The following is a 288,358-nucleotide window of genomic DNA, read 5'->3' as shown; positions in this document are numbered from 1 at the left end:
ACTCCAACAACCCCTGTAAATCCATCTCCACAATCAAAGATGACAGTATGGTGTGTGCCCAAAGATGGCATTTCCGAAGCCCAACTGCAGGCAAATCTTGACTATGCTTGTGGCCAAGGCATCGACTGCAGTCCGCTCCAACCGGGTGGCGCTTGTTATGAACCCAACACCGTGGCTTCCCATGCTGCTTTTGCCATGAATCTCTTCTACCAAAAGTCTGCACGCAATCCTTTGAACTGTGATTTTTCACAGACCGCAACACTTACATCCAATAATCCCAGTAAGAACACCTCTCTCTCTCTCTCTCTCTCTCGAGTTCAGATCTGCACTCCACAACGTCTCACAGCACATCCCCGCCATGTATTGGGAACATCTCCTGATGATGACATCATCATTTTTGATACATCATGGAAGATGTTCTCAGTACACGGCAAGAATGTGCTGTGGGACGTTGTAGGGGGCAGATGTGAACTCGAACATTCATCTTCTTGCAGCATATTCATGTCTTTATTGTTGATACATATTTTACTTGTTTTCTTAGGTTATAATTCTTGCATCTACCTTGGTGGGAGTAGCTGAATAGTAGAGGAGCTTTTTCTTGGATTGTTAAAAGCTAAAAGAAGAGGAATACCTCTAATGTGGTCGTGTATATCATATATATACCCTCCTTTAAAATTGATGGAAGATCGCTCTCTCTAGCTATATGTATTAAGGACAATGTTTTATTTATATTTGTAGCAGTGTTTATGTATGTTATATGTGAGAAGTGAGAGGGCTCTTCATATTGTCCAAATTTCAATCAATCTCACTCGTAGTCGTAGGTTGAATGTGACGTAAGTATGCAGTGAATTCGGAGTTGCAAATGACCACACATACAAGTATGCATGGGTGATATTCTTAAGAGCAAGGTTCAAAATTTTGTTACAAAATGGACATATGATATCGTATCGTATAGATAGAGAGTGTATCAGGGTTTTGACTAGTTCAGGAAGTGAAGAATCTTAAACTAATCTTTTTGAATCGGTTTTGAAAAAAAATAAAAAAAAAAGTAAAAAACACTATCAATATTGCCCAATATGCCCCTATCGGTGTATCAAACATATCGATATTTAGAACCTTGAACCTCTTATAAAATTTTGAAAACAAAAAATTAAAAAAAAGAAAAATTTTCTTAAATTACCCTTTATAATTTAACAAATTGACTAACTTTATTCATACAGTTTATATATTATCTTAAAAAATATTCTTACTATTTCTAACAATTAACATTGTCATTACATGTTAATAGAAAGAAACACAATATCAAATTTCTCTTCTATTATTTCTCGGATTTTCAAAATAAACCATGGCCACGAATACAGTTCGCTTTTCAAATTGTCGCCGAGCGCGAAATAGTAGCCTGAAAGACAATCGAACGGTGATGAAAAGCACATCAGACGCATTTACACCCTTTAAAAAAGTGATACAACTAGGCTTTCTTTTTACACATGATTTTGACTAGTTGCTTCAATCCCTTCTTGTGGAGCTTTGGTCTCATGGTGATGGAGACAGTGAAAGGACAGACAGGAATTGGAAGGAGAAAGGGTTCTTGCCACCGTTGTACATTCTGCTCTTCAGTCTCAAGGTTGAAGACAATGAACAGTTCACATAAAGGGTATTTAAGAATTTAAAAAACGTCAGTCACATAATGTCACATGTAAACAGAGTTTGATAGAAAGTTAACAATAAGAGAGGTTTTAGACAATTCTCAGAAACAAGGGTATTTTAAGATAATATGTAAATAATAAGGGTGAATTAGTCAATTAACTAAACCATACGGGTAGTTCAAGAAATTTGCCCAAAAAATTAGTGTGTTTCAAAACCATTGATACATGTGTGTCTTGGTGTATCAATACTTTGAACCATGGTCAAGAGAATGATTTTACTCTATTGGTGGTTGGGTTCAATTCCACTCCACCCTAAGTGGGATTGCTCTTCAAAAACCAAAAAACTAAATCAAACAAATGAAACCAAATTGAAAAATCTAGTTAATAGAACTAATTGGTTGGATTTTGGTTTGATATTAAAAAAAAAAAAATCAAAGGTATTGGTTTGGTTTTGATAAACCAATGTGAAACAATGGTTAACCAAATTGACTGGTGTGTGCGTGTGTATATATATTAACTAATGATTAAGTTCAAGAAAATACAGGAACCGAAGGGACTGGTTTAGTTTAAAAAATATGCCCACTACTGGACTAGCCAAACTGTGAACGTCCCTTCCTTAGGGCAATTATATGGAGCCATGGACAATTGCATCATTTAATGAACTGAGTTTGGATTTCCTCCTCACAAAATTGGTCCTCACAAAGCTACACCCATCTCCCACATTTTTATTCATGGGAGATGTTCCCAAATCCCAATGCATGGTTGGATGTGGTGTGAGGTTGGCTTGAGAAGTGTTCTGTAAGGTGGGGTGTTTATGAGTCAATTAGGTTTGGTTGCAGGTTGTTTTGCCAACCAAACCAACTTGATTGGATTGAGAAATTGGCCATCCAAAACCAATTGACCATTAGTAAAAACCGGTCAGCTCAGGCCGTATCAGTTCGGGTCTATTTGTCAATTTGGTCAATCAGTTTGAAAGACAGTCCAAAACTAATTTGTTAAACTAGGAAACATGGTTTGATTGGATAAAAAATTAATTAATAATTGCATTGATATTATTAAAAATATATAATATTTTAAACTAGATCCATGTTTTTTTAGGAATCCACTTTCCCATATTAAAAAAAATTAGGGCAAATTTCTTAAAGTACCCCTATCTAATATAAATAATTAACATTAAATATTTATTTTCAAAATAATTAATATGAGTTAATATAAATATAAATGATTATTTCTGAATTATTAATTACCATTATGAAAGTCGTTATTAATTATCATTCCGAATTAATAATGAGCAATATTATCAGTAATTAAGTATTAGTATTAATTATTATAAGAAATTATTATCAGCAAGTTATTATTATTAATAATTAATAGCTGGAATTAATTAATTAGAAGTCATTAGTTATTATTAGTACCCCTCTCTTTCAAAAAGTTGACTTGTCATCATCGTCATCATCAATGACAACAACTTGATAAATACATAATTTGATAAAAATAGGTAAATATAATTAATTTATTTTTATCTTTTGAAAAACTAAACAAGAGAAAAATAAAATGGTTAGCATTGCAAATGAAAAATTATTTGGATTTTTGCAAAAAAAAATATTGGGCATAAAAAACCAATTATTCAAAAATAAGGTCATTAACCAAAGAGTAATTAAAATTATTCAGTAAATAATAATTTTAAGAAATTAAAATTAATAATTAATTATCTGCTCGAATTAAAATGTGTAATTTCAGAAAATAATTTTAAGTAATTAAATTTTGCTATTAAAATTTTTTTAATAATAATCAGTATTATTGATAAATTAATAATTATGAAATCAGTAATAACAATAAGTGTATTATTATTATTATTATTATTAACTAATAATATATTCTTATTATGTGTATTGATTTTAAATCAGTAATATTAAAGTACTACTACTACTATTATTATTATTATTATTATTATTATTATTATTATTAAGTAATTAATTTGTTATAATTACAATTTTTAGTTAATTCATGAAATGATAAATTCTTTTTTAATTATTTTAGTTTAACAATATTGAATAATTGAAATTTTTATAATTTAACTTTCACTAAATGAAGTATTTATTGGAGAATAATAATAGTATTAATTATAATCACTTCTAAATATAAATTGATTATATCCCAATTAATAATTAACATTTTTAAAATACTTATTAATTATCCTTAATTAATTAACATTCTGAAGTAATAATTATCATTATTATTAGGAATTAATTATTAGTAAGTAATTATAACCAGTAATTAATTTTTATCAGGAATGGTTAGTATTAGTAATAATTAATTATAATTATTGATAATAATAATATAATTTTATTAATTAATATAATATTATTAATTATAATTACTTATAATAATATAATGAATTATTTCATATAAATGTATGAATTATAATTTTTTATAATAATTATAATATAAATAATTAACATAAAATATTTATTTTCAAATAATTAATATGAGTTAATATAAATATAAAATGATTATTTCCGAATTATTAATTACCATTATGAAAATCGTTATTAATTATCATTTCAATTTAATAATGAGCAATATTATCAGTAATTAAATATTAGCAATAATTATTATAAGAAATTATTATCAGTGAATAATTATTATTAGTAACTAATACCTGGAATTACTTAATTAGAAGTAGTTAACAATAATTAATTAGTAAGTAACAATAATTATTATTAGTAATTAATAGTTGGAATTAATTAATTAGAAGTAGTTAATAGTAATTATTATTGGTAAATAATAGCTAGAATTAATTAATTAGTTTAGTAGTTAACAATAATTAATAAGCATGTCAAATTAATAACTACCTATTTAATGAAACCGGTTTGATTTGAAATGCATTAAACCCGATTTGACTAATGAAATACTGAAACGACCCTAATCAGTATATTAAAAGGCCAAGTGTGGAGTTATTTTGACCCAACCCTTTTTCTTAGGAAAGGATTGAGAGTAGAAGCTTCCCACTTCTTATGACTCTGCATGGTGGTGGGCTCCACTCTACATGTTAATGGGCTCTGTTCTTGAACTACCACTAATCAGAATTTGACATGTGTCTATTGTGTTTAAAACATTGGAAGGACAGGTGTCTGAATGGAGGAGGGCCGCGTGTTTGACTGGGGGAGACTTTGGCCTGAAAACCTTCCTTTAAAATTTTCTCTCTTTTTTTCTTCTTTCTCTTTGATTCCGAGGAGGAGTTTGGGAGTAACAAACTCATGCAGTGAGGGACACTAGGACTGTGGGACATGTAACCGAAATCAATTGATCTACTATTCATAATTCATGTAGCGCTAAACGCCAACTAATCACTAGGGTAAGTTCTCTGCTTGCTTTTGGTTGTAGCGAAGACTTGGGTTCAAATCCTGCTATCACCGGGTAATGGCTTATGGGTATAGGACAGGCTCTCCTTATTCCTTAATCCAGATTCTAGATTCACTCCCCCACACTAGGGCTGTTCATAAGAACGATCAAACCCACCAATCCAACCCAATTTGATTCAAATTAGTTGGTTTTCAATTATTTTTTATCAATCCCAGTTCATGCATTATGCTAATGGTCGGGTTGGTTTTCAGTTTGGTTATGTGTAAATCAAACAAAACTGACCCAATTCGATTATTAAATTTAATTTTTTAGGCAAATTTCTTAAAGTACTATAGTTTAGGAAATTAACTAACTCTATCCTTATTGTTTACATGTTGTCTTAAAGTACCCTTAAGTTTTCTGACAATTGTCTAAAACCTCCCTTGCAGCTAACTTTCCTGAAGTGCCATTTCTCGGCATCTTCTCAAAAGAGCTTTTTGATCCCAAATTCCCAATTTTCTCAAAAAAGCTCAACGTAGGCATGTATTTCTGAGGGAAAAGCGATGCATTACAACGATGCAAAATCCATAGCGATGCTCTCATGATAGTTGTGTGGGTCTGTGGGATAGAGATTTAGGCCCCCCGTTCACTTTTTGGTAAGTTACTTACCCAAGTAAATGCAATTACCTGGGAATATTATTCCTGGGAAACACTTGCCTGGGTAAGTGCATTTACCCATGTTCTTTTATTTCTCATGTAGATAAGGCAATGGCTATTTTAGCCATAAAGTCCATTATTAAAAGGGGCATTTTTGTCCCATTCAAGTGTTGGCAACTTCCCCCTAGGTGGGAAAGTTATTTACCCACCTCGGAGATGGGACTCAAGAAAATAAACTTTCCCTGGTCCCCACATAAATCTAAAAAAAGAACATGGGATTCTTGGTCAATCGGAACCAAAATCCCATTGACCAACTTTCCCCCCTCTCAAAATCCGAAAAAAGAATGCCCCCTTATTGGCAATAAAACCCATTGCTCCAGGTATAGATTTATTAGATGAGAATCATCTCTAGATTTTATTTCGCCTTGGCCGTAGTTATGGAGAGGGAAGGAGGATCCGACGGGTTGCCGTCACCATTCCGTTCTCGGGATCCATAGGGACGCCTCCTTTGAAATCCACAACGCCTACCAAAATCTCATGGTGAAGAAATGGTGGAGAGCCAATGGGCCACCACAATACTTGTTCGTCTAACCATCAAATGATCAAGCACTTCTTGCACACTCCTTTCAGATTCAGCATCAAGGGCACTAGTGACCTCATTGAGGAGGATTGAAGGATTCCATATATAATATAATAAGAGTGAACTAAGATATGGCTATTGACTGATTGACCTGATTCAGTTTTAGTTAGTAAGTTGGTTACCAATTTATCATTACTAGTTCATGTTAGTGTCAAATAACTATAGATGGATATGATGCACAGGTAGGGGATACATGCATATTTTGTTTTAGAAAGAAGACAGATAATGAATCTAATATTTATGTTTGAGTTTGAGAAGGGGGAGCTTTGACTGATGATGAACAAGTAGCAAAGAGGCGGATCAGTTTTGGTAGAGACGATGTCTAGTGCTGATGAGGGGTAATTTGGCCCAACCTATCGACACCCGGACACATGGAAGTGACCTGCTGATTGGATGATGGCTCGGCATTCCTTGCCACCTCAGCAAGACAGGTCAACTTGGGTACCTCGGGCACTTTGACTCAGATCGAGGTCCGAGCAGCTCGCAATGGCCCAACCTGTCGAGGTGACACATAACCAACTTCTAGAAGCAAGCCAACTATCTCAGAGCTCTTCGAGATCATATTGCACGTCTGTAAGCCTTATCCTTATCCCACTTGAATTGGACGGACTCGATGAGCCTTATCAGCTAACACGAAATCTACCTCCTGGTGCAGACTAGATTCCTAGTAGTACAAGCTGGGGATTTCGGAGGTGTTTCGTAAGACCTATGGCAGCCCACCTATATAAGGGCACTAACCTCAACCTCACAAGGTACGCATGATTATTTGCTCACTAGCCTCTAGCATACTTGCTTTTAGCTTGTATGCAGAGTACTAACTTAAGCATCGGAGCACCCACACCGGGTAAGCCATCCCGGGTCCTCTGAGTGTTCCTTTCTTGCAGTTCGACCGGCCAGCAGAGCAGACTGACGTCCGAGCTACCCTCCAGCTAAGAGCATCCAGATTGTGCACTATCAGGTGTGTCTGATGAACAAGTAGCAAATATGTGATGTATCACGCTACCGTACATTAGTATTGACTCTATAAATTTCTTGCTTTGCTTCTCTAATCTTCCTTTTTTTGTTTGCTCAATTTTTTATTTCTTTTTTTTTTAGTATTTGCATTTGGGAAAAAATGGAAACATGGGATTTTTAATTTGTTGGGTTTTATTTTGAAAATTTGAGAAATAGTGGAGGGCAAATTTGATATTTCATTTTTTTCGTTAGTATTTGACGGTGTGTCAATTGTCACAAAACTTAAGGGTACTTTAAGACAATAGGCAAACAGTAAGCGTAGAGTTAGTCTATTTCTTAAAAAATTCATACAGTTATATGAAATAATAAATTATATTATTTTTATTAGTAATTATAATTAATTAAGAATAATAGTGATTTCTGATAAAAATTAATTACTATTTTTAATTACTTACTGATAATTAATTCCTTATTTATATTAATGATAATTAATAAGTATTTTAATAATGTTAATTATTAATTGGGATATAATCATTTTATATTTATATTAATTCATATTAATTATTTTATAAATATATAATTAGTGTTAATTATTTACATTATTATTATTATTATTATTATTATTATTATAAGTAATTATAATCAATGCTACTATTATAATTAATACTATTATTATAAAATCAATTTTTATTTCATTAATTAATCAAAAAAATTAATTATAACAAATTATTTACTTAATATATAAAAATTAAGTACATACATAATAAGAATATATTATTACTTAATTTAGTTTAAAGTTTACAATCATTGTCAGTACTCATTAATAGTTAGAATTACAATCGTTATTAATAAAGAAAATACTTTATTAATTACAAACTTGATTTAACTTTTAGGAAGCAACCTAATTTAACTTTTAAAAAGAAATAACTCAAAATATATTTATTAGATAAATAGTAAATACCAAATAAAGTGGGTTATTGTTTACCAATAAGATCTCATTTAATATCTTAAATCAAATTAAAAAACATAAATTAATAGTGAGTTTCAAATAAAATAGGTCAGAATAGATTGACAATTACAAAGATGCATGACCTATATTACTTTTTTTTTAATTTAATTTTTTTATAACTGAATAATAAACTTCAAACTAAATTATAAACACATTTAGTTACCACGTACTTAGTACGGGATCATTCACTAGTATATATGTTAAAGGAAGGTCTTTAGTCTATAGCTCCCCACCATTCAAACATGTGGCATTCTTATTTTTCTGGAATCCAGACACGTGGCATTTTTTTTAGAAGTTGTTGTTAAAGCCCACAACTCACTATCACCATTCACACGTGACATTTTTTTTTTTAAATCATGCTAAAGCCCACAACCTAGGCTATAGCTCCCCACCATTTAGACAAGTGGGTTTCTCATTTTTTTGAAAAGCTAGACATGTGTCATTTTTTGAGAAGTTGTTGCTAAAACCCACAACCCACTACCCCCCATCCAGATAGGTGGCATCCTATTAATTCAAGAAATAAGATTCAAAAAGTGGGTAGTTTCCACTCCTAAACATTCTCAATAGACAGTTATTTATGAGCTTAACATATGTTTATCCATAGTATATTAAATACAATTGGTGGGACCCATTAAAAGATTATCATAAACCCATGTTTGTTTTTAAATGATTTTTTTTCAAAAAGAAAATATTTTATTAATTATAAACTTGATTTAACTATTAGGAATCTACCTAATTTAACTTTTAAAAATAAATAACTCAAAATAAATTTATTAAATAAATAATAAATACCAAATAAAGTGGATTATTGTTTACCAATAAGATCTCATTTAATATCTTAAGTCAAATTAAAAAAACATATATTTTTAATAAAGATGCAACACCCGTATTAGTTTTTTTTTTAATTTAATTTTTGATAACTAATAGTATACACATTTAGTTACCCCGTACTTAGTACGGGGTCATTATCTAATTTAAACATTACAAGGAATAATTAGGAGAATGGCAACGAGAGAAAGGGAGAGAGATCGAGAGCTTCTGATTCCCGTGACAGCAGGAAACGGTGCAGAAGATGGTGGTGGCTCCAACTTATCGTCTTCTTCGCCCTCCACTGCCACCTCTTCCTCCCACCACCACCACCTCCATACCAGAGAGGTTTTTCCATTTCTCCTGTCTTATTCTTAGTTTTCTTTTCAGCTTCGAGGAGATGTCTAATTACGTAATCCCATGTTTGCTTGCCTTTTTCATAATGTTTTCGTCGATCGATCTGTGTTATTGTTTTGAGAGATCCTGGCTCCAACAATGCCAGTGTTTTATATTCATCCAATTTTGATTGTGCCATAAGAGGGAAACAAACTAATAGTGGTGTTGTGTTTGAGCATTACTAGATTTGGTTTGCCTTTTCCTTGCGATGCTAATTGCATTATGAAGTCTTTTTTTCCGGGTTCTACTAAGTAGGTTGATCTGCTTTCAAATGTTGGAAACCTGTATTTCTTCTTGGTTGATTGAATAATTGAAACAACTGATATCAAGATTGTAATTCCGTCATGGCAATTGCTTAAAATAATACAACGTTTTCATTTTATTATTTTTTTCCTTCTTGTTTCCTTGAAAACGACAATGACATGTTCATATTGAGAGTTGAGTGGCAAAATAAATATGTGCCCTGAAAAGAGTAAATTTAAAAAGTTGCACTGAACCCCACTAAAATAACAAAGTGCATGAAACCCTCTAGCCTAATTGGTGAAAATGGATTTCCAACACATGCTTCAATGTAGTGAAATGGTGTGAGCATGGTGGAATCCTTGGACGTTCAAAGAACTCACATCTCCCTTGCTAAAGCATGACTGACCCCATCTCCAAAAGGAACTAATCTCATTGAAAATATATCAATATCAATTGCTGAAATTTATCCATCTCTCTCCTTTGTCTGTGTGCATGTGTGATTTTGTTGTTACTAGATGTTCATGGAACCTAAATTATCAGAAAAGTTCTTGAACTCATAATTGTCTCAACAAATCTGACTGAATAGCTATTTTCTTTTACCTCTTTAGGCATTTTCTAAAGTCATTCGTAGCTGGGCTTCCAAAAAGTTTATGTCTGGATGGTAAGTTTTCTGTACCCTGATCATTTATGTTTTTTCCCTAATTCAGAGTTAACCATCTTTTGTCTATAAGTTTCACCTCAAAAGAAACTATCATTTGTTTTCTTCTTTGAACCAGAATGTTAAGTTCAATGTTCAAACATTTACCATATGTGTTTTTTTTTCCTGTGGCTAGGTATGCATTGTTGTATATAGTTGGCATTCCTAATGCATATGCATGCATTTTTATAGCCTTAAGAATTCTATGATTAAGCATGTAATAAAATAGTATAAACCTTTGCAACCTTCTATAACACATTTGCCATTGCTTTGCAGTGTCATACTTCTTCCTCTAGCCATCACATTCTACATCACTTGGTGGTTCATTCATTTTGTGGACGGATTTTTCTCCCCAATCTATGCCCATCTGGGGATTGATGTATTTGGTAACTATGTTCCATCCTTCTACTTTTAGTACATCATTTTTTTAACAAAACTGTTTCTGAATCTGACTTTCAGATGTACAGAATCTATTGATTCTTGCAAAAGAATCTATTTTACATACAATCTGGTAAAAACTGTTATAGATTAAAAAAGTAACAGAAAAACCCGGGATACAAAAATGAAATGTCAAAATGCACAAACATTTTAAAAAACCATACAACATTATCTGGGATTCTTGACCATATATAATAATAAGAAAGCTGGAGAAAACAAAGATAAACCCAAACCTAGCAAAACCAATCCAACTATTAGTGGTCTATGATGTTTTTTTTTTTTGTGATAATTTTTGGTCTATCATGTGTTACACAAGGTATCACTACTAATTAACTAGATGTTCAAAAACGCTTATGATTGCACCTAAGGTTGCAGGCTAAATGCTCAGATACAAGTAACAGTGACATCCAGGATACTATCTTCTAAAAGAAGAGGTTGTCACTTGGAACCTTCTGCACTTCAATAAAACACAGAGGGCTACTGCCTGAGATTCTTTATGAAAGGGTTTTACTTATATGTTGCTGAATGTTTTACTTCTAAATTTTGTTTCTTAGCCTCCATAATCAAAATTACAATAGCATTTTATTTGAAGGAGGTTTGAGTAGAATGCTAATGGGATAATTTCTTTCATGGCAATGGTAAGTAAGATTGCCATCTGAGTGTTAGTTATTGGATGTGTAAATAATAAAAAGGTTGTGTTTCCACAATAATAGGGTTATGACTTCATTTCATGAATCAGTATTGCATATTACTTGTTTCTTTATGGTAGAAATAATAACCTATTCCAATTCGTGCATAACTAATTTTAATTTATCATGCATGTATGAATCAAAAAGAAATTGTCTCATTAAATAGGAAAATGTAGAAAGGTATTGAAGCTAAGTGTTTTTATATGACTTGAATTAGCAGGCAAAGAAAAAAAATATTAATTTTAGGTAAAGGTTTATTTGGATCAGATCCATCCGCAATTAAATCCCATCCAATTGTTGAAAATTTAAATCTGAATCTGGTCATTGAATCTAGGCAACAAAGCGCCCTTGGAGGCTTGCCTTGCCTAATTGCCAAGCAGTTTTGTACACCTAAGCGGTTGGGTGACAGTGCTCCCTGTCGCCCAGCCTCGCCTTAGCGGTTAATCCAATTCCACTTTCATGTTTTTAGGAAAACTAAAAGAGTTGAAAGAAAAAAAAAGTTAAATTACTTTTTAACTTATATATTTATATATGAAATATGAATTTATTAACTCTAACTTTCTTGTAATTGTTATACATAATGTTTAATTAGGCATGGATCTTAACTGGGTCGAACGGGATTAAGTCCATATCCAATCTAATTATTAAACTGATGAAGGTTCTAAAATCAGAATCAGATCCAATTACATAGAAAGATTTTCTGAATCCGAAATATAATTGGATGTTAGGTTGGGTTTAGACTTGTTAACGGGCCGGGTCGGGCTTTGTTTCTGTATCAACAGAATACATCAGGCCCGAGCCCTAGCCTGGCCCGACCATAGGGCCTAGGTCTTGAGCCCGAGTCTGGCTAGAAATTTGAAAATAGATTTTTTTTTCTTTTTCTGTTCAATAAAAAAAGTGTTTTATTTATATCAAAAGCCTCAAAACTCAAAAGCAATAAAAGATCTCACTAATACTTGAAAAAAAGAGAAGAGGAGCAAAGAAAAAATATTGTATATATATTTTTTATTAAATAAAATATGTTTTTGATTATATAATATATATTATCAAGTTGGGCTCAGGTCAAAAAAGCCCGAGCCTGGCCCTAAAAGAGGTTGGGCCCGGTGTTTTAGGCCCAAGATCGCGGGCCTAAAATCATGTCCAAGCCCGACTTAGAACGGGTCATGAACAGGTCTAGTTGGGTTTCAGACTACCCAGCCCATGAACAGGTCTAGTTGGGTTTCATACTTTCAAACCCCATTGACAGCTCTACTTTAGCTTTGGGTAAACCCAACAGAACAAAACCAAACTGACCCAATTATATAGAGTCTGGGTCTATATTGTGTGTCCTATAAGTGAACCAGTTTTGCGTTTTGATATTATGTATCAATTATAATTGGATTGGGATTGGTTTTGGTTGTTGCAAACGTATTATTGCCTAAATGTGTCAATTTAACAAATGAGTAGTTTATTGTCAAATTACTGGTTAAAACTATAGCTGTGAATTATGATGATAGTTCCAATCAATAATTGGGTTAGTTCTGGATCTTTTATCATAAACCCTATAGGGTCTAGTTGGGGACTTGTTCTGCACAGTTACATTGGTTCATGACTGAGCCTACCCTGACCCAACCCACCTATTGACAGCACTATATATACAAAGGTAACTTTTGAGAACCACTTTTGGCTTTTATATTTAGATTACCTTTGTGAGACAGGTCTAGATTTGGAGATTTTGATGAGTTTCTTAAGATTAGAAGGGAGTCTATCTTATGGAGAAGGGGGTTTCTATTTGACTCCTTTCTGATTTGTTTCTCTTATTGTAATCTCCCCTTGGTCATTAGTGCATTTACCACTTCTCTTCACTTGTGAATATAGACAGTTCATCAAACCACACAATTCTCACGTTTCTGTGTTTAGTTATGTTCTATTATTGCTCTCAATTTCTTATTTCTATCAAATCCATAATCACCTTTACACAGACACTAAAATATATTGATAAAAGAAGTTCGAGTAGAATCTGATTAATTCATCTATTACTTGGTATGATAGAGGCCTATATGAACTAATATTAGCTTGCAGGTCTTGGTTTTGTCACCTCCATCACTTTCATCTTCTTAGTGGGTGTGTTCATGTCCTCATGGCTGGGAGCTTCTGTTCTTGGTTTGGGGGAATGGTTCATTAAAAAAATGCCACTTATAAGCTACATATATTCTGCCTCAAAACAAATAAGCGCAGCTATATCACCAGGTAATACATTTATTTGAACTTTGTAATCTAAGGTGCAATTTGCTTTTAGTGAATAAGTTGTTAAGGAGGTTGTGAGTTCTTTAATGGCTGAAACTGAAACTAACTTGATTACTATACACTCAAACAGTCTGTAAGCTTCTGTAACTTTGAAGTCTTAAGCATATAGCTTTTTGACAGATCAGAACTCTCACGCATTCAAGGAAGTGGCTATCATAAGGCATCCACGTATTGGGGAATATGCATTTGCATTCATCACATCGACAGTGATTCTACAGAGGAGTTCAGGCGAAGAGGAACTTTGCTGCGTTTTTGTACCCTCCAATCATCTCTATATTGGAGATATTTTCCTCATCAGTTCAAAGGATATAATGAGGCCAAATTTATCTGTTCGAGAAGGAATAGGTGAGTGTTCTGACAGATCAAAGCACATTGATCAAATCCATTTTCAGCATAAACATCATTTTGATTTTTGATATTTTTTTTCATAAAATGCAGAAATTGTTATTTCTGGAGGCATGTCAATACCTCAAATATTGACTACAGTGGATGCACAAACCATTCGGGCAGCTGCAAGAATTGGCAGAAGCCCAAAATTTGCAGTTCCACAAGTCTAATGGCTGTAAAGAAGTTGTTTAGTTTATTTATTTCTATTCATTGAGAAAGCACAGGGGTATTGATCAATGAAATAGGTGTTACTTTTACTCCATTAATGAAGCAATTTCCAACAGTACTGTATTAACAAGAGTTGCAGTTTTACTGTTAAGAGGAAAACTCAACACTAAGGCCTTGGATCGGGTGTTATTGGAGTAACTAGCAAGTTCACTTAGACAAACCTCACCCCCGGATTCTCCTTTTCAACTACTAGAGTGTAAATTGTGACTATGCTGAAGTTGTTTGGTTGCATGACTTATTTGGATGGCTACGTTTTGAAATTAACCTCCCATGTAGCTTTCGTCTATTCTTGCCATCATTTTCTGTATCTTTAGGCTCAGTTTGTTTGCATTGCAATTTTCATTTGCAATATATAGTATAAATGCATGGGAGTGCAAATGGGCAGAGTGTAATTTCCGGTTTACTTTTGCTTCAGATTTGACTTTGTTTTGTAACTTATTTGTTTGTGAGAGGTAAAGTCAGAAGAGAAATGTAGTCCCCACCTTATAGGAAGATAAAATGATAAATGTAGGAGAGTTATTTGTTTGGGATGAGCTAGGAATGAGAGGGAATTGAGGTAGTAGGGAAGATGGATGCAAATTTTGAGATGCAAAAGTTGCGCTGCCAATGAATATAATTGAGACAAGAAAGTACAAGCTTTGAATCAAATAGGAGTGCAATTCATAATTACAAACAAACAAATGCAAAACCGACCAGGTGCAAAATTTATATTCGGTTCAGATTTGTACTACAGCAAAAGAAACCAGGGAAGGATAAGTATTTGTAGCTATTAAGTTTTACTCTTTTATATGGTATATTTCATTATTATTTTGCCTCTAGACTACGAGAAATAGGGGTGTAAGATGACTGATGTCCCACTGTCCCACAACCATTTGAAATCATATCCCTATATGATTGTTTCAAGTGGAGCCCGGATTTACTGGAAACCAACAAAAAAAACCCTGAGCACATAACATTCAGCCATATATTGGGCATATCTCTTGTAGATAAATGCAAGGTTCAAAATATCGATACGCCCAATATGCTGGTAGGGGTGTATCGGGCGTTTCAATACTTGTTTTTTTTTTTTTTTTACTTTTTTTTTAAAACTGGTTCAGGGGAGCCGGTCTAAGACTTCTCCATCCCCTGAACCGGCAGACCCCCGATACACTCACTGTAGGGGCGTATCGGAAGGGTCTCGAAACGATATGTATCGATCAATACGGACTGATACGTAACAATACTTTGAACCTTGCATAAATGTTACATTTATTGAGAGATGTTCCTGATGTTCAACTGTATGTGCAGAGTTCCGGTGTGTGCAGAGTTTTTTATTGCAGATAATCCCATCACTTCAAGGTGATTGAGTTCTTATAAGTTATTATCTATGAAACTACTTTTGTTAAGATGTGGTTTTAGCACTGCACTAAAACCACGAAATCAATGTCTTCGATATATTGTTTTGAACTGACTTTGACTTGGATAAAACGACAGACCATGTCACAGCAACAGTGTATCTACCTTAAAGCCATTGCTGAATATTGGTCCCAGCTATATCTACATGGAGTCTCAGAGGAATAAACTGAATAACTTTGGTATCTTTTTTTCTTGTAAAAGTGGTCGCTCTTAGATTCGAACATCATATCAGCATGAGATTTTATCATTACAAGTGGTTTTGGTGCAAGTTATAAGAAGCAAATTTCACTCATTACATGTAGAGACAGGATCTGCTCCTCATAAACGGGCACTTCCAGGTACATTTATCCTGCATTAGAAACATCTCCTGTGAATATTCACAATAAGTATGGGAAATATTTTCAATGCATGATAAGATGTGTGTGTGAGATGCCAGTGAGCACCAGGTGTGAAGAGAAAATCCGGTCTCTTACATGTAGTATCAATTTACATCTTTATCAAGTCTTTATCCTAAATTCCCAATAATATATATATATATATATATATATATATATGACAAAACTCTATCGACTTCTCATCTTTGCTCCTATAAAAAGTCAAATTTCAACAGTCCATAACTTTTATGTTGCAGTTCCTCTTATAACTTAACTGCAGAAAATATTGGCATTCTTACATGATTTGTCAGTTTTCTGATTAGTGGAAGTATATGAATGATGACATGTGTGATGTGGCCAATCCAAACCGAGACCGTATATTAGACAAGACGGGATCTGCTCCTCACTTAGGGCGCGTCACACTGATAACATCTTCGGTACTTATAAGTTTTTATTGAAGATGTTCCCAATGCACGGTGGATGTACCTGTGAGGCGCGTGACGAGCATATCCTGTTCCCTATTAGACAAGGGGCCCTGTACTTTGGCCGATCAAAACTCAAGCAAGTCTAACCGATCCACAGAAAAATAAAAGATCTTCCGTTGCCGGGAATCGAACCCGGGTCTCCTGGGTGAAAGCCAAACATCCTAACCGCTGGACGACAACGGAGTCACGAGGAGTCTTCTTCATAATTTTATTTATGATGTTAAGATCCACGAACCATTTAATAAAATGTCCTAAACCCGACCCGGAGGCCGAACCGTTTTTGTCTCCAGGTCACGGGTCACCAGTTCAAACAGTTCAGACCGTTTTACATCATCATATATATGTATTAAGTATATATATGTATGTATAAATATATATTTTATCAATAAATAATGTATAAATATGTTTTAGATATGTTATATATATTTTTATATTTTAATTCACTTTTTATTTAAAAAAATATATTAAAAATTACAATTTAAGGCCAAAAAAGGATTATTTTTTTTTTGCGAAAATAGCAGGGCAAGGTGACTATGACACCTTGGAATGCATAGATCTCGAAAACTTACCCAAAATAAAAAAAAAAAAAAAAAATCACCCCAATCGGACATGAGAGTGCAAAGTTATGGCCTCCGAAAGTCTACATACATTGAGTGTGCAACCCACGACCTGGTGACTGGGTCGAACGGGTCAACAGTTGAACCAGCCAAGTCAAACAGTTCTTGACCAAGTCAATGGATTTTGACCGTTTGATGGGTCTTGACTGAATCAGACCCAAAATCTTGGCCGAGTGACGGTTTGACCAACGGCAGGTTAAAAACACTGATCTAAAGCACTGACAACAACCACAAAAGAAAATGTTTTCATCGTGTAATTATAATAATTTAGGGGTTCTTGCTGATAAGGGCAACTTTTAGCCCCTAATATCAATAAAAACCATTTTTTTAATATAATCTCTAGAATAGGCTACCTTTTTTGAAAAAAATATCAAATGAGGGCAAAAATTTTATTCACCTCATTCCTCCTTCGAACGGTGAACAACGGTGGCAAACCCTCTCTCTCTCTCTCTCTCTCTCTCTCTCTCTCTCTCTCTCTTCTTCTTCTTCTTCACATCTGAGTTGTTCCAAACTCAGAGCATAGCAGAACGATGAGATCCCTCTCCACTCTGCTCTACTATGAACGGTGAGATCCCTCTCCCTCTCCACTCTATTCTACAATACATTTGTTGCACCTAAGGGCGCCAGGTTTGATGGCTTACCATCTACGACGAGCTGTGTCAAATAGAACAAATAGGTTGTGGTGAGAGGAGAGGGAAACTATGTTCTGCTCTAAGTTTGGAAGAACTCAGATATAGAGAAGGAGAAGGATGTAAACAATATTTTTGCCCTCATTTGATATTTTTTTTTTCAAAAAGTAGCCTATTCTAGAGATTATATTACAAAATTTTTTTATTGATATTAAGGGCCAAAAGTTGCCCTTATCGGCAAGAACCCCAACATTAGGATTTCATGCATACCTAGCTTGGGATGCATCATGCATGGCTTACCTAGATCGGGAATCAAGAATTAGGACCCAATCTGACACCTTAAAAAATGTGCAAACACATCCTTTCTGAGTCTGGATCTTCTCCTCACACTACACACCTCACACCGATCTCACAGCATGTCCTGGCCGCACATCGGGAACATCTCCCGTTCTTGAATTTATTATTCATGGGGAGATGTTCCCAATACAAGGTGGGATGTGATTGTGAGGTTGATGCAAGGCACACTATGCGAGGAGCATATCCCAATTCATCCTTTCCATAGTACAACTAATCTACTACCAGCAAAAGTCCACACCTCTAAAACATGGGCCATGTGCCAGCCACAGGGTATCATAATTCAGATTCCAAATCCATGTACGGTCACATGGTTTGGCCTTCTTCCTTAATCGTCAAACTAGCGAGGGGCCCCTACTATGCACGAGCAAAAAATGATGGTAAGTGGCTTGCCAAAGGTTAATTATTATATATAGGAACAAATTTTGCGAAAGGTAAATTTTTAATTAAAAGTTTATTGAAAAAAAGATCTATTTAAAATAAATAAAAAATTGTGGATAATAATATATTTAATTTAACAAAACAAAACAATAAATAAATAATTAGGGCCATCATGCAATAGAGTGAAAGAGGAAGAGATGACTTTTGTCATTGTATTTTGTTTTATATAGTGGAATAATTGAAAATAGTTAAATAATAATTAATTCAATTTAGTAAAATAAATGAGATAAATAGACAATCAAGTGAGAGAGTAAATATATATAAATATATACACGACTCTAGGTCTTACTTTGCTAGCAATAATAATGTGTTAGATTATTAAATTATTAACTAATTAAATAATTTAGTAACATAACTGAATAAATAAATAAAACTTTATGTATTATCAACACAAGATTGGTAAAGGCTATCTCAAATTATTTAATTAATTAATTTAGCATTGTTAATGGGTCAGGCTGAATCGAGCTACCAAGACCATGAATAGGTCTAGTTGGTATACCCTATACATCTCACATCGCAATAATAAATGAGTTTTTATTTATTTATTTACTAAATTTATTTATTTATTTTAATAAATTAAGTAAATAATTGTTTATCAATTTTTATTTGTTGAATTTACCAAATTATTAAATTAAATAATAATTTATTTACTAACAGATTCTCGGGTTGTCAACAGGTTTATTTGTTTACTTATTTTACTAGATTAATTAATTATGGGTTGCCAACAAACTACATTGGGTCTTTGGGCTTTCTGGCTTGCTCTTGGTCAAGCTTGGACAAGAATTTAGGCTTCAAGCTCAAGCCCGACTTTTTTTAAGCCTGAGCTATCAATTGGTCAATAGTCTTGGATAAGAATTTAGGCCTCCGAGCTCGGGCTTAGGCTCAGGCCCAAAACACCAAGCTCGACTTTTTTTTTTTTTTAAGTTTGAGCTATCAACGGGTCGTCAAGCGACGCACTGTTGGTCGGGCTTGCATAAGAATTTAGGCCTTCGATCTCATATTTGGGCCCAAAACACCAAGCCCGACTTTATTCGATCTCATATTTAGGCCTTCGATTTCACTAGTTCAACTGGCCAGGTCGAATGGGTTAGGTCATGCCACATGAACAAGTTCAGCCAAAAAGGTCAAACCAAAGACTGAACAAGTTTTATAAACATGCACTTTTTATAATAAATAATGTATAATTATGTTCTACATGTAATGTGGGAATTATTTTATACTAAAATTTTTTATTTGTAAAAAATATTAAAAATTGTAATTTGAGGACAAAAAGGTTTTTTTTTTTTGAGACGTAGATATCTTGAAAAGTTATCCAAAAAAATCACTTTAATTAAACATTGGAGTGCAAAGTTATGGCCACCTAAAGTTTGTATACACATTTAGTGTGCAACCCAAAGTTTGTATACACATTTAGATCAAACATTTTTTTACCAAGTCAATAATTTTTACCTCCCTCTAGGTTTTACTCAAACCATACCCAGAATCTTGACTGAGTGATGGTTCGAGCAGTGCAACCGGTCGAGTTCAACCAAACCCAACCCATTGGAAACCCTAAATATTTTTTAATTTAGCCTTAAGTTTTTTATTTGTAAAAAAATATAAAAAATTACTATTTCATTTTATTATTGCATATATAAACAAGTGTATACATCAAATTTCATATAAAATAAAATTTTAAGATCTTTTTTAATTTTTTTGTCTATTTTATAGTTTATGTTAAATTTTTCTTTATTTTTTTCAAAGTTTTAAAAAAAATATGGCTTAGCCCAGTTCGTGGCCCGGCCTGGCCTAAAACTTGGCCCATGGACCAGCCCAGCCCACGACATGGCATGAGCCTGTGTGGGTGCGCGGAGTTCGGCGACCACCCTCTCATCCTTGGGGGGAGTGTCATTCCCACTTTGGGCTTTGGCCGTTCGAGGTCGGCCGAGTCTACTGGTCCCTTTTGGGTCAGCTTTGCGCTGCTGAGGTGTTAAGGTGTGTGCAGTGACGTGCGCATACTGTGTACAGACACCTCAACCATTAGAGTTCGGCTGGGCAGTGTGTGCTGTACTATGTGCACTTGCAAGTCAGATAAAAGTATAGCTTTATTAACAAAGTCATTGGTAGTACATCATCAGATTTCTTGTGTTCCAGCTTCTCGACACTGGTTTCCCGCCGATGTCTTCTAGCTTGTAGGTGCTCGGTCCGAGGACTTTGGTCACTCTGTACGGTCCCTCCCAGTTTGGTCCAAGCTTCCCTTCTCCTGCCATGGGTACTATGACACGAGGTCACCTGTCTTAAACTCCCTTCTCCGGACTTTAGAGTTGTAGTACTTGGCCATCCGGTGCTGCTGCGTTTCCATTCTGAGGTATGCTTGGTCGCGAGTTTCTTCCACTAGGTCGAGCTCTGCACGAAGATCTTCACTATTCTGCTCGTCATCGTAAAGCTCGGTCTGAAGAGTAGGGGAGCCAATCTCTACAGGGATCATCGCTTCGACCCAATATGCTAGGTTGAACGGTGTCTCTTCGATAGCTATCTGTGGTGTAGTCCTATACGCCTAAAGATGCTCGGCAGTTCTTCGAACCACCTTCCCTTGGCCTTGTCGAGTCTGGTCTTCAGGCCATGGAGTTGGGTTCGGTTGGTTACTTTGGTCTGTCCGTTGCTCGGCGCAGAAGGCTTTGAACTTCCAATCGGTGAATTGGGAGCCATTGTCGATGATAAGGACCCGATGAATACCGAAACAGCAAATGATGCTCTGCCAGAAGAAATTTTGGGTGTTCTGCATGGTAATGCGTGCCAAGAGCTCAACCTCCACCCACTTGGTGAAATAGTCTACCGCGATGAGGAGGAACGTCTTTTGCTCGGCCACAGTAGGGAAGGGCCTGAGGATGTCCATCCCCCATTGGACGAAGGGCCATAGACTAGCGATGGGCATCAGGGGAGTTGCTAGCTGATGGTGGAGATTCGAGTATCTTTGACAGCAGTCGCACTTCTTGACGAGTTGAGTTGCATCCTGCTTAATGGTGGGCCAGAAGTACCCTTGTCGAAGTGCCTTGTGAGCCAAGGTTCGAGCATCGGGATTGTCTCTGCAGATACCCTCGTATACCTCCTTGAGGACGTAGTCGGCCTCGACTAGGGGGAGACACCTTAGGTAGGGGAAAGTGTGTGACCGGCGGTAGAGTTTTCCTTGGATGAGGCAGTACCAAGCCGACTTGTGTACGAGCCTCTTCGCTTCGGTTCGGTCGACTAGCAAAGTGTCGTCCTGTGAGTACTGAGTTATGGGGTCCATCCACGACGACCCTTGTTGAATAGGGAGGACAAGCAGGGTTGTTTCCGAAATGCTAGGTTGTGCAAGGGTGTCCATCTGGACTAGCGAGCTTTGAGAGTGTGTCGACTCGTATGTTCTTGGCTCGGAGGATTTGTTGTATAGTGAAGTGTCCGAACCATTGGATGAGCTCATGCACCCTTTGCAGGTAGCTCGCCATGGTGGGTACTCTTACTTCAAATTGATCAAGGATTTTTTTGACTACCAGCTGGGAGTCGCTAAAAGCCTCGACTCGCCTAGCACCAAGATCCAAGGCGAGCTGAAGTCCAGTGATCAAAGCTTCATACTCAGCTTCGTTATTGGATGCTTTCAACTCGAACCTGAGGGCATGCTCTAGTATAGTGTTGTCTAGACCGATGAGGATGAGCCCGGCTCCATTGCCTTGCTAGTTGGACGAGTCATCCACGTGAAGGGTCCAGACTGGTGGGACTTCAACTGGGTCTTGCATTAAGAAAGTGCATTCTGCTAGGAAGTTGGCCAATACCTGGATTTTGATGGCTGGTCGAGTCACGTAGTCAATGTCAAACTCACTTAGCTCCACACTTCATTTGACTAGGCAGCTAAATGCCTCCGACATCTACAAGACTTGCTTGAGAGGTTGGTCGATGAGCACTCGAACACTGTGGGCTTGGAAGTATGGTCCGAGCTTTCTTGCCGAGGTGACTAGGGCCAGGGCGACCTTCCCCAGGTTTGAGTATCAAGTCTCTACGCATATAAGTACTTTGCTAGTGTAGTAGATCGATCTTTATGTCTGACCTTCCTCCTTTACCAAGGCGGAGCTGACCACCTCGTCTCCATCCGAGAGGTAAAGCAAGAGTAAATCCCTTGGACTTGGCTTTGTGAGTAGGGGCGGCAAACTCAGGTATCTTTTAAGTTCCTGGAAGGATCGTTCACATTCCTCGATCCATTGGAAATCCTTCATTTTCTTCAATGCCTTGAAGAAGGGCAAGCACCAGTCCACGAACTTCGACATGAACCTATTGAGAGCGGCAATCAGTCCGATGAGGCGCTGCACTTCTCAGTACGTCTGAGGTGACTACATGTCGAGGATGGCCTTGGTTTTTTCTGGATTGGCCTCAATCCCCCTCTACATAACCATGAACCCCAGGAATTTTCCAAAGTCGACACCGAAGGCGCATTTCATCGGGTTCAACTTCATTCGATACTTCTTGAGAGTGCCGAAGATTTCCCTGAGGTCGGCCAGGTGTTGGTCGGCCTTGAACACTTGGTTCACCAGCCGGTGATAGGTAGCGTCGGCGTTCTTCAAACCGAAGGACATTACCTTGTAGCATTACAGTCCTCGATTGATTACGAAGGCGGTTTTCTCCTGGTCGTCCAAATGCATCTGAATTTAGTTATAGCACGAGAATGCATCCATGAAGCTCAAGAGTTCATGTCCTGTCTTTACGTCGATGAGCTGGTCGATCCTTGACAGGGGATGCTATCTTTGGGACAAGCCTTGTTCGGGTCAGTGAAGTCGATGCAGATCCTCCACCTTTCATTGGCCTTCTTGACCATTACCACGTTCCCCAGCTAGTCTGGGTAGGTCACTTCTTGGATGAAGCCGGCGTCGAGTAGTTTTTGGACTTCCTCATTAATCACATGCCACCGTTCTGAGGTGAAGCTCCTCTTCTTCTACCTAATGGATCGGTAGTGTGGGTTGGTGTTTAGGCAGTGGGTGATGACCTTGAGGTCAATCCCTGGCATGTTTGCCGCCGACCAGGTGAACACGTCAGTGTTGCCCCTCAATAGCTGCACTATGTCATCCTGAAGACGGTCTTCCAAGAGGGGGTCCAACCTGGACCATCTTCTCGGGGTTTTCGTCAGAGAGCAGCACTTGGATGAGGTCTTCGATGCGCTGGCCACGTTGTGTCTAGAGCTCGTCCCTCAAGTCCAGGTTCTCCATGCTGAGTGTCTCAGTGGCATGGGGCCTTCCTCGGCAAGCTATCAAGTAATATTGTCATGTGGTCCTTTGGTTTCTGCGAGCTGTGCCTATTCCATATGGGGTTGGAAACTTGATGGCCAGGTGATACGTGGAAACTGAGGCCCATAGGGCATTCAAGGTCGTCTAGCCGACGATGGCATTGTAAGGAGAGAGGACTCGGATGACGATGAAGTTGGCCATCGCTGTGGTGGTGATGTCGCCGTCAATCAGCAAAGGCAGGGTGATCTTCCCCTGGGGCATGAGAGAGTCCCCGAAGAAGCCCACTAGGGGAGTGTTGAATGGAGTGAAAAGGTCCCTACTGATGCCGAGCTGCTCAAAGGCTTCTCGAATAGGATGTTGGTCGAACTTCCTATGTTTACCAAGATGCGCCCAACTTCAAAGTTAGACACTTCGTTGGTTATCACGAGGTCGTCTTCGAAGAAGGTGATCGGATCATCCTGCCATCGTCTTTTTTGCTCCCTGTCTTTGACCTGGTGTAGCCGTGCATATGCCTTGCGGGCGAGCTGCTCTCCCCCCTAGAGACCATTCAGCTCAATATTACTGTGATGACTCCTACTAGGGGAGCTCAGGTTGGAGGTTCATCAGGCCGACGTGCTTCCTCCTTTAGATTATGCTCTTTAATGTCCACGAACCCACCGAGGTACCCGCGCTTGACAAGGTCTTCGAGGTGGTGGTGCAGATCACGACAGCTTTCCTTCTTATGGTCGAGGTGCGTTTAGAGGAGTGAAGTTCCTATACGTTGGAGGCGGGGTCATCGGTCTTCAATCAGATCGCTAGTCCTGTCTCTTGTTCTATCGGTCTGGCTTGTTGTCGTCATGATCTCTCCTCTTTCGGTCTTGCTGCTCTTCATCACTCCTCTACAGTGCCTGGGCTTCCTCGGCATTCATGTATTTTTGTGCATGCTTCATGAGCGTCTTCAGGTTAGGAGGAGGGTTCTTCTACAAGGAGAAGTTGAATGTCGAGGATCGTAGGCTGCTCATGATGGTTGTCACTACTACAGAATAATCTAGAGCTCGGACTTGAAGGGCCTCAGCGTTGAATCTCGCCAAGTATTCTCTTAGGGTTTCTCCCTTCCTTTGTCGCACCTGCGTGAGACTAGCTAATGTTTTCCAATGTCTTTGGTTGGTCGTGAACTGCACCAAGAACTAGGTCTCCAGCTGTTCCCAATAAGATATAGACTGCGGAGGAAGGGAAGCATACCATGTCCTGGCGACTCCATGGAGGGTGGCGATGAAAGCCTTGCACATCAACCCCTCGAACGAGCCTTGCAGCATCATCACGCCTTTGAAGCCTTAGATGTGGTCGTTGGGGTCTGAGGCTCCATCATACTTCTCGAACGATGGGTGGGAGTTCATCCCCAATTTCTTGGACGAAGACTGGTTCCTTCGTGAGCTGATTATGATGTTCTATGGGCCAGGCCGTTAGAGGATCCGTGCTTCTGTATGCTTGGCTACATTACAGTCCGTCCAGGCATTCTTTTAGCTCCTTGATTTCGGTGACTCAGTTTTCTAGGGCCACACTTACAAGCCTTTCTCTCTTCAGTATTGCGGGCTGGTCTCGGACTAAACTGGATTCAGCAATCAAGATTGGCTGTTGTGGCAGACGTTGGCCGAGCCGTTCTTTCGCTAGAGCCCGGGTTGATTGGTGTGACTTGCTGTGATCGTTGCGTGCACGGGACCAGGCTAGAGAGTCTGGTCTTCTTGACAGCCGCTATCTTTCTTGATAGGACTGAACCCTATGCCTATCTGGATGACGCTTTTTGGGGTCCTCGAAGTGAGGATCAGTCATGGTAAGCACCTGCGCGGCATGGGGAACGGTCTAGGGGGCTTGTGCTGGTTGCCCCAGCATTTCCATCATTGCAAGAATCAGGTTTACCTTTTGTTGCATTGCCTAGAAATGTGCAGCAGTGTAGGGTCGACCGTGGATTGTTGTTGGGGCTCCGGAGGTGGAGAACTGCGGTGAGAATGAGAGCCCCGAGATGGGGATCGGACTCCAGAGCGGTCAAATGTGTTTCTTGGCATGGTTCTTAATTGCGCATAAAGAAATTTGGGAATGGCTTTTTATGTGTTTCTCACAGACGGCGCCAATATGATGTTGTTCGATCCGAGGTGTCTCGAACCAAGATCGCAATCAAATAATCCTGCTAGCTGGTGAAGCTGAGGTGAGTCATGCACCAAGATTCTGAAATCAAGAAAAAGATCAGAGGCCCAAGGAGCTGTTGACTGGGTAGGCACTCCGACGCTCAAGTCAGTGATATGAAAGGTAGGTGGTCGGGCCGAGCAGATGAGAATAGTGTTGGTTCGAGAAAAAGAGGCAAAGTAAGTCGGAGGAATCAAAAGTCCCATACCTTGATCGGAGGTTACCTATTTATAGCTGAAGATTCGTGTTCAATTCAGACGAGGCTTCCGGGGTTGTCGGGATGAAGTTACTCATCGAGGTCTTCGGGATAAGTCCTCTTCCCTAGCGGAGTTGTCTTCCTTATTTGTATGGGGCTCCTCTTCCTGGTTGCGCTTATCCGTCCTGCGTAGTGCCAACGTGGCTAGGAAGATAAGACGGCCACGTGGCACCCAGGGCTAGCTCAACCATAGCCCAAACAATATGTATCTTAGAAATTTTAATAGATTTGATATATTTTAAGTTGAGATTATACATTTTATAAATTATTAATGGATATTTTAATTTACATAGATAATTTAATATTTAGTTGACCTCTTTGTTAATGTAAAAAAGTAAAAATAGTAAAACAAAAAATAATTGATATAATAATTAAAATATAATAGGAAAATATGTTTTGCATTTTGGATTCTTGATTGATATTTTATCAATAAAATTGTATGATATCTATGCATCATACTATATTAATTGTATTATATTTTTTTCATATACACCATTAAAATATACATTTTCTAATTTATACATTATTTATGGTTATTTGACCTTAAATTTAATATTATTAATATATTATGAAATTTTTATGTATTTCCCTAGTATATTCATATTTTTCGTCCGCATTCATACATTTCAAAAACATATCCATATTCAAATTGTTCAATACAATACACGATATTGATACTTTAATCCTTTTTATCAATCAAATTCACTCACATCATAAAAAAATAAAACAAGGCAAAAAAAAAAATCGCTATTCTTGATGGCAGTGGCTGCTATCAAGACGGTAAGACGTAGAACCCACCTCTTTGAGAGAGGGATGGAGTGTTTCAGAAAGAAAGAGAATGAGATGAGAGGAGGAAATAGGGGGGGGATAGAGAAAATGAACCTCGATTTAGATGATCTTGAGCAATGAGCCATCAACCTTGCTTCGTAAGTTTTTCCTCAGGATGGGGAACCAGCAAGGGAAAAATGAAATTGAAAATCGATACTCGGTAATGGGTAGAGACATTCTTAGTTTCTTACCGGACACAGGGACATGTGTCACAACCATAAGAGAAACATGTCAAGCGTAGGGACATTCTTAGTTTCTTACCGTAGGCATTTTGCTTTAATATAATTACATAGATTAGCAGAGACCCGTGCATCTAAAAGATTTAATAATTTTATTTATTATTAATAATCAAAATTTGTTATTAATTAATTAAAAGTATTCAAATTTATTGTTAATATCTAAAATTTTAAGAATTGTATTTTTTTCATTTAATGTTGATTTATAGAAAATAATTATTGTCAATTTAATATGAATAAATATTCTTTAATAAATTTAGTTTTATTAATAATTTGTAGTAATTTTAATAATTATTATTTTTAAATAAAATTTTGATTAACTTTAAATAAATAAAAATAACTACAAAAGGTAATATTTTTATTAATTTCACTAATAATTAACAATTATATAGGAATGACAATAGGGTGGGTTCAAGGCGAAGGCACCCCATCCCAGTCCCTACTCCATAGTCAAGACACTCTACCCTATCCCCACTCATCCCCAATGTCAGGTGGGTTCAGGGCAAGGCAACTACTCGTCAACGTCCTCCCACCCTTGGGATAATTTGGGGGTCGGTTTGGCACGACTCATGGCCCAAGCCCGCACGAGCCAGTGCCATGCCTTGGGTCGGGCTAAGCTATGAGAGGTCCATTTTTAAAAAAGTTGAGAAAAATGTTTAAATTTTTATTTCATATGATTTTTGATTTATACAATTGTTTATATATACAATTAGACATATTCTACTATTCATAGGCCGGGTAGCCCGACGGCCCAACCTAGACTAACCCGTTATTTTTCAGGCTTGGACAAAATTTCAAAACCGTGGGCTCAAGCTCGAGCTTTCTGAAATAAGCCTAGCCTGATACTATTACATATAAAAAAGTACTTATGTTATATATAACAAATATAATATATATATATATATATATATATATATATATATATATATATTCTTAAATTATTAATAAATATCAATTTACTATTAGGAAATATAAATTAGTTTATTAATTTATTAAATTATTACTAAATTAATATAATATTACTTTATAAAAGTATACTAAAAAGAAGACATTTTTTGTACAAATCAGGCTTCAGGCTAAGGCTCGAGCTTCAGGCTTTATATAAGGGCTGCACTCGGGCTCAAGATCTAGGCCCGATGGTCAGGCCAAGATTATTTATGTTATTAATGTATCGTACTTCACTAATACATTAGTGAAATTATGGAAATAAAAATGCAACAACAAATTAAAAATAGAAAAATAAAATTTAATTACACATCAATCACATAAATAATCCAAACATTTTCAAATAGATGGCAACATCAAAAAACATAAAGTATCTAACAAAATTGCAACAACAAATTGGAAACACATCAATAACATAAATCACATAAATAAAGCAAACATTTTTTATGGAGGATGATTTGACCCGACCTACTGAGACGATGACACGTGGATCTGACTCAACATGAGCAACAGCTCAGCATCATGGCCTGACCACAGCTAAGTAACGAGCCTGTAGAGCAGCTCGCCACGTCATAGCTCGCTACAACGCGAGCTCTAGGTCCCCCGAGCTACCGAAAAGAAGGGAATACTCCAAGACTATTTTAGCTCACGAGTTAGGGAAACCAGCTCGCTCCAGCAAGAACTGCCCCAAAGACCAACCTTGATGAGGATCACCTCAAAATACTCCTAAGAGCTTGCTACAAAGTAGCTCGCTGCGCGACAGGGTAGCTCGCGACTAATCAACGCGACGCTCTCAGGAAGCTTCTATCTGGCAAGACTGCACTCGTCAGACTGCACCACATATCTCGACCGACGGCGCAGTCCCTGCCCATTTGACAGTCTGCACCAACGTCTCTCGACAGATGGCATCGTGCCTGTCCCTTCAAAACGTGTCACTCATCCAAGCGGGTAGTACATTGTAACGATCACCTGCACAGCCCTGGCAGGTAACGACTGCGGTAGGAGCCCAGTGGCAGTTACCCCTGATTTGACAAGAACGCCCCTATAAAATCCCTTTTATTGAAGGGGAGAATGCTCTCTCTCGAATTAGATTTGAACTTGAACTCTTGCTTGCTCACGAGCTAATCTCGAGACACAGTGATCTAGCGCGACCTACACTCTTAGCCTTTTATACTTTTTTCTTCTTTCCCAGTGTTCTAACTTAAGCTTTGGAGCATTCCCACCGAGTAAATCCCCCGGGAATCCTTCACCTTCGTCTTCTCAGGTGTCGTCCGTTACCAGCAAGGAGCCAATCAGCAGCCAACTAAAAGTGCCCGGATCGTGCCGCATCATTTGGCGTTGTCTGTGGGAAACGCTTCTAAAAGCCTTCCCCTAAGCTTCTACAGTTCCTTCTTCCAAAAAACTCAGCATTCATGGCTTCTTCCACTAATGTCGGACGTGGCACCAGCCAGAACACTTCTAGGGAGCAGTCCCAGCTTCCTACTGTTTGCATCGAACAGTTTACCGTCCCCCTCTCCGCAGACGGGGTTCCCAGTCTGAACGTGCCTCTTGCAGTGGCACCCGCGGTCGCTCCACTCCCTCCCACAGTTGGAGCAACCTTTGTTGAACCCTCAGTTGTGGCCCCGGCGGCCAACCCGAACCAGTTGGAGGACTTAATGCAATGCATGCGAGTCATGCAGGCTCAAATGCAACAATTTCAACAATTCCAACTCTACCAACAACGTGTTGCACCAGGTCTCCCAGTACTAGTACTAGCAGTAGTTCCCCTCTCTGCCTCAGGCCCAGTTGTCGCTTCCCCCTCGGCATCCGGCCACAAAACAGACCAAGCCTTCCCGCCGGAGTGGGCGACCTCGCCAGGGAGAAGCCTCCCAGGCTCAGGATCCTGTCAAGAGGCAAGCCTCCTCCCATAGCAAGAAGGAGAGGCCAACTACCCTCGCCTCGCAGCCTGTAGGTAAGTCGGGGGCCTCCCAGCCAACCAAACCCGTATCACCCCGGCCTTTGCAATTCGAGCTCCCGCTCGCGGAGAATCCATTCGAGGTCCTGGCCGCAGACTATAAGCAGGGCCCTTCGATCCAGAGTCACCACCGACAGTCTGAGCCTATCGAGCTCGATGATACTGAAGCGTCAAGCACCAACACCGAGCCAGCAAAGCAGCAGCGAAGACGTCGACGAGCTCGCCGAACTACTACTCGAGTCTCTCACGAGCTCAAAGGAAAAGAGGAGGTATTCTCAGGTGAAGTGGAAGCTACCCCTCTCCTCTCAGTCTCTTCACTGTTATCTCTAGAACTCCTTGCTGTCCCCATGCCAAGGGACTTCAAGCTCCTTCCTCTGGATAAGTACGATGGGTCTTTCGATCCAAATGACCACATAGACGGTTTCCAGTCCCAGATGCACCTGGCAAGAGCCAGCGAGTCCTGCATGTGCGTGGCCTTCTCCACCACTTTCAAACGAGTAGCCCGCACCTGGTATCGAAACCTCGCACCCAGCTCAATAAGAAGTTGGGCGCATTTCGTGCAAGTTTTCACCTCTCACTTCGTCACCAGCAAAAGGTGCCCGCGAACTTAGGGGAGCCTCCTCGGCATAGTGCAAAAGGAAGGGGAGTACATCCGGAGCTACATCAAGCGGTTCAATGACGCTTGTTTGCAGATACCCAACTTGGATCCCGCAGTTCGCATCACGGCAACCAAGCGAGGCATCACCCACAAAGAGTTCAAGTGGCACGTAGTTGTCAACCAACCTAAGACCGTGATTGAGTTCCTCAAGATCGCGGATCGGTTTATAGGGACAAAGGAGGAAATCAACCAGAAGGGCGAGCAAGCCACAGAAAAAAGAAAGAGGGAGCCAGAACCCTCATCTCAAGGCGACAGCATGAAGAAGAAGAACACAGCTCAGGGGGCAAGGCCAGTCCAGCCCTTCCGAGCTCCAGCAGTAGAAAGGGACTATACACCCCTCAACGCGAAGCGGGCCAAAATCCTCAGGGCGATCAAAGACACCCCGTACGTGAAGTGGCCACCTCGGCTGAAGGCCGACCCTAGTGTCAGGAATAAAAATTTGTATTGTAGCTTTCATAAAGATCACGGTCATAGTACCGAAAATTGTAAAAATCTCCGCGATGAGATAGAAGAACTCATCCGTCATGGATATTTGAGAAATTTTGTACAAAATAATAATAATAATAATAATAATAATAAAGCAGGTTGACAAGGGGAGCAAAGTAGAGACACTCCCGAGTCCAGCAGGCAGGCGGAACAGCCGCAGAAGCAGCCCCCCGAAGAGAGACCAGTTCGGGGGACCATCAATGTCATAGTCGGAGGTTCGATTGTGGCGGGCTGCACCTCAGCAGCAACTCGCACATCAGCTCGCGAGACCGGCAGGGAAGAGCAGAACCCACCGAAGCGACCAAAGATAGAAGACCCTATCTTCTTCACAGAGGACGACGCACGCGGGATCCACTACCCCCATGATGACGTGCTCATCATAAAGATGAAGATCAACGACTTCGAGGTTAGACGTGTCCTTGTTGATTCGGGCAGCTCAACAGACATCCTCTTCAAAGCGGCCTTCGACCAACTCCAGCTTCAAGAGTTTGACCTAAAGCCCGCGAACACTCCTTGGTAGGCTTCAGCGGGGAGGAAGTTCGTCCCTTGGGAAGGGTAACAGTACCTATGGAAGTTGGCACCTGGCCTAGCATAGTGAGGCTCAACCATGATTTCCTAGTAGTCGCAACCCCCTCCCCATATAACGCCATGGTAGGTCGGCCGATTACCCATGCCTTACGGGCTGTGGTGTCCACCTACTACTTGGCCATGAAGTTCCCCACGGACTTCAGCATTCAGGTAGCGCGTGGTGACCAACTTGAGTCTCGCAAATGCTACGTCGCCGCTCTAAAGGGAAAAACCAAGGTGGCCAATGACCTCGAGTTGGAGCGACCTACAGAGCAAAGCGAGGAGCGAGCTGCACCACAGAAGAGACCGTCTCCATCCCAACCCGGACTCTTCAGATCGGTGCTTCCATCAAGGAGCCCCTATGATCTAAACTGGTACGTTTTTTATCCAAAAATTTAGATGTTTTTGCATGGTCTGCGGCAGAAATGCCCAGTATAGACCCTAGCATCATAACTCATAAACTTAGTATTGATCCTGTAGTTAGGCCCGTTAGACAGAAGAAACGCAACCTAGCCCCAGAACGATGGAGGGCAGTCGACGAGGAGGTCGGGAAGCTCCTTGCAGTCGATTTTATTAGAAAAGTCTATTACCCGAGCTAGGTGGCCAACCCCGTTCTGGTGAAAAAGGCTAACGGTAAATGGCGCATGTGCGTCGACTACACCGACCTGAACTAAACTTGCCCAAAGGACTACTTACCACTCCCCAGAATCGACCGTCTTGTGGATGCGACCTCGGGGCACGAGTTGCTGAGCTTTCTAGACGCCTACTCGGGCTATAATCAAATCAGAATGGATCCGGCAAACGAAGAAAAGACTGCCTTCATAACCAAGTTTGGCCTGTACTGCTACAAGGTCATGCCCTTTGGGCTAAAAAATGCCGGGGTGACCTTTACTGTTTGAGCCATTGATTGGCCAAAAGATAGAATGTTATGTGGACGACATGGTCGTTAAAACCCAACTCTCATGTGATTTAATACAAGACTTGAATTTAGTTTTTGAAATCCTACGTAGATTCAATATGAAGCTAAACCTGAATAAGTGTGTCTTTGGTGTCACCTCGGGTAAATTCCTGGGATACATCGTAAACCGGCGCAGCATTGAAGCCAAACCGGATAAAATAAAGGCCATCTTCGATATGAGGTCACCCCAAAAAATGAAGCAGGTTCAAAGGCTGAATGGCCGGATAGCCGCCCTGAGCCGCTTCATGTCCAAGTCAGCAGATCGCTGCCTACCATTCTTTAAAGCAATTAAAAGCAAAGGGTTTGAATGGACCCAAGATTGTCAGCTCGCGTTTGATGAGCTCAAAAAGTACCTCGCTGGAATACTAGTCTTAACCCGGCCCGAAGAGGGCGACGTTTTAGAGTTGTACCTCTCGGCAAGTGACAAAGTGGTCAGCTCGATACTAATAAAAGAAGTAGATCGGGTCCAATGACCTATCTACTATGTTAGTAAAGTGTTGCAGGGAGCAGAAACGAGATATCCGGAGATAGAAAAACTGGCGTATGCACTGGTCATTGCAGCCCGAAAGCTCTGTTCGTACTTTCAAGCTCATATTGTTATCGTCCTCACCAACAAACCTCTGAGGAAAGTCCTACTCAAGCCCGAGGTCTCTAGTCGACTGACGAAGTCGGCCGTTGAGCTCAGCGAGTACGACCTCCAATATAAGCCGCGAACTGCTATCAAGGCCCAAGCCTTAGCAGATTTCGTTGCGGAGTGCACTTTCAGCTCTGAAGTCCCCAGGCCACTTGAGCACGAGGCCCCCAGCTCAGGTGAGCCCGGAGCTCCCAGGCCGGTTGAGTCTGAGCATCGTAAGGTAGCAGCCAGTGCGGCATCTCTCCTAGTTAGGCCAAGAGCGAACTGGGATGAGGAGCCCTGGATCGTTCACGTAGATGGCTCCTCGAACCACCAGGGCAGCGGAGCCGGAATAGTTCTGCACGGACCAAGTGGCACGAAACTGGAGTACGCACTATGCTTTGAGTTCGTGGCATCCAACAATGAAGCAGAGTACGAAGCGTTGATAATTGGGCTAGCTCTAGCCAAGGAGATGAAAGCCAAGCACATCATCATCTACAGTGATTCCCAGCTCGTAGTCAATCAAGTCACAGGAGAATACGAAGCTCACGAATCGACTATTATTGCCTACCTAGTCAAAGTAAGAGAGGCTCTGCCCAACTTCCAGTCACACTTCATCAAGCAAGTTCTGAGGTCTGAGAACGCTGAGGCCGACGCCCTGTCCCGGTTAGCAAACACCAGTGATAACACCATGAGAACTGTGTACATAGAGAACCTGCCTCGGCCTAGCATTCTCAGGGGGGCAGAGGAGGTCGCTCCTATCGTTCAAGTAGAGCAGAGCTGGATTGACCCGCTTGCGAGCTTCTTGCTACACGGGACCCTCCCTGCAGATCGCAATGCCGCAAGAAGGGTAGAGCGTCAGGCAGCCAAATATGTCATGATAGACGAACGGCTGTACCGAAGATCCTACACGCTCCCCTACCTACACTGCTTGCGACCTTCCGAAGCCGAGCTCGTACTACGCGACACTCATGAGGGCCTGTGCGACGGACACTTGGGGGGCAGGGCCCTCCCCGAAAAAGCACTACGACAGGGATACTACTGGCCAACAATGAAAGCATACGCCATTGAGCTCGTCAAAAAGTGTGACAAGTGCCAGAGACATGCCAACATCCACTATCAGCCCGCTGTCGATCTCAAGTATCTAACTAGGCCATGGCCTTTCGCGCAATGGGGCATCGATATACTTGGATCGTTTCCACCAGCAACAGGCCAAAGGAAATTTCTAGTTGTAACAGTGGATTATTTCACCAAGTGGGTAGAAGTCGAACCTCTTGTAACAATCACAGCCCGAAACGTTCAGAACTTCTTTTGGAAGAACATAGTGTGCCGCTTCGGGTTACCTCGGGTATTAATTTCTGATAACGGAAAGCAGTTCGAGGACATCAAATTCCAGAACTGGTGCCAAGACTTAGGGATCCGACAGAACTTCACTTCGGTCGCGCACCCTCAAGCAAACGGCCAAGCAGAAGTCACGAACAGAGCTATACTCCGCGGACTGAAGGCACGGTTAGACCGAGCTAAAGGACTATGGGCGGATGAGCTACCTAGTGTTCTATGGGCTTACTGAACCACAGAGAAGACCGCCATAGGAGGGACTCCCTTCAACCTCACCTACGGCACCAAGGCAGTCATTCCAGCTGAGATCGAGGTTTCGTTGCTACGACTGCAAACATACGACGATAAGGCAAATGAAGACGAGCTTCGTACCAACCTCGACGAAGTAAGGGACCTCGCATATATCAGGACCGCAACCTACCAGCAAAGAGTAGCTTGGTACTATAACGCCAGGGTCAAGAAGCGGAACCTCCGCGTCGGCGACCTTGTCCTTCGTAAATTTATGGTACCTGAGCCCGGCGCCAACAAGTTCGAACCAAATTGGGAAGGACCCTACCGAGTGAAACGGGTGCTCGGGGAAGGAACATATGAGTTCGAAACCCTTGAAGGGAAACAAGTACCTCAGGCATGGAATATTGTCAACTTAAGGCAATATTACCTGTAACTACTGAGTAGACCATGAGTCACTCCCAGAGCCTAAGGGCCAGAATGCCGAGCTAACACGACATCAACGCAATAAGACACAGTCGCCTCTACGGCATGGGCAAACTACTGAGTAGACCAGGAGTCACTCCCAGAGCCTAAGGGCCAAAATGCCGAGCTAACACGACATCGGCACAATAAGACCTAGTCGCCTCCATGGCATGGGCAAACTTCAAGGGCAGACTATAAATCTGAAAGAATGGTATGATCCATCTAATGGGTGGGCGAATTTCAAAAAATTTTCCTACCTTCTCCCAACTGGGAATCATATTCCATAAATTTAGAATACTATATTCAAGGATCCTACTTGAACCATAATCGAACCAGATCTGAACCAAAAAGCAAAAAGGAGGAATATACCTGATCCGGAGAAGCAGTATCTCCCAAAGTTGGTGTTCACGCCCAAAGAAGAAACCAAGATTCGCTCCTGCTGAAGATGACACAACTGTGGATGGAACGGAACCAGCAGGGTGCGTCCTACACACTGGATCCTTCACAAGAATCCTCTGGAAACTCTGAACACTGAATCTTTCTCAGTCTTTTTCGCAAGACTAATGTCAAGAACTGATTTCTTGACTCCCTATTGCTGCAAAGATCAAATCTTGCAAGAGGGAATGGCGGCGGCTGGAGGAGAACTCCTGGGACGAAGATGGCTAAACTGCTTCTCTTCTCTCTGGAGTATGTATGAGATCTAATCTCTGTTTGCAGGATAATTTCTTGCACCACTTACCCTTGGTTCGAAATCTGATATATTTCTCTTGGGTTTCTCCTCCTTTCTTCTTGATTAAGAAACCTCCTAATTAGGAGTTATCCCAATCCAAATCAGTATTTGGATAGGGGATTATCTTAATCCTATCTGCAGATTAAGTTAGCTTACTCCTGATCTTATCAGAAGGTTACCGGATTCAAATCTAATTTGAATTTGGTCTCCTGGAGTGGATAAGGTTAAAGGCACAATCCTTTTACTAACATTAATCTCAGATTCGCCCCATAGATGGGTGATCATATCAGCCTAGCTCGAAATGGGCTTTTGGCCCATTAAGTGTTCAGTGTTTAACTAGTTTCAAATCTGCTGCCCAGTTGGGCTTCTTTGTATGGCGTGGGACCCAAGCATTGATCTACACACCAGCCACATGGGTTCGGCCCAGCCTTTATTACAAGGCCCAGCCGAATTCACTGAAAAACTCAAAGAACCCCTGAGCCCATCACATGGACCCTATGGGCCCAACACTTACATTAAGTGGTCCCTGGGCCAAGCCATCTTATAAAAACCCAGGGACTGTGGGCAGGTGCAAGATTAGCCCATCAGGTATTATCCTAAATGGTCTTACACTTAACCTCTCAGCCCTTAATGATCAAGCACTGCCCGACAAGAGAGGACCTCTCCCTCGGCTACAAGGAACAGTGCCGCACTCTCTACTCACATGGATCCCGGGAATTAAAACCATTTGCAAACATTTCGAAACCGTACATATATATAAATATATTAATTTTGCAAAACAAAATTCCAACGATTGAAATCAACTGCCGGCAGTTTGGTTTCCATCAGAGAGAGTGCATTCCCGATCATTACCTTTGTCCGACAAAGGGGCTGATCCTGTCACTATGATCACCCACTCAGATGAATTCTCAGACTGTCCCAACATACCCAGGTTTTGATCCCCATCTAAGGATCTCACTGATTGGCATATCAAAGACAGTCCGATTTGACACCTAGTGAAGTGTCATAATCGAGTCTAGGGGTCAGGTGTAACTTTCCAGTTTTGCCCATCTATCTCCAAGGTCCAGGGCAATACTGGAAATCTGGTCCGGTTCAAGGATTTGAGTAATCTCATACTGCATGTGCCTTGGGTCTTACCCTGGTGGCTGAGACAGGCCATCCCAACACTTGGTGGCACACCAGTATCAGCCTTGGCAATGGCTGTGAAAATGAATCAAACATGCACTTTATTTATTTCCACTAAATAACAAAAGTACATCAAATCGGATTGAAGCTAAGGGCATAGAAAACTGTCTAACAAAATCACCCTCTCAGCCTAAGGGCTAAAAGAAAAAAAAAATAACGAGCTAACTAAGACCTCGACATCAAGAAAGAATTAGCCACTTCAGTGGCAAAGGCAGAGTATGAAATATCAGAGGCGTAAGCAGCTCGGGTTTAAACCTTACGAAGCATAGCACATCTCAGTACATTGGTTGAACTAAGGAATCACCAACAAGCGCATAGTTCAGGCTTACATGGTAATCACTTCGCGGTATACTATAGAGATGCCTTAAACGTTAAGGGACAGCTTGGGATAACGACTACCGAAAAGTCCTACTTTAGGTATGTAGCTCTCGTAGCCGGGGTAATGAGATCGCTTTAGCAAAAAATACATGGAGCACGCCATACTTTGAAGAAAAAGAAATTTCATTGCTATCGCAAAAAGAAAAATAAATAACCGAGCTAAACAGCTCGAGGAAGTTTAACGGGAGGTAAAAAGGGCACAACCGCCCAACAAGATCTTTTCAAGACCGGGTTTATGGCACTCGGGAGCCACCAGAAATCAGAGCAGAATACCAACGCCGCCAGCCTCAAGGGTCCACCTCGTCCTCATCCTCCGGGGAGTCAGGCTCTTCCTCCTCCACCTGATCCGCCGTCTCGGGAGACAGGCCCTTCATGGTGATGTCGTCAAGATTGAGCCCAGAAAATTTCTTTCGGACCAACCAGCGGTAGAGCTTGAATCCGGAGCAGTACGAGCTCGAGCCATACTCCACTTGGAGGTCGTGATACTCCTGGGAGTCCTTGAAGTCCCAGACCGCCCTCTCCCGCTCGACCTCCACCATCTTGTCAAAGTTCCGAGTTCGGTCCAAAAGAGTGGACTCCAACTCCCGAACCTGTTGACGAAGGAGCTCCCTCTCCGCGGCCACCCTCGATGACTCCTCCCTATAGCGCGCTCTCTCCTCGGAAAGCCTGGCGATCTGTGCCTCCTAGTCCCGGCCGAGCTGCTCCTGGGACTCGCTCCCCTTACGAGTATGATGGAGCTCGCCCCAGGTTCGGTCGAGCTCGCCTTGGAGCTTCTGAACAATGACCCTCTGGTTGTGAGCATCGCCGGAGTGGATGTTTGTCTGGAGGGCCAATGCGTGGATGGCGGAGTTCACCTACCAACAGGAGACTGAGGTCAGAAGGCAGCAAAAGGAAGCAAAAACAAGGAGAGGGGAAGGACCACTTACCACCATACAATGAGCGGAGGCGAGCGCAGTGAGATCCCCGGGCTCCATCTCCCCCCATTTAGTGATCTCCTCGTGGCAAATCGCCCTTCGGCTCTTCCGCCTGGCCACTACATAGTCATTAATACCCTCCCAGTTCCCACTGAGAGCCGCAGGTAGGGAAACGGCTGAGAAGGACCAGGAGGAATCACCCCTTGCTGCGGGAGCTCACCCTCCTCGAGGCCAACTCCGCCCACACCTCCTTCAGATGGAGGCAGCGGAACTTCAGGCGGCGGGGAAGTGAAGTCTGGCTCCGCAGACCCGAACTCAGTACCCCCAAAGGTGGAAGTCCGGTCAGGACGCGATCTCTTCACTTTGCGCTTCTGGTTGCTTGAGAGGAGGCGGCGCGTGTCAACACCAGACATGATGGCTGCCAAAAAGATCCACAAGATATTAGTTCGGTAAGAAACAAAATGTATGTATACACAATATTGTTACAAGGCACTACGCGACCTAAAAAGGCAACCTACCTGGGCTCAAACCGGCCTGCGCGAGCTTCTCCTCAGTTAAGTAGTCCAAACAGAGGAAGCCTACCGATGCCCAGGACAACATCGTTTTCCAAGTTTCAGGGTCCAGCTCGGCCCCGGGGTCCTGGATGGCGCCCCTCCAAGAAGTTGGGAAGGGCCACCCCACGGGGTTATGGACCACAAAATAATCTCGCTTCCATACGGGAATCTTATTTGGTAGCTCATACAAGAGCTTGTAGCCGCAGCGGGGAGAGAGGTAGTAAAAACGCCTTTCCGAAGGAACTCCAGGAGCGGCATTTTTAATACAAAGAATAGAAGCAAAAATGTCAAGGTTCAAGGGGAGGCAGTACTCATAACACAAAGAAATGGTCCCAACCATGTTCCGGATAGCGTTGGGATGAAGCAGATCGATGGTAACATTAAAGTGGTTTAGCACCTCCACTATAAGGGGGTGCAGGGGAAGACGCAGGCTAGCCTCGAGCTGTTCCTGGTAAATAACTATCTCATCGGGACCATGCTCCCAAGGAAAGTTACCAGTGGGGAGACTGTAGACGAGGTCCCCGGGAAGGTGAAAATAGCGGATTAGAGACCTAAGTCTCTCCACCGTCATAGAAGAAGGACCGAAGGTGTCAGGCTCCCTCCCCCGAGAAGTGGAGGCCACATCACCGGAGGTCTCCCGAGCCTCCGGAACCTACTCCCAAGCTCTCCCGGAGCTCGAGGGAGTGTCGTCGTCCTGGTTACCGTCCCGGTAATAAGTATAGTACGGATACCCAAACATGATTGACAGTGATTGAGACTCACCGGAAAAGACGAAACGAAGTGAACGGAAGAGCTCGGGTAGGCTAGAAAGATGCGCGACCTCAGGATCCGAAGACAGCAAGATGGCATGAAAGGAAATGAGGCCTAGGGGGCCCTTCTATTTATAGTCACTACGCCCCCGAATCAACGGCCCAGATTAAGGCAGATCCGACGGTTCGTAGTCAAGCTGACCGCACGCCTTCTGAATTCCTCACGCTAAGGCAGCACTCTTAGCCCGAGGAGTGGGGGACAATTGATGGAGGATGATTTGACCCGACCTACTAAGACGATGACACGTGGATCTGACTCAGCACGAGCAACAACTCATCATCATGGCCTGACCACAGCTAAGTAACGAGTCTGTAGAGCAGCTCGCCATGTCATAGCTCACTATAGGGGGAGCTCACTACAACGCGAGCTCCAAGTCCCTCGAGCTATCGAGAAGAAGGGAATACTCCAAGGCTATTTCAGCTCGCGAGCTAGGGAAACTAGCTCACTCCAGCAAGAACTGCCCCAAAGACCGACCTTGATGAGGGTCACCTCGAAATACTCCTAAGAGCTTGCTACAAAGTAGCTCGTTGCGCAATAGGGTAGCTCGCGACGCTCTCAGGAAGCTTCTATCTGACAAGACCGCACTCGTCAAACTGCACCACATCTCTCGACTGACAGTGCAATCCCTGCCCATTTGACAATCTGCACCCACGTCTCTCGACAGATGGCGGCGTGCTTGTCCCTTCAAAACGTGTCACTCATCCAAGCGGGTAGTACATTGTAACGATCACCTACAAAACCCTGGCAGGTAACGACTGCGGCAGGAGCCCAGTAGCAGCTACGCCTGATTTGATAATAATGCCCCTATAAAAGCCCTTTTATCAAGGGGAGAATGCTCTCTCTCGAATTAGATCTGAACTTGAACTCTTACTTGCTCACGAGCTAATCTCGAGACACAGTGATCTAGCGCGACCTACACTCTTAGCCTTTTATACTCTTTTCTTCTTCCCCAGTGTTCTAACTTAAGCTTCAGAGCATTCCCACCGGGTAAATCCCCCGGGAATCCTTCACCTTCGTCTTCTCAGGTGGCGTCCGTTACCAACAAGGAGCCAGTCAACAGCTAGCTAGGAGTGCCTGGATCGTGCCGTATCAATTTTCAAATAGATGGCAACAACAAAAATACAAATAATCTACACCGTTTTCAAATAAATAAACCAAGCATTTTAAATACAAAATGTTAATAAATAAATGTTGTAATTAATAATGTTAATTACTTAATACTGTTAATAATTAAAAATATTATTAATTAATAATATTGTTCTTCAATAAATGTTGTAATTATTAATTATTGTATTTATTTAAAATACATTAATTTCTGGAAATTATCATATTTTCATAAATATATTGGTAATTTATCGGATAAAACTAATTAAATGTAATTTTCTTGTAATTACAGTTTAAAAATAATTTAACTACAGCTTAAAAATAAACTGTGAATTATATTATTGTTAATTAATAATTAGTGTTAATTAATTACTGTTAAATGTAATTAAGTGTAGTTTTCCGGTAACTAAATGTAATTTTATGCTATTTATTTCTTAAATTATAATTACTATTAATTATAGTTTAAAAATAATTAGTGTTAATTACTTTTAATTAAAAAATAATTACTGTTAATTAATAAATACATTATTTCTAAAAAGTAATATTTATTAATACTGCTTTTCAGCAAACACTGTAATTATTAAAATACTTAATTGTTAATAATATTGTAATTATTAAATTACTGTATTGTTAATAATATTGTAATTATTAAATTACTGTATTTATTGAAAAAAATTATAATTAATGTTAAATACAGTTAAAAATAATTACTGTTAATTAATACTGTATAATGCACTGTTAATTTAAAACACTGTATAATAAATATATTATACTGTATGATGCACTATTAATTAATACTATTTTTTAATAAATATTGTTAATTATTTAAAAATACTGTAATTACTAAAAATATTGTTAATTAATAAATACATTATTGTTAATAAATATAGTTAAATGTAATTTATTACAGTTTAAAAAATAATTACTGTTAATTAATAAATACAATATTTTTTTAATGTACTTATAGTAATTTATTAAAATACTGTAATTATCAAAATACTGTTAATTATTAAAATAATTTAGTTATATTTTTCAAATACTGTTAATGAATAACATACCGTTTTTAATAAATATAATATTTTAATAAATTTTGTTAATTAATAAAAATACTGTAATTATAAAATATACAGTATTTGTTAAAAATATTGTAATTACTGAAAACACTGCATTTATTAAAAATACGGTTAACTACTTAATACTTGTAATTAGTAAAAACTATATTTAATAAATACTGTTGATTATTGTTAATTACTGTTAATGAATTAACAGTAATCAATTATGTTGTATTAACAATAATTAATTCATTAAAAGTAATTAACAGTAATTAATTATTGTTAATGTTATTCAACATTAACTTTGTTGACGTTAATTATTGTTAATGTAAATCAACATTAAATTTGTTGACGTTAATTGTTGTTAATGTTAATCAACATTAATTATTGTAATTAACCGTGTAATGCATGGTTGGTGCGAACCGTCCGTAACACGATTCAGGTTCGGACGTACCCGATATTCTATCGAAAACGGGTCGCGAAAAAATGCGTTTTCGTTGTCTTCTTCACCCAATTGTTGGAACGGGTTCTGCGACAACCCGGTTAATTTTTTTCTATTTTTTATTTCTTTTTTTTGCTGTTTTCTCTACTTTTTAACGAGTTGATTTTATTTTTGATACTCAGCATCAGAACAACACTTAATTAATAATGCACCCAATAATGCAAAAAATATAAAAAAACCTAATCAAATCTGTTTTTCGCAAAAAAAACAACAAAAAAACACCTAATTCGTACCTGGTCTGAGCAAGCAAAATAATGCTGACATACTTTTCCAAGCTAAATCACGTATGCTCGAGTGAATTCGAATCTGAGACCTAAATAAAGTCAGATTGAAAAAAAGACATGGCAGGGCATATATATATATATATACACACCCAAACCGAGCACCGAGAAGAGAGACATCGCATTCAGATTCGACATCAGACAGACACCACCTGTTAAGAGGAAACAAGAATCGCAACATCGCATTCCGGAGATTCTACGTACCAGCAAATTACTAATAGAATTTTCCAGGCAATCAAGGATCTAGAAACAGCAAAATGATAACAAGCTATCAAATACTTCTGTCTGCCTATTATCTCGGGCAATGCATTAACTATTCAAATTGAGGGCCCTTGAAATGGGAATTTCTACATCCTAACCACAAACAGGAAAGCACCCAACGAAAAAGGAACCCCATCATAAAATCAGCTCCCACCTGAGCCTTTTACAGCCTTCTCTGACATGTACAAAATAGGAAGGCCTCTGCAAGCTTTTTCTACTCGAAATAAAATTTCTGGTCTACTAAATACAAAATTTCTGCAGGGACAGTGAGACGTCCTAAATGCAGACTAAAATGTATGACCATAGTTGGAACCCAATTGCAAGGTATCTGTCAACTATTCAGTGTAGACAGCATGCCCCCAGTCTTATTTGCTATCACCACCTCCCAACCAGGGCCTTTAAGGGGATAAGCATCACCAACAGATGAGTCGTCTCCAATCAGGTCACTCCGGTCCAATACCCTCTGAAGATTTTCATCACTGATGTCTGTTTGAATCATCTTATCTTCAGCATCTTCTTCATCCCGCAAAAGAGCCAATAGATCTTCCTGAAATATATGCAATTGTGTCACCATTACCAAAAAGGTCACCTGTGATGCAATTGTGTTACCATTACCGAAATATATGCAATAGACCACAGCCTCATTTCAGAATAGATCTGGCAAATTACATATTGCTTTGGTAACTTGTCACCTGTGATGGAGATATCATAGCAAATTTTGATGATTTATCAACCAATTATTACCATTTACTGCTCTTGTAAATGAAATCAAATAGATGTAGTGTTTGTGATAGGTTTTAGAACTTCAGATACGAGTGTGAACTATGATGCAAACGTCAACCACTTCCAGAACTGCTTCGATTGATCATAATAGTTGACTGGAAACCAAATTCTATAATCACCAACAGAAACTAACCTGATTCTAACCATGAATTAAAAGATAACAAATTACCATTAATTCAATTTCTCAATTAGGTCCCTTTTTCAACCCATTGAATAGAAGATGTCAACCTCTCCATGTTGGTGTCATCCACTTTAAATATTAAGTTAATAATTTATGGTAAACCAAATCTATTGTTTGTAATGAACACTTTCTATGTTTAGTAAATTCATTTCTCCTTTTTCAGAAAGGTTTAGATTATTCTAGAATCGAGGAAGCTTATGTTCTTCCCTTTGCACCGGTTACAGAATGGGTATCAAAGTATAGTTCACTTATAAACAAACATCTTATTAGATAAGTCTTAAGAGTTGGATACTTCATTTTACAAGGACCCTGACATACGATGTTTCTTATTAACCCATTAGATTGGTGTCAGAGGGGAGCCATGTTAATATATGGTAGGGAATGAGTGACACATAGAACACAGTAGGGCATATAATCCCTTGAGAATCTTTAGACCCAGATTATAATGGATAGGAATCACAACAGAAATACAAACCTCAAAGACCTCCAAAGGATTAGACTTGGTTCTTTCTTGTTGGAACTGCCCTTTCCCAATAACCACATGTTCAAGCTTCAGCTTACCAAAAGCTCTCTTCAGTATACGACCCTGGAACAAGAAATACCCTCAGCATCTTCCACAAAGATCTGAAAATAAGTATAGAAACCATTAAAAAAAGTCCAAGGATGACGTACTTCTACTGATTGGGCTGTCGCAAGTCTGTAGACATGAACAGGACGGGTTTGCCCAATCCTGTGGCATCTATCCATGGCCTGCAAATCCATTTGAGGGTTCTGGATAGCACATTCAATATCCTAAGTTAGTTCAATACACAGAAATCCCAATAGCTAGAAGATTATGCAAGAAAATGGCTTTACCCAATCACTATCATAGAGTATGCAGGTATCAGCAGCCGTGAGATTGATTCCCAGTCCACCAGCCCTGGTGCTGAGAAGAAATATTCTAACATTGCTGTTTACATCATTGAACTCCTGAATCTGTTTATGCAAATACAAAAAAAAATACCATTAAATATATGCCTTTTTTTCTTCAATATTATTTTTGTACATCAACATTAATCAGAACCATGAAGATCATGTTTTAAATGTTAAACAACAAACTGTAGGGAACTCCATGCAGAAAATTTACATGCACATAACAGGAAGAAATGGAACCAATGGTTCACCTTGTTCACAAGTTGATCAAATAATCTTAACCATTCATGTTGTTAACTTTTCCCAAAAGTTCAGTTACAGTGCCTAACCAAAGTGCAAAACTCCCAATATAGGAAAACTTCATAGAAACAGAGAAACACATGAAAGTGATCAGTGTGGCCCCCAACAGATACTATCTTTACAGCAGGATAAATTAGAAATAAGCTCAGTCCAAGGAACCAAGGAGTACCTCCAATAGATGACAGATTAATGGACCAACTGATGATTTGATCATGTGTAATATTTTTTTTATCAACATTTGATCATGCATAACAATGAGAGCACAAATTACCAGAAATATTTTTTTCTGGTAATGCTCTGATGCATGCTTAGTACTACAAGAATGTCAATTAAGAAAGAAACAAAGATCTAAAAGCAAGCAGTAAGGCCCTGGATATTATAGAATGAAGGGGCAGAATTAATTTAGTTGAGAGTAAATGGTGGTATAAGAATCTGCTGAAAACAAGCAATGTTATCAGACTCAGATGCAGTGTTTAGGAAACCAGCCCAGTTGAACCATGACCTGGGACCCTGACCAGTTCGGTCACACCCCAATAACCCAATAAGAGTTTTAGGAGGGCTTTCTAGTCTTTACAACCATAAATTTTGAGTTGCAATGATTTCTTGATCCACATTGATCAAAAAAAAAAAGATTTCTCGAGCCACCACTGACAGTACTAATGAGGAACTGCCACAACCTAACCACAGTTGACCCACTAATCACCCAGGACCCACAGTTCCTTTTGCAGGTCAACAAATGATACGAATGCTCCCGATACATCCATCTAATTCACAAATTCTTTTAAAATGATAAGAGGTACCTGTCTTTTTCTTTCATCCAGTTTCACACTGCCATCAATCCTACAAACTTCAAGCCCTTTCTCACTAAAGTAGTAGTCAATTAAATCCAAAACCTTTGTCCACTGAGAGAAGATCAGAACCTGAAATAGAACCCAAGTTGTACAGGTGAGCTAAAAGATCAAATAACATATTGAAAGGACAAAACCAAAAATATAATAAAATAAACACACTTTGTGTTTGCGAGCGAGCAGTTGCTCCAATAGTCTATCCAGCAAGCGAAATTTTCCACACTGCTCCACTAACTGTTCAATAGGTGGATACAAGTCTATAGGGGAAACAAATGAGAAAGTTGAATTATGTTGGCACTTTAGAGAACTGAATGGAGATGATACAAAGTTGCAAGATACATACACGATCCATCAAAAGCTGATTCCAAGAGATCAGGGTGATTGCAATTCTTTCGAAGTTGAACCATCAAATTGTTCAGTTTTCCTTTCATACCACGCCCTGCATTTTCATAATGTGTCCATCAGCAATAAAAGAACATCACCAGATCCCATAAAGGGGTCCAAATCACGCCATGAGCGTTTTTAATGGAAAAAACGCTAGATGCTGTATGGTAGCTATGTGTATCAATTCATATGTGTATCGGCCTGATATAATGGGATACGCCCTTGTTCGCAGCATATCCTGTATCCATACCCTCCGATACCGATACAATACAGCTGATACGGGGCATATCGTATCGATATTTTAATCCTTGCTTGTATATCCCCTGTTTCCCAACTTAAACTTTAGTCCAAGATCACATGCTTTAAAAGTTGGTTCTAGAATCTAGAACGCTTTATCTAGCCTGGAAATGACATTTTCACTTCAGCTTGCAGACCCCAATGCATGCCCAGAATCCTAATCAGCAAAGCAGTTGCCTAGCCAACCTTTGACAACTCTGGTTTTGATCCTGCAGCACTTGGAAAGGCTGCAAGTATGACCAACAGCTACCTTATATTTCCTCTCTACATAGTTATTTTCATTAAAGTCCTTCATTTTCTGGATGATGCTAATTTTTGCATGCAAAGAAAGACTCTTACTGTCATCTGCTTTCTCTTGTAAATAATTCTCCAATGTTCTATTGACCAAATGATCCTGGATGTTCTTCTGGTGTTCAGTCATGTTGACATATAAAATGATTTCCTTTTTTCGAGGAAGCATCTGCTCAACATCTGACTTCAATCTTCGAAGAAGAAATGGACGCAATATAGCATGGAGTTTTGACACAACCTGGATGTAATTGAATTTTTTCAGAACATTACACATGCAATAGACACTACAATACAAGATAGAATTTTAACACCAGTTGCAAAAAGTCATACTTGAAGTCTTCTCTTCTCATCTAGTTCTTCTTGTTCAGCTTCATTGCTGCACTTCCCTGACAGATCAAACCTAATAAATACAAAACCACATAAAAGTTAAGACAGTTTTCACACCATAGGACCAGAAGGAAAGAACTAGGAAAAACTTATGACGTTTAAATTAGTTTCAATGAATATCCTTCAGAAATTCATACAGAGCCCCAATTGTATAATAGATGGCATGCAACCAAATGAACACAGCACCAATGCCAAATGATCTTGAATTACCTAAACTACAGTGATCAAAATTAATCTTTATCAAGTCTGTGGTTGGAGGAATCTAGGTTCTTTGTCAGGTTTGATTTTCCTCTTTTTTTGATACGATAGTAGTGGTATAGTTTGGTTTTCCTCATTACATCATTAATAACATTTTTATCAGATTAATCCTTAATAACGTTCCTATTGAAGAATGTATATATAGATAAAAGCATCCATTAATGTTATACAAATATGACCTGAACATTCTTTAGTGAGATATTTGTCAAAGCATAATTGAATGATATGTGGATGCAGTTCTACTATTCTAGTTTATAATTGTTAAAAAAAGTAAAGATATTCAATTTGCATAGGAGGTAACAGTTAAAATTCATTCAAAGGTCATCAGTTATTGTCAACATAAAAGAATGAATATGAATCATAATATAGAAGAATACAATAAGAATGATATTTACCATGACTCAAACTCTTCATGTGATGAGAAAATATCAGGCAAAATGAAGTTCAATAGTGACCATAGCTCAGCCAAGTTATTTTGCAGAGGTGTTCCAGTTAGTAGAAGCTTATTCTCAACATTCAAGAACTTCAACTCTTTGATTAATTTGCAATTTGTATTTTTCAGACGATGCCCCTTCAAGAAAGGCAATTGTGGTAAGATGGAGAAACATCAAATGATTGCCACAGTTTAATGATTTAATATAGTACAAATGAAAAAAAATGAAAGAACAATAAAACCAAACATTGTGACTTGACTCCATACCTCATCAACCACAAGGTATTTCCAACTGTAATGGCTCAAATATCTTCTTGCATCATTCAAAGCAACCTCATAAGAAGTAACAATGATTGGGAATTTTGGCCCAATTGCCTTGGGCATGTACTTCTTCCTTATCTCCTGCCTTTCTTCCTTGTTGCCATGGTAAATTACCGCACTCATTGAGGGAGCAAACCTTTAAAAGAACAAAATAGATTTCCCAAAACAAAGAAATTTTGAAGTTGTATAATTAATAGGAAAATCAAGAAGTTAAGTTTACCTTGAAATTTCATTTACCCAATTAGAGAGAGTAGAAAGAGGAGCTATTACTAAGTAAGGCCCATCTAAGCCCTTCCCCTTCAAATGAGCAAGAAAACCAATGGTCTGAATCGTTTTGCCAAGCCCCATTTGATCTGCCAGGATCCCATTGAGTCCATTCTGCCATAAAGAAATCAACCATTTCACCCCTTTGATTTGGTAAGGCTTTAGTTCTCCACCAGTCAACAATGGTACAAGTTCAGCCTGCTCTTTCTCAGCTCTCTCCTCCTCAGTGAGGTTGGCATCCTCAGGAGCCATGCCTTCTTGAGATCGTGTTAGCATGGCAGCAACTGCTTTCTTGGCTTTCCTCTAAGGAGCATCACCAGAAGGAGGCATATTATTATAAGCATGTAGCAGTAACAAATGCAAATAAATTAAGAAAACCAGAGCATGAAGAATATATATGCACTGAATAGAAAGAACACAACATCACAAAAGAAACAAGTGAATAAAACTAGATAGTAACCCATTCCCTAATAAGGCTTCAGCTGCAACTGTCTTAGAGGACCAATCAAGATATAAAACAATGCCAAGGGGGGCAAATGACTGCAAACATAAGTATATGGTAGACCAAAGAACAAGAAATCTGTTTTTCCAATGTCATAACATGGATGGAAGTACTCAAACCCCATCATTCTAATGCCTAATATTATTGCTGATTCTTATTTATGAGATAGGGAAAGCAATCACTAACATCTTTATCCAGAATAAAGTTATGAATTAGTTGAGACATAAATGACTATTTGTTGACCAATTTTGAAGAAAACCATATGTGCAGTTTTGGTGATCCCAGGCGCAATTCAGATTGTTGATCAGGGAACAAGAGATGCATATTCCTGCCTGATCAATCGCCTTTTACTCTAATTATTTGACAATATTGAGAAAATAAGATTCTTCTTAGTGTATTTTCAGAATATTTTACCAAAAGATACCATATATATTCAAGTTTTAATTAACAATTAGTCAAGTTTTCTCTGTGATGGCTTTGATAATTAGTTTCTTTTATGCTTCCATTAAGCTATTATTTAGCATTTATTATTTAGCTGACTTATTTTAAGACCCTGGTTACAATAACAAGCTGTATCTGTAAGGCAGAATCCCTTATTTTTGGTTCTTTTAAAATAACCTTTTATTCTACATATTATCCAAAGCTATTGAGCATATTGTTCTATCATCTAGGTATCAAAAAGGCATCACCTGGGGCATTCTTTCCCAATGAAGGCTGAAACGCCTAGTCATTGCCTAGTAGTTTTGACTGCATTGCTCTACTCAGTTCAATGACAGCTGACTATGTCAATGTGGGAAAAAATGTCGACATCCCACTCACAACCGCCCCCTGCCCCCCCCCCCAAATATATGTATATATATATATAAAGGACAAGTAAATAAATCACCAGACAGCCTACCTTTTTCCTTCTCTATTCTCTTCAGCTTCTCATTCCTTCTCTCAGATTTCATTGATTTGAGTTACAAAACCATGATTTGCATGTCCTCACACTCACAAGAAACTTTGATGCATGTATACAATTAAAAGCATTTCTACATGTGAACAGCCACATACGTAAAAGAGGATAATGGGGAAAATGAAACAGAATATAGATCATGTTGCAACAAATATGAACGATAAATATTGCACAAATACCATAATGACAGCTTACATTGTTGTATTGACTCACTGCCTTCCTCTTTGCACCACGACCCCTTTTCTTCCCTTTGGAATTTTCTTGATTCTGATCCTCCTCTACATTCTAGGATAAGGAAATAGCATAACAATTTAAGTGGCATAAAAGAAAATGACTTAGACATAATATCTGATTCGGATAAGTGCTCAAGGAATTACAAATGTGATGTCTTCCATCTTTTCCAATAGGAACTCTGAGTATAATTGAGTCTGAGTCAGGAGCTCGTCCAATTTGGTGAACTGTGTATCATTCATTACCGGAGCCTCCCCCTCCCTTTTTTCTCTCTCATATTCCTCCTCCTTGAACCGAGCTTCCTGTAACATCTCTTCCTCCTTGGCCATTGCTCTTGATATAAGGGAAGAGTCTCCATTTTTTGCCTCAAAAGACAAAATGTCATCATCCTCTGATCCGACTCTGGCTTCCTCCTTACAAATCCCCTGTTCATTAGATAATAAAATAAATTTTAAAATAATGAGAAATAATGTAAAGTAGACACAATAAAACCAACTTGTTTTCAAGTTTAAGGGAAAGAAAGGCATGAAACCATTTAGCTACAATATTAAGAAAATGAAATATTTTGAGCTGAAACGCAAGCAAACAACCAGCATACCCTTAACAAAAACCAACAAAAAATGCGCATATGAACACAACTAGCGTAAATTCGGGTACGCACATAGAAACACAGAAACATTTATGTTGATACAACTTCTATTGAATCGAGAAAAGTGGACTTTAGAATGTTACCAACTAACTGAGACTCGATCTATTTGAAACAACTGACACTACCAAAGCAGCAGGAAAGGAAAAAAATACATGGAAACGAAATAAACAAAATTTTGAAAGAAATGCCTTGAGAAGGGAAAGCATGATAAAACCTCGTCTTCTAGCACGGAAGTCGGAGAGTCGGCAGCTCCCTCGTTCTTGGTCTCATTCTCGGCCATCATTTCGTACCGTGATTCCTGAAAGTTGACGAAACCAGAACAGTGGATAAGATCTCAGTAAACCAATACTAGACAGCAGCAGAAGAAATAGAACTGAATGTATGAACAAACTAGGGTTTTTCGCTTTGAAGTTTTTTGCTCTTACAAGAACATACAATAAATGGAAGCAAAGCTCGAATTTTCTCAACGACTAGAACGAGAGTGAGAGAAACTATGGTTCCAAAATCCAAACAAATTCTTCAACGACGGGAAGATGAAGATGCAGAGAAGGAAGCAAGTGAGACCGAGAGGGCCAAGAGAGAATAGAAAGAGGTAGAGGAGAGAGAGAATGACAAGGGACAGAAGTCTTGTAAGTGGCAGATTTGGCGGGAAAACGGAGTATTCTAAATGCCCTTTGATGTGGACAAAATTACAAATTTACAACTCAAATTCCCGGTTGAGTGGTTGTCTGGTTCCGGTAATGTACGGAAGGAATATGGTCGTAGTATTGTCGGGTCAACGAACGGACGAGACGAATAATCCATATCCATCCCATCTGTTGCTCCAAGCGGGTCGTAATCGGGTCGATACCATGCACGGCCGAGTCCAACTCCGTTTACCATCACCTTGGACCGGATCCATTCTCAAGTTTGAATCGGAGTCGTATTTGAACCGAACCCGACTTCTTGTGTTTATAATGAATAAAAAAGTTAAAAACTACTTATAAAATTAAGGCTGTATTGGTTTGCAATGTAAAACTCCATCGATGGAGTTCAACACCGATGGTTTAAAATCTCTGAACCGTTGTGCCTTGAAAAGTGTGATTGTCATGTAATACTACATCGATTTCATAGTTGATGTAAAATTCTAGTAGATCATCCAAACACCAACAAATTTAAATTGGAAGTGGAGTTTTACACAGATCTTGATTTATTACAAACAAACATCGATAAAAATAAATCGATGGTAGAGTTTTACATTGATATTGATTTACACTGCAGTCTAAAGCTGTTTCAATTGTGTTTACAGTTGAAATAGCACAATGGGAGATATTTGCATATTTCTTTCATAAATGTTGAAGGGAGGTTTTTTCCAAGCAAAAGCATGAGGGAGGTTCAACTAATTTTAGGTATAAAAAATAGCTGCAAACCTTACATAATTGTACATAATGTTTATATATACATAATTATATTACATATATATATATAATAACATTTTAATCATATTTGAACTATAGGATATCATATTGGATTAAGTCCACATCTCGTTCAGTTGTTAATTGGACCTAATTCCAAACATCCATGTTCGAGATAATTGAATTCAATGTTTAATCAAGTATAAAGATTTCAAAGTCTAATTATCACACTTCGAGTTTATCATAATTTTGGGCCTATGGCATATAGTACCAAAATTTTAATTATTTATAATATTTTAAATTTATTGGTGTATAATACATGGAATATAAGTCAAAACTAGGCCAACTTGGCTAGACTTTGGATCTATAACACAAAAATTAAGGCATGACCTCTAGACTTAGAAAGTTTATAAAAGGAAAAAGTGTTAGAAAATGCAGATCCCAATAGATGTGTGAAAATGTATAGAAAAAGTAAGATTGTTATAACAAACCAAGTTATTTAAAAAGATGGTAAAAGAAAAAAAAAAAAAAAAAGATATGCTTAATGATTGGATAATAGTAGTACAATGCCTATAACAAAAGTGGCATATAATGTGCAAGTCTGATATTGAGGATGTGCATGATGGTCTCCTTGAAAGACAAAAATGGAGTAGGGCTTAGGTAAAGGTTGCATGTTAAAAGTTATGGGTGTGCCTTGGTCTTTGAGGAGATCTGGGGAATCTCTGATGATCATGATCATGATCCCTAGAGGTCGTGCTTTGTTTCCTTTTATATAGAGGATTTCAATGCTATAAGGAAAATGACCAAAAAGGAAACCTTTACTATTAGGAAAGGGGATATTTGTTCTCATGCCAGTTATTAAGGGAGCACCATTGAGGTTTCGCTACACATCCAACAAGATTATTCAATGACAAAGTTTCCTTTCTCTTAAGGATTCTCCCGTGGCACGTGTAGGCTACATCCCCTCATGGGTTCCCCAAAGGCCACATGTCAATGACAAGGTTTATGTCTGACTGGCATGTTCAAACGTCTATTTTACTCATTTTTGAGGCACCTCATCACAGCTTGTTCTGACTAGAATGGACGTCAATCACCTATAAGCGAGTGTTATTGGTATCGAGGGCTATCCACCATTCGTTACAGCATGGTTCATCATTTGACATTCATCACAAGGTGTTGGTAGTATATTGGGTTCATCTCAGACTTACAATGTCATTTTATGTCCATCGCAAGTCTCAGGTGATGCTCATTGTTCATCATAGGTCTTAGATGGCCCTTTGTGCTCATTGCATGTCATATGAGCAAGGTTCAAAGTATCGACATCAGAGCATTCCTGATACGCCCCTATAGGGGGTGTTTCGGGTTGGCAAGTGGTTCAGGGGGGTAGACAGGCCTTAAACCGGCCCCTTTAAACCAAATTCGGAAAAAAAAAGAGTACTGATATAGACCGAGATGCCCTACCAACGTATCACCCTGTATTGATACTTTGAACCTTGCCTATGAGGCATTTCATGCCCATCACAAGTCTTGGGTGGCTCTCTGTGCTCATCGCAAGTGTATGGGTAGGGGTGCAAATGGATTGGATCATGATCCGATCCGATCCTATTTGGTCGGATTCGGACTACCCTTGATTGGATCTTCGGATCGGGTGATTAAATACGATTATAAAATGGGTCGTATTCATATCACCCATATCCAATATGAGAAGATCCGATCCAATATACATTATATGCTTATAAATATAATATATAATACATATATATTATTTATTTATTTATAAATACATTTTTTATATTATATTTTTATAACTTTGTTGTATTGTTTATTTTTTTATAAATAATATAACATGTATATGTATGATGAAAATAATTAAAAAAATACTTGCATTTTTTTTGTTTTTTACTTTATTTAAATTATTATATTTTTTATATTGTAATAATTAATTAATTTTAAAGAAAACAAGTTAGATTGGATCATATCCGAATATCTAACTTATCTATATGATTCAAATTCAAATCGAGTCCTATCAGATCCAATTGAGTCTGACATGAACAATGTCGTGTTGGATCCATATATACCCTGATTCAAATTTGACCCAATCTATTTGCATCCCTATGTGTAAGCCTTCTATCATTTTGACAAAGTGTATTCATGCCATTACAAATGTGTCTGTGTCGGGATTTCTCCATGTGGTTCTCCTTTTACATTATCTTCATAGTCCCAACGATGGTAAACTATATGTACTTATACAATGTTGTACTAACTATCAACAATCAAATGAGCCACATTATAAAACTTTAGGAGAAAATAATTAAACAAATATTACAACTTGAAATAGGTGTATTAGATAACTAATTTTGTTTTTGTGCCAGGGATATCAACTATTGAGAGTTACATAAGAAAGTGGTATAGAATATGTATATAACATAATTAGGGATATATATGAAAAGGCAACAACCAGTGTTAGAATATTAGCAATAGAAACTTTAGATTTTACAATTGTGATGGATCTTCACTAAGGTTTAGTACATAATTAGGGATATATATGAAAAGGCAACAACCAGTGTTAGAATATTAGCAATATTGGCTGATTCGTGGCACCCTCTCATTTGAGAAAATGGTATCCGCATGTATGGTATGTGATCACACCTGCAATGGTATTCGAACATATGCTATATGATTAGTTTAATGATATGTGAACACGTGTCCCCCTCCTTCCCATCTCTCTACTTTGTTTCTCCCTTTTAGAGCAATCCGACCAAAACCCTAATTTTGTTCTCTTCTCCATTCCTATATCTTTGGTTTTTTTTTTGTTTATATATATTATATAGATTTGTACTCATTATTATTTTTTTTATGTTTAGATTTTATTGCAGAGATGATCAAGGCTCTTATTACAACGCTTTCAAAGCAAACGTGCTAGAAAAGAGGGTAAACTTTATAGAGGTGATCATGGCTCCAACTCTATTCGCTGCCTGCAAGCATGTTGGATTTCTTGATGGGTTCAGGCTTGGCCGTCTTCTAGAACAATTGGCTCAGATCTAGATCAACAGGGTAGGGTGCTATGAGCATCCCTAGCATTGAAGGCTTTGACCATCTTCTCGAATAGTTGGCTCAGATCCAAATCAACAAGGTAGGGCTCTATGAGCATCCTGTGGTTCACTTATTTTGCATTCTCATAATAGATTTGAACACTCTCTCTCTCTCTCTCCATCGAGCAGCTTCTGTATTTTGCTTGCCCATGGAGCACTGCCCTACATCGTTTAGATTATTGTCTTCAACCTTCATCATTGAACAACATTACCATGAATTTGTATCCAAAATTCTACACATTGTTAGAAATTTTGGCATCAAAATCCTTAGTTGATCAGGTAAACACTAATTTTGTTCAATTTTTTTATTTATTTACAATTACACGTTTAACTTGATTTGATTTACTTTACATGTATTAAGGCAACGTGTTGCCTAATATGGACACATTTTGGATGGTTTTCTCCACGACTTAAGTCTGTTATTGGCTCTATGTTGGATGGAAGCCCACATGTTGCCTAATACAGACATGTTTTTGATGGTTTTCTCCATGACCTCACTCTATTATTCGTCCTTGTCTATTGCAAATTGATAGCCTATCATTAGTTGGGACTATCGTGCCCATCGGATTAATAATAATTAATTTAATTTATTTTTCTTTTGTTATTTTCGTAGGTTTTTGTTCTCTTTCTTTCATTTATTATTTGTCTTAGTATTTTATATTTTCATTTATTTTTTATTTTGCTGGTAGCTGGCAGCTGAAGTATAGAGTTGATGGCTGACTGGTTGTAGTGATTTCATGATATCTTCTACAGCTTGTAACTCGTACACTGATGGATGGTAATAGTGAATGGATTCTCTCATATATATTGAAAGTCGTATGGTATATTTTCTTGCTTTTCATACCCTACTCATTGTTCTTCTCCCCACCTGTTCAACTTCAATAGACATTAGGTAATATCACATTCTTATTTCTGAGTCTTTATTTCTATCTACTAAGTTTTAATTGGTATGATTTGTAATTTCCTCTGTTTTAGTTGTTTTAGTTTATTCTCTTTATCCTCTATTCTGTTGAGTTTTAATTGTTTCTTCTTTATTGTAGAGGTAGTAAAATTGTTCTTGAGACAAAGTCATGGATTTTTCAGAGTAAGATTGTATTCTGTATTTTGTGGCACTATTTAGTTTGTATACACCCCCTAATTAGAAATGATCATTTATATGGAATTAAGTAAAGAATATGTTTCTATTCTCTATAAACAGGGAAATGATATAGTGTTAGATAGTATATGCCCTTAGCTCCAATCAGATTGATGTATCTTTTGACATTTATTGTAAATGAATAAAGTACATATTTGATTAATGTTATATTTATGTGTTTCTGTGTAATACCCTTAAACTGGACACTTATGAAACTCGTGTTAGTTTAGAATCTTTACATTCGTTGGATATATCTGGGGAGATTTATCATACCAAGGCTAATACTGATGTGCTACCAAGTGGGTTGGGGTGGCTTGTCTTAGCTGCCAAGGTGAGACCTGAAGCACATGCAGTGTGGGTTTGCTTGAAACTCTGAAACCGGACCATTTTCCAGTTATGCCCTGGACATTGGAGACAGATGGGCAAAACTGGTAAGTTACACCTGACCCCTAGACTCGATTATGGTACTACACTAGGTGTTGGATTGAGCTACCTTTGATATGCTAATCAGTGAGATCCTTAGAGGGGGTCAAAACCTAGGTATGTTGGGGTAGTTTGAAAATTCATCTGAGTGGATGATCACAGTGACAAAATTAACCCCATTGTCGGACAAAGTGAATGATCGAGGAATGCACTCTCTCTAATGGAAACCTAAACCGCCGGCAGTTGATTTCAAATTGTTGAGATTTGTTTTTGCAAAATATATTTATATAGAGATATACATATATATTATGGTTTCACAAAATGTTTGCAAAAAAGGTTTTAATTCCCGGGATCCATGTGAATAAAAAGTGTGGCACTGTACCTTGCAGCCAAGGGAGAGGTCCTCTCTTGTCGGGTAGTGTTTGATCATTATGGGCTGAGAGGTTAAATGTAAGACCATTTAGGGATAATAAACATGATGGGCTAATCTCACATAAGTCCATCGTCCTTGGGCCTTCATAAGGTGGCTGGACCCAAGGACCATTTAGTGTAAATGTTGGGCCCGCTAAGAGTCCATGTTGATGGACTTAGGGGTTCATTGTCTTCAGTAGTGAATTCAGCTAAGCCTTGTAACAGAGGCTGGGCTGAACCCATATAGCTTTTGTGGAGATCAATGCTAGGGTCCCATGCCATACAAAGAAAACCAAAGTAGCCAGCATTTAATGGGAAAGTGAGCTATGTGACCAAATAGGCCTAAAGCCCATTTCGAACTGGGCTTAAGTGATTTAATTAAATGGGTGAATTCTGATTTATAATCTGATTAGGATTAGCTAAAAGATAAGATAAGTCATATCCATTTAAGAGTCCAGATCCAAATATCGTATTTGGATCAAGAAACTCTTTCCTAATTTGATTAGGAAGCTGATCCAAAGAAGGCTATAAATAGGGGGGGGGGGGGAATTCACTAGTTTCATACACTCAGTAATCTACAGAATTCTCCTATAGTTCTTACCACCCCTACCCAGTTAGATTTCCTCTTTTGGATCTGATAAAGAATAGTTCTTGATATTGTTTCTTGCTAGAAGAAACAATTTAAAGTCATGCTCACCAGCCCCTTGCCTGATTCTTGCTGAAGAACCACCCTACTAATCCTGCCTCACCATAAGTTGTGTCATCTTCAGTGGAAGTGGGTTTTGGTCAATCTCTTTGGGTGTGAACACTTACGTTGGGAGTTACTATTATTCTGTACTAGGTATATCCCTACTTTCTCCTTTTGGTTTCAGATCTGGTCTGGTTTTGTTTTAAGAACAAACCTTGAAAAAGCAGTTTTTCTAAATTCTAGGAATACGACTCCCAGATGGAAGAGAGAAAATTTTTGAAAATTTGCCCAACCACCATGCATGGTTCGGCCATCCATATGATGGATCTCCCATCCCTTCAGAACCGAGCTGAATTGACCCACTCGTTGATTATCTACTCCATGGGACCCTACCAACAGAATGCAATGCAGCCCGTAGGGTAGAGCGTTAGTCAGCTCAATACGTCCGATGGACGACTGTACAAGAGGTCCTTTACGCTCCCCTACGTACGTTGCTTATGACCTTCAAAAGCCGAATTAGTACTTCACGACATCCATGAAGAACTACGTGGAGGATACTTGGGGGGTAGAGCGCAGGTCCAAAAGGCACTAAGACAAGGCTACTACTGGCTCACCATGAAGGCAGATGCACTCGAGCTTGTTAAGAAATGCGACCAATGTCAAAGGCATGCCAACATCCTCCATCAACTTGCTACCAATCTGAAGTACCTGACCAGCCCGTGGCCCTTCGCGCAGTGGGGGATTGACATCCTCGGACCATTTCTACCGGCAACCGGGCAAAGGAAATTCTTGGTCGTAGCAGTGGACTACTTCACAAAGTGGGTGGAGGCTGAGCCATTGGTGAATATTACAGCTCAGAACGTGCTGAACTTATTCTAGAAGAACATTGTGTGTCGTTTTGGACTACCCAAGGTGTTGATCTCGGATAATGGGAAGCAGTTCAAAGACATCAAGTTCTAGAACTGGTGTGCTGAGATGGGGATTCAGGAAAACTTCACTTCAGTGGCACACCCACAGGCGAATGGACAGGCCGAAGTGACGAACAGGGCTATCCTCCACGGACTGAAAGCTCGCTTAGTGCGAGCTAAAGGGTTGTCGGTGGATGAGTTGCCCAATGTCCTTTTGGCCTATAGGATGACCATCAAGATTGCAACCGGTGAAACGCCCTTTAACCTGACGTATGGAATGGAGGCTGTGATTCCGACATAGATCAAAGTACCAACACTGCGGCTCGAAACATATGTTGAAGAGGCGAACGACAACGAGCTCTAGACCAAATTGGACCTGATCGAAGAAGTACGCAACCTGGCCTATATCTGAATTGTGGCCTACCAGCAGCGGGTAGCTCAATACTATAATGCATGGGTTAAAAGATGACGGTTTCGAGTTGAAGACCTGGTGCTCCGCAAGGTAATGGTACCTGAGCCAGCGTATGTAAGCTCAGACCGAAATGGGAGGATTCATACCAAGTGAAACGAGTGTTCGGAGGGGGCACATATGAGCTCGAGACTATGGAAGAGAAACAAGTATCTCGAGCTTGGAATGTTGACAATCTGAGGAGGTATTATCTATGAGCTCGCGACTCTAATATGACAAAAAAATTTACTAAGTCCACAAGACCACCGAGCTGGTCAAAAGGGCATCGAGCTGGAGAGAGGACTGTAAGTCACTCCCAGAGCCTAAGGGCTATGGTGTCGAGCTGACAAAAGACCTCGACACAATTTAAGTCCTAGTCGCCTCTTCGGCATGGGCAGATAAGTCCTAGTTGCATCCTTGGCATAGGCGTGCTAAGACCTAGTCCCTTCTTCAGCATGGGCAACCTAACACCTAGTCGCTTCGGCATAGGCAACCAAGAACCCAATCACTTTGGCGTGGACAAATAAAAAAATAACTCGTACGCAGGCAAGTTGAGCATATACACTACAATGTTTGTTCACTTTGGCGTACATTAAGATCGGGTTATTCCTACTCGAGCCTAGCTTGTCAACTCGACACTTCAAAAGTAATCCATACTTAGAAAAATTTTGCACAACAAAGATTTTCGAAACTACTACATTGTATTAATGAAAATGAGTTCGAAGTACATGCAAAAAAAAAAAGAGTTACATCTACTCAACTGAGTTTGGAGGCTCAAGACATGATAAACATCAGTTGGCATGGGGCTCTTCATCCCCAATAGTAACTCCAGCAGGATGGTTGGTCTCCATACAGTCCTTGGCAATAGCATCTTCGTCTCCCTCCTCCACTATCTCTTCATCGAGGAGGTCGCCATCACTCTCCTTGGAGTCCGAGTCCTTGGTAGCCTCCCCGGCCATCTCCTTAGTGACTCTGGATGTGGTGATAGCACTGAGGTCGAGCTTGGGGAACTCATGCCGTGCCAGCCACTTGCTAAGCTTGAAGTCCTTGCGATAGGTCGTTGTGCCGGTTTCGACTAGTGATTTGTGTTGCTCATCTGAAGATTTATACTCCTCGACGGCCTGGACCTTGGCATCCTAGATCGCGTCATCGAAGATCTCCGTGCACTCCTTCATGAGTGCTTCGAGGTTCTCCTTCTCCCTCTCGAGAGCCTCCCTCTCCTCCTTGAGCTTCTTATTCTCTTCCCTCAGCAGCACGATCAACTCCTTTTGAGCCCACACATCCTTCCCCAGCTTATGAATTTCACCACGAGCTAAGTCCAGTTCACACTAAATGCTCCTAGAGGATTCTTTAGCCTGTAGGGCCTGCTTTAGATGCACCTCTGATTAGCGAGCTAGAGCGTGAATTGCAAAGTTCACCTACCAAGGAAGAAACAAAATCTAAGTACCAAGAAAGAGTGATAGCGAGAACCATCCAAGGATCAGATATGTACCACCATACTGTAAGTAGCCGCTCTGGCCCCGAGCTGAGCCACCGGTAGATCGGCCCATTGCACGACCTCCTTGGCGAATACCGCATCCTTACTCTTGAGGAGACCGAGCTTCAGGTTCAAAAATGCTCCGAACCACCCGGAAGGAGTCATCCCCCGAAGGGATGACTGCCTGAGTGGATTGAGGCTCAGACACTGGAGCCTCCTCGGGTAGGTGAGGTGGAGAAGCCCTACCTTGGTCTTCCTCAACCAAGCCAATAACAGGAGGATGTTCGGTGGCAGCAGTGTCGATGTTGGACGTGGTGGTGGCCTCTTGGGGACGGGCCTTCTTGAAGGCCTTCCTCTTTTCCCCCCTCTTCATGCTTCTGAAGAGGTCGGTAGTAGGGATATCAACCATGGCTCCCACAAAAGGTAACAAACAAATTAATTGCAAGATTAAGACAAGCTGCGAAGAAGAAAACAACTGTGCACCAATGTGATGACCTACCCAGAGGACTTAGTCCGACTTTTACGAGCTTCTCTTCGGACAAGAAATCCTTCAACTGCAAGTTAAGATCGACCCAAGATTGGATCATTGCCGAAGTTTCACTATTTAGTTGGACTCCAGGGTCAATAATGGTCGTTCTCCAGTTCATTGGGAATGGCCTCCCCCGACTACAGAGACTACGAAGTATCGCCTTTTCCAGGCCGACACTTTATTCGGGAAGCCATGCAAGACTTTGTACCCAGGTTGAGGAGAGATGTAATAGATGTGTTTCTCGTCCTTAAGGACGCAGGCTGAGTTCTTTTTGATGGCACAGAGCGAGCTAAACACATCGAGAGTTAGGGGTCTATTGTACTCGTGGAACAGGGAGATGCTGCCGACGATAGATCAGATGGAGTTTGGGTGAAGGTGGTCTATGGTGACATTGAAGAATTTAAGGACGTTGATGATAAAAGGGTGAAGTGGAAAACAGAGTCTAGCTACGAGTTGCTCCTTGTAAACAACGATCTCATCTAGGTTGTGATCCCAGGGGTACTGGCCTAAGGGGATGTTGTACATGTGGTTCTCAGGGAACCTATAGTGGGAGGCTAAAGACTGTAGCCGTTTAGCAATCATAGTGGAAGGCCAAAATGATTTGGCTTCTGGCTAGGGTGCGGGCTAGATGCCCCTTGTTCGGACACCCCGTGGTTTTGCCTCAACACGTCTGCCATATCCAATGTAAAGTCCGGACCCTCAACCAAAGCATTTTCCCCGACATGACCGAACTCCTCAACATGGACTGAGGTGGGCACCTCGGCCCCGGTGGATTCTTCACTCTGGTTGAAAAGACTATCTACGCTAATGCTAGACATATCGAGTTAGAGGAAAAAGACAACAGGAAACGAAAACAAAGAAAGACGAACTTACCAAGAAGATCGAAGGAAGCGAAATGACCTTGGACACAAAGGCAACTAACATCGACCTGGAAGATTGAAGCGCAACCTCAACAAACTCGAGCACGCAATATGTGGCGAGAAAAATGGGCCCCCTCTGGCCCTTATTTATAGCCACAACAATCAAGACTCAACTATCAAGATCTACATGACCCGACGGTTCCCATGAGAACCGGCTGCACGCCACCCTAGATAGAAATCGGTTGAGTGCGCGTCTTGACGTCCACAGAGTTTATAAATGGCATAGCGTCCGCGCGTACCTGGTACGTGATCTAGGGTATTTCCTAGTCGAGCCAAACGGGTCATGAAGATCCGATTGAAGAGCCGCCCTCCGAACTTCTTAGGAGTCGTGCCAAATCCACCTAGGCTTGCCATGAACTCCCCGCACCGGGTCAGCATCCCTGGCACGAGGAGTGGGGGGCAATTGATGAGGGGTGATTTGGCCCGACCTAATATGTAAAAGACACGTGGACGCGGCCTACCAGCTAGATGACAAATCAGCATGTGGTGCCTCGTCAGCAGATCGGGGGACCTCGAGTGCTCGATCATTTCGGAGCCGGAGCACCTCAGTACCCACGTACACTGAGGTGCCACATAACCGAACCTAGAAGCTTGCTAGTTGTCTTTGCACTTCTCGGGATCACACCGCATAACTGTAGGCCTTATCCTCACCCCACCCGAATCGAAGGGAAATGGTAAGCCTTATTAAATGGTACATTACCCTCCTTTCAAAGCGGAATTGATCCCTATGTCACGGGCCGAGGATTCCGAGAGTGTTTTGCGAGACCCATGGCAGCCTACCTATATAAGGGCATCAACCCCCAAGACTCAGGTACACATGATTACTTGCTCAGTAGCCTACTTGTATTCAAGCTTTCAGCTCACAAGTAGAGTACGGTACTGACTTAAGCATTGGAGTGACCTTGCCGGGTTAGCCACCTCCGGTTCTCTGATCCTTTGTCTTGTAGCTTGGTCCAGCTCGCTGCGTGACTAGTGTTCAGGTAATCTTCCAGCTAGGAGCTTTCAGATCGCGCATTATCAATTCCTATTGTCGTTCTGCAATTAATTATTCTTTGCTTTTTCTTGCACTATCGTATAACAAATATTGTACCCAATGCATATACTTTGTGGTTGTTTTTTGTGATATGTGAGATTTGGTTTGTTGTATCCTAGATATTGGATCAGTTCCTGAAATGGTTCTCGAAACACTTTTATTCCAGCTAGAATATGTTTGTTTCAAAAATGCTTTGACATGGAGAAAAAATTTTTACTCACTGACATAGTATCTCTTCAAGAGGATACCAAGTGTGTGTTAAACATAACAATTTTATATGGTTATGAGCCTCTTATAAAGCCTAAGCATGGAAAACCAGGTTTGTTCTCTACCTGCTCAGACAAGAAGAGATCTAGCAAGCATGTGGACCTAACTGATCGCACATATGGCCCGATTATCTTAAATTCACACAGCTGCCATTAGCCCCTGTGAAGCAAGGTCCCCCTCCCGCTAGTTTTGTATTTTTATAGAAACAATACCTTTTTAAATACATTGTCTATAAGTATGAACATAAAGTTAAATTGAAATTTTAATTTTAATTCATATGGTTCAACCCAAGTGTGGGCCCGACTCAATTTGGGCCAAGATCGGGGCATATAATATCAAACCCGGGGTGTGAATTGGCCCAGACTTAGGTAAGCCTTAATACTATTTGATACCCTATAAAAACCCAAGCCATGATCATTCCTATTTAATCGGTGAAACTAATGAAGGATTAAATGCAAATTTAACTTGTGGACAAATGCCCTATAAATGATTGCAAATTTAACTTGTGGACAAATGAGCCTCTCAAAATCCTCAAATTCTTTCAACAAGAATGTTTACGGGCAACACCATAAATTTCTAACCCGCCAAGCTAGGGTCCACATCATGCAAAAAGTGGAGCGCTACCTCGGAAGTCCTATCTTATTCGATACTCATAGAGTTGGGGGATGGAAGTTCATCATTGAAAAAAAAATCAATCAAAATTGTATGGATGGAAATCTAGTTGTCTTTCACATGTTGGACGTGAAATCTTAATTAAGTCAACTATCTTAGTTGTTCCTACATATTACATGGCCATCCAAAATATGTATTGAGCCAAGAAATAGGCATATTTATTCGAAGTCATGGAATTCTTGTTTGATACCAAAGAAACTCGGTGGTTTGGGTTCTAAATATATGACAGTAGAAAACAATGATCAAGTTATGCAATTATGTTGGCGTTTTCTCAATTCTGGTGACACAATGTGGGGCTTGATTCTAAGAGGAAAGTATCTCCATTCTGGTGTAAATTTTTGGAATGAAAATATCAAAAAAGGGGTTTTCCTATTTGGCAGGGCATATTAGCTAGCGGGGCAGATCTCTTGAAGGGGACAGGCTATATTGTTGGAAATGGAAGACAAATTTTTGTATATGAATTAAAAATAATTCATGTGCTCTAAATGCTGATTTAAGAGTCAAATTTGGTGGATCACAACTCTAAAAGTTGGAGTTTTGCCTTTATTTTAGTGTGGCACCTCACTCTCAAAGGAGTGTTTGCACCATCCTCAACTTATAGGTTATTGTCAATTGTTGATACTTCTTCATCTACACAACACATTGCCTTCAATGGTATGTCTTGGATCACCTTTTGGAAGCTTCGGTTACCACCCCAAATTCTCACATTTCTTTGGCGTTGTCTAACATGAGCTCTACCTTTAAAGCATGAAATAGCTAGGTTTTGTCCCCACATAGATGTTGTGTGTACTGTCTGTGGAAGTGGTGACCAAACCTTAAGGCATCGCTTCTTTCAATGCCCACCCATGAGGGTAGTTTGGTTTGTTTTACTTGGACCTTTGTTAGTGGACCATCAAGATGGCTGAAGTTTCACGAAGTGGCTTAAGGAATAATAAAAAACACACACTAGACATTGATTCAATTTTTGGTAGATGTGTGTTTGTTGTTTGGCATTCTTAGAAAGCTTAGTGTAAGGCAACCATGGAGGGCAATCAGTTCCACCCCTATTTTTGTTATTACAGATGCCCTAGCCCACTATTCTTCTTCCTACAACTATAAAATGGGTGAATATCCATAGCTATGGCATGGGAATTATTATGGTCACTATTCCCTAGCAAAACTCAAGCCGTGCCATTGGTTTCCCCAATACGAAAGAGCGTTGAATCGCCTTGATTTTGCTATGATAAAAAAAAAAATGTCATTTAAATCAGATGCCTAGCAAGTCCCAAAGAACACCATTTGTCCAGGAATTTTTATGGCCAAAATACTAACTACTTAATGCTCTGTAATGGAAGTGTTGTTTTTGTCATTTGGTTATTCTTGTTTCTTAATTTCTTTCCTTTTTGTATTTCTCAATTAGTAGTAGTAGTTTTTATTTGGTTTCAGTGCTTAGAATATTATACTTCACGCCATGGCAAAAGAATTAAAAGTTATTATTTGTAGCCTGTGTTTGAGTCACTATTGGCTTTGCCTTTTAGAAAGATTTGTTGAGTCTATCTTTGACCTAATTAATATTTAGTTACTTTCTAATTTGTTTTGATGGATAGGTACTACCTAATTTGTTAGTGATGAATTAGTTGATTCTAAGGTTCTTCTGACCTGGTTGTTGAGCCCCATTAGCCTACAAAATAAGCTATTCTGATGAACTAATAAACCTTTATGATTTGGTATGCTGAGATGCTTTCTAAAATATCTCAAATTTGATGCCTTTTAGTTATAGTAGCTGTCAGATGCCTCAACTAAGTTTTTCATAAATGCCTTCTAGTTATAGTTTCACTTAAAGTTTCTGCATAGTTTTTTCAAGGATGCAAGGCAAGAGAATTACCAAATGAAATATAAGATTATGATGATTTTGTTGTTTAGCATCTATGTGAGATGTAGCAAACGGAGTGAGTAGAGCCGGTTGCAACTGGCAATAATCAAACACCCTTATTTATTGCAATTGATGAACCCTAGGCTATGGTTTGAGACTCAATCACAATACCAAGAATATATAGGCTGTACTTCTAGTGTGAAAGCAAGGTTGGCCTCTAAAGGATGGTCTCTAAAAAAATTCACCATACCCACCCCACCCTAACTGAAGTTACAAGAACTATCAGAATGAATCATGATTAAGTCATGTAGGGGTTATGGCTATAATTGGATAGCTTTAAGTACATAAGAAGGTCCTCTAAAGTATGATTTATGATTTCGTAATCATTAGAAAGTTTTAGAAGTGTTTGATGAGACTAAAAAGAACCCTATTTTTATCCCCTAATTTTCATATTTTTACATTATTTTAACACTTAAATGGACTCATTACTCTTGTATTTCGATTCAGGGCAATAAAAAAGGCAATTGGAAGAAAACAGGGCAAATCGGGTGATTTTGCACAGTTTCGGCGACAGTCATTAATCTGGGCATAATTCTCAATTCCGGACTCCGAATTGGACAATTCAATACAATTCAAGATGCTTTAGAAAGATGAAAGGAAGGCCCACAACTTTTATGTTTAGGTTTTGGCAGATTCAGTCTACATTGAGTACGAAACTGGGCCCAAAGTTGGAGCAAGTTCGCAGCTAGGCCCATTTCACAACTGAAGCCCAACTCGCAAAAGAACCTGGAAGCAGCCCAAGTTATCAGAGGAGCTCAACTCGGATGCAAGAGCCTAGAGTCCTAATTCGAATGTAACCTCCAAGGAGGGAGAGAGTCTTATTAGATCTGAATTTTGAATGTAATCCCATAAATATAAGAAGGTTGGGGATTAGATAAGAGATATGATAGGATTAGTTCAAAGAAGATCATGACTCTCTGAAGATAAATTGATCTCCTAGAAGGAGTTGGAAAACAGCCCTATCCTTTAGCTATATAAAGAAGGGGGCGGACCAGTTCTAGCATCACTCACTCCAAGATCCAAGAGATCACCAAGCAACTCAAGCTACCAAGAGAGCAGTTCGGCCATAGAGAAGAAATGCATGGAGGGTTCGAAGATCATGAGCAGCTAAACTTCTCTTTTCTGGTTCAAGGGGGGAGGTTCGATTGAGTCATTATGAGGTTCTGTATTTAATTTAAGTTCTTATTTTCTAATTCAAGTATTCATTGATTCTTGTGCATATTTTCATTGGATGTTAATGTTAAATAGTCTGACAGATTAATTAATATTGATTTTCCTACTGCTATCAATGGTTCGGTGATCCGTAATTGTCACGAATAGTGGTACAAGTAGCAATTAGGTTAATATCTTTCTGGGTCAATTGTTCGTGATAGTCTTTGACCAATGTATTGACATGGTCTAACCTAAAAGGAATCGATGGAACAAGATTCAATAATTGCAGCTATCTCAATTATTGTTGTTTTGGTTTAACTGTTTTCACAAATCTTAATGCTATCACTGGTTAATATGGAACGCTATCGTACCCAGTTGAGTAGTGATAAGTGTTGATTGAATGCTGGGTTTGATCAACTGAATTAGGAAAATACAAGATTTATTATGGCTATCCTAATAAATCTAAGGTTAAATGCTTGAATTGCAAGATTTCCAGGGATACCTATGATCAATGGCCAATTGGCTAAACCGAACCCCTGAACCAGAATTCGGTAAGACTGATTTCTCTCGTTTGTTTAAGTTTGCTATTTCTTTTTTTTTAATTTCAGTATTTAATTTTCCCATTTAGTAATATTATCCATTCGGCTAAGAGATTGGTTGGAGCTGTACTCACAAGCCGTCCAGTTGATTCTTGCGAAGGGTCAAGTTCTTTTGAAGAACATTGTTGATTCTGCTCCATCCTTCACTGTGCCATCTTCAGTGGGAGCAGATTTTGGATCCTTCCTTGGGCGTGAACACCTCCATTGGGAGATAGTATTTCTCCGTATCAGGTATAATCCTCTCCCACTCCTTTTGGTTCAGATCTGGTTCAGTTTATGGTTCAAGATTGATCCTTGAAAATATGATTTTCTAAATAGGGAATACGATTCCTAGTTGAAGGGAGAGATAAATTTTTGAAATTCGCCCCTTATTCCGCAATCTTTGGGCATCCATAGGATGGATCTCTCATCCCTTCAGAGGTCGCGCTTATCACTATATTCGAGAGGTTGGAGGTCTCTAGAGAGGTTTCTCCTCTGCCCTGGGGGCTTTTATAGGAGCGCTCTTGCGAGATCGGGCATAACCGCCACTAGGCTCTTGCCGCAGCCGTTACCTGCCAGGTCTGCGCAGGTGATTGTTACAGTGTACTATCCACTTGGTCGAGTGATACGTCCCAAAGGGGCAGGCACGCCTCCATCTGTCGATAGACGTGGGCATAGACTATCAAAAGAACAAGGACTGCGCCGCCAGTCGAGAGACGCAGCGCAGTCTGTTCGGTACGGTCTTGTCAGATGGAAGCTTCCTGAGAGCGTCGCATCACTCAGTCGCAAGTTACCTTGTAGCGAGCTATCCTTGGCGCGAGCTACTTTGCAGCAATCTCTTTGGGGTACTTCGAGGTGACCCTCATCAAGGTTGGTCTTTCGGGCAGTCTTCTGCCCAGGTGCTAGAGCGAGTTGGTTTCCCTAGCTTGCGAGCTGAAATATTCTTGGAGTATTCCTTTATTGGTAGCTCGGGGATCCTGGAGCTCGCGTAGTAGTGAGCCTCTCTTTTACCTTGCCACCGCGTAGCGGGCAGCTTTATGAGCCTATCACTTAGTCGTACTGGAATACGATGTTGAGTTGTCGCTTACGCTGAGTCAGTGTCCATGTGTTGCCGTTTCATAGGTCGGGTCAAATCATCCTTCATCAATTGCCCCCCACTCCTCGGGCTAAGAGTGCCGCCTTAGCGCGGGGAGTTTATGAAGCGCGATGGATTGATTTGACTGAAATTCAAACTTGATTGACCGTAATAAATGCATTTGCGGGAATCAAGAGATCTTCTGACTCCTCTGACTTCTCAGATTCTGAAAACGTGCTGAGGTGGCCTTTAATTCCGAATGTCGTGCGGCTGCGACTACCTTGATCGTGGAAGATGTGCCGCCAATCGCCTTCGGTTTTCAGAAGGCGTGCAGTCAGGGCGCTCGTGGGCCGCTGGATCTGTTTCGATCCGGGCCGTCGGTTTGAGAGGGCGAGGGCTATAAATGGGGAGCCCCCCTCGGTCCTACCTCCGTCCACACCATCTTGCTTGGATTCTGAGGTTGCGTACTTCGCCTGGTCTACTCGAGTTTCCGCCCCATTCCGTCTACTCTGGTGAGTCCCGATCGCCGTCAGCCATGTCTGGGTACCCACGGCGTACCTACCATAGGGGCGATGGCCATGATGATGATGATGCTCCCTCGAGCTCGGGGGGAGCCTGGGAGCACATCCTGGAGGCTCGGGAGGCCTCTGGCGACATGGCATCCACTTCTAGGGGAGGGAGCCTGATACCTTTGGCCCTTCCTTGATGACAGCGGAGAGGCTCATGTCTCTGATCCGCTACTTTCGCCTTCCCGGGGACCTAGTTTACAGCCTCCCCACTGGAAACTTCCCTTGGGAGCATGGTCCCAATGAGATAGTGATCTTTCAGGAACAACTCGAGGCTGACTTGCATCTCCCCTTGCACCCCTTGATAGTGGAGGTGTTAAACCACTTTAACGTCACCATTGACCAGCTTCATCCCAACGCCATTCGAAACATGGTTGGGACTATATCTCTGTGTTACGAGTACTGCCTTCCTTTGGACCTTGATATTTTTGTCTCCATCCTTTGTATAAAGAACACTGCTCCTGGGGTTCCTCCGGAGAGGCGCTTTTATTACCTCTCTCCCCGTCGCGGCTATAAGCTCTTGTACGAGCTGCCGAATAAGATTCCCACCTGGAAGAGGGATTACTTTGTGGTCCGTAACCCAGAGGGGTGGCTCTTCCCCACTGCTTGGAGGGGCGCCATCCAGGACCTCGGGGCCGAGCTGGACCTTGAAATTCAGAAAACGATGCTGTCCTGGGCGTCAGTAGGCTTCCTTTGCTCAGACTACTTAGCCGATGAGAAGCTCGCGCAGGCAGGCTTGAGCCCAGGTAGGTTAACTTTTTAGGTCACGTAGTGCCTTGTGACAATATCGTGTACACATGTATTTTGTTTCTTGTCGGACTAATATCTTGTGGTCTTTTGGCAGCCATCATGTCCAGTGCCGATTTGCGCCGCCTTCTCTCAGGCAGCTAGAGGCGCCATGCGAAGAGGATGCGCCCCGATCGGACCCCTCCTTCGGGAAGCACTAAGTTTGGGTCTGCCGAGTCGGTCCTGCCCTCTCCGCCGCCCGAGGTTCCGATGCCCCCTCCTCCGCCCGAGGTTCCGATACCCCCTCCTGAGGGGACTAGCGGGGTCAACCCTGGGGGAAGTGAGCCCTCTCTGTTGGGGGAGGCCCCCTTTAACCCCCTTCAACCCCGTCCTTACCCCTGGTTCCCAGTGGGAAACTGGGAAGGGGTAAACGATTATCTAGTAGCTCGCCGGAGGAGTCAGAAGACGATCAGTAATGACGAGATAGCTCAGTGGGGAAACATGGAGCCCGGGGATCTCTCTGCATTTGCTTCTGCCCACTGCATGGTGGTGAGTGACCTTTTTCCCTCTTTCTCTCTTGTTTTGCCCTTTTCCGCTGTCTTCTGATCTTTCTTTTTAGTCGATAGGTAAATTCTGCCATCCACGCCATGGCTCTCCAGATGCATATCCATCGCGTCGACGCCATCGACCAGCGTGCTGCCAACCAGAAGCTCCAGGTTGAGCTCGACTGGATCCGGGGCGAGCTCCATCACACCTGCAAGGGGAGCGAGTCTCAAGAGCTGCTCGTCCATGACCAGGAGGCTCAAATCGCTCGCTTACTGAAGAGAGCGCACGCTATAGGGAGGAATCGTCGAGGATGGCGGGGGAGAGGGAGCTCCTCAGGCAACAGGTGCGGGACCTGGAGTCCACTCTTCTGAACCGGACCCGAAACTTTGACCAGATGGTGGAGGCTGAGCGAGAGAGAGCAGTCTGGGATTTTAAGGACTCTTAGGAATTTCATGACCTCCAGGCGGAGTATGGCTCGGGTTCGTACCGCTCTGGGTTCAAGCTTTGTCGGTGATTGGTTCGGAAGATGTTCTCCAGGCTTAACCTCAACGGCATTACTATGAAGGGCCTGTCCCTCGAGACAACAGACCAAGCGGATGAAGAGGAGCCTGACTCTCCGGAGGACAAGGAGGCGGATCCTTGAGGTGGCATTTCTCTGGGCTTCTGTGGCTTTCGGGTGCCGTAAACCCGGTCTTTCACCAGTTTTTTTGGTTGGGCGGTTGTGCCCCATGATGATCAAACCTTTCCCGAGCTGTTTAGCTCGGTTGCTGCATTTGTTATTTTCCTTTACCGCATTTGTTTGTTTGTTTTTTCTGACAATGAAAGTCTCTCTCCTCTTTTGAGTATGATGAACTCCTTTTATTTTGCTAAAGTGATCTCATCATTTGGGTTATTGAGGTTACCTACCCAAAGTAGGGATCTTCGGTAGGCGTTCTCCCTATTGGTCACGTTTAGGGCCTCCGTGGCATACCACGAAGTGATTACTACCTACGCCCGAGCTAAGCATTGGTTGGTTATCCCTTAGGTCGACCGACGTATCAAGACGAGCTATGCTTCGTGGGGTTTAAACCCGAGCTGCTTACGCCTTTAATATTTCATACTTTGCCTTCGCTATTGAGGTAGTTGTCTTTCTTCGCGCCAGGGTTTTTGTTAGCTCGGTGTTTTAGCCCTTAGGCTTAGGGAGGGACTCGTAGTCCGCTCTTGGATTCTCCCAAGCCGAAGTGGCGATTGGGGTCTTCTTGCGTCGAGGTCATGTTAGCTCGGTATTCTGGCCCTTAGGCTTTGGGAGTAGCACATGGCCTACTTCGCTTCTTACAGATAATATTGCCTTAAATTGACAATATTCCATGCTCGAGGTAGTTTTTTCCCTTCGAGGGTCTCGAGCTCGTATATTCCTTCCCTGAGCACTCGTTTCACTCGGTAAGGACCTTCCGAATTGGACCCGAGTTTGTCAGTGCCGGGTTCAGCTACCATAACTTTACGAAGGGCCAGGTCGCCAACGCGGAGGTTCCGCTTCTTGACCCTGGCATTGTAGTACCGAGCTACTCTCTACTGGTAGGCTGCGGTCCTAATGTACGCGAGATCCCTTACTTCGTTGAGTAGGTCGAGGTTGGTGCGTAGCTCATCCTCGATTGTTTGATCACTGTATGCTTCTAGGCGCAACGTAGGTACTTCGATCTCTGCGGGGATCACTGCTTCGGTGCCGTAGGTGAAATTGAAGGGTGTTTCTCTCGTGGCGGTTTTCTCTGTGGTCCGGTAGGCCTATAGAACACTGGGTAGTTCATCTGCCCACAATCCTTTAGCTCGATCCAGTCGTGCCTTTAGTCCGTGGAGGATGGCTCTGTTCATGACTTCTGCCTGGCCATTTGCTTGAGGGTGCGCGACTGAAGTAAAGTTCTGTTGGATCTCCATGTCTCGGCACTAGTCTTGAAATTTGATGTCCTCGAACTGTTTTCCGTTGTCGGAGATCAATACTCGAGGTAATCCGAAGCGGCATATGATGTTCTTCCAAAAGAAGTTTTGGACATTTCGGGCTGTTATTGTTACGAGGGGTTCGACTTCTACCCACTTGGTAAAATAGTCCACTGCTATCACTAAGAACTTCCTTCCACCCGTTTCTGGTGGGAATGGTCCAAGTAGATCAATGCCCCACTGTGCAAAGGGCCTCAGACTGGTGAGGTATTTAAGGTCGGCAGCGGGTTGGTGGTGAACATGCCATCGAACTAAAGGCACGGCTGGCAATCTTGGGTACTATTGAGTGCCATCGAACTAATGATGGCATTTTCTAATGCCATCATTAGAAAATGTGATAAGTGCCAGAGACACGCGAGGTGGCAATCTTGGGTCCATTCGAACCCTTTGCTCTTTATTGCCTTAAAGAACGGTAAACAGCAGTCTGCCGACTTAGACATGAAACAGCTTAGGGCGGCTATGCGGCCATTCAACCTCTGAACCTCCTTCAGCTTCCGGGGCGGTTTCATGTCTAAGATGGCCTTAACCTTATCCGGGTTGGCTTCAATGCCTCGCCGGTTAACGATGTATCCTAGGAACTTACCCGAGGTTACACCGAATACACACTTGTTTGGATTCAATTTCATATTGAACTTACGCAAAATTCCAAAAACAGAATGCAAGTCTTGTATTAATTCATGTGAGAATTGGGTTTTGACGACCATATCATCTACATAGCATTCTACTTTTCTACCGATTAACGGCGCAATCAATTTATTTACAAGCCTTTGAAAGGTTGCCCCTACGTTTTGCAACCCGAAGGGCATAACCTTGAAACAGTACAGACCGAATTCAGTGATGAAGGCAGTCTTTTCTTCGTCTGCCGGGTCCATCTTGATCTGGTTATAGCCCGAGTAGGCATCCAATAAACTTAGCAACTCATACCCTGAGGTCGCGTCCACCAAACGGTCGATTCCGAGGAGCGGGAAGCAGTCTTTTGGGCAAGCCCGGTTCAGGTCGGTGTAGTCGACGCACATGCGCCACTTGCCGTTGGCCTTCTTTACCAGGATGGGGTTGGCTACCCAACTTGGGTAGTGAACTTCTCTTATGAAGTCCATTGCGAGGAGCTTCTCGACTTCCTCATCGACCGCTTTCCATTGTTCCGGGGCTAGGTTGCGTTTCTTCTGTCTAACGGGCCTAACTACAAGATCAGTGTTCAGCTTGTGAGTTATGAGTTCGGGGTCTATACCGGGCATTTCTGCCGCGGACCATGCAAAAATATCTAAATTTTGAAGTAAAAAACTTACCAGTTCGGATCGTAGGGGCTTCTGGACGGAGACACCGATCTGGAGCGTCCGAGCTGGGTCTGCTGTTGAGGTCGGGACTGCGACTGTTTCTTCCGTGGGCGTGGCTCGTTCTTCGCCTTGCTCCATGGGTTGTTCCAGTTCAAGGTAATCAGTCACCTTGGTTTTCCCCTTTAGGGCGGCAACGTAGCATTTGCGGGACTCGAGCTGGTCGCCCCGCGCCACTCCCACACCGAAGTCCATTGGGAACTTCATAGCCAAGTGGTACGTGGAGACCACCGCCCGTAAGACATGGGTGATCGACCGACCTACTATGGCATTGTAGGGAGAGGGGGTCACCATCACTAGAAAGTTGTGTTCGAATCTGACTACACAAGGCCATGTGCCGATCTCTACAGGTTCTGTTATTTTCCCAAGGGGCCGGACTTCCTCTCCGCTGAAGCCTACCAAAGGAGTGTCTGCGGGCTTCAGGTCACTTTTCTACAACTGGAGCTGGTCAAATGCGGCTTTGAAGAGTATGTCGGCCGAGTTGCCCGAGTTGACGAGTATGCACCTAACCTCGAAGTCGTTGATTCTCAGCTTTATTACGAGCGCATCGTCATGGGGATAATGGACCCCTCGTGCATCGTCTTCTGTGAAGAAAATTGGCTCTTCCATTCTTGGCTGCTTTGGGGGGTTCTACTCCTCCCGGGTGACCTTGCGAACCGACGTCCGAGTTGCCGCTGAGGTGCACCCTGCAACGATCGAACCTCCCACTATCATGTGGATGGTTCCGTGAACTGGCCTCTCCTTTGGAGGCTGTCTCTGTGGTTGTTCGGCCGGCCTGCTACTGGACTCGGGAGCGTCTTTACCATGCTTCCCTTGCCGACCTGTTCTGTTACTATTATTATTGTTATTATTATTTTGTACAAAGTTTCTCAAATATCCGCGACGGATGAGCTCTTCTATCTTGTCGCGGAGGTTTTTACAACTCTCGGTGCTGTGCTTGTGGTCTTTATGAAAACTGCAATACAGACTCTTGTTTCTTTCATTGGGATTCCCCCTCAAACGGAGAGGCCACTTCACGTACGAGGCGTCCTTGATTGCCATCAGGATTTCGGCCCGCTTTGCGTTCAGTGGGGTGTAGTCAGCTCGGTTTGGTGCGGGAGCTCGGAACAACTGACCCGGCTTTGCTCCCCGAACTACCTCCTTTTTTCTTCGGATGTCCTCTTGACTGGAAGGTTCCCCTTCTCTCTTTCTTTTTTCGGGTGCGTCCTCACCCTTCTGGTTGATCTCCTCTTCAGTGGCTATGAACTTATCCACGAGCTTTAGAAACTCGGTTATGGTCACGGGTTGGTTGACGACCATGTGCCACTAGAACTCTTTGTGCTTTACGCCCTTCTTGGCCGCTGCTAGGCGTACGGCGGGGTCCAGGCGCGGTATCTGCATACAAGCATCGTTGAACCGCTTGATATAACTTCGGATGGACTCTCCCTCTCTTTGGGCTACGTTGAAGATGCTTTCTTCAGTCCGTGGGCATCGCTTGCTGGTGACAAAGTGGGACGTGAAGGCTTGTGCGAACTGTGCCCAACTTCTTATCGACCCGGGTGCCAGGTTCCGGTACCACGTGCGGGCTGCTCCCCTGAAAGTAGTGGAGAAGGCCACACACATGCATGACTCACTGGCTCGTGCTAGATGCATCTGTGACTGAAAGGCATCTACATGATCATTCGGGTCAAACAACCCATCATACTTGTCAAGAGGGGGAAGCTTGAAATCCTTGGGCATCGGGACTGCCAAGAGTTCGGAAGACAGGGGGACGAAACTGAGAGGAGGGGGCATCTCTGCTTCTTGGTGGGCTCGACGTTCGTGCTGCTCACCTCCGCACTGTCTAGAATGGTTTGAGCCGGGAGTAGCCCGGTCTGCTGGTGATGGCTACGGACAGAAGAGACTTGCCTGGAGTTTGTTGCCAGGATCTCGAACCGGTTTTCAAGGATCGGGGTTCCAAACTTCGACTATCGAGGCGACGTTAACCTGTCGGGCCGGGGCCCTCCTAATCTATCCACCATGGTGTCTCTCTCATTCCTATCCCTTAGTAATTAAGGATGCTTTGTCATCCACTTTGGCTTGTTTTGTTCTTGCACTAAAGCGATGGAACATTGGTAACAACTACATAGAGAAAGGTAGTATTTGCTGTTTTGCTTAGTTGTTCTATCCATAAGTAATTTGCTTTCATGTTTTGTTTGTGTTCATTCAAATTGAATTTGGTTTTTATTTGACAGGTATCAATTTTATTGTTTCAAATTTTCCTTCATCCATTGATGAGAAGCAACATGCTTCAATTGGGATTGATATAGTATTTCTTGGAATGATTGAATATGCTAGAGAGATGGGTTTGATTCTTCCTTTAAGCCCTACAATTGCATATGCTTTATTTTACAAGAGAAATTTGGTATTCAGAAGGTATTTTTTTTTTATTTCTTTGATATTCATTTTGTCATCTTTCTCTTAAAGCAATTTCATGATCTCAAACATCTTCTGTATTATAGTCGCTTAGTTGTCATACATTATTGATATTTGGTTATTATGTTGGAAACTTTTAATTCATTTAATATAGCTTTTTGGAAATTCATAAAGTTCTGTATGCCCATATTTTCATCTATCCAATAGGCCACAATTTTCATTTGTATTTCTACTCATAAGTTTAGATTCATGGTCATTGTAGCAAAGTTGGTCTTTCTACCTGCTTTTTATTCACAGGGTGCTAAGGAGCAATATTTTCAGGTTGAAGTCTGGAAGTAATTAATCTTTTGTTTGTTACCATTTGAGCAAAGAGGCCATGTTCATCTTCTACTCAGCTCAACTGACCCTAAATATAGTATTTTGATAATTTCTTACTACTTTGGAGGATATATTCTTTGGTCTTCCTCTTGCTTTTCTAGAGCCTTATACTTGCACCTAGTCACTCCTCATTGATGCAGTGTGGATGACCAACTTCCCCTCATCTTGTCATCAATTGGGGCTACTCCAAAGTCTTTTTCTATATGCTCACTTCTGATTCTTTCCTTTGTAGTCTTGCAACTCAATCATTTCAACTAAAGCCATGTTTTTAACCATTTTCTTTCTTGATTGCCCAATACCATGTTCCATGTGATAACGTTGCTCTTATGAATATCTTATAAAACTTTTTTTTTATTGTCTTAGAAGCTGTTTGATAATAGCCGAAGTTGTTGAATTGAACAACTTATTGCTTTGTCTTTTAGTGGATAAAATAATTAAATGATAAAATATTCAAGTGTATAGTAATCTATCCAACTTCAGCTTCAACCATTCATGAATTCACAACTTCCTTAAAAACTTATTCTCTAAAAAACATAACAATAAGCTTTTTAGTGTCTTACCTTCAATGGTATTAACTAGATACATAGTACACAAATGCATCTCTCCCTCTCCAGTTCAACCACCGTTCACTAATTTTGTGTGACACCATCTTTTTTTTTTTTATTTCTCCACCATTATAGATGATTATATAAGGTATTGGAAGTGGTTAGTTTGGGGTATCAATTTCTTTTTATAGGTAACTATTAACTATATTAATTGGTGATTGAAGAATATATGGAATATGTACAATGGATAATGTGCCAAGAACCTCAAAGTCAAGAAAACTGTTATTTTATTGCCACCCCTTCCCCAATTAACACATTAAATAAGGCAATTTAATTTATTTGTTATAGAGGTGTTTTGTTATGCCTCATTTGTTGCAATTTTAGCCTTCATATTTGGTGACCGTGATTACCATAGAGGAAGACCAGAATCTTATTATTTGTTGGTGAATTATGGCCACAGTGACTCAACCATACTTGCAATTTCAGGAATAAATCTTAAATGGTTATTTGAAATTCATTAATTTGAAAAATTGTCCTTTGCCACAAAGCATCGTTCAAGGTCTCTCTCTTGAACAGTTGAACCTCCATTCTAACCTCCTTTTAATTTGTCATACTTTAATCATTATGACAACCTCCCATGTGCAATACACGTCCACACTTACCAATGCATAAAAAATACAAATAAATTTAGTATATATATAAAATATTCAATTTAGATAAAATTAAAAATAGTATATATATGTATGTATGTATATATGTATAACTATATAGTTATTTACACCTTGTTTTTTGACAAACCTTGCCTGATTGTAGGGGTGTCAACGGTAATGGAAAATTCAAATCCGAATTTGATATCGAAAGCAATTGAATCGAATTTGAATACTTCGGATAGTGTGAACGGTCGAATTCGAATATACATCCTGTACCGATTAAATGATTGAATTGAATTCAAATGCACGTTGATTCGATTCAATAATTATCCGACTCGATTATTATAATACAACACAATATAATATAATATAATATAATATAATATAATATAATATAATATAATATAATATAATATAATATAATATAATATAATATAATATAATATAATATAATATAATATAATATAAGTGCCATGATTTTTTATAAAAGAAAGATAACTATCTTCACAACTCTCCCAAACCGCCAAAGTGTCTATAACTTTTTGATGTTAGATAAATTATATTATATAAAAAGGAGAATTAATTACTCCTAACATGATAGGACCATCTGGTACTCCATCTCATCCCTGACCTTTAGCCAATTTCAAAGTTCCCCATTTCCCTCCCTTCTATCTTCTTCCCCTAGCATCTAGTTTTACTGGTTTTTTTAGAAGAGGGTTTCAAAAATATGAATAGCATATATTAAAGGCAAACAAGGTCATGTATTGCAAAAGCAAAAGAGTGTTACAGTTGCAACTATTATTCATTGATTTTACAGCATACTAAAATATTGTAAAAGTCTCTCTCTTCTCTTTCTCTCTCTCCCCCTCCCTCATCTCTTGGTTTCTCTACGTTACCGAAGACTTATTATTTATTCTAGATTTTATTAGTTTTTGTTTTCTTTTTATTTTTCCTCTTGTTCTTTGTCTGTCTTCATCATTAATAGAAACAAGTTTGTCTCCATAGATCGTTAAAAATGAAACAAGATATTTTCTTCTTTCTCTTCTCTCTCTTTCTTCCCCTCTCTCATCTCTCTCTTGCTTTCTCTACGTTACCGAAGACTTAATATTTGTTCTAGATTTTATTAGTTATTTGTTTTCTTTTTTATTTTCCCCTTGTTCTTCGTTTGTCTTCATCATTCATAGAATCAGGTTTGTCTCCATACATTGTTAAAAATGAAACAAGATTTTTTTCTCCTTTCTCTGTAGTTCATTCATAGAATCAGGTTTGTTTGATTTTAAGAATTAGGTTTAATCCATCGAATTCGAATTAATCGAATATTCGTTTATCTAAGTCGAATTCGAGTTCAATTTTTTACTTTTGAGTATTTATCGAATATTTAACCGAATTCAAATCATTAATTTTGCAATCGAATTTGAATTCAAATATAACATGATTCGATTCAAATTCGCTTCATTTACAGGCCTGATTATTTCTTACACAAGTATGAGCCAATTGCCTAGCCATGCCTCCGGCAGACTTAACTCGAAAAAATATTCGTTTGGAATCACTTCCATTTGACGAATGGAGATCCGATCCAATATCGAACAAAATCAAAATGAGCGAGATAATAAGGTATATCCGATTATTCGCTATATATATCACTAAAAGTATATGGTCTTAATAATTCTTCCATAACTATGAAATGAAACTTCCGCATTTCTTCGCCATATACACCAAACGGGACCCATGACAAAGTTTGTGTGTGTGGAGTCAAGTACCGAAGAAAAGAAAAAGAATAAAACGGGACCCATGAGGGCCATGACAAAACATGTCCGACTTTTGTCTTGCTGTAGGGGTTGCATGAGGTTCGTTGCTTTCATGCCCTCGTGCATCCACCACACTGTGAGTCGTGACTCGTGACACACCGCACACGGAGAAGAGAATAGCGACACCGTTTAGTTAAGACCGTAGGGTTCCACAATTGCCTTTCTGACACCGTCGATATGGTACATCTATCGTCGTCATATTTGCAGGTAACCGGGTCCAAGGCGATGTCCCAGATCTACGGTATACAGGGAACATCTGACACCTGAGCCTTACAGTTTCAATACAGCCTTTATGCCGATTGACACGTGGCATCAAACTGTAGCACATGGAACTCGCCCGAATGGAGGATAAACGAGGAAAGTGGGAGAGCAAGTGCAGTCTGAGCGGCGAAGCTCGAACTCTGTTGATCTGTTCTGTGACGATATCGATTTCAGGTTGAAACGAAAAGGTTAATTTTTTTAAGCTCGTATCCATTTTTTCTTTATTCAAGTGCTTAGTTTCGATTACCTTTTATTTTTCCTTCTTATCAAAATCCATTTCTCATTGCTATCATGGGCAATCCTGCATCTTATTAGGTTATATTAAGTTGTTTTTTTTTTTCCTTTTCAAGCTTCTGTCACTTGTGATTACATTGTGTCGAGATTTTCAAGAGATTGTCATTCTTATCCAGGTTATCTGGATCAAGAATCTGTTCAAGAAGCACCCGTTAGTGCTAGTATGGACTTCCTATACTACTTTATATGGTTTCATTTTATTTGCATTACTAATCACTACTACATCTCAAATTTGTACTATATTACGTTGTTTTCTTTCATCTGCCTTTTTGGTTGATCTACGGTACCGTGCAATTCAGAAATGGCATAGAATTAATAGCAGCTTAACCACCCCAAAGAAAAGCTATAATGGATTATGGAGTAAACATAATTTTTTTTTTTCAGGAAAACGAAAAGAAGGTAAAGGGAATCATTTTTTAGTTTTGGAAATTGGATGTCTACAACAGTTCCAGCATTTATTTTATTGTTGTTGTTGTTATTTGTGATGTTGTGGGAGTTTACTTGCAATATCCTAAGCTAGCAGTGTTTAATATAATTGTTTCTGTTTAGTTGTTTCGGTGGTTCCCAACATTTGAGTTAGAGCATTAATTTCATTAATTTGTGGTGTTGTAGGAGCATTAATTTCATTATTGTTGTTGTTGCTATTATTTGTGGTGTTGTGGGAGGGAGTCTGGGGGTGGGAATTTACTTGCAATATCCTAAGATAGCAGTGTTTAATATAATTGTTTCTGTTTAGTTGTTTTGGTGGTTCCCAACGTTTGGGTTAGAGCATTAATTTCATTAGCGTTTGGTTAATCTGTTTTTAAATGCCTGTGCAGCAATCTCTTTTAAGTCCAATTATTATCAGTCAATAGTAGGATAATTTGGTAATGGTGTTAAATTGTATGTCACATAATTGCAGATGGCTTCACCAGCTCTTATTTGTGACACTCAACCCTGGAAGGACCTGAAGGTATAATAATTTGCATCATTCTCTTTTCAAATAAAGTATATTTTGTAGTTATGATAAATTATTTGATATAAATTTTTATATTGTAATGCAGGCCCATGTTGAGGACATCAAGAAGACACATTTACGTGATTTGATGAATGATTCTGAACGATGCAAGTCAATGATGCTGTATGATCCTCATCCAAGCTCATTGAGACTATTCTTTTCTTTGAAATACTTATTTTAAACAATTTACAAAAACAACTGAATATCTGAAAATTTTTACTGCATGTACATTTTCTTTCTTTTTTTTTCCTGTTTTTGAATTTTAATGCACATCACCTTGTTTATTTATGCCTTATCTTTTATTTTAATTTCTATATGCAGCGAGATTGATGGGTTGCTATTGGACTACTCAAGGCAGTGTGCCACTCAAGACACCATGGAGAAGCTCTTTAGACTTGCAGAGGCAGCACATCTCAAGCAAAAGATTAACAGCATGTACAGTGGAGAGCATGTAAGCAAGGATTATGTGCTAAAGCATAATTGTTAGTTGTAAAATTCTGATTCCAGGAAATCTAAATCGTTATTCTATTTCTGAATTGAAAAAAAGGAGCTGATTTGGCATATCATATTTTTGATCAACAGGCAATCCCAACAAAAAACAAAGATACCCCTTATTTCCAACAATAAATATTAAAATACAGGGAACTTTTGTCCTTTGAACATCTGCTGTTTGATTAATAGGTTGGGGTGTGCCCCCTTTATCAAACTGGGATGTGTCTGAATCACCTCTCTTGAAATATTGCTGCAGTTCTTAGGCCAGGATACCGAAGTTAAATCCATTCAGCAAAGCCTTATTCCAATTATTTGGGGTTTGCTATGAGAATTCTGTATTTCCATTCACTTGTTCAAGTGCAGTATGTTCTGATAAGTTGGGAATTTTAGGTCTTTTTTTTTTCACTATTTCATTTATGTCCTTTTCAGTCTCTCATGTTTAGAACTTTCAAGTTGTATAAAATTGCTTGCTTCTCCCTAGTATAGTTTGGAATCACATGGTCAAACAACCAGTCAACTTTCATATTCTTATCACCTTTTTGGGCTAACCCTAGGTTCCCATACATGCACTAACTAATTCTACCCTTTCTCCTCTTGCCCCACATCCATTACAACATCCTCATCTCTCCTGTGCTCATCTTTTATGGACATTTCTGGTGACAAGATAATCATTTCAATTTAATGTCTGAAATTTGGTTGGTTTGTTTCTTCAGATAAACAGCACTGAGAATAGGTCTGTCCTTCATGTAGCCTTACGTGCTTCAAGGGATAAAGTGATTTGCAGTGATGGGAAGAATGTGGTCCCTGATGTTTGGAAAGTATTGGACAGGATTAGTGAGTTCTCTGAAAGGGTTCGAAGTGGCTCCTGGGTAAATACTTCTATAATGTTTATTCTGGATCCAAGTTTGATATATCATTCCTAATTATTAAGTCATGGACTGATAGAAAACTGGTTGCAGGTTGGAGTAACAGGAAAAGCATTGAAGGATGTTATTGCTGTTGGAATTGGTGGAAGTTTCTTGGGTCCTCTATTTGTGCACACTGCTCTTCAAACAGGTAAGTTAATACAGTTTTAGCTATATGTTTACCACCCACAATATAATCTGGCCTTTTTTAGGCACCAATAATGTGACACTTTAATCTTACAGATCCAGAAGCCATACAATGTGCAAAAGGACGTCAATTGCGATTGTAAGAATGATTGATTGCTTACATATGACTTAGTTTTTCTTGATGCTATTTGTAAAGGGTGTGGCTGCTTTGGTCTTTTACTTGGTATCTGCATTAAAACTTAGTGCATTGCATAGCTCTAAAATAAAAAAAAAATGTATATGCATATGTATGTATTTTGAGTTTCCTACTACTTCTGGTAGCAAAGATTCAATAATTTAGGCGATGTTTGGTTTGAAGGAAAATGCAGGGAAAGGAAGGGAAGGTAGGGAAACCTTTACAAACCTTGTATTGGTTTCCCTGTCTTTCCCTTCCTTTCCCTACCTTTTCCTTTAAACCAAACATAGCCTTAAGGAAAAATGTGCTAGAAAAATTTGCTTTAATAGCTCACATCATCGGGGATAATGATTTTGTATTTTCTGCTTCATAGTGTAAAGTCTGATCTATTGGGGCTCCACCGCTAGCCTTTTTTGTATAGCTGTTGGGCAGGGCTCTCTGTTGTCTTTTATACATTGATATAATTCAAATTTCATCTTTCAGAAAAAAAAAGAGGGAAGCAAACAACATTTCAGTATGATGAGTTAAGGCTAGACATAATAGGTAAACAAAGGCAACCGATAAGAAAAAGGTGGGAAAAGATGTTGTCTGGTGCTGTCTTGTGAGTTAACCAACCTTACACATTGTACAAATACAAGGTTGATTGAATTTTTTTGATAAGTAAAGAAAATCATTATATTAATGAGAAAAAACTTATACAAGTATTCTTGGAGAGGTGCGGGCTGTGTAATCTCTGAGGCAACAACAAACTACAACTGTGCCCAATATAATTGATCCCTGGCTGCCCCTTGGTAGACAATTAGCCAAACCATTGGCTGATCGCCTAACCCATTGTACTGTTACAACCAGATCCCTTGGTAACCACTTGAACCTCTTGGATTCGTTCTTATAACACCACACTACAGACTCCGGATTCTATAGCCATCCCACTACCACCTTGGAATCTCCTTCAATTGATAACTGCGCCACGCCTGACTGATTTGCAGATTGTACATCTTGAATAGTAGCTAAAAACTCCACCCTAGTGGAATCCCTAACTCCTAGTGGACCCGAGTAGAGAAGTACCACATTTCCAGCCTCGTTCCTTATAACCCCTCCCAATCTAGAAGGACCTAGATTATCTTGACTACTTCCATCAGAATTCAGCTTCAAAACACCTATAGGAGGAGGTACCCAGGTTACACTTACTTTAGCCTTAGGGAAGAGCTGCTTGCCATTGTAGATCAATTCCTCGAGACATCATTGAAGGAGAAAAAATGGAACAGCTCCGAGGATTTCAACCACTGGACAACCCTATTCAATATTCAAGATTCTATCCTTTAGTTCTTGTAGATTTCTTTCCTTCTCTTGAAACACTCTAGCGTTCCTTTCTTCCCAAACAGTCCAAATCAGCATTGCTCTTGCACATCTCCACATCAACCTCCTTATTTGGTACCAGGCAAAAGTAGAAGGATAAAAATACAAGCTTACTTCTGTTGGACTGTTCCACCTGCACCCAAAGAGCCAATCCCAATAAAGAACAAGAAATTAGTAAATGGTAGCAGTCCACCATGGAACCTGCAAGGCTGCAAAGGATACACCAATTAGGAGAGATGCAAAGGAACAATCTTCTCTTTTGTAAGTTATCTGAGGTGTTTATATTCCCATGGTACACTTCCCAACAAAAGGCCATAACCTTAGGGGGAATAGGCTTGCACCAAACTTCCTTAATAGGGAAAGACTGTTGAGAGGAAGACTGAGAGAGACTTGAAAAAGAAGCATAAGAGAAAGACCCTTTAGGGTTTGGTGACCAAAACTGTTTATCTGGTTCAGAGGGATCAGAGCAAACTTTAGCAAGAAGACTCAACAGCTTGGTGAGACACTCAATCTCCACATTCCTTAAACCTTTACGAAAACTGAAATCCTAGTTTGGTGCCAAGGGGTTTTCCAAAGAGGAGAAGAAATTTGAAACAACCTTTTTTTTGGTACTAAGAGAGAGAACAAGGATGAAAATGTCCTTCAATGGTAAATCACCAACCCAAACATCATCCCAAAATAGGGTCGAGCAAGGTTCAAAGTATCGATACGTATCGGCCCGTATTGGCCGATATGTATCATGCTGATGGCTTCCCGATACACCCCTCCAGGTGTTGTATTGGGTCAGACATTGGTTCAAAGGGTAGATGGGCCTTAAATGGACCCCTCTAAACCGGTTTCAAAAAAAAAATAAAACCTAAAAAAAGTACCGATACAGGCCGATGCGCCCTACCGGCATATCGACCTGTGTCGATACTTTGAACCTTGGGATTGAGTTCCCATCACACACATCATACTTGACAAAGTCGAGAAACCGAGGGAGAATGCTGTGAGCGACCATGATTGCCCATCGAGATACATCAACATCCCACCCAATCTCTGAGCGACCATGATTGCTTCCTATCACCTCATGCCACAACCTCTCTCTCTTTAATGGCGACCTCCACAGTCACTTCTCCAACAGAGCTATATTCTTTTGAACTAAGTTCCCCGGACCCAAAGAAAGTCTTTTCTTTGGAAAACAACTTCCCACTCAATTAAGTGATCTTTTCTACTTTCTCCCGGTTCCCAAAGAAAGTCTTTCATCATCTTCTCCAACTTCTTAGCTTCCCTAGGCAAGGTTTAAAATTTCAATATGATACGCCTGATACGGGGCGTATCGTATCGTATCTTTGAAAAACCGATACGGCCAAAAACTAAAAAAAAAATTAAAGGAGGAAAGCAACCTTCTTTTCCCCGAAATAAGCCTTCTTTCACCCCCAAATGACTCTAAAACTCCAAATTTCATTCCTAGAGTGCTAGATTTGCAAAAGTTTGCAAGAAACAAGTGTGAATCGTTAAATTTTTTAAAGATTTTTCAAATTTTGAAAAAATGGCAAAAATAGGTATTTTTTTTCAATCTTTTATAATATCTTGTGATTTCTTTTTTTTTTTCTTGAATGTTTAAATTTATGTTGATTTACATTTCTTACATTCAAAATCACAATTATTTTTTTGTGTTATCAATAGATTTATGGAAATTTCATGAAGATATTTGGGGAAAATATAAATTAACTAAAAAATTGAAAATGTAATTTTTTTCTCTGCCTATAAAGACTAAATATGTTTTAGATCTATGGATTTATCTATCATATCCATAGAGCAATTGGAATTTCTTCTTTAATATATATTTTTTATTTTTTATATTTTTAGATTTTAAAAAATAAATAATAATTAATTATATTTTATCATTTGATCACAACAATTGAATATATTATAATTCTATGGATGATCTATCATATCCATAGACCAATTGAAATTTCTTCTTTAATAAGTATTTTTTTATTTTATATTTTTAGAATTAAAAAATAAATAATTAATAAATTATATTTTATCATTTGATCACAATGATTAAATATATCATAATTCTATGGATGATCTATCATATCCACAAAGCAATTGAAATTTATTCTTTAATAACTATTTTTTGAATATATAATATAATGTTTATTTGTTTTTTATAACTTTTTGGAAATGAATAATAAATAATAATTATTTAAATAATAAATAATTATTAATTATATTTTCACATAGAAGTTGTGCCAATGCATGTTTTATGGTTGGATAGGAGAGTTGAATTTTTCTCATCCCATAAAACATTAAAACTTAAGAATTATAATTTATATTTTTATATTATTAAATAACACCTCACATAACTAATTATCATTTTCTTCTTTAATATATTTGATGATCTACAAATTCTTGGAAGACCTCACATAACTCATTTTTCAACACTTCCCAATAGTCTTGATAAAATGCCATTGTTAAACCATTTGGGCCCGGTGCCTTAGATCTATCCATCAAGGATATTGCCTCTTTGATCTCGTCTTCCTAAAATCTCCTTTCCAACCAACTTATTTTTTTCCTCTCCCAGCCTTGGCCAATCTAATCCTTCCTAAGGTATCTTTCATTCAAAGGCCTTTCTATATATGGATTTGAAATGATCCACAAAGGTTCTAGCTATTTTATCTTGACTTGTAATCACCTCCCCTTCCATTTCCAATTTGGCGACAAAGTTTTTCCTCCTTCTATTTTCCAAATCATGAAAGAAATGGGTATTCCCATCTCTTTCCTTAATCCACTTATGCCTGAATTTCTGTCTTCAGAAATTCTCCTCTCTAAGTAAAACATCTCCCAGATCCTTTTTCAGTTGCCTTCTACTCTCTATCCTGTTGATTGGATTTCTCCAATTCATTTTGGTATGTTGTCAGAAAATGTTATTTGTCAGGCGTGTCTTCTGAAACTTCTAGGAATTAGCGTGCTGACTTCATCATACTTGTGGTAAATTAACTGGTCCTAGTTCAGTTAGCATGCATAATTTATGTGATGTAAACCATGAACCTCTGCTGATAGATAGATAGAAAGAGTAAAAATGAATGTTCAAGGGTTTTTCCTTGCAATTGTTTATTGAACTTCTAGATGATTAAATAGTCAGGTCAAATGGATGTATATTGCTTGGATTGTTCATTGGCTTCCAGGAATTTTTGCTGTATACCGTATGTTGGATATTTTTATGATAGGTCATGGTGGTGGTTATTATTGGTAGGTCAGTGTTATGTTCTATAACATGGTAAATTCTTATAGTCTACCTAATCTGTTTTTAACCTTTTAACTGCAGCCTTGCAAATGTTGATCCAATTGATGTTGCCAAAAGTATCACGGGGTTGAACCCTGAAACCACATTAGGTATACCCAAGTTCCATTATTTTGAAATGTATCATGTAAAGTGGTTCCTGGGATTCATATCTAGCTATTTTTCTTGTGATATATGCAGCTGTAGTTGTTTCAAAAACTTTTACAACAGCTGAAACTATGTTGAATGCTCGGACATTGAGGGAGTGGATTTCAGCCGCTCTTGGGTCAGTGGAATAATAAGATAACTGGATCTGTTGTGACTTGGGTTCTGACAATAATTTCTTTTGCCATAAGATACATTTATGAAACTTGTTGTCCCATGTCAGACCTCAAGCAGTTGCAAAGCATATGGTGGCTGTTAGTACAAACCTTACGGTATTTCCATATTCTTTATTTGTTTTTTTTTTTCATGTAGTTCTGTCATCGAGTATATATGTTTTTGTGTTTCTTTATCTTCAAGTAGAGTGTGAGCATTCACTGGAGGAATTTATTTATTCTTCCATATACATAATTTATAATTTCATGTTCTGGCATCTTTTTTTAAACTAGCAGTCCCTCAGTTTTAACCAGAGTACAATATTGCCACTGGTTCTGTTGTCTGTAGTAAAAAAATGCATTCTCTACATTTACTTGTTTGTGCAGCTCCTTGTCTGACTCTTAAGTTTGTAGATTAATTTAGTATGCCCCTCTAATCTTGGAGAGATATTGACATCAAGGTTGGTTGCCTATTCTTAGTGATTGACAGGAGTCTGTCCCCTTGATAAATTTGTTTTCTACCCAAGAACTCTAAGGGTCTTGTAAAAAATTTCATCCATATTTGCAAGGACTTAGAATGGGAAAGATGATGAAGTTGAGAAATATCAAGGTGGAAGGAGATTCAAAGACCGAAGTGCAGTAGTTCAAAAAAGAATATGAAAAGGGTGACCAGACATTTAACGAGGGAAATAAAAACATCAGCAAAGGACAGGTCAGCAAACAGCTTTGCTGATTTCCTTGCAAAGTTAAGGACAAGAAGGATTCCTTCTATTGTGGTGTAATAGGATAAAGAATTGTAAATCTAACTATTGGGTCAGGTAGTAATACCAGCCTGAAAAATCATTCTGTACATATAATTCTTTTTCATTAATTGAATAAAGGCTATACATTACTATAAACTTTCACATTGATAAATGCCAATTGCCCTTGGTCCTTGATATATAACAGGCTCATAGATGATCATTTTTTCCCATACACAACGGATAAGATGGAACGAAGAAAAATAGAAAAAAGAAATTGAAGATGGTTAGGCCTAACATCTACCTTATATGAGGCCTTAAATGGAGTCACTGCAAAGAAGGAAAGTTCTCTAGTACTGCACTTGGGGAAAAAAGGAAAATAAATAAAAAAAAAATTATTCTCAGTCTCATCTTTCTCCTTTATAGAAATATCATGGGCCTTATATAAACTTGTTTCCTTAATTTAAAGAAGAAGCTTGAAAAATTTCCAATTTATACTTATTAATTAAATGAGTTTAAAACTAAGTAAAAGATGAGTATCGATCTAATGAAACACTTGATACTCAACTTTTGAGTACCAAGCGTATTGATACTTTGAACTTTGCCTATAAGTTTGAAATAATTTCTGAAAAAGAAAAGCAACTTCTAAAACCAAGACCTACCAACATGAATCCTAAAATAATGGCCTCTTAACTTGAAATTTTGTAAAACTAAAATATAGGACATGTCGTCACAGACATGTCCTATTTTTTAGTTTGAAAAAGGTATGGGTGATACTCCCTTTGTAGTTTGGTTGTCCAATATGGTGCCATGCGCACATGTTGGACAAATTTCAATAACCTATAGCATGTTTCCCCACCAAAACATATGGAAAACCACCCTGTCAGACGCTTATAATGTCAAACAACAATACGATTGTTGGCTTCCTGGCCAGAGCACCTGAGTTCTGTCTAAATTAGTGGCCTGCAATATTTTCTCGCATAACACCTGCAACATTTATGGTCTAAATTCTTACAACTGCTTGTTACATGGTTCTTGTATATTTATATCATGCTTGCTATACGAATAAAGATGTGTAATTTAACTGTTTTTGTTCCTTGAATGAGGTTGATCACACATGTCCAATTTTCATATACCAACCTTGCTATCACATAGCTTTGTATTTTTTTTTTCTTTTTCTTTCAAGGATAAGATATAAAGCATGGAACATGGGTTTTGATACAATATCTTTAGCCCAAGATTTTCTCTCTCATCTACAAGTTTGCTATGCATTTTCCAATCCCCATGCAGCTTGTGGAGAAGTTTGGAATAGACCCTAATAATGCTTTTGCTTTCTGGGACTGGGTTGGAGGCCGATATAGTGGTAAATATATTTATTTGCTGCTTATGGGATCTTGTATTTAACTTGATGATTGGATCAAATGAAATTCTTGGTCTACTTCATGGGCATCTTCTAATAGTATTTTATTGCAGTTTGCAGTGCTGTTGGTGTGTTGCCCCTGTCTCTACAATATGGTTTCCCAGTTGTTGAGAAGTACGGTAATTTGCATTTATGATTTCTTCTTTTATTTACAAGCAGAACCAAAACAGCACAAAAGTTGAATCTACTTAAAATGGAATATGGAAAAAAAACATTGTAGTTCTTGATCCAAGTATTTTATGGGCTTTGAAACAACATGTCCCAGGCTACCCCCATGGAAAGTTCTGTTCTTTATTTGTCTTTCTTAACTCGTTATTAGTTCTGCAGTCCTCCATAAAGTTGCTAGGCTCTTATCTCTCAACAAAAAAAAAAAAAAGAGTGGTTGTATACCAAATTGGACAACTGGTTGGTTGAGCAAATTTAAACCAAACATTAATCCAGTTGTTCTATTTATACATGTTTGTTATTTGCCTATCATGGCCTTCCCAGTGGTTGTTTGGAACAATGGAAGCTTGTTCAACTCCCACATGAATGGTTTAGACCCTGCTGATTGGCGGGGTTTAGATTGCTTTGCCTGCAATTGTTGAATGATTCTTAAAAATGTAACATGCTGCTATATTACATGTCAACCGTTTAGGATCTTTATAGATCCTTGACCTATTATTACCTCTGATTGCTTTGACATGATTTTGCCAAACACTAACATCAGATCTTTTCGCTCTTTTCAAGGTTTCTAAAGGGGGCTTCAAGCATTGATCAAAATTTCCATTCAGCACCATTTGAGAAAAACATACCTGTAAGGGACCCACTAACCTATTTTGTTCTATTTATTCATTTATTCTTTCTTTTTCAGAATGAAGGCATCTTGTTTTTCCTGTTCGGGAGACCATAATACAATCCATCAATGGCATATTGGTTTGATATCTGTAATACGTCGGCAGCGGGTCAGACTGGGGTAGTGCCTCTTGAGGACTGCTGCCAGTTGGGGGATTCCAAACCACCTTCTGTTGCATTATTTTGGACAGATGGACCTGCATATGTTTAACAAAATGGTTAATAAATCAATTGCTTGTGATTATCCAATTGGATTAATTCAGTGACTAGATTTCCCAGTTGAGATCATCAAATACTCGACTCAAAAACTGATCTATGCCTGTGTTGCTTATTCACTGTTTGGCCTGTTTATAACATCATTTTACTTCTTTGGGATCAGGTGCTTTTAGGTTTGTTGAGCATATGGAATGTTTCTTTTCTTGGATATCCTGCAAGAGTGAGTATATGTGAGATGATCCAGAATAGATTTTGAACTGCAACATATATAACTTTTGTTTCTTGAAATTTCTTTCTAGTAGTCACTTCATGATAATGGAAGTTAATTTTTACACCACATGTTCCAGGCTATCTTACCATATTCTCAGGCCCTAGAGAAATTTGCACCACATATTCAACAGGTATGTGTGATAATTACCTCTTTGCATTATATTTCAAGGTTTTGCAGTCATTTATATTTCCTAAAACTACTACTTTTGTAGGTTAGCATGGAGAGTAATGGGAAGGGAATATCAATTGATGGAGTGCAACTTCCCTATGAGGCAGGTGAGATTGATTTTGGTGAGCCAGGAACAAATGGTCAACACAGCTTTTACCAGCTAATTCACCAGGTAATCAAGGTTTCTGTCAAATTGTATTTAGTTTACACATGAAATTGCTCCCCACCGTTGGCTTTCTTAGTATCTTAATATGGTAAAAAATTAATTTAATTGAAACATAACCTTTGAACTCTTTGGGGTTTCACCTAGTCCCCTTTCCTTCCCTCCTCTTTTCACCATAACCTGTCTATAGTTATGTGATATGGTCACCTATTCTACCAACTTATGACTTTTAGTTCACTTGAATTTTGAATATGATTACTATCCAAAAGTTGGTGGCATTGTTAAACTGTGTGTCTTGAACCTTGCAGTTGATTGTCTTTTGTTTTCATATGAGATTTTCTGAACTAAATTCATCGACACCCTTCTATATCTATGAACTGTACCAGTTAATTGAAAATTTCCTTCTATATTTGGTCCTTTGGACCTTATATGCTTTCATCTCAAACTTGGGTATAAATACCCCAGTTTTATATCAATATTATTACAATGTAGCCCGTTAGAAATGCTCCTTTTTGGTCCCTTGTTTGACTAAGGTATCTGCCAAACCATTTTCTGTTCTTCTAGTCCATCTGAAAATGACAACGATTTCCCTTTCTAAACATCTTACTTCCCTCGTAGCTTGTCTATAAATCTAAACCCCCAAACTGTTCATTTGCATCCAACTTACTACCATTTTAGAGTCACCTTCCACCTCGACTTGACTGAATCCTTGTTGCTTTTTCAAGTCTCAACCTTGTAAGAGGGCTGATAATTCTGCCCTTGGCAAGTCACCAGCACCTATTGTCCCTTGGTGTTATGCCAATACTTCCATTATTATCCCCAAGTACTCCTCCAATTCCAGAAGGTCAAGGGTTACCACTTGAGCTTCCATCAGAGTTTAGCTTGATCCTATCGTGGGCTGGTGGAATCTGACTCTCTTGGATGATGGGTCTCAGTGTGGTTGAACCAACTATTACACCCCATTCCTTGATGATTTCGTCTACTAAGAATTGCCTAAAAGCATAAACTATTTCCATCCAATGAGCTATTTTAATCGTTACACTTTCAATGACTGCCTCTTTTTTTTCACTTGCTCCTGGAACATGCTATTGTTCCTTTCTTACCATATGGTCCATAGAATAGCTACTCTTGTGGCTCTCCACACGAGGTGCATGGCCATGTTTTAAGATGCATATGATATCCCTAAAAGTAGTTTGTGATTATTTGGGGCCCTTTATAGTGACTACTTGTTGCCACAAAGACTGGGGACAGAGATGAATGATTGCCCTTGCTTTGCTGAATGTCAATAATTGGTGTTTCTTTCTGAAACTGGCTATTTACAAACTTGTAACTGGAGCCTTTTTCTATTTTTTAATTAGACATTTCCTTTTTTGTCATATGAACTTGAAATAGCCTGACCCGATATATGTACAAAGTCTATTTCTACCTTGGAAATGCAGTATAAAAATTCAACTTTAGTCTCATGTTAATTGGAACTTTCTTTCCACACTTAATTGAACAAAGCATTGTTTCAATTTGTTGGATCTGCTAAGTTTCCATGCCAGGGTGGCAAGCTTGAATTGACCTTCCAAGTGATTATTATGCTAGCTTTTCCCCTGCTTCTATTCAGGTTCTGCTCAATTTGCTTGCTATAGGTGGTGAATGTTCTGTTGTTATCACATGATAAGGTTTAATTAATACTCCAAGTGGTTAATGAGTAAGGATCTTCTGCAACAAAACATGTTCCAACACCCTACCAACATGATCTAACACCGCACATCTCACCATGAGACAGGGGCCCACCATAAAAGTGGGGCCCACCATGTATGAGATGTGTAGTGTCAGATAATGTTGGTAGAATGTTGGAATATATTTTGTTGGCAGGAGATGTGGACTCATTATTAATTGTATCTCCAAACATTCTTTTTTGGAATCTTCAGGGACGGGTTATTCCTTGTGATTTTATTGGTGTCGTGAAGAGTCAACAACCTGTCTACTTGAAAGGTATTCCAACACCATTCCTGGTAAAATATGTTTGTTGCTCGGCAACTTTTTAAATGAACATTGTTTGCACCTTTGATTTGCAAGGGTTGTTTATCTCACACATTTTTTCTCATATAGGGGAGTTGGTGAGTAACCATGATGAGCTCATGTCTAACTTCTTTGCACAGCCAGATGCTCTTGCTTATGGGAAGGTAGGCTTTCTGCTAAGGTTTGACACCCTCCGACCTTTTCCCTAATAGGGTGCTGATATTTAAGGTCTTTTTTTTTTTCTTTTTTTTGTTCCTTGATGGCTAGAAATAAGCACATGGACTTTTTCTATAGAATCATAGAATTTTGGAAGTGAGGTGCTTAAGTCTTGTAAAAATATTGTTATATATTTACAATTAACAGTACTTTGGTTTTTATAATTTAATTAGGCTCCTGATGTATGGAAGGAAATGCTTCTCATTAGTATAAAGGCAACTCTTGAAAAAAAAAACATTTATTGTCAAATTAAGGGCTTTACAATGTTGCATTCCACAATTTTCCTGGCTATCTAATCTAATTTGTTTGTTTTATAGACTCCAGAGCAATTACTAAATGAGAATGTACCTCAACACCTTATTCCTCACAAGGTGATCTGCTTCTGGTTTATGTTTTAATTTTTAAATTCTGACGTGTACTTTTTCAAGTTCAGTCGTAGCTCATGAGTCGTCTCATTTTCTGCAGACCTTCTCTGGCAATCGACCGTCCCTCAGCCTCTTACTTCCCTCTCTGAATGCTTATAATATTGGACAGGTGATATGCAGTTTCTTACACCCTTTATTCCATAATGATGTACCTTTAGGTTTTAGTTCTAATAATTTCTCTTATTCATGAGCTGAATGCTTGTTGAAGAAACTTCTTTCCAACAATTTGAGCTCCTTTTTTTTTGGCCTCAATGGTTTGATCTTCTATATATTCTGAGGTGAATGCATTCTCTCATTTCTATGGGTGGTTTGCTAGTTTTCGTGCAGCTTGCATCTATGGAACTACAACTACAACTTTGCTTATATTCTGATTGTAAGGGAACTGTATAGTTTCCAAAGGGAAAAATCTCTTTTCAATTTGTGTCATTCTGTGCAAGAGGATAGAGGAGCTATCCATGTAATGTATGTTGGTTTCCATCCATCAATCAGTCATCATCATTATCATATAAGCCATTGGCCACATGAATCCGGTTTCACCATTTTGTTCTGTTTATGTATCTTCTTTGTTTACTAAGTCATTACTCATACTGTAAGGAGCATTAGATTATTTTGGGACATTTCTATCTGTGTGCGTCTTCAAGTTCAGAAAGTACATGAATTTGGCAAAGTATGCATATGGAGGTCAATGTGGCAAAGTAAGTAATGAGTGAAAGTTGGGAAATTGGGTTAGAGGGAATCACATTTAGAAATTGATAGATGTTTATTGCTGGATCTCCACGGAACAAAGAGGGGAATCGCATTTAGAAATTGATAGATGTTTGTTGGTAGATCTCCATGGAACAAAAAACGCAACAACACTAAGAGATGATGCAGGAAAGTTTCAAATTTACTAAAATGCCCTAAAGAATCAAATGAAACATAGGATTGTGCAATTTCACAAGCCTGGAAATCTTCTGCTCCTAGTCCTTAGGGTTACTTGGGTTGAGCAGATATTATTTGATTTTATGGCCCATGGAAATCTGATATTGGTATTGATCCCATTAAAATTTTATCTGAGACTGTCTTGTACCTTTTTGGCGGTTTCTGGATATATCATTTGGAATGATAAGAAAATGTTCCTATACCTTACTAGCCTTCCACCAAAAATGTCCTCAAAGACACCAAAGCGAAGGAATTTGTGGGCCTCCAACAGAATGAGATGATCAAGCAACACAGAGTGTACTTTTGAGAATAGAAAAGACAATTAGATTCAAGTGCCCAAGCCTTGCTGTCTTAATTATCCACAGTCAAGAAAAAAATACCCTCTATTACTACTAAGACCACCTAGTGGAAAGGAGACACAGTTGGAGACAGGATTTGCTTTCAAGCAAGATTTGGATGGATAGACTTGCTCTCTCTCTCTCTCTCTCTCTCTCTCTCTCTCTCTGAAGCTGATAGATTTGTTTGAGGACATAATTCTACTCAGAAGCCAAATTGGAAAAATAAAATATTTGGAGCCTGGCGGTCCACATGCTTATCTAATCTTAGTCGTTTAAAATAATTGTTCCTGACTTTAGAAATCTGATATGGGCATTGAATTTTTGTATGTAGAACTGTTATACTTGGTGCATTTTTGTTATGTGTTAATAATCATCCATATCTGTTTCTATTCACCTATGATACCTAGACTCTTACATTTTACTTGAAGTACCTATGTCAGACACAACAATAATGGGTATAGGGTATGAGATATGTTGGATTTGCCAAGTCCATGTCTCTTTTATTTTTTGCCTAGTTGTGATGGATTGGGTATGTATCCACAAAATTGGAATGCCAAGACTAATTTTTTGAGAAGAGGTAAAGTATTAATTCATTAAGAAAAAGCAAAAGGACCCATGTACAACCAGAGGCTATACAGTGGGAAGTACAACAAACATTAGACCACTATCCCCTTTGTCATTACAAAAATGGTTTTCAAATTGAAAGAGAGAACTAAGGGGAACACAATTCCTTGATAGATGTGCAGATGACCATGATAGCAGTTTCCCAACTATTTTCTGTCACACTTCCTCTTCTTGACAGCCTTTACTTCGAAAGAGCCTTGAGTTTCTTTCCTGCCAAATCGACCAGAAAACTGCTCCTGGGACCATGTGCCATAGACTTTTCCCTCTCTTACTCAGACCTTGTATCCACCAGCCTTTTACAAAAGCTTCCATTGTTGCAGGGCAGCAACTTTTGATGGCAAATATGCTAAAGATTTTCACCCATATGTTGTATGTAAAACTGCAATGTAGTAACAGGTGGTAAGCTGATTCTTCTACTCCATTACATAAAACACAAACAGGTGAGTTAATCGCCATTCCCCTCCTGATCAGGTTATCTTTTGTAAGAATATTGTTGAGATAGGCAGACCAAACAAAGAAAGCCACCTTTGAAGGGATATACTTGCTCCAGATTATATGCCAAGGGAAAATCCTGCTCGTCTTCTTGAGTCAAGGGAACACCAAAATTAATTGTTAACATATATGATTAAAATAAATATTAAAACAAGAAGTTGAAGCTTGAATGTATACAATGCTTTACCAAAAGTGCCCATTTTAAGCCTCATAAAATATTTCTATGCACCCTTATGTTATTGGTTTTAAAGTCTCATGTTAAAATATGGTTTATTTTCTTTCTTCTGTTTTTGATGCTTTTCTATTTTTGGTTGTTGATAGTGTAATTGATCTAAATTAATCCAGACTAGTGTAAGGGCACATACTATGCACGTGTGCAGGTAAAGGGCAAAGATATATTTAACATTATATAATCAAATTTAAATTTTATGACCTGCACTAAAACCAAGGCAAGTATCCTCTTTATATAGTATAAATTACTTGCATGTTTTGAATTAATATAATTTTCCAATGTATGATGTGTCCATGTATTAGTACTAGTTGGTGAATTACCATGTTCAAAGACTTCCAGATCGGATGAATTTGATTCTTAGTCATGTACCCTACCATCTAAAACCTGGACCTGAGTCCATATAACCTATCTATTCATAATGCTTATAACTTCTTTCTTGTGGTTTTCAGTTGTTAGCAATCTATGAACACAGAATTGCTGTGGAAGGTTTTATATGGGGGATCAATTCTTTTGATCAATGGGGGGTTGAGTTAGGCAAGGTACGGTGCTTTTTTCCTGATGCTATTTCTGGCAGTTTCCAGCTACCTGGTTGTTTTTCCATGATGAAATTTACTTTTGCATGTATTGAAATGCAGTCACTTGCTTCGCAAGTGAGAAAGCAACTTAATGCATCTCGTACAAAAGGAGAGCCAGTTGAGGGATTCAATTTCAGTACCACAACGATGCTAAACAAATATCTCGAGGTATGAAAGAACATCTTGCACTCGGCATTATGTTATATACCATGAGGATGGTCTAAAAATGACATGGTGCCTTAAGGCTTAAGATTTACCAGCCATTCCATGGGTATTTGACTGGGTGAATTTGTATATATTGGAATCAACCTATCAGTTTTATTAGGGAAGCTCTGATCAGTGATCACCAAACTTAAGATAAAGGACTTCTTTTTTACCCTTGGGTAAAATTGCCATCTGCAGAAGGTCAGGAATTGCGAGAAACAACAACTCCACGTCCCAATCCTACACCTGCACCACTGATAAGACCCCCAAGAAAATAATGAAAAGAATCCCCTAGAGCAAATTAACACCAACAGAAGACAACCACCTACTCAGCCAAACTGCCAAAGAACACAAGATGAACCTTAAAAATCAAACGACCCCCAAGACTTCACACAAATATAAACTTCCTCCCATTCACCAATCCTTTTCTACAAATTAGGCAATAAATCCCACCAAAGCCACTCTGAACCACCTCTTAACACCAATAAACTCGTACCATTCTCGAATCCATCTCCAGATTACACTCTTTCCTTCCCACGTGATGGATTCTGGTGCAGTAGTTTTAATGCTTTTTATTCTCATGCTCTTCTAACTCTGAAAATACTTTTCTATCTGTATCCAGTTGTCATAAAAAAAAAAATCACACACACACACACTTGTTTCTTCTTTTTTTCTTATCCCTTGCAAGCTGCTATTTTCCCCCCATGTTGATGGTTGCCCTTTTTCCATTCACTTGTTATGAGTTACTAAACCCAGGTAGGATGAAATTTTGTTCTAATATTAGATGATGATAAATAATTAGAACAGCGACAAATTTTCATAAAAATGGTAAATTGCTCATGAGAATATATATTTGTTACATCTTTAGAAGGTCATAGTTCATTTTTGGTATGAGAGATCTGCCGAGTAAGAGCCAAGCATTCATGGTTGATGGTTGCCATTCAACAGATGTGGTAACAGTCACAGCCTCACCGGCATCTCACATGTATTTGTTGTATGCATACAAGAGTATGCGCCTCTATTTTTGCATGTAGAAATTTGTATTTATGCATCTCTAATTCTCTAATACAAATCCTCTTTCAGGCTATTGACGTTTGTTACTATGTTTCTGTAGAGCTAAAATGTATTCCTCCTTTGACAGGCAAAATCACGTGTTCCTGCTAATCCAACCACTGTTCTACCAAAGGTATAAATGTTTGGTGCTCATGTCTAATGGAGTTGCTACTTGCTACTTCAATACCAAGGAGCATCTAATCTTGTGATTTCTGGATATCAAAACCAGCAGCATTTAAGTTTTGGAGTTGTGATCGGTAGTCTGGTACTGCTAAAGAGTTCAGCTCTGAGAATAATATTGATTAGTTGACAATCATTTCGGGACTTGCAGGTATCTGGTGCGTGGTTAAGGTTTTCTAGAAAACCCATTCATCAGATATTCAGGTTTAGGAAAAATTTAAATGATATATAAACATATAGTGATGATCAGAAGAATTCGGTTTTGATATTCGCTTGGTGAATCTTAACTGTGAGGTACTGGAGCAAGGTTTAGCTGTTCAGCGGGCTGTGGAACCATGCTGGAGAGAGATACCGTTCTAGATGGCTAAAGAGGAGACTGGATCTGCTCCTCACACCTGCCTCACACATATCCTACCATGCATTGGGTTACTTATCAATTATTATTCACGGGATATGTTCTCAATGCACGGTGGATGTGCATGCGAGACGCCCATTTGTGTGAATCTGATCCTGTCTCGTTAAAGAACTTGATTTGACGTGTTCCATCAGTCCTAACAAGTTGTGTTTGGTAAAATTCCATAAAGCCAACATGGTGCTCAACCACTGCTCAAATATGAAGCTACTCTGAGTAGCTTCTTCAGAACACCGTGCTCAACCACTGCAGCTCAATTAAAGCACGCATGCCAAATGCAGAAGCCCTCCCAAACGAGCTTATTAGCTTTTTCTGATGAGGCTGTCTGGGGTTTTTTTTACCACTGGCATAGTTTTGTGGTCCGTAGGCCTTCATATCATGCAACTTGATGAGCAAAGTATCACAACTCAGTGACTCACCGTTAGATGTGTCATCAACCTAAGTTGGATTGGGCCGGGCTTGGTTTGTATTTGGACTACCTAAGACCTCAACCTAACCCAATACCAGTTGAGGCTAATTCCAACATTTTCATGAGAGCCCGAACGAGTTCAAATCAGCCCCCCACAACGTTCCACAGTACATCCCTGCCGTTTATTGGGAATGTCTCCCAATGATGACATCATTTTTGGGATTATCATCGGGAGATGTTTCAAATACACGGCAGAAATGTGCTGTGGGACGTTATTGGGGGGGGGTCTCAGCCCCGAACATCCAAAACCAATCCATGCAACATCTCGAATTAGATCTGGTCGAACTCGAGCTGAGCCTACTCAAGTTGCAACCTAGTTGTGGTATCTCGGCATATAATTACAGTTTGTTTGGCTGCTGAGAAGGGATGGGATGGGATGAAAAGGGAAAATTTATTCTCATTTTGGCATTCTGGTGTTTGATTGCCGAGAAGGGAAAATTACTGTTCATCATCTTTCTTTGAACTCAAACTAGTGGTGTGGACGAGGTGAATTCTAATCTCCCCCTCATTAGTAAAAGAAGAATGCTTAGAAAAACTGAGATGCTAAAATTGAGATCCATACCTTGATGAAGTTATTGATCTCCCCGCCCATTCTCTCTCTCTCACTCTCTTTGTGCTATAGGTTCTGATCTCCTTTGGGTTTCTACCTATTACTTCGTTAGTTTTCTTTGTTTTTGAGATGGAGCTCATGCGAGGATGTTCAGTTTGGGGTCGGAAATTGGTTAATGGCATTCATGATTGTTGGTTTTGGCATCAGAATGGTGTTCAACGGGAAGCATTTGAGGATTGGAAACCTGACCATCAATTGAAATGGTGGGTGAGTCACGGTGGCCTTCGGGAGTTCAGTCCAGTGTTGTTCCCGATGGTTAGGCAACTATTTGGTGTTTAGAGGCATGTTCAGTTTGGTGTTGTGGTGGCCGTCACAAGGTGTTGAGTCGTGAGTTTTTCTTTTCTCATCAGGGTCTCACCATTTTAGTGAGACATTGCATCCCAGTTTTTGAGAAGTGATATCCCATCGTTTCTCGCACTATTCTATCAAACAAACACAGGTTTCAAAGAATCTAACCCGAATATTCCATATTTTTCATCCACGTCGCAGCAACCAAACAGACTGTTATGTCAACAACTTTAATCGAGATGTTTTCCCCCAACCATAAAAGAAAAGCTTTGTGTGAGTTTTGATTTATAGTGCCCATTTGGAGGGCCTTTTTGAGGCAGACCCCACATAACCTATAATGTGTATTTGGTAAAAAATCTAGAGAGCCCAAATCTGCTGCCGTTAGTTATTTAAAGGACTGTCTGCTTCAGTCTCTTTGAATGAGACTAGATTTCTTGAAAGCAAAAATCCATGGAGTATTGCAAGCACAAACATTTACATGGTGGGAACATCTCCCCACGAATTTAACATACATGTTCTGGAGAGATATTCTCAATGTGAGGCTGGATTTCATGTAGCACCCTTCAAAGCAGTTGAACTAGTTTAGCTAAATTTTCAATTCAGCCCTACCAAATGGGCCTCTAATATAATCAAACACTTAGGCCATGTTTGGGAGTGCTTAAGTTAAAAACAAGTGTTTATTTGAATAGAATAAGCAATTATTTGTGTTTGGCACCCAACTTTTTAAAGTGTTTATTTTTTAAAATAAGCACATATTTTATATTGGGTGTTTGGTAGTCTTTTTCTCTAATAAGCACTTAAATAAGCATTTGTGACTATTTTGTCTTTCATTTTCTTTCAAATTTTCAAAATATATCCTTTGAAAGCACTTTTATAAAATCACTTTTATAAAAGTACTTTTACAAAAGTACCCTTACGAAAGCACTTTTATATAGGTAATTTTATAAAAATGCTTTTACAAAAATATTTTTATAGTGTTCATAAAAGTATTTTTGTAAAAGTGCTTTCATAAAAGTACTTTCTCAAAAGTTCTTTCGTAAAAGTGTTTTCATAAAAGTGCTTTCGTGAAAGTACTTTCATAAAAACACTTTTGTAAAGTTCAACTAGGGATAATTTTATAAATGGTATTTTAAAATTCAACTAGGGATAATTTTGGAAGAAAAAAATTGAATAAGTGCTTATTGTATAAGCACTTAAAAAATAAGCCCTTATTTTGGGCTTGTTTCCCAAATACCAATAAGTGCTTAATGGCCCAAATAAACGCTTGTTTTAAATAAGCACTCTCAAACATGGCCTTAATCAAACTAATGAGTTGGATGTACTGACCAAAAGACCCTACAGCTGTACATTGAGAACCTCTACTTTTTGTTGTCATTAGTAGGGAGATATTCCTGATATGTGTCATTTACATAGGATATGACCAATATTTTGTTGATCAATAGATTTGAACTTCAAACCAATAGCTTGATAAAGCAGTTGGGTTAATAACAATATTTTCAACTGAATTTAGTTTCATTCGGAAAAGATCCACAAGGAGTTAGGGGTGAACATTCAGTTTATTTGGTTAAAAATCAAATTGAATAAATCAAAATTTAAAAAAAAAATGAACTAAATTACAAAAAAACCGAAATAAAAATTTTAGTTTGGTTTTCATTTATTTCAATTAAAACTGAATTTCATGAAGTTCTGAAATTCAATTAAAACTGAATTTCAGAACTCAACAAAAACCTCTCTTCTATCATATATATACATTTTTACTGAAATAACCCAATACACATAACCTCCCTTCTTTTTGAAATGCGAAGTTGCGAATAGTGATTTCCACGCAAAGATCTATTGCAAGTTGAATCAATAAATCATACTAAGCATTCAATATCTAAAACTGGGTTCTTTGTTTTCTTTTCATTTTTCCCCAGAAACAATCAAATAAAGCAACTGTATTCTAGTTGATTCAGTGGTAATTCATTGATCTTCCATGCCAATGCCCTACCGTTTTTTTTCTGGGCATTGAATGGAATTGTCTCTGATAATTTGGGTAGAATGATTTAATAAAACTCAAAGTGTTGATAAATTAACCATCTCATTTGTACAATTTGATGAGAGATCATGCTATTTACTTCTGTTGATTTCTCTATTTCTTTTCCTGTCTTGTATGTTTGCACTAGGATGGGGTTCTTTCCATCTAGGTTTCTCCGACAACACTGACGCTAAGCTTGAGAGGTGTCATCATACCGATGGGAAGAAATGGTGGTGCTCAAGAGATGTAGTTGCCGACCATAAATACTGAGTGGCACATGAACAGGGGCCACCATCATTCAACAAAGCCTGTGGAGGGCCAGACTAGCCATGTCGTTTCGGAACCCACATCGTTCAAGAAATGGCGATGCACCCAACAGCCTCGCCATCACACAACACCAGTCACCAGATGAAGAGCTTGAATACTGATGTTGTTAATCCTTCCACAATTACTCAGATCAACAGGTGAGAAATAACGCCTCTTAGATTTGGGGTTTGTTTCTCATCTACTTTGCTCTTCATAGTAACTAATCAACTATAATGCAGTGTTAGAGAATATGAAGAGTTGTATACATTTCTTCTCTGTTCGTTTGATTTTTTAGTTTAGGTAGAGGGATTTGTGTTAGTGGACAGGATTCCTTTATAGCCTTGGATATCAAAAACTTCTACTTATACTCAAGGGGTATGGTCACATGTAGAAAAAATAACCTATCCACGATCATCTTTTTCCTTCTTTCATTTTTTTCTTTGTTCATTGGCTCTCCATAGCATGATTCTACTGAAGAAAGAGAAGTTTGGTTCCCAAGTCCAAGACTCCCGAGGCATGCTTGCTCTCTCTCTCTCTCTCTCATAAATTGAAAGTTAAGAATTTTTCTGTTCCAAAACAACAAACCCCATTTGAGGATTCCTCTTGTATGGAGTTTGGACTTGTCTCTTTTGATTTCCTTCTCAACCCTTCACAGAGAAGCTCTTACATGAACTGCAGAAACTTTAATTCATCTCCTGAACTCAATGACAGAGAACAACAACCATAACATCCCCTTTGCCATTTTATTGATGATTGGCCCAAGAACCGATCTGATTGCTCTGGCATGCCTGGCCTGAGGTGGAATCCAATTAGATCAGACATAACTCTCTATTTCAATCCCTTTGGCTTTCTTAGAGTTCTCGTCATCCTCATCTTCACCCACCCATGAAAAACTCTCTCTTGCATGAAAATCACTGTTCGCATTTTACTTCAGAAGGAAGAGAAAGCTTGTGTACTAGGTTATTTCAGTAAAAACGTATATAAATTAATTTACAAAAGGGTAAAATGGGTATTTGGAAAAAATGATGCATCAGTCTAACGTTTTTCGTTTGGGTCAGTGATGGAAGGGAGGTTTTTGTATTTTATCCTAATATGTATTATGAAACTGAATTTTATTAAATATATTATATATAATATATTAATATAAATATATAGTATATTATATATTATACATTATGTACTAAATAAATATGTATTATATATTAATATATTAATATAAATATATATTATATATTACTTGTTATATAATGAAATTTGATTAATTCATTTTTTTCGGTAAACCAAATTTCTAATTTTGAAAACCAAAACCAAAACCAAAATAAAAAAAAAAGAATTCACCAAAAAATTAAAAGCTGAATTGAAAAAACCAAAACCAAAATTTTCAATTCGGTTTTTGGGTTTAACCGAATAATGCTCACCCACCCCTATTGGACTGGGATGTTGAGACTATGTAATAGAGATACAATAAATAGGAGTGCAACTTGGGTCAGACCCTTACCCAAGTTGGTTGAACATTTGTTAAATTTTGAATGGGCCCAAACCCTTACTTAAGCCCATTGTGCACCTTTTTTCCCTCTCTCTTTTTGGCAATGCACTTAAAGTTAAAAGGCTTAGCTTGGAAAGAGTACAAATATAAATATGTATAGTATAAATATATAAAATAATACAAAATACAAATGTTTTATATTCTATGTATTTGTATTTGTACTCCTCTTAGTTTGGAAGGAGTACAAATATAAACATGTAGAGTGCAAAACCTTATATTTTGTATTGTTTTGTATGTATTTATATGGATTATTTACTAAAACACATTTATAGTTTCATGTATTTATTAAAACCTACCCTATAGTTTATGTTTTACTAAAATCTCCTAATTTGTAATCCATTTACTTAATTGATATTTTGTCAAGAATCTTTTATATTGATGTCTGAAAATGGTAACTTAACCATTTGTACCGACCAGAAAATGTTCAAAGGCATGGGGCTATGGTATTTTATTCCGAAAGTACCTTTAGCACTTCACATCAAGTTTTTAAAATGAATTAATGTTTGATTTTCAAATCTACCACACAATATTTAGTTTGGTAGAATGAAAAGAGAATGGTGCATCTCAGGTTATTAGTTTGCAATAGGATGTCTTCCTTCTTCAAATAGAGAATAAAATCGATGAAAAGAGTTGTTGCCCATGTTTTACTAGAGCAAGAAAAGAGTCGGTAGAATGAAGAGTTTAGTAGACACTTTGGTCAAAACTGTCATTTTCCACTTCAATCTAACTAAAGATGGATTAAATTAGTTGAAAACTATAAGAAATGTTTTAGTAAAATCTGTTACTCACAAGGTGTTTTCACCATGGTTTTCAAAATCGGATCGGACCGAAAAAATTGGGAATTGGTCAAGTGACTGGTTTTATTTTTCCCTAAAATCATATTTTTCCCAAAAATCGTTGATTACCGGACAATTAACCATTTGAACTGTTCGAACGGTTTTGACCATTATTTATTTATTTTTTTAATTTTTAATTTTTTTGTCAGAACGAGCCGACAATTTGATTTGAACAATTAGACCGTTCAACCCGAGAGCCAAACCCCTGACCGGTTCTCTGGGTCAATTTTAAAAACCTTGGTTCCCACATCCCCTACCCACCGGACATTATAACCTATAGGTGAGCATGGAAATACCTCTCTTATCATTTTACAGGGAGATGTTCCCAATACAGGGCTGTGGTATTATGTGGGTAGGGATGTGGGAACAAACTGTGGGCAGAAGATCCGGCTCCAGAATTCTTTCCCTCCGCCCAGAAGGCCAGAAGACCAGTCTCACTCCGTAATTGCATTATTTGGTCCCCATCTTTTAATCCCACTTCTTCGCACCTCTGAATTCTGATTACAATCTACATGTCTACATCTCTTTTCTGTGTAGATCCAGGATTAGACGTCTGATGATGGATCACCAAATTCCAATAATTTTTCTCAATTCTTTGTGCTGATTAGGCACGCCACGTAGGATAAAGATCTGGTCTCAAACTCTGATAAAAGTCTCAACGCGAAAATGACACTCAGGCCCGGCGTCCATTAACCAATGTCTACTGTTCTGTAAACTCATCAGTCTGGAGGCCAATCCTCGACGCCTTATTGTTCATATTCTGTTGTCCTTTTTTTCTTTTTTTAAATTACATGCTTGAATTTTGTTTCTGGCTTCGAATTTTCCGAGATAAATGAATATTAGGGTTCAGATTGATCTCTAGAGGAAGTTTTAATGACACGAAACTGTTGATTTTATCGTCTGAGACATTCTAGGGGTTTTGAGATGTCTGTTGCGGAATTAAAGAAGCGGCATATAGCTGCTACAGCGACTGTGAATGCCCTAAGAGAACAGTTGAAGCAGAAGAGGATTCTTCTTCTTGATACTGATGGTAGCTGAACCTTCTTTACTCTATTGATTTCTTGCTTTTCTTCCTTTTAAGTTTTTCCTTCCTTTTTTAATCTTCCTTATATGTGTGCCATCTGCTCTGATTTTGCAGTCGCGGGGTATGCCAGGTCGCAGGGACGAACGCCGGTTAGCTTTGGCCCTACCGATCTGGTCTGCTGCAGGACATTGCAGGGACACACGGGAAAGGTAGGGTTTTATCATTATGCGATTTTGTTAAATCGACAAGATAATTTGTCAAGGTTGTGTTGTGGATTGATTCGGTACCAACCTCATGCTGCAAATTGTTTGTACCTTGTTATCTTATTTCTTACTTGTCATGCTATCCTGCTTGTGCTTGCTTAAATATGTTGGTTAGTTTTCTAGTTTACCTCTTAAGGGCAATGTGTTGGTCGATAATTGAAGATCTTCTATTGATAGATGCTCCCTCCAACAGACCCATCCCTGCCCCTAGTGAATATCACGGAGTATCAAATGGATATAATTGGTTGCAATGTTCAGTGAACTGAATAGAAGAGCATTTGGAAACTTTAGAAAAAAAAATTATATAATCTTACTGGGAACATTATTTCTTAATTAATGGTACAGTTATGTTGAATTATCATTATTTAAGTATGTAAAGAAGGCATCCATTGAACCAATATGGTGTTTCAAATCCAAATGTACGTGCAGTCGTTTACCAATTCTTGGGGGTTGCCAGGTTTGATATCCTTCTGACCTCTCTCTCTCTCTCTCTCTCTCCCCTTTTATCTTCAGGTTTAGTTTTGAATGCACGATTCTGGTTATTTTCCCCTCTCTCTTGAAATGTTTTTTTATAAACCATGCGTAGAAGAATGTTTTTCCTGTCATGTCTCTTTGGAGACATCTAATAAAATTGGAATAAATGTTTCTCCTATTATATTGTCTCTGAGAGACTGAGAGTGTAGAAACAACTGTCGTTTAAGACATTTTATTCCCCCCTCCACCTTATGCTTTTACTTCTGCACTGTACCTGTAATGGTTCCAAGTGCTGGATAACCAATGACATTTTTGGTTGCAATAGTATTCTTTTTGATTAACAACTGGCTGCAAGAATATTCTGCAAGGTAATTGTTGATGCCTTTTTTTGAGGTTGTTTTAGTTTGAAACAGGATATTGCCTTGATGTAAGAAAGTAGTAATGATATTGGTTTCCTTAGATTTTTTCCTGACTGATTTATCCAGGCATGGTGAAAAGGACATGGATTGAAGTAGTAAGAAATAATTTAAGTGCTCATTGTTTAACAAATGATATGGCACTGGACAAAATGGAATGACAGAGCTGGATCCATGTGGCCAACCCCATATAGTTGGGACAAGACTTAGATGATGATGGTTATTATTCACCCATGCATGGGTATAAGGTTATACCATTTAGAATTATGATAGGTGCAGTTGTCTTTTTTTGATATTGTAAATCATTTATCAAGAATTAAGATTGTAGAGTGTGAGCAGAAGTATATGGAGCTGGTTGAGCAACAATATTTGTAGTTGGAGTTTTTGCTTATGCTCAGTGCATCTTGGACTTCTTTCTGTTGGGATGATTTTTGCCTCTTGAATGGACTCATGGTAGTGGAGTGCTTTTATAATATTTGCCAGTTTTTTGGCTTCTTGTTTCTTGGTGGATATTGTTGACCACATTACGGCTGCAACAGCCACAAAGTAACAGGGATCTTGTACAAATGGTGGCACTTATGGGTAAAAATTGCCATCATTTTTCATTATTTGCCTTGTTGTTTCTAAGTGTTACTATTTCTAAAATTTTATCTTATTCTTTGTTTTCCTTTGTTGGATCATCACAATCTACTAAGTGCAGTCATGCATGCTCTCTTTGATATATGTCCTGAGAATTTTAACCCCATTACATGAGAAATCTGCCAGGTTTATTCTTTGGACTGGACTTCTGAAAAGAATCGAATTGTCAGCGCATCTCAAGATGGAAGGTTAATTGTGTGGAATTCTTTAACGAGCCAAAAAACTCATGCTATAAAGCTACCTTGTGCGTGGGTCATGACATGTGCCTTCTCTCCAAATGGTCAATCTGTTGCATGTGGTGGTCTCGATAGTATATGCTCTATCTTCAATCTAAACTCGCCTAATGACAAGGACGGAAACTTAACAGTATCAAGAATGCTCAGTGGGCACAAGGGTTATGTATCCTCATGTCAGTATGTTCCAGATGAAGATACTCACCTAATAACCAGTTCTGGTGATCAAACATGTATTTTATGGGATGTTACTACAGCCCAGAGGCTTTCTGTATTTGGAGGAGAATTTCCATCAGGACACACAGCTGATGTACTGAGGTGAGTGTAAGGATCATGAATTCTGAGCAGTAAGAACAGGGATCTATATATACATGCATATGGTTGGGACAAGGTTTATTCCAGTTGAGCTGAGTTACAAGCACAATCCTTACTATAAAATGTGACTGTCAATGCAGTCTTAGATGTAATTGGAATTTATGCCTTGGGAGGATGTTCCATACTTCCATTGTATAGGTTAAATTTGATTATCCATAGTACCATGTCAAACAATGACAATCAATAGGTTCTACTTGAACTATGATTAAATTGTTGTCTTGATTGTCTGTGCATCCATATGCTAAATAAATAGCTTCTTGATGTTTTACATCATTTTCAGTGTATCAATCAATGGATCCAACTCAAAGATGTTTGTCTCTGGTTCATGCGATGCAACTGCCCGGTTGTGGGACACCCGCATTGCAAGTCGAGCAGTCCGCACATTTCATGGCCATGAGGGAGATGTTAGCACTGTAAAGTTCTTCCCAGATGGATACAGATTTGGAACTGGCTCAGATGATGGAACATGTAGGCTATTTGACATGAGGACTGGGCACCAACTGCAAGTCTACCACCAGCAGCATGATGGTGAGGTTCCTCTTGTGACCTCCATTGCCTTCTCAATATCAGGCAGGCTTCTGTTTGTTGGATACTCAAATGGGGACTGCTACGTATGGGACACCTTAATGGCAAAGGTATGTGAGGCTCAGTTTTGAAGTTGAATCCTTATGCATCTGCCTTATATGTTTATAGTATACTTTTATTTATTTATTTGATATGTCTGAAATCAATATAGATCTCTAACACATGTTGTCATAAATGTATCTTGGAGAAAAAGAAGGATCTTATTTTGCCTTATAGCTACATCAAGTTGTTTACTTGAAATGCATCAAGAAATGTTTGAATTGGCACCTTCTTTGGAATTTTTTCATTATTGTTAATCCTATAAACAAAAAGCTTCCATGCTTTACTTACATTGGCTAATTGTATGGTAGGACATATATTGCATGTCAAGTACTGCCAGATAGTCACTGTGAGAACCTGAGCACTGAGGCATTTTCTTCTCTTTTTACCTCCTTCCTATATGACCTACCAGAATATACCTCTTTAAGAAGGCAAAGTATCCTTGTTGTAGTGTGCTGTCTGTTTTCAGCGTGACTTTGTTTACCTTGCAATTTGAATCTGCATTCACATTCATTATTTTAATCTAATCAGAAACTAATGTGGCACAGTGTGCTAGATTTTCTCTTAAAATTGGTTCCTTCATCTCAGGTAGTTCTAAATTTGGGATCTCTGCAAAACTCACATGAGGGCCGGATCACTTGTTTGGGTTTGTCAGCAGATGGGAGTGCCTTGTGTACAGGAAGCTGGGATAGAAACTTGAAGGTTAGATTTTCTATAAACCTGTTCATGTTATTTCATGCAACACTTTGTGGTATACATAAAACATGGCACCATTTTTCAAGTTTAAGCCATATTTTCTTCATTCTTGTTGACTTGATGCCTGCATATCATTCCAAGTAGTTACTATAAAGTGGAGTATCAAGTGTTATCCCCTTGGCCTTGGAAATATGGATTCTAATTCCAGTATTCCACTAGTTAAAATTCATGGATTCCTTGTTCTATTCTTATCTGACAACTCATGCCATCTTTGCTATGCATGTTATTACCCCAAATTTTTGTGCCAGTTCTGCAGCTATCCTAGAGAAAATTTTGCTATAAGCTGGGTTATTATGCCTCTGTACATATATTAAGCAGATCCAGATATCCTTTACATTCAAAAATAGAATATGTCTGCACATTGTCACATATCGACTCTTCTGTTACTTGTGCATAAAAATTAACTCACACGAGCCTTATTTTGGATCCTGGTATCCAAATCACCATGGCACTTGATATGTTTTGGTGTTTTATTAGGTTTTTATTTGGTTGCATTTTGGGGGGACCCACTCGCTTATTTGTGGAGTGCAGGCCTCCACCAATCAACATGGGAACTGAGTTGGTTGTGACAGTTTGTCTTGATTTTCATGGTGAAACCATCTCCTTTCTCTTTCAATCAAATTTTTATGATTGTGGAGTTGGAACCTAGTACCATAGGGTAGTTGAATTAGATTGGGGAATGAAAATGGGCAATTCCCACTATGTAAGCTAACAAAAGCAGCCCGTTCTCTGGTATTTTGGTTCCATTTTGAAGGAGTACAAATACAAATACGTAGAGCGCAAAACTTTATATTTTTGTACTATTTTGTATGTATTTGTACTGTACATACTTGTAATTGTACTCCTTCCAAACTGAGCCTTTGGTTTCAATCATACACGGTAAAACTGATGCTATAGCATACTAAGTGTATACGATGCCTAGGGTATGCATATTATTATTTATCTGTGTGAAGCAGATAGATTTTGTACCTGTTCAGTGTTGAATGCTAACTAGTGCAATGTGAACATTTCTTTTTGTTGGCAGATCTGGGCTTTTGGAGGACATAGGAAAGTTATATGAGTTTTCCAGGCGGGAAAAAGACTTTTGCAAAAGCAAAGCTAGGGAATCTCTTAGCTCTTGGTAGAAATTGTCCATTCCTTGTTTGTAAAGTCTTCTTATCAAGGCATATTTAAGGTTTTTATCAAGGCAAAGCTAGGAAATCTCTGGCTTTTCATCATTTAGGAATTCCTTTATATAAACCCTCCCTCATTTGCCATTTGCTTAGTACCCCGCCACAGCTAGCTTCATGGCTACCGCAGGTCCTGCAGCGAAGGACGGACACATTGGATCCATATTGTCTAGTTGTTGACGGTAGAAAGAAACTCCTAGTCCATCACCACATTGAACACACTAAGGGGCCGTTCTACAACATGAATTGTTTTTCTTGTTGCCGGTTCAAAAAACAAATCAAAACCATCTTGTTTGAAAACAGATTGTTTCTTGAAACAAAAACATAAAATTCTTGGTTGTGTTTTTTTATTTTCAAAACTGGAACTAAAAACATGTTCATGGTTATTCAAATCATGTTCCATAAAATATATAATTTTTATACTAAAATAATTTGTTTTTGTTTTAAGAACCAATATTTTGTTGGTTCCAAAAATATGTATTGTTTTTTGAAACAAAATCAACTTGTTTTTTACTTTGAAAACAAAATCAGAGTTCAAGAACATGTTTTTGTTTTTGTTTTGCTTTTGTTTTCTTGTTGATGTGATTTTAAAAACAAATGAAAATAAAAACATTCATGCTGTAGAACCCCTAAAAAGAATAGATAGTTCGCTTGAATGCAATGGCATTATATTATAAAATTCTGTGTGTGACTGGCTTGGCCGTTGGCTTGATTAGTCGAGTTCACATTTGCTCATACGGCTGCATGAGGATTTCCTCATGCCAATCAATGAGATATCCCACACCAAACTTAATCGTCAACAACAGAATGGATAGGAACTCTTAGCTTGGAATGAAAATTGAGTTCAGCTTGGATTCGAACTTTAGTGGTGTTTGGAATGGCCTTGTGGTTCCATTGCGTTTGTATTTGAAGATTGTATTGGGTGCCAGTTTAAACTATTATCGACCTGCCTCACTAAATTAAATCCTTTTTGGGAATGATGCGATTCAAAGGGGTGATGCACTTCGAATCAGGACATCTCTAGTAAGGATGTTAGTTTTCAAAAGTCGCTACGATGTACACTGACACGTGTTAATACTTTGATGAGCCTTCATTCTCTTTCAAACTACATCATTTTATTTTGCATTTTATTCTCACAAATAAATAAAACAAATTCAACCCTTAAGCAAAGATAAATTATAAATCTATATCTACATATTAAAATGGAATGTGCCCAGTTGGCACTTTCCTGCAGTTTGGTTTATTCTCAAAGTTACCTAACTTTTTCTGGTTTCTTCTCAAAGTCAACTATTTTTTTTTCTTTGAATTTTTTAATTTTAAACTTGAATAAAATAACTCAAGTGGCCAATCATTTTTAAGACTTTTAACACTCTTCATTAACACATCATTAACTCTCTCTCCCATCAACTCTTTTAATAATCTTTCCTCATTCTCTCTCATCTCCATTATTCCATTAAATTGCATATAATTCATTAACTTTATCTATATATATATATATCAATTTCAATTTAACTATATATATATATACATATATGTATTAGATATATTTGCATTAAATTGTAATTATTAGTAAAGATGAATTATATTGAAATTGAGATGTTCAATGATATATTATTATGCTAAATAATCTACTTCCATTTAAAATTATAATCCATTTATTCCATTTGAAAATAATAAAAATTTATATAGTTAATTAAATTTCATAAGGAATTTAAATTTCACAACTTAATATACTTAAATAAATTCAATTTTTACTAATTTCAAAAATCAATAAGAATATCAATTTTAAATATAGCTTAATTATTTTAAAATCAATTTAAGTTCCATTTAAAAATAAAGAAAATTATAAAAGCCTCATTGGGTTTTCTAACAATCCTATGAAACTCCCTAGTGTTTTGGCCTTAACAAAATCTTCCTTTATTGTTTTGAAAAAAGGTGCAAATACCTTCTTTTTTGTTAGCATTCCAAATAAAAAATATTGATGCAATACATTAATTTTACTTCACTTCAGCCCTTTTACCTTACTTTGTCTAAGAAGAGTAAGGGGAGTTATTCTTTGAAAGTTATTTGGAAAAATAAATAAGTGGAGGGTAAAGTTGAATTTTTAAATTATATATGACAATGCATTAACAATGATAAGGGTATTTTCATAACTTCAATGTATTTGTTACCAAAAATCCAAGGGAAAGGAGGTATTTGAACTTTTTTTATTCAAAACTATAGGGGAGGCCTTTGTTAGGGTCAAAACACAAAGGTGGTTTATATATAGAATTGTTATAAGGGGATTTTTTTTTATAATTTTACCTAAAAATAATACAGAAATAATGATAAACCAATAAAAATTAATAAAAAATTTATTTTCAAAAAATTAATAAAATTTAGCATTAAGATACAAAAATGATACAAATTTATGTAAAAAATAGGAAATTAGCCACTCTCACTAAAGTGCAACTTAGATTGTGATTGGATAAACTAAACTTAACCCAAAAAAATAATACTTGAACTGAACTTAGATGGACACCATTTAATTGGAAATGTCACATAGCTCCTTCAATTTTGCTTATAAATGAAGCCCGTGCATGGCATGAGTCCTAACTAGTTACACTTTAAAGCAAATAAGAAGTAAGAATTTACACTCCACCCATTTACATTGAGCCATGATCTCCTTAAAGCTAAAATCATAGCTTAGGTTGTTCATGGCTTGAGTTTTGCTTATAGCCTAGGTTGTTCTTCCATTATGATTATCTCTAAGTTGATGGTTGACGTTATTGAGGGTAACTCAGCTCCTCCTTGGTCATTGTGGTAATAGTAATTTGGAATTGCTCCTCACATAGCTCCCCTCACATTGGCACATTGCAGCTGTGTATTTGAAACATCTTCCCCATGAATGATAATATACAAGTATTGGAAATATTTTTAATATATTGCTGCAATTGTTGTGAGGTGGTCTACCATACCATGGGCAAGGATCTACCACCAACTAATGCTCCCATTACTATCCCAACTAGTCGAGTTGGGATTAATTACCAACAAAACATGTTCCAACACCCTCCCAACTTGATTTGACACCACACCATGAGATAGGATATATCATACAATGAAATCCACCATGTATGAGATGTGTGGTGTCAGATCATGTTGGAAGGGTGTTGGAACATGCTTAGTTGGTAGGTGATCCGGGTTCCAACTAGCCACTACAGCCGCACATTGGAAACATTTCCTTGCAACATGGTACAATGTTGGGAGTGTATTGTATGAAACTTTAATGCTTCTTTATGAATCAGGATCTGCTTCTCACACTAATCACACATCATATCAATTAGTTGCACATAGACCTGTTCATGGGCCGGGCCGGGCCGGGCTCGGGCCGGGCTTTTACTGTGTATTAACAATTTTTTTTAAGGCCCGAGCCCGGTCCGACCATCGGGCCTACAATTTGGGCCCGAGCCCGGCCCGACCATCGGGCCTATAATTTGGGCCTGAGCCTGGGCCTGGGCCCGAAATTTAGCCTATATTATTATTATTATTAATGTTGAAGCAGCTGAATAAAGAGAGAGATAGATTGAAATTATAAAGAAAAGAATAAAAAATATATATTAAATTATAAATATATATTTTAATAAATATTATATTATTTATATATTTTATATAATATACAAAATACATATTATATATTTTATAAAATATATAATACTGAGTCGGGCTGGGTCGGGCTCGGGCCGGGCTTTTTTGACAAATCCCGAGCCCGGCCCGAAACACAGTCGGGCTTACTGTGTTAAGCCCGAGGTCAGGCCCGCGGGCCTAATTATATGACCAAGCCCTGTCGGGGTGCGGGTCGGGCTGTCGGGCTATCCGGCCCATGAACAGGTCTAGTTGCACACAGGGCGAACATCTTCTGGACTTGTATCTTATTATTCATGGGAGATGTTCCCAATACACGGTGGGATGTGTTGTAAGGTCGGTGCAAGGATCCTTTTGCCTTATAACATTAAATTTGACGTGGCATTATCTAAGACCGGGTCTGCTCCTCACAAATGGCGCCTCACACCAACCTTACAGGCACATCCCATTGTGTGTGAGCTCTGGGAAGCTTGTGGCCAGCTCAAAAAGTAAGAGTCACCACCCATTTTTTTAGAGGAAATGGGCCATCATTTTTAAATTCGAAAAATTGACTTGTCTTTGATAGTGACTTCGTTCTCTATGGGAAAAGGCACAGAACCTAGAGATTTTGGGTCCCAAGGATTGGGAGATGGAAGTTATTAGACACCCCTCTTTCCAAGCTGTTGTAGCATCCCAATACGGGAGTTGTTCAAGCTCGATTTCTAATGAAGAAAAACAGGAATGGTTGTAGGAATTTCTTAAATATGGAGGAACATGGTTTCAACTTCTCCTAAGACCAATTTTGAGGTGATGTTATTGGGTCTTAGGTATTGATTTCCCTAAGACACTTGTCTCTCTGCCTCTATTCTCAGTCAAGAAGAAATTACAAACGTTGGTTTTCTAACATTTTAGAACTTCAAGCAACCCAGAAAACTAAAAAAAAAAAAATAGAGATTGCGAAATCATGTTTAATAGTTAAAAGAAAGACTTACCTTTTGTATGTATCTTGTCAAGGGTTTTCTAGCAACTAGGGATGAATAGAATGAAGTTTAAATGGGTTCTTGAGCTAGGGAGTACTTCTGGTTGCAATAACTTTTGCTTGAAAATGGAGGAGGCGAGTTTAGAATCTGAGGTCCAAAGTACCTCTAAATTTCGAGTGAAGAGAAGGCAGTATATGGGATGGGAGAAAGCTCTCCTCTCTCTTCCCCATCCTCCTTTCTGGCTCTCTCTCTCTCTCTGTCCCTCTCTCTTTCTCTCTCTGGGGGGCCTTCCTTTGAGCTTGAGTTGGTTCAGTATTTATAGAGAAATGGAGAGGAAGAGATATGAAATTCGTCCAATCACAAGGTTTGGCATTCAATCAAGCTTTTTCACAAAAATAGGTAAGGATTCTTCAAAGAAAAAGGTGCTTAGTCAAGATTTCTTCTTTGGTGAAATGTTTTCTTCGAATTGGGGGTGGTTTTCACAGGTTTTGTGTGTCAAATGGGATTTTGGGGCATGCCTATCATGGTAATCTCGTATTTGGGAATATCAGTGGTAGAAAATGTAAATTTGATGAACTTTTAAATGTGGTTTTGTCTTTTTTAGCTTTAAGTGGGGGTACCTTTGGGTTTTTGGGCTTTTTGGGTCTATTAGACTCAATTTCACTAGTCCAAGTGTTTGAACAGGTCAAGAATGGATCTGACATAAGCCATCACACTTTTGAGGTTTCAAATTGGCACAAATGAGGTGGCGATTCAATTTGGAACGTTGAAATGACATCTTCTTAGTTTAATAGTCAAACGAATGAATTTGGACGTGAAATTTGACGTGCTAGATTTTTTTGGGTCTCTGAACATAATGGTGAGGTCTGATTGGTTAAATAGGGTCGGGATAATGGATATCTATGGCTTCCATGTTTGGATCAACGAGATTTGTTAAAATAAAATCTTTGCTTGATGAAGGGTCAAACTTAGGGATGGCAATTTTGTAGGAATTTTTGGGTATCCGCCCCTAATAGGGCCTGTTTATCAAAACCCTATAGGGTTTGAGATGGGTTTGGGTTTTGACAATAAGGTATCCGATACCCGATACCTAGTTTGTTTGATGCGGATACCCGTTCCCAATACCCGATTACAAACTCGACTATATACATATATATATATATATATATTGTATATATATAAGAAATAAAATACATGGCATGGTATAATATACAGTATAAAATAATTTATAATATATAATATATTAAGAGAAATTAATTAAGTAGAAGCCAACTAGGAGGAGCCCAATGGGCTATGGCCTATCAGCCCTATGACATTCTTATAATGGTTAATTAGTAAGTTTGGGACATTTGTTTAGGTTCAAGTCCAATCAAAGCAATACTTTTAGGTGAATTGCACACTTGCAAACTTGCTTGTTTATGAAATTTATTTTTTTCTTAGTTAATTTTAAATTTTCAATGACATAATTATTATTAAATTTAATTGGATTTTAAATTAATACAATTAGGATTTAAGATTGCAAAATACAATTGGAATCTATTTTTCTAAATTTGAATTAAGAACCAATTTGTTTGAGCAAGTTTAAGTCCAATCCAAGCAATATTTCTAGGTGAAATATTTGTCTATGAATTTTAATTTTTATCAATTAATTTTAAAAATTTATTGATGTAATTATTTTTAAGTCCAAATCAAGCATTGTTTTTGGTTGATCAAATTCGACCCTCACATGCATGGGACAGGGTAGGGGGTTATGACCTTATGGGCATGGGGAAATAAAAAATGAACATAGGCTACTCTCATCCCTAAACCACTAAGCCCTCACATCTGATGCTTATAATGTTAAAATTAAAAGAAAGAAAAAGAAAGAAAACGAGTGCTTTAGAATTTGGTAGGGGTGTTCATAGTTTAACTAATTGATGGGTATAGTTTTTGATCGCTTCACTTCATTAGTTTTTTATCGTCTCCATCAAGAATATATGATATATACTTAAAATATATATGTACCAATCGTTTCAATTAACAATCGATCTTTTTAGGTTAGTCAAAACCAAACCAAAAGCATTACAATTGGAGTTGTAAATTGGGCCATTCAAGTATTCTTATTTATATATATATATATATATATATTTGCTAAAATATATTATATTTAATATATATAGACCAAATTACCACCATAGCCTTTAAATAAGAATTAGGACTTTAAGAATTAAGAATACTTGAATGTGAAAGAAAAAAAATCCAAAAAGCTTTAGGAATGCTTAAATCAGAAAAGCATTTGGATTTTCGGTTCTTTGAAATTACAAATTTACAATACTTGAATAGTTGAATGTGCAAATTAAACAAAATCCAAAAAGTTTGAGTGAAATTATTGGACTTTTGGTCTCCTAACTCTCTCGGTACCCAACCCATGAGTAATTAGAAAATAATAAAGAGTCTAAGTAAAGACTGAAAAAATAAAAAAACTATTCCATTCCACCACACCGCGCATCCGTGCCCTGTGTGACTGTTGCTCTTCCAAGTTTCAATTTTCAAGTAAAAGAACGTAAAGAAAACCCAGAAGAAGAAAACGATGTGTTGGTGTGTGACTATTGGTTCTGGAATTTTGCTACTTCTACTTGCATACAAAACTCAGATGAAACTGAACTATTGCTGGACAAAAGTTGGTTTTGCACCATTATCGTCCATCGTTTTTGGCCATCTAACATAGGTAAGTATTTTTCTTTTCTTTTCTCTTTTTTTTTTTTTACCAATATACAAGTATGTTTTGGTCCTTATTAGTTATTAGAAGTTAAAACTCCACTATATTGTATATCTTTTGGTTTTGGCATTTTGTTGCTTGCATATAAAACCTAGAAGAAAATAACCATTGTTGGATTGGACACTGGCTTTGTCTTTTACCTTTGATTGATCGTCTTTTTTAGAATCCAGAAATTATTTGAATTAATAATGCTTATTATTTTCAAGCAAAATGACAATGTTTACATGTTAGTATAATGAACAAGAATTGTTTTCCTTGTTGACTGTAATGGGCTTGTCAAAAACATAACTATTTGTCAATTGAGTTATTCATGAAAGCAAGCATATTTATAATATAAAGTGAAGGTTTGTAGTTGAAAATGATTCACAAGTACAACTAAAGACCTAAGGGGTTTTTAACTTTTTATGGTGGATCTTTTTTGAAATTTCCTTTGCAATTGAGACAAAAAACTTGAATGAAAATATTGTAGAGCACTTGTATAGCTGTTGATTGTCATAGAAAGTCATTGCCTCAATGTCTCTTTTGTTCTTTTATATGGAAGGGTTCTATTAATGTTGGCTCTTGTTGAATGTTGGTCGATAATGAACAGTTGAATTTTTTATATACTTAATATTGAAATTGAAGAAAAGTCTAATTTGATCATATGATAATCAGGTGGAATGGGTTAGGGCAGGTTTAACGGGTTTGGGATCAAGGGTATGTAGGCAGGTTCTGGAACGGGTAGGTTAATTTGCATGAGTACCCTACCCGTTGCCATTCCTAGTCAAACTAGAAAGTTTTGGGATGAAATTTGGTGGGTAGGCATTTTTGAACACCCTGAATCTGATGGAGGTGATGGATTTTTTATCAAAGGTGTAGATGGACAAATTTGGTTTGGGTCTAGGTTTTAGCCAATGGTTTATCAATTAATGAGAAGGCTTGAAATGTAATCACACTTTTTTAACGATCAAATGGAGGAATTTGGTTATGAAATGTGACATGCTAGGGTTTTTTGGGTGTCTAAACACAGTGGTGAGGTCTAATCAGTCAAATGAAGCTGGGATGGTGGATGATAAGTTCTAATCAATGATATTTATTGAAATATGATCTAAGCTTGATGGTGGATCAAACAGGGGGAGTTATAGACTATAGTTTCTTTATCTTATTTTCATTGAAATAGGATCTAAGTTATCTAAGCCCTATCCTAGTCCTAATTACACTACAGTTTCTTTATCTTATTTTCATTGAAATCTTCTCTGTATGGGCATTCTAGGTGCAATACATGAAGTTGTTAGTGGAGTTATAGACTCAAAAGTTTCAACAAGGTTGTCAGCCTTTAAACGTCCACCCATGGACAAGTGGGCTTCTTTGGTTGGTGGCTAGTTTGAAGGTTTTGGTGGAGCCTTTAAGGACCAAAATTCCAAGGCACATACCTACTATCATTCATTTAATAGGTGAGATGAGATTCTAATTCTATTTACATGAGAGTGTTTAAGCATGTAAGAAAAATACAAAGACAAAGCAAAGAGCAAGGGGAGAATGTAACCACGTGTTTGAATTTACAAGCAATCCTACAAGTTTCTAGGTGACCACACTTTGGAACTAATAGAAGCTAGATTCTCTTGATGCTTTATTGACTAAAACAAAGAAAATGATAGTGCAAAACAAGAAACAAATGCAATTTACTCCTACCTAAAGATATGGCTAATCACATTCAGTTATAGAGAAAGAGAAAACTACAATTTTTGAAAGATTAACAAAGGAAAAGAGGGGGGGGGGGGGAAACAAAAAAGAAAAAAAGGGGCTTGTAATTTTTTTCTACGATATTGAAGGCTAGTCACAGTAAAGATCCGGTGCACTGCGATGGGAGGATAAGTTGCGATAACAAGGTGCGGGAAAGGTAGACGGGTGTGACCTAGGTACGATGGGCATGTTCTGAGTTGCGATGGGGAGGTTCTGAGTTGCGATGGGAGTGTTTTGAGTTGCGATTTTGAACTTTTGGGCTGTGGTGGGGTGAAAGGAATTGCGATTTTGAATTTCTAGGTTGCAATGGGTTGAAAGGGATTGCGATTTTGAATTTCTAGGTTGCAATGGGTTGAAAGGGATTGCGATTTTGAATTTCTAGGTTGCAATGGGTTGAAAGGGATTGCGATTTTGAATTTATGGGTTGCGATGGGATGAAAGAAATTGCGATTTTGAATTTCTGGGTTGTGATGGGTTGAAAGGAATTGCGATTTCAAATTTCTGAGTTGCGATTGGGTGAAAGGAATTGCGATTTCAAAGAATATATGTTTTGGGTGAGACCTTGATTGTGATTTTGGTGAAGACGTGGTTCTGGGTGCGGTTTTAGATGCAATTTTGGCAAAGGTACAATTTTAGGTGTAGTTTCGGGTGCGATTTTGGCACAGGAATAGTTTTGGGTGAAAGATTGGTTGCAGTTTTGTTACAAGAATGGTTTTGGGTGTACAAGGAAGAGGTCTCCCGTGCCAACGAACACTAAAACGCGGTTTTGAATCATGTTGGGAAGGTCTATCATGCCCATCCTTCTTAATGTGTATTTTGAATCCCAATCTAGCAAATTTTAAATTCTTAAATCTTCACAGCGCACAAACAGAAAAAGTGCAAAATTGAACCCAGATAACACCCTGTAAAGGTCTAGGTAATTTCCTAGTGGAGCTGTCAGTTGTGAACTCTGGGAAGCTTGTGGCTGTCTCAAAAAGTAGGAGTCGCCACCCATTTTTTTTAGAGGAAATGGACCCTCATTTTCATATTCGAAAAATCAATGTCTTTGATAGTGACTCCGTTTTCCATGGGAAAAGGCACACAATCTAGAGATTTTGGGTCCCAAGGGTTGGGAGAGGGAAGGTATTAGACATCCCTCTCTCGAAGCCGCTTTAGCAGTCAAATATGGGAGTTGTTCAAGCTCAATTCTTAACGAAGAAAAACAGAAATAATTGTAAGAATTTCTTAAATATGGAAGAACATGCTTTTAACTTATCCAAAGACTGATTTTGAGGTGATGCCTCTCTAGTTTCTCTCTCTCTCTCTGAGGGCCTCCCTTTGAGCTCGAGTTGGATCAGTATTTATAGAGAAATAGAGAGGAAGAGATCTGAAATTTGTCTAATCACAAGGCTTGGGCTTCAAGAAATTTTTTTCACAAAAACAGGTAAGGATAAGGCTGCAAATAAGTCGGATTAGATCAGATCCTATCCGAATCCAATATCGGTCCGTTAAGAGGTGGATTCAAATATCCCTCCTGATCCTAACAAATTGGATCGGATAGGAAGTTAACGGATCGAATTTGGATATTGGCTTATCCGATCCGATCCATTTGTGACCTGATTCGATCCGTTAATTATGAAATATTTTATATTATATATTATTTATTATTTACATATTATATATGTATATTCTATATTATTTATATAATTATATATAATATATAATATATTTTATAGTTTAATATATCATTATATTATATAAATAATATAATATATTATTTTATAAATATAGTTCTAATCGAATCGGATATCCGATGATATATTTGAATTTGAATCATACTTTTGAGAATCTGACGGATCCTTATTAGATTCGGATCTATCGAGTTTTCTTAACTAGTTGGAAAGATATGCCCTTACCGAATCCGATTTGATCTGTTTGCAACCCTAGGTAAGGATTCTTCAAAGAAAAATGTACTCAGTCAAGATTTTTTCTTTGGTGAAGTGTTTTCTTCGAATTGGGGGTGGATTTGATGGGTTTCATGTGTCAACTTTGGGCCTGTCTATCATGACAGTCTCGTATTTAAGACTGTTAGTGGCAGAAAATGTAAATTTGATGAACTTTTAAATATGGTTTTGTCTCTTCTTAGCTTTAAGTGTGGGTATTTTTGAGGTTTCAAATGGGTCTTACATCAGCCCAAATGTTTAAACAGGTCAGGAATGGGTCTAACATCAGCCATCACACTTTTGAGATTTCAAATTGGGATAGATGAGGTGGTGATTTAATCTGGCGCGTTGAAATGACATATTCCTAGTTTAATAGTCAAACGAGTGAATTAAGGCGTGAAATTTGGCATGCTAGGGTTTTTTGGGTCTTTGAACATAGTGGTGAAGTCTGATTGGTCAAATAGGATTGGAATGATAGAGATTTATGGTTGCCAAGTTCAGATCAACGAGATTTGCTGAAATAAAACTTTTGCTTGATGAATGGTCAAATGGGGGAATTTTGGGATGAAATTTGGTGGGTAGACATTTTTGAACACCCTGAATTTGATGGAGTTGATGGATCTTTGATCAGAGGTGTAGATTGACAAATTTGGTTTGGGTCTAGGTTTAGCCAATAGTTTATCAATTAACAAGAAAGCTTGAAATGGAATCACACTTTTTTAACAATCAAATGGAGTTTGGTCATAAAATGTGATGTGCTAGGGTTTTTTGGGTCTCTAAACACAATGGCAAGGTCTAATCAGTCAAATGAAGCTAGGAGGGTGGATAATAAGCTCTAATCGATGAGGTTTATTGAAATAGGATCTAAGCTTGATGGTGGGTCAAATTGAGGGAGTTTTGGAATGAAATTTGGCGGATAGTTGTTGAAATAGGATCTAAACTTGATGGTGGGTCAAACGAGGGAGTTTTGGAATGAAATTTGACGGATATGCACGAATTAAGGTGAGGAGTCAAGTAGATGGTTTTGATATAAAAGGAAAATGGTTAATCTAGATTTTTTAAATCAGGATTGTCATAATGGAATTTTAGCTCTTTCAAGATTGATCGTTGTAGACTTACAATGAGATTCACTAATTGATTGTATCCTAATGATATGATGAATGTCAAAAGAATATTTTTTGGCTTTGTAAAATCTCAATTTGATCTAATTGTATTTCTAAGTTTCAAGGTTTAAAAGGAATATACAAGGAATGAAACAAAAACTGGGTTTATAATGTGCATTGAAAACATTTCCCTATTTATGTATTATTATTTATGGGAAATATTCTCAATGCACGGTGGGATGTGCCTGTGAGACGCTCTGCATTATCCTACTCGAGCAGTTTTTTTTAGTGGACCAGTTGCAGCATCAAATATCCCATCCAAAACCTATAAAAATCTCAGGCTCTCAGCTCCAATGCGAGCTACTGAGCTAGTTACCTTTTCCCGCCAACAAAACAAAGAGGAAGGAAATGCTTCTTAACTCCCTCCACATCCCAACGGTCTGCTCCATCATCTCACCCAACCACACAACCCCTAACCTCCGCCGTTTCTGCTCTTCTACTCATCCACACCCTCCGCTCCTCCTTCGATTCCGTACTTCTCACCGCGAGAATATCCGATACCTCAAAACCCTAGGAATCGTCTCAAACAACAACAGACCCCCTTCCCAAGAATTCATAGACCGAATCCTGTCCCTCTTAAATTTCCTCAAATCCAATGGATTTTCGGAGGCGGATTTCCGCCGACTGTCCTCCATCTGCCCCAGACTCTTCTCCTCCGGCATCGACCCCACTGACATAGCACCCGTTTTCGACTTCTTGACTGACGAACTAACAGCGTCTCCCGACGATTCTTGTGGTTTGATTCTTCGGTGCCCCGGGATTCTCTTTTCTGACGTCGAATTTTGTCTGAGACCCACGCTTCTCTTTCTCAGGGGATTGGGATTGGAGAATCTCAATTTACCGACTACCCTCAATGCTCATCTGCTCAACACCCGCGTCGAGAGGCTCATTCCAAAGCTCAGATTTTTGAAGAGCTTAGGGTTTTCAGATGAGGAATCTGCTAAGGTTTGTGTCAGACTGCCTGCAATCTTCGGTTACAGCATTGAAAATAATCTGGGGCCGAAGGTTGAATACTTGGTGAAGGAGATGAAGAGAGACGTTGAAGAATTGAAACTGTTTCCTCAATATTTCGCATTCAGTCTGAAGAACCGAATAGTTCCGAGGCATTTGCATTTGAAGGAGAGAAATGTTCAAGTCCCATTGAAAAGGATGCTGTTGTGGAGTGACCAGAGATTTTATGCGAAGTGGAAGTGAAATTCGGTATGGAATTACTAATGAATCCTTGACTTTGGGCTTTTTCTTTCTCCATGTAACAAAGGCTCTATGTGTGCGTCTCTGTTAATATTGTAACTTGTAAGTAGAACTGTGGATGAGATAGAGTTTATCGGGTTCCACTGCTTTTCGATTTGAAGGAAATGACATGCTGTGTTCTTGGTTCATTTTCAGAACAAATGAAGATTTTCAAAATACATCAATTTAGAGTTTTGATTTCTGGGGCGTATTTACATTGCCTGAGAATTTTATTCAGCTTTAAATTAGAACTGGTAGTGTCTACTTCAGACACCAGTGCTTTCTTTAGCTTTTTCGCTAGAATGGAGGAATAACGAGTCACGTAGTGATGAGCTTTCTCATTGGGCCTAAATTTCTCATGCCCTAAGTTCATCTCTTCTGTAGGGACCAGAACACTTTGCCATGTAGGCTATGCAGCTACTTGCAGGGAAAATGATTGTGATTGGTATGTTGGTGAAAGAGCAAATTAGAGCTAAAAAGATTTGGGGAAAGGATAAAACATTTGGGGAAAAGCATTAAAATTACAGTGCTTTACCATAAAAAGAACAAATAAATAAGTGTCCAATTATAAAAACAAAACCAGTGAAAAAAACAGGCATATAACAGGCTGTTTTGACATAGCATTTTGCTAAATAGAACAGTATGATCAAACGATTGTTTTAACCTTATTGAGTTTCTAAATTGACGCTTGGTGTTATGGTAAAATATCGAGCTGACAATTGTGAGAATGTGAACTCAAACAGCCACTGTAAAAAATGCAAAAAATGCCAAAGATTAGGTTCCAATCCACCCCTCCCAAGACCCCAGATAGCTGGGACAAACGTTCCTTTTTGATGCTTGAGGTTTGAAAAGAAATTGTTTGAAGAGGCCAGAATTTCTTTGTCCATTTCATAAGGAACTTAGCTCAGATCATTCCAGAGGAAAATAAAAAAAAAAAGAAAGGTTAGGGGAAGAGAAAAGCTTCCATGGTTTTAAGTTTTAACATGAAAAGGAACTTTGGTTGGATCATTCAGAAAGGAAAGAAAGAAAAAGCGTACCTGGATTTAACATTTCTTTAGAAGGAATTCTGCTTGGATCATGTTAAAAAAGGAAAAAGAAGGAAATGAAAAACCTCCTCGGATTCAATACTAGTTCCCTTTTTGCCATGTAATTGATATTATTTGTATGCATGCATGGATGTCTACATGCTGAGTCTGCATTCTTTCTGTTTCTAAGGAAGAAGCAGTATTCCAGAAGTGCTTTAAGGAACTTCTGCATTCTTTCTTCCTCTCACATGCTATTTCACATTATTAGGAAGAAGAGGAGAAACATCTTACACCATTATGGAACTAACTTAATTGCCAAGTGACTCGTTGATTATCCAATATTGGCGAGTCCTGTACAGAAGGAAAATTGAGAGGGGAGGGGCGGTAGACATAATGGAGCTCTGCCAATGAGGTCTCAACAGCCATTTTTTAGGAATAGGATACATATATAGTATCACAAATACACAAGGGCTTGTACTTTCAGGTAACTGGCAACTAGTTGGTTGGGGAAGAGACATGGCTATTATACAATGAGAACCCAGACAACATTCAAAAATACAAGCTTTTTTTTTTTCTATTGACACAGACTTTCAAACCCCATATATTCGTTATGCTCCAGCATTTCAAGCATATTTGCTATGCCCACGCCACCTGCAGCGTAAAAGGTAAACTGTTAAGACCTTTCTCATGAGCAAAGAGATCGAGACATCCCTTTGGAACCAAAGTTGAGTGCTACTGACCTAAACTTAGCGCGCTTACAAATATGGTCATAGCTAGGATGAAGATGATTATGGATGCACGGCCAAGTAGTGTTATTAATTTTCTCACCACATGCTGACCAGTAAATGCAGCAATTGTTGCAACTAAAACAAAATAGGAAGCTGCAGCAGAAAGTAAAATTTCCTGTTAGGTCCATATCAAGTCCATCCTTCCAAGACCCTGTATAATTATTGGATAATAGCCCAGTTACATGTAGATTCTTTTCTTTCTTTCTTTCATTTCCTTTTTTTTTATATATATATTGACCTGAGAAACAAAGCACAACTACTCAGGTTGGTTTTCCTTTACTCAATGTCAATTCCTTTTTTTTATTCTATTGAGGTAAAAGGGATTTAATGTCTTTCCATTCTTTTAAAGAGGAAATTCACCATATATCCTACTCACCATATGGGACCGGAAAACGCTTGAGAAGGTAATACTGTACAACTGACATGGAGGATGAGAAAACCATTACAAAAGTTGATGTTGCACTTGCTACCTGCAAGAAGGGCAAAAGTGAAAAAGGAAATCCAAGAAGCAATATTAAAAGCATGAAGAATAGATCTTTAATCACATGAAAATCTTTTACAAATCTGACTTATCTAACCACTCATAATACTTTTGCAGCTTTAAATATGAAATAGAAGCAGCTTCTTTTGAATGATTTTATCTATAAATAAAGTTTTATTGTCAGGAAATAATATTTTATAAAAATATTTTCCCTCATTTGGGTTTAAAAAATATAGGTTTTCCTATTTATTTTCAGGTAAAAACTGTCTACTGTTGCTGCAGGCTTCAGAGCAAGTAGCAAAGGCATTTGCTGACATATGGAGGGCTGGCTTAAGAGGAGATCCAGATAATTCATTTCAAAAAGGACCTTCTGAATTGTCATGGACATACTTACCCTATTAAGATCAACTTCATACTCCCACTTGAATAATTTTCCCTTAGTTTTCTTAATTTTCATTTGTAATAAGGGCCAGAAGTATGATCATTTATATGACATGATAAAGATTATTTGCTTCAAGTTTACTACATGGAAGGAGCATAATTAGGAAAACCATATGGACCCAATTTAAATTTCCACTTCAGCTGCCACTGGTAAAAGATGTGCATGAACAGTTTCCTGGACAGAAATATGCAAGGAAGATAGAAGGATCTAATTTCATCTAAGAATTTCCAAAGAACAACTATGCTAATTAATAACTTTCTTTCTTTCTTTTTTTTTATTTTTTATTGAGCAAGTGTAAGTGGTTAAAACAGTTTGTTGTTAGAAGCTGAAAGCATAATTTGATGCTGAGTCTGGATATGAGGTTCCCCCTCCCCCCAAAAAGTGTACATTAAACCTAGGAAGCCTCATGTTTTAAATCTTATTATAATCAATTATAGTGAGAGATAAATTCTTTAACAGCATTTGATGCTTGGGATACCTGAGGAGGAACTTCCAATTCAAGAAAAAGGGGTCCCAAGATGAAGCCTCCTCCAAGACCAAGTAATCCGCCAACTATACCAGCAACTATCCCACAGAAGCAGTAAAGGAAAAGCAGGGGCACTTTCCAGTTTGTTAATTCTTTACCCTTGGACGCAATTACTCTCTTTCCTCTGTACAAGCAGATGGCTTCATATAGTGACACAGAGGCAGCAATTGGTACCTTCAAAACATGAGACAACTATGTTAATACAAACTGGCTTTTGGAAATCAAGGGATCTTAATCCAAAGAAGTGTCTGATTAGTAAATAGGTAAATTGTCTTCCTTAGGCAACTCAAAAGCATGTGCCTCAAAAAAGAGAAGACAATCATAAAATAGGCGAATGGGTTTATGACCTGAATACTGAAGCATCTATGTGAGACCAGAGAGATTCCAGAGCTAGAAGACCACCCCAAGTAGAAAATTCCTGGAGGTAATTCTCTACTTAGATTGCTTATCAACTTGGGCAGCCAAGTGAAAATATTAGCTATTGTTTATGTTTAAGTACATACTTTTTTTTGTTGTGTTCATTTTGTGAATGGTTATATTCTTATGGAAATCTCACCTGTATCAAGTTTAGAAGCCAGTACTCCAAAGAGCATGTTTTGGCGTAAGTCTGCAGACATTGAGAAAGAAGAAAGTTGATAAGCATTCAAAAACCAAACTATAAATTGGACAGTGCATGGCATCACTGACTAGGCAACTAACCTTAACTATCTGTACAGCAAGGAAGGCCACCCACACAAGCACAAGCAGCGTTAATTCTTTCCAGTAAATGTTATCTATCAATGGAACCTGGATTTTGATAACAAGAATATATGGGTGCAAGTCTGAGAATATTCGGAAGTTGGTTAATGTACAAATAACTTAGCATATGCAGAATTACCTCATCATCTAGCAATGGATTTGGACCACTTGGTAATGGTTTGTATTCCAGCCCAGGACCATCTGAAATTCAAAGAACAAGCTACTGATACTAAGTTAATTATCCTTGGTACTTATTTGCCCTTATAAAAACTAATTCTAAGATCAGATAGTTTGGCCATATAGCCAGCTTGAGATTTGGTCAGGAAATCTGTTTTCTGGGAGAATGGAAACTTGCTAAATAGTAGTTTCCAAATCCCTAAAATGCATGCAATTCATAAGATGCAGAGAATACACATTCTTCATATCCTGCCTGCCTGACCAATACGGTTGAGGGGAGGAGGATGTTGCGTCTTGTTTATTCTTATTTGTTATTTCTGTGCTATAATCTAAATTACTTAGTGTGTCTGTGTTTGAATCATGACCAGGAGTGTCTTGAAGCATAGTGGGGCATTTCCCTTTGCTTTTTTCTCACTTAGTGAAAACAAAGCACCACCCTTGTACCATTTCTAATAGCATCATAATCCTAAGGGAGGTTTATTTCTCAATTTGGCTAGGGAAGTTAAAACATCTGAAAGAATGCACTGCTGCCTCTTTCCTCTACTCTGGATTTCTGAATGCTTCAAAGCCCAGGAACGTCTTTGGATGTCCTGGGCATTTTTCTCTCACCTCTATCAACTTAACAAGGAAAATCCATCTGTTGAATGTTTTGATATTTATGAGGAAGTTTTTCAAGTTTTGCTTGGAGGGATCTTTGGCAACTTACCAGTCGGTTTAGATTCTGACTCCAATAATTTGGCCGCCTCCTGAAGTCAAGTAAATAGAAAACCATTAATTAATCAAGTCCAAGAAGGAGATAGCTGTAGGGAATCAATATATAGGCATATAGCAAGTGAAGAAACTTGCCTTCTTCATTATAGTCTCTTTCTTCCAAGTCTCTATGCCTTTGAATAATGCTTTAGTCGATGTACCTACCACCATAAATTTACACCGTGTCAGTCAGAGCATCAATTTCTGATTAGAAAAAAAATGGTATAGTCATATAATTGCCTTGAATACTAAACAGATTAAAACTAGTTCCTTGGTAAAAAAGAACCTTCTCTTTGTTTTTTATCCCCTTCAACCTTAATATATTGGAAGCTAAGATTCTTTTCAGCAAGTGAAATTAAGGGTTGCAACACAGAGAAAATGGCCTAATTGATAGGTTAGATGATGCAACTCATTGGGGCTTGATTCCCATAATTTTTCCCCTAAAAAACCTCTCAAGAACCCAAGAAACAGCATGACTTCCCACTAGAATCAGATCATGCTTTTAGTAAAAAGTTATTTTACCCAGAAAGAGGATGATAAGCAGAACAGTGACCATCCAATCAGCAAACATGACATTGAAGGCAACCCCAATGCTGATGCCTAACATGAGCATGGGCTGAAAGAGCAGAGCTAGATCATAATCAATGATGGGCAACTCCAGCGTTGGGTGCCGGTGTCTCAGATTGTAATACACTGTTGACCCCGCTGCACCCATGATCATACCTGCCAAAATAAATATCAAAATTAAAAAAAAAAAAAAAACAGTGAAACAGTTAAAATTTTGAAAATTGAGGCAGCAGATATGTCATAATCTCTCCAGAAATCTGCCTCGAAACTTCATTAAAGTTAAACAGTGTAGTAGCTTATAAATATTTGCAGAACGTATCAATTGGTAAATACCTAAAAAAAAAACTTATTAAATAATGAATAAGTGACTAATAAATAAAGTGGTTAATGCGAACATTTAGAAATGGCAGTGGAGGATTTGGGGTCGAAGCCGATGATCAAGGTGAGCATTGGCACGAAAATTCCACCACCACCGACTCCTCCAACGCTGCCCACTGCTGCCCCAAAGAATCCGATTATTGATCCCAGTACCAATCTCCATCCAAACTCCATCTCCTGTTACAGACATCCCCAAGAGCATTAATAAAAAATAATTAGCAAGGAGGAAGATCTTTGTATTTAATGAACTGGTGGTAATCTGTCTTTGTATTAGGGAGAAAATGATGAAGCGAAAAGAACAATGGAGAGAGAGAGAGAGAGCACCGGCCAAACATGGTGATAAATAGATTTCCCGCTCTGCCACAGGAAATTAACGAGCCTGACCATAAAACCTTCTTCTCCCGTCTCTTCCTCAGCCGAAACTTCTCCACAAACATGTCTGGAGAGCCTCTCTGCACCACCCACCCGACTCACCATTATGATACCCAAAACCACCACCCATGCTGTTGCTTCTACAGCTCTCTGTTTCAAAACAACTGGAGCCATCTAGACGCAGTGCGTGGGCGCGCGCGCGTATGATCCTTTTTTTTTTTTCTTCTTCTTCTTCTGACTGACCGACTGACTCCACTCCTTCGTCCTGGAATTCGCGTTACTTGCCTGCGGATTGATGTAAATACTTTAAACTCCACTCCAAAACATACATAAAATTAAAATGGAATGGACTTTTACGTGGATCATGATTATACTCTCCTTCCAAATACGGATAAAATAAAATTAGTATAAAGTTTTATACCATTCTTGATTATACAGAGAAATTTCTGTAAAATTTTATACCATTTTTGATTTACACAAAATTTTCTGTCCCCTCTAATAGCAATCAAACACATAATTGGTCTCATTTAATAGTTCAAACTTAACGTCACTCGGACTCAAAGTTTATTTTTGTTTCCATTTAGGTGCCTAACCCACTTTATTCTTTTTATTTTCTTTCTTATCTTGCGTTGTATCCCACATTCCCACTTCTCTCTCTTCAACCGAACATTCTACAACCACCAACATTCAGCTCTAGTCGTTGATATCACAAAAATCAACCGAGAGTGGTTCTTCTAAATTTAATAGATCTCAAAGAAAATTGATGGAGGGTGATTTGGCCCGATCTCGTAGCACAGGGACACGTGTGCGTGACCTAGCTCGACAAACAGCTTAGCCTAACAGCATAATCATGATTCGATGGGAGGGACCCGCCGAGTTTAGCATTGGCCGCTCAGCGGATTAAACAACTCACCGGGGACTAGCGCCCGACCAACCTTGACTCCCACCAAGTGTGGGAGATCCCGAACCCCTCTCAGGGCCCGAACTCCTCTTGGGTCCTGAGCTCTCCCTTCCTAAGAAGGGAGCACCCCGGCTTTTGGCTAAGTGTCCCGAGGGAGAAACACCTCGAGGCAGCACCGTCGAGATTCCTGTTCGAACTTGCTTAAGGCTCGGTTCCAATGCGGGCACTTCGGTGTACCTCGACACTTCGATGCAAGACAAATCTGCCCTAGGTAGTTCGGTGTACGGTAGCTCGGCAGACTGCAAGGAGATCTGCCTGACATCCGTGCTTGCTTGACATCCGTACCTACCGGATTCGGTGGCAGTGCTCGGATCCCTTGCCAGGCGGCGTTCTGCTTGTCGTCTCTGAAAAGCATGGCATGCTTGTCGAAGTCCGTACCTTGTAGTAGTAGCCTGTAGCAGCAGCCTGCACCTGCCACCTCTGCCCTGGCGATAACGGCTAGGGCAGTGGCGGTTACACCTGATGTGACCGAGCTCCGATATAAAAGGACCCCAACCCTCACGAAGCGAAGGTATTGAAGCTAGCACTTTCAGCACTCTTAACTCTATGTGTCTTCTTTAAGTCTTCCCCAGAGTTCTAACTTAGCCATCGGAGTGTTCCCTCCGAGAGAGCTCCCAGGGAACCCTTCACCTTCTTCTTCCTCTCAGGTGCCGTCCATTACTGCTAGGAACCAGCTCTCAGCCAGCTAGGAGTATCCAGATTGTGCTGCATAATAACAATTGGTTTTAGATATTCCGATCTATCTATCACATGGTAAAGGAAATAAATTATATAACCAAACAAAAGAATGAAACAAGTGAAAGCAATTGAGTGCCATATTTCTCTCTTACTCTTCCAAATTCCGATTTCCAGGTGCTCTCTGATTATTGCAATGGCGTGCAGTGTCTCTACATAATTGAAATGTATGAAAAAACTATGTACCTTTGAAAGAGTTAATGGCTCCTCATCCTGTTGCCGTTTAATAAATCATCTTATTAGCTTTCATCTTACATAATAGTTCTCTATTGTTGTACCAAGAAGGCAAGAACTATTATCGGATTCTAACATATACGCTCTGTTAATGTTTCTCCTCGTGAAGAAATGATTTTTCACTTTTCTTTCTTACTAGAAGTGATATTTTATTCTTTTACTTTCAAGTGAAAAGAGAAACTTGTATCTGAGTTCTGGGTATTGAGGGTCGATGAGAATGAGGAGCCCCAATTTCATACATACAGTAGTAGATTATTGAACTTGGGGAATTGAGAACTCCACCAATTCCATTATCATTTCAACTATCTCGAGCTGAAGATTATTCACTGGTGGAGAAATCTATTGTCATTTCAGATGAGAAGATTTTTCACGGTGAAACTGAACATCAATAGAATAAAGGCATAACTGGTGGTTGTAGCATGTTCGGTGAGAGAGAAGTGAGATAGAGCGGAGGAGAGAAATTAAAATAAAAAGAATGGAATGGAGGTGGGTTGGGCGCCTAAATGATAACGTTAAATCTAAACTCCGTCAATTTTAAATGGTGAATGGGACCAATGATGTTTTCAATTACTATTGGTGGGTACAGACAATGTGAGCTACTATATTTATATCTACGTAATAACTAAAAAATGGAATAAAACTGCTTTTTTATTATAAATTTATAATCATTCAATTAAACCACGACATTCAGAATTTTGAAACAACCGACTAATGAGAGTTACCATCTACCCTTATTTTAACTACTGCAATGACACGTTTTGTGCTCGTGTATGAGAAAAAAAAAGTGTTTTTCTTTTAAATAAAAAATATTATATTAAACTGTAAGAATCAGAATATGGGAAGACCTCATAAAGTGGCACGGATACCAATACAAGAAGGTTGTGTGGTTAGTGGTTACAATTCATTCTATTAACATAAAATTAACAGTATTTTTTACATATTAGCATTTTCTGTTTGCCAAGTGAAAATTAAAATTGTATTTGTTTTTTATGTAAATATTTATTGATGGAGTTTAAATGAATGAAACATTATAATTTTGAAAAGTTTAATTATCGATGTAAATATTTATATCACCGCGAATAGATTTTACATCGATTTTCAATGTAAAACTACACTATCTAAGTGTCAATAAATACAGATCGAAAGTAGAGTTTTACATTGAAAACAAAAATCAGTTTAGGGAATAAAATGAGAGAACAGTAAAATTAAAAAATATATATTAAAATTTTAAAGAATTTAACTATAATTCATTCATCCTTTTTATTGCATATCATATCAAGATTTCAATTAATTATCTTATATTTTATTTAATTTTCATTGGTTAACATTTTACAAGTGTAATTCCCATCAACATTTTAAGGAAGTTAAAAATGTTAATTATGACATGTTTTTATGATTAATTTATATTTTTAATTGAATTTTTTTTGTTTTAAATTTACAATTATATATTATAATCAAGTCTTATCGGATCAGAGCCAATTCATTCATTGACAGCATTAATTATCTGAAAGCTACTGTAGCTGGATTAACCTCATATTAGGTTTCATTTTTTATGAATGAAGCTGGCTTAGATAACTGTACCCATTTCTTTCATTTTGAATTTGGATATACCTCGATCCGATCCGTCATGACCCAATTCGATTAATTAGTTATGAAATATTATATTTTATATATTATTAATGTAATTATATATTATGTATCATAATTAATTATTTATATTATATCATCAAGTTTTTTTATTACAATTTTATTCAAATCAGATATCCAATAATATATTCAAATTTGAATTATACTTTTAAAAATTTGACATATTCTTATCAGATTCGGATCAGTCAGATTTCTTATCAAATTGGATGGATATATCCTCTATCCAATCCCATCCGATTTATTTGCAGTCCTATATGCGTCTGTAAGAGAGTTTCCAATTCCCAACCAATGAGATGATACAACATCAAAGGGAAATTTAACTGATAACAAGAATTAAGAAATAGACTTAGTGCTGTCAGTGGGTTTGATATATCTGACAAATCCGAACTGAACCGGCCCAATTATATTGGTCTAGGTCTGCATTATGTGTTCAAATTATATCAGAAAATATTGGTCAATTATATTAGGGTAGGTCTGCATTAATTTTAGGATTTAGGGATTAGGACTTGGGACACTTTCATCAACCACGGTACGAGCAAAATAAAGCTTAATTATATTAGGGTTGGGATTGATTTATCATTATTAACCATTATATAATCATGGTTCAAAGTATCGATACGATATGCCCCGTATCGGGCATTTCGTATCTATCTTTTACAAATGATATGGTCTGAAACGCCTGTTTCCAGGTGTTTCGGACCCCCATTTTTTTAATAATAAAAAACAGCCTATAATCTTTCCAAAAAACCAAAGTTAAAAAAAAAAAAACTAAAAACAAATAAGTGTTTCGGCCATTTCTATGTACCGATATGATATGGCCGAAACTCGTATCGTATCAATACTTTGAACCTTGTATATAATTATATAATTACATACACATATATACAAAAAGTTACAACGATAATTATATATAAGGTTTGCTTGGGAGCTGGTTTTACACATTTACGATTTGAATCGGATCTTGACCCGACCCGACCCATTGACAGCACCAAATAGAGTGTCGTCTAACTGTCTAAGTTGGACTGTTAGAGTCCAATCTGACCTTGACGTACGAAAAGAATCTCTTTTTTGTCAACGGTTGATTTTTCCAGTTAAGATAACATCAACCACCCTTGACGTGGGATCATCTCATTGGCCGATACGAGGAAACACTTGACTAAACAAGCCAACCGGCAAACTTACCACACAGTACTGAAACAGGAGAGAATTCTAACATACAACGCCAGTATGCATTCTAGTTAGCATTCCTCTTTGAGGGAGCGTTCTTTTTTTGGATTTTGAGATGGGGAATTGGTTAATGGGATTTTGGTTTTTATTGACCAAGAATTACATATTCTTTTTTTAGATTTATATAAGGATTATGAAAAGTTTATACCCATCTCCTAGATTGGTAAATAACTTTCTCACCTTGTGGAAAATCGTCAACACATGAATGGGACAAAAATACCCCTTATAATAATAGATTTATATGACTAAAATAGTCTTTTCTAGAAAATACTTATTTTGCATTTACGCAAATAGGGCCAAGTATAGATGTAGAAGTTGAGGAAAGTGCACTCATCACACACCTCAAAGCCTCTCATTGTAGATGTTAAGTGCCTCGGCCTAACAAATGGGTCTATTGGTGAGCCCACTTAATGGGTTTTTAATATATTCGATTAGGTGTTGGGCCATGCATGAAGTAGAGAGCCACATGGGCCTATTTGTGAAAGTCGTTATTAGTTTGTTTCTTATTTATGGATCAGTTAGTAGTGAGTGTATGGTATGAGTGTAACGGGTTATGGGTAGTTGTCTGAGAGTTGGAGTCTATATATACTTGAATTGTTTCTTTGAGAGAAATAAATTGAAGAATTTGACCTTAAACCATTTGGTTTTTATCGAAGGTCTCCTGTCTTCCTCGAAGTAGACGGAATTTACTTTACATCTTACTTGGGATCGTAACAATAGCAAAATACACACACCCAAGTATTATATTATTTATAAAATCCGGCTTCTACTAATTGGGATTGGCTTTTCTAGAAATGGCCTGTTTGGGACTAGTGAGGGCTTTAGCATTGACAAAACTGCTTCAAAGAAACTATCAAAACTAACTTCGCTTTCTCCACCAAACATAGCCCTATAACTTTTTAAGAGAAGCCACTGTGTGAAAGTCCTCGCACTTACTACCAAGGTTTTTAAAATCAAATTGGACAATGAACTGGTCAGGAGAACCGTTTGAATCGAACGACTGGCCCATTCTGATAAAAAAAGAATGATTAAACTGTTGAACGATTCAAACACTCGAATCAACGATTTTGGACAAAATAATGGTTTTAGGGTAAAACTAGGAACCGATCAACCAGTCACCTGACCGATTCCCGATTTTTCTAATCCAACTATCCAGTCCAATCCGATTTTGAAAATCATACTTACTACCTTGTTAGGGTTAGGGTGGACACGAGCGGCAACGAGTTGAAAATGCGGATACCATGCGCCCATGGCTGCAGGGCCTGCGGTAGCCATGAGGCCGGCCGTGGCCCGTGACGTTAGCAAATAACAATCTAACATTGACAAATAAACTAAAATGTTGTACACAAATTAATATGATATGTTTAGTCTAAATCAATAGCAACTTTATTTGGTTCCTGAGTAGGTGTACGAGTGGGCCATGTCTTTCTAAAATTCTCAAAACCTCCATCCTCATCAACTTGTAACTGCATAGAACTAGCAATATTTCACACCCACAATTTGATTTGCAAATGGAAGAAAAATAGAGAGGATTACATAAAGGAGTTGCTCTTCATACGCAATCTGATTGAGGGTAAGTTCTCCAGCATTTAATTTAATATGAAATCACATTTGCAATATCACTTTTTTTCATGGTTTTCAAAATCGAATCGGATTGGACGATTGAACCGGAAAACCTGGAACCAGTCAGGTGACCCAAAACCAGATTTTTGTCAAAAATCGTTAATTTTGTTCAGAAAGTCATTGACCCAGGTGATTAATCATTTGAACAATTTTAATCATTTTTTAATTTTTTAAATTTTTTGTCAAAATAAACAGACCATTCGGTTCGAATGATCGGACCTTTCAACCCGAAAACCAAACCCCTGACCGGTTTGTTCTTCGGGTCAGTTTAAAAAACCTTGCTTTTTTTAACACCAAAACATGAAAAAATCAAGCTTGTCAAGAGTTCTGATATTCATGGCCAATTTCAACTTTCAACATCGGGACATGTATTGAAAACGGAATAGCCTTTATTTTTCTTTTCATTGTTTTTTAGCAGATAATGAAAATCAGTTAGTCTTTTTCTGATAATAAAGGTACATAACATCAACAAGTTTGCTTAGTCATTTCCTCTTGATGTTATATTGTACCAAATTAACGAGAAACAAAATGAGGATGTTTCAAGATATTGACTTGAAAAAACACTTTTGAAGTTGAACTCTTGAATTTATTATTGTTGCTGTTATTTTTTGGGAGACTTTGCTGCATTACATTTGTATATGTAATTACAAATTTTTATTCATTTTACCAAAACTGATAATTCTCATTTTTTTACTATCATCAGAACCACCATCTTATACATGGCAGTAATTGAATCCTATTATTGCATCTGCATGCCTGAGATTAATTGTAAGCAAAGTGCCCATCCGCCATTGTCAGCTTTGAGGACATGAGTTGTTTTCGTCTCATCCGTTGATGGTGGTTTGATTCTTAAAATGTTCAACAGGTGGCAAAATTATGGACCGGACACACCTCAGGTTTTGTTTGGGGTAAAGTGAAGATTGTCTTAAAAAAGGAATTACCCTGTATATGAAACCCTTCAAATTAAGATTAGACCGATTCCTTACTACATATTCTTTTTTACAGAAATCGATCAATTGCTGCACCAGTTGGTAAGGCTAAGAAGACATAGTGACCTCTAACAGAAGATATGTCTCTCTGTAGAGTGAAATAGAGAAACAGGATTCAAAAGATTTAAGTATTGTTTTGATTGAGTTGAGCTTGGATAAAAATAATGGTAGAATCAATCTTTTATAAAACAATCTGGAATCGGAATTGGAACCGTTCTGACTATCAGTTTCCGGATTGACGATTTAACTATCTAGTTAGAATGAATGGCCTGTTCTGACAAAAGAATTAAAAGAATAAAAAATAATTAAAATAAAAGCGATTAAAAACTGTTGAACGAATTGACAGTTGGACCGCCTGAATCAATGAGTTATTGATTAATTTAACGGTTTTTTATTAGAGACCAAATTTAGGGTAAAATAGAATCAGTTGTCTGAATAATCCCTGGAGCCGTCCAGGTCAAGGGCGGTTTGAAAACATTGGGTAAAACCCATAAGGAAACTTCTCGTGTCCTTAAAAACAAAGGTGATGACTGATGAGTTCACCATTTAATCCGTGTAGAAGTCTTCTCCTGTAATTGATTGGGGTGGCAGCTGTGAATTCATGATCCTCTATGGAGAGCTTACATCATCTTCAGGTGCCTGTGTTTTGTACATTTGTTGATGAAATATTAATTTGCTATGACCCCGCTGAAATCTCTACTAATCATAGTTGACTGACTGACCTGACTAGTTAACAATAATTGTTCACTCAAAGTTCTTATTGCTAACGGATCCTTTAAATTGGGTGGTTAAGATGTGATTAAGCTGCAACAAGATAAGGATGGGGGGAGGAGGGCATGAGAATTTAAGATAGAATTTGTGTTAGATTAAGATTGAGAATTTATCTTTATTCTATAAAATTCAAAATCAATGAAACCTTTTGATCTTCTTTGAATCATATATCATGTGGTTCTAAGGGATGTTTCACCTACTTATAGAAGGGGCGTCATAGTTGTCCTAATCTTGTTGGAAAATGGTTGTTAAGCCTAGTAAATAAGAAAATGACCATTTTAATCATAAATATTTATTATTATAAGGGCTATTTTTGTTCCATCCAAGTGTTGGTAATTTTCTCCCAAATGGAAAAGTTATTTATCTACCTTTGAAATAGGTATCACTTACCTGGGAAAATAAATTTTCTCTGATCCCCGCACAAATTTAAAAAAAGAATATGAATTTTTTGATTAATGGGCAACTTTCCCCCTCTCAAAATCTAAAAAAATAAAAATGCCCCCAAGGGTTTCCCCCCTCGAATTCTCTATTGTTGGTCGCCCACCTTATAAAGTTTTTGACATGACGCTTCAAGAAACCAGTTGAACCGGTTTGGCTAGCTTAATAGACCTGCTGCCCTTCTACAATCTGGCTCATTGACATTCATTATATTTTTCTTCTCACTAATGCTCATTGATGCCTCCCAAGGTATAATTTTGCCCATTTTCAGCTCGAAACAAAATAAATAATTAAACAAATAGATAATTGAGGTGTTCTTCTTATTTGGTCCATAGAAGCCCTGACTATAAATGCATTTTTTTGTTCTCGTTGAGGTCATTTATTAGCCCATTTGGCTCATTTTTCCTACTCAAGAAGCCAGACCAAAGAGGCTCTTCTTTTCAAAAAAGCAGTAGGACATCATTAACTCTAATAACAGAATCACTAGTTAGTAGGGGTGCCCATGAGTCGAGTTCTTCACGAGTTATTCAAGCTCGGTTCGGTTCAATTTCAATCGAGTTTCAAGTTGAGCTCGAGCTTAATAAAGTTCGGCTTGTGAGGCTCGCAAGAAGCTCGAATAGCTACATACATTAATAATAATAATAATAATAATAATAATAATAATAATAATAAATATATATAATAAAATTATTATATATATAATATTTTATTGTTATATATAATAATAACTAATTATTATAATTCTTAATTTTTTAAATATCAAATAAAAAATATTTTTATATATAATTTTTTTTAGTTTTATAAAACATTTTTCTCGAGCTAAGCTTGAGCTTACAAGTTTTTTACTTGAACCGAGTTCGAACCTCATACTACCTAGGCGAACCAGGCTTGAATAGCTAATTATTCGGCTCGGCTCGGTTTGAATCCACCCCTAAAGTAGTTAGGGAATTTTGTAATGAGATAATCGCTGGGTGGTTGAGATGTAAGTAAGTTGTGACAAGGATGATATATGAGAGATTAAGAAAGATTTTGTATTAGATTAGGATTAGAAGCTGGAAAAATCTATGGTGCATTAGAGGTTATTTATTTACTCACTAACTACTTAACGAATTGACACTACATAGTAGAGGATTTGGAGTGAACAAACTCTGCATGAACTGATCATTAAAAATTAAGAGGCCTTCATGAGAAGCCTTGTAAAATGAAGTAATCCTAAAGGAAACGGGTTGGAGTCAGTCAATGGAATTGTGTTTCCCATTGACCGCTTTTCCCACATTTGTTGTTTAGTTCATGCATGAACCAAAGGTGTTTGCTTTTGTAGTTGTTGTACCTCAGTGAGAGACTAAGGCTTAGTTTGGAAGGAGTAAGAACAGTATAAATCCATACAAAATAATACAAAATAGAAGGTTTTGAGCTCTACATATTTGTATTTGTACTCCTTCCAAATGGAGCCTAAGAGTCATACATAAAGGTTTGTCTCTGCCATTTTTTCAATTTAGGATGCTTTTTCACTTGCAATAGCTGCAGCTAATTCTGTCTTTGCCAACTCCTGGACTTTCTTCAGATGCAATTCTGCTTCATTTTCCTGCAGGCTGCAGCAGATATATATATATATATTAGTCAATGCAAATTCAATAGTAGTCTACAAGAAGTTAACTACATAGAAATTATATTCAATCTGTGAAACAAATAACACACCTTGTGTTCTAGTTCCCTCTTAAGGTTCTCTTCTGCTTTCTCTCTTGATGTGATTTAATAGTGGTTGCTACCTTTGCTCTTTCTTTGTTTAACTCCTGAAAATGAATTCACAAGAGCATGTGATGGGTGTTGTTATGGTAATCCAGGGCTCTCAAAGATTGAGGGTGTGATGAAGAAATGAAACAGGGATCTAAACATTTCTAGATGGAATCATCTAATTAAATTTTTGGAACGTTTGATAGATGGAATCTAAATAGAGAACTAGCTGACATTCTTGAAACCTGGACAAAATGGTTACACTACAATTTGAACTGTTGTTATTCTTCAAAATGAACATACCAAATTCCAAGCCCTCTATTGAAGTGTCTACCAGCCTTTGCCATATAACAGTACTAGCGAGGATTCATGCGATGCACGGGATTTATTAAGTGAAAGCTAAATTACTAAAATATCACTTATAGTTTTATGGATTTACTAAAATCTACCCTATATTTAGCATTTTACTAAAACACCACTTATAATTTGCAATGGATTTAATCAATTTTCCATTAAATGACAGTGTTGACCCTAATGTTTATTTAAATAAATTTAATCAAAAGAAAATAAAAAAAATACCATTTTTGCCCTTGGAATAAAAAATCATGGGCCTAATGGCAAAACAAACACTCCTTAATGAAAGGTTGATTAAGTAAATAAGTAGTAAAATATATGAGATGTTTTAGTAAAAGAAAAACTATAAGGTATGCTTAAGTAAATATGTAAAACTATAAGGTGTGTTTTAGTAAATGACCCTAATAGAAACACATAAGAGTATATTGTTTTATATTTTTAATTTTGTAAATAATTAATAATTATTCATATTTTATATAATACTTTTAATAATATTTTTATCATACAAAAATAAAAATACTTAATTTCAGTTAGGTTTATTCATCAAATTGATGAAACCGACCAACTCGATCCAAGTTGGTCGGTTTTCTAGTATTTTAGGTTGACTTTGGATAAAAAATTTCCCAATTCGACAAAATTGGATCAGTTCCCCAACCAACCAAAATCGAATGACCTAACCATGGATATATATTAATATTTTATATTTTAAATATAATTTTTAATATGGAAAAGTGGGAGATTTCACATATTTCTTAGTCTAAAATGTTTTATATCATAAATCTAATTGACCCGTATTTTAATAATTGCACTGTAATTTTTAAAATTAAATTTAATTTCTAAGTTTAAATCGTTTCAACCAACTGACCAAACCAAAAACTTGACCCAAATTGATACAATTTGAGTGGGTCGATTTTCTCAAAAGGTCAGTCGGTTTTAGCTGACCAACTCCCCAACCTGACCAGGTCAATTTGGTTGGCCAAATAGCTTATGACCAAACCGAACCAACTCATAAACACTCATAATTTCAGCTAAATTAATAGTCTCATCTCTCATAAATAACAATAATTTAATCTCCGATAATTATTGAAAGTTTGTAACAAAAATACATAACTATTGAAAATATATTAATAATGAAAAAAATACAATAAGTACTAAAAATATATTAACTTAGTCAATAAATAGTATAATCTAAAATAATAGTTTAATCTTTAATAAATATTAATCAATAAGTTATTACAAAAATACAATAAATATAATAAATTAAATTTAAAAAATTCAATAATAGTAGTTTAATCTCCAATAATTATTGAAAGTTTTCTATTAAATAACAAAACAAAATAAATCTATATATAATCATTGAAAATACATTTATCACAAAAAACAATAAATAATTATTGAAATACAATAAATATTAAATTTAGTATATATAATTATATAATAAATACATATTGAGAGTTTAAAATTATTATTCGTAAATATTAATTTTTTTGAAATTTATTTTCTTAAATTATTACTTGATATAAGTGAAATTAGTTATTTGCAATATCATGTAAAAATATTAAATTATTATTAATTTCAATATTATGTTATAATTGTTTTTCTACTTTTATGAATATTTTTAAATTTATTACATGATTTCTCTATTTTAAATATTTAAAATCTAGTTATTTTAAATATTTAAAATCTAGTTATGTTAAATATTTTGTTATTTAAAATATTTAGTTATTTAAATACTTAAATAATAGGTAAAATATTTAAATTTTAAAATGTTAATTATTTATTGAATTTAATTATCCATAAAATCATAATTTATACTATTATTACATAATTTCATTATTAATTTTGTAATATATTAAATTATTATTAATTTCAATATTATTTTATAATTATTTTTCTACTTTGACAAAATTTTTTAAATTTATTACATAATTCCGGTGTTTTATCTATTTAAAATATAGTTATGATAAATATTTAAATAATCTATAAAATATTTAAAATTTTTTATTATTTTTTATTATTTATTTAAAGCTATTACATATTATTAAATGTTTGAAAAACATTTAAATTGATAATCCAGAAAAACATAATTTAAATTGTTAGTATATAATTTCGTGATATATTTTGTAAAAATATAAAATTATTTTTTTGTGTTTTTAATAGTATTTTAAAGTTATTATATAATTTTGTTAGAATATTTAAATAATTCTTAAAATTTTTAACCCAAACTTTCTTTAGATAGATATAGAAAAAAAGTAAGGGAGATGATAAATAGGAATTAGATATAATTTAGGAGAGCAACTCTCTGCTAAATTAGAAATAATGGAGATAAATAGGAATTAGAGGTAATTTAGAAGATAAATAGGAATTAGAGATAATTTTGGGGAAAGTGGGGGGGATAGTTTAGGAGAAATTTTAGGAGAATAGATTATTTAGATGATAGGAAAGTGCATCTTATTGGTTGTTTCAAAAGTAAATGGAATAAAAATAAAAATAAAACTTTCAAAAAATAGAGAAAATTTCCGCTTTGTTTTAATATATATATATATATATATATATATAGATTTTTGAGCCTGTGACCTACTAATAGAAAAGCAAAAGATGTCAAAAACCTAAAGAAAATGTTAAATAAAATAACCTAACTTTCAGTTCTATTTTTATCCTTGCAGCTCCTCTGTTTTCTCCTTCAAATTCTTAAATATGGATTACTATCAATATAGGTGTCAATTGGACTGGATTTTGTCTAACCCGATCCAGTCCAATGTGAGTCCACTTACAAATGGACTGGACCCAATACAGTCCAAATCCAATCGAATCCATTAAAATGTAAATGGATTGGATTGGATCCAATCCAAACCAAATGAAATATCAAAAATTATATAAAAGCACTTTTTGCATCAAAAAAATACTTTTGTAGAAGTACTTTGATAAAAAGTATTTTCATAAAAGTTTTTATAAAAGCACTTTATTGAAAGTACTTCGTAAAAGTGCTTTTGTAAAAACACTTTTAGAAAAGTACTTCCATAGACTTTCATAAAAGTGTTTTTATAAAAGTACTTCCATAAAAGTGATTTTGTAAAAATTCTTTCGTAAAAGTACTTTTATAAAAATATTTTTGTAGAAGTATTTTTATAAAAGTGTTTTCATTACTTTTGTAAAAGTGCTTTTGTAGAAGTTCTTTTGTAAAAATGTTTTCATAAAAGTATTGCACTTTTATAAAAATACTTTTCATAAAATTATTTTTATAAAAGTGCTTTTGTAAAAGTATTTTCATAAAAGTGCTTTCGTAAAAGTACTTTCATAAAAGTGGTTTTATGCTGACTCCAGTTTTGATTGATTTCAAATTGAACAAGGGTTTGGCCTCGTGATCGGATTATTTGAAATTTGGTTTAGGTCCAATTCAAACCAATTAGAATATAGACCAATTTATTTTGGATTGGCCCAATCCAATAAATATAATGGACTGTCTAAATCCAATTTGATAAGGTTTGGATCGGATTGAATCCAAACCGAAACCGGTCAATTGACACCCCTAACTATCAAACAAATCCCCAAAAGAAAAAATTTCCAAGAAGCAACAAATCGGAAAATTACAAAAAGGAAAATGGCAAGGCTTAAATGTTAAGTTAGGTAACCAACCCAATATTTATATAAGAAAATTATAAATATGTAAAAGCTATGGAATAAATTTGTGGGAGTTGAACATAACATGTAACTACTTTGGAACAAATGTTAAAAGACAAGGGAGAATAGAATGATATAATTTTCTATTACATGTTATGTTCCAAAGTAAGGCTTAGAGACTCAATTCCATCGATCTCTTCGCGTCCTCAGCCAAACAACGATGGAATTGAACTACTATCTATTGCATTCTCTTATTCTTAAGCATATCTATTGCATTCCCTCGATCAAAAAGTGTCTTTATTATTATCTTGTTGAACACAGGACCAGAATGAAGGCGGGAACTTTGAAGTTTTGACATTTTGGCTTTGGGTTTTGTCAATTTGTCGAGCAGAATGTAATGGTTTTAGATAGGTTCAACTACGGTTAAAAAATAAACCATTGTGCCAGGTAGGAATGGCAACGGGGAGGGAACTTTAATCTCTGAAATTTTTTTAAATAATAGTATTTTTTTTTAAATAAATTGATTTAAGATAAATAAAAATTTTAAATTATAAATAATGCTTTAAATATATATATATAATCGGGGTCGGGGTGGGGCGGGGACCTCAATCCCCATTCTCGACCCAGACCCCAATCGAGGATTCCTATTGATCCCCATCCCTGACCCCATTGGATTGGGGAAGTCTGGTCGGCATTGGGGATGGGGAAAATTGCCATCCTTGGTGCCAGGTGCCAAAAAACCGTCGTTCAATTTTTAGTTTTCTTTTGTAGGGGGTGGTTTCTTGGGGAACGTCACCTTAGTTGTTGCTGAGGTGGCGGTGTTGAAGATTGCCGGTTTTAAACTGCTGCCTTAGACCGATAGTGATGTAGGATCAATGGAAAAATAAATATCATTTATCTGGGTAAGTGATACCCATATTTCAAGTGGACAAGTATTTTTATTTTCCCACTTGATTTTTCCGATTCTAATAATGATTTTTTATGGATAAAAGAGTCATTGTATAATTTACTTACCAATAAAAAAACATGAATACACTTATCCAAATAAATAAACACTTACCAAGATAAATAGATAAATAGATTTCTGAAAAATGAATAGGGTCTTAAAAAAGAAAATTTTCATCCACTAACTAAAAATAAGAGAAAGGTAAAAATATAAAGTTGACAACCCATTTAAATTCTTTTGCGCTGTATTTGGTTTGACATAAAATAAGAGAAAGGTAAAAATGAGATATGGATTGGGCTCATATTAAGGCGGTGTTTGGAATCATGGGCTTTTATTCAATAAATATTGTCATATAGGTGCCACTTCAGCGTTTCCCTCATTATGTGGATCCATACATATAGAGATTTGCAAAACAAACATTGATTTATGTGTGCACCTATCATTTAAATAACTTTATTTTGATGCTTCCTCCAATGAGTAAGCATTTATTCACTATTTTATTGATGTGATGTCTAATTGCACTTAAAATTCATTATTATTCTTCTCGATTTTACAAACATTTAGTAAATAAACGCCACGTTTTCAAATACATACCAAAACTACCTCTGATCGTTCTCTGTCTCGTTCTATCTTCCGTCTCCGTTAGGTATTTCTCTATAAAAGAAAAAAAAATTATGATAGACTGTCCATAAGTCGTACATATGTATAGGCCCTTTCAGCCCCACAGAATTTGCCACGTGTTAATACTTAATAATAGACCATTCGACTTTCTTTTGTGGTCTTGCTTTATGGAATGCTGCATTTGAGCATGCATGCTTCATGAGTCGTTCAGAAGTTGCCACGTGACTATCAAGTCCATGAGCATTCACGCCCAGATGTTTCAATTGGTAAGGACTGGATTAGACAGGTATAGTTTTTACTCTGCGATGACAATCGACAGTCTTCAGCTTGCAGAAAAAATCCAGTTACAAGTTTTACTTTACCTCAAAAGAAATTGTCAATTGTGGGAAGTTTTACTCTGCGATGACAATCGCCCAGATGTTTCAATTCGTGATTTCTACAGCTTTCTTCACTTTCTTGAATTGATAAAGCATCAGGGATGTCCTGCTGCAATTGGCCAAAGCAAAAGAAGCTTAGCTTTTATGGGTCCTAACTCCTAAGTGGTTATTGCGTTGTAATAAGTACTGTTCTTCCTCAGCATCCAAACCCACCCTCAATAACACAACTGTGTTACATTACAAGGCCACGTTGAAGATTACTGAATGATTGGGTAGACGTGTATATGAGAGAAAGAGAGAGATATCATCAATTGATCACTAGTGCAGGAAGCAGATCAAAGTGAGTGAGTGTCAGTTGATGAGCAGGAGTGAAATAGATTAAAGCAGTTGTCATGGGAAGAGAATCTCGAGGAAAGAACAATACAAGGGCTTAGCTAGCCTTAGGAGGTATTCAATGGATTCGTTAATGGCGTCTGTCCCTGGAAACTTCCAGGAAATAATCCGAAAGTTGGGTAATTAATAATAAGGGAATTACGACAGGCCAACATATGAAGCTTCCTCTGGGCTTTCATTCGTTCGTCTTGTTGTTTATTTACTCTCTTATCAGTTATCACACATCACAAGCTGTCAAGCTGCATGTTAACATGGAACAAGGCCCCAGTTGGGTTGTGTGCCTAACTGCCTCTTCTAAGCTGATGGATGGATCGATAGGTGTAACATTTGAAATGGAAAAATACATTGCACTTTATTCTAGAATTTTGAAATTATAGTCTATATAATCTATTAATAGCCCCTATAAATCGCATCTTATTCGTTAATTTAACATCAATCCATGGTCAATATTCATCCTACGAGCTAATAATTAGGCTGAATAGTCATTCTTCCTATGTTTGTCATATTTCCTTTTGACAACCTTCCTCAAATTCATCCGAATTTTAGTTCCTTTTAAAAATAGTATAAATATAATATAAATAAAAATGTTTCGTACAAATATATAGTCAAACCCTTTAAAAATGTTTCAAAGGAAGAAAGGCTTTCAGGCTATAGTCTCTATCATTCAGATATGAATCTTTTTCAAATTTAGACACATGGTATTTTTTGAGAAGTTGCGATTAAAGTCCACAACCCATTACCACCTTTCAAGCAAGTGGCTTTCTCATTTTCTAAAAAGCTAGGCATGTGGCAATTTTTAAAAAATTCCTACTAAAGCCCACAACCCACTACCAGGCTACACCTTCCCACCATTTATGCACTTGGTCTTCTCATTTTTCTGGAAAACTAGACATGTGGCATTTTCTAAGAAGTTGTTAAATCTTACAACCCACTACCACCATTTTCAATACATTCCTAAAAAAATGCGAAAAATGCAAAAATGGTTATCTACAACCACTTATGCCTACATTCTATTAATCTTAGTTAATCACTAATCCTATATATATCATAACAAAAGAAAATTATTCATATTCTAATAATTATTGAAGAACTATTTTTTGAAATAAATAAATATTTCTTAAAATTTTAATAATTATTTAAAATATTAATAAATATAAATTTAACATTATTAATTCCATAATATAAATTTAACATTACTGATTCACCGTACTTAATATGGGGTCATTCACTAATCTATATATAAAAACAGAAGGAAATACGAAAAGCTTCTCTCAGCTTCGCAAGCCACCCCCCTATTTCTACCTCCTCCCTGCCCTCTTTCTCCACCTCCTGCCTGGGCTGGGCCTGCATCACGACTCTACACAAGGGCAGAGGCGGTCGATGCAGTCGGTTATTTAGTTTTGTAATGATAGATTTCATACCTACTATTGTCAAATGATTTTTATGTGGTGTTTGATATTATTTTCGTTTTTATTTTTTTGAGAAAATTGCGTTACGTAGGAACCGCATCATATTTTGAGAAAACGGCAAAAATACATTGGCAGTTGCTTTTTGGTTAGCCATTTTTTTTTACAAAAAATGGGAAAATGTTTTGCCATTTTCTCAACAAATGGCCCATCTCAGAAAATGTCACATTTGTAGCTGATATGGCTCTTATGTGGCACTATTTTCTCAGAAAATGACAAGGAAATTAATCAAACAACACCATGCATAAACATTTTCACAAAAAAAATACAATGCCTTTATTTTCAAATGAAAAAAAAAACACAATAAAACCAAACACCTCCTTAATTGTGATAGGTGTAAATATGAATCCTGAGATTAAAATTCACCTTTTTACATTAATCAAATTTGAGTACAACCAGTGTTGACGTGTTAGCTGATTTATTCTAACGTTGATGCAGAATCAAATCCCACAACCAGCACTTTGGGGAAGAAAGGGTAAAGGGGAAATTGTTAATGATGCATGACATGGAATAACAAAAAAAAATTGAGTGCAAAAATTTACATTTTTTTTAGAATACAAACTTTGCTCTCATTTTGAATTTAAACATGTGTTGTGCAAAATTCAACCGAGTATATGCATTGGACCAATGTCAGTACTCTTTTCGAAATGAAGCCAAAGATTTAGAAATATTATAAACAGTGCAAAATTCAACCGAGTATATGCATTGGACCAATGTCAGTACTCTTTTCGAAATGAAGCCAAGGATTTAGAAATATTATAAACAAGGTTTTATATACTGAACATATTTGTATTTAAACTCTTCCCAAATGAATTTGCACCACAAGTATTTGTATTTACACTCTTCTCAAACTGAGTCAAATATATACAGTGCATATACATACAAAATACAAGGTTTTACACTTTACATATTTGTATTTAAACTCTTTCTAAACTGTGAAATTGATTTCTAGTTTTACCGGCCTGACCGGAAACACTCAGCCCTAATCCAAGGATAACGATGGGCTGGGTTAAAGCTTAAAGGCCCAGTTACAGTTGGGTCTAGAAGTTTATCCAATTCTTATTAACATCAATCTTGTAAGCACACGTTTATGCCATGACCCACTTGTCTAGGTTGCCCCGCCTGTTCTCTTTCAGGTTTCATCTGTCAAAATGAAATGAAGAAACCCGAATTAGGCTTATCAAGATGCCAAGAACAAAAATTGCAGATTTGTTGGTTGTATAAGCGTCATTTTCCCTGCTTTTAGGCCTCATTTGTACAATAATTTAGGCATTTTGAAATAAAAAGGTTAATATCTTGACAAATACCAACAAATAAATCAAATACAGAAACAATTTTTTCATGGAAACTTTGAAATAAATAAGCCAAATTTTTAACCATAACAAATCAAAATCAAACCTGTTATATCAATACCTAGAATTGAATGAACTCCAAAAGTATGACAAAATTAGTCCATTTTTCTGTTCATCTCATATGATGTGTTTCATTTGGACTCATTTCTGGTGGACAACCACAATGATGAATCCAATATATTTTCATTTCTTTTTTCAAAAGGGGCTACAGCTCCACAACCGTCCTAGCCCATCTCTTAATCAAAACCATGTAACCCCAGCCGTGACCCATGATGAAAGCGGGATTCAGTGCTTATTTTGGACGGCTTTCAAGTAGCAACTTTTGGCTTTTCGAGATAGGCCTTTATCCTGCTGACAGTTTAAAAATCCGAAGAGTCCAGAATAGTTATCTTACAGCTAAAAATGACTTTCTGCTGAAGCTCTTTTTTAGTGGTTTCTTCAAAGCAATTTAGGCGGTGTTTGTCATCGATGTCGTTGTTCCAGAAAACAGTGACAAATCAGTATCACGTTGGAAGAATCGGTGTTCCAGAAAATTAATATGTTTAGAACCGTTTTTCTATAAAAAACGGTGCTCCAAATCATGCTTTAGAAATCGAGAAGGTATGGTCTCAGAAAATACCGAATTTGATGTTTTCTCAAATTGGAGATCATTACTGTCAATGAAAATATGATGTGACAATGATATGGATTTCCTATAATGGATAACAGTACTGAAAACAGATATGGAGCACTCGTACCAAATAGAAGGTGTTGTTGTTGCCCTAGAAAACATTTTACTTTGTAGCAACATTTCCAAACAAAAAAAAAAGACTATTTTCTCAGAAAATGGTTCCTCCAGTCCACACATAACGGTGTTATATATACAGCATCGATGTCAAACATATACTTAATTAAAGGAGCTCATTAGGGTTTGAAAATTGAATAGCTGCAGTGCGGTACTGTCTACTCTCACTCTTATCGGAAAGCAAATCAAGCAGCGGATGGTGATCTATGGTGTATCTGTTGAGTGATGTCTGAGGCCGAGTTACCCCCGGATTCTGTAGTTCCCCCTTTTATCTGCCAAATAAAAATCAAAGCAGCTCATTTAAAACTTAACCCTCATGGACGAACCCCAAACCCTAAGTCCAAGGTGAAAGTTGCATAATTCGAACAACTTCAATTTTTCAATTACAATGGGTTTGGATTCACGCTTGGGCGAGACGACTCTGGATCTGCTGTGAATACTGACGTGTATAACGGGCTATAATAACCAATGAATTTGAATTTTGCTTGTACTTGATTCGTATTATCCTAGCTCGGCCCAGTCTGGAAATTTCCCGGCTTGGGCATCTTTTGTGTCAAGCCTGGCTTGGAGTTGGGCCTGCATCAGGCCCAGAAATTTATGGACCGGCCTGGGCCCAATACTTTAGGCCCAGCCTAGCCATGATCTCCCAATTGTAACTGTTCTTGGTCTATAAATTGAGCTGACCTGAACATTTTGCTTCGCAGCGCTTTTCTGTTTTCAAGCTTCAACTGGCGGGAATGATTGGCGCCAGAATTTCGAAAGCATCATTCGCGGGGTTTTCTCTATATAAACCAAATCATTCGTCTGTTGTCCATTCTCAAATCTTCCCAAGAAGAAGAAATTCCTTTTGCTGTTTAAGAAGCTCTCGATCACTCAATATGGCGAAGCAGAGCGAGCAAAACGGTGTTCCAGAAGTCACCCAAGACCTTCCCACCCTTTTGAGAGTGAAAAAGCTCTCAGAAAAGGCCATCTTGCCTACAAGAGCATCGCCACTCTCAGCCGGCTACGATCTCTCCAGGTAACATGAACGGCTTTTTTTTTTTCTTTCACGGCATTATAGTTCATTTTTCTCAAATAGATACATCATTTCCTGCAACCTCTATCCGATTCAGTGCGGCCGAGACTAAGGTTCCGGCAAGGGGAAAAGCACTGGTCCCGACTGACCTGAGCATCGGCATACCCGATGGGACGTACGCTCGCATTGGTAAGTGTTACTCTAATTACGGGAATATCAGAAGTATAATTGCTAGTTAATTTCCTTAATAAATGACCGTGCTTTGATGTGCAGCACCGCGATCGGGTCTTGCGTGGAAGCATTCGATTGATGTGGGTGCTGGTGTCATAGATGCTGATTACAGGGGACCAGTAGGGGTGGTTCTCTTCAACCACTCCGACGCTGATTTTGAAGTGAAGCCCGGCGATCGGATAGCCCAATTAATCATCGAGAAGATAATGACACCAGATGTTTTGGAGGTTGAAGACTTGGATTCAACTCAAAGAGGCTCTGGGGGATTTGGGTCTACGGGTGTTTGATCTTCTGCTTTTTGGTGTTTTTTTCCCCAAGGGGGCTGACTAAGGAATTATGACGAACGTGTAGCGTGCAATCGCCTCGTGGTTTTGTATATGGACGTCGACATTTTGAAATAGAATATTTATACTTGAGCACTAGTGCAATTGGATTTCCAGTTTTTAGTTTTATAAAAAAAAGCAACCGCCAACGGTAGCGGACCAGCGGTTTTCTTTTTATCATCTCATTCTCCTGAAGGAGCCCATTTGGCTTCTAAGACTTTCACATTGCATACGAGGGACTAGACTCTAGAGCCTACAAATGAACAGTTTTCATTATCAAATGACATGAACGTTTGATTAATGACTTATTGCAGTTTTTAACTTTTTATGGCCAAAAACCCAATTCCAAAATATCACATATTCCATCTTGTGCCTAAACAAAACAATGAAAAGACAAACTTAGCTTAAAAACATCGATCGTGAGAACCACAAAAGATTGAAGTTCTTTTAAAAGCACCCACACACTGAGGGGTAACAAGTTTTGATTTCCCCAGAGAAAACGTCTTTCAGACTCGCACAAAAATGTCGGTCTCGAATTTTCTCCCTTTCACGCGACTCCGAAACTGCTCGGTCATCTTTGTCATCATCGGCCTCCATCATCTTTGTAACCATCATGGTCACCCTGGGGCTCGAGATCATCATGTGGCCTCGTAGCCTTGGTGGTCGTAAGGTCATAATGTCCTCGCTCATTGTCCTCTGGATGCCCATATCCGTGCCTAGACTCAACATTATCATACACCTCATGGTCATGGTCAGGCTCATGACCATATCCTTTGTCCCCTTCACCATGGAAGCCTCTTTCAATCTTCAGCTTGCTATGGTCATATTCCGACTCCTTGTCATAAGATCTTCCACGGTCATGATCACGTTCACGTTCCCGGTCTCTACCTCTGTCTTGATCCCTTTCATAGTCATGACCATGGTCCCGATCTCGATCTCGACCATGATCACATTCCCTATCATCACGCCCACGATTCCGATCCCTGTCCCTATTCCTATCACGGTTTCTATGGTGTCTTTCTTCCCTTGCATCTCGATCTCTTGTTCTATCATGGGATCGTTCACGTTTTCGATCTCTTCCTCTGTCACGAGATTTCTCCCTCTCCCTGTAACATTGTTTTTCAAATAAATACAACAAAACTAATTCCATCATTCTTTTTCTATCAATAAAAAGTAAGATACGCTGAAAAGCAAAGGACAAATCAGATTTTGGGATAAGGCTAGGTCAAACACAAGGTAGACCACCAAAATTGATTCGCCTTACCGTTCAGCATGACGATCTTCTCGGGCCCTTGGCTCCTCAGACCTAGGTCTAGGTGCTGAACCTATCTGCTGTTGCTCTCTGGGAAAATTATTGAAAAGTTAATGGAATATGCAAGTAGCAAAAATAACAAATAAATATAAACTATGACATACCCGCTCAGTTTAATAAAGAAACAGGAATCAATAACCAACCATGATTTCACACTACATATAGTTTGGTAATACAAGAACCATCCATCTCTTTGAAGCTTTTATTTGCCATACGCCACATCACACTACCTAGTTTTTCATTTTTTTTTCCTTTTTTGATTGTTGACTTTCAGAGAGTTCTATTCTGGTAAAAATACAGTGCCCCGCACCACCCAAACTACATTGCATAGACAACCCCGCTATACTTTTTCTTCAATTACATCGCACTTTAGATGGTTCCCCAATGCATTTGAGCCCCACTGACCTCTTTATTGCTAATGTGTCTGTCGTGTCATCATCCATATGAATGTAGCTCTCAGTGCCCATCTAAGCATTTTATTTCCCTTATGTTATGCCTGCGTGTTAGAATTAGAATACGGACAGCTGGCTTGGCTTATGCCCACGTGACAGTTACAAACCACTTGTACAACTTGGGCCAATTAGTTGCAACTTGTAAGTCGGTTACCCACCAACCCAAATGTATTTATACTTCATTTCCTTATCAATTAATGCAAGAAAATACGTGCGTTCAGCCTCCCTGTCTCTGCGATGAACTTACGACATTTGCGATAAGGCTATGAACCCTGCCTCTGTTTTCTCTGTTTTTACATGGTATCAAAGCCTGTAATCCATTCCGCTGCTACTACCTTTTGCAGCTGAAACAACCTGTAATTCCCTCCTGGTTCATCCCCTTTGTTCTCATCATTATCAAAACCTGCCGTTGCTTCCAGCTGTGACGGCCATGGAATCTGATCCAAGCTCTCCTTACTACCTATACCCATCCGACAACCCAGGAAGCATTCTTATATCCTTTCACTTGACCGGAGATAATTTTTCGACATGGCAGCGAGCCATGAGAAATGCACTGAGAGCCAAGAACAAATACCGGTTCGTGGACGGATCTTTGCCACGGCCAGCAAGAACATCACCGGACGAAGATGCTTGGGTTAAAGGTAATTCGATGGTGGTTTCTTGGCTGTATAATTCTTTGGGGAAAGAACTCCATGAGTGTAGCCTTCATTGACTCAGCTTCTGAGATCTGGAAGGGGTTAGAGGAGAGATTTGCATAGAGCAACATCCCACGGATCCATCAGTTGAAATGGGACTTGGCAATGCTACAACAAGGAGACCTAATCGTAGCCGGTTATTTCACCAGACTAAGGGTTATGGGATGAACTCGGATGCCTCACCGATCTGCCTCAGTGTACTTGCGAAGCTTTGAAACAATTCATTGCGGATCGTGAGAAAGAAAAACTCCACCAATTCTTGATGGGTTTGAATGAATCTTTCAACATCATCCGATCGAACATTCTGGGATCGGATCCACTGCCGAGTTTGAACAAGGCATATTCGCTTGTGATCCAAGAAGAACGGCTCCAGATGTTTATCTCCCTTCGAGGACCGCCCAACCTTGAAGTTGCTGCATTGAACAGTGTATCAAGATCCAACCCTCGAGAATCCGAGAATTGCAATATCAAGATCCAACCCTCGAGAATCCGAGAATTGCAATCGTTCTAAGTACGTTTGTGATCATTGCAAGAAAGCTGGGCACACAAGGGAACGATGCTACAAGCTTGTGGGTTACCCTGCTGGATGGGAGAAAGGCAGATCAAATTGTTTTACAAAGTCTGACAAGACCCCCCAACCGAGTTCATGTGCCAATGCAGACACCAATGATGACGAATCACCTATTGCTGGGCTGAGCATCTGGCAATATAACCAACTAATGGGCCTGTTGAGCAGAGAGAACCATGAATCAGCTGCACATGTAAACCTTTCTGGTAAGCACTCCAATATTTCCATTGGATGGATCCTAGATAGTGGTGCTTCTGACCATATGGCTTCTACTGCATCATTATCTAATCGCACTCAGCTGCAATCTTCCAAACCAATTCATCTTCCGAATGAGACTGTTACAACTGCGTCTCATTACGAAACTGTGAATCTTGGACCGAAACTGGTCATCAATCATGTTTTGCATGTCCCAAAATTCCACTGCAATTTACTCTCTATTAGCAAACTTACAAAGGAGCTGCAATGTGCTGTTCTGTTCTTTCCTTCATTCTATGTTCTCCAGGACCTTGCCTCTCGGACTGTGATTGGGATGGGTAAACTTGTGGACGGGCTGTATTACTTTACCAATATTGGATCTGTAGATAGTTCTGTTGCGCTCACTACAACCTCGAATAAAGACCAAAAGCTTTGAAATAGACAACTTGGACATGCCTCTTCACATCGCCTTTCCCTCATCCGAGAGATTCCGACCCTTCCTCAAATCAACTGCTGCAACGCATGCCACAGGGCCACACAGTCCAGATTACCATTTCCGGTTCAACAGTCTCAGGTTGCTCAACCCTTTGATCTGGTACATTGTGATTTATGGGGAGGATACAAGACTCCATCACACACAAGCGCACATTATTTTCTTACCATCGTTGATGATCATACTAGATGTGCTTGGACTTATCTTTTGAAATTTAAATATGAAGTTGTTCGTCATCTCATATCCTTTTGTGCTATGGTAAAAAGGCAATATGGCCATTCCTTTCAACAAATTCGATCGGATAATGGCAAGGAATTTTCTCTGTTCCTCTCATCAATTACTTCACTGAATAGGGCATAATCCAACAACATTCTTGCATAGCAAGCCCTCAGCAAAGCGGTGTTGTAGAGCACAAACACCGTCACCTGTTAGAAGTCGCCCATGCATTACGATTCCAAGCTTCACTACCTATCACATTCTGGGGTGAATGTCTGCTCACGACCACATATATCATTAATTGGCTATCAACGCCGTTTCTTTCAGGTAAATCACCATCAGAAGTGCTACTACAACAAATCCCAAGTTACAACCACATGCGAGTGTTTGGCTGTCTCTGTTATGCAAAAGTACAGCCCAAACCTCATGACAAATTCTCTAGCAGGGCAAGACGCTATGTGTTTGTTGGGTATCCATTTGGTCAAAAAGGGTATCGTGTGTTTGATATAGACACTGGGCACATTTTTACCTTGCAGGATGTCATATTTTATGAAGATCAATTCCCATTTCAAACTTCATAACCAACATCAGCCACTCCTATCATACCATTGCCTACATCCGACCATGATTCGACTATATCACCTAATCCATTGGTTCATGACATGCATGAGGCACCACCAATCACAAGCACACCCGCTGGCAGCCCAGAAACAACCATTGAAGAAAATAACCAAGTTCTCACTCAACCTGGCCCACGACCGCATAGACCTCGACAAGTATCCACCCGCTTGCGCTCATATGACTACCAACTTCCACCATCTCTTGCTAACACGGTCACCAGCCCGGGTGCCTGCCTGGCTACAATTTCCTCAGAAGTAGAACGGTCTTCCTTTACTGAGGCTGTCAATGATCCTAAATGGCGATAGGTAATGGCAACCGAAATTGAAGCACTTAGGCTCAAAATGGGTCTACAAGATTAAATTGAGAGCTGATGGCAGCATTGAGAGATACAAGGCCCGTTTGGTGGCAAAAGGGTATAATCAAGTCAAGGGACTTGACTACCACAACATCTTCGTGCTTGTAGCAAAGATTGTTACTGTTCATTGCCTGATCGAAGTGGCAATTGCCAAATGTTGGGAACTTCATCAACTGGATGTAAACAATGCATCCCTCCACAGTGAACTCCAAGAAGATGTTTACATGCGCATCCCTCTTGGATTTGCCAAAGATGGGGATCAACGAGTTTGTAAACTCCAAAAATCCTTATATGGCCTCAAACAAGCTTCACGGATGTGGTTCCAAAAATTTATTCACACGCTATTGGGTGCAAGCTTGACCCAATCAGTGGCAGACTATTCATTTTTTACAAGCAAACAAGACAACTCCTTTATTGCAGTCCTTGTGTATGTGGATGACCTCATCATCATAGGAAATGATCCAAGCCGTATCGCTTCCCTCAAATCTTACCTCAATGAGTGTTTCAGCATCAAGGATCTTGGACCCTTAACATATTTTTTGGTCATTGAGGTGGCTCGTTCAAACTCAAGTGTTTTCCTAAGTCAGCATAAACACGTCATTGACATTTTGAACGAAACTGGGATGCACAAATGCAAACCATGTTCAACTCCCATGGAACAGCAACGACACTTCAATAATGATGCCAGTCCAGTCCTCTCAAATCCAACTCAATACAGGCGTTTGGTGGGCCGCCTTCCATACCTTATGGCCACGAGACCTGATCTTAGCTTCGCAGTAAATCAGCTCAGTCAATTCATGCAAGATCCACGAGAAGAGCACCTCCAGGCTGCTTTACGGGTGGTCAGATATCTCAAATCCACCTCCCATCATGGCATCTTTATCCCATCTACTAATGATTTTGTGGTTCGGACCTTCTGTGGTTCCGACTGGGCTAGTTGTCCACTTACCCGACGCTCCACAACGGGTTATATCATAATGCTTGGACAGTTTCCAATCTCTTGGAAGACCAAGAAACAGCACACTATGTCGTGATCCTTTGTAGAGGCCAAGTATCGAGCCATGGCGGTCACAACATCATAACTCATTTGGCTTAAACGAGTTTTTGCAAATCTAACAATTCGCATCACAACACCCATGGAATTACACTGCGATAAACAAGCTGCTCTCCACATCGCTGCCAATCCGGTTTTCCATGAACGCACAAAGCACATAGATATTGACTGCCATTTTGTCCGAGAGCGTATTCAAAGTAACGAGATCAAAACTTTCCGCATCAATAGCAACAATCAACCAACAGATCTCCTAACCCAAGCTCTAGGGGTGTCAACATTTCAAAACCTCGTTCTCAGGTTTGGCGTTACGTCTTCTCACGCTCCAACTTGAGGGGAGGGTGTTAGAATTAGAATAAGGACAGCTGGCTTCGCTTACACCCACGTGGTAGTTAGTTACAAACCACTTGGACCAATTAGTTGCAACTTGTAAGTCGGTTAACCACCAACCCAAATGTATTTATACCTCATTTCCTTATCAATTAATGCAAGAAAATACGTGCATTCAGCCTCCCTGTCTCTGCAATGAACTTACAACATTTGCGATAAGGCTACGAACCATGTCTCTATTTTCTCTGTTTTTACAATGCAACACCATAATCCGGGATTGTTGTGCTTTAGCCATCTAATAACAGTTCTTGAGTCTCTATAATGAAATTAGTGTAGTTAAGAGCTCTGCTTAACTTCAATCCATGTATAGTGTCAATAATTTTTCTGATCAATAAAGATAAATTTTATTAAACTTCAAATAGAAGGAATTACATCAAGGAGGAAAATTCTCCACCAGAAGAAACTTTATATTTTTGCCCAAAATATTTGTTGTCTTGTAGTCCCTTGTTTAGCCAATGTGTTCGCCATCCCATTGGCTGTTCTTACCCATCTAAAGACAAAAGGTAACATTCATCCCCCTTGCTAAGGATTCTATTTCAGACTGTATGCCTGCATTCTGCAAGCCCATGGGATTTGGGTACTATTCCTTGTCCATGAGATAACCGCTTTTTTTTTTTCTTTTGATAAATAGTCCATGAGATAACCGCTTGTGAATCCCCTTCCACTTCCAAGTTAAGAAACTCAAACTGCTTAGCGAATTTTAGACCCTGAAGAAGACTAGACAACTCTGCTGTCACTGCATCACCATTGACTACAGGTCCTGAACATAACGTATAGTGTCAATAATTATGCCTTTACTGAATTATCATGGCCAACAGGACCAGAGTATATGGTCAAAACCACTCCCACATGATTCCTGAAGACTCCTACTACCGAGTACCGACAATCCTGGATTATCCAGACAGCATCCATCAAAATTAAGTTCTGTGTAATTTAATGGTATGGTGGAGACCAGTTAAATAGCATTGTGTTATTCAATGGAGATGAAGATGCAATCTGTTGTCATCCCCCAATTATATCATCCACTTTGACCCAATAGGCCACTTTAACCATTATGTTTTAAACCAAAGCTTATTTTGAATGGTTCTCCCCCTTGAAGATTCTAATCTCTTTCTCCCCTAATTGACCATGGCACAGTGGCCCTAGTGCACCTCACCGATAATTTACACCGTATCTTCTTAGGGTTGAAAAACTGTGCTAAAAGACTTTCTAGGTCGGGTTGAGAAGACCACTTATATCCAAAAAAGTCAAAAAAAAAAAAGAAAAAAAAGAAATGCTCCCAGAAGAAGTATAGGGATGGGAGATTACCAGGTGAAAAGTAGTTTCGCCACTTGCTGTACATAAGAAACAAATGGAAGGAGACAAGCACCAATTAGGCCTCCTCTTTTGTAGGACCTCACAGGCATTGAAATTATGATGAAAACCTCTCAATAAATATAAAATGCCTTGATTTTTTATGGGGCAGGTCCAAACCATATAGCCCTAACCAGGAAAGCCCTAAAGAGTGTGACAGAAGGGAGCAGAGATTAGAAAAAGGAAACACAAGAGCACAAGAGAAGATCCCAAATGAACAAGAGACCAAATTCTACTGTCAGGCATGGAAGCATCCAAGTAAATGCCTTCTGAGAGGGAGATGAGTTCCAAATCTGCAGTTGTTTTACTAGGGATAACTTTGGCTGTTGCGGACCACAACAGCCTATGTTGTTGAGAGTGTTTTTGGACTGGACATGTTAATCCATTCACGCCCATGTCTAACTTTTTGGTCAAAAGAAAATAGGAGCAATTACTATTTTACCCCACTCTCATGGTAACGTGGCATTTCTAAGAACATTCTCAACAGCATAGGCTGTTGGCCCCCAACAGCCAAAGTTTTTTCGTTTTACCAAGTCCTCTTCTTAACCCCCAATCCTAGATTGGCATAGAGTTGTGTGATGATTAGGCATTAAGAAACAGTTAAATTTTTGTTCAAAGACAAGGCATAAATATTAGGGAACTCCCTTTCAAGGTTGATTCCCCTACCACAAATCCTCCCAAAGTCTAGTTCTAGTCCCATCTAAAACACCATGACAGACCCGAATCAGGAAGGAGAGAGGGCTGAACTTGATTTTCTAAGGAAAACTAAAGATACCCTTTGAATCTCCTTGGCATCCCACCACACAACTTATAACAAACACAATATGGACCATCTCCTTCGACCTTATGGTTGACCTACACCATCCACAAGCATCCTAAAAGTAGAATTCTACTTTTAGGGAAAAAGGGTTAGATTGGGTGGGTCAGACCCACCAAGCCATGGGAAATAAGACCAATGTATATAGGAGGCTTTATGGGGAAAAGGTGGTGCACTAAAACTGTCCTTTGTCCTTTCTACATCCATCCAATTCCCACATTGATCCCCCCCTCATTTGTAATTTGATAATATTGATCTCAGAAAGATATGACTTAAAACAAAATGATTTATGTAACATTTCACAAAAATGTCTCTGACATTCCAAGTAATCTAAAGTTACTTCTACCATTGTTTGACCTCTTCCAAGCTGGGGTTGTACACATGCATATATAGAGAGGAAGTTTGTTCTTTACTAACCTCAATTTGTTGTACAATGCCTTGTATACTTTCATTAATAACAGAGACACTGGGGTGGAAGTAAAAAAGAAATGATTTTAGCACGCATATGACACTGAGCAGAACAGAATGGCGAAATAGGATTCATGCAGCCAATTCCACATTGTTGGGACAATGCTTAGATGATGATGACATGGAAGCCCTAATATTTGTTTTATTAATTAACAGATTCCCCAAAAAAACAAAAAGAAATATTAGTTAATAGAGAACCATAATGTACCTCGAGATGCCATACCAATGGGTGCCACAAATACCTAGAATTTCCACAAAATTAGAAACCTGGGTATGAGCTAATAATGCATGTCGACTAATTTAACTAATGTATTTCCATTTTAAGTTTATCCCATAATATACATCAAGAGAGTCAGAACACTAGACATCTTAAGTCTGTTTGGGACAATACAACAGAACTACTGTATTGAAGCTATTACCTGCCAGAATGCTTTTGATTAACTTCTTCACCTCCAACCCTGGTTGATCCAAGTCCCCCACCTAATCTGCGAGGTCTCCAATTTGGAACAGTTCTACCACGTTCAACATCCACAAGCACCCTTCTGTTGTCAACCTTCCTTCCATCAGCTTTTTTGTATGCAGCTGCATGATACATAGCAAATTGACTTGATCATAACAAAAGTAATGCATGAGCAGGTCAGTGGAGAAGATCCTTGAAGATAGAAGCAAAAAATCTCATGTTCGAAGAGATGAGAATCAAGGGGAAGGTAAACCTGAAGGTAAGGGAAGCGAAAAAGGGTACAGTATTGCTGGAAGGATTAGAAGTGATCGAGTGGCTAAGAGAGTTCATAGCTGGAGCCTGTTCAAAAGGTAAGCAGATAAACTGGCAGGATTTTAGTACATTAGAAGGGAGAAGATATGTTGTTGAATGTAAGAGGAATAGAAAAGGTTTCTTCATAGCTTTGGCTGAATTTTTTGGTAAGGGACGAAGGCAACTGGTGTGTCTACCAGCAGGAAAACAGAACCAAGGTTGGGGGGAAGTTGACTGGTTGCTCAAAGAGTTCTTAGTCCAAAGAGTAGCAAATGATAAAAAAGCCTCCATAAGGGAGGAGAAGGCATATCTCAGCAACAGCAGGATAGAACAAGGGCCAGTGGTCATGGCAAAAACAAAAGGCTAATGCAGAATGGTGGGAGGTCTAGAGAGAGAGGAGTGGGATAGTAAGTTTGTGATACAAGCCAAGGAAAAGGTTAATGATTGGAGGAGGGTAGCTGATTTACTGGCAACCAGGTTGAAGCTGAAGAGTGTCTTCATAGTAACCCCCTTTGATAGCTGTAAAGCCATCCTAGATCCATTAGAGAATGATTTGGAAATATCAGCTATCAATGTTCAGGCTGATTTCGGATCATTCACAGTCTTTAAATGGAATCCAACTCCAAGGATTTTTTTGTCGAAGATGGTGTGGTGGTGCGTGTAATAGGCTTGCCATTTCATCTATGGAAACAAGAAATAGCAGAGTCTATAGCTGTATTGTGTGGAGGAATCTTGAAAGGAGCTTTCTGGGGTGATCTTTACTCAGTAGCAATCCTGTTAAGTGGTGTGAAGCCAGAAGACATTCCACGAAAGATAGAGGTACAAACAGAGGGGAGCTTTGTCTCTGTGTGGTTAGCTTCCTCCATTGAAGCAGGGCTGTGGAAGGAGGCTCGTATGGTAGGAGGGGAGAAGGAGGAAGAAGCACTACGTGGACCTGTGAGATTGGTTAATTCAAATGGGAAGGAATGTTTCACTAAAAAGGGCCAACAAGTTCTGGGAAGCCAAAAAGTTTTGGGCAATTAGAAGGTCAAACCTGAAGAAAGCAAGATAAGGATATGACAAATGGCAAATCCTTTGCGCAAGTGGTGTCAGGGGAAACAGACAAAAACTTACCATTGGCGAAAGGGAGAGGGCTGAACAAGCAACCTCAGACAGGGAAGGTTGCTGGCTCTACCAATAAAACAGGGGGGCGTTACTTTTTAAGAGGTCACGTTGGACAAAAAGAATTAGAAAATGGGCCCAATCGAGTGGATCCCTTTTGTGGTGGGGCGGAGAAGGCAACTCAAGTAAAGGTCTTAAAGTTGGGTTCCTATAATCTTGAGCCCAAGGCCCATTACAAGATAGTTGGGCCGAGGGACACTTTAAGTAAGCACGTGACTGGGAGGAGGGATGAGCTGATAGACGAGACTAAGCGTCTATCTTCTTCTACCCCGACTCCCTCCTTCGATCGAACAGATCAGGCGCAAAATCTCAAGACTCTCAGTCTCGAGGTTCTCTACATTGGGTTCCATCCAACTTGGCGAACCGTCTTTCACCAGATAGGCGCAACCCGAGATACATGAAGCCTAGTGATTTGAACAAAACAGGGTCTGAAGATTGGTTGTGTGAACAAAACAGCAGTGACGATTCTGATACAGACAAAATGTTAAGTTTGGGAAAGTCTGTCTCCGAAAAGCAACAATGAGTTACTTGAAATAGAAAGTTTGCATACAGAGCTGTTGTTTTTAGAGGAAGAGACTAAAGAGGTAGGTGGCGGGAAGACTAGAAATGGTGAAGAAAATGGTTCTAAAGTTGTGAAAAAACTCCTCCTCCCTTCGTTAAGGGAGCTGACCCTGAGTCTAATGAATTACAGGATGTTGGTGGAAAGGGACAAGAATCGACCGTGAGGATGGATGTGGGTATTCCAGTGTCAGAAACACAGAGACAGGTTTTCCAAGTGGGTAGGTCGTCAGGAAGTGATTCTTTCACTATGTCTACTTCACAACCTTGTCCAAAAAAGGGAAAGGCCTTAAAACCATCTGCCGCCTGTCAGCACTTCAATTCCAGTGTTTCTAGTCCAACCCCCGTCCTACCAGGTATGGGTGTCAATTCTTTTATAGGTACTGACTTGTTTGCTATGCCTGTAACAGATATCCCAGCTTCCCATCCAGGAGGTTCTGATGCAAGAGAGAGGGTGATAATGGAAGAAGGAGAGAGGGTGTTGAAAGGAAGTAGTAAGGGGGAGGCGGACAGAATTTGGGAGCTGATTGTACAATGATGGAGGAAAAAAAAAAAGGAAGGACTCTTAGACAGATGTTGTAGCCAAAATAAGTGTGAGCAGGGTCAAATTCTTCCTCAGACATTGGCTAGAAAGGATGGAGAAAAGAAAAAGGATGATTGTTATATTAGGAAGGGGGGGGGGGGGGGGAAGGAACAAATAAGAAAAAAAGATCTGAAGTGGAAAGGCTAATTTCAGACATTAAGGGGGATTTAGAATTCAGTGGTAGAGAGGATAGGAGGAAGGGCCTAAAATGAGGAGACTATGGCCTTTTCATGGGTTTTTTGCTATGTTGTCTCGATGAAAATTATTAGCTGGAATGTAAGAGGGTTAGGGAGTGCAAGAAAGAGAAGGGTGATCAAAGACCTACTCCGAAGGGAAAAACCTGATATTGTATTGTTACAAGAATCCAAAATGATGGAATTAGATGGGAGATGGGTGAGGAGTTTTTTGGAGATCTAGAGGTTTAGGTTGGAGCTTGTCTCCTTCTTGGGGAACCTCGGGGGGGATTGTAACACTATGGAGGGAGGATGTGGTGGAAGTAGTGGAAGAATTGATAGGCAGATTCTCAGTTTCCATTAAGTGTAAGAATGTAGAGAATGGGTGTGTATGGGTCTTAACCAATGTTTATGGCCCTAATTCCTATAGAGAGAGGAATGAGATGTGGGAGGAGCTATATGCAATCAAGGGGCTATGAGATGGTCCTTGGTGCCTGGGCGGGGATTTTAATGTCATTAGATTCTCTGATGAAACCAGTAATCCTCAACAGGTAATTTCAACAAGCATGAAGAAATTTAATGGTTTTATTGAAGAATGTGAATTGAAGGAAATACCTCTGTTGCAAGCCAGTTACACTTGGTCCAACCTTCAGGAAACCCCTTTGTGTTCGAAGCTGGATAGATTCTTATTTAACATTGCCTGGGAAAATAGTTTGGAAAACTTGGTTGCTAGAGCGTTACTCAGGGTCACCTCCGATCACTGTCCTATCCAAATAGGTACTGAGTCATTTTCTATAGGACCCAAACCTTTTAGATTCGAAAATATGTGGCTCACCCATCCAGATTTTGTGAAAAAAGTGAAGGAATGGTGGGGTGAGGAGGAGAGGGGGGTAAGATGGAAGGGGATCAAGTTCCATAAGAAATTAAAAAGGCTGAGAGACAAAATAAAAGAGTGGAATAGAGATCAGTTTGGTAGAATTGAGGAGCAAAAACTGTGCCTAATTTCTCTCATAGAGAACTTGGATGTAAAGGAATCTTAAAATGGGCTGACCGAGGAGGACAGAGTGTTAAGGAGACAATTGGAAAAGGATTTGGAAGAGGTGTTATTGAGGGAAGAAATCAGTTGGAGACAAAAATCTAAACACAAGTGGATTAAGGAAGGCAATGGGAACACTAGATCCTTCCATGATTTGGCAAATGGGAGACGAAGAAAGAATCTTGTGACCAAGCTAGAGATAGGAGAGGAGGTAATTACCAACCAGGATGACAAAGCCAGAAAATTTGTGGACCACTTCAAATCGATTTATAGAAGACCTTTGAGTGAGAGAGCAGTCATGGAAAGGGTGGATTGGCCAAGAATTGAGGATGGAGTGGCAAGGTGGCTGGAAAGGGATTTCGAGGAAGAAGAGATTAAGAAGGTTGTTTTTCTAATGGATAGATCCAAGGCTCCAGGTCCAGATGACTTTACGATGGGCTTTTGTCAAGACTGTTGGGAGGTGGTGAAAGAGGATTTAGTTGAAGTCTTTAAGGAATTTGCAGACAATCACACTATAAACCCTGGAATTAATGCCACCTTTTTGGCCCTGATACCTAAGAAGATTGATGCCAACCGCCCAAAAGATTTTAGGCCTATTAGTTTGGTGACAAGCATCTATAAAATTCTGGCTAAAGTGTTCTCATTGAGGATCAAAATAGTCCTCCCTTCTATCATTAGTGAAACACAGGGGGCTTTCATTCAAGGGCGACAAATAACAGATCAGATCTTAATTGCGAATGAGTGTGTGGAGGAAATGAAAAGGTCTAGTAAGAGAGGATTCATTTGTAAATTGGATCTTGAAAAGGCCTATGATTTTGTGGACTGGAAGTTTCTATTAGAGGTTATGCAAAACTGTGGGTTTGGGGACAAGTGGTGTAATTGGATCTTTAGGTGTATTAGTACTTGTCACTACTCTATTCTGGTAAATGGTATCGTGAGGGACTTTTTTCCAGCTTGCAGGGGTGTCAGGCAAGGGGATCCACTCTCACCCTTCCTTTTTACCTTAGTAGCTGATGTGATTAGTAGGATCATTACTAAGGCTGACAGCGAAGATGCCATTAGGGGTTGGAGAATAGGGAGACACCAAGTTCCCGTCACCCACCTTACATTTGCAGATGACCTAATGATCTTTTGTGAAGGAGGTCTTAGCGAAAAAGTAGCAAACCTAAAGGAGGCTAATAAAAGGTTTTGAAAGTATCTCTAACTTGAGAATAAATCTGGAAAAGAGCTGCATAGCGGGTATAAATTTAGAGGTAGGAGAGGTCGAGGCTATTGTGGAGTGTCTTGAGTGTTCCACTTCTGTTTGGCCTATGTCATATTTAGGGCTTCCTTTAGGGGCAAATCCTAGGGAGAGTAGATTTTGGACCCCAGTGATAGAAAAGTTTGAGAAGAGATTAGCCTCATGGAAGAGGAATTATATCTCTTTAAGAGGGAGAATTACCCTAATAAAAGCTACCTTGGCTAACTTACCTACCTATTATTTGTCTGTTTTTAGGATACCAGTTAGGGAAGCTAGGAAACTGGAGAAGTTGATGAGAGATTTCTTATGGGAGCCGGGACAAGAAAAAAATGATCACTTGGTTAATTGGGAAATTGTGTGCAGAAGTAAAGAAGAGGGGGGTTTGAGACTTGGGAGGATAACTAGAAAAAATCAAACCTTGTTAGGGAAATGGTTATGGCGATGGCCTTTGGAAAGAGAGAGATTGTGGCATGAGGTGGTGGGAAGCATTCATGGGAGGTCAGAGAATGGATGGGATGCTGGTGTATCAAGGCAAGCTAACCTAGCAGCACCTTGGAAGGCTATTCACAACACCCTTCCTCAATTCCTCAATTTTATCAGGTATGAAGTTTGTTCTAGCAACTCTGTTCTTTTTTGGGAGGATATTTGGGTAGGAGACACACCGTTAAAGGATTTGTTTCCTTTGCTTTTTTCTATTTCTTTGTACAAAAAAGAGGTGGTCTCAAAATTTGTCTCACCTTTGGGAACACCCTTAGATCCTACTTGGGATTTTGGGTTTCGTAGAGGTCTTAGGGATGATGAAATTGATTATCTTTCTGCTTTGCTTGGTTGTCTTAATCAGGTTTGTTTGGATCCCTCCAAGCCAGATAAGAGGGTTTGGACTCCTAGACCCAATGAAACCTTCACTTGTGCTTCTTTCTTCAAGTCCATCTCTCAACTTTCTACTCACCAACCCTTTCCGTCAAAAGAAATTTGGTGTAGGCCAATTCCCCCAAAAATTATGGCATTTTGTTGGGAAGTATTCCATGGGAAAGTTAACACTTTAGATAACCTACAAAAGAGAAGACCTTTCCTCTGTATTTCTCCTAATTGGTGTATCCTCTGTAGAGCTCACAATGAGGATTGTTACCATTTATTAATATCTTGTCCCTTTTCTGCAGACCTTTGGGCTTGGCTACTTTCGTTGTTTGGGGGTAGTTGGAGTCTACCAGCAGAATTTCACATGCTCTTCAACCATTCTACCTTTTATTGGCCTACAAAAATAGGGAGAATTATGTGGAGATGTGCTCGTGCTGCTTTGATTTGGACTCTTTGGGAAGAAAGAAATCTTAGAATCTTTCAAGAAAAGGAAAGGAGTAGCCAGGATTTGAAAGACTGTGTGTTACATAGGGCAATACATTGGCTGAAGACCTTGGAAATCTTTCATCAATTCTCCTTTAATGACCTCTGGAGAAATTGGTCAGCAGTAGCGAGGTGTTCATCTCTAAAGGACAAATCAATTACAAACTGATCTCCTCCATCCGAAGGCTCACTAAAGTTGAACTTTGATGGAAGTAGCATGGGTAATCCAAGTTTATCCGGAATGGGGGGTGCTTTGAGAAATACGAAGGGAGAGATTTTGTTGCTTTAGTTAGGTCCCTTGGGATTTGGGAACTCCATCAGGGCAGAACTCTTAGTTGTTGTACAAGGGGTGCAATTTGCAAACCAGCTAGGGGTACAACAACTAATAATTGAGGGGGACTCCAAAGTGGTGGTGGGTTGGTTGAAAAATTCTAAAGAGGCTATGTGGCGATACAAGAATGAAATGAAGAAATTTAGTTGGTTGACAAGGAATATGTTGGTCACTGTACAGTGGGTGGGGAGATCAGCAAATACTTTGTCAGATATGTTAGCTAAGCAAGGGGTAAATAGGGAAGAATTATTTTGGGCTCAGTTGTGATTCTTGTTTTTCTTTCCAAGTTTACTTGTAAGATTCAAGGAGGGGCTGCAGCTCGCGCCTCTCGCTGGGATGATGTATGAACTCACTCTAAATTTGCTTCTGAATCAATAAATTTATTATTATTCATCGAAAAAAAAAAGAGCATATGACAGACTTTTCATATCCCGGGTATGCATATACTCAATAAAGGCGTAGCCTCTAGGCTTGTTTGTCACTTTATCAGTAACCATCCGAACCTGAGATTTTCACAAAAAAAGCCAAATCAACAACCTTTTGCAAATAATAATTTAATCTGAACCATAAAATTGCAACAAACAAGAGAATAAAAACCAAGGGGTTTGGCCACTTTGCAAAAGATATGATTTAGAACATAAAACATATTTCAAATACTAAATCTAAATAATCTAAATGGCACGACAGACAGGCGCTATGCCTAATTAGCCGTGCTCACCTTTTAAGGTGTACAGCTTCACCACCATTGCTAGAGTAGCAGAAAAAAACTGATGTGGCCAGTTTACCCAGTTGTGAAACAGATTTACCATCTCCTTACCAAGGAATAAAACTTTAACATAGCAAAATAATTATGAATAACAAAGAAAATACCAGATATCTTCTGAACTGCTGAGAGATTTTTTTTCTTTTTTTTTTTATTTGATAAGAACTGCCGAGAGATTTTTGATGTCCTTTAGTCAAAATAAAATCTTCAGTGGCAAGAAGAATGCAAGAGAGAATAAAAATATCAGAAAAGATACACTCCTAACTTTTTATACACAGTTCAGAAAAAGAAGGAAAATGAGTTTCTCCTTTTATAGCTCGAAAATAAAATCCAAAAGGCAAGATGCATCATTATCCTGCTCGCCTTTAAGGTTTACAGCATCGCCATGCATGATGCAGCTCCGTCATTGTGATTGGATTGGCAGAAAATAAAAGTGTATGCACAAACCAGTTGTGAAACAGATAACACCCCGGATAAGGGGATAGATAAAACAAACCATAATGCCATTAGTGGCAAGTCTACCTGTTATTACCCGACTCAAGCTGATCCAACATCAACGATTTTGAACAATGCCAAGTAAACTCCATTTTGAATTTGAAAATTAAAAAAAAAGTGTGGTACAATCATCACTAGCCACCCTCACCTTTATAATGTTTTTCTTCAAAATCCATGATACAACACCATTCTTGCAATTAAGTTGGCCAAAATGATGCTCTGACTCAATAATACCAACTAGAAAATAGCTTGTATACTTACCAAAATGATGCTCAGACCCAATAATACCAACTAGAAAATAGCTTAAATACTTACCATTCGTCAAATTAGGACAGATATGAAAGAAAAAATAGAGAAAATCAACATTGTTTGATTTTAAATATATATCATTGCCCACCTTAAGAGTAAAAATGAACCTCCTGAGTCAAATAAAGATGAACATATCGAGCTATGGCATACAATTTTTTCCCAGGAATTTTGAAATCTTGAAATTTAAGATGAAAGTTAAGAACTTCTAAGTACACAAAACCAGTTAGTTTTGATACCACTGAATCTCTTACCGAAGTCAAAAGGCAATAACCTGAGTCCCCAACAGGGATGCTCTAAAATACCTACCCGCTTGATCGGCCCATAAGCTTCAAACTCCCTTTTGATTCTGTGCTCAGTGGTCTCATAATTCTGCAATAGAACCATTATACTTGCAAGTCATTCCAAGCAGAGAGAAACTTAAATAGCATTTAAAATTGCCCCTTTAAAGCCTTTCTGTAGCTTCCTAAATGGGAATGCCATTTTCTGCATTTCATTGGCATTTGATAATTGGGATATGCAGGTGCTTCTAGCAGGAGTCATTTTTAGCCCAGAAGCCAAAAGAAGCTCCTTCCTTTCTTAATCAGTTAGAAGCTCCTTCATTTATACATGTAGAAATTGAAAATTTAATATTAATTCTAAATATCCAAAACACCATTTTTATCCTACTAAGTTTTTAAAAAAATTCAAGTTATCAATATACCCCTTAGATTTCTCTTCATATCTGGAGCTATCTTTTGCATAAAGACCACCAGATGTCTTCACTATTAAGAAAGTTCCAGAATATAGTTGCAATCCTTCTAATAAAATTTTTAAATGATCTGTGTAGTTCTCAATTCTTTTGCCATATTTAAAAGCTACTTACATCAGGAAAAAAATATCTTCACCACTTAGATGTTCTTCCTTCTATAGGTACTTCCAGAACATGCTGTTCTAGAAATATTTTCATCTAAGAGGCAAGCCTGAAGATCAACTTAAATATGAACATGAAATATGATAACACATAGAAAGAGACTACTCACAAGCTTTGCAACAAATAGTGTCTTGTATGGATCTCCCGATATATTTGGATCACTATTAGGATCATCTGCATAAAAGGAAAAAATTTTAGTTTCATATGTATCTAATAATTTAATACTAAACATAAATTGAAGGAGGCCATATCACATTTTTTAAGCTCTTCAGCAGCATTTGCAGCCCCGTTTTCAAGCCGTAACTTGTGAATTCTAGCCCTTCTTTCTTCCTGTTTCCATAAAGTTCATATACCATGGATGACATAAACTATTACAGGGAATCAGACAAGAAACCAATAAGGCAAAACATTTCACTTGCCAAAAATTCAATATACTCCACAACCACAAGAAGATGAAGCATAAACATTCCTGAACAAGGGATTAGTGTGAGTTTTGTGCTTTCATCATTAAAGAAGAGGCCGCATCTCATGCCTCTTCTTAGGCTGTTTGTATGCTCACTGTTTCACTATTAATAACAATTTAATTCATTTATCAGAAAAAAAAATTCCTGAACAAGGGAATAAATATAAGCAAAAAAAAGGCATAAAGTTTGGTTCAATCTCATTTGAACAGTATTTAGTACCTGGAAAATTGTTAATTTTGCTAATTTATTAAAGGACTGCCTCTTGAATAACCAAAATCAAAGCAGTTAAACGACTGGACTGATCTTGACCATCCATTAATTGCTTTACGTGAATGGAAACAATTTACGGGAAATATTTAATATGCTAATAATAGGTTCTTATTGTCAACCTAAAGGCATAATACTCAGCAGCTGGCACAACCAAGAGTTAACATATCAACTGCAAATGGTTATCATCCAATCAGAGTACCAATGTTTCAATTCCACCTATTGCACCTTAAAATTGGAAACTGCTAATCATGTCATAGGCTATGAAACTGCAACGCCAACTTCTCTTTTACTCTTCTTTTTTCGTAGAGTGATTAACTGATCATTGCCTAATTTGCTCAAATATTACCTTTAAATCAGTATTCTGTAATACAGACGTCTTCTTGACAAAGGAGGTGCTAGACATTTCCAGACCAAAGGAGGTGTAGATGAATTGAAGCATTTTCTTGACAAAATATGTTCAAGAAGGCCACAGGGAGAGAAGTTCATCAGCATTGCAGTTTTTTTTTTATATATTTGAAAAGTTATTTTTTTACCAATATATAAGAAAAGTTTAAAGCACCCCAAAGAGAGGGATGATGTGTGACCTCCCTTGAAACCAGCCACGCACTAGAAACAAAGCATTACAAGGTTGCCCAATACAGATGTTCCCTCAATACCCCTTGTTTAGCAAGATGATCAACCATAGCATTTGCTGACCTGCTCACCCAATGTGAGCTAACAATTATGTTACTTGTCAACCAGCTTGCCTTCTTTAGGAAACCCTTCTAGCACCAAGTGACTGAGCTCAGGTCTATCAACCAACCCACAACAACCTTAGAATCTCCTTCACTTAGAAGATGCTCAACTCCTAGTTGATTTGCTATCTGAATACCCTGTAGAGCTACCAATAGTTCAGCCCTGATTGAGTCTCCTATTCCCACTGGACCAGAGTACGAGGCTAAGATGTTGCTATCCTTATATCTCAAAATCCCTCCTATGCTTGAGGAGACAGAGTTTCCCTGAAGGATGGGGATACTCAAATTGCAACATCCATGGATACCTAGGAGCCCTATCAATCTTGCAGGATTGATACCCAAAAAGGCTAGGCAAGTTGTGTATAATAAATGTGCCCTCTACTTATTTATGAAGGCATTGAAGATGGTTTACCCATTTAGTGACAACACCAAGAAAAAGGAAACTTCCAAACCCCTAGCCTGGGATCAAATCTTGCCTTTATCATCAAGCTACCAGTGGCTGACCAATTAGCTTTATAGTAAAGCATATCTAATATATATAGATGCTCCTCAATACCCTTTGTATGGGGATGCCATGGTTGGGAATCAATTTATCCCACAATTACCCTCTTGTTAAATACAACAAAGACTGCACAATTACTCTCAATGTTGCTAATAGATTTTGACATTCAATTAGTTTATTAAATACTTATAACCTTCTTGCTTGATGTATAAAACTAGGGAATAACCTAGAGTTTAGGTTTTTTCTTTGTCAAATTCCATCACCTAGGAGACACTTAGGCTGACACCTACACTACAAGGCACTCCACTATAACCTAGAACCACCAATACACCTTGACAACTATGTAACGTATACAATTCATAGCTCTGCAAGCAAGTAATTAATTAATCTTCTCACCTCACATGTTAAAGCCGAAGAAACCATATTAACACTAACCATGAATCATGAAGCAGTCATCAAATGAAACAACATCCATACCAGCCCTATAGGAGTGAAATATTGACCATCCCCAAAGAAGGATTTAAAAATAAAGGATATTAACCATACAAACATAAAGATTAAGTCACCCATAAAGCAAGACTGCCTACTCCCAAATAAGAACCCAAGAATCTAAATTCATAGTACATCTGGAGGACGAAATCCCTGTTCAGACAATACTAACTTACTGTAGCTTCAGCCTTTTGGACAGGAGGAGCATATTCAGGGTCTCCTGGCTCAGCAAAGTTACTCACAAATTGTGCCATTCCTTGACAAAAAGAAAAAAATAAATAAAACTTAGCATTATATTAAACAATCAGTATGAAAACAATAATCAACACTTTGAGGTTTAAACAATATAGACCTGTATATGGAGGGCATTTTCTTTTCTCTGCAGGTGGTTTGTGCTCCAAAGGAGGTCGAGGCTCAAAAAGCTTCAAAAGGTTAAATGTAAGGCCAGTTGGATGGCTCTGTCCAATCTGTATAAAGAAACATGGCAGCGATTAAAACTCCACTGAAGTAAATAAGCTTTCTTATTAAGATGAAGCATAAAACTGCAACAAAGTGTTCATTAAAAAAAAGAGCATAACCATAGTTAATGGTTATGTTTGATTCGTTTAGGCTCTCTTTAACTATTACAGTAGATATGGATTTAGATAGGGAGATAAGGAGAGAAAGCTACAGATCAAGGAAAGACATTGTCATAACCATAGTTAATGGGAAAGAACAAGGAAACGAAGGAAACTAAATAGAGACTAACCAGTAAATGATCTTCAAAAAGAAATAAAAAAAAAAATCCCCTACCCCCTGGTCACTAAGAAATGGAGGTGTGTTCAGCCTTGGACATTAATAATGATTCAGACAGAGATGGTCAACGTCAATCATACATTTTAAGCTGAGAAATTAACAGATGATACCACTCGCAAATCCATCGGCTCCTAAACTAGGGCTCCAAAGCGCGATAACTTCTACTACAGGATATGCACTGGGATGAACAAAAACGAATACCAGTTTCAATTGCAGAACGGTTGCGCGGTTCTGGGCTTTCGTGCGCGCCTGCACCGCGGCGTCTCTGTTGTTGCGCATGAACGCATCATTGTAGTCTCCCATCTTTCGGAGGCCTGATCAGAGCACCAAAGTAGAGTTTTGTTCTATTTTCCCGTTAGCCGAAGTCGCGGGGAGCTATGAGAAGTCCGGCAAAATCTGTATATGTGCCGACTAGACCTGTTCATGGCCCGGTCCGGGCCGGGATCGGGCCGGGCTTTCATTCTGTATTAACAGAATTTTCTAAGGCCCGAGCCCGAGCCCGAGCCCGGCCCGACCATCGGGCCTACAATTTGGGCCCGAGCCCGGCCCGACCATCGGACCTACAATTTGGGCCTGAGCCCGGCCCTCATAAAAAGCCCGAAGCCTGGGCCTGGGCCCGAGCCCGAAATTTAGCCCATACTGTTAGCGGCTGAATAGAGAGAGAGATTATAAAGAAAATAATAAAAAATGTATATATTAAATTATAAATATATATTTTAATAAATATTATATTATTTATATATTTTATATAATATATAAAATACATATTATATATTTTATAAAATATATAATGCTGAGCCGGGCCGGGCTTTTTTGACAAATCTCGAGCCCGGCCCGAAACACAGTTAGGCTTATTGTGTTAGGCCTACGGGCCTAATTACATGACCAAGCCCGACCGAGGTGCGGGCCGGGCCGGGCCATCGGGCTACCCAACCCATGAACAGGTCTAGTGCCGACTGTCAAGGAGTGTTTACAGTTCGGTTAACCGAACCGTCCGAATAATTTTGAAACCGAATCGAATCAACCGATTAACCAGTTAACCAATTCGATTCTTTGGTTTTTTATATTTATAATATATGGGGAAAATTCTTGATCAGTACCAAACTTTAAAATGCAACAATTCAATACCTAAACTTTTAAAATGTGACAATCCAGTATCCGAACTTTTAAAATATGACAAATCAGTACCTATCGTTAACTAGTTCGCTAATCAACCGTTAAGTGACACTTGAAAAGTCAAAAATGCCCTAAGAATGACATCTAATTCTCTTTATCAACCATCCAAACATTGATAATAAAACGAATAGTCCCAAATTCTAGATTCTTCTAAACAGTCACCAACTTTTTTGAATAGAAGAGACTAGGATTTGGGACTGTTCAATTTTTTATCAATGTTTGGATGGTTGACAAAGAGAATTAGATGGCATTCAAAGGGCATTTTTGACTTTTCAAATATCACTTAACGGCTGATTAATGGACTAGTTAACGGCAAGTATTGGATTGTCACATTTTGAAAGCTTGAGTACTGGATTGTCACATTTTGAAAGCTTGAGTACTGGATTGTCACATTTTGAAAGTTTGGGTATTGGATTGTCGCATTTTAAAGTTTGGGGACCAAATTGTCACTCGAGCCAAAATACAGGGTACTGATCAGGAATTTTCCCTAATATATATTACAAATAAATATATAACACAAATATTATAAATACTACATATGTATAAAATATATATTGCATATAGTTTATATATCATATATATAGAAAATATATGGGGAAAATTCCACTTTAGTACCCTAAACTTTGGGGGTAGTGTCAACTTAGTAACCGAACATGTCAATGCAATACCCAAACTTTCAAAAGGTGTCAAGTTGGTCCCTATTGTTAATCAACGGTCGGTTATCTGATCACATGATGATATGTACAACTTAAAAATTTTGAAAATGTCAAAACTACCCTTCAAAAGAAGATAGTGTTCATTGTCTTCTACCTTCAAAAAGTTGAATAGTTTGGGGTTAAGCAAAAGGGTTTCAATTGACGGTGATAAAAGTTTTTCATTCGCATAACAGGAAAGAGAGATTGAAGGCAACAAGGACTTCACAGATGATGTGTTGCACCCCACAATGTCCTACAACATATCCCTACCGTGTATTGGGAATATCTCCCGATGATGACATTATCGATTCTGTACTATCATCGAGAGATGTTCCTAATACACGACAGGGATGTGCTGTTGGATGTTGTGGGGCACCCCGGCCCTTTGTGGGGCACAAATCTGAACTCTTCACAAACGCCTAACATTCACACCCAAAAGTATGTACCAACCTTGGATCTGTGAGGGCCCATAGCTGCTACATGCCATGCTAGAAATCACACTTCCACCCCGCTGGCTATATGCTGCCATGCCGGAAATCCCCCAAATGCTTCTCTATCTTGCTGCTAGTTAGGCCCCATCTCTGCCTCGACGCCTCCCTTGGAAATAATAAATCGGACTCGGGAAGCGAAGACCGAAGAGATCTTCGATACTAGTTTTAGGTTCTAACTATCAAGATTTTTTTTGTACTAACATGAAAGGCATAAGAGGAAAAGGGTCCGTTTGGTTCGCATTCAGAATCAGAATTGGAATTGGAATCGAAATCTTTTTGGAATCAGAATCGGAATTATCCATTCCCATAATCTGTTTGATTCAGATAGGAATGTAAATAGAAATTAAAATCAGCAGGAATGGGATTTCATTCCCAAGGGGGGGACAGAGAATGGCCATTCCCTCAAATAGGAAAATGCCATTCCAGCAGAAATGGGGATGAGATTCTGATTCTGTCCAACCAAACAGTTGGAACCGGAATACCCCATTCCGATTCCGATTCCAAACCCCTATTCCCGCGAACCAAACGGGGCCTAAATAATAAAAAACATCGTCACCTCTCCTCTTTCTCCCTCCGACTCCGAGAAGAAACTTGAGTATCAAAAACGATTCACGACCATTGATGGCGAATCTGCCCAAAGCACTTCCGCTCAACCCTCCTTATGACGGTTCAAGCGCTTCTTCCGTTAATGCAAACGCTGATCGCAGGGAAAATGCTCTTCTTGATCTCTCTCCAAGGTAAGGTTCATTTATTGGGTGTTTATTTTTCTGTCCCTGGTGTTTGCTTTGTTTTGATAAAACAATAAAAGGATCAGCTTTAACTCATGTTTCATCATCATATCTCTTCGCCTACTTCCATTTACAGTTCAAGATGCATGAGATTTTGCACATCTAAGGAGGCCAGTGTGGCAACCAAATCGGTGCCAAGAGGATTACCTTGTAGGCAATTCTTTGCGAAGAGGAGTTTTGCACATTGAAAAACGAATCTAGAGAGAATTGGTGACGCATTTGGATACCAATTATAAGAAAATTAGATGATAGGTTAAGGGCATTTTTGTCTTTTTACATGATTGTAAGCATGGTATTGCAGTGACACGTTTGAAAGGTCGGGTACTAACTTACACTACCCCCAAAATTTAGGGTACTAAAGTGGATCCAAACTTTCAAAAAGTGTCATGTTGGTCCCTATCGTTAACCGACCGTTAATTATCTGATCACGTGATGACATATGCAACCTAAAATTTTTGAAAATATCAAAACTACCCTTCATAAAAAAATATTGTTCATTGTCTTCTACCTTGAAGAAGTTGAACAGTCTGGGGTTGAGCAAAGGGTTTCGATTGATGGCAACAAAAGCTTTCCAATTGGTTCGATTAATCATTGTTTTTTTATAGGTTAACTGAAAATTGAAGTAGTACCGGTTTTAAAAATACCGAAGTGATTGATTTGATTAACTAGATTTTTTTTGTTTGGTTTCTCTGGTTTGATTCAATTTTTCATATTTTTAGGGGGTTGTTCAATAGTTTATTACAAGGTTCAAAATATTGTTCGGTGTACCGGGCTATATCGGTAGTTTTTTTAGGTTTTACTTTTTTTTTTTTTGAAACCAGTTCAGATGGGTTGGTTTTGATACCACATGTGATTTTTTAGCATTAATTTCTTTCATTATTTCCTTGATACCACATGTGATTTTTTAGCATTAATTTCTTTCATTATTTCCTTGATACCACATGTGAATTTTGATTCTATTGTTATGAATGTTCCAATGGAGTGAGTCTATTTTTATATTCCAATGAGTCTGTTATTTATTATACTCCAATGGATGATATGGGTATGTTGTGGTTGCAACATATTATGTTGCATTATTGTTGGATTTTTAAATTGCATGGTGTTATTATTGCTTGTTACAATGATCTGCATAAAACTATTAGTAGTTGTTTTTCTTCCAATGTGTAGGTTGAATGGTGGTTAGAACTAGTTCAATGTGGGCTATCCTTTATGATAATTAATAGGGCTTAATATACAGATGTTCTATGATTTTATTATGCTCAATATCATGGTCGCATGTGTCTATAAAAGTCCAAAAGCAAATTGGTGTTATTAAACACCCAATTTGTACTTTTACTTTAAAAAGCATGTTTTGGAAGCAAAGTTTACCAAGTGGATTCCATAGCTAAAAGCCTATTAGGCTTTGAAAGTTCAAAGGGTGTTCAAGGTTTAAAATTTCAATACAATACACTTGATACGGGGCATATCGTATCGTATCTTTTAAAAATAGATACGAGATACATATGGAAATCGTGTGCATCGCCTTTTTTCATACATATCGGGGGTGTATCAGGGGCATATCGGGGGGGTATCGGAGGTGTATTGGTAGCGTATCAACAAAAAAGATACGACCAAAAACCAAAAAAAAAAATAAGGGGGAAAAGTAAGATTCTTTCACCCCCCAAATGACTCTAAAACTCCAAACCTCATTCATAGAGTGTTAGATTTGCAAAATTTTGCAAGAAACAAGTGTGAATCGTTATTTTTTTGAAGATTTTCCAAATTTTGAAAAAATATGGTAAAAAATAAGTAAATTTTTTTCAGTTTTTTATAATATCTTATGGTTTATTTTTTCTTGAATGTATAAATTTATGTCAATCTACATTTCTTACATCCAAAACCAAATTTTTTTTTGTGTTATCTGTAGATTTATGGAAATTTCATGAGATATTTGAGAAAAATATAAATTAACAAAAAATTTGAAAATATAATTTTTTCTTTGCGTATAAAGACTAAATATGTTTTAGATCTATAGATTTATCTATCATATCTATAGAGCAATGGAAATTTCTTCTTTAATATATATATATTTTTGATTTTTTATATTTTTAGAATAAAACTAAATAATAATTAATTATATTTTATTGTTTGACCACACCAATTGAAATTTCTTCTTTAATATTTTTTATTTTTATATTTACAGAATTAAAAAATAATTATATTTTATCATTTGATCATAATGATTGAATATATTATAATTCTATGGATGATCTATCATATATTCCACAAAGCAATTAAAAATTTTATTTAATAACTATTTTTGAATATAATATATAATTTTTATTTATTTTTATTATTTTTTAAAAATAAATAATAATTAATTATTAAGTATATTTTCACTTAGAAGTTGTGTTAATGCATATTTTATGGTTGGATAAGAGAGTTGGTTTTTTCCCATCCCATTAAACATTAAAACTTAAGAATTATAATTTATAAATTATAGTTAAGTATAGGATTTTTAATGAAATTATAATTAACTATAATATATTTTTTCATAAAACCATTAAAATATATTAATTTAATGTATATACACCTCATTTAGGTCTTATATTTAGTGTTGTTATGTATTTTTATGATTTATTAAAGTACTTATAGTGTTTCAAAGCGTATCTTGATACATCTCTTAAAATTGCCTTTCCGATACACTTGGCATTTCCAATACTTTAAACCTTGAGGGTATCGACTTTCGCTTTATCTAGTTGGGAAAAAAGAAAGGATGTCATTTTCCTAAAAGGACTACTATTCTCTTTTTTTTTTTTCCGCCAAATACTACAGTACTACTATTTTATTGAAATACATTAAGCAGGAGGATTGCCAGATCCTAATATGTGGAGATGAAAATAGCAGCCAATAACATCTTCATGGGTTTCGCTGCCCATAGGGAGATGAAAAATAGCAGCTGAGCTGCCTGCTAGAATTGCTCTTTATGCCTAAAGGATTGTTATAGCGTGTGAAGGAGTCATAAACACCAGATTCCACAGGGGTTCAAGTTCAGCCGTGAAAAGAAATGGAAGTAGTCATTGCTCTGTGTAGTGATATGTTAAGCCTTGTGACAAGGACAGAGATCAACAAGACTGCAACTCTGAAAGCGTAGAGATGCAAGAAGTCTTATGGGAGAACATAAAGATGCGGTGCAGGTCTCCGGTGATCTTTGATGGACAAGAACCGTGGACGAAGGTCAAATTTCTCAAATGCTAAATTGCCATTGGAGGCGCTAGGAGTTGCGTTCTGAATTATTGCCCTAACCACATAATACAGTCCTACTCCGTCCTTGTTTGCTTGTGTTGCCATATAATGCGCATGTAATGTATCTTTCCATTTAAATCTTCCGGAACGAATTGGACAACGGTTTATGGTTCCCCTCTGCTACTAACTGCACTATGAGAAAAATAAAACTTCTTTAGGAAAAACCATATGATATTTGGTTAGAAGCCCCCTATTCAATGCCCAGTTTAATCAAATACTTGGTCTAATACCAACTTACAGGACGGCCTATATACCGAATCCACATTACAGGAAAACTGATGGTAAATGGATCTGAAAAATGGAATCATTCACTATATTACCTAAATTTCCAGTCTATAAAAGAACTGTATCAATCATGAATACACACAACCTACGCCCCCCCCCCCCCCCGGGAAAGGAAGAAAAAAAAAGGGTTCCCTGTATGGATCCAAACTCCCCTCCCAGAAAAACTGGAATTGCTAACCTGGAACAGATCTCTGCTTCTTCCAAAGTCCAAACTTTTAGTTTGAGGTCGACATTAGCTATAATACCACCGGTAACTCTATTTCTCCAGCCTCACTCAACCAAGGAGCAGAAAAAGGTGACAATCAAGTCCAACAATATGAAAGCTGCTGCCATCAGCCGCTGGCAATGATCTCATGGATGGCATCGCTGACTGTTTGATCTTCAGACCTAACGGCCAGCTTCATGGCAACCTGCTTGGGCCCATCAATTCCAAATGACAACCGGACAAGCACCTTGACATTGCCTATAAACACACCAGACAACAGGCATGTGTGTGACCTCGAATTGCTTGGTACAACTTCAGTGCCCTGTAAAACAGACACAGGAAGCATTTCAGAAGCTTCTGGTTAGTTGACTCTTCAGGATAGTGAAGGGCAAAAGAAGGAATAAAATTAATATCTAGATATAGCAAATCACCTTAAACTTCTACTGGACTATTTGTTGAAGAGAAAAAAAATCAATGAAACAGGTGACACGTTTCTAACAGGAAACTTGGTATCTGGACCTAGTGATAATAAAAACACCAACTGGCCTATCAAGTTGGTCAGAAAGCATCTCTATCAGGATTGATCCAAAGAACCACAGGTTCCTTGCATAGTAAGCAATGTGCCATGTGTTATACCAGTAACAAATGGCTGACTTCCAGTTACGTTATCCACTCCACATTCCCTAAAAAGACGAATTAAAAGATAGCATTTCACTTCACACAGGCCCTCAAAAGGACTAAAAGATTGAAATCCTTTTGGTCATATTAGTTAAAAATTGTATATAGAAGTTGATGCAATTGCAAAGAGATGGAAAATACCAACTTCTTTGCCACGGCATCTTCTAATAGGAGTCAAAATATCGGAAAAAGTATGAGATCTAAGTAATCACAGGGCAACTTTAAGGTGCTTGAAGAGACCAAAAGAATCCAATAGAAAAGATTTACCTCACAGGGCTGCATGCCAAGAATGTCAATGACAGCACCAACAGCCTCTGCCAAGCTCTCCCTTACACCAAGGCCATACTCATCAACCCGCTCACAATCTGGTCCCATGCTTTCCCATGTATTTCTAAAATTAGAGACCCCCACTTTCAACATATAATCTGCAGCAACAACATCAAGGTCCTCCAGCTGATATTCATCTTCAACACCATCTTCTTCTGCTTCACCAGTAGATGGATCAACCTGACAGAAGGCAATACAAAACAAAAAATCATCTGAGCATACAAACCAAATAACTGAAGATTGTTTATTGATGTCTTTCACTTTTCATCTTGTAAATCAGGAAAACCTTAATTTAGAAACCCCATTACATAAATTCTCACCCTACCAATCAATTTGCACAAGTGGATTAGAATATGCCTTGGATTTATCAAGTACTTGACCCAAGTCTGTAAGAAAAGGTTTAATTCCAAATAGTTGAAATTAAGAGGCAGTTATCAAAAATAAAATGTTGGAATTAAGGCTGAGTTGAGTTGTAGAATAAATTCTATGACTACAGCCAGTGCATCTATCTTTTGGGCCTTACATTTCATTTGTTGCTTTCATAATTTAAAAGCACCTTACTTGAATCTCTGAGTCACCAAAGAGTGGATAAAGGATTAAGTAATCTAATATTTGCTAGTCTTTCTCACAAGTTAATAAAAAAATGCATGCAACCAAATTGTTACAATGTATAAAAATGTAGTTACACTAGGCCACTTGTAAGCTTTTCACCAGGTCCACCTAAAAGATTAACATCATTGATCAGTTGAACAAGAGAGCAGAATTACCATTTGGGTATTATCAAAACAAAATAACTTCTCTCAGGAGATTGGGTTTTTTTTTTTTTTGTTTTTTTTTCTTCTTTTGTTTTTTTGTTCCATGGTGCTATACAATGGGGGTAGCCCATCCCCCCAAACCCATAACCCCCAACCTTGGTGAAGGCAGGATGCAACCCCAAGTCTCTGCTACAAGTACAACAAGCCAGAGATCTGACCAACTGAATTGGGGCATTGTTAAGAGATACACTAAACAGTGATAAGACTGACATTCACGGTTGTGAAAGTCAACATATGTCAGGAATGTTAACCAATATTTTTCAGTTTTCAGCCCTACCAACAGAAACTTTTAAGGTATTTTAAAATTCCAAAAAAACGATCAAATATACTCCGGATTTCCTACCCACAGCACACCACAGCAACACATTGGGAACATCTCCCCATGAAATGAAATATACATGTATGGTATGAGAGATGCTCCAGATGTGTGGCTGTAGCATCCTGTAGGTAGGAGATGCAGACTTGGTCAAATATTGTATTATTCAATCAAAATTTATCATATCAGCCTGCATGAATGCATTTTCTTTTGAGAAGGTCGGACCAAAATGTCAATAGATGTATTCATCCATAAGCATGATATAGTATTACATATTCAAGTAAGTTTATATACTTGTATAAATACATAATTATATTCATCAAAATTAATATTTATTAAAAAGAAAAGTTAAAATAATAGATTAATAAAGATGACTCTATTAAATATAAATGTATAAAGTAGCATTGTTATTTCTATTGGAACATCATCTTCCATTATTTTTTATGTTCTACAAATAATCTTGTAGTTCTTAAGGTAATTTAGACTTATGAGTTCACACATTTGTCGTCAATATATATGTACTTTGGATTTTAATATGAAACTATAAGTTTGACTCTCAGAGACTATAGGTAGCTCCAATAGCAGTACCTTTGTCTATTTACTTTCCAATCCTTGTTTTTATACAACAAATTTATAATAACACCATAATTTTAAAAGAGTACATCTAAGTTTCTTTTTTCATTTTTAAAATACCATTGTCTATTTCCAAAGATTTCACAATGTTTTCAAGATTTCTATAAATTTTTTCAGATGCATTTTCTATTCCTAGGTGATCAACATTTCCATCAACAGGCATTTTAAAACTTGTTAACATTTACAAAAAGTTGGAAGGATTTGAGATTGTATGGTTTCCAATTCTGAGAGGAAGATTCCTCATAACCCTCCATTAGAAAAATATATTAAATAGTTACAAAGAATATGAGAAAAATAAACATATGATAGTAGGTTATAAACATCCAGGCAATATCTGTTAAAAATACCACCATAAAATAAGAGTCAACAGTTGTAGGATTTGTGCCAATACAAGATTGTAACATCTTATCTCTCGCCTAGGAATATGTATATACAGGTCCAGATGATGGTTAGTAAGTAGGTGAAGATGTGAAGTAGTAGACTATAAGAACATCTTCACCAGCTGGCTCAGGCTAGTAGCTCACTCTGCTTACAATATTGGCCAGATTTGAGAAAAGGTAAACATAGTAGGAACACTAGGAGGCTAACATGTAGAGGACTTTTTTTCTTTTGTGAGGAGAGGACATACCTCTTTAACGATGAACTTAAGCATATTTGAGAATTTCCCAATAGCAGGAACTCCAACTGGCTTTTCAAATGCAACAAAAGTCTGCCCTGGTGAGTCATAAGGTAATGATCTTAAAGGCTTGGATGTAACTTCAGAAAATTCCTCAGCCTCAGAAGCATCCACAATAACAGTGACCTGGTAATGAGAGCAAGATTATTACAAATTCTCAATGATATAGGAAACAAACATGGGTTCAGCATTAAGCATACGTTTTCCAATAGTTGTTCAGGAATAGTGTTTGTGCAGTTGTACTGGAATACAACATGCCCATCATAGATGTGCTTGACAACATTAACAGCATATTCGGTTTCAGCTTCTGTGAGCTCTACAGGTGCCGATGACTGAAAAAATAAAATAAAATAAGGAGGCAAAAACAAATGAATCCTCAATTTTCAACATATTAAACACAAACAACACTGTGCACTTGTGTTAAGATCAATCAAAAGAACCTTGAAAAGCTTTCCAAAGCTTGAAAATTCAGGGATGGAGGATAGCATCTTTTCATAAGCATCAATAGTGGATGTGGGACCACTAGGCGGAGCACCCAACCCAGTTGGCTTTTTCCCAGGGGCTTTCTTCTCAGCAAGAGGCTGTGATTTAACCTCCCTGGGTACAGAATCAATGTCAAAAGGTTCTTCTGAAGGCTCCTGCATCCAAAACATACATATATGATGTCAAAAAATAAACCACTGAAAAACACGAAAGAAAGCCCAGTGGAAGACATACATAGTTCTTCAAGCTCATCTCCAAATTGACCAACGGAACATCCAGAGACCCAAAGAGGAAGTCCTTCACTTCTTTGTTTCCATTAATGGAACCATCACCACCTCCAAGTGTATTTAGATAGAGTGTTGCCCTATCACGAACCTGTGAACAGGTTAGCATGTGAAAATACTACCAAGCAAAGAAAGACAGAAGCCATAAAAAAAACAGGCTTGCTTTAAACCAAGATGATGTTTTCATTCCAATGGCAAGTTGAAGAAGTTGAATTCAATCACAAAAATCCTCAAGGAACAAACCCAACTCTTATGGTTCATTTTGGATCCATATTCCCAGGAAAGCATTGAGTTTGAATTAACTCAATTTTCCAGTAGCTATATATCCAATTTACATAGTCTACTATGAGTACAGACCAAACAAAGTTTTAGATCCTTTATCCCAGATTCAAGCACAATAATGCAAAAAAACAAAAAGATAAACTTTAATGTGCATTAATATATAAATACCTAGCAGATATATCTTTGCAAGAGAAACCACCACCAAACATAAATTCTAAATAAACAATGTCCAAGCCATCTTTTTTTCACAGGCTTTTCATTTCCATGCCTATTGCTTTCAATATTGCCCTCTTGACTGCTAATGAAGTTTTTTTTGTTGGTGATAAAAGAAATGCAATGCATATTGTAGTTCAGAAAGACAAAAAAAAGTGAAACTTGTTTTGCATCAATTAATTCACACATGATTTCATGAGTCAAATGAAATTACTCCCCAGGCATAAAGTACATATCAATCAACTTCATTAGACACGACATTTAAAGATTATACTGAGACTTACTTCATCATCACTGTCAAAGAGGCACCGTCTCAGCAGAACAAATATTCGAGGCTGCAAAAAGTAGTCCGATTGTTTCAACTTGTGTTAATTAACTAATCAACTGCTGAATGGTGGATAGGGGTGATCATTCTTGGCCTGGCCTGGCCCAGCCCACAAATTTCTGGGCTTGGGCCTAATACGTCAAGCCCGGTCTAGGCCTGGCCCGACCCGCAATATATATATAAGTTGAGTATTACTTTTAACATAAAAATAATTGTTTATGAATTGAAATGTGCCAACACATATGTCAACACTTGAGTCAATTCAAGTATGAGATGTGTCCTCCCAAGCAAGGCCTTATATAGGTGAAGGAAAAGCCTTCATTCTCATTCCCCAAGCAATATGGGACTTGGGAAAACATTCAATGGTTGCATTAACTATTTAATGTTGTTCTAAGTCCCACATTTCCCAAGAATAGGAATGAATGCCTTGCCTTCATCTATAAAACGATAGGTAACCCAAGCCAAATCAAGTCTAACAATTAAATGAGGCCCATGCCTTGTTTTTTGTGCCATAGGCCTAAAGCCTAGCCAAGCCCAATTTAACTTTGGGTTATGTGATTTTTTTGTATGTATTACATTTACATATTATTTAATTTAAAAACTTTAAATAAATTAAATTTTATTATTTGATGTCCTGGGCCCAAAGTCATTACTCATTAGGCCCGGAAAGCCCGTAAGCCCATCCCAAGCCCATGTAGGGCTGGGCTTGGGCTTGCAATCTAGGCCCGGGGTGAGGGCCGGGCTGAGCCCAGACCTAGCTTAAAGCCCTTATAATTGGTGTTAAGCCCGGCCCGGGCCCAGCTTGGCCCATGATCACCCCTAATGGTGGATGTTAAAAACTAATGAAGTGTGAAATTACCTTCAAAGAATCAACCATAGCACCGAACTTTGCTAAGGTACTAACAGCACTGGCCCGAACAGTTGCATTCTCAAGAATAACCCGATTATAGATATACCGGATATATTTACTGGGATCTGATGTCTTTGGCCCTTCATTTCCCAGAAAATGTAGGATCTAGAAGAGTAACAAGTAAATACATATTATAATACAGTAGATGCAAAAATGTGAACCAAAATATACATAAAATTGAGGGAAAACTATTCAAATTCAAGCAGTTCAACAATTGTGTAGGCAAATATTGAGGGAGAAATGTCCACCTGAGTAGACAAATATGTGAATTCACAGTCCTCAATAAATTCACAAAGGTGAAATAATCCGCTTTCTTTGGCATCTGGTATATCTCTTATAAGGATAACAATGGAGTCAACAATTGCCTTCTTGTATTCAAATCCCCCTTCTTCTCTAAGAATGTTGCTTAGGAAGTTTATCCTGAAAAAGAAGATTGAAAATAACTAAAGCAAGAAGCATGTCATAGAACCAAGAGTTCAAAACAGTAAGAAAAGAACTTTTCCAGGTAAAATCCAAGATCCCTCACAATGTTCGATACTTAAGTGGAAACTTTAGGCACAATGACCGAATAGCTTCCACAACCACAATCTTGAACTCATCTGCAATATCTGACATGAAGTTAGTTATCTGTTTCATCAGACGATCAACACTCGATTCATTTCCTGTCTTCAAAAGTGTAGTAATAGCAAGTGTTGCAATGCTTCTGTTCTGATCTGAAATTAAGCTCTCCATATCTATATTGCAGTTTGTAACTGCCATAGGATGTGTCATTGCGACCTGCAAAAGTCAAAAAAGAAACAATGAAAGAAATAATCAGAACACTATGTCAGGGGAGATAATGATCTAGTCAAGGTGGGTTTGTTCACAATCTCATATTCCTACAGAAACTGAAAATCATATATTTGAAGTTCCCCAAACAGTTATCCTTCTAGTGTTCTGATGTTTTTAGATTAGAATATGGTATTCTTGAAGTTCACAGAGTAGAAGAGAAGAAGAAAGAATTCTAATGTTATTCAAAGGGAGGAAAAAGCTAGACTCCTGCTCCCAGTCAACCACTATAAATAAGTGCATGTATTAAGTGCAAAATGTCTGATCTGCCCCTATAACAGAAACTCAATGTGGCACAGAAAATGGCTTAACATATAACAGAAACTCATGTGGCACAGAGTTTCTGTTATAGAGGCTTGTTGGGACAGATCTATACAAGACATATGACATACAATGACTTTTCTACCCTTAAATTCATGTGGAACAGAAAATGGCTTAACATATAACAGAAATTCAAACGACACATACCCTTACATTCTCAGCATTTAAGAATGCTAGGGACACAAGCTATTCACCGAATGAGCCTTCAATCACAACAATATGGCTGCAACTTCTAGTCAATTTATTGTAATTGCAAACCACCACAATGACACAACTTTTAAAAGTAACAGTTTAATTAGCAATCTACCAGAAGGCACATCAAAAGATTGGATGCTTTTATAGTTTCTTTCAAAAGATTGGAGCTCCAGCAATGACATAAAATATTTACAATTGCACATGTTTTTGTGTTGAAATCATGCAAACTAAATCTTTTATTTGTAAAAAGTAAGGTGCTTCCCTGTCACCCATGCAGGCCTTCTGGCCTTGACAACTGTGAAGCAGATAGTCTCGCAAAGGAAGGGTACTGTAAAGTGTTTTGGATTGGAGCACTAAAATCCTCAGGTAGACTGAATTTTGTTGGTCTTATTTTCATTGATAATTTTCCTTTTGGTTTTTTTTTTTTGGGTGGGGGGCGAAGGGGTGCTGTTTGCCTCTTCAAGGCATCTATTTTCCCACTGCATTAGAGTTATAGCTCCTTCCCCTTTTTTCATTGAAAATATCTTACAAGTTCTCAGCCTAAAAAATTGATTTCTATTAAGATGATTTCACCACCAAAACAATTTAGCACCTGTTCCATATTTTTTTAAAGTGAAAGATAACTCTCAGGACCCACAAATCCGTGAACCCTTTTAGATAAATCCATTTAGAGGAAGGGAAAAACTAATGGAGGAGAGACAGGAACTAGAGAATATGTATAACCAAAATTAAATTACTTTGAAATGCATCTCACAAATACCATATTGAAGATAGAAGTACTAAGATCTATCAAAAAGGAAAGTGCAAAAGAGTAAACCTTATTTAGAGTGCGAATAGCAGCAAAACGAAGTACTGGTTTTGATGAACTCAAAAAGAGTTGCAGTACAGTGATAGCAGGAGTCAGTTCTCGACTGGTTACACCACTCAGCTCTGTTATTGCTCTAGCAGCTTCAAAAATAACCATTTCCGCTTTATGTCGCAGACAACCCTCAAGATAATCATAAAAGGGACGATCTCCTGTCTGTGTGTTAAGGCCTGACTCACGTATTACCTGCATGAATGCTCAATAATGCTAAGATATGATGGACTAACCGCATTGCAAGTTTTACCACACAATGTTTCAATAAGATGAATGCACCTGGCTTGTATAACGAATGAGGAGGCATTGTGCCAAAGGTGAACGAACCGATCCCCTTGTCAAGCTGGTAACTAGCTTGCTAACAGCTAATCGATCATTCTGCCGTATCTGCAAGTCAATAATAGAAGTAGATCATTATTTTTTTTATAAGTAAGCAAGATTTCATTAATCAAAAGAATAAGCCAGTTACAAGCTTCCCATGAAGATAGAAGTAGATCATTATCATTTTTAATCTATAAAATGGTATGGATTTTAAAACTAGAAGAACACCAGAAGTCAGATTTGTATGAAAATAAACCAAAATTTTAACAACAAATCAAAGTACTAAATTATATCATAATCATCATCTGATTTCATCAATTAAGTTTTTCCTATATATTTATGGCTCTTTCATGCCTGACATGGGGATTGCGGCAACAGGTTACATTATACTCACAAAAAATAACTCTCCTGTTTATGCAGAAAGTTGAAGAATTCAAGCTTCAGGAAGCCTTCAAGCAGAACGGTGGGCTCTACTCGATGGACTGAAGGTGATCTTATTGAATATCAAATCTCCTTTTGTATTTCATGACTCAGTGGATGTTGTAAATAGTTTATAAGATACTGAAGAGGTGGACTGGTCTGTTAAAACTCTTAAGGAGAATGCTTTACACCTGTTGGGGCTTTTTGATATAATATGTATTAACTGTGCTAATAGATTTTTGAATATGGCTGCCCATGAACTAGTTATAATGCCTGTAAATAAAATATGGTAGTGTGTAATCAGGACAGCCAAATTGCTCCTTGTACTGTTTCTTCATTGGTTTTAAGTGGAGCTCTTTTTCTTTTGGCAAAAAAGTTCCTATATTCCTATTTAAAATTACTTTTCACCAGAATGAGTAAGATGGGCACAACTTCAAGCTTCCATATGGTATGTGAAAGCCCCAGACAAAGGGAAGGAAAAGAAACAATAACCCAGTATCAAACTCAATAGCCAGACGCTCTTAGGCAGTATTAAATTCCTGTTCCTTGATAAGGGGTTTGTGGCACTTTTTTTTTTTTTTTGATAAGCATCAGAAATAAATTTCATTAATGAAAAGTGAAAATCACCCATCTTGACAAAGTGGGTGGGCCAAGTACAACATATCCTCTACATCCCAAAAGATACTGCAGATATAACACCAAACAAAAAACCCTGGGTACCCAGACGAATGAGATGGGTGGGCCCGGATTATAAGTTACAATCCGGGCCTGGGAATCCCCAGTCCAAACAATCCTTTCCTACCCCCATCCTAGCCAAAAAATCAGCTATCATATTTGCACTCCTGGGTACCCAGATGAATGAGATGTTCAATCTGGTACCCAAGGAAAGAGCCAATCTCACCAGCATTCTAAATTGCCAAGGAGCTTGATCCTGAGAATTCATCCATCTAATGACAGTTTGGCAATCCCCTTCAACTAATATATTTGAAAAACCCCGCTGAGCCACCAGTTTAATGCCTTGCACTAGAGCTAACAGTTCTGCCCTCAAAGAGATTCCAAAACCAGCTGGTCCTGAGTGGCTGACAATTACATTACCGCCAAAATTCCTGACTACTTCTCCAACTCCAGAAGTCCCAGGATTTCCGAGACAGCACCCATCAAACTTTAATTTGTAGCTTCCTTCTCCAGGTGGGATCCACTCCACCACCCTTTGTTGTAACCTGTTGTTAAAGTCCACAATGAAATTCCAACCTCCTAGCAGATCATTCAGCTTTATCCCACTGAACTCTTTATTGATCTAAGTCCGTGAGCAGCCCTTATAGTTGTAGGATCAATAAACTCCTCCAGTTCCTTGTATTTTTCTCCAAAGATTCTACCATTCCTTTCACACCACAAACCCCATAGCACTGCCCCTTTCACACACTGCCACCAAACTTTCTTTCTTTCTTTCTTTTTTTCAATAGAGCATCTCAAAACCTGTAGCCTAAACAGGTCCACCACATTAGAAGGTGCTATCCACACTTCTCCCATCAAAAAGCAAAAACAATGCCAAATCTTTGAAGTATAAGGGCACTGCAAAAAAAAAAAATGGTTGGTACTCTCCCTATTCTTCCAGAAAAGACCACAAACATGGGGAGAAAGGGACTGATATTTACACATTACACTTCCTTTGGAGTCTATCACAGGTGCTCAAAATTTGCTTAGCAGCCTCCCAACAAAAGACCTTTATTTTAGGGGGAACTGGAGTCGACCACAATTATTTAGCAGGGAAGGACAGATGTTCAAAATTTGTGCCACTAAATCCCCCTAAGTCGTGCTTTTTCATGTGGACAGTCTTCCCAAATAAAACCTTGACAACCAACCACCTATTTATCAAGACGATGAGATATCTACAACAAATGAGTTTTATACCACCAACATGAATAATCATTTTTCCACCCCCTCCTGAACTTCCCTTTTACTATACTACTTGGAGTCACTTACTGAAATTTAAGAATTTTTGGGAGCGCTATGATTCGAGGCCTCTAGGAATCCAAGGCAGTTTGTAAACCATGGCCATATAAGGGTTTCTCCAAGAAAAGGAGAACCCCGTCGAACCTAACACCATTTTCCATATGCTGCTTGTTTTAAAAATATGGAATTCAAGGATTACCCCACATGGCTCTCTAGGAAGAAGGAATTGTTGGCATTATTTGAAAGGAACATTGCCTTTTTGAGAGAATGGTTTTGGTGTTTCGCTTTGGAACAAGACAGCCTCTGGGCAATGGCCTTGTCCACTTCTCAAAACTTCTCTTCCTTTTTTGAGATAGTCTTGGTAATGGTCACCACATTAAGTTTTTTGTCAGACCTTTGGTGGATCCCCAGCCCCTCCCTCTCTCTCCTTGGTAATCTCTAGAGGGGAGCAAGGTCTCACTTATAGTTTTAATTTCTGTAGAACTTTGACTGATTTCGAATCTCTTGGTGCTTCCTCTTTGCTCTCTTCTCTATCTAATAGTTTCCTAGCCTCTTCTGTTCTTCACAAGCACATCTGGTCCCTTACCACTAATAGAACCTTTTATGGGGTTATGTTAGTGTTAAAGGCAAGAATATTGAAAAATTTAGTCATCAAGAAAAGGCGATACCACTTTGATGACATAATCTATTCTCCACAGGGTATGCCCTATCTGTATGTGACATCTATTTCTAAATACAACTAAGGCTATGGAAAAAACAAATCCATGAAAACTTATTCTGTTGCAACTTATGTGATGGAACGATAAGAAAACATACTTCTCTTTACTGATAAGAAAAGAACACATGCTTCTCTTATAAAAGTGGATGAAACAGAAAGCAGGAATCAGGAAGAGAGAGAGAGAGAGAGAGAGAGAGAGAGTTACCTGGTGGAGAAGAGCCAGAGCATGAAACTGTACAAGGGCAGCCCGTGACTGAACAGCTTCCTGTACTTCATTACTCCATCTTTTCACAATCTCTGGGTTTGTCTATTTCAATAGTAAATGACATGAGCAGAGAAAACCAGCAATTGTGTATATCATACCAACAATGAAGGTCATACAGTTGTACCTGAAGTAAGTGAATCCCACTAACAAGAGCAGCACTGGCCACAACAGGATTCTTGTCTACAATTGCTTGCTTCAAATATCTTTCTATTTGTGTGAGAAGAGTCCCATCAGTAATTCTACAGAGAACTCGAATTGCATTGGCCCTATACATGTCAGTCTTGCTGTTCATATCCTTCATCAGAGAGCTCGTGACAATAATAACCTTTGACAAGGAGGATAAATCAGTGCCTAATTCCTCAATGGAGTGAAAGGGAGCAATGGAAAGAAAGGAGTTTTATCCTATAACCTCATCAGCTGAAGGGGAAAGTTCCTTGATCATCAAATAAACCATTCTCCTCAGTCCTATATCCCTTGATTGAAAGAGCTTCGTGACAGCAAAGAACACTTCTGTAGCTTCTACCTATAAATCACATTAAAATTGACAAAATGCTCAAACTAGACAAACTCAAACCATTCAAATGGACCAAAACAGCAGGCAATAAGAGTTGGATCCCGAGGGAGGGGGTTGTTAAAATGCCTGTTACGCAGAAATCTGACCTTTGTGAATGTTTCTCCTTGGTTAAGTAAATACAGGAGTTTTGTGATGACCTGTGAACCAAGAAAAAAAAACATACGAAATTGAAAAGCCAATTCTTGGGGGCAAACAAAGCAGGAAAAGCAAGTTACAGAATCAAATGACAAAGCAGAACCTGAGAACATCTCCTGGGATCAAGTTGGGGGTCGTGGAAAACCCTAGCTTCTTGAAGAACCGCACCCTTCTCGATCCCAATAAAGGGGGAGTATTCCGCTGCAAAACAAGTATGACAACGTCGGATATTAGCTCCATAAAAGATATTCGCCAATTATAGGTTCATCAATGAATAAAATCACGATCTCTCTCTGAAGCTCAGATAAATTCGGAAACTTAATGCCTAATACCATCTACATTGCAATAAGAGCAGCAAAATGTAAATTAACTCGAAAACCGAAAAGGGATAAAATAAGAATTACGCATCAGATCTACCAAGTAGGCACAATTCCCTTCTAAGCAGAAAACAGTAGATCTAAAAGAAAATTCCGGATCTAAGTCTTCTAAACCATGAACATGAAGCTAAACATTAATGCGGATTACATAATCACGAAAGAATGGAATAAAAGATAGATAAGTGGGTGAAATGAAACAGCACGATTGGCATTAGTAGAAATAAGCGTGGATTCAAGGGTTAGGAGACCTACCTTCGTCGTCTCGATCATCATCCTTCTTCACGAAGGGTTGAGCCATGGCGAAATCAGAAGCTTTTGAGAGATCTGTGCGCTTCGGGTGGAAATAGGAGAGAGTTCCCAATCCTCTCTCTCTCTCTCTCTCTCTCGACTCAAGTATGGTCGACTAGAGTTGAGGACAATGAAATAAAACTACATAACGTCGAAAATGACGAAAATAACCTTCAGATTGAAAGTTGAAAGTTGAAAGTTGAAACATCTATAATCTATTGTTATTTCTTAGCAGTAGCAGGATGTCAAATGTGGGTCAGGTCATGGTAAACCAGCCACGACCCGACTCTACAAGGATCCATCGGTCTTGGGTTGGGCAGCCCTATCAAACCCGGCCCGATGATACAGTGGTACCTAGAAAATATATGAACATAGCCTTTCTCTAGGGTGAGCATCGTTTTGTTAAAACCAAAAAATCGAATCAAAATTTTCAGTTTGAGTTTGTTTAATTCGGTTAATTTGGTTTGGTTAATTTAATCCTATAAAATTTTAGTTTCGATTTAAATTTTTAGGATTAAAAATTCGGTTAACTAAAAAACCAAATTAACCAAAATTTATTGTATATATAATATAATATATATTATAACATGTATAATTTAATATATTATTTCACCAATATATATAATATTAATAAATACATATATTATAATCTAAATATATATATATATATATATATATATATATATCTTAATATATAATATGTACTAGTGCAATATTAATAAAATTTAGTTTTAACAAAAAACCGAACCAAAAATTTTAGTTTTAGGGTTTTTCGGCAATTCAATTTGGTTAGATTTTATATTTGACAAGTTCGGTTTTTAAAAATTAGATTTATCCGATTCAGTTTTTAACTGAATTTAGAAGCTGCTTATTGTGGATGGACTGATGATGGATGGGTGACAACATAAAAGAAAATGGAAGGTAGTTGTTGTATATGGGCTGATGGAGTAGTATACATCGAGTGATATAAACAAGAGTAATATGACACTAATCATCAAGTGAATGGATTGCATCCCTCCAACTTCACACATTTGCAAACTCTTCTTGGATCAAATTTTACCACTAGAATTGAGAAAGGATTAGGATAGGTTGGGGGCGAGAGTGGTTTGAATTCAGATTCAAACTCGTTTTTCTCAACCCATATTTTACTAGGAGTAGATGGAGAGGAAGAAAGTGGGACTCAATTACCAGCTGATCCATGCATCACCTGGCACCTTTGGACGACAAGAATGTCTTCAAATTTAACCATGTGTTAGGAAGAAGATGAAGTCAAAGGGACAGAACATTATTGAGTTTTGCTTTTCAAAACCAATTCCATAATATCATTTTTGAACCATGGCCAAAATTGTAATAGTGGCTGCAGCTAGCTGTATGCTTTAAGATCACTCCACGTATTATATTCAACAAAGGCTGTATGTTTTTTTACTAGAGAGTTTCAATGCTACCATGTATCAATGGGTAAGTCCAGCTCAGGATGACCTCAACCCTACCGCCGTCTACCTCAAATGCCATAGGGTTGGATCAAGGTGAGTTTACCACTTAACCTATTAACATCCCTGAAAAAACTTTGGTTGTTTGGGGCCAAACAGCATGAGCTGTTGAGACGTGAGAATGTTCGTGGGTAAAACGTTACCATAAGAGGGGGGTAAAAGAGTAATTACCCTCAATATTGTTTTGAGTTTTGACCAAACAGGCAGCAGGGGACTCATTGCATGGGTTGATGCATGCCCAAGAATAAATTTTCTCTATCATCCATACACATGGTTTTATTATTATTAAAGAACATACATTATACAAATTGAGATTTGCTCCTCGTGACCTTACATCACATCCCATCATATATTGGAAACATCTCCTCATGAATATACAATTACAAGTAGGGATGTTTACGAACTGAATTCTAGGCTTTTTTTTTTTTTTTTTTTGTTCAAACCAAACCGGTAGTACCATTTTTTAGAAAACTGGTAATGAAACCAAACCGAAGATGATCGATTAACTAGTTGATCAGTTCAGTTCATCGGTTTTTTGATTTTCATAATATTATATCTAATAAATAATATAAAATATTATATTATAAAAAAGAAATACATCTAAAATATTATATTATAAATAATAAATAACATATCATATATTATAAATATATATTTATAATATGTAATTCATATATATATCCATTTATAATATATAGATAATATAAAATATACATGAATATATAATATACATAAATATAGATATATATAATATATACAAATATATGTATACTGGTCAATTTGGTTAACTGTCGATTTTTTATATTAGTTAACAAAAAATGAACCAATACCTTCGGTTTTTCAAAAACACCGAACTGATCAGTTCATTTAATCGAAATTTATGGTTCAATCTCGTCAGTTTGATTCTGTTTTTTTCTTTTGTTTTCGGTTTTACATGATCACCCCTAATTACAGGAGATGTTCCCGATGTGCTGATGAGATGTGTTGTGAGATTAGTGCGAGGAGCACTCTATGAGGATCAGATCCAGACTCAAATTATAGGGGATGAGGCAGAACAGGTTGTACATGAGGTCCACCAACCTTACCACAAAGAACTTGTGGTACATGGATTTGATCCCATATCTATACAATTGGAGCGTGGCCATTGATCCCATATCTACCAACCACCATCTTAATTGGTAGCGTGGCCATTTTTTGGGACCAATTTTCGAGAAAAAAAAACAGCCACACTTACTACCCTGTTTTTTGCCATATTATGTTTGGTAGTGTTTCTACCACATAGGCAGCGAGCATCATTTTTTCACTATTTGTTTTGTTTGGTAAGGTGATTTTCACCACCAATTTTTGTGGAGCTAAACCCACTACTGTGTATGATAGTGCATGGCATAAGAAAATAACACTGCTCGTCAAACAGTCCACATTATTTGGATGATTAATCAGCATTATTTGGCCTCAAAAACTAAATCCAACGGGTGGAATTGATGTTTGATAACATCCATGATATGAGCGTAAATAGGTTTGTCATGTCCATCAGCCGAGAGTGGTATAGTTTTGTGGATCTTAGGTATTTTGCAACTATTCAAGAGAAAATGAATGTAACTAATCAAACCATGTTTCTTCATATTATAAACCTTTTGAATACTCACCTATTGGGCCTATATTTGTTCATGGGCTGGGTCGAGCCGGGCTTTGTATATGTATCAACAGAATACACTCAGGCCCTAGCCCGAGTTCGACCTGACCATCGGGTCTAAGTCTTAAGCCCGGGCCCGAGCCTCATATAAAGCCTGAAGCTTAGGCCCAAACCCGGCCAGAAATTTGAAAATATAACTTTTTTTTTTCTTTTTTTTATTCAATAAAAGTGTTTTATTATATTAAAAACCTTTGAAACTCAAAAATAATAAACATCTCACTATTACTTGGTAAAAAAGAGAAGAAGAACAAAGAAAAAAATTTGTATATATATTTTTTATTAAATAAAATATATGTTTATTATTTAATATATTGTATCAAGTCGGGCTCAGGCTCGAGCCGGGCTTTTTTTAAAAAGCTCAAGCTCATGGACCTAAAATTATAACCAAGCCTGACTTAATAACGGGTCGGGCCAGGCCAACCCGTGGGCTACTCGTCAAACGGTCCACATTATTTGGATGATTAATCGACATTATTTGGCCTCAAAAACTAAATCCAACGGGTGGAATTGATGTTTGATAACATCCATGATATGAGCGTAAATGGGTTTGTCATGTCCATCAGCCGAGAGTGGTATAGTTTTGTGGATCTTAGGTATTTTGCAACTATTCAAGAGAAAATGAATGTAACTAATCAACCCATGTTTCTTCATGTTATAGACCTTTCGAATACTCACCTATTGGGCCTATACTTGTTCATGGGCTGGGTCGAGCCGGGCTTTGTATATGTATCAACATAATACACTCAGGCCCTAGCCCGAGTCCGGCCTGACCATCGGGCCTAAGTCTTGAGTCCGAGCCCGACCCTCATATAAAGCTTGAAGCTCGGGCCCGAGCCCGGCCAGAAATTTGAAAATAGATTTTTTTTTCTTTTTTTATTCAATAAAAGTGTTTTATTTATATTAAAAGCCTTTGAAACTCAAAAATAATAAACATCTCACTATTACTTGATAAAAAAGAGAAGAACAAAGAAAAAATATTGTATATATATTTTTTATTAAATAAAATATATTTTTATTATTTAATATATTGTATCAAATTGGGCTCGGGCTCGAGCCGATCTTTTTTGAGAAAGCTCGAGCTCGCGGACCTAAAATTATAGCCAAGCCTGACTTAATAATAGGCCGGGCCAGGCCAGCCCGTGGGCTACTCGACCCATGAACAGATCTAATTGGGCCCAACTGCTAATTGGTTAAGGTTTCAAAATATGTACTTCACACATAATGTCTATCAATGGCACCATTTTCTCATCAAGTTTGCTACGAATGTAATCATCCTATTTAATGAGTTTCAAGACTAATAGAATAATTACTAGCCAAACCCAAATAAAAAGCAGATGATGTTACAACCACAACAAGCAATGAGTGCAATATATCTATTGGTATGTTATGGTTGCATGGTGAATGAACTATATTGGATAACTTCAGCCCTAGGTGCTCTAGGATGGATTCCACCATATTCATCTACCCATATGAATGAACCCCTATGATTACCCCTAATTAGGCAACATAAAAATTATCGCCCATAATTAGTTTTTGTTCTTGCCATATGCAGTGTCATCTCCCCTTTACCACAGGAGCAATTTGGTAAAAACATCTCATCGATCATTTCTGCATAGAAAACTTGCATAGTAAGCATCAAATAATCCACAAAAAAGTGAGCATAAAAACACATACAAACTTAGAATAGATAAAGGAGTAAACAAGTACAATCAATAACAAGCATAAACATCGGCACGGTCTAAATCCTAACATCATCATAGTCCGAATCTCAGCATCATAATAGTTTGAATCATAACATCAAGTTCACATGCAAATCACTGGGCAGACCTTTGGTACCTCTCCCATAGAGCAGTTGTAATTTGTTCTCTAACCATGTTCATCTCTCTACTTGAACCTAGTGTAATAATAGTGTGCTCTTCATCGTCACCATCCGAGCCATCATCATTATCAAAGTCATTTTTGTAACCATCTGCACACTTATTTTATGTGTTCATCCTCATGTACCTCTCGTTTTATGAAATTGTAGGTTATGAAACATGTCATTACAAGAAGTCATTGAAAGTCCAACTGAAAGCATGACATATTTTTTAAGATGGGGAATTTACCCTTCAAGAATGAGTGTAAATGAGTGTAGTTGAACTGATAGCATGACTTGTTTATGTGTCCAACTAATAGTGACATTACACAGTGAAGAATGAGTTTAGTTGAAGTGGTCCTCATTCAATCTAAATCTATCGGATTGTCTCCTAAACTCACTAAGATGGTACCGTTCACTAAAGCATGGGCCAAGGAAACTTGGAGAATTAACATATCCAGAACCAAAAAGGTAGTATTTCCCTGCATTGAATTCTAGATGTGAGGACACATAAATGATAGAGGTAAATATTAACAGGGCAATTCCATGGAATGCCTATTTCACCTAGAGGAGGTTTAGGAAACTCTGTAGGAGCATTAGCATATCTAGAATCAACAAGGTAGTATTTCTTTGCATTGAATTCTAAATGTGAGGACACATAAATGGTGGAAGTAAAAGTTGGCAGGGCAATTTCATGGAATGCCTACTTCACCTGGAGGAGGTATAGGAAACCTTGTATTTGGCCTAGTAAGTGCTTTTCCCAATATCCTTGAGTCATGCGTCGATCTTTCCCATCCCGTGTATACAAATGTAAAAAAACATATCAAAATCAAAGATTGCCAGAATAGTTGACATACAAACATTCTTCCTTCATCTATAGTATTTGTTCAAAAATTGGGACACTAGTTGATACATGTGTACTTTCTATAACCTCCCACACAATCCTAACCACAACTACAAATAGGGTAAATCTCTTAAGCTACCCCTATTGTTCACGAAATTGACAAACTGTACCCTTACTATTTACATATTGTCGTTAGTATCCATTAGTGTTCCGTCAAAATTCATACACATGTGATACCACATGATGTATAAATTTTCTTTAAAACCCAAATTTTCCCTTCGTCCCTCTCCCTTCTTCACCGTCCTTCTTCCTGGCGATAGCTACAGTGAACCACTCCTCAACCGTTCCACTCCCTGTCCCTCCGCCGCCATCGCCACCAGTGTTGTTGTCTGTATCTGACCACTGTTGGCATAATGAACCCAGGGAAGCCATTACATGTTACAGGACCGCTACTGGAGAGGTCAACCACTACTGCAAATCGGTGATAAAACAAGGGCGATAGAGAACGAAGGAACGGGGTGTTAGACAGTCTTGTATGCCCTTAGCTTCAATCAGAATGATGTACTTTATGAGTTTATTGTAAATGAATAAAGATGCATATTTGATTCATGTTCCCTTCGTATGTTTCTGTGTGATACCCTTAAACTGGACACTTAATGAGACTCGTGTTAGTTTAGAATGTTCACAGCCAGTGGGTCGGTCTGGGGAGACCTATCCTGACAAGGCTGACACTGTGGTGCCACCAAGTCGGTTGGGGTGGCCTGTCTCAGCTGCCAGGGTGAGACCCTAGGCACATACAGTGTAGGATTAATAGAATCTATGAACTGGACCAAATTTCCAGTATTGCCCTGGACCTTGGAGATTGATGGGCAAAACTGGAAAGTTACACCCAACCCCTAGACTCGATTATAATACTGCACTAGGTGTCGGATTGGGCTATCTTTGATATACCAATCAGTGAGATCCTTAGCAAGGGTCAAAACCTGGGTATGTTGGGACAATCCGAGAATTCATCTGAGTGGGTGATCATAGTGAAAGGATCAGCCCCTTTGTCGGACAAAGGTAATGATCGGGGATGCACTCTCTCTGATGGAAACCAAGACTACCGGCAGCCGATTTCAACCGTTGAGATTTGTTTTGCAAAGTATATTTTATATGAGATATAAAAGTATATATATTATGGTTTCTAAAATATTTGCAAGAAGGTTTTAATTCCCGGGATCCATATAAGTGGAGAGTGCAACACTGTTCCTTGCAGCCGAGGGAGAGGTCCTCTCTTGTCGGGCAGTGTATGATCATTATGGGTTGAGAGGTCAAGTGTAAGACCATTGAGGATAATACCTGATGGGCTAATCTTGCATCTGCCCACTGTCCCTGGGTGTTACAAGGTGGCTTGGCCCAGGTACCACTTAGGGTAAGTGTTGGGCCCATAGAACCCATTTGATGGGTTTCAGGGGGTGCACTGTCTTTAACAGTGTATTCGGTTAGGCCTTGTAACAAAGGCTGGGCTGAACCCATGTGGCTGATGTGTAGATCAATGCTTGGGTCCCATGCCATACAAGGAAGCCAACTGGGCAGCAGTTCGGAAGGCTTTTTGAGTACATAACTTTAAATGGGCCTTAAGCCCATTTCGAACTGGGCTGATTTGATCAGTCATTTAAAGGGGGCGAATTGTAAAGTGGATCAGCTAATAGGATTGGGCTTAGACCCTATCCACTCAGAGAGTCCAAGATCTAAATAAGATTTAGATATGGAAACCTCCTAATTAGATTAGGAGACAGCTGATCCGATCTGTAGATAAGATAAGGATTATCCCTTATCACTTAAAGGGACTTCTAACCCAAATATGATTTGGATTAGCAACTCCTAATCTGATTAGGAACTGATCCCTTTAAGATTATAAAAGAAGAAAGGGGCGGCAGCCTTTAAAGACACACACAACCTGTTTTCTCTTCAGAGTAAAGAAAGAGAGAAAGAGAGATTTCCTGTGTACTGCGAATTCTCTCATGCCGCCTCCTTCCTGTCATTAATATTCCCTCAGTTCGATCTCCAGTTCTTGGGAGAAATCAAGATTTGATCTTGATCCCAATCTTTTGGGAAAAGATTGGTTGGAGCTGTACCCACAAGCCATCCAGTTGATTCTTGCGAAGGGTCAAGTTCTTTTGAAGAACACTGCTGATTCTGCTCCATCCTTCACTGCGCGATCTCCAGTGGGAGCAGATTTTGGATCCTTCCTTGGGCGTTAACACTTCCATTGGGAGATATTACTTCTCCGTATCAGGTATAAATCTCTCATGTTCCTTTTGGTTCAAATCTGATTCAGTTTAAGGTTCAAGAATGATCCTTGAAAATATGATTTTCTAAATAGGGAATGTGATTTCCAGTTGAAGGGAGAGAAAAATTTTTGAAATTCGCCCCTTATTCCACAATCTTTGGACGTCCATGGGATGAATCTCTCATCCCTTCACGGGGAGAGTGAGAGAGAACAAAGGGGACAAATGCTACTATCGGAGCAATTGAAACACAAAGAAATTTTAGGAGGGGGAAGGTTTTGGCCATATTCCCATACACGACCAACCGAGTAAAGTCTATTATGAAGAAATGAGTGTCACCATCCCCCTACCCCCATTGCCAACAAAAGGGGCAAAATTAACATCTATGAAATGGATTTTTTTTGTAGATTTTAAGTAACAAAAAAGAGAGCTAATTGAGTTGCAGACTAAAATATCTAAGATTAGATCTTGTAAATTTGACGAACAGACATTTGCAAGATTTGGGGCATCCAGCTTTGTAAAAAAAAGATTAGCTCTAAAATATTGAAAACCATCACATTGATGAGAAACCATAGAGAAATCATCACATTGAATCAAATCCACGATTTGAGCATCCAGGATTTCAGCTTAGAAGGGGATGCGGAGTTAACAGAGCTAGCAGAGCATTCCAAATCACTTAAAAGGGAGGAAGTTACGACCTTGGCTTTCTTCATCGTCCAGTGCTCCATTCCTTCAAGCACTTGACCGCAAAAGATGCATCACCAAAATGCTGCTCCCCAAACCGTCGACCATAGATAGAAATTCCCTCCCCCAACACATCCGAGCACCATAGATCCAACGTCGTTCTGCGGGTGAAACTTGGTGGAACCGATGATCTGAGATGGAAAAACGTCGATGGAGGGTGAAAGGGATGCACCTATGGACGGGAGTACCAGATCAGTGTGGAGTCCACATCAAAGGGATTTGAAATTTCCAGTATTTCCAGAAAATAGGGGACCTTCGAGGATTAGTAGCAGAAGCCCTATGTTGAGGAGAAGAAAGAGGAGCGTCGTCGCCTGATGAGGGTGCTCCGCCCCCAACGGAAGCAAAGAAGTTGCTTGAAATATTTCAATTAGCAGCAATATTTCAAGGTATTTACAAAAAGCATTAGTCATTTTAGTTCTCATTGTTGTGCTTACACACTAGGCTACCCCTTCTTCGAAAGCTCTGCGGGACCACCTATCACTAGTCCTCCACCGGAGGTTCTTGACAATCACTTTCATTTTGAAAATTTGAAAGAGAAATAAAGGGAAGGCTACCCTTCTGTCCACATATACGTATGTTCAGTCAAGGAAGAAGTCATGCAACACTGCCTTCTTGTTTGTGAACAATACAAGTGTAGTATGCAAAAACTCATAATAAAGTCTATTGATGGTGCACAATCCATCCGGTCCTAGCTGTCAATAACATTGCCTCTGACTGGAGCAACAGGGGCCTGAAACGGAGAAGAAGGTGAAGAATCTCCGGGGAGGAACCCGGTGAAATTGCTCCGAAGCTCAAGTTAGTATTTCTTCAAAGGCAAGATAAAACCAGATGGTGCAAATTTCACATACCTCTCTTCAGGGGGGAAGGGGGGCCTTTTATAACCACTTCGTGCACTCACTCCTAAGCTTCTGTCAGGTCGGGTATGATTACCCCTGCGCTTCTGCCAGTTTGGGTGCTATCACCTCTGCTGGGGCAGAACCGCCACTGCTCTCTTTGTCGGAGCCGTCTCTGTAATTGGAGATGGCGGTGGCAGGTGGCCGTTGAAGTGCGGCTGTCAAGCATCAGATCCCAAGTCAGTCAGGTGCGCCGCCTCAGGATACAGACTCCTTCGGTGTCAGGTACGGTACGATAATTCAGCGTCCTGGAGGCGAAGTGTTGGAGTGGTGTGCGAGGTGAAGTCTTGAGTTCGGATGGAGGTGTGGCCCGAACTGCCATGGGGCGGGCCAATTCGGGTTGTTTCGTAAGGCTCGGGGTCTAAGGGAGAGCTAGGGCTCCTTGCAGAGAGTTCGGGCTCCTTGTAGGGAGTTCGGACCGTTGGTTCCTCCTTTCGGAGCTCGCGCCTTGGGCATGCTGTTGTGCCGAACTGTTGCCTTTGCCACGTGTTGGGTGGTTACGAGGTCGGGCCAGCGCAAAGGGACCTGCCCTAGCGCGGGGAGTTCGCGAGGTGGCGGGTGGATTTGACCCATACTTCGAACTGGTTTGACTGATAGCGCAAAGTGTGCGTTCGCCAGAATTTTTCCGGGTTCCTCGAGTGCCAAAAAGTCAGAAAACACGCCATTCCATCTATAAATGCTATCAGATGTGACAGCGCGCGTTTATTTCAAAATTAAAAAAAAAAACGTGCCGTTGGGAGACGTGACAGCGGGCGTCTTTTCAAATTTGAAAAAACGCGCCGCTGCCGCCTTTAATGTGAGGAGACGTGCGCTGGCACTCTTTTCAGTTTCAAAGGACGTGTGGCCAGTCACGTCTCGGTCTTAGGAGACGTGCGGTCAGAGTGACTACGGGCCGTTGGATTCACTTTGATCAGAATTGTTGATTTTTGTTTACTATGGGTATAAATAGTGGGGGACCCCAATCGCTTTGTCACTCCTGCGTTTTGCTTCTTGAGCTCGCGTTCAAGTTCCCATAGTCCGTTTGCTTTTTCCGGGTGAGTACTTTACTGGAATCCTTCTTCTCCTCCCGATGTCTAGCTCAGATAGCTCAGACAGTTCTTCAAGGGGGTCAGATGCAGGTTCTACGAACCGAGTTGCATCCCCCGACAGTCTTAGTGAACCCGAGGTAGAGCTCGATGAAGAGTTCGAACCCATAGGCTGAGTCGCCTCGGGTAGTTTGGCGTCCTCCTCTCGTCGAGGTTGGACGTTAGACAAGTTTGGGCCTTCGACCATAACGCTTGAGGGGCTTCATTCCCATATTACCCAATTCAACTTGCCTAGGGAGTACACCTATTTTATACCCTTAGGCAGTTTTCCTTGGGAACACGGTCCTGATGAGATCGTGATATTCCGGGAGCAGCTCGTTGTTGGGTTGCACCTGCCTTTCCACCCCCTCATTGTCGAGGTTATGAACCACTTCGGCGTTACTGTCGGCCAGCTTCACCCGAACTCTATTCGTAACTTGGTGGGGACAATCTCCCTATTTTGCGAACAGGTCTTGCCTTTATACCTGGAGATCTTCTCTTCCATTCTAATGCTTAAGAAGCAAGCGGGTCCCCTTCCCGAGCGTAGGCAGGCGTATTACCTGTCTCCTCGCCCGGGTTTTAAGCTTTTACACGATCTTCCCAACAATGTCCTGGCGTGGAAACGGGACTACTTTGGGGTGCAAAGTGCATTCGGGTGGTCGTTCCAAACCGGATTAAAGGGATGAGAGATCCATCCTATGGACGCCCAAAGATTGCAGAATAAGGGGCGAATTTCAAAAATTTTATCTCTCCCTTCAACTGGGAATCGTATTCCCTATTTAGAAAATCATATTTTCAATGATCAATCTTGAACTATAAACTGAACCAGATCTGAACCAAAAGGAGTGGGAGAGGATTATACCTGATACGGAGAAATACTATCTTCCAATGGAGGTGTTCACGCCCAAGGAAGGATCCAAAATCTGCTCCCACTCAAGATGGCGCAGTGAAGGATGGAGCAGAATCAGCAATGTTCTTCAAAAGAACTTGACCCTTCGCAAGAATCAACTGGACGGCTTGTAGTACAGCTCCAATCAATCTTTTCCCAAAAGATTGAAATCAAGATCCAATCTTGATTGCTCCCAAAAACTGGAGATCGAACTAAAGGAATGGCAATGGCAGGAAAGTGGCGGCAGAAGAGAATTCGCAGTATGTAGGAAATCTCTTAATCTCTCTTTCTTAAAGAGAAGAATGCTATTGATGTTATTGTGTATTTCAAGGCTGCCGCCCCCTTCCCCTTTTATAATCTTAAAGGGATCAGCTCCTAATCAGATTAAGAGTTGCTAATTCCCAATCATATTTGGGTTAGAAGTCCCTTAGTGATAAGGGATAATCATTATCTTATCTACAGATCAGATCAGCTGTCTCCTAATCTAATTAGGAGGTTTCCATATCTAAATCTTATTTAGATCTTGGACTCTCTGAGTGGATAGGGTCTAAGCCCAATCCTTTTAGCTGACCCACTTCAGAATTCGCCCCCTTTAAATGACTGATCAAATCAGCCCAGTTCGAAATGGGCTTAAGGCCCATTTAGGTTATGTACTCAAAAAACCTTCCAAATTGCTGCCTAGTTGGGCTTCCTTTTATGGCGTGGGACCCAAGCATTGATCTACACATCAGCCACATGGGTTCAGCCCAGCCTTTGTTACAAGGCCTGGCCGAATGCACTACTGAAGACAGTGTACCCCCTGAAACCCATCAAATGAGCTCTATGGGCCCAACACTTACACTAAGTGGTCCCTGGGCCAAGCCACCTTGTAACACCCAGGGACTGTGGGCAGATGCAAGATTAGCCCATCAGGCATTATCCTCAAAGGTCTTACACTTAACCTCTTAGCCCATAATGATCATACACTGCCCGACAAGAGAGGACCTCTACCTCGGCTGCAAGGAACAGTGTTGCAATCTCCACTTATATGGATCCCGGGAATTAAAACCTTCTTGCAAACAATTTAGAAACCATACATATATACTTTTATATCTTATATAAAATATATTTTGCAAAACAAATCTCAACGGTTGAAATCGACTGCCGGCAGTCTTGGTTTCCATCAGTGAGAGTGCATCCCCGATCATTACCTTTGTCCGACAAAGGAGCTGATCCTGTCACTATGATCACCCACTCAGATGAATTCTCGGACTGTCCCAACATACCCAGGTTTTGACCCCCGCTAAGGATCTCACTGATTGGTACATCAAAGACAGCCCAATCCGACACCTAGTGTAGTATCATAATCGAGTCTAGGGGTCGGGTGTAACTTTCCAGTTTTGCCCATCAATCTCCAAGGTCTTGGGCAATACTGGAAATCTGGTCCAGTTCAAAGATTCAATTAGTCCTACACTGTATGTGCCTAGGGTCTCACCCTGGCAGCTGAGACAGGCCACCCCAACCGACTTGGTGGCACCACAGTGTCAGCCTTGTCAGGGTAGGTCTCCCCCGACCGACCCACCGGCTGCGAACATTCTAAACTAACACGAGTCTCATTAAGTGTCCAGTTTAAGGGTATTACACAGAAACATACCAAGGGAACATGAATCAAATATGTATCTTTATTCATTTACAATAAACTCATAAAGTACATCATTCTGATTGAAGCTAAGGGCATACAAAACTATCTAACACGGATGGGGGATGACTGCCCCTGACGCCGGTGTTACGCTTGATAGGGAGACGATGAAGGGCCTCCGGCAATGGGCACGACTTGTGTTAAAATGCCACCATTATCTGACGGAGGCCAAGCTCATTGAGGCCGGTCTAAGTTCGGGTAGGTACCTTACTCAGAGGTTTGTCTTTTGTTTTGCTCTGTTCTTTCGTTTTCCTGATGCCGAGCTCTTTTTGCAGGTGTGATGAACTCTGAGAAAACTCGTGGTGGGAACCTGTTTCATGTCATGAAGAGGAGGAAGCGAGTCGCCAAACGAACTCGTGCCGAGCTGCCCCGAGATGCGGAGCCCGAGGTAACAGACTACCCGTCAGTGGATCCGCCCAGGGAGCTCGAGATGGCCCCTCCAGTACATGAAGCGGCAGGGGCCCCTTATGCCGAGGCTACTTACACGAGGGCTCCCGCTTACTCTAAGTCTGCTTATACGCGAGTTGGGCCCTCAGGCTCGGGAGCCCAAGGCGACTTCAGGAGCGTGTTGTCGCCGAACCACGCTCTTCAAAAGAGTAGGGAGGCCATTTATCCTGAGGAGGTCGCGACATGGACCGAGCTTCCTTTGAACCAGGTAGCTTGTCGTGCTACCACTCATGCCACCTACCAAAAGGAAAAAACAAATGATCAGAAGAACGATAGCAAGAAAGATAAAAGCAAAGAGCCCGACAAGAAATCGTTGACTTACCACCATGGCATGAGTGGCAGCACGACAAGCTACCTGGTTCAAAGGAAGCTCGGTCCATGTCGCGACCTCCTCAGGATAAATGGCCTCCCTACTCTTTTGAAGAGCGTGGTTCGGTGACAACACACTCTTGAACTCGCCTTGGGCTCCCGAGCCTGAGGGCCCAACTCGCGTATAAGCAGACTTAGAATAAGCGGGAGCCCTCGTGTAAGTAGCCTCGGCATAAGGGGCCCCTGCCGCTTCATGTACTGGAGGGGCCATCTCGAGCTCCCTGGGCGGATCCACTGACGGGTAGTCTGTTACCTCGGGCTCCGCATCTCGGGGCAGCTCGGCACGAGTTCGTTTGGCGACTCGCTTCCTCCTCTTCATGATGTGAAACAGGTTCCCACCACGAGTTTTCTCAGAGTTCATCACACCTGCAAAAAGAGCTCGGCATCAGGAAAACGAAAGAACAGAGCAAAACAAAAGACAAACCTCTGAGTAAGGAACCTACCCGAACTTAGACCGGCCTCAATGAGCTTGGCCTCCGTCAGATAATGGTGGCATTTTAGCCCAAGTCGTGCCCATTGCCGGAGGCCCTTCACCGTCTCCCTATCAAGCGTAACACCGGCGTCAGGGGCAGTCATCCCCCATCCGTGTTAGACAGTTTTGTATGCCCTTAGCTTCAATCAGAATGATGTACTTTATGAGTTTACTGTAAATGAATAAAGATACATATTTGATTCATGTTCCCTTGGTATGTTTCTATGTAATACCCTTAAACTGGACATTTAATGAGACTCGTGTTAGTTTAGAATGTTCATAGCCAGTGGGTCGGTCTGGGGAGACCTATCCTGACAAGGCTGACACTGTGATGCCACCAAGTCGGTTGGGGTGGCCTGTCTCAGCTGCCAGGGTGAGACCCTAGGCACATATAGTGTAGGATTAATTGAATCTTTGAACTGGACCAGATTTCCAGTATTGCCCAAGACCTTGGAGATTGATGGGCAAAACTGAAAAGTTACACCCGACCCCTAGACTCGATTATGATACTGCACTAGGTGTCGGATTGGGCTGTCTTTGATGTACCAATCAGTGAGATCCTTAACGGGGGTCAAAACCTGGGTATGTTGGGACAGTCCGAGAATTCATCTGAGTGGGTGATCATAGTGACAGGATCAGCTCCTTTGTCGGACAAAGGTAATGATCGGGGATGCACTCTCACTGATGGAAACCAAGACTGCCGGCAGCCGATTTCAACCGTTGAGATTTGTTTTGCAAAATATATTTTATATAAGATATAAAAGAATATATATGGTTTCTAAAATGTTCGCAAGAAGGTTTTAATTCCCGGGATCCATATGAGTGGAGAGTGCAACACTGTTCCTTGCAGCCGAGGGAGAGGTCCTCTCTTGTCGGGCAGTGTATGATCATTATGGGCTGAGAGGTTAAGTGTAAGACCATTGAGGATAATACCTGATGGGCTAATCTTGCATCTGCCCACAGTCCCTGGGTGTTACAAGGTGGCTTGGCCCATGGACCTCTTAGGGTAAGTGTTGGGCCCGTAGAGCCCATTTGATGGGTTTCAGGGGGTGCACTGTCTTTAATAGTGTATTCGGCCAAGCCTTGTAACAAAGGCTGGGCCGAACCCATGTGGCTGATGTATAGATCAATGCTTGGGTCCCACGCCATACAAGGAAGCCAACTGGGCAGCAGTTAAGAGGGTTAAGTGAGCACATAAGCTTAATGGGCCTAAAGCCCATTTCGAACTGGGCTGTTTATTTAGTTAATAAAGGGGCGAAATCTGAAGTCGATCAGCTAATAGGATTGGGCTTAGACCCTATCCACTTAGAGAGTCCAAGATCTAAATAAGATTTAGATCTGGAAACCTCCTAATCAGATTAGGAGATGGCTGATCTGATCTCCAGATAAGATAAGGATTATCCCTTATCACTTAAAGGGACTTCTAACCCAAATGTGATTTGGATCAGCAACTCCTGATATGATTAGGAGTTGATCCCTTTAAGATTATAAAAGAAGAAGGGGGCGGCAGCCTTTAGACATACACTACACACAGATCATCAGGTTTTCTTTAGTGCTGAAATCAAGAAGAGAGAATTCTACTCCCTGCAAATACTCTCTTGCCGCCTCCCTGTTCTTGCGCCCTGTTTGCCAGTTCGATCTCCACTTGCGGGAGAAGTCAAGATTGGATCTTGACATCAGTCCTTTGAGAAAGGATTGAAAGGAAGCTGTGCTCACGTACCATCTTGTTGATTCTTGCGAAGGACGGAGTTCTTGGAGAAGAACACTACTGATTCTGCTCCACCTGCACTGCGCCATCTTCAGTGGGAGCAGTCTTTGGATCCTTCCTTTGGTGTGAACACCTTCGTTGGGAGATATTACTTTTCCGTATCAGGTATAATCCTTCCCACTCCCTTTTTGGTTCAGATCTGGTTCAGTTTATGGTTCAGAATTGATCCTTGAAAATATGATTTTCTAAATGGAGAATACGATTCCCAATTGAAGGGAGAGAAAAAATTTTTGAAATTCGCCCTATTCCGCAATCTTTTGGGCGTCCATAGGATGGATCTCTCATCCCTTCACTATCAATGCCTATACTCCGCCTCGTTGTTGGATGCCGCGAACTCAAAGCGTAGTGTGTATTCCAATTTCGTGCCACTCGGGCCGGGTAGCACTATTCCAGCCCTGTTGCCCTGCTGGTTCGAGGAGCCATCTACGTGAAGGATCCAGGGCTCCTCATCCCAGTTCGCGTTTGGCCTAACCAGGAGAGATGCCACACTGGCTGCTACTTCACGGGGTTCAGACTCTATTGGCTTGGAAACTTCGGTCTCACCCGAACTGGGGATCTCGGGCTCAACCGGCCTAGGGACTTCGAGGCCGAACGTGCACTCGGTGATAAAATCTGCTAAGGTTTGGGCCTTAATAGCAGTTTGTAGCTTATACTGGAGGTCGTACTCGCTGAGCTCGATGGCCCACTTCGTCAGCCGGTCGGAAACCTCGGGCTTGAGTAAGATTTGCCTCAGAGGTTTGTCAGTCAAGACGACGACAGTGTGAGCTTGGAAATATGGGCGGAGTTTCCGAGCTGCAATTACTAGTGCGTATGCTAGCTTTTCTATCTGCGGGTATCTCGTCTCTGCTCCCTGTAGAATTTTACTAACATAATAGATGGGTCGTTGGACCCGATATACTTCTTTTATTAGTACCGAACTGACCACCTCGTCGCTTGCCAAGAGGTACAGTTCTAAGACCTCGCCCTCCTCGGTCTTGGTTAAGATCGACACACTAGCGAGGTAATTTTTTAGCTTGTCGAACGCGAGCTGGCAGTCTCGGGTCCATTCGAACCCTTTGCCTTTGATTGCTTTAAAGAAAGGCAAACAACGGTCTGCTTATTTGGACATGAAGCGGCTCAGAGCGGTTATGCGGCCATTTAGCCTCTGAACCTCTTTTACTTTTCGGGGTGGTCTCATATCTAGGATGGCCTTTATCTTGTCCGGGTTGGCCTCAATACCGCGCCGGTTGACAATGTACCCTAGGAACTTACCCGAGGTGACACCGAAGACACACTTGTTTGGGTTCAGTTTCATGCTAAATTGACGCAGAATTCGGAAGACAGAATCTAAGTCTTGTGTTAATTCCTGTGTAAACTGTGTCTTGACGACCATGTTGTCTACATAACATTCTATTTTCATGCCAATTAAGGGCCGAAACAACTCACAAGTCTTTGGAATGTCGCCCTAGCATTCTTCAGTCCGAAGGGCATGACCTTGTAGCAGTACAGGCCGAACTCGGTTATGGAGCTAGTGTTTTCCTCATTGGACTGGTCCATCCTGATTTCATTGTAGCCCGAGTAGGCGTCCAAGAAGCTTAGCAACTCATGTCCCGAGGTCGCGTCCACTAGGCGGTCAATTCTAGGGAGGGGGAAGCAGTCTTTCGGGCAAGCTCGGTTTAGGTCGGTGTAGTCGACGCACATGCGCCACTTGCCGTTTGCCTTTTTCACCAGCACTGGGTTGGCTACCCAGCTCGAGTAGTGACCTTCCCTTATGAAGTCTGCTGCGAGGATCTTTTCGACCTCCTCATCGCCCACCCTCCAGCGCTCCGGGGCTAAGTTGCGTTTCTTCTGTCTAATGGGTCTAACTACAGGGTCAATATTAAGTTTGTGAGTTATAAGGCTAGGGTCAATACCGGGCATATCGGTCGCGGACCATGCAAAAATATCTAAATTTTGAAGTAAGAAACTCACCAGTTCGACTCGTAGAGGTTCCTTGACGGAAGCACCGATCTGTAGCGTTCGAGCTGGGTCCGTAGCCGAAGTTGGGATTGCGACCGTTTCCTCTGTGGGCGAAGCTCGTTCCTCGCCCTACTCCATAGGCCGCTCTAGTTCGAGATCGTCGGCCGCCTTAGTTTTTCCCTTCAGGGCGGCAACATAACACTTGCGGGACTCAAGCTGGTCGCCCCACGCTACCCCCACACCGAAGTCTGTAGGGAACTTCATTGCCAAATAGTAGGTGAAAACCACTGCTCGTAGGACATTGTAATTGGCCGCCCTATTATGGCATTGTATGGGGAGGGGGTCGCGACCACCAGGAAATCGTGGTTGAGTCTTACTGCACAAGGCCATGTGTCGACTTCCACAGGTACTGTTATTTTCCCGAGGGGCCTGACTTCCTCTCTGCTGAAGCCCACCAGAGGAGTGTTCGCGGCTTCAACTCGCTTCTCTGCAACTGAAGCTGATCAAATGCCAGCTTGAAGAGGATGTCTGCCGAGCTACCTGAATCCACAAGTACGCGTCTGACTTTGAAGTCGCTGATCCTTAGTTTTATGACAAGCGCGTCATCGTGGGGGTAGTGGACCCCTCGCGCATCGTCTTCCGTGAAGAAGATCGGTTCTTCTGTCTTCGGCCTCTTTGGAGGGTTCTGTTCTTCTCGGGCTGCTTCGCGAACTGACGTCCGGGCCGCTGCCAAAGTACAACCTGCTACCACCGAACCTCCCACTATCACGTGGATGGTTCCCCGAACTGGCCTCTCTTCCGGAGGCTATCTTTGCAACGGTTCAGCTGGCCTGCTACTAGATTCGGGGGCGTCTCTTTCGTGCTCCCCTTGCCGACTTGTCTTATTATTATTATTATTATGCTGTACAAAATTTCTCAAGTACCCGCGACGGATGAGTCCCTCTATCTCGTCCCGGAGATTATTACATTGTTCGGTACTATGACCGTGATCTCTATGGAAACTACAGTACAAGTTTTTATTTCTCGTTTGGGTTTCCTTTTAGGCGAGGTGGCCATTTTACGTATGGGGCGTCTTTGATCGTCATCAAGATCTCAGTCCGCCTCGTGTTTAAGGGTGTGTAGTCCGTTCAAGCTGCTAAGGGAGCTCGGAACGGCTGGCTCGACTTCGTCTCCCGGGCCGGGTTTTTTCTTCTATCTACTAGGTTGGAGGGCTCGCCTTCCCTCTTCCTTTTCTCGATCCCGCTTTCGGTCCTTTGATTGATCTCTTCCTCTGTTCTCATGAACTTATCCGCAAGCTTGAGGAATTCGGCTACGGTCGCGGGCTAGTTAGCTACCACGTGCCATTTGAACTCCTTGTGTGTTACTCCCCTCTTGGCCGCCGCGAGCTGCACCGCGGGGTCCAGTCGTGGTATCTGCAAGCACGCGTCATTGAACCGCTTGATGTAGCCCCAGATGGACTCTCCTTCCCTCTGGACTACTCCGAAGATGCTTTCCTCGGTTCTGGGGCACCGCTTGTGGGTGACAAAGTGTGCGGTGAAGACCTGCACGAACTGGGTCCAGCTTCTTATTGACCCGGGGGCCAGGTTCCGGTACCAAGTGCGAGCCACCCCCTGAAGGTGATGGTGAAGGCCACGCACATGCACGATTCACTAGCCCTGGCTAGGTGCATTCGGGACTAGAAGGCATCGACGTGGTCGTTGGGGTCGAAGGACCCATCATACTTGTTTAAAGAGGGGAGCTTGAAGTCTCTGGGCATGGGGACTGCAAGGAGTTCTGATGAGAGGGGGGAAGGAACTGAGAGAATAGGGGTAGCTTTTACTTCGTCCGAGCTTGTCTCTTCTTTACCTCTGAGCTCGGGCAGGACACGGGTGGCAGTTCGGCGACTTCGTCGGCGTCTTCGTGGCTGAGTGGGCCTGGTACTGGCGCTGCTGGCCTCTGTGTTGCCGAGCTCGATGGGCCCGGACTGTTGGTAGTCTGCTGCTAGGACGCTGATGTTAGACAGTTTCGTATGCCCTTAGCTTCAATCAGAATGATGTACTTTATGAGTTTATTGTAAATGAATAAAGATACATATTTGATTCATGTTCCCTTAGTATGTTTCTGTGTAATGCCCTTAAACTGGACACTTAATGAGACTCGTGTTAATTTAGAATGTTCACAGCCAGTGGGTCGGTCTGGGGAGACATATCCTGACAAGGTTGACACTGTAGTGCCACCAAGTCGGTTGGGGTGGCTTGTCTCAGCTGCCAGGGTAAGACCCTAGGCACATACAGTGTAGGATTAATTGAATATTTGAACTGGACCAGATTTCCAGTATTGCCCTGGACCTTGGAGATTGATGGGCAAAACTGGAAAGTTACACCCGACCCCTAGACTCGATTATGATACTACACTATGTGTCGGATTGGGCTGTCTTTGATGTACCAATCAGTGAGATCCTTAGCGGGGGTCAAAACCTGGGTATGTTGGGACAGTCCGAGAATTCATCTGAGTGGGTGATCATAGTGACAGGATCAGCCCCTTTGTCGGACAAAGGTAATGATCGGGGATGCACTCTCACTGATGGAAACCAAGACTGCCGGCAGCCGATTTCAACCGTTGAGATTTGTTTTGCAAAATATATTTTATATAAGATATAAATATATATATATATATTATGGTTTCTAAAATGTTTGCAAAATGTTTTAATTCCCGGGATCCATAGAAGTGGAGAGTGCAACACTGTTCCTTGCAGCCGAGGGAGAGGTCCTCTCTTGTCGGGCAGTGTATGATCATTATGAGCTGAGAGGTTAAGTGTAAGACCATTGAGGATAATGCTTGATGGGCTAATCTTGCATCTGCCCACAGTCCCTGGGTGTTACAAGGTGGCTTGGCCCAGGGACCACTTAGTGTAAGTGTTGGGCCCATAGAGCTCATTTGATGGGTTTCAGGGGGTATACTGTCTTCAGCAGTGCATTCGGCCGGGCCTTGTAACAAAGGCTGGGCTGAACCCATGTGGCTGATGTGTAGATCAATGCTTGGGTCCCACGCCATACAAGGAAGCCCAACTGGGCAGCAATTTGGAAGGTTTTTTGAGTACATAACCTTAATGGGCCTTAAGCCCATTTCGAACTGGGCTGATTTGATCAGTCATTTAAAGGGGGCGAATTCTGAAGTGGGTCAGCTAAAAGGATTGGGCTTAGACCCTATCCACTCAGAGAGTCCAAGATCTAAATAAGATTTAGATCTGGAAACCTCCTAATTAGATTAGGAGACAGCTGATCTGATTTGTAGATAAGATAAGGATTATCCCTTATCACTAAGGGACTTCTAACCCAAATATGATTTGGATTAGCAACTCCTAATCTGATTAGGAACTGATACCTTTGAGATTATAAAAGGGGAAGGGGGCGGCAGCCTTTTACATCATCAACAACATTCTTCTCTTAAAGAAAGAGAGATTGAGAGATTTCCTGCATACTGTGAATTCTCTCCTGCCGCCACCTTCCTGCCATTGCAATTCCTTCAGTTCGATCTCCAGTTCTTGGGAGCAATCAAGATTTGATATTGATCTCAATCTTTTGGGAAAAGATTGGTTGGAGCTGTACTCACAAGCCGTCCAGTTGATTCTTGCGAAGGGTCAAGTTCTTTTGAAGAACATTGCTGATTCTGCTCCATCCTTTACTGCGCCATCTTCAGTGGGAGCAGATTTTGGATCATTCCTTGGGCGTGAACACCTCCATTGGGAGATAGTATTTCTCCGTATCAGGTATAATCCTCTCCCACTCCTTTTGGTTCAGATCTGGTTCAGTTTATGGTTCAAGATTGATCATTGAAAACATGATTTTCTAAATAGGGAATACGATTCCCAGTTGAAGGGAGAGATAAAATTTTTGAAATTCGCCCCTTATTCCGCAATCTTTGGGCGTCCATAGGATGGATCTCTCATCCCTTCAGCTGAATCGATTCTCTGTCAGCGGGAGCTCGGACTTGGAGTGCCGAGATACTGACTTGGGGGGCGAGGTTCCCGACCCGCCGGCGAGCTACGAGGCAGGGGTGATTTTTCTTTCCCCTCGGCCCGGGGATGAGGCCTGGCTCTTGTGGGGGTTCTGAAGTTGGGAGGCTTCTCCTCGGTGATGGCGTCCACCCTGAGGGGAGGGCTTAACTAGCTTCGGAGCAGGGTGCCAAGGTGGAAGCAATGATTGGTTCAGAGGCAGTTGGGGGAACTGCTGCTGATAGTGATACTGAGAGATGTGGTGCAGTACTTGGTGCTGTTGGAGCTGATGCTACTGGAATTGTTGCATTTGGGCTTGCATTGCCCGCATGCATTGCATCAGGTCGTCAAACTGGTTCTGGCTGGTCGCTAGGGGGACAGCAGTTGGTTCAGTAAAGGTTGTTTTTACAGGGGGAGGAAAGGGGACGTTCATGGCGGGAAGGTTTACGGGCGCCACTGTTCGTGGCGCGTTCAGGCTGGGGATCCCATCCACCGGAAGGGGGATGGTGAACTGTCTGATGCACACCACGGGGACTTGAAGTTGTTCCCCGGTGGTGTTCTTCTCCGTGCCACGTCCGGCATTGCTGGAAGAAGCCATGAATGTTGGGGTTTTTTGGAAAAAAGAGGTTATGAAGTTTTAGAGGGAGGCTTTTAGAAGCTTTCCCACATATGGTGCCAATTGATGGTGCGCAATTCGGCCGGTACTAGCTGTCAACGACCTTGCCTCTGACTGGAGCAATAGGGGCCTGAAACGGAGAAGAAGGTGAAGAATCTCCGGGGAGGAATCCGATGAAATTGCTCTGAAGCTCAAGTTAGTATTTTTTCAAAGGCAAGATAAAACCAGATGGCGCAAAGTTTACATACCTCTCTTCAAGGGAGAAGGGGGGCCTTTTATAACCACTTCGTGCACTCACTCCTAAGCTTCTATCAGGTCGGGTATGATTACCCCTGCGCTTCTACCAGTTCGGGTGTTATCACCTCTGCTAGGGCAGAACCGCCACTGCTCTTTTTGTCGAAGCCGTCTCTGTAACTAGAGATGGCGGTGGCAGGTGGCAGTGGTAGGTGGCCGTTGAAGTGCGGCTGTCAAGCGTTAAATCCCAAATCAATCAGGTGCGCCGCCTCAGCATACGGACTCCTTCGGTTTTAGGTACGGTACAGTAGTTCGGCGTCCTGGATGCGAAGTGTTGGAGTGGTGTGCGAGGTGAAGTCTTGAGTTCGGATGGAGGTGTGGCCCGAATTGCCATGAGGCGGGCCAATACGGGTTGTTTCGTAAGGCTCGGGGTCTAAAGGAGAGCTTGGGCTCCTTACAGGAAGTTCGGGCTCCTTGTAGGGAGTTCAGATCGCTGGTTCCTCATTTCGGAGCTCGCACCTTGGGCATGCTGTTGTGCCGAGCTGTTGCCTTTGTCACGTGTTGAGTGGTTACGAGGTTGGGCCAAATCTTCTTTCATCATCTATCATTTCCTCGTCTTCTACATATGAGTTAATAATATTCCTTTTTCGTCGACACTAACAAAGATCCATATAATATTGTTGTATGACGAATCACAATATTATAAATAATGAAACCAAAATAAACATCAATACACATTATGCTAACAAACAGTAGATAATCATGTAAATACCAACATGTAACAAAAAAGATATCACCATTCATCAAAATGTATGGGAGTGCAGGTAAGCATAAAAGGTCAACATCCATGTCCAAAAAATAAAAATTAGTAAAAAAGAAAGGTGTTTTGAGTCAACCATTTATCAAAAACAAAAGAAAAACAAAAATATCATAACTCCCACGTCAAGCTTTCCAAGTTGAAGATGGTCTCCTATAGATCATGGTTTTGGTGAGTCATTGTTCAATCCATGGAGGCAATAACTCCTAATCTTTGGGGGAATAGCAAGGAAAGTGTTCCTCCATTTCTCGTCTAGAAACAACTTGATTGCCCTGAAATAGCAAGATGGAGAGAACTCTTCAACTTGAAATAATGAATTAAGTATTTGTATGCATTCCTTCATTTGCTCCTTCTTACGAGCCTTATCAACTCTATCCCTTTCTAAGTCTCTTTGCTTCTCCATTTCTCGAACCTTTGCCCTCTCTAGTTCTATCTCTCTTTCCCTCTATTAGCAAGTTGCTTCTCCATTTCCATTTCTTGCTACTTGTCAAGACCCTGTGAGCTTTCCTTTTCCAAGATTTCAAGCCTCTTCTTGTTGGACTCTAGACCTGTTCATGGGCCAAATAGCCAGACGGCCCGACCCATTGCAAGTCGGGCTTGGTCATAATTTTAGGCCTACAGGCTCGGGCTCAGGCCTAAAGCACCAGGCCCGACTTTTTTCGAGCCAAGTTTGGGCTTTCTCAAAAAAACCATGTCCTGAGTCCGACACGATATTATATATTAAATAATAAAAAATATTTTATTTAATAAAAAATATATACAATATTTTTTCTTTGTTGTTCTCTTTTTTTTTCAAGTAATAGTGAGATGTTTATTATTTTTGAGTTTTGAACGTTTTTAATTATAAATAAAACACTTTTTATTGAATAAAAAAGAAAAAAGTTTTGTTTTCAAATTTCTTGCCAGGCTCATGCTCGGTCCGGCCCATGAACAGGTCTATTGGAATCTTACATTAAGTCCATGTGGAAGACAATGTTTCTTCCCTTTCTTCATGCTAGTGGGTGGTTTACCAACTCTCCTCTTACGATTTGGAATCTCTAATACATCATCATTTGAATCAATAATGTATGGATTGGCAAGAGATTCACCAATTACTGGTGTGCCTAGACCATCTAAGTTCACAACTGGTGGTGAACTATCTGAAGTATGGACATTGTCATCAAGACCCATTTCGAGTGAGTATCCCATGTCCCTGTTTGCTTGTGTTCCACTGTAAATATATTCTAGCTCATCCCAATGACGATAAACTTGTGTCCTAAATGATTGTGTCCAACGATGAGTCTGCATAATAATGAGTTAATTAGGTTTTATACCAATCCTAAATTGAACCAGTCAACCAGATGAGTGGTTTTAAGGTAAGATTACATTAATTAGGATTTGCCATACTTCTTCATTTACGGAAGGATTTTTCGTCAATGGATCTACGGTAACACATGTTTGGTTAAGGAGTATTGAGTACCACTTTCAACGCCGTCTAAGTGCACTATATTTGTTTTTGAACTGGGCATGAACATAACTCTTGTTATGTTTTTGATTAAATTTCTCACAGATATACTTCCACCCTTCGACATTAAAAGATGATGTAGGCATGTTGTTTGCTCTAACTTGATCCACCATTAGATTAATGAAAGTCTCCTCTGCATCGGTCCACTGTACACTATCAGGACCTAGTTTGATTTCTTCACTATCTAACTCTCCTGCCATGGATCTTGAAAAGGCCTATGATTTGGTGGACTGTAAGTTTCTATTTGAGGTTATGCAAAATTGTGGACTTGGGGACAAGTGGTGTAGTTGGATTTTTGGGTTTATCAGTACTTGTCACTACTTTATTCTGGTAAATGGTACGGTGAGAGACTTTTTTCCAGCTTGCAGGGGTGTCAGGCAAGGGGATCCACTTTCACCCTTCCTTTTTACCTTAGTAGCTGATGTGATTAGTAGGATCATTACTAAGGCTGATAGCGAAGATGCCATTAGGGGTTGGAGAATAGGGAGACACCAAGTCTCCATCACTCACCTTCAGTTTGCAGATGACCTAATGATTTTTTGTGAATGAGGTATTAGTGAAAAGGTAGCAAACCTAAAGGAGATAATAAAAGGATTTGAAAGTGTCTCTAATTTGAGAATAAATCTGAAAAAGAGCTGCATAGTGGGTATAAATTTGGAGATAGGGGAGGTCGAGGCTATTGTGGAGTATCTTGAGTGTTCCACCTCTGCTTGGCCTATGTCATATTTAGGGCTTCCTTTAGGGGCAAATCCTAGGGAGAGTAGATTTTGGACCCCAGTGATAGAAAAGTTTGAGAAGAGATTAGCCTCATGAAAGAGGAATTATATCTCTTTAGGAAGGAGAATTACCCTAATAAGAGCTACATTGGCTAACTTACCTACCTATTATTTGTCTATCTTTAGGATACCAGTTAGGGAAGCCAGGAAACTAGAGAAGTTGATGAAAGACTTCTTATGGGAGCCGGGACAAGAAAAAAATGATCACTTAGTTAATTGGGAAATTGTGTGCAGAAGTAAAGAAGATGGGGGCTTGGGAATTGGGAGGGTAATTAGAAAGAATCAAGCTCTGTTACGGAAATGGTTGTGGAGATGGCCTTTGGAAAGAGAGAGATTGTGGCATGAGGTGGTGGGAAGCATTCATGGGAGGTCAGAGAATGAATGGGATGTTGGTGTATCGAGGCAAGCTAACCTAGCAACACCGTGGAAGGCTATTCACAACACCCTTCCTCAATTCGTCAATTTTATCAGGTATGAAGTTTGTTCTGGAAACTCTGTTCTTTTTTGAGAGGATATTTGGGTAGGAGACTCACCGTTAAAGGACTTGTTCCCTTCGCTTTTTTCTATTTCTTTGTACAAAAAAAAGGTGGTTTCAAAATTTGTTTCACCTTTGGGAACACCCTTAGATCCTACTTGAGATTTTGGGTTTCGTAGAGGACGTAGGGATGCTGAAATTGAGTCTCTTTCTATTTTGCTTGGTTGTCTTAATCAGGTTTGTTTGGATCCCTCCAAGCCAGATAAGAGAGTTTGGACTCCTAGACCCATTGGAACATTCTCTTGTGCTTCTTTCTTCAAGTCCATCTCTCAACTTTCTTTTCACCAACCCTTTCCGTCTAAAGAAATTTGGTGCAGCCAATCCCCCCAAAAATTATGGCTTTTTGTTGGAAAGTATTCAATGGGAAAGTAAACACTTTAGACAACCTATAAAAGAGAAGACATTTTCTCTGTATTTCTCCTAATTGGTGTATCCTCTGTAGAGCTCACGGGGAAGATTGTTACCATTTATTAATATCTTATCCCTTTTTCGTAGACCTTTGGGCTTGGCTACTTTCGTTGTTTGGGGGTAGTTGGAGTCTATCAGCAGAATTTCACATGCTCTTCAACCATTCTACCTTTTATTGGCCTACAAAAATAGGGAGAATTATGTGGAAATGTGCTCGTGCTACATTGATTTGGACTCTTTGGGATGAAAGGAATCTCAAAATTTTTCAAGACAAGAAAATGAACAACCAAGATTTGAAAGACTATGTGTTAAACAAGACAATACATTGATTGAAGACCTTGGAAATCTTCCATCAATTCCCCTTTAATGACATTTGGAGAAATTAGTCAACAGTAGCAAGGTGCTCATCTTTAAAGGACAAATCAATTACAAGCTGATCTCCTCCACCCGAAGGCTCAATAAAGTTGAACTTTGATGAAAGCAGCATGGGTAATCCATGATTATCCGGAGTGGGGGGTGCTTTGAGAAATGAGAAGGGAGAGATTTTGTTGCTCTACTCAGGTCCCTTGGGAATTGGGATCTCCATTAGGGCAGAACTCTTAGCTGCTGTACAAAGGGTGCAATTTACAAACCAACTGGGGGTACAACACCTAATAATCGAGGGGGATTCCAAAGTAATGGTGGGTTGGTTAAAAAATTCTGAAGAGGCTATGTGGCGATACAAGAATGAAATGAAGAAATTTAGTTGGTTGACAAGAAATATGTTGGTCACTGTACAGTGGGTGAGGAGATCAACATATACTTGGTCAGATGTGTTAGCTAAGCAAGGGGTAAATAGGGAAGAATTATTTTGGGCTCAGTTGTGATTATTGTTTTTCTTTCCTAGTTTACTTGTAAGACTCAAGGAGGGGCTATAGCCCGTGCCTCTCGTTGGGATGATGTATGAACTCACTCTAAAGTTGCTTCTGAATCAATAAACTTATCATTATTCATCAAAAAAAACATCATAAGCTAAATTATAAGCATAAGAGTTTTGTTCTCTAGGAATATAGCTGAAGGTTACAGATTCAAAAGTAGCCATCAGCTCGCTAATTCCATCTCTTATATTAGAATAGAATTATGGGCTGTGCTACAATGTCTTATGTTGGCTAAAGTCACTTATGCTCAGTTTGGGAAGAGTACAAATACAAATATTTGCACTGTATATATTTGTATTTGTACTCTTTCCAAACTATACCTAAATTACAATGGGTTACGGTTGAACAGGATTCAAATGCTGTAATCAACTTGTAATTGAATGGGTGAAGAAAAATGTAGTGGGAGCATGGAAGTATAGAAACATACTAAGAAATATTAAGAATATTTGCAGAAATCGGAATTCAGTTCGGCTGGACTCCAAGGACTGCTAACCACCTAGCAGATGACTAGGCAAAATCCGGAATTCTGGAGTGCATAAAAATTTCATGTATTGGCCTATTGGGGGGGGACACAATACCAATGAAATGTAGTCAGGGGTTAGCCAAGGATAACTAAAGGGTGTGGGGTACTTTAAGTTTTAATGTAATTCTTTTATACAAAAAAATAAAAATTGCCATTTTCAATAAAAAAATTTGTGGACTGCTAGTCCCATTAGATAGAGAACCCAAGAGCTATAAAACAGCTTTCCACTTTCTTTTAAAAAACAATAATAACAAGGAAGAGAGGAAGAAGGACCAACAAGTGTGTCGAAGAAAGAGAACTTTAAAGCTAAAGAATATATTGAAAAGTGATTCAAGCGCAGAGTTGCATTACAGAGATCCAAAGTGTAAGTTCAAATTGAAACATACTACTAGAAGTTTAGAACTTGTATTGACATGAAACCTGCTTAAATCCATTCTGCCCCCGATGATTTATTTGAACCTTTTGGATACAAACATAACGAAGAAAAATAAAGAAACAGGAAGAAACCATAAAAGGGGAGAAGGCAGCTTCAACAGCTCTCCAAGTGACAGCATAGGCTTTGAGGGTTTCCCCTTTCCTTTTTTTCCTTTTATATTTTATGATGATGTATCACAATATAGCTAGCAAATTGGCCTACTTTATTTCCATAGGGTGATCTTGTAGCTAATGGACCTGGCAGTCCACCTAATGCCACTCTTTTCAAAACTTTGAGGATCCATGGTTCCATCGCCTCACACATTCTTGAAACAACAGCCAGAAATTGGCAAGTTTAATGGGCCTAGGAATAAACTGCAAGGGCATTGAAAAGAAAACATAACATGAAGGTTGTGTTCAGTAGCACATGAAATGAAGAAAAACAAATGACTTTGAAAAGGATATTCAATGGGAAAATGAATCATATTCCTAATTTTCCAGGTTTTTTTTCTTAGAAGTATAAAAAACTTTACAACATATGAATTTAGAGGATCACCTTTTGCGCAAAGCCAAACATACATGGACAAACAATCATGAGGAGGCAACACTTGTGAAGCTGGACTGGTTTGTAGTGCCTACAGAATGGAAAGAGAAACTTTTGTACTAGGACACCCCAGCAAAACGGTGTTGCTGAAAAGAAGAACTGTCATCTTCTCGAAGCAGCTCGTGGCTTATTACTCCATATGAATGTTCTGAATCGTCTTTAGATGGATGTTATTCTGTGTGCCACGTACATCATCAATCATATGCCATCTCGGTTACTAAAGTATAAAGCCCCACATCAGCTTTTGTTTCCTTCAGCTCTGTTATCCCACATTCCAATGCATGTTTTTGAGTGTCGTTGCTTTGTTCATAACTTGTCCCCTATTCAGGGTAAACTTGATCCTCGTGCTATTCTTTGTGTTTTCCTTGGTTACCCTTTATATCAAAAGGGGTATCATTGTTATGATCTCACCTCCCGCAAGTACTATGTCTCCGTAGACGTATCCTTCTTTGAGAATCAACATTTCTTCTCGATTTCTCCTCAGGGGAGAGTAGGGTTAAGGAGAAACACACCCAGGCTCAGACTCAACTGCCTCCTCTTCCTGACCCTCCTCCATTCCATGTCTTTCTTTGCCGCCACAAAAGCCAGCAGAGCTCAAGAGCCGTGGAACCTGACACTATACAACCAGCATCATCGGATTCTCCGGAGGCAGATCCTTCTCATCAGCTAGGTACACTTGCTCCTATTGATACGCCTGAACCTCTCAATGTTGATTCCCCTATCATTAATGATCTTGATGTTCCTATTGCTAAGAGAAAGGGTGCTAAATCCTATACAACTAATCATTCTATCTTTCACTTTGTGCCCTATGACCATATTTCACCTTCATATTATGCTTTCCTCTCGTCTGTTGGCAGTACCCCTATTCCTAAGAATGTGGCAGAAGCTCTATCCAAACCTAAATGGACATATGCAATGAAGGAAGAAATTGATGCATTACACAAAAATGGCACTTGACAGTTGGTGAATCTTCCTGAAGGGAAAGAACCAATGAAATGCAAGTGGGTGTTCACAGTGAAACACAAGGCTGATGGAACTGTTGAAAGGTACAATACCAGACTGGTGGCAAAAGGTTTTACACAGGTATATGGAGTGGACTATGCAAAAACATTTGCTCTAGTAGCCAAGATGAACTTTATCAAGATTCTTCTCTCATTTGCAGCAAATCTTGACTGGGAACTTCACCAATTGGACATTAAGAATGATTTCTTGAATGGTGACTTAGAAGAGGAAGTGTACATGACCCAACCTCCAGGTTTTTGTGCCAAAGGCAGTGAGCAAAAAGTGTGCAGGTTAAAAAAAAGTCTTTATATGGGTTGAAACAATCACCTCGGGCCTGGTTTAGTAAGTTCCACTTAGCAGTTCAACAGATGGGGTTCCAACAATGCCAATCAGACCACACTGTTTGTGAAGAAAGGTGAAGGGAAAATTGCAGCTTTATTGTGTATGTGGATGACATAGTGATCACAGGAGACTAAGAGACCGAAATACAGAAACTGAAGAAATTCTTAGCCACTCAATTTGAGGTGAAAGATCTAGGACCTTTACGTTATTTCTTTGGAATTGAAGTTGCCCGCTCTCAAAAGGGCATCTTTATTTCCCAAAGGAAATATGTTCTGGATCTTCTAAAAGATACAAGCAAGTTAAGGGTGAAACCAATTGACTTGCCAATTGAACCTAACCATCAACTGGGAGACAATCAGGGAAAGTTCTTGAAAGATGTGAAGAAGTTTTAGAGACTTGTAGAGAGACTCGTATATTTATCTATAACCAGACCTGATATTACTTATGTTGTGGGTGTTCTTAGTCAGTTCATGCACAACCCTAAGACAACTCACTTTGAAGTTGAAGAGAGAATCCTTAGATACTTCAAGAAATTTCCAGAAGCTGGTTTGTTCTAGAAACATGGACATTTAAAGGTGAAAGTATATACTGATGCTGATTGGGCAAGTGCAATCAATGACCGAAAGTCTACCAGTGGGTATTGTACCTTTGTAGGAGGCAATTTGGTCACTTAGAGTAAGAAGAAAAGTGTGGTGGCTAGATCCAGTGTTGAAGCAGAATACAAGGCTATGTCTCATAGAGTTGCTGAAATCATGTGGATAAGAAACCTATTAAGTGAACTGAGCTTTGTAGTCAACAACCCCCATGTCACTCTATTGTGACAATAAAGTTGCTATCAATATTGTTGCTAATCCAGTCATCCATGATAGGACGAAACACATTGAAGTGGATAAGCATTTTATTAGAGAAAAACTTGTGACTGAAGAAGTATGCACTCCATATGTCAACTCAAAGGAACAACTTGCAAACATCTTCACCAAGGGTCTTCAACATTTTCGGCATAATGATTTGTGTGACAAGTTGGGCATGATTGACACCTATGCTCCAACTTGAGGGGGAGTGTTGAAATAGTTTATTTTATGTCTTATTTATTATTTTTCTGTCTTGTTAGGGTCTGTTTGGTTGGTCTAAAGTCATTTTTATTTTCTGTTATTGTACTTTACTTACATCAAGGGCATAAGGGTCTTTCTCCCTTTTATTTTAGACGCCCTATAAATATTAATGGAAGTTGGCATCGCCAGCACTATTCCATTGTAGCCAATCTCTCCTCTTCTCTTCTATCTTCTCTCTTCTCTCTTCTCTTTCTCTCTTATTTCTGGTCGGCCTTATTGTCAAGAGTTTCCAAACTTGTCCCACAAAACCTTTAGGCCTCTATCCAACAACATTCCCATTTGTCTGAATTGCAGTATAAAACAATTTAATCCATCCCCCTTTCAGATTTGAGAACTCATGGTTAGAAGAAGGTTTCATGGAGCAGATGAGAAGATAAAAACATTTAAGGTGTTAAAGGAACAAATCAAAATATGGAGGAAGGAGACCTTTAACGGGGTAGAAGAGAAACAAAAAAGGATGCTTGGAAAGAATTGTAGAAATTGATAGAGCTGAAAAGACGACACAATTAACACAGGAAGAAAAGAGGAGAATCTCTAACAAAATGGAATTTGATAAAACTACCTATCAAGAGGAGTGAAACAGAGGCAACAGTCAAAATGCTTATGGTTAAAGGAGGGTGACAATAACATGAAGTTTTTCCACAAGATGGATAGTGCTAAGAGGGAAAGTTCCTTGAAGTGACTGATTGTGAATGGAAAAATGATAGAGGAAGAAAACAGGATTAAAAGCCACATAGTGAACTTTTATGAAAGACTATACAAAGAAAGACTGCACAAATAGACCTAAGCTTGAGAGTCTTGATTTTGATGGCATATCAAAGGAGTAAGCTAGAGAATTCAAGGAAGCAATCAAAAAATGGAAAGGGGAGGAGGTGTTTGAAGGGGAAGATTAGGGTCCTGGTTCCGCTAGGCATGTGAAGAAAATCCACCTCCTTCACTAACCCAATTTCCTAAAGGTTTTGTGAATCACCTTAGAACGTCATCAGAAACTTTTTTAAAATTACATAGAAATAGCCTGCTACTTCTCTGATAAAAATGACCTCATTTTTTAACGTCTTTTCTTCAGAAACCATCTTCTACAAAAATTTTAAGAAATAACTAAAAGCTCCACTGTTCAGATGCAATTCCTTTTATTGTTTATCAAGCCGATCTATGGTTAAACAATTATTTTGATAACTACAATTCCAGAAATTCATTCTCAGATCTGTAAAATCCAGATTTGAAGAAAAAAAAAAGTTAAAGAAAAACCTCACCTTTTATCTTCCCAAGCAAATTCAAGCTATTCTTCTCCTGTACCCCCTCACAAAACACCTTGAGAGCTTTTCAATAGAACCCAGAATCCAGAAAGACTCCGGAAACTACAGAACAACGAGAATGGTCAAAGAAACGTCAACAGACAGAAATTAGCAGTCACCTCACCAACCAAAAAAGGCATAAACCAAGAACTGGCCCTGTTCAATGGCACATGATTCTCGTCTCATTTACAAAAAAAAAAAAGGAAAAAAATGGAACAATCTTAGAGTTGAATCACCAGGGTTCTACGACACCTCTTTCTACTGCCTGTCAAGCAATCTCCGATGCTCCAACTGGTTCGCTAAAGCCAAGCAGGGAATTGCCGCCTGTTGTCCCTGCTTAAAGAATAAGTTTTCATAGTTCAGGAAGTAAAGGAAGGAATTGGAGTTTACCCAAAACAACAGAATTGATGAGGCAGAACAATTCTCATTAAAAAGAACCTATACTTTAGTAGGCTTACAAGATTTACTTAGATCTGAGATCTAGCCTCAGTCCCTCCCCCATTTCTCCATCTCATCTTTTTCTCCTTGATCTTCCCTTAAAAATTAAATAATTTTCCATTAAACCGTGAACCACTGTCCGGGTCAAACGGATTAGCAGTTCAACCACCCGGGTCAGCGATTCTCTGACCAAATCAATGTTTTTCCCAAAAAAGCAGTTCAATCTAAATCCGCACCCGGAGATATGACCGTTTTCTGGGTTAAACAATCCAACCGTCAAGTCCACTTATCAAAACAATGACTAGTAGAAATTTTATTGCAAAACAGTATTTGGTGAGTTAGATAGTTCCTATCTAAAAGTTCTTACTCGTAAGTTTTGATCGGGTGTCAATGTTCTCAATCGTAAATCCATGCTTGTTCAAAGTGTAACCTGTCTTAATTCAGTTGGAATGGTATATATTATATCTCTCAAAACAACATCATAAGAAAAGCCTCCTAATTATCTTTCATTTATTTATTTTTTATATATTGATTTAATTTTAATTTTTATTATTTTCTATTTTCATTCATTTGTTTCATTTTTTTTACTTTTTTTATATTTTACATTTTTATTTCCCTGTCTCCTCTTCATTAACCTATTCCCCTTATTCCCTATTTTGCACAGATATTCTAACTATCGAACAAACCACTCTGACTGATTAATCAGATTTGTTATTACCCGTTTTTTTGCTCCATCTTTCCTTCTTTCCATTTTGTACATCCATATATTTATTTTATTCTCCTTATTTATTTGTTTATTGTTTTTGTATTGCTATTATTATCATTTTTATTTTTATTTTTATTTTTTTGTTTCAGATCTATTCTGTTCACTGTAACCGGTGTTCCCCTCCCTTTCACTTTTCCACAAAGAAGCAGAGAGACCAAATCTCCCCTGACTTACTTCCTTCCTCCTCTTCATTAAATAAATTTCAGCTGTCAATCTTTGTTTTCAAAAATAGAACTAAGCACCGGTAACTCGGAGTCTCACAATCGATCATCTCCAACTCTAGTGTTGAGTATTTCAAAGGAGCGAGTTCAGCGCAAGCTTCATCACCAGCTCCCTTGACCACCCTCCAGATCTCGTCACTCCACGGCCACAGACAAGAAGAAGACAGCAAAAGAAAAAGAACAAAGCAAGGAAAATAATAAAAAAAGCAGAACAAACCAAATTACCTTGTTCTATTTCAGTTTGCACTTAAACGATGGAACAGAGGAGGTCCGAGCTTATCGCGGTTTCTGGATATCTCCCTTCGCATGAGACTGGTGGCTGCAACCGATGTCTGCTACTGCGCTTGTTCTCGTCGAGAAATAGATGGCGATTAACAATGCTTTAAAAATCTTGGGATTTCGATAGATCTCTCCCCAAACTACTACAACGATTGATGCTTGTGGGTAGGAACGCGTGACAACTCAGAAATGATCGTTCCTGATGGGCATTTCGTCTAGGACTGAGAGGAGATGCATCCAAGTATCATTCGGCTAAAGTCGGTTCGACTATTAGTGTGAATGGGGAAGTGCCGAATCTGGATCGTGTGAATTCAACGCTATATGGAGCTGGGAAACAGTGGAGAGGGGGAGATTGAGAGAAAAGTGAAAGAGAGAGAGAGAGGAAAAGGAAATCAAGAGAATGAGAGAGAGAGAAGATTGCCGCGGTCGTGGAAGACAGAGGTGGCAGAAACGGGACAAAGCAGGGAAAGAAGAGGGAGAAGAAGAGAAAGAGAGGAGAGAGAGAGAGTGACAGGAGGGAAGGGGCATTGCCGCCGCTATTCTGGTTTTGGTTTTATTAGGGTAGGTGGCAATTTCGTAAATTTTGGGAAGCCCGGGGTAGTTTTGTAAGTTCAGGGAATTTGGGTCCATCCGGGTCCAGGGGATCAAACCGGGGTTTGGTTCAAAGATGGGTTTTGAGTCAATGAGATTGGCAAAAACGGAATCTTTGTAGATGAATGGGTAACCGAGGGTATTTTTGTCTGAAATTTGTCAGAATGGGGTTTTCACATCTATAGGGTTGGATTGGCCCAATTGAGCCTGGATTGGGAAGACCTGGAAATGGTTTAATTCAGTTAATTTTGGGCCTTAAATCGAAATCTTTGTATGATCAAGGGGCTAACAAGGTCTGTGTTGGATGAAATTTCACAGGGTAGGGTTTTTAGGATGTCTGAATGGATTGGTAAGGTTAGATTGAGCTAATTGAGCCCGGATTGGACAGATTTAGAATTTGATCAATCTGGAGCCTTGAAATAGAATCTATTGTGATTAAGGGGTAAATGAAGGTATTTGGGGCTGAAATTTTCATGGGTAGAGGTGTCTTGGGAGGTCCTTAGTTTGATGGTTGTGTATGATCTAATGGTTGGGGTGTAAATGGGAGTCGATCAGGGCTATCGGATTGGTATCAGGCAAGTTTAACGGTGGATCTGATGACTCTCAGGGTGAAGTTTAGGTTTTTAGGTGTTTCAAGGAGATTGAAGGGTCTGATTAAGAATTCGGGGTGAATTGGGGTTCAGGCAATGGGTCGAGCAACAATCAAGTGTTGACAGCTACCCCTCTTTGTTGTGAGGTAGGAAACTACGAAACAACAAATATCATGAGCAACACATGAAGATTTTTGCGAATGGCAGTTTGAAAAAGGGACAATAGGAGGCAAGAGGGTTAAGACGAAGAAGATGCACGCAGCATCGTTCTATTAGGTATAGGCCACTTTATTCTTGGCAAAGTGACCCTTCTTAGGTATCAAGAACCTTCGGAATCATGGTACATTTAGCATAAAGAAAAACATTAAAAACCAGATAAGGAAATCACAATGGCTACTTGCTCAAGTTTTTCATAATGTTTGATATTTTTTAAGGGATGAGAGGTCCATCATATGGATGGCCGAACCTTGTAGGAATGTTGGGCGAAATTTCAAAAATCTCTCTCTCCCATGTGGGAATCGCATTCCCTATTTTAGAAAGCTGCATTTTCAATGATCAATCTTGAAACCAAACCAGACCAGATCTGAAACCAAAAGGGAGTAGAGGGATATACCTAATACGGAGTAATAATAAACCCCTAATGAAGGTGTTCACGCCCAAGGAGAAGACCAAAGATTGCTTCCACCGAAGATGACACAGTGTGAGGTGAAGCAGAATCAATAGGACGGTTCTTCAGCAAGAACTGAATTCTTCAACAAGAATATGATGGAAGGCAGGTAAGCATCACTTCATACTGCCTTTTCTACCAAAAGGCAATATCAAGAATTGTTCTTGATGTTAAACAGTTTTGTATGCCCTTAGCTCCAATCAATTTGATGTACTTATGACATTTATTGTAAATGAATAAAGTGCATATTTGATTCATGTTATGTAGTGTGTTTCTGTGCAATACCCTTAAAACCGGACACTTATGAGACTTGTGTTGGTTTATAACGTTCACAACCAGTGGGTTGGTCTGGGGAGACCTACCCTGATAAGGCTGACACTGATGTAACGCCAAGTCGGTTGGGTGGCCTGTCTCTGCCACTAGGGTGAGACCCGAGGTACATGCAGTGTGGGATCATCTTGAGACCTTGAACCGGACCAGAATTCCAGTATTGCCCTGGACCTTGGCGATTAGTGGACAAAACTGGAATGTTGCACTTGACCCTTAGACTCGATTATGGTACCGTACTGAGTGGCGAATTGGGCCATCTTTGATATGCCAATCAGTGAGACTCTTAGAGGCGATCGAAACCTAGGTATGTTGAGATGGTTCGTGAACCCGTATAAGTGGGTGATCATAGTGACAGGATCAGTCCATTTTCGGACAAAGGTAATGATCGGGGAAATGCACTCTCTCTGTTGGAAACCAAAACTAGCGACAGTTGATTTCAATCGTTGAAATTTTGTTTTGCAAAATATATTTATATAATATATATACTATAGGTTTCCGAAATTGTTTGCAAAAGGTTTTAATCCCCGGGGTCCATGTAAGAGGAGAGTGCAACGTTGTACCTTACAATCAGGGGAGAGGTCCTCCCTTGTCGGGCAGTGTTTTGATCATTATGGGCTGAGAGGTTAAGTGTAAGGCCTTTGAGGGTTAAACCGGATGGGCTAATCTTACATCTGCCCACAGTCCTTGAGTGTTACAAGGTGGCTTGGCCCAAGGACCACTTATGTAAGTGTTGAGCCCATAAAGTCCATATGATGGGCTCAAGGGGTTCACTAGGCTTTCTAGTGAATTCGGCTAGGCCTTGTGATAAAGGCCGGGCCGAACCCTTGTGGCTGATGTGTAGATCAACGTTTGGGTCCCACGCCACATAGAGAAAGCCCAACTAGGCAACAATTTGGAAGGCTTAAGTGAGCACATAAACTTAATGGGCCAAAAGCCCCAATACGAGGTGGGCTAATTAGATTAGCTTGAATGGGGCGAATATGAGATATAGACCAACCCTAAAGGATAAGGGAAAGTCCCTATCCACTCAGTAAGAGTCCAGATTTGAATATGATTCAAAACTGGAAACTCCTAATCAAATTAGGAGGGCTGATCATGATCTGCAGATTAGATAAGGACTTTACCTTATCACTTAAGGGGATCAACATCTCCTAATAGGATTAGGATCTGATCCATTTAGGGTTATAAAAGGAAGGGGCGGCAACCCCAAACACACTCATCTGAGATACAAATACAACAGAGAAGAGAGAAATCAGCATACAGTGAGACTGCGCCAATTTTTCCCTACTGCCTCCTTCCTGTCGCCGCCACCATTAGCAATTCGTCTCCACTCACGTGGGAGTCATCAAGAAGCGTTCTTGATTTCACCCATTTGGATGAGTGGTTGCAGCCTTCATGCTGGCAGCTATGTAACAGATTAACTTCTATAACTTTCTGTTTTCCTTCCCTCTCATATTGACCCTTCAAAGACCTTTTTTTGGTCAGTAGATAATAGATAAAAAATATGCATCCAAGATTATATGTCCTTGTAATAAACTCTTTTTCATCCATTCTCTTTTTAGGTCGCTGAGAAGATACTCAACAACAAGGAGTTGGAATTATACAAGTGGGATGGTGATCTTTCTGAGCTTTTGCAGAATGTGAGAGAGAAGCTCAACAAAGTTGCTGAGGTAAGTTCTTTGTTACCATCTTTAATTTTTCTGTCAATTACCTTTTGTATGTTATAGTTGGGAAATTTTTATACTAACAAACCATACATGTTATTTAGAGCAAATATATATACAAGTTATATACAATTCTAGCTCTAGTCTATCTATTTACCAAATGTTCCTGGTTTTACTCAGGGCTGGTCTAGAGAAGAGAAAAACCATTATTTGGAAGAAACTGAAAGATCGTTTCAGTACTCTGGAGAGATCCTGCATTTGATATTATCATGATCTGCAAATCCATTCAACATTTCTGCTATCAGGATTATGTGCATGTAATATGATGGCGCAAGCTTTAGTATTCGGTCATTTGATCTAACTGACCTAGTAGCATGTGAGGTTTCTGGTTGGCATGATTTAACCAGTTAAGCATTTTAAATTTTCACTGAAGAATCGCACTGAGCCCACTGTTTCTGTATCTGGGCTTGGCATGTTCAACTCTACCCATTAATGATCAATTGTTTCTGTAAAAAGCTGCATGTTTCAGTGTTCCAAAGCATTTGTGTCCAATCAATTAATTCATTCCAGTGAGTAGTATATCATGAACTTGGATGGAAGTTTCAGGAAGACTATAGAGGGTTCATCCGAAGCTGCAACTGGAGGCATGAAACTGATATTTACAACATCCTGATACAATCTAGATAAAGTAATTGTTAACTTACGGATTTACAACATCCTGATACAATCTAGATAGACTCACCAATAGATCTGTGATGGGTATTAGGGTATATGCAGGCATGAAACTGATATTTAAATTAAGGTAGATGATGGGTTTGGGACACTCAAATAATGAGAATTAGGAGCTGAGTGGTATCCTTTTGACCTATGACAGCTAGGGGTGTAAACGGTATTCAAAAATTCAATATTCGACATAATCGAATCGAATTCGGATAATTTGAATATTTAATCGATTGAATTCGGATATCCTATTCATACCGGATAGTTAATCGGATTCGAATTCGGATATGACCTGATTCGATTCGATAAATATCCGAATTTGACCGATTATTTAATTCTTATATATAATATATAAAATATAAAAAATATTATATATAATTATATATTATATATAATAATTTAGTTATATAACTAATTTATAGATTTATATACTTTATATCAATAAAGTATTTATTTTATATATTTATTAATTATCTAAATAATTAATTAATCGAATTCGAATCGAATTGAATATTCAAATATTTAATTGGATTCGAATTTGAATATTAATTTTCAATATCCGTTGGATATCGAAGCGAATTCAGATATCGGATATTACTGATCCGATTCGAATTCGATCCGTTTACACCCCTAATGACAGCTATAATGACACTTCACTACTAGTTCTACTCAGTTGCATTCATGCTGATTAGCAGTTTCAGCAATTTCAGTTATCTTCAAGCATCTTTAGAATAGGACGGTTAGGAAGATAATAAGCAACCATTGTCAAACTATTGCAATGACATCTGAAACTACAGTGCAGCCTAGGTATTAATCCTTTTAATATCAAGTAGAAATTTCACTTGGAAAAATACAAAAGATCAAAAGGATACACCATGATCTTGTTGAAACAAAATCTTTTGTCATAGGTCCTTCAGTAAATAATCTCTCACCCAAAATGATCTCATTATTTATCACCTTAAAAGCTTGAGGGGTCATATATAACATAGATACAAAACAACCCAGCAATATATTCTTGACAAAATGTTAACTACAGAGAAAGTCGTTAGATAACAAAATGGTATTGTAAGGACTGAGTATAATATGGTGGGCTCGGGCTTGGTTTGACCTTGGATGCAGGAACCAGAGGTTCAACCTGAATCTGACCCAAATATGATTAATAGATTTAAATTAAGTTCCAACCAAATCTAAACATGGATCGCACACTAAGCTTGAACTTGGCCCAACGAGCCCAATATTTCTGGATTCTCAGCTATAATTTTCCGAGATTACTGTACCTAAAAGCACTAAAATACCTTTCCAATTGAGTGAACTGGGTCGTGTTTAATCAGCTTTTCTTTTCAGATATATGTCAAATACTATTAGGGACTACTCAAGGCCTGCTTCTTCTAGTTGGTCTTCCATTGTTCTGAATATAGATGTCTTACTTGATAGTTCTCATTAGCCGAATGTGTTTAAAAGAGTTAGTTTTCCTAAGTGCTTGTCTTATTCTCCTCTTGATGTGTATGGAGATGCAATGATCTTTGAGGGTCCTCTTAATGTGTTTAAAGAGTTCTGAATATGGAGATGCTTAACGTTTTATTAGCTTTCTATCCCAGTTATTATTGCAAAGACATTTTTAATCCTTAGATGGTAATCAGTTTCTTCGTGCCCTCCACAGAAAAAAAAAAAAAAAAAGTTTAGGTAAATCTCTGAGATACCTCTACTTTTCAAACCCAATTCTAGAATGTATTTCTGTTGAACAACCTACTTCCTTTACTGGGAAAGGCCAACAGGCTGACTTGGCTTAAAAAAAAGAGCTCATAAATGCTACCAACAACCCTTCCCACAAACCATTACGGCCACACATCCCGAACATCCGTCTTGTCATTCATGGAAAAATGCTCTTTGTGAGTAGTAGATTCACAGATGCTATGTCCGAAATTATGTCCACTCCACATCCAGTACACCCCTCTTAGGACTCCAAATACTAGGGACAGGTGACCTAATGGCCTTTCTTTTTCAATATCATTCATGATTCTAATTACAAGTGGGTTTTGACTCAAAGAATCCCACCCAGAGTAGTGCCCAACCAGGAAAGAGTCAGCTTAACTAGGAAGCCTTTCACTGTGAAAGAACCTCGCAAGTGACAATACTTCATCACATGGCTTGTCATGAGGATTAATTCCTTTGTAACCTAACAGTTGAAGCGTCAAATTAGAGCAAATGCTATTTTAGAAGGTAGTTACCTTGTTTCTTGATTATTCAAAAATGATTCTATAGATTTTACTTTGTTAAGTAATACAGGTGAGTTGTTTTTTAATTACTTTCCTTTCAATTTTCTGCAGTTTGGCTTTTAGTTTTGGCTCTTCATGGGTGTGAACGTTAGGAAAACACCTCCGGCAGTTCACTTCATGGCCGAATGTATGGAGTCGCCACCCTTCAAAATAGATAGCTGGGAGTGATGGGTCTCCCAGGATTGGATTTCAAAAATAAACTTGAATTTAATGGTGACTCCATACCATTCGACCCAGACAAGGTAGACAAACATGGGTAAGATGAGATAGAGAGAGGGAAGGGGTTGGGCACCCCTCTCTCTGGTTAGTGTGAACACCATAATCCCTACTCCCGCAGAAGCTGTATTGGAGACTCGGACCCTATAATGGCTCGAAAGAGTGCTCTCTTCTGCATTCCCAGACCAATCCCCTTTTGGACACAGGGGCCTGAGCAAAAAGATAAGAAATTGTTTCCTCACCCTTTTTCTATCAGAGCCCCCACCTTCGGACTCAAATGAATGGTTTGAAAAGAGAGAAAGCATAAACCTCTCAAACTCCAGAGAACCCCCAAGCTTCAAAAAAAAAAAAAAAAAGAAGAAAGAAGCAAGAACAACAACTACAACTACAAATAATAACAGAGGGATGACTAGCAAATAAATGGAGAATGCATGACTAGAACTACAGTCAAAAGTCTAAATGCAGATATGAGGTAATCGAACTATACCTCTTATGGCATGAAATGAGAAACGATGATGCAAAGAATGTGGAAAACTCAGCCTCTCGATGAACTCTCTTTAGCAGTGGAACATTTGTTTGGGCTTTGTTGGAAGTAGCTTTTCTCTTCAAATTTGATGAGGACTGAGATAACCTTCGATTGCTTTTTCTTCTTTCAGAGCTCTCTCACAGTCTTCTCTCCTCTCTTGAGACCTTCGTCCATCCCTCTCTATTTTCTTCTCTCCTTCCTAGCTCTCTTTCTCTCTCATGGACCCTCTCTATTTTTCTTCTCTTAGAGCTCTCTCTCGACTCTCCATTCGGTAGCCTTCAGGCTTCCCAAAGGAAAATGGCGAGAGAGTGAAACCCCCTTTCCAGCTTCTCTCCTTCGACCCCCTTTGTTAGGAATAGTGCTTCCTATTTATAATGGGAAGGAAGGGGGTTTCTAAACAAAAACTAAGAGAAAGGGGGTTTTTGGTAAGTAAGCTAGGGTTTGGGGGTATTTTAGTAATTAGGTCAGAGGGTATTTTGGGAATTGGTTAAAGGGGTAATTTGGGTAACCTGGTCAAGGGTATTTTGATCATTTGTGTGAAGGGGGCAAATGAAGGGTATTTCAGTAATTTTAAAAGAAGGGGTATTTTGGTAATTTTGGAAGGAGGGATATTTTGGTAATTAGGTCAGAGGGTATTTTGGGAACTGGTTACAAGGGTAGTTCGGGTAACCTGGTCAAGGGTATTTTGGTCATTTGGGTGAAGGGACAAATGAAGGGTGTTTTGGTAATTTTGAAAGAAGGGGTATTTTGGTAATTGGTCAAAGGGGTAATTTAGGAAACCTTGTCAAGGGTATCTTGGTCATTTGGGTGAGGAGGCAAATGAAGGGTATTTTAGTAATTTTGAAAGAAGGGGTATTTTGGTAATTTTGGAAGAAGGGTATTTTGGTAATTTTTGAAGGAGGGGTATTAGGTCAGAGGGTATTTTGGGAATTGGACAAAGAGGTAATTTAAGTAACTTGGACAAGGGTATTTTGGTCATTGGATGAAGTGGCAAATGAAGCGTATTTTTGGTAATTTTGAAAGAAGGGGTTTTTGTACGTTTTGGGTCAATTGGTGGGGTCAGATTAGACCAACTGGTCTGGATTGGGCAGATTTAGAAAATGTTTGATAGGGCTAATCTAGGGCTTCGAAACAAAATCTAGGTGCGATCAAGGGGCAAACTTGGTCTGTTTTGGATGAAACTTCACATGGTAGGGTTTTTGGGTAATCTAAGGTGATTGGTAAGGTCAAATCGGGTCAAATGAGCTCAGATTGGAAGGGCTTAGGATTCGGTCAATCTGGAGCCTTGAAATGGAACCTTGGTATGATTGAGGGTAAATGGGGGTATTTTTGGGGAAAATTGGTAAGGTGAAGTATTTGGGGGTTTTGGACTAATTGGCAGGTTAGATTGGTCCAAATGAGTTCTGATCGAGCAAATCTGGAAAGGGCTTGATTCAGTTAATCTGGAGCCTCAAAATAGAATCATGGTGTAACGGAGAGGTAAACAAAGGTGTTTTGGGTTGAAATTGTTAGACAGTGTATGCCATTAGCTCCGATCTGAATGATGTACCTTATGACATTTAATGTAAATGAATAAAGTACATATTTGATTCGTGTTATTATGGTATGTTTCTGTGTAATACCCTTAAACTGGACACATATGAGACTCGTGTTAGACAGTTTTGTATGCCCTTACCTTCAATCCGATTTGATGTACTTTTGATATCTAGTGTAAATAAATAAAGTGCATGTTTGATTCATGTTGTTTGGTATAATTCTGTGTAAGACCCTAAAACTGAACACTTATAGAGACTCGTGTTAATTTTAAATGTTCACAGCCATTAGATAAGTCTGGGGAGATTTTTCCTGCCAAGGCTGATACTGGTGTGTCACCAAGTGTTGGAGTGGCTTATCTCGGCCACCAGGGTAAGACCCAAGGCACATGCAGTATGGGATTACTCGAATCCTTGAACCAGACCAGATTTCCAGTATTGCCCTGGACCTTGGAGATAGATGGGCAAAACTAGAAAGTTACACCTGACCCCTAGACTCGATTATGACACTTCACTAGATGTTGGATCGTGTTGTCTTTGATATGCCAATCAGTGAGATCCTTAGCAGGGATTAAAACCTGGGTATGTTGGGACAGTTTGAGAATTCATCTGAGTGGGTGATCATAGTGACAGGATCAGCCCCTTTGTCGGACAAAGGTAATGATTGGGAATGCACTCTCTCTGATGGAAACCAAACTGCTGGCAGTTGATTTCAATCGTTGGAATTTTGTTTTACTCAGTGGAGAGTGCGGCACTGTTCCTTGCAGTCGAGGGAAAGGTCCTCTCTTGTCGGGCAGTGCTTGATCATTAAGGGCTAAGAGGTTAAGTGTAAGACCATTTAGGATAATACCTGATGGGCTAATCTTGCAACTGCCCATAGTCCCTAGGTTTTTTATAAGATGGCTTGGCCCAGGGACCACTTAATGTAAGTGTTGGCACCATAGGGTCCATGTGATGGGCTCAGGGGTTTACTGAGCTTTTCACTGAATTCGGCTGGGCCTTGTAATAAAGGCTGGGCCGAATCCATGTGCCTGGTGTGTAGATCAATGCTTGAGTCTCACGCCATACAAAAAAGCCCAACTTGGCAGCAGATTGGAAACTAGTTAAGCATTGAACACTTAAATGGGCCAAAAGCCCATTTCGAGCTGGGCTGATATGATCACCCATCTATGAGGCGTATCTGGGATTAAGGTTAGAAAAGGATTGGGCCTTTTAACCTTATCCACTCTGGGAGACCAAATTCAAATCAGATTTGAATCTGGTAACCTCCTGATAAGATCAGGAGTAAGCTAACTTAATCTGCAGATAGGATTAAGATCATCCCCTATCCAAATACTACTTTGGATTGGGATAATTCCTAATTAGGTGGTTTCTTAATCAAGAAGAAAAGAGGAGAAACCCTAAGAGAGATTAATATCAGATTTCAAACCTAGGGTTTTGTGCAAGCAAGAAAGCATCCTGCGAATTGAGATTGGATCTCATACAGACTCCAGAAAGAAGAGAAGCTATTCAGCCATCTTCGTCCCATGAGTTCTCCTGTAGCCGCCACCATTCTTTCTTACAAGATTCGATCTTTGAAAAAGAAAGAAATCAAGAAATTGTTTCTTGACATCAGCTTTGTAGAAAAAACTGAAAAAGGTCTGGTGCTCAGAGTTTCCAGAGGATTATTGGAAGGATCCAGTGTGTAGGACGCACTTTGCTGGTTCCGTTCCACATACAGCTATGTCATCTTCAGCAGGAGCGGATCTTGGTGTCCTCTTTGGGCGTGAACACCAACTTTGGGAGATACTGCTTCTCTGGATCAGATATAATTCCTCCCTTTCCTTTTGGTTAAGATGTGGTTCGATTATGGTTCAAGTAGGATCCTTGAATATTGTATTCTAAATTTAGGGAATATGATTCCCATTTGGAAGAAGGTAGGAAAATTTTTGAAATTCGCCCACCCATTCCGCAACCTTCATGGCATCCATTAGATGGATCCTACCATTCTTTCAGTGGTATCAGAGCCACAGGTTCGAATCTTGAACCAAAAGAAAATCAGATTTGAACATGCACAGATGGACAGAAGATGTTCTGCCAAGATTTGCGCAGATTGTTTTCTTTATTTCAAGAAATTGTTTCTTGTTAAGGGCGATTGATCTGAAATTAATTTTGTTAAATCCAAAATTTATTTAGAACTGTTCTTTATTTATTTTGATTTAATGGACTGTTCGAACCTGGAGATCGCAGTGCAGATTTGGCGCAGATGGTCTGCGCACCCTTTTTCCTTTTTGTTCATTTTTATTCAATTCGGTCTGTAAATAATTTTTTTTTTTATTTTCTAGACTGAATGTATAGGATTTGATCAAGAATGTAATTAATTCATAAAAATAGGATTTCTGTTTTTTTTTTTATTTTCTTGATTAAAGAAGGAAGAAGAAGGCGACGCTAGAGATTTGCAGATGGAGAAATTGCTTTCTGCGATTTGCAGTTTGTGAAACTGCAACCCTAGTGATTAACCTCTGTTTTGCATGTGGTGTGAACAATCCATATTTGATTTGTGATTGTTTAAAATTGAAATTATTAATTTCAGATCCTTCATGAATTAACTCTTGATTGAAAATTAGTTTTGGACAATTTCGGACTAGATTGGACCAAAATTGTTTGGACCGAATCTAGGGTTCGAAAAGGACTGTTTTTCAGTCCAATTTTCTCCCTCTTGAATTTCCAAATCTGATGTTCAATTACAGGGATTAATTCGGCCCACCTGTAAAGCCCAGTTTTAAAAGGTTAAAACTGCAAAAGCCCACTCTTGTGAGAAAAGCTGTATGGGCCGAATTGCTATCTGCGATTCAGCCCATACACCTACTAGACATTGACTGTTAATGTTATAGGCTGTTAAATGGGCTTTACAACAGTTAATTGATTGGATCAATTCTTCCTTTACATGTGATGTTTGGATGATTGATGTGCTGCGACCATGGCCATAAGCACTTGGCCCATGATGACTTGTTAGTAGCTCTTGCGCACACCATGGCTAAATGCACATCATTGCCATGGTGTCCCTTAAGGTCATTGGATGACCCCTATTTACTTGGTGGGCCCCACAACCCTGAAAAGGGATGCGTACGGAAACCCTAGCTGATTAAGGCCCACCAGAAATCTGACTTTATAAAAGTCAGTGGGAGCCACTCTGGTTTGACCTAAATTAGAACTAGGGCGTAATTATGTTCCCTCCAGCAAATATGAGTGCGTGTGATAGGGAGATCCATATGATGTGAAAGAATGGTAGGATCCATCTAATGGACACCAAAAGGTTGTGGAATGGGTGGGCGAATTTCAAAAATTTTCCTACCTTTTCCCAACTGGGAATCATATTCCCTAAATTTAGAATGCTATATTCAAAGATCCTACTTGAACCATAATCAAACCAGATCTGAACCAAAAAGCAAAAGGGAGGAATATACCTGATCCGGAGAAGCAGTATCTCCCAAAGTTGGTGTTCACGCCCAAAGAAGAAACCAAGATCCACTCCGGCTAAAGATGACACAGCTGTGGATGGAACGGAACCAGCAGGGTGCGTCCTACACACTGGATCCTTCGCAAGAATCCTCTGGAAACTCTGAACACTGAATCTTTCTCAGTCTTTTTCGCAAGACTAATGTCAAGAACTGATTTCTTCACTCCCTATTGCTGTAGAGATCAAATCTTGCAAGAGGGAATGGCGGCGGCTGGAGGAGAACTCTTGGGACGAAGATGGCTGAACTGTATCTCTTCTCTATGGAGTCTATATGAGATCTAATCTCTGTTTGCAGGATAATTTCTTGCACCACAAACCCTTGGTTTGAAATCTGATATATTTCTGTTGGGTTTCTCCTCCTTTCTTCTTGATTAAGAAACCTCATAATTAGGAGTTATCCCAATCCAATTCAGTATTTGGATAGGGGATTATCTTAATCCTATCTTCAGATTAATTTAGCTTACTCCTGATCTTATCAGGAGGTTACCAGATTCAAATCTAATTTGAATTTGGTCTTTTGGAGTGGATAAGGTGAAAGGCCAATCCTTTTACTAACACTAATCACAGATTCGCCCCATAGATGGGTGATCATATCAGCCCAGCTCGAAATGGGCTTTTGGCCCATTAAGTGTTCAGTGTTTAACTAGTTTCCAATCTGCTGCCCAGTTGGGCTTCTTTGTATGGCGTGGGACCCAAGCATTGATCTACACACCAGCCACATGGGTTCGGCCCAGCCTTTATTACAAGGCCCTGCCGAATTCACTAAAAAACTCAGTGAACCCCTGAGTCCATCACATGGACCCTATGGGCCCAACACTTACATTAAGTGGTCCCTGGGCCAAGCCATCTTATAAAAACCCAGGGACTGTGGGCAGGTGCAAGATTAGCCCATCAGGTATTATCCTAAATGGTCTTACACTTAACCTCTCAGCCCTTAATGATCAAGCACTGCCCGACAAGAGAGGACCTCTCCCTCGGCTGCAAGGAACAGTGCCGCACTCTCTACTCACATGGATCCCGGGAATTAAAACCATTTGCAAACATTTCGAAACCGTACATATATATATATATATATTTTTTTTAATTTTGCAAAACAAAATTCCAACGATTGAAATCAACTGCCAGCAGTTTGGTTTCCATCAGAGAGAGTGCATTCCCGATCATTACCCTTGTCCGACAAAGGGGCTGATCCTGTCACTATGATCACCCACTCAGATGAATTCTCAGACTGTCCCAACATACCTAGGTTTTGATCCCCATCTAAAGATCTCACTGATTGGCATATCAAAGACAGCTCGATCCGACACCTAATGAAGTGTCATAATCGAGTCTAGGGGTCAGGTGTAACTTTCCAGTTTTGCCCATCTATCTCCAAGGTCCAGGGCAATACTGGAAATCTCGTCCGGTTCAAGGATTCGAGTAATCCCATACTACATGTGCCTTGGGTCTTACCCTGGTAGCCGAGACAGGCCATCCCAACACTTGGTGGCACACCAGTATCAGCCTTGGTAGGATAAATCTCCCCAGACTTATCCAATGGCTGTGAACATTCAAAACTAACACGAGTCTCTATAAGTGTCCAGTTTAAGGGTCTTACACAGAATTGTACCAAACAACATGAATCAAACATGCACTTTATTTATTTCTATTAAATAACAAAAGTACATCAAATCGGATTGAAACTATGGGCATACAAAACTGTCTAACAGCTCCCACTTGCACTTAGGTCCAATCTGGTACAAGTCGGAGTCTCATACTTTCCACGTGTTTCTCAAACACCTTCTGTGTCAGTGGCTTAGTCAATGGGTCTGGCACATTATCCGCTGATGTTACCTTCTGAATTAGGTCTCCCACTGCTCTTGAGCTCTCCTCATCAAGAACTATTTCTTGATGATGGGTGTCCAGGATGTATTCGGTTTCTAAGAATTGGGCGTTTTGACTGCAGAACACTTTTTGCTCACTTGGGTCATAGAATAGATAACCCACCGAATTTTTTAAGTAGTCTATAAATTGGCAACGACTGGTTTTGGATTCCAATTTGTCCGCACTTGTTCTTTTAACGTGTGCAGGACAACCCCAAATCTTCAAGTGTCTCACACTTGGCTTCCTTCCGGTCCATAGTTCATATGGAGTTTTCGGAACTGATTTGGTTGGAACCCGATTCAGCATCTAGATAGCAGTCTCTAATGCATATCCCCAAAAGGATGTGGGTAATTCTGAGTGTACGAGAAGTGACTGAACCATGTCCAACAAGGTCCTATTCCTCCTCTTTGAAACACCATTGAGTTGCGGTGTTGCGGGAGGAGCTAATTGTGACACTATCCCGTTGACCTTTAAGTTGTCCCCGAATTCGTCAGAGAGATACTCGCCACCTCGATCTGATCGAAGGGCCTTAATTTCTCTCCCTAACTGTTTCTCGACTTCCTATCTGAACTCTTTGAACTTTTCAAAGGATTCAGACTTATGTCTCATTAGGTACACGTAACCATATCGTGAAAAATCATCTGTAAAGGTGATGAAATACACGTGTTGATCTCGTGTCCTAACACTCAGGGGACCACATACATCAGTATGTATTAGGTCAAGTGTGCATGCAAATCTTTCAGGCTTACCGTCAAATGGCCGCTTAGTCATCTTACCTTGTAGGCAAGGTTCACAAGTGGGAAGATTTTCTACGATTAGAAAATCTAAAGGACCATCCTTTACCAGCCTTGTGATTCGGTCAACACCGATATGGCCAAGTCGGTAATGCCAGAGGCACGTGGGATTTACTGTATCACGATTCCTTTTCTTGGGATTTTTGACCAACGTAGTTTCGGTTAGACAGTTTTGTATGCCCTTAGCTTCAATCAGAATGATGTACTTTATGAGTTTATTGTAAATGAATAAAGATACATATTTGATTCATGTTCCCTTGGTATGTTTCTGTGTAATACCCTTAAACTGGACACTTAATGAGACTCGTGTTAGTTTAGAATGTTCACAGCCAGTGGGTCGGTCTGGGGAGACCTATCCTGACAAGGCTGACATTGTAGTGCCACCAAGTCGGTTGGGGTGGCTTGTCTCAGCTTCCAGGGTGAGACCCTAGGCACATACAGTGTAGGATTAATTGAATCTTTGAACTGGACCAGATTTCCAGTATTGCCCTGTACCTTGGAGATTGATGGGCAAAACTGGAAAGTTACACCCGACCCCTAGACTCGATTATGATACTACACTAGGTGTCGGATTGGGCTGTCTTTGATGTACCAATCAGTGAGATCCTTAGCGGGGGTCAAAACCTGGGTATGTTGGGACAGTCCGAGAATTTATGGATCTCGGGAATTAAAACATTTTGCAAACATTTTAGAAACCATAATATATATATATATTTTTATATCTTATATAAAATATATTTTGCAAAACAAATCTCAACGGTTGAAATCGGCTGCCGGCAGTCTTGGTTTCCATCAGTGAGAGTGCATCCCCGATCATTACCTTTGTCCGACAAAGGGGCTGATCCTGTCACTATGATCACCCACTCAGATGAATTCTCGGACTGTCCCAACATACCCAGGTTTTGACCCCCCGCTAAGGATCTCACTGATTGGTACATCAAAGACAGCCCAATCCGACACCTAGTGTAGTATCATAATCGAGTCTAGGGGTCGGGTGTAACTTTCCTGTTTTGCCCATCAATCTCCAAGGTCTAGGGCAATACTGGAAATCTGGTCCAGTTCAAAGATTCAATTAGTCCTACACTGTATGTGCCTAGGGTCTCACCCTGGCAGCTGAGACAGGCCACCCCAACCGACTTGGTGGCACCACAGTGTCAGCCTTGTCAGGGTAGGTCTCCCCAGACCGACCCACCGGCTGTGAACATTCTAAACTAACACGAGTCTCATTAAGTGTCCAGTTTAAGGGTATTACACAGAAACATACCAAGGGAACATGAATCAAATATGTATCTTTATTCATTTACAATAAAGTCATAAAGTACATCATTCTGATTGAAGCTAAGGGCATACAAAACTGTCTAACAAGAATGGAGTAGAATCAACTATGTTCTTCGCAAGAACTGGATCCTTCGCAAGAACCCACTGGACGGCAGGCGAGCACAACTTCTTTTCAATTCTTTCACAAAGAACTGAAACCAAGAACGCTTCTTGATGACTCCTACGTGAGTGGAGACGAACTGCTAATGGCGGCGGCGGCAAGAAGGAGGCGGTAGAGAGAAATTGGCAATTTTACTGTATGCTGATTTCTCTCTTCTGTGTTGTGTCTGTATCTTAGATGAGTGCGTTTTGAAGCTGCTGCCCCCTCCTCCTTTTATAACCCTAAAGGGATTAGCTCCTAATCCGATTAGAAGATGTTGATCCCCTTAAGTGATATGGTAGGGACCTTATCTAATCTGCAGATCATGATCAACCCTCCTAATTTAATTAGGAGTTTCTAGTTTTGAATCATATTCAGATCTGGACTCTTACTGAGTGGATATGGACTTTCCCTTATCCTTTAAGGCTGGTCCGTATCTCAGATTCGCCCCATTCAAGCCAATTCTAATTAGCCCTGTTTGAATTGGACTTTTGGCCCATTAAATGCATGTGCTCACTTAAGCCTTCCAAATTGCTGCCCAGTTGGGCTTTCTCTATCACAAGGCCTAGCCGTATTCACTAGAGAGCCTAATGAACCCCTTGAGCCCATCATATGGACTCTATGGGCCCAACACTTACACTAAGTGGTCCTTGGGCCAAGCCACCTTGTAACACCCAAGGACTGTGGGCAGATGCAAGATTAGCCCATTAGGTTTAACCCTCAATGGCCTTACACTTAACTTCTCAGCCCATAATGATCAAACACTGCCCGACAAGGGAGGACCTCTCCCCCGGCTGCAAGGTACAGTGCTGCACTCTCCTCTTACATGGACCCCGGGGATTAAAACCTTTTGCAAACAATTTCAGAAACCTATAGTATATATATTATATAAATATATTTTGCAAAACACAATTTCAACGATTGAAATCAACTGTCGCCAGTTTTGGTTTCCAACAAAGAGAGTGCATTTCCCCGATCATTACCTTTGTCCAAAAATGGACTGATCCTGTCACTATGATCACCCACTTAGATGGGTTCATGAATCATTTCAACATACCCAGGTTTTGACCCATTCAGACAATAAAAATTACAGGCAAAAACATGAGTGTGTGAGGTCCATTAAGCAATATCATACGTGTTATGTCATTTTAGCATGTAATTCATACGACCCGAAAATGGAACCGTTCTGGCCATCGGCTTTCGGGTTGATAGTTCGATTGTCCAGTTCGAACGGATGGCCCATTCTGACAAAAAAAAAAAACCAAAAACCATTGAATGGGTCAACAGGTCAATGGTTCGACTACCCGGGTCAATGGGACATTGACCGATTCAACGGTTTTTGGCCAGGGACCCGGATTGGGAGAAAACAGAACCAGTTGCCTGGACAGTTCCCAATTAAAAAAAATTAAAAAACGGCCAAAAATCATTGAATGTGTCAATAGGTCGACGGTTCAACCTCTCGAGTCAATGGGTCGTTGACTGGTTCAACGATTTTTGGTCAGGGACTAGGATTGGGGTAAAATGGAACCGGTTGCCTGGATGGTTCCTGGGCCAAAATGCCCGACGGTTCGAGTGTGTGTGGTATGTTCCTTTTTTTTTCATTTTACCGCTTTTTTTTGTGTTTGGTCTTCTTCTATAAGATCCTCCAAAACAGTCTAGGTTTACCACCATTTTATTTATTTCCTTTAGTTTTTTCTTTAGGTTTTCTTTTGTAATATTTTTTTTAGTTTTCGTACAAGACGATCTGCTTTATCTCTTTCTTTAATTGCATGTATGTTTAGCTCCGATTCAAACAGAACTTTGATTGCATGTATGTTTAGCTCCGATAAAAATGGTCAAAAACCGTTGAACGGGTCGATGGGTTGATGGTTCGACCATATGCGTCAATTGGTCGTTGACTGATTCAACGATTTTTGGCCAAGGACTGGGTTTGGGGTAAAATGGAACTGGTTGCCTGGACGGTTCTCGGGCTGAATGGTCATACCATCTAGGTCAACTGGGAGTTTTTGATGTGAAACAAAGGACAACTATGAAGTAGAACTCAAAACTATCACTGTATGATCGTATTCTTTTGTATGAGATGTTTTGTTGAAGTAATATTTAAAAAACGAGCACATGATAATCTCTTTTAAGTCTTTATATGAGTTTTAAGACTTGAGTGCCTATAATTGTAAGTTTCTTATTAAAAAACCATTGTCTTAATGGAATTATCTTTTTTAATGTACAATTCCATTCCAACCCTTGCGAAGTAGGGCCCCTCCGCTAGTATATTTAATTATAATATATTATAAATTCAAAAAACCAACAGGTAAAAAATACAAACCAATCAACCGGTTAACCCAATTAGAAAACCATTAATAAATTCATTTGTTTTTAACCTTTAAAAGTTACAACCTAATATCATACGGAAAAAAACACCATAGCTTTATTACATGGTTTTCAAAATCGGACCGGATTGGAAAAACCAGGAACTGGTTACCTGACCGGTTCAGTTTTTCCCCAAAACCGTTGATTTTGGTCAGCAAACCGCTGAACTGGCCAGTTAACTATTCGAACCGTTTGAATGGTTTAGACTATTTTTCAATTTTTTTAATTTTTTTATTGTTTTGTTAAAACGGGCCAACCATTCGGGTCGAACGGACCGTTCGACCTGGTAACCAGACCCCTAACTAGTTCGGTCATCGGATAATTGGTTCCGTTTCAACCTAAAATCATTTTTTAGCCAAAAACCATTGATTTATTCAGTGACCTATTCACCTGGGCAGTCAAACCATTGACATGAACGATGATTTTTTGGTCATTTTTTTTAAATCAAAATTGGTCATCCATTCGAACCGGATGGTTGGACTGTTCGACCTGGGAACCAGTCCCCTAGAACGATTCCCTATCCCGTCGAATTTTAAAAACCTTGATTGAATGCTATCAATTTTTTAATTTTCATCTTATTAATATTTTGTATTATACAAGGATGTTCTTAGCCTTTTTTTTTCTTTACATGAAACATACCAACCAATTAAGTAGGGGGGCAATTGGGTGGGTTTGGGTTGAGCTTTATCCCAACTCGTTCAACCCATCAACCCATTAATGTGACCCATTTAAAAAAAATATATAAGTGGGCCGGTTGAACCCAAAGCCACCTTGACCCAATCCAATCGACCCAGCCAATTAATTTGTTAAGTCATTAAAAACAAAATTGTAACCGAAACTAGGAACTGGCATGAGGAAAAATGTAACAGAACGAAGCAAAAAGGAAAAGAAAACAATTTGACCGTTAAGAGAGATCTATTCCATATCGTATTGGATTCGATCTTGATCTCATTTACCACTTTTTAAGGCTTCGGACTGAAACGATGAAGAGCCGAGGTGAAATCGAAGGAAGATTGGGTCTGGTCTGGATTGTGACAAAATACGAAGGGAACAAGAAAACTGAGGAAGTACAGTCAAGGCAGCAGCAAATATTTGTTGCAACGAGCAACGGTTTTGGTCTTGAAGGCTTGAAGGAAAGGACATTTTGGTGTCTTAGAGCAGAAGAGAGGAAAAGATGGCGAAAGCTGCATCAGAGGTTGAAGAACTGCCGAAGGCTATCGTGCGCAGAGTTGTGAAGGATAAACTCGCTGGTCCGTCCAATCAAGACGAAATCAATGCCACAAAGATGGTCTCCTCGCTTTCTCCGAGAGCGCCAGGATCTTCGTTCATTGCAACGTAAGACTTGTTTCCAAATCTTTTTTCCGCCCTCCCTCTTTCTCTGTGTTTTTTTGGATCTGGGATTCCAATTAAAATCAACGCTCGTCAAATAATATTATGTCGGGGAAATCGTCTTGTCTTGAATCTTTTTTAGGGTTTCCTGAATTAGCGGCATTTCTTTTCTGTCAGATGATTAGGAGCAGATTTTGTTATTGTGGATGGATTATGACTGTTATTTGGGAAATCATTTTGGTGTCTTAGAGGAGAAGAGAGGAAAAGATGGCGAAAGCTGCATCAGAGGAGGAAGAGCTGTCGAAGGCTATCGTGCGCAAAGTTGTGAAGGATAAACTCGCTCGTTCGTCCGATCAAGACGAAATCAATGTCCACAAAGATGCTCTCCTTGATTTGTCCGAGAGCGCCAGGATCTTCGTTCACTACCTCTCTGCTACGTAAGACTTACTTTCAAATCTTTTTCCGCCCTCCCTCTTTCTCAGTTTTTTATTTTATTTTATTTTATTTTTGGGGCTGGGATTCCAACTAAAATCAACGCTTGTCAAATAATTTTGGGTCGGGGAAATTGTCAAATAATCTTTTTCCGGGTTTCCTGAATTAGCGTTTACTGCGGGCTGCATTTCTTTTGTGTTAATTTTTAATAGGAGCAGATATCGTTATTGTGGAAGGATTATGACTGTTATTTGGGAAATCAGTTGCATAGTGTCACGGGGCTAACCGGCGAGGCCCCGTGACGTTGTTTTTATTTGGAATTTTTTCAAACATTGTACTCCACCCATCCTATAGCCAATTGCCCCTTTTCTTATTGTGTAATGGACTACGAAATTTTTATGTGTTTGCTTGTAAAGTCTGCACATAACTGTGTAATAAGGATAATTTATGCTCTACTGTAGTATGATTAGAATCTTTAAAAGCCACAGACCTCTAGTTAAATGTGGATAAACTTGGACGAAATCCATCAGTCTATTCATAGATCATATCAAAATTATCATCTTGAGATTCTTAGCTCCAGTTGGGGAGGGCACATCACGTAGGGCTGGGCATCTTGTGTTTTTACATGGTCAAAAGCTGGTTCAGGTTCCTATTTAGAGAAGTGAAAGTATGCATCTAGTTTGAAAAATCAGTTAGGTTGATTCCTGGATAGGATAAGAGTATTAATTTGTTTGCAAAAGAAGAGGTTGGGATGGTTGAATTACTGGTGGGGGCTCCAGGTCCCGGGATGCAACAAGGGGCTAATCTCTCTCTCCACCCCTCTGTTTTACTTGTGATTTGCACTTGGTTTGTTTCAGTTATATTCTGTATATAGTCCCCTGCATTTGAATCTTTCCTGAATGGAGGAGTTTCTTCTTCATTGTTAATAAAATTTCTATTTTTATTGCTAATGATAGAGAAAAGGATAAAAAAAGCAGTGGGTCTCTTTCATGCATTTCTTAGTCCTAGGTTTAAAATAAAACACTTTGGATGAAGCTTACACCTAACCAGTTGCATTCTTCCACACAATATCAAGAAGAAAAGGATATGAGAGAAGATTTTGGCCAACTCCTTTGGACAAGTCCAAATCTGATGGTGGCTATGTTTGTCCAGTGGGTTGATTTCAGAACTTGAAGATCTTATAAGTGTGACCCATAAATGCTCTTGGACATATCCAAAGCAACACCAATTTCTTTGTTCTTGTTTTACTTCTGGAACTTGTAGCTGCTAGGTCTTTAGCTGTTTAGGAGGATGAAGCTGCTTTATTCTTATGGGGAGAAAGCAATATTATGGGTTGTAGAAGCTTCAACTCTCTGTTGTGAATTTTTAGTCTATGTACTTTCATACACACCATGTTATACTGTATGGTCAAACAAATATAGTAAAAGTTGTTAGTTCTTACTAGTGTCATCAATGCAGTGAGGCGACATGTATTTTTAGCCAAGGTTCTAAATATTGATATAGACAGATATGCTAGATGGGGCATATCCAACTTTACCCTGAGATGCTTTATATTTTATTTTGTTTTTTTTTCAAACCTGTTCAGGGGGTTCGGTATAAGGCCTGTCTACCCCCTGAAATAGGTCAAACCCAAAACACTTGGTATTTTACATATCAATGGGTCACAAATACAATATGTATCAACCAATGTGGGCTGATATGCTGGGAAAAATTTGATCCTTGCTTTTGGCCTCTCTAGGCGATATAGTGACTTGTTACTTTGTTGGTGTCCAAAGACTTACAACTACAAATATTCGTATTCAATTTTAAAGGCTTGATGCAACTTCATATTTAAGTTTATATAGAGGTTTGGTAGGTTGAAGATGTAGAGGGATGATTAGATGGATTGTATATACCTATAGAATGGAGCTTTTTGGGCAAGTGCTTGATCAGAGGAGTTGGTTTTTTAGGGGTGATTCATGATAGTAGAGGAAGGTGTGTGCTGCTTGTGCCAGGACCAGGTCTCAGCATAGAGCTAACATTTCTGAGGCACTCAATGAAGGTCTTGACTGGAATCTAAGGTGTACAAACCTACAAAAAAAGAGGGACGTACAGCCAGAATAGCAGGGGAAGTATCTCAGTTTTCACCCTTAGAGTGACATTTTGTTTCATAAAAGCGTTTTCAAGGCCTGGTTCCTAAACTATTAGAGAAGCAGATTAACAAACTGTTGGGCCAATTCTTTATCACAAATGGGTTGGAATATGATTCTAGGGGATTTTGCTGTACATCTACTAAACACCTTTCTGCCAAGAATATTATTTGTTATTGAAGTTTCTGCGACTCAAAACTAATTGAATGGTTACGCATGCTCTATTTAGTAGGCTTTTGCTCGTTATGGTAATGTATCAGAACATATGTTGAAGTGTTTATTGTTTTTTACAATTTTAATGAAATACATATGCAGTTCCATTTGAAGCTTACTTTATTTTATTAATAGATAAGAAGGAAATCATCTCCAATTTTGGGAGATGCAAAATCTTCAGTTGATGTGATTTTCTTCACCACGATCTCATTGGGCTTTATTTCTGTTGCGTCATGCATTTAAGATGCTGCTTGAGCTATTATCTTTGCTTTAATGGACATAAGTGATTCAGAACTGGGTGAGCCACTTACTCTGTTTCTATTTAGGCCTTGGCTTCCTATACATTTGAAAACAGGTAAATGAATTTAATCATTGGTTTCCTTTTTTAATTTTATGTTGTCCTTGGTTTCCTTTGTTTTATAGGAAAGTTTAGAGGCACCAACTGTGGTATCCATGATGTACAATGAAGAAATCAGGAAATATTTTGATGTGACCCTTCTTTCTTGGCCTATGCTAGAACTAGGGAAAGTACTCAATGTCTTGTTGACAGGGGTGAGACTCACCAAGGTCTTGTTGTTCTTGTTATTGCATTGGTTGAAGTTTTTGAAGAATTGGGTCTTGGGACGGAGATTGGATCATTAGAACAATTATTACATTATGAAGATCAGAACACCTGGAGGGTAGTTCCTTTAGTTCTTTGTCTCCTTTGCATTTGCATTCTGAAGGTAAGCCATATGTGATATACAAGTTTGTTGAATCCTCATAGCACTCAATTGAACTGGTAAGAGGGCTTTGGACGGAGTTTTATTAGGTTGGTTTGGTTAGCATTGCATAGTTTCCTAGAAACGTTTAGAAAACAGAGCATAGTTTTATTCTAATGTGTGGTTCGCTGTTGTGGAGAAGTTGTTGCCAACAAGGGAACAATTTTAAACAGCCAAAGTCTGCATTCTTTTTCTTTTGTTCTCTTTCCCTCCTTCCTTCCCTCTCTCTGTCCCTCATCCCAAACACATCTAAGCTAATCCATCCTTGTTTATATGTTTGTCTAATGGGGAAACATATGGCAAATGTTTTGTTTCATTTTTCTTTTGTCAATGCTTTCGTGAATGCCAATTCCAGCCGTAATTGTCTAATCATGTGGCGGTGTTTATTTTTATGAGTTCTATTTCCACATGCTTAGTGGAATTCCTCTTCCATCATTTTGTCGGCTAAGTCGATGATTGTTCCTTCCAAAGCTTCAAATGGTTGTTGCTTTGGAAGTTTGCTAATCAAGATAGGGCTTCCAATGGGTTGGGTTTTGGTAGAACCAGCCTTGAATCGATTATTATTATTATGGATAAATTCATAGACCCGGAACTGAAAACTAGAAGTATTTATTTAAAGAATAAATTAAATTTTGAATTTCGATAATATAACCTTAATAAAATTTACAGAAAATGATTATTATTGATATATTAAAAAATTAAATATTTTAACTAATATTATCTATCATAATTGGCATTTATAACATAAAATATGGTAAAAGATATTGGAGAATTAAGAAAATCTTGTACATACTTTATAAAACAACTGGTTCCGGGTATGAATTGGTTGGGAATACCATGCACCGACCCAATTATTATTTGAGATAAAATCATGGAACCAGAATCGTTATACATCTAGAATTATAAACGGTTTTGATCTGTTTGTGTTCATCGGGCAAATGCGACCCACTGGCTGCCCTAATTCTTGAATAAGGATCATGGGAAGACAGGAGTTGCAATAAGTCTGGTATTTCTTTTCCTTCTCCACGAGGATTAGCTTTTCTTGGTTTCTGACCTTTTCAACGCAATGCCAATGTTGAAACCTTTGCTGTTGTAGGGTTTGATAGTGGGATGTTGATTTTGGTCCCAAACAAATCGATAAGTACTTCCACAAAATGACAACCCTGCCAATGTGTGTGCATTATTAGTATTTGGCATTGTCAACTACAGTATAAAGAATGACCGTAGGGCTTGTAAGCCAACATTTTTTTTATATGCCAAAAGTTTTTTATATGCTAACATTTCCTTATTGTTGTTTCTATTGTCAATTTTCTTTTGTGTTGTTTTCTTAAACTAATCCGAGACATCTTCAAGCATTGACACTTGTAGGAGGTTATGTCGACGCAAATGATTCAAGTATTTGAGTTGGTGTGTAATAGTTGGCCTTGGCGTTGCATATGCAGGAACACAGGATTAGAAGGTGAAGTATCTCAGTTTTTACCCGTAGAGTGACATTTTGTTTCATAAAAGCATTTTCAAAGTCCGGTTTCTAAAGTCTTAGAGAAGAAGATTACCAAACTGTTAGGCCAATTCTTTATTACAAATGGGTTGGAATATGGTTCGAGGGGATTTTGCTATACATCTGTTAAACACCTTTCGTCGGGAATATTATTTGTTGTTGAAGTTTTTGCGACTCAAAACTAATTGAATGGTTAAGAATGCTCTATTTAGTACGCTTTTGCCCGTTATGGTATTGTATCAGAACATATGTTGTATAGTGTTTATTGTTTTTTAGAATTTTGATGAATTAAATATTCAGTTCCATTTGAAACTTACTTTATTTTATTAACAAACAAAAGGGAAATCATCTCCAATTTTGGAAGATGCAAAATCTTCAATTGATGTGATTTTCTTCACCACGATCTCATTGGGCTTTATTTCTGTTGCATCTTGCAGGGAAGATAATACTCGAGCTATTTTATCTTTGCCTTAATGGACTGAAGTGATTCAGAACTGGGCGAGCCGCTTACACTGTTTCTGTATAGGCCTTGGCTTTCTTTACCTTTGGAAGCAGGTAAGTGAAATTAATCATTGGTTTAGTTTTCTAATTCTATGTTGTCCTTGGTTTCATTTGTTTTATAGGAATGTTTGAAGCAACAACCATGGTATCCCTGATGTTCAATGAAGAAATCAAGAAATATTTTTATATGACCTTTCTTTCTTGTGCCTATGCTAGAACTAGGAAACGTACTCAAGGTCTTGTATCTGTATTTGTTGGACAGTTTTGTATGCCCTTAGCTTCAATCAGAATGATGTACTTTATGAGTTTATTGTAAATGAATAAAGATACATATTTGATTCATGTTCCCTTGGTATGTTTCTGTGTAATACCCTTAAACTGGACACTTAATGAGACTCGTGTTAGTTTAGAATGTTCACAGCCAGTGGGTCGGTCTGGGGAGACCTATCCTGACAAGGCTGACACTGTGGTGCCACCAAGTCGGTTGGGATGGCCTGTCTCAGCTGCCAGGGTGAGACCCTAGGTACATACAGTGTATGATTAATTGAATATTTGAACTGGACCAGATTTCCAGTATTGCCTTGGACCTTGGAGATTGATGGGCAAAACTGGAAAGTTACACCCGACCCCTAAACTCGATTATGATACTGCACTAGGTGTCGGATTGGGCTATCTTTGATGTACCAATCAGTGAGATCCTTAGCGGGGGTCAAAACCTGGGTATGTTGGGACAGTCTGAGAATTCATCTGAGTGGGTGATCATAGTGACAGGATCAGCCCCTTTGTCGGACAAAGGTAATGATCGGGGATGCACTCTCACTGATGGAAACCAAGACTGCCGGCAGCCAATTTCAACCGTTGAGATTTGTTTTGCAAAATACATTTTATATAAGATATAAAAGTATATATGTATGGTTTCTAAATTGTTTGCAAGAAGGTTTTAATTCCCGGGATCCATATAAGTGGAGAGTGCAACACTGTTCCTTGCAGCCGAGGGAGAGGTCCTCTCTTGTCGGGCAGTGTATGATCATTATGGGCTGAGAGGTTAAGTGTAAGACCATTGAGGATAATACCTGATGGGCTAATCTTGCATCTGCCCACAATCCCTGGGTGTTACAAGGTGGCTTGGCCCAGGGACCTCTTAGGGTAAGTGTTGGGCCCGTAGAGCCCATTTGATGGGTTTCAGGGGGTGCACTGTCTTTAACAGTGTATTCGGCCAGGCCTTGTAACAAAGGCTGGGCCGAACCCATGTGGCTGATGTGTAGATCAATGCTTGGGTCTCACGCCATACAAGGAAGCCCAACTGGGCAGTAGTTAGAAAGGTTAAGTGAGCACATAAGCTTAATGGGCCTAAAGCCCATTTCGAACTGGGCTGCTTATTTAGTTAATAAAGGGGCAAAATTTGAAGTGGATCAGCTAATAGGATTGGGCTTAGACCCTATCCACTTAGAGAGTCCAAGATCTAAATAAGATTTAGATCTGGAAGCCTCCTAATCAGATTAGGAGATGGCTGATCTGATCTCCAGATAAGATAAGGATTATCCCTTATCACTTAAAGGGATTTCTAAACCAAATATGATTTGGATTAGCAACTCCTAATCTGATTAGGAGCTGATCCCTTTAAGACAATAAAAGAAGAAGGGGGCGGCAACCTTTAGAGACACAATACACACAGATCATCAGGTTTCTTTGGTGCTGAAATCTAGAAGAGAGAATTCTGCTCCCTGCAAATACTCTCTTGCCGCCTCCCTGTTCTTGCCGCCCTGCTTTCCAGTTCGATCTCCACTTGTGGGAGAAGTCAAGATTGGATCTTGACATCAGTCCTTTGAGAAAGGATTGAAAGGAAGGTGTGCTCACGTGCTATCTTGCTGATTCTTGCGAAGGACAGAGTTCTTGGAGAAGAACACTGCTGATTCTGCTCCACCTGCACTGCGCCATCTTCAGTGGGAGCAGTCTTTGGATCCTTCCTTGGGCGTGAACATCTTCGTTGGGAGATATTACTTCTCCGTATCAGGTATAATTTTTCCCACTTCTTTTTGGTTCAGATCTGGTTCAGTTTATGGTTCAGAATTGATCCTTGAAAATATGATTTTCTAAATGGGGAATACGATTCCTAGTTGAAGGGAGAGAAAAATTTTTGAAATTCGCCCCTTATTCCGCAATCTTTTGGGCGTCCATAGGATGGATCTCTCATCCCCTTCAGTGGTATCAGAGCCAGGTTCAAATCTTGAACCAATTTGTTTCAGATCTGAACCTGCGCAAACGGGCAGAAGGTGTTCTACCCGATTTGCGCAGATATGGGTTTTGGGAAATTTTGTTCCCAAAATTAATGGGCGAATAATCTAAAATTAATTATATATAAATCTGATTATTATTTAGAATTGTTCTTTATGATTTTCTTGATTTATGGGCTGTTCGTACAAGAGGAGATCGAAATCTTGGTTTGCGCAGGGAACCTGCAAGATTTGCAGTTTCTTGATTTATTTATTACATTTGGTCTGTAAATATTTTTTTTATTTTCTAGACTCAATGTATAGGTATTCGATCTGTTGTAATTATTAATAGAAATAGGATTTCTATTTATTTTAATTATGGATCGAAGATGGCGGCGCAGAAAGGGAGATTTCGCAGAGAAGAAGATTTCGCAGATGGGAGAATCGCCATCTGCGATTTGCAGTTTGTGAAACTGCATTCTGTGATCTAACCTTTGTTTTGCAGGATGGATTGTGCGAACAGCCCTGATTTACTGATTGTTGTTTTTCTTTTATCAGTAATTAATTTCATATTATTTTCTTGAATTAAAGATTTAATTAAAAATCAAACCCTAGACCCATTCGAACCAAGATTAGTTTAAACTGTTTGGACCAAATCTAGGGTTTAATCAAGGCTGAAAGTCAGCCCTAATTTTCCCACTAATGGGCCTAAGGATTGATATTTAATTGAATGGTTAATTCGGCCCAACCTGTAAAGGCCCAGTTTTAAACAGTTAAAACTGCTAAAAGCCCACTTAACCCTTAAAGCTATATGGGTTGAACCGTTCGGCCCATATACCTAGATAATGTTAATGGTTAATATTATGGATTTAAAATGGGCTTCAAATGGGCTTTACAGATAATTAATTGATTGGATCAATTTATCCCTGCATGTGATGTATGGATGTGTGATGTGCTACGTACATGGGCCATAAGTACTTGGCCCATGCTCAATCGACAGTGGCTCTTTCGCACACCATGGCTGAATGCACATCATTGCCATGTCCCTTTTGGTCATTGGATGACCTCCCTCAGTGGTGGGCCCCACACCTCATCATGAGGTCTCGTGTGGAACCCTAGCCGGTTTAGGCCCACCAAAATCTGGCTTTATGAAAGTCAGTGGGAGCCACTTTGGTTTGACCTAAAGATGGAACTAGGGCGTAATTATCTGTTCCCTCCAAATGATATGAGTGCATGTGATAGGGAGATTCATATGATGAACTCTCTAAAGGCCTTCCATCATTAGCACGATGATGGGTCCTTCAGTAATGAGGAAACGCACCAGAAAATGGGCTATCCATTTGCTGTTGGGCTTGTCTAAATGTTTCATAAGATGATAGGGGCGTCATAGACCGATGTGGGAGGGGCTTCACCAGAAAATGGGAACTCTCTCACGGTACCTTGGCGTTCACGAATATGATGGGTAAGCACTCACTAGACAGAAAAGTTTACCTGAAAACGGCTCTGAACCTTGTCTGACAGAGGCCAAAGGGAAAACTCATATGATGAGTGGATATGATCCTTCACAGAAAGGTGGTGGGGTTATGCAGCTGAAACAGTTGGCTTCATGCACCCTATGTGATTTCCCACATTTCCAGAGACAACCCGTAGTCTCCGTCGCTGAGTGAGGAGAGAAATCTCAGAGACGAATAAATGGAAATGGATCGTAGATTAAAATCCATATCTATGAAATGAACATGAATCAAATTAGATCGTGGACTGATGTTTGCTCTTTTATCAGAAAATGGCAAACGGATCATTTGCAAAGCTACTTGATGACAACAAGTTGAAAGGCCCAAACTATGCTGACTGGTATAGGAACCTTATGCTGGTCCTTGCTTCTGAAAAACTTGACAAAGTGGCAAAGAATCCTGCCCCGGAGCGTCCGAGAGATAGGGCTTCCGAGGCCCGAAGGAAAGACTATCAAGAATGGGAGGAGAAAAACTCCCTTGCCCGGTGTTACATCATTGCCTCCTTGGACAATCCGATACAGAGGCAGTTCGATCAGATCGAACTTGCCAAAGACATATTGGACAGTCTCAGGACAATGTATGAAGAGCAGAATCGTTCTACTCGACAAAAGGTCTTGAAACAGTTCATGACCACACAAATGTCCAAGGGTCAACAAGTTCACGACCATTGTCTTCGGATGATGGGATACATCAACGAACTGGAGGCTCTTGGATCTGGGCTGGACCTTGCAACCCAGATAGATGCTATCCTTAACTCTTTGCCTCATTCCTTTAATCCATTCATCATGAACTATAACATGAACAAGCTGAATGTCAGCTTACAAGAGCTCAGCAATATGTTGCAAAGAGCTGAAGAACTGATTAAAAAGGATGAGCCTGTAACCATGCTTGTTGAAGCTGGCAAGACAGGCAAGAGAAAGAGGAAGGCAAAGAAGCCTCAGAAGAAAGCCACTAAAAGCAAGAAGCAGAAGAAAGACAAAGCATCGGATGCCTGTCACTTCTGCAAGAAGACCGGCCACTGGAAAAGGAATTGTCCTACCTACCTGGAATCCAAGAAAGGTAACTTCGAAACTTGTGTTATAGAAACCAATTCATTGGTAGCTTCTGCGTCCTGGTGTATTGACTCCGGGGCTTCAACTCATGCGTGTAACTCACTGCAGGGGTTCAAGGTAAGCAGAAGGCTGAGTGAAGGAGAAGTCACACTCTACTTGGGGACTACTGCAACTATTGCAGCCGCGGCCATAGGAACCGTGGATTTGCAATCTGGAGGGTAGATCCTTTAGTTCTTCGTCTCCTTTGCATTTGCAATCTGAAGGTAAGCCATATGTGATATACAAGTTTGTTGAATCCTCATAGCACTCAACTGAACTGGTAAGAGGGCTTTGGACGGAGTTTTATTAGGTTGGTTTGGTTAGCATTGCATAGTTTCCTAGAAACGTTTAGAAAACAGAGCATAGTTTTATTCTAATGTGTGGTTTGCTGTTGTGGAGAAGTTGTTGCCAACTGAAGAACAATTTTTGTAGAGAACACTGATGTGGGTTCCACTGTAGTGGTCCCCATTGTGTTCGTTGGACAGCATGTGTAGTTATTTGTTCCAGTTATAGTAGTGTCAGTTTGAGTTAGTTTGTTAATTCAATTGTTATTTATTTCAGTTTTTATTTATTTTATTTATTATGTAAATACTAAGGGAAGATGTGTCATTTCCATTATGTAATAAACATAACCTATAAATAATAAGAAAGTGGCGGCGGCAGATCTGTAAGAATCTGTCCTTCCTTTCAACCACTTGTGTTCTCCTGTTTCTCTTCTATTCTCTCTCATTTTCTCTCACTTTTCTTCTGTTTTGTAAACCTAAAACCTATTAGGATTCAAGATTGATTACAGTCTTGATCTTCTACTTGGTATCAGAGCCTATGTAGGGCTTCTCATGTGTGTCTAGTCTAGTCGACCACATGAGGACTAGTTAGGGCTGGAAGCTTTGAAGAAGTATTCGGTGGCTGAATCTTGGAGATTACTAGGAGTAGTTCGCAGCAGTTGAAGACTTGCCGCGGCTTGCAGAGAGTTGGTAATCAGGAAGACGCAGCGAAGGTTAAGGTTCAGGTAACCCTAGAAGACAGTAAACCGAGGTACATAAGTTGGACCTATTTAGAGACTGCAATCAGTCGAGATAGGTTGGACCTATTTAGAAGTAGGGGCCGAACTGTGTTCAAGTTTGTTTCTAGGGTTTGACTTGTCGAACTGTGTTTAAGTCTATTTCTAGGGTTTGACTGTTGGGTCGAACCCCTTCCCTCTCAGAGGTGATTAGTTTTTAGGGTTTCATATTGCCCTACAACAAGTCCCACTTGTGCGGACTGTTTGGAGAGTGCAGCTGAACACTTATTTCAGACCCACAGTTGAAACCCTAATCTTGCTCTCGCAACAGTGGGCCCCACAGTAGTGATTTCAAAAAATAACATCTCAGATTGACAGGCTGCCTGGTACTGTGCATGCCGATTGATTTCATATCAAATTTGAGTTGATTCCTTGCCTATACTGTGATAGGCGATTGATTTTAGATCAGTTTTGGGTTGGTTTCATATCAGATTTCGGATCTGATCAGATTTCAGATCAGATCATATTTGTGTTGGTTTCAGATCAGTTTTCAGACTTGCTTGTTTGACTCTGTTTTCTGGTATAGTGACTATAACAGTTTGTAGCCACTGAATCTTGATCAAAGATGGAGTTTAAGGGTCAGGGAGAAAGTAGTTTTGGAAACCACAGTTATGGTAGTGTATCTGAAACCGGGTTTCAGATTACAACTATGAGATTTAATGGGTCAAATTATTTGGAGTGGGCTCAATCATCCATGATGGCTACTGGAGATTGATGGCAAAACTGGAAAGTTACACCTGACCCCTAGACTCGATTATGATACTGCACTAGGTGTCGGATTGGGTTGTCTTTGATGTTCCAATTAGTGAGATCCTTAGCGGGGGTCAAAACCTGGGTATGTTGGGATAGTCTGAGAATTCATCTGAGTGGGTGATCATAGTGACAAGATCAGCCCCTTTGTCGGACAAAGGCAATGATTGGGGATGAACTCTCACTGATGGAAACCAAGACTGCCGGCAACCTATTTCAATCGTTGAGATTTGTTTTGCAAAGTATATTTTATATGAGATATAAAAGTATATATATTATGGTTTCTAAAAGGTTTGCAAAAATGTTTTAATTCCCGTGATCCATATAAGTAGAGAGAGTGCAACACTGTTCCTTGCAGCCGAGGGAGAGGTTCTCTCTTGTCGGGCAGTGTATGATCATTATGGGCTAAGAGGTTAAGTGTAAGACCATTGAGGATAATACCTGATGGGCTAATCTTGCATCTGCTCACAGTCTCTGGGTGTTACAAGGTGGCTTGGCCTAGGGACCACTTAGGGTCAGTGTTGGGCCCATAGAGCCCATTTGATGGGTTTCAGGGGGTGCACTGTCCATAATAGTGTATTCGGCCAGGCCTTGTAACAAAGGCTTGGCCAAACCCATGTGACTGATGTATAGATCAATGCTTGGGTCCCACGTCATACAAGGCAACCCAATTGGGCAGTAGTTAGGAAGGTTAAGTGAGCACATAAGCTTAATGGGCCTAAACCCATTTCGAATTGGGCTATTTAATTAGTTAAATACGGGCCTAAAGCCCATAATTTTTGAAATTCGCTCATTTATTCCGCAAGATTTGTGCGTCTATACGATGAATCTCTCATCCCTTCAGTGGTATCAAAGCCATGGTTCAAATCTTGAACCAATTTGTTTCAGATCTGAACCTACACAAATGGGCAGAAGGCGTTCTACCTAATTTGCGCAGATATGGGTTTTGGGAAATTTGTTCCCAAAATTATGAGCGAATAATCTGAGATTAATTTTTTATATAAATCTGATTATTATTTAGAATTGTTCTTTATAATTTTCTTGATTTATGGGTTGTTCGTACAAGAGATCGAATTCTTGACTTGCGCAGGGAACCTGCGATTTTGCAGTTTTTGGATTACTTTATTACATTTGGTCTGTAAAATATTTTTTTTTAGACTGAATGTATAGGTATTCGATCTGATATAATTATTAATAGAAATTAGGATTTCTATTTATTTTGATTTAGATCGAAGATGGCGGCGTAGAAAAGGAGAACTCGTAGAGGAGGAGATTTCACAGATGAGAGAATCGCTATCTACGATTTGCAGTTTGTGAAACTGCAACCTGTGATCTAACCTTTGTTTTGCAGGAAGGATTGTGCGAATGACTCTGATAGACTGATTCTTTGTTGTTCTTTTATCAGAATTTAATTTCAAATTATTTTCTTGAATTAAAGATTTAATTGAAAATCAAACCCTAGACCCATTCGAACCAAGATTGGTTCAAATTGTTTGGACCGAATCTAGGGTTCAATCAAGGCTGAAAGTCAGCCCTAATTTTTCTCAGTAATGGGCCTTAGGATTGATATTTAATTAAATGGTTATTTCGGTCTAACCGGTAAAGGCCCGGTTTTAAATGGTTAAAACTGCTAAAAGCCCACTCTACAGATAAAGCTATATGGGCCGAACCCATTAACCCTAATTCGACCCATATACCTAGATAATATTAATGGTTAATATTATGGATTTAAAATGGGCTTCAAATGGGCTTTACAGATAATTAATTGATTGGATTAATTTATCATTGCACGTAATGTTTGGATGTGTGATGTGCTACGTACATGGTGAAGGGATGAGAGATCCATCCCATGGACGCCCAAAGATTGCAGAATAAGTGGCGAATTTCAAAAATTTTTCTCTCCCTTCAACTAGGAATCGCATTCCCTATTTAGAAAATCATATTTTCAAGGATCATTCTTCAAACCTTAAACTGAATCAGATATGAACCAAAAGGAGTAGGAGATAATTATACCTGATACGGAGAAGTAGTATCTCCCAACGGAGGTGTTCACGCCCAAGGAAGGATCCAAAAACTGCTCCCACTGAAGATGGCGCAGTGTAGGATGGAGCAGAATCAATAGTGTTCTTCTCCAAGAACTCTGTCATTCGCAAGAATCAACAGGATGGTACGTGAGCACAATTCCTTTCAATCCTTTCTCAAAGAACTGATGTCAAGATCCAATCTTGACTTCTCCCACAACTGGAGATCGAACTGGCAAACAGGGCGGCAAGAGCAGGGAGGCGGTAAGAGAGTATTCGCAGGGTGTAGAATTCTCTCTTCTTAATTTCAGCACTGAAGAAAATCTGATGTTGTGTGTTTTCTAAAGGCTGCCGCCCCCCTTCTTCTTTTGTTAACCTAAAAGATCAGCTCCTAATCCAATTAGGAGCAGCTTATCCAAATCATATTTGGATAAGACTTCTCTTTAGGTGATAAGGATAAACCCTTATCTTATCTGCAGATTAGATTAGCTTTCTCGTAATCTCATTAGGAGGTTTCTATATCTGAATTATATTCAGATTTGAACTCTCTGAGTGGATAGGATTAAGACCCTATCCTATTTGCTAATCCATCTCATAATTTGCTCATTTAATTAACTAAATGAATAGCCTAGTTCAAAATGGGCTTTAGACCCATTAAGCTTATGTGCTCACTTAACCTTTCTAACTGCTGCCCAGTTGGGCTTCCTTGTATGGCGTGAGACCCAAGCATTGATCTACACATCAGCCACATGGGTTCGGCCCAGCCTTTGTTACAAGGCTTGGCCGAATACACTGTTAAAGACAGTGCACCCCCTGAAACCCATCGAATGGGCTCTATGGGCCCAACACTTACCCTAAGTGGTCCCTGGGCCAAGCCACCTTGTAACACACAGGGACTGTGGGCAGATGCAAGATTAACCCATCAGGTATTATCCTCAATGGTCTTACACTTAACCTCTCAGCCCATAATGATCATACCCTGCCCGACAAGAGAGGACCTCTCCCTCGGCTGCAAGGAACAGTGTTGCACTCTCCACTTATATGGATCCCGCGGATGCACTCTCACTGATGGAAACCAAGACTGCTGGCAGCCGATTTCAACCGTTGAAATTTGTTTTGCAAAATATATTTTATATGAGATATAAAAGTATATATATTATGGTTTCTAAAATGTTTGCAAAAATGTTTTAATTCTCGGAATCAATATAAGTGGAGAGTGCAACACTGTTCTTTGCAGCCGAGGGAGAGGTCATCTCTTGTCGGCCAGTGTATGATCATTATGGGCTGAGAGGTCAAGTGTAAGACCATTGAGAATAATACCTGGTGGGTGTTATAAGGTGGCTTGTATCTGCCCACTGTCCTTTGGTGTTATAAGATGGCTTGGCCCAAGGACAATTTAGGGTAAGTGTTGGGCCCATAGAGCCCATTCGATGGGTTTCAAGGGGTGCACTGTCTTTAACAGTGTATTCGGCCAGGCCTTGTAACCAAGGCTGGGCCGAACCCAGGTGGCTGATGTGTAGATCAATGCTTGGGTCCCACTCCATACAAGGAAGCCAACTGGGCAATAGTTTGGAAGGCTTTTTGAGTACATAACCTTAAATGGGCCTTAAGCCCATTTCGAACCGGGCTGATCTGATCAGTCATTTAAAGGGGGTGAATTCTAAAGTGGATTAACTAATAGGATTGGACTTAGACCCTATCCACTTAGAGAGTCCAAGATCTAAATTAGATTTAGATCTGGAAACCTCCTAATTAGATTAGGAGATGGCTGATCTGATCTGCAGATAAGATAAGGATTATCCCTTATCACTTAAAGGGACTTCTAACCCAAATATGATTTGGATTTGCAACTCCTAATCTGATTAGGAGCTGATCCCTTTAAGATTATAAAAGAAGAAAGGGGCGGCAGCCTTTGAAAACATACAACCTATTTTCTCTTAAGAGCAAAGAAAGAGAGAAAGAGAGATTTTCTGTGTACTGCGAATTCTCTCCTGCCGCCTCCTTCCTGTCATTGCCATTCCCTCAGTTCGATCTCCAGTTCTTGGGAGAAATCAAGATTTGATCTTGATCCCAAAAGATGGGATCAAGATTGGTTGGAGCTGTACCCACAAGCCATCCAGTTGATTCTTGCGAAGGGTCAAGTTCTTTTGAAGAACACTGTTGATTCTGCTCCATCATTCACTGCGCCATATTCAGTGGGAGCAGATTTTGGATCCTTCCTTGGGCGTGAACACCTTCATTGGGAGATATTACTTCTCCGTATCAGGTATAAATCTCTCATGTTTCTTTTGGTTCAGATCTGATTCAGTTTAAGGTTCAAGAATGATCTTTGAAAATATGATTTTCTAAATAGGGAATGTGATTTTCAGTTGAAGGGAGAGAAAAAATTTTGAAATTCGCCCCTTATTCCGCAATCTTTGGGCGTCCATGGGATGGATCTCTCATCCCTTCAGTGGTATCAGAGCCATGGTTCAAATCTTGAACCATCTTGTTTCAGATCTGAACCTGCGCAAATGGGCAGAAAGTGTTCTACCCGATTTGCGCAGATATGGGTTTTAGGAAATTTGTTCCCAAAATTAATGGGCGAATAATCTGGAATTAATTTTACATAAATCTGATTATTATTTAGAATTGTTCTTGGTGATTTTCTTGATTTATAGGCTGTTCGTTCAAAGGGAGATCGAAATCTTGATTTGCGTAGGAAACTTGCGTTTTTGCAGTTCTTGGATTATTCTTGGTCTGTAAATAATTTTTTTTTTATTTTCTAGACTCAATGTATAGGTATTCGATCTGATGTAATTATTAATAGAAATAGGATTTCTATTTATTTTTAATTTTGGATCGAACATGGTGGCGCAGAGAAGGGGATTTCGTAGATGGAAGAATCGCTATCTGCGATTTGCAGTTTGTGAAACATCATTATGTGATCTAACATCTCTTTTGCAGGATGGATTGTGCGAACAACCCTGATTGACTGATTCTTGTTTTTCTTTTATCAGTATTTAATTTCAGATTATTTTCTTGAATTAAAGATTTAATTTAAAATCAAACTCTAGACCCATTCGAACCAAGATTGGTTCAAATAGTTTGAACCGAATCTAGGGTGTAATCAAGGCTGAAAGTTAGCCTTAATTTTCCCACTAATGGGCCTAAGGATTGGTGTTTAATTAAATGGTTAATTCGGCCCAACCTGTAAAGGCCCAGTTTTAAAAGGTTAAAACTGCTAAAAGCCAACTTAACATTTAAAGCTATATGGGCTGAACCATTTGACCCATATACCTAGATATTATTAATGGTTAATATTATGGATTTAAAATGGGCTTCAAATGGGCCTTACAGATGATTAATTGATTGAATCAATTAGTATGAGGGCGTAGCTGTCTGTTCCCTCCGGCTAATATGAATGCATGTGATAGGAAGATTCATATGATGAACTCTCTAAAGGCCTTCCATCATTAGTATGAGGATGGGTCCTTCAGTAATGAGGAAACACACTAGAAAATGGGCTATCCATTTGTTGTAGGGCTTGTCTGAATGTTTCATAAGATGATAGGGGCGTCATAGAAGGATGTGGGAGGGGCTTTATCAGAAAATGGGAACTCTCTCACGGTACCTTGGCGTTCACGAATATGATGGGTAAGCACTCACTGGACAGAAAAGTTTACCGGAAAATGGCTCTGAACCTTGTCTAACAGAGGCCAAAGGGAAAACTCATATGATGAGTGGATATGATCATTCACAGAAAGGTGGTGGGGTTATGCAGCTGAAACAGTTGGCTCCATGCACCCTATGTGATTTCCCACATTTCCAGAGAAAACCCATAGTCTCCGTCACTGAGAAAGGAGGGAAATCTCAGAGACGAATAAATGGAAATGGATCGTAAATTAAAATCCATATCTATGAAATGGACATGAATCAAATTAGGTTGTGAACTGATGTTTGCTCTTTTATCAGAAAATGGCAAACGGATCTTTTGCAAAATTGCTTGATGACAACAAGTTGAAGGGCCCAAACTATGCTGACTAGTACAGGAACCTTATGTTGGTCCTAGTTTCTGAAAAGTTGGACAAAGTGGCAAAGAATCCTGCCCCGGAGCGTCCAGGTGATAGGGCTTCTGAGGCCCGAAAGAGAGGCTATCAAGAATGGGAGGAGAAAAACTCCCTTGCCCGGTGTTACATCATTGCCTCCCTGGACAACCTAATACAGAGGCAGTTCGATCAGATCGAACTTGCCAAAGACGTATTGGACAGTCTCAGCACAATGTATGAAGAGCAGAATCGTTCTACTCGACAAAAGGTCTTGAAACAGTTCATGACCGCACAAATGTCCAAGGGTCAACAAGTTCACGACCATTGTCTTCGGATGATGGGATACATCAACGAACTGGAGGCTCTTGGATCCGAGCTGGACCTTGCAACCCAGATAGACGCTATCCTTAACTCTTTGCCTCCTTCCTTTAATCCGTTCATCATGAACTATAACATGAACAAGCTGAATGTCAGTTTGCAAGAGCTCAGCAATATGTTGCAAAGAGCTGAAAAACTGATTAGAAAGGATGAGCCTGTAGCTATGCTTGTTGAAGCTGGCAAGACAGGCAAGAGAAAGAGGAAGGCAAAGAAGCCTCAGAAGAAAGCCACTAAGAGCAAGAATCAGAAGAAAGACAAAGCATTGGATACCTGTCACTTCTGCAAGAAGACCAGCCACTAGAAAATGAATTATCCTGCCTACCTGGAATCTAAGAAACGTAACTTCGAAACTTGTGTTATAGAAACCAATTTGTTGGTAGCTTCTGCGTCCAGGTGTATTGACTCCGGGGCTTCAACTCATGCGTGTAACTCACTGCAGGGGTTCAAGGTAAACAGAAGGCTGAGTGAAGGAGAAGTCACACTCTACTTGGGAACTACTGCAACTGTTGCAGCCGCAGCCATAGGGACCGTGGAATTATTTTTTAGAGAAGGAATAATTGTACTGAAAGATTGTCTTTATGTACAAAATTTAAGGAGAAATTTGATTTCTGTCTCAAAACTGTGTGCAGATGGTTATTCTGTCTTCTTTAGTAATACGATCACTGTTAGAAGAAACAACAGATTCATCGCATACGGGGAACTGGAGAACGGTCTCTATGTTCTACATCATTCTCTAGAAACAAACATAACCGATACTACGTCGGCTGAAATCCCCAAGAAGAGAGCCCGTGATATAGTTAATCCCACGTGTCTGTGGCATTACCGACTTAGCCACATCGGTGTTGACCGAATCACAAGGCTGGTAAAGGATGGTCCTTTGGGTTTTCTAACTGTTGAAGATCTTCCCACCTGTGAGCCTTCCCTACAAGGCAAGATGACATAACGACCAGTTAACGGTAAGCCTGAAAGATGTACAGGCACACTTGACCTTATACATACTGATGTATGTGGTCTCTTGAGTGTCAGGACACGGAATCAACACGTGTACTTCATCACCTTCACCGATGATTTTTCACGATATGGTTACGTGTACCTAATGAGACACAAGTCTGAATCCTTTGAAAAGTTCAAAGAGTTTAGACAAGAGGTCGAGAAACAGTTAGGGAGAGCAATTAAAGCACTTCGATCAGATCGAGGTGGCGATTATCTCTCTGACGAATTCAGGGACTACTTAAAAGACAATGGGATAGTATCACAATTAGCTCCTCCTGTTCCACCACAACTTAACGGTGTTTCAGCGAGGAGGAATAGGACCTCATTGGATATGGTCCGGTCGCTTCTCATACACTTAGAGTTACCCACATCCTTTTGGGGTTACGCATTAGAGACTGCGATTTATGTGCTAAATCGGGTTCCAACCAAATCGGTTCTGAAAACTCCATATGAACTTTGGACCGAAAAGAAACCAAGTGTCAGACACTTGAAGATTTGGGGTTGTCCAGCACACGTTAAAATAACGAGTGCAGACAAGTTGGAATCCAAGACCAGCCGTTGCCTATTTGTAGGCTACCCAAAAGGCTCTGTAGGTTATCTATTCTATGACCCAAGTGAGTAGAAACTGTTCTGCAGTCAAAATGCACAATTCTTGGAAACCGATTATATCCTGGACACCCATCGTCAGGAAGTTGTTCTTGATGAGGAGAGCTCAGGAGCAGTGCGAGATGTCTCACAAGTTTCAGGTAGTGACCAACCTAGAAGATCCACTCGGGTATCCAGGCCACCAGTCCGTTATGGTTATGACTAGGATAGTTACCTGGTGGAAACCTTGACTAGTGAAGAGGATCCCGTGACTTACGCAGAAGCTATGTTGGACATAGATTCCCAGAAGTGGGTGGAGGCCATGAGGGCAGAGATGGACTCAATGGAGACCAATGGTGTCTGGACTCTAGTAGATCCGCCCTCCGGGGTAAAGGCAATCGGTTGCAAATTGATTTACAAGAGGAAGAAGGGCCCCGATGGAAAGGTTGAGACTTTCAAGGCTCGTCTGGTGGCGAAAGGGTACACTCAGAAAGAGGGCATCGATTATGAGGAAACCTTTTCGCCTATGGCCATGCTTAAATCCATTAGGATCCCGCTAGCTGTAGCAGCATTCCATGATTATGAGATTTGGTAGATGGATGTCAAAACTGCATTCCTGAATGAAGATCTTACTGAAGATATCTATATGCAGCAGCCGCAAAGCTTCATTGCTGCAGGTCAGGAAAACATGGTATGTAAACTTAACAGATCCATTTATGGACTTAAGCAAGATTCTAGAAGTTGGAACATCCGTTTTAACTCTGCTGTCAAATCGTTTGACTTAGAGCAGAATTCGGATGAACCCTGTGTCTACAGGAAGTACAATGGGGATAAGGTTACCTTCTTGGTTCTGTATGTATATGACATTCTAATCATTGGGAATGATGTAGGAATGTTAACTACGGTGAAAGTATGGCTTTCACAGTAATTCTCCATGAAAGATCTTGGAGAAACCTCCTATTTACTGGGTTTTCGACTCTATAAAGATAGATCGAAGCGGATAATAGGATTATCCCAATCTGCTTACATTGATAAAATAGTCAAGAGATACAACATGGAAAACTCCATGAAAGAAATGTTCCTTTTAGGCACGGAGTCTCTCTCTCCAAGAAGATGTCTCCCAAGACTTCTGAGGAGATTGATGGCATGAAAGACATTCCTTATGCCTCAGCCGTAGGGAGCATCATGTATGTCATGTTGTGCACTCGTCCTGACTTAGCTTAGGCAGTGCGTGTAGTAAGCAGATTTCAGGCCAACCTAGGGCAGGAGCATTGGATTGCTGTGAAAAACATACTTAAGTACCTTCGAAGGACAAAAGAGTTTTGTCTAGTATTCGACGGTAGCTCACTATGGATCCAAGGGTATATAGATGCTGATTTCCAGTCAGACCCAGATGATAGAAAATCTACATCTAGATATGTTTTCACGATAAGATCGTGTGCTGTTTGTTGGAAAAGCAGCAAACAGAGTTTCACTACAGACTCCACGATCGAGGCCGGGTACATTGCCGCAAGTGAGGCTGCCAAAGAAGCTGTGTGGATGAAGAAGTTCGTTCACGAGTTGGGAGTAGTTCCGTCTAGCACATCACCCATCCCATTGTTGTGTGACAACAATGGAGCCATTGCTCAGGCAAAGGAGCCACGAGCCCACTCGAAGTCGAAGCACATCGAGAGGAAGTACCACGTACTGCGGGAGATTGTTGGTAGAGGGGACGTCCTGATTCAGAAGGTGGCGTCAGCGGAAAATGTAGCAGATCCATTGACAAAGCCACTATCACAGAAAGTGTTTGAGAAACACATGGAAAGCATGGGACTCCGGCTAGTACCTGATTGGACCTAAGTGAAAGTGGTAGCTGTTAGACAGTCTTGTATTTCCTTAGCTTCAATCAGAATGATGTACTTTATGAGTTTATTGTAAATGAATAAAGGTGCATATTTGATTCATGTTCCCTTGGTATGTTTCTGTGTGATACCCTTAAACTAGACACTTAATGAGACTCGTGTTAGTTTAGAATGTTCACAGCCAGTGGGTCGGTCTGGGGAGACCTATCCTGATAAGGCTAACACTGTTGTGCCACCAAGTCGGTTGGGGTGGCCTGTCTCAGCTGCCAGGGTGAGACCCTAGGCACATACAGTGTAGGATTAATTGAATCTATGAACTGGACCAGATTTCCAGTATTGCCTTGGACCTTGGAGATTGATGGGCAAAACTGGAAAGTTACACCCGACCCCTAGACTCGATTATGATACTGCACTAGGTGTTGGATTGGGCTGTCTTTGATATACAAATCAGTGAGATCCTTAGCAAGGGTCAAAACCTGGGTATGTTGGGACAATCCGAGAATTCATCTGAGTGGGTGATCATAGTGAAAGGATCAGCCCCTTTGTCGGACAAAGATAATGATCGGGAATGCATTCTCACTGATGGAAACCAAGACTGCCGGCAACCGATTTCAACCATTGAGATTTGTTTTGCAAAGTATATTTTATATGAGATATAAAAGTATATTTATATTTTGGTTTCTAAAATGTTTGTAAGAAGGTTTTAATTCCCGGGATCCATATAAGTGGAGAGTGCAACACTGTTCCTTGCAGCCGAGGGAGAGGTCCTCTCTTGTCGGGCAGTGTATGATTTGGATTAGGAGATGGCTGATCTGATCTGCAGATAAGATAAGGATTATCCCTTATCACTTAAAGGGACTTCTAACCCAAATATGATTTGGATTTGCAACTCCTAATCTGATTAGGAGCTGATCCCTTTAAGATTATAAAAGAAGAAAGGGGCGGCAGCCTTTGAAAACACACAACCTATTTTCTCTTAAGAGCAAAGAAAGAGAGAAAGAGAGATTTTCTGTGTACTGCGAATTCTCTCCTGCCGCCTCCTTCCTGTCATTGCCATTCCCTCAGTTCGATCTCCAGTTCTTGGGAGAAATCAAGATTTGATCTTGATCCCAAAAGATGGGATCAAGATTGGTTGGAGCTGTACCCACAAGCCATCCAGTTGATTCTTGCGAAGGGTCAAGTTCTTTTGAAGAACACTGCTGATTCTGCTCCATCTTTCTTTGTGCCATCTTCAGTGGGAGCAGATTTTAGATCCTTCCTTGGGCGTGAACACCTCCATTGGGAGATATTACTTCTCCGTATCAGGTATAAATCTCTCCTGTTCCTTTTGGTTCAAATCTGATTCAGTTTAAGGTTCAAGAATGATCTTTGAAAATATGATTTTCTAAATAGGGAATGCGATTTCCAGTTGAAGGGAGAGAAAAATTTTTGAAATTTGCCCCTTATTCCGCAATCTTTGGGCGTCAATGGGATGGATCTCTCATCCCTTCACCTGGCAGTTGAGACAGGCCACCCCAACTGACTTGGTGGCACCATAGTGTCAGCCTTGTCAGGATAAGTCTCCCTAGACCGACCCACTGGCTGCGAACATTCTAATCTAACACGAGTCTCATTGAGTGTCTAGTTTAAGGGTATTACACAGAAACATACAAAGGGAACATGAATCAAATATGCACTTTTGTTCATTTACAATAAACTCATAAAGTACATCATTCTGATTGAAGCTAAGGGCATACAAAACTGTCTAACACATGGGCCATAAATGCTTGGCCCATGATCAATCGACAGTGGCTCTTGCGCACACCATGGCTGAATGCACAACATTGCCATGGTGCCCCTTTTGGTCATTTAATGACTTCCCTCAGTGGTGGGCCCCACACCTCAGGGAGAGGTTACATGCAGAACCCTAGCCGATTTCGGCCCACCGAAATCTGGCTTTATGAAAGTCAGTGGGTGCCACTTAGGTTTGTCCTATATCAAACTAGGGCGTAATTTTCTGTTCCCTCCAGCTAATATGAGTGCATGTGATAGGGAGATTCATATGATGAACTCTCTAAAGGCCTTCCATCATTAGCATGAGGATGGGTCCTTCAGTAATGAGGAAACACATCAGAAAATGGGCTATCCATTTGCTATTGGACTTGTCTGAATGTTTCATAAGATGATAGGGGCTTCATAAACCGATGTGGGAGGGGCTTCACCAGAAAATGACAACTCTCTCACGGTACCTTGGCGTCCACGAACATGATGGGTAAGCACTCACTAGACAGAAATGTTTACCTGAAAATGGCTCTGAACCTTGTCTGACAGAGGCCAAAGGGAAAGCTCATGTGATGAGTGGATATGATCCTTCATAGAAAGGTGGTGGGGTTATGCAGCTGAAACAATTGGCTCCATGCACCCTATGTGATTTCCCTCATTTTAGTGACAACTCGTAGTCTCAGTCACTGAGAAGGGAGGAATGTCTCATAGATGAATAAATGGAAATGGAACGTAGATTAAAATCCATATCTATGTAATGAACATGAATCAAATTAGGTTGTGAACTGATGTTTGCTCTTTTATCAGAAAATGACAAACAGACAATTTGTCAAGTTGCTTGACGACAACAAGCTGAAGGGCCCAAACTATGCCGACTGGTATAGGAACCTTATGTTGGTCTTAACCTCTTAAAAGTTGGATAAGGTAGCCAAGAATCCTGCCCCGGATCGTTCGGGAGATAGGGCATCTGAGGCCCGGAGAAGAGAATACCAAGAATGGGAGGAGAAAAACTCCCTTGCCCACTGCTATATTATTGCCTCTTTGGAAAATTCAATTCAGAGGTAGTTCGATCAGATCGAACTTGCTAAAGATGTATTGGACAGTCTCAAGACAATGTACGAAGAGCAAAATCGTTGTACTCGGTAGAAGGTCTTGAAACAGTTCATGACCGCGCAGATGTCCAAGGGCCAACGAGTTCACAACCATTGTCTCCGGATGATGGGCTATATCAACGAACTGGAGGCTCTTGGATACGGGCTGGATCTAGTAACACAGATCGATGCTATTCTCAACTCTCTGCCTCCACATTTAATCCATTCATCATGCACTACAACATAAACAAGTTGAACGTTAGTTTGCAGGAACTCAGCAATATATTGCAAAGGGTCGAAGAATTGTTTAAAAAGGATGAGCCCATTGCCATGCATGTTGAAACTGGCAAATCGGGCAAGAAAAGGACGGCAAAGATAAAGCCCCAAAAGAAGGCTGCCAATCCCAAGAAACAGAGGAAGGACAATGCATCAGATGCTTGTCATTTTTGCAAGAAGACTGGCCACTGAAAAAGGAATTGTCCTGCCTACCTAGAATCCAAGAAAGGTAATCTCAAAACTTGTGTTATAGAAACCAACTTATTGGTAGCTTCTGCGTCCTGGTGTATTGACTTCGGGGCTTCAACTCATGCGTGTAACTGACTGCAGGGGTTCAAGGTAAGCAGAAGGCTGAGTGAAGGAGAAGTCACGCTCTACTTGGGGGCTACTGCAACTGTTGCAGCCGCGGCCATAGGAACCGTGGAGTTACTTTTTAGAAAAGGAGCAATTGTACTGAAAGATTGTCTTTATGTACAAAATTTAAGGAGAAATTTGATTTCTGTCTCAAAACTGTGTACAAATGGTTATTCTGTCTTTTTTAGTAATACAATTACTATTAAAAGAAATAATAGATTCATCGCATATGGGGAGCTGGAGAACGGTCTCTATGTTCTACATCCTTCTCTAGAAACTAACATAACCGAAACTACGTTGGCTGAAATCCCCAAAAAGAGAGCCCGTGATATAGTTAATCCCACGTGTCTGTGGCATTACCGACTTAGCCACATCGGTGTTGACCGAACACAAGACTGGTAAAGGATGGTCCTTTGGGTTTTCTAACTGTTGAAGATCTTCCCACCTGTGAGCCTTGCCTACAAGGCAAGATGACAAAACGACCATTTAACGGTAAGCTTGAAAGATGTACAGGCACACTTGACCTTATACATACTAATGTATGTGGTCTCTTGAGTGTTAGGACACGGAATCAACACGTGTACTTCATCACCTTCACCGATGATTTTTCACGATATGGTTACGTGTACCTAATGAGACACAAGTCTGAATCATTTGAAAAGTTCAAAGAGTACAGACAAGAGGTCGAGAAATAGTTAGGGAGTGAAATTAAAGCCCTTCGATTAGATCGAGGTGGCGAGTATTTCTCTGACGAATTCAGGGACTACTTGAAGGACAATGGGATAGTATCACAGTTAGCTCATCCCGCTACACCACAACTTAACGGTGTTTCAGAGAGGAGGAATATGACCTTATTGGATATGGTCCGGTCACTTCTCATACACTAAGAGTTACCTACATCCTTTTTGGGTTACGTGTTAGAGACTGCAATTTACGTGCTGAATCAGGTTCCAACCAAATCGGTTCCGAACACTCCATATGAACTTTTGATTGGAAAAAAACCAAGTGTCAGACACTTGAAGATTTGGGGTTGTTTAGCACACGTTAAAAGAACGAGTGCAGACAAGTTGGAACCCAAGACCAGCCATTGCCTATTTGTAGGCTACCCAAAAGGCTCTGTGGGTTACCTATTCTATGACCCAAGTGAGTAGAAGGTGTTCTGTAGCCAAAATGCACAGTTCTTGGAAACCGATTATATCCTGAACACCCATCGTGAGGAAATAGTTCTTGATGAGGAGTGCTCAGGAGCAGTGGGAACCTTGATTAGTGATAAGTGTTCTCCTTTATCACTTAAAGGGACACTAATCCAAATATAATTTGGATCAACAGCTCCTAATGGGATTAGGAGCTGATCCCTGTAAATCTATAAAAGGAGGAGGGGGCGGCAACCTTTAGACATGCAACCTAAGACTCTTGTCTTCAGAGCTGAAATCACAGAAGAGAGATTTCTGCAACCTCTGCAAAATCTCTCTTGCCGCCTCCTTCTTGCCGCCACCATTACCCTCAGTTTGATCTCCAGTTCTTGTGAGAAATCAAGATCTAATCTTGATACCAATCTTTTGGGAAAAGATTAATTGGAGCTGTACTCACAGCCCATCCATTTGATTCTTGCGAAGGGTCAAGTTCTTTTGAAGAACATTGTTGATTTTGCTCCATCCTGCACTGCGCCATTTTTAGTGGGAGCAGTCTTTGGATCCTTCCTTGGGCATGAACACCTCCATTGGGAGATATTAATTCTCCATATCAGGTACATCCTCCCTCCTACTCGTTTTAGTTCAGATCTGGTTTGATTCATGGTTCAAGATTGATCATTGAAAAATATGTTTTTCTTAAAATAAAAAGGGAATTCGATTCCCTGCAAAGATGGATGAAATTTTTGAAATTCGCCCAGTTCATTCCACAAGACTTGGGCATCCATGTGATGGATATCTCATCCCATCATGACCCCCGCTAAGGATCTCACTGATTGGCATATCAAAGACAGCCCGATCCGACACCTTGTGAAGTGTCATAATCGAGTCTAGGGGTCAGGTGTATCTTTCTAGTTTTGCCCATCTGTCTCCAAGGTCTAGGGCAATACTGGAAATCTGATCCGGTTCAAGGATTCAAGTAATCCCATACTACATTTGCCTTAGGTCTTACCCTGGTGGCCGAGACTGGCCATCCCAACACTTGGTGGCACACCAGTATCAGCCTTGGCAGGATAAATCTCCACAGACTTATCCAATGGCTGTGAACATTTAAAACTAACATGAGTCTCTATAAGTGTCCAATTTTAGGGTCTTACACAGAATTATACCAAACAACATGAATCAAACATCTCTAATAGTATGTAAACTTAATAGATCCATATATGGACTTAAGCAAGCTTCTAGGAGTTGGAACATCCGGTTTGACTCTGTCGTCCAGTGGGGATATGGTTACGTTCTTGGTTCTGTATGTGGATGATATCATACTCATTGGGAATGATGTGGGAATGTTGACATCGATCAAAGTATGGCTTTCACAACAATTCTCCATGAAAGATCTTGGGTCTTACATATTGGGTCTTCGACTTTATAGAGATAGATCGAAGTGGATAATAGGATTATTCCAATCTGCTTACATTGACGAAATTGTCAAAAGGTACAACATTGAGAACTCCAAGAAGGGAAATGTTCCTTTTAGGCACGGAGTTACTCTCTCCAAGAAGATGTCTCCCAAGACATCTGAGGAGATCGCGGACATGAAGAATGTTCCCTATGCCTTAGCCGTGGGGAGCATCATGTATGCCATGCTGTGCACTCACCCCAATATTGCTCACGCAGTGAGTGTAGTAAGCAGATTTCAGGCCAACCTAGGGCAGGAGCTTTGGACCGCTGGGAAATGCATACTTAAGTACATTCGAAGGACAAAAGAGTTTTGTCTGGTATTCGATGGTAGCTCACTACAGATCCAAGGGTATACTGATGCTGATTTCCAGACATGCCCAGATGATAGAAAGTCTACATCTGGTTACGTATTCATGATAGGATCGTGTGCTGTTTGCTGGAAGGGGTCCTGAAGGGATGAGAGATCCATCGTATGGACGCCCAAATCTTGCGGAATAAAGGGGCAAATTTCAAAAAATTTTCTCTCCCTTTCAACTGGGAATCGCATTCCCTATTTAGAAAATCATATTTTCAAGGATCAATCTTGAACCAAACCAGATTTGAACCAAAAGGAGTAGGAAAGGATTATACCTGATACGAAGAAATAATATCTCCCAATGAAGGTGTTCACGCCCAAGGAAGGATCCAAAGACTGCTCCCACTGAAGATGGCGCAGTACAGGATGGAGCAGAATCAGCAGTGTTATTCTCCAAGAACTCTGTCATTCGCAAGAAACAACAGGATGGCACGTGAGCACAACTTCCAATCAATTCTTTCACAAAGAACTGATGTCAAGATCGAATATTGACTTCTCCCACAGAGTTGGAGATCGAAATGGATGTCTGGCGGCTGTAGGAAGGAGGCGGCAAGAAAGATTTTCACAGGGATTGCAAAAATCTTTCTTCTGGGATTTCAACTCTGAAGAGAATGTGAGTATCTGTCCCTAAAGGCTGCCGCCCCCTCCTTTTGTAACCCTAAAAGATCTACTCCTACTCCAATTAGGAACTGCTGATCCAAATCATATTTGAATCAGACCTCTCTTTAGGTGATAAGGATAAACCCTTATCTTATCTGCTGATTAGATCAACCTTCTCATAATCTCATTAGAAGGTTTCTAGATCTGAATCATATTCAAATCTGGATTCTCTGAGTAGATAGGGTTAAGACCCTATCTTATCTGCTGATCCATCTCAGAATTCGCCCATATTTAACTTATTAAATAAGTCTAGTTCGAAATGGGCTTTAGGCCCATTAAGCTTATGTGCTTACTTAAACTTCCTAACTGCTGCCCAGTTGGGCTTCCTTGTATGGCGTGGGACCCAAGCGTTGATCTACACATCAGCCACATGGGTTCGGCCCAGCCTTTGTTACAAGGCCTGGCCGAATACACTGTTATGGATAGTGCACCCCCTGAAACCCATCAAATGGGCTCTATGGGCCCAACACTTACCCTAAGTGGTCCTTGGGCCAAGCCACCTTGTAACACCTAGGGACTGTGGGCAGATGCAAGATTAGCCCATCAGGTATTATCCTCAATGGCCTTACACTTAACCTCTCAGCCCATAATGATCATACACTGCCTGACAAGAGAGGACCTCTCCCTCGACTGCAAGGAATAGTGTTGCACTCTCTACTTATATGGATCCCGGGAATTAAAACCTTTTGCAAACCTTTTAAAAATCATAATATATATACTTTTATATCTCATATAAAATATACTTTGCAAAACAAATCTCAACGACTGAAATCGGCTGCCGGCAGTCTTTGTTTTCATCAGTGGGAGTGCATCCCTGATCATTACCTTTGTCCGACAAAGGGGCTGATCCTGTCACTATGATCACTCACTCAGATGATTTCTCAGACTGTCCCAACATACCTAGGTTTTGACCCCCGCTAAGGATCTCACTGATTGGTTCATCGAAGACAACCCAATCCGACACCTAGTTTAGTATCATAATCGAATCTTGAGGTCGAGTGTAACTTTCCAGTTTTGCCCATCAATCTCCGAGGTCCAGGGCAATACTAGAAATCTGGTCTAGTTCAAAGATTCAATTAATCCTACACTGTTTGTGCCTAGGGTCTCACCCTGGCAGCTAAGACAGGCCACCCCAACTGACTTGGTGGCACAACAGTGTCAGCCTTATCAGGATAGGTCTCCCCAGAACGACCCATTGGCTGTGAACATTCTAAACTAACACGAGTCTCATTAAGTGTCCAGTTTAAGGGTATTACACTGAAACATACCGAGGGAACATGAATCAAATATGCACTTTTATTCATTTACAATAAACTCATAAAGTACATCATTCTGATTGAAGTTAAGGGCATACAAAACTGTCTAACAGGTCCAAGACGGATTCCAAAACCAAAGCTGAATACATTGCCGCAAGTGAGGCTGCCATGGAAGCCGTGTGGATGAGGAAGTTCATCCAAGAGTTGGGAGTAGTTCCATCCAACACGTCATCCATCCCGTTGTTGTGCGACAACAATGAGGCCATTGCTCAGGCTAAGGAGCCACGAGCACACTCAAAGTCCAAGCACATCGAGAGGAAGTACCACGTACTGCGGGGGATTATTGGTAGAGGGGACGTCCTGATTCAGAAGGTAGTTTCCGCAGAGAATGTTGCAGAACCATTGACTAAGCCACTGACACATAAAGTGTTTGAGAAACACGTGGAAAGTATGGGACTCCGGCTTATTCCTTATTGGATCTAAGTGCAAGTGGGAGTTATTAGACAATTTTGTATGCCCTTAGCTGCAATCAATTTGATGTACTTATGACATTTATTGTAAATGAATAAAGTGCATTTTTGATTCATGTCATGTGGTGTGTTTCTGTGTAATACCCTTAAAACCGGACACTTATGAGACTTGTGTTGGTTTAGAACGTTCACAACTAGTGGGTCGGTCTGGAGAGACCTATCCTGATAAGGCTGACACTGATGTACCGCCAAGTTGGTTGCGGTGGCCTGTCTCTGCCACCAGGGTGAGACCCGAGGTACAGGTAGTGTGAGATCACCTTGAGACCTTGAACCGGACCAGAATTCCAGTATTGCCCTGGATCTTGGCGATTAATGGGCAAAACTGGAATGTTACACCTGACCCCTAGACTCGATTATGGCACTACACTAGGTGGCGGATTGGGCCATCTTTGATATGCCAATCAGTGAGACCCTTAGAGGGGGTCAAAACTTGGGTATGTTGAGATGATTCATGAACCCATCTAAGTGGGTGATCATAGTGATAGGATCAGCCCCTTTTTCGGACAAAGGTAATGATCGGGGAAATGCACTCTCTCTGTTGGAAACCAAAATTGCCGGCAGTTGATTTCAATCGTTGAAATTTTGTTTTGCAAAATATATTCATATAATATATATACTATAGGTTTCCGAAATTGTTTGCAAAAGGTTTTAATCCTCGGGGTCCATGTAAGAGGAGAGTGCAACAATGTACCTTGCAGTCAAGGGAAAGGTCCTCCATTGTCGGGCAGTGTTTGATCATTATGGGCTTAGAGGCTGTGTAAGGCCATTGAGGTTTAAACCTGATGGGCTAATCTTGCATATGCCCACAGTCCTTGGGTGTTACAAGGTGGTTTGGCCCAAGGATCACTTAGTGTAAGTGTTGGGTGTATAGAGTCCATATGATGGGCTCAAGGGGTTCACTGGGCAGCAATTTGGAAGGCTTAAGTGAGCACATGCATTTAATGGGCCAAAAGCCCAGTTCGAATTGGGCTAACTAGAATTGGACTGAATGGGGCAAATCTGAGATATGGACCAGCCTTAAAGGATAAGGGAAAGTTCCTATCCACTCAATAAGAGTCCAAATCTGAATATGATTCAAAATTGGAAACTCCTAATTAAATTAGAAGGGTTGATCATGATTTGCAGATTAGATAAGGTCTCTACCTTATCACTTAAGGGGATTAACATGTCCTAATAGGATTAGGAGCTGATCCCTTTGGGGTAATAAAAGGAGGAGGGAGCGGCAGCTTCAAAACGCACTCATCTGAGATACATACACAACACAGAAGAGAGAAATCAGCATATAGTAAGACTGTGCCAATTTCTCTCTGCCGCCTCCTTCCTGCCGCCGCCGCCATTAGAAGTTCATCTCCACTCACGTAGGAGTCATCAAGAAGCATTCTTGGTTTCAGTTCTTTGTGAAAGAATTGAAAAGAAGTTGTGCTCGCCTGCCGTCCAGGGGGTTCTTGCGAAGAACGTTGCTGATTTTGCTCCATCCTACACTGCGCCATTTTCAGTGGGAGCTGTCTTTAGTGACTTTTTTGGGCGTGAACACCTTTGTTGGGGGATACTAATTCTCCGTATCCGGTATTTCCCTCTCCTACCATTTTGTTTCAGATCTGGTTCGGTTCTTGATTCAAGATTGATCCTTGAAAATTAGTTTTCTAAAATAGGGAATGCGATTCTCAGTTGTAGGAAGTAAAAAAAATTTTGAAATTCACCCATTCAATTCCGCTTTATCCGGACATCCATACGATGGATCCTTCATTTCCAACAGTGGTATCAGTGCCATGGTTCAAATGTTGAATCAAAATTGTTCAGATCTGAACCTACGCAAATGGGCAGAAGGCGTTCTACCCTATTTGCGCAGATTTTGTTTTTGGGAAATTGTTCCCATAAATATGGGTGAATGATCTGGAATTAAATTTTATATAAATCTGAATTTTATATGGAATGGTTCTTTATAATTTTCTTGTTTTATGGGCTGTTCGTACAATGGAGATCGAAATCTTTTGTTCTTGGCACGTGGATATCTGCGATTTGCAGATTCTTGTTTATTCATTACTTTTTGGTCTGTAAATAATTTTTTTTAGACTGGATGTATAGGATTCGATCATATGTAAAAATTAATAGAAAATTCGGTTTTTCTATTTCTGTTTTATTTTGGATCGAAGTTGGCGGTGCTAGAAGGAGAATTCACAGATATGAAAATCGTTATCTGCGATTTGAGTTTGTGAAAGTACAAACTGTGAACTAACCTCTATTTTGCAGGATGGAGTGTGCGAACAACCCTACTTGACTGATTTGTGTTTCTTTATCAGTATTTAATTTCAGATCATTAATCTTGAATTAATTCTTGAATTAAAAATCAAACCCAGACCAATTCGAACCAGATTTGGACCATATCAGTTGGACCGAATCTAGGGTTTGGTGGGGCTGATTTCAGTCCTGATTTCTCCCACTTTTGGGTTAGGGATTGATGTTTAGTTGTGAGTATTAATTCGGCCCAACCTATAAAGGCCCAGTTTTAATTGTTAAAACAAAAAAAGCCCACCATTCGCATGAAAGCTATATGGGCCAAACTGCTGACTGCTATTCAGCCCATATACCTAGATAATATTAAATGTTAAATTATGGACCTTTAAATGGGCTTTAAAATGGGCCTTACAGATATTTAATTGATTGGATCAATTCTTCCTGCATGTGATGTATGGGATGTGTGACGTGCTACGTTCATGGGCCATAAGCACTTGGCCCATGCAGATACGATAGTGGCTCTTGCGCATACCACGGCTAAATGCACATCATTGCCATGTTGTCCCTTGTGGTCATTGGATGACCTTTTCTTCATGGTGGGCCCCACACCCCTGAAAAGGACACGTGAGGTAACCCTAGCCGAATTGGGCCACCAAAAATCTGGTTTTATGAAAGCCAGTGGGAGCCACTCAGGTTTGACCTAAAACTAGGGTGTAACTTGTTCCCTCCTGAAATATGAGTGCATGTGATAGGGAGATCCATATGATGGACTCTCTAAAGGCCTTCCATCATTAGCATGAAGGCGGGTCCTTCAAGTGATGAGGGGAAGTCATAGACCGATGTGGGAGGGCTTCACCAGAAAATGGGAACTCTCTCACGGTACCTTGGCGTGGTCGAATATGATGGGTAAGCACTCACTGGACAGAAAGGTTTACCCGTAAACGACTATGAACGTTGTCTGACAGAGGCCAGAGGGAAAGCTCATGTTATGAGTGGATATGATCCTTCACAGAAAGGTGGTGGGGTTATGCAGCTGAAACAGTTGGCTCCATGCACCCTATGTGGTTTCCCACATTTCCAAGAGACATAATTGTCGTTGTCTCTGTCACTGAGATAGGAGGGAAATTCCAGTGATGAACAAATGGAAATGGAACATAGATTAAAAACATATCTATGTAGATGACATGAATAAAATTAGGTTGTGGATTGACGTTTTGCTATTTTACCAGAAAATGACTAAGGAACAATTCACCAAGCTTCTTGATGACAACAAACTTAACGGCCCTAATTATGCTGACTGGTATCATAACCTCATGCTGGTACTGACTTCTAAAAAACTGGATAAAGTTGCCAAAAACCTTGCCCTGGAGTGTTCGGGTGATCGGGCTTCTGTGGCCCACAGAAGGGACTACCTTGAGTGGGAGGAAAAGAACTCCCTGCCCCGCTGCTATATCATAACTTCTCTGGACAACCCAATACAGAGACAGTTCGATCAGATAGAACTGGCTAAGGACATATTGGACAGTTTGAAAACTATGTACGAAGAGCAGAATCGTGGGAGCTGTTAGACAGTACCTGATTGGATACGTGGAAAGCATGGGACTCCGGCTAGTACCCGATTGGACCTAAGTGCAAGTGGGAGCTGTTAGACAGTCTTGTATGCCCTTAGCTTCAGCAGAATGATGTACTTTATGAGTTTATTGTAAATGAATAAAAGTGCATATTTGATTCATGTTCCCTTGGTATGTTTCTGTGTGATACCCTTAAACTGGACATTTAATGGGACTCGTGTTAGTTTAGAATGTTCACAGCCAGTGGGTCGGTCTGGGGAGATCTATCCTGACAAGGCTGACACTGTGGTGCCACCAAGTCGGTTGGGGTGGCCTGTCTCAGCTGCCAGGGTGAGACCCTAGGCACATACAGTGTAGGATTAATTGAATCTATGAACTGGACCAGATTTCCAATATTGCCCTGGACCTTGGAGATTGATGGGCAAAATTGGAAAGTTACACCCGACCCCTAGACTCGATTGTGATACTGCACTAGGTGTCGGATTGGGCCGTCTTTGATATACCAATCAGTGAGATCCTTAGCAAAGGTCAAAACGTGGGTATGTTAGGACAATCTGAGAATTCATCTGAGTGGGTGATCGTAGTGAAAGGATCAGCCCCTTTGTCGGACAAAGGTAATGAACGGGGATGCACTCTCACTGATAGAAACCAAGACTGTCGGCAGCCGATTTCAACCGTTGAGATTTATTTTGCAAAGTATATTTTATATGAGATATAAAAGTATATATATTATGGTTTCTAAAATGTTTGCAAGAAGGTTTTAATTCCCGGGATCCATATAAGTGGAGAGTGCAACACTGTTCCTTGTAGCCGAGGGAGAGGTCCTCTCTTGTCGGGCAGTGTATGATCATTATGGGCTGAGAGGTTAAGTGTAAGACCATTGACGATAATACCTGATGGGCTAATCTTGCATCTGCCCACTGTCCCTCGGTGTTATAAGGTGGCTTGGCCCAGGGACCACTTGGAGTAAGTGTTGGGCCCATAGAGCCCATTTAATGGGTTTCAGGGGGTGCACTGTCTTTAACAGTGTATTCGGCCACGCCTTGTAACAAAGGCTGGGCTGAACCCATGTGGCTGATGTGTAGATCAATGCTTGGGTCCCACGCCATACAAGGAAGCCCAACTAGGTAGCAGTTTGGAAGGCCTTTTGAGTACATAACCTTAAATGGGCCTTATGCCCATTTCGAACTGGGCTGATTTGATCAGTCATTTAAAGGGGGCGAATTCTAAAGTGGATCAGTTAATAGGATTGGGCTTAGACCCTATCCACTTAGAGAGTCCAAGATCTAAATGAGATTTAGATCTGGAAACCTCCTAATTAGATTAGGAGATGGGTGATCTGATCTGCAGATAAGATAAGGATTATCCCTTATCACTTAAAGGGACTTCTAACCCAAATAAGATTTGGATTAGCAACTCCTAATCTGATTAGGAGCTGATCCTTTTAAGATTATAAAAGAAGAAAGGGGCGGCAGCCTTTGAAGACACACACAACCTATTTTCTCTTAAGAGCAAAGAAAGAGAGAAAGAGAGATTTCCTGTGTACTGCGAATTCTCTCCTGCCGCCTCCTTCCTGTCATTGCCATTCCCTCAGTTCGATCTCTAGTTCTTGGGAGAAATCAAGATTTGATCTTGATCCCAATCTTTTGGGAAAAGATTGGTTGGAGCTGTACCCACAAGCCATCCAGTTGATTCTTGCGAAGGGTCAAGTTCTTTTGAAGAACACTGCTGATTCTGCTCCATCTTTCTTTGTGCCATCTTCAGTGGGAGCAGATTTTAGATCCTTCCTTGGGCGTGAACACCTCCATTGGGAGATATTACTTCTCCGTATCAGGTATAAATCTCTCCTGTTCCTTTTGGTTCAAATCTGATTCAGTTTAAGGTTCAAGAATGATCTTTGAAAATATGATTTTCTAAATAGGGAATGTGATTTCTAGTTGAAGGGAGAGAAAAAATTTTTGAAATTTGCCCCTTATTCCGCAATCTTTGGGCGTCCATGGGATGGATCTCTCATCCCTTCAAATTTCTCTGACCTTTCCAAGGTGGCTTGGCCCAGGGACCAGTTAGGGACCACTTAGGGTAAGTGTTGGGTTCATAGTGCCCATTCGATGGGTTTCAGGGGGTGCACTGTCCATGACAGTGTATTCGGCTATGCCTTGTAACAAAGGCTGGGCCGAACCCATGTGGCTGATGTGTAGATCAATGCTTGGGTCCCACGCCATACAAGGAAGCCCATCTGGGCAGCAGTTAGGAAGGTTAGGTGAGCACATAAGCTTAATGGGCCTAAAGCCCATTTCGAACTGGGCTATTTTATTAGTTAATAATGGGACGAATTCTGAGATGGATTTGCAGATAGGATAGGGTCTTAACTCTATCCACTCATAGAGTCCAGATTTGAATGTGATTCGGATCTAGAAACCTCCTAATGAGATTAGGAGA

The 288,358-nt window shown here is 39.3% G+C and overlaps 10 protein-coding genes, 2 long non-coding RNA genes and 1 other non-coding gene across 27 annotated transcripts in view; 7 read left to right on the top strand and 6 right to left on the bottom strand.

The window, feature by feature from the left end:
- The window catches only part of LOC104601882 (glucan endo-1,3-beta-glucosidase 7-like), a 4,399-nt gene extending 3,606 nt beyond the window's left edge, over window positions 1–793 (top strand). Inside the window, exons 4-5 of the mRNA XM_010265385.3 lie at window positions 1–280; window positions 542–793. The exon at window positions 1–280 is cut by the window's left edge and continues 21 nt beyond it. Coding sequence (XP_010263687.1) covers window positions 1–280; window positions 542–579 — 318 coding nt within the window. The 3' untranslated portion in view covers window positions 580–793. The remainder of the gene's footprint in view (window positions 281–541) is intronic.
- Window positions 794–9,237: 8,444 nt separating this feature from the next.
- On the top strand, window positions 9,238–15,051 carry LOC104601883 (protein LIKE COV 1-like). Of its 2 annotated transcripts, none has more exons than XM_010265386.3 (6): window positions 9,238–9,406; window positions 10,306–10,358; window positions 10,671–10,780; window positions 13,583–13,750; window positions 13,928–14,152; window positions 14,246–15,051. In XM_010265386.3, the coding sequence occupies exons 1-6, from the start codon at window positions 9,254–9,256 to the stop codon at window positions 14,362–14,364; spliced, it is 828 nt and encodes a 275-aa protein (XP_010263688.1). In that variant the 5' UTR covers window positions 9,238–9,253; the 3' UTR covers window positions 14,365–15,051. The 2 variants fall into 2 exon arrangements, with proteins under 2 accessions (XP_010263688.1, XP_088749226.1); XM_088893100.1 differs by having other exon boundaries at window positions 9,247–9,470.
- Window positions 15,052–16,787: 1,736 nt separating this feature from the next.
- Window positions 16,788–16,859, bottom strand: TRNAE-UUC (transfer RNA glutamic acid (anticodon UUC)). The gene has a single exon. It is a non-coding gene; the product is annotated as a tRNA-Glu (tRNA).
- Window positions 16,860–43,405: 26,546 nt separating this feature from the next.
- On the bottom strand, window positions 43,406–52,003 carry CHR1 (chromatin remodeling 1). 2 transcript variants are annotated; one of them, XM_010265387.3, is made up of 16 exons: window positions 51,830–52,003; window positions 51,619–51,702; window positions 50,902–51,180; window positions 50,720–50,809; window positions 49,024–49,370; window positions 48,750–48,939; window positions 48,445–48,620; window positions 47,735–47,804; window positions 47,453–47,642; window positions 46,776–46,871; window positions 46,595–46,689; window positions 46,385–46,504; window positions 45,228–45,347; window positions 45,045–45,143; window positions 44,848–44,958; window positions 43,406–43,955 (listed from the first exon to the last, which is right to left on the bottom strand). In XM_010265387.3, exons 2-16 carry the CDS (start codon window positions 51,685–51,687, stop codon window positions 43,740–43,742), a joined length of 2,268 nt encoding a protein of 755 aa, XP_010263689.1. In that variant the 5' UTR covers window positions 51,688–51,702; window positions 51,830–52,003; the 3' UTR covers window positions 43,406–43,739. The 2 variants fall into 2 exon arrangements, with proteins under 2 accessions (XP_010263689.1, XP_010263690.1); XM_010265388.3 differs by having other exon boundaries at window positions 51,840–52,003.
- Window positions 52,004–80,597: 28,594 nt separating this feature from the next.
- LOC104601885 (glucose-6-phosphate isomerase, cytosolic) lies at window positions 80,598–99,998 on the top strand. Of its 3 annotated transcripts, XM_088893082.1 has the most exons (24): window positions 80,826–80,882; window positions 81,105–81,149; window positions 81,890–81,940; window positions 82,032–82,108; window positions 82,307–82,436; window positions 83,191–83,346; window positions 83,437–83,533; window positions 83,626–83,668; window positions 88,377–88,444; window positions 88,533–88,617; window positions 88,720–88,768; window positions 90,679–90,751; window positions 90,862–90,922; window positions 91,538–91,604; window positions 92,022–92,078; window positions 92,206–92,259; window positions 92,341–92,469; window positions 94,380–94,443; window positions 94,561–94,634; window positions 95,004–95,057; window positions 95,152–95,220; window positions 98,168–98,257; window positions 98,354–98,461; window positions 99,639–99,998. In XM_088893082.1, the coding sequence occupies exons 3-24, from the start codon at window positions 81,890–81,892 to the stop codon at window positions 99,687–99,689; spliced, it is 1,707 nt and encodes a 568-aa protein (XP_088749208.1). In that variant the 5' UTR covers window positions 80,826–80,882; window positions 81,105–81,149; the 3' UTR covers window positions 99,690–99,998. The 3 variants fall into 3 exon arrangements, with proteins under 3 accessions (XP_010263691.1, XP_019054063.1, XP_088749208.1); XM_010265389.3 differs by lacking the exon at window positions 81,105–81,149 and having other exon boundaries at window positions 80,598–80,882; XM_019198518.2 differs by lacking the exon at window positions 81,105–81,149 and having other exon boundaries at window positions 80,598–80,882; window positions 99,612–99,866.
- Window positions 99,999–106,670: 6,672 nt separating this feature from the next.
- On the top strand, window positions 106,671–112,235 carry LOC104601886 (guanine nucleotide-binding protein subunit beta-2). 2 transcript variants are annotated; one of them, XR_016079453.1, is made up of 7 exons: window positions 106,671–107,244; window positions 107,353–107,447; window positions 109,157–109,581; window positions 109,919–110,273; window positions 110,574–110,693; window positions 110,851–110,964; window positions 112,043–112,235. XR_016079453.1 is itself a non-coding variant. In XM_010265392.3 (6 exons), the coding sequence occupies exons 1-6, from the start codon at window positions 107,139–107,141 to the stop codon at window positions 112,076–112,078; spliced, it is 1,131 nt and encodes a 376-aa protein (XP_010263694.1). In that variant the 5' UTR covers window positions 106,713–107,138; the 3' UTR covers window positions 112,079–112,235. The 2 variants fall into 2 exon arrangements, 1 of the variants encoding a protein (XP_010263694.1); XM_010265392.3 differs by lacking the exon at window positions 110,574–110,693 and having other exon boundaries at window positions 106,713–107,244.
- Window positions 112,236–124,574: 12,339 nt separating this feature from the next.
- On the top strand, window positions 124,575–128,278 carry LOC104601888 (Mitochondrial transcription termination factor family protein). 2 transcript variants are annotated; one of them, XM_010265396.3, is made up of 2 exons: window positions 124,575–125,532; window positions 128,139–128,278. In XM_010265396.3, the coding sequence occupies exon 1, from the start codon at window positions 124,681–124,683 to the stop codon at window positions 125,524–125,526; it is 846 nt and encodes a 281-aa protein (XP_010263698.1). In that variant the 5' UTR covers window positions 124,575–124,680; the 3' UTR covers window positions 125,527–125,532; window positions 128,139–128,278. The 2 variants fall into 2 exon arrangements, with proteins under 2 accessions (XP_010263698.1, XP_010263697.1); XM_010265395.3 differs by having other exon boundaries at window positions 128,113–128,252.
- On the bottom strand, window positions 126,988–132,170 carry LOC104601887 (sulfite exporter TauE/SafE family protein 3-like). 3 transcript variants are annotated; one of them, XM_010265394.3, is made up of 12 exons: window positions 131,759–132,170; window positions 131,452–131,611; window positions 131,012–131,212; window positions 130,586–130,650; window positions 130,446–130,485; window positions 129,702–129,763; window positions 129,524–129,610; window positions 129,381–129,431; window positions 128,777–128,998; window positions 127,752–127,845; window positions 127,328–127,468; window positions 126,988–127,238 (listed from the first exon to the last, which is right to left on the bottom strand). In XM_010265394.3, exons 1-12 carry the CDS (start codon window positions 131,978–131,980, stop codon window positions 127,162–127,164), a joined length of 1,422 nt encoding a protein of 473 aa, XP_010263696.1. In that variant the 5' UTR covers window positions 131,981–132,170; the 3' UTR covers window positions 126,988–127,161. The 3 variants fall into 3 exon arrangements, with proteins under 3 accessions (XP_010263696.1, XP_088749187.1, XP_088749191.1); XM_088893061.1 differs by having other exon boundaries at window positions 131,012–131,194; window positions 131,759–132,117; XM_088893065.1 differs by lacking the exon at window positions 127,328–127,468.
- Window positions 132,171–152,787: 20,617 nt separating this feature from the next.
- LOC104601889 (deoxyuridine 5'-triphosphate nucleotidohydrolase-like) lies at window positions 152,788–153,747 on the top strand. The gene is made up of 3 exons (XM_010265397.3): window positions 152,788–153,097; window positions 153,192–153,283; window positions 153,368–153,747. The coding sequence occupies exons 1-3, from the start codon at window positions 152,817–152,819 to the stop codon at window positions 153,610–153,612; spliced, it is 618 nt and encodes a 205-aa protein (XP_010263699.1). The 5' UTR covers window positions 152,788–152,816; the 3' UTR covers window positions 153,613–153,747.
- A 150-nt stretch (window positions 153,748–153,897) lies between these two features.
- Window positions 153,898–175,923, bottom strand: U1-70K (U1 small nuclear ribonucleoprotein-70K). Its single transcript, XM_010265398.2, has 10 exons — window positions 175,741–175,923; window positions 175,097–175,211; window positions 174,921–175,000; window positions 172,540–172,615; window positions 172,395–172,459; window positions 171,682–171,744; window positions 170,230–170,311; window positions 163,054–163,216; window positions 154,913–154,990; window positions 153,898–154,754 (listed from the first exon to the last, which is right to left on the bottom strand). Exons 1-10 carry the CDS (start codon window positions 175,840–175,842, stop codon window positions 154,232–154,234), a joined length of 1,347 nt encoding a protein of 448 aa, XP_010263700.1. The 5' UTR covers window positions 175,843–175,923; the 3' UTR covers window positions 153,898–154,231.
- A 6,204-nt stretch (window positions 175,924–182,127) lies between these two features.
- On the bottom strand, window positions 182,128–195,784 carry LOC104601891 (coatomer subunit gamma-2). Its single transcript, XM_010265399.3, has 18 exons — window positions 195,625–195,784; window positions 195,099–195,196; window positions 194,947–194,997; window positions 194,696–194,809; window positions 194,411–194,611; window positions 194,227–194,328; window positions 190,889–190,996; window positions 190,568–190,801; window positions 188,933–189,183; window positions 188,655–188,826; window positions 188,356–188,511; window positions 187,456–187,506; window positions 186,627–186,767; window positions 186,350–186,547; window positions 186,110–186,241; window positions 185,862–186,035; window positions 183,410–183,649; window positions 182,128–182,786 (listed from the first exon to the last, which is right to left on the bottom strand). The coding sequence occupies exons 1-18, from the start codon at window positions 195,668–195,670 to the stop codon at window positions 182,592–182,594; spliced, it is 2,664 nt and encodes an 887-aa protein (XP_010263701.1). The 5' UTR covers window positions 195,671–195,784; the 3' UTR covers window positions 182,128–182,591.
- Window positions 195,785–200,065: 4,281 nt separating this feature from the next.
- On the bottom strand, window positions 200,066–238,793 carry LOC104601893 (uncharacterized). 6 transcript variants are annotated; one of them, XR_016079446.1, is made up of 6 exons: window positions 238,395–238,793; window positions 235,062–235,201; window positions 230,800–234,969; window positions 229,386–229,482; window positions 229,108–229,212; window positions 200,066–200,451 (listed from the first exon to the last, which is right to left on the bottom strand). It is a non-coding gene; the product is annotated as an uncharacterized LOC104601893 (long non-coding RNA). The 6 variants fall into 6 exon arrangements; XR_016079445.1 differs by lacking the exon at window positions 200,066–200,451 and adding an exon at window positions 224,665–225,169; XR_016079444.1 differs by having other exon boundaries at window positions 229,108–229,482.
- An 11,953-nt stretch (window positions 238,794–250,746) lies between these two features.
- On the top strand, window positions 250,747–257,123 carry LOC148803724 (uncharacterized). Of its 2 annotated transcripts, XR_016079441.1 has the most exons (5): window positions 250,747–251,240; window positions 251,484–251,671; window positions 254,144–254,306; window positions 254,432–256,228; window positions 256,705–257,123. It is a non-coding gene; the product is annotated as an uncharacterized LOC148803724 (long non-coding RNA). The 2 variants fall into 2 exon arrangements; XR_016079439.1 differs by having other exon boundaries at window positions 254,144–256,228.
- The last annotated feature ends 31,235 nt before the right edge of the window (window positions 257,124–288,358 follow it).

The sequence above is a fragment of the Nelumbo nucifera genome, chromosome 1 (genome assembly GCF_055504915.1).
Source record: "Nelumbo nucifera cultivar China Antique chromosome 1, China Antique-T2T, whole genome shotgun sequence".
In the NCBI taxonomy this organism is placed as follows: Eukaryota; Viridiplantae; Streptophyta; class Magnoliopsida; order Proteales; family Nelumbonaceae; genus Nelumbo; species Nelumbo nucifera.
The sequence above is the reverse complement of the archived record's forward strand: the minus strand, read 5'-3'. Positions and strand labels throughout refer to the sequence as shown.

Excerpts from the sequence above, each read along its gene's own strand:
- LOC104601883 (XM_010265386.3), top strand. The coding sequence starts at position 9,254 with ATGGCAACGAGAGAAAGGGAGAGAGATCGAGAGCTTCTGATTCCCGTG. Across the intron at positions 9,407-10,305 it reads ACCACCTCCATACCAGAGAG|GCATTTTCTAAAGTCATTCG; the intron begins GTTTTTCCATTT and ends TTACCTCTTTAG. Across the intron at positions 10,781-13,582 it reads TCTGGGGATTGATGTATTTG|GTCTTGGTTTTGTCACCTCC; the intron begins GTAACTATGTTC and ends ATTAGCTTGCAG.
- CHR1 (XM_010265387.3), bottom strand. The coding sequence starts at position 51,687 with ATGATGGCCGAGAATGAGACCAAGAACGAGGGAGCTGCCGACTCTCCG. Across the intron at positions 48,621-48,749 it reads AATACCTTGTGGTTGATGAG|GGGCATCGTCTGAAAAATAC; the intron begins GTATGGAGTCAA and ends CCTTTCTTGAAG. Across the intron at positions 47,805-48,444 it reads CATGAAGAGTTTGAGTCATG|GTTTGATCTGTCAGGGAAGT; the intron begins GTAAATATCATT and ends TGTATTTATTAG.
- LOC104601885 (XM_010265389.3), top strand. The coding sequence starts at position 81,890 with ATGGCTTCACCAGCTCTTATTTGTGACACTCAACCCTGGAAGGACCTG. Across the intron at positions 88,445-88,532 it reads GAACCCTGAAACCACATTAG|CTGTAGTTGTTTCAAAAACT; the intron begins GTATACCCAAGT and ends TGATATATGCAG. Across the intron at positions 88,769-90,678 it reads CTGTTAGTACAAACCTTACG|CTTGTGGAGAAGTTTGGAAT; the intron begins GTATTTCCATAT and ends ATCCCCATGCAG.
- LOC104601886 (XM_010265392.3), top strand. The coding sequence starts at position 107,139 with ATGTCTGTTGCGGAATTAAAGAAGCGGCATATAGCTGCTACAGCGACT. Across the intron at positions 107,448-109,156 it reads TGCAGGGACACACGGGAAAG|GTTTATTCTTTGGACTGGAC; the intron begins GTAGGGTTTTAT and ends GAAATCTGCCAG. Across the intron at positions 109,582-109,918 it reads CACACAGCTGATGTACTGAG|TGTATCAATCAATGGATCCA; the intron begins GTGAGTGTAAGG and ends CATCATTTTCAG.
- LOC104601888 (XM_010265396.3), top strand. The coding sequence starts at position 124,681 with ATGCTTCTTAACTCCCTCCACATCCCAACGGTCTGCTCCATCATCTCA.
- LOC104601887 (XM_010265394.3), bottom strand. The coding sequence starts at position 131,980 with ATGGCTCCAGTTGTTTTGAAACAGAGAGCTGTAGAAGCAACAGCATGG. Across the intron at positions 131,612-131,758 it reads TTTATCACCATGTTTGGCCG|GAGATGGAGTTTGGATGGAG; the intron begins GTGCTCTCTCTC and ends TGTCTGTAACAG. Across the intron at positions 131,213-131,451 it reads CTCCACTGCCATTTCTAAAT|GTATGATCATGGGTGCAGCG; the intron begins GTTCGCATTAAC and ends TTATTTTGGCAG.
- LOC104601889 (XM_010265397.3), top strand. The coding sequence starts at position 152,817 with ATGATTGGCGCCAGAATTTCGAAAGCATCATTCGCGGGGTTTTCTCTA. Across the intron at positions 153,098-153,191 it reads GCCGGCTACGATCTCTCCAG|TGCGGCCGAGACTAAGGTTC; the intron begins GTAACATGAACG and ends TATCCGATTCAG. Across the intron at positions 153,284-153,367 it reads TGGGACGTACGCTCGCATTG|CACCGCGATCGGGTCTTGCG; the intron begins GTAAGTGTTACT and ends TTTGATGTGCAG.
- U1-70K (XM_010265398.2), bottom strand. The coding sequence starts at position 175,842 with ATGGGAGACTACAATGATGCGTTCATGCGCAACAACAGAGACGCCGCG. Across the intron at positions 172,460-172,539 it reads TGCTGAAGAGCTTAAAAAAT|ATGATCCTAATAGTGATCCA; the intron begins GTGATATGGCCT and ends CCTTTTATGCAG. Across the intron at positions 154,755-154,912 it reads GAAGATCGTCATGCTGAACG|GGAGAGGGAGAAATCTCGTG; the intron begins GTAAGGCGAATC and ends ACAATGTTACAG.
- LOC104601891 (XM_010265399.3), bottom strand. The coding sequence starts at position 195,670 with ATGGCTCAACCCTTCGTGAAGAAGGATGATGATCGAGACGACGAAG. Across the intron at positions 190,802-190,888 it reads TCATTCGTTATACAAGCCAG|GTAATACGTGAGTCAGGCCT; the intron begins GTGCATTCATCT and ends GCATTCATGCAG. Across the intron at positions 189,184-190,567 it reads CTATTCGCACTCTAAATAAG|GTCGCAATGACACATCCTAT; the intron begins GTTTACTCTTTT and ends TGACTTTTGCAG.